Raw genomic sequence first — 246,873 nt, 5'->3', positions numbered from 1 at the left:
TTATTTAAAAACAAACAAACAAAAAAAACAAAAAAAAAACATCCAACATGTGTCAGGAAAGTTTCCTTATTGAAGAGTCTGTGCAGCCTCGTGAGTTACATCTGACTTGCCAGACTGGATTTTCTGTTCCTATCTTGAAAAATCAATAAATTGTCCCCAAAAGAACATAACAAGCAGTTATTTTGCTAAATGTGATTTCCATGCAAAAATCCTGAGAGACTCGTGGTCGAACAGAAAAACAAAATAAACTGCAGGGAAGATAATATGTTACAGCTTTTCTGCAATCACATCATAATTCTTACTGTGATGAGTTTAATTGCTTACAGCTTTTAAAACCTCTTTCATTCCTGCTCCATAAAGAGGTCATTAATCCACATTGACTTAAACCATCAGGGGAACAAATTATGGATTTTAATATGGCTGATGGAAGACATTCATGGTCTTGCACATTGATTGTGAAATGAAGCCACACTTCCTGTTTACGTGTGACATCTACATACTGTTGGTGTATTAGGGTGATTATCTTTGATTATAGCTCATTAGGCTGTCTCACTGGGTGGTAATGTCCTTGTGTTTTTAATTTGTTTGGACATAATCAAACCCTCTTGTGTTTAATATCTATAAACACTGAAGAATAATGGCAATGTGATCCTTTATGCTCTTATTTTAGATTTAACAACAGCCCAGGGTTATTAGAGATGTTTTCTAGTAAGAGGATTTAAATGCAATTTTCGACAAACCGACTTTATTATTTGCTGTCAGAGAAATAATCTGGTGGAAATTAGCATCACAGGAGGGTGTGCTGGTGTGATCTGTGCTTCGCCTGCAGCAGACAGGTGCAGCTGCCGTGTGCTGGATGTGCCCCGCGCGCTCAGCAGGCTCCCGGGGCCATGAGGGGATCAACGTGACAGCCTGCGCCGCCCCATGACAACAAACACGGACTCCTCGTACTCATCCACGCACAGGTGCACGTGGTGCTCCCGCCGTGCCCCGCACTGTCGATAATGGAGCTCACCTGCCTCCTGATCGTAACACAAGGCGGTGCATTGTGTGTTATTATTACAATGGTGTTATTATTATTATTATTAGACTATTATTATTATGATTATTATTATTATTATTATCATGTTCTGTGGGGATTACTAACTTAAAGGCGAATGAATTAGTCTTGAGAAGCTGCTTGTGTTCCCACGTGATTAAAGAAATGTAAATAAAACAGCCTGGATATTAAAAGCAGTTCATAAACCTCGTGCTCTGAATACAGAGCTCATAAAATGGCATACACCTCCACCAGTTTAACAATCCTGCAGGACGTTATTTATACCAGTGGCTGATGTAGTATTTTAATTGTGTCAATTGTTTATATCTCCACCGGCCGGGCGGTGGGTACGGTGCCCACTCGCCTCTCGTGCCCCGGGCCTGTCGGGCTCCTGCACGGGTTCCTCTGCCAGCACGTTCCCTGCGCCGTGTCGAGCGCAGCCTTGTTTCCATACACTTCAGCATGGTGGTACACGGGATCCGACTGGCGCCGCCCCCCCGCTCTGACGTCAGCCTCCGTCCGCCCACTGAGGCTGCTTATCGGCAGAAAGTGGGCCGTCCCTCCGCCGAGGATACAGCGCCGTTTAACACGTGAGCCTCATGTGACAGAGGTAGGTCAGGCTGAGCGGAGAGTCAGAGGGTTTATTTAACTCGTCGCTCTGTCCTCCCCCACTTTCCCAACGCGCCACCAAGAGGGTTACCTTCCTTCAGCGGCGGGACGACGGCGTGGACATCGCAGGGACTTACTTTAAACCATAACACCGAAAGACGTTTTGTCTCCTCAGCAAGACTAATAAGAAATCTAACACAGATTTTTTTTTTTTTTTCGGAAGCATTTTAGTGCATATCACTAACTGCTGCTTTACAACTTTTTTCTTGGTCATTACGCGTAAATACATGCGTAATTGTATGTGACTGCACTGGAAAAGTACATCGACTTTGACTTTGACTGCGTAATTGGAGTTTTAAAAAAAAGAGAGAGAGAGAGAATGGAGCGAATTCCGAGCGCGCAACCACCTCCTCTGTCCAAACACCAGGCGGATCTGACAGACGTGCAGGGGTAAGTTTGACTTTGAAAAAAAAAAAAAAAAAGAACAGCTCTCACCAGCTCTTCCTCAAACGCACTTGTTCTACTAACCACTGTGTTTTTCACAAAGCTCACTGTTGTTCCCTCTCTTCTTCTTTCTTCAGGATGGATTTCCCGATGTATGTTTATAAACCCAGGCGAGGGATGAAAAGAGGAGAGGAGAGCAAGGTCAGTTTCTCTTTTGTTCCCTGTTAACTTATAAACATAGAGATTTTTATTAAAGCGCGATGAGGAGTCAGGCTTGGCGGTAGTCCTCTAGTGCCATAAATGGTTGACCTAATTTTCTATGACATAACTCCTGGAGTCCTCCCTATCGCTGGGATCATAAAGAGCCCAGCTGAATTAACCCAACAGTTGCTGTTTCATTCTTTGCAGGAAACCTACAAGCTGCCTCACAGACTTATTGAGAAGAAAAGGCGTGACCGGATAAACGAGTGCATCGCTCAGCTGAAAGATTTATTACCGGAGCACCTGAAACTCACGGTGAGTTCATGCTGGAGCTGGGAGGGAAGGAGGGAGGGAGAGAGGGATGATGGGATTCACTGTGTGTTGAGTGGCATGCACCATCGAGTGGCTGTTCAGGGGTATTGCATCACATGAGCTGAGTGCGTCAGCAAGTCAGTGAATGGCAGCTCCTGCTGGAGAGGAGGTGTCCTGTCATGTGTAAAAAAAAAAAAGCCTTTAATTCACAAAACAACGTAAATGCAATATGATTAATACTCCAGACAGAATATTATATCATCCCACATCTCTCATAGATTATTGTTGCCCTCATTGGTCCCTGCTGTTGTGGTGATGGGAAGGTAAAGCTGAGTCTATGTGTGTTATATAAGAGGAGAGGATGTGCTGACTGTGTTTGTTTCCTACAGACTCTGGGCCATCTGGAGAAGGCTGTGGTTTTGGAGCTGACGCTCAAGCACGTGAAAGCCCTCACCTCTCTCCTGGAGCAGCAGCAGCAGAAGATCCTCGCCCTCCAGAACGGCATGCAAATCGGTGAGCTGCAGATCAACTCATAAACACACAAACGTGCACGGGGAACAGGATGGTTTTGTTTGACGCAATGCAAATGGCCGAGATGAATACACAATGACGGGATTGTGCAGAGCTACAGGCAAATAAGTGACTTTAAAAATAGCTCTAGCTGCCAGGGGGGGGAGTAAGAGTCGCCCAGGTCAAATTTCTGACCTTTGTTTTCTTGTTGTGTTTACAGAGCAGCCTGCTGTCAGCCAGGAGAAGTCCGAGGAGATGTTCCGCTCTGGCTTCCACGTGTGTGCCAAGGAGATTCTTCAGTATCTAGCCAATCACGAGACTGATGGAGACTTCGCGCCATCCCACGTCATCAACCACCTTCACAAGTTGGCTGCAGAGGTGCTGCAAGGTCCGAGCCGACCCCGCACCCCTCTCAGCCCCCCACCCGAGGAGATCCCCTCCTACCACCAGCACCAACCTCACAAGGAGATGCCCACCAGCTTACCCCCTAAACCCAGCGAGGGCTACGGGAGGAACTGCGTGCCTGTCATCCAGCGGGCGTACGCCCCAGCGAGCAGCGAGCAGAGCGGCAGTGATACGGATACAGACAGCGGCTATGGTGGGGAGCTGGAGAAGACGGAGTCTGGGGCGCAGCAGGGACGTCCAGATTACTACGGTCAGGAGAGCCAGCTGAAGCGGGCGCTGGGCGAGAGGCAGAGCTCCGGCATCAAGAGGGAGGATGACGAGCCGCGCCACAAGCGACCCCGGGTGGAGTCGTCCGAGGATGAACTGCTCTCAGGTGGAGAATCATCATCGTCCTCCAGCGGCTATGGTAGCTACATGAGCGTCTCCCCCAACCATCCACCTCCTCCTCCTCCACATCCCCTCTGCATGCCTTTCTACCTCATTCCACCTTCTGCTGCAGCCTACCTGCCCATGCTGGAGAAATGCTGGTACCCCGGAGCCGTGCCCATGCTGTACCCAGGCATGGGAGGCTCTTCACCCGCCATGTCCAGCGAAAGACCGCCTCCACCTCAGCTAGTGTTGTCTCCCAGGGGAGGCTCTCCAGCCCCAGCCATATCTCAAACCCCCATGGACTCCCCTGCCCTCCTTCAGGCACTAAAGCAGGTACCACCCCTCAACCTGGAAACCAAAGACTGAGAGATGAGAGAAAGATGGAGCAGAGACAGTAGTCGGAACGAGAACATGAACTGGTTCCGTAATCCATCCTTATCCTCGGTTCCTCCACCTTGAGGTCAAACATCAAACAACAGAACTTGTAGAAATGATCAAGAGGAGATGGAGAGGAGAGCAGCATCCATCCACACTGGGACGATGCAAAGCTCTAGTTGAATGTTCAGTGGTATTACTCAATGCAAATGTATCATATAAACCGGACCTGCCCAGCACACACACACAGACACACACACACACACTTGAATGTAAAGGAAGTTTTAGACGCTGCTGTTAAAGTCTAAATGCAGATGACACTGATGCATCTCACTTTGTAGCTGTTGCAATAGAGACACGCCATCTTTGTACTTGCCTCAGATGTTAGCGGTAATAATTCACCCAGTTTGTCGCCTAAGTCCTGTAGGTCACCTTTATCATCACTGAAAATACCCTTCGAACCAGACACTATGATGACTGGCACCATTAAACACAAGGGTTTCCTCAAGCGTGTACAGACAAGAGTAAGGGTACACCCGATGAACGGATGAAGGAATGGGCCACCACATGACCACACTGAATGAGAAGTCTTGTTTTTCATTAACAAACAGACAGCTTAGATGGATTTTCTGTAATTATTGTTCATAGACTTCTTGTACATTTCTATTTTTGATACCTGTTCTCACACTCTGTCCGTCCGGAGACATAGAAGGTGGACAAGAGTTCGGACAATTGTACTCCGTGTACTCAGAAACTGTGTACATACTGTAGCACTGTGCTGGACCTGGTCTGCATACTCAACATCTGTTTCTGCTCAAGTCAAACCTGGTGTTTGTTCTTGCTGTTGCCTTGTGAAAAGCTGATTAAAGCTCAGACGTTTATTCTCTGTACTTGCGTATGAATACTGGAGTCAAAGGAGCGAGGTGGAGAGAAGTGAATGTAAAAGTTTTACCAGAAGACTAGTTTTCTATAGAAAGAGGTACTTGAGATTTTATATTTTGGGACCTACATGAAAGATGTTTGATGTACATATTTTGTCTATAAATGTTGATATACATTATATAAGTGTATTAATAAAGTATTTTTTCCCGTGGAAAATGGCTTTGACTGTGTGTATATGAAGGAGAAGGAGAGAGTTGTAGCAGTGAAATGCAACCCGTTCAGTTTTAGTTCTGTTACAGCGTCACAACACTCGTGTCACCGGGAACACTTATGTAATGGCAGATCTGTCGCCAGCCTCTCCTGCTGGTTAACCGTCTGTGCCTACCAATACAACAACAAGTGAACACATGAGCGTAAACAGTTGCAGTTAATCTCCCGAGGAAAAAAATCAGGATCCATCTGCATCGTGTTGAGCAGCCTTAACAGGGTATGATTCAATGTTAAGTACATTTACTCGAGTACAATTTTTAGGTACTTTTACTTTAATTCAATTCTTTGATTTTATGTTACTTTCTACTTGGTCTCCACTAAATTTTCAGAGGTAATTATTCTACTTTTTTACTCCATTACATTTATTTAATGATTTTTGTTACTCTGCAATAAAAAATCTATAATGATTATATGAAATACAATGCATTGTTATACAGTACATTAAACCAGCCAATGGTATACAAATGTATACATTTAGAGGTAACACTTTATATCAACCATAATTGTATATATATATAAACACACACACATATACATAATATATATATATATATATATATATATATATATATACACAGACATACATACACACACGTATACATACATACATATACATGTGTGTGTGTATATAAACAACAAAATGCTTTATAAACCATTTATTGAGCAATTGTAACTTAACAATGGCCAACAAATAAAATTTATAGATGAACTACACAGTATTTATTACCCATTTACAGGGTTGGCAGGGTTACTTTGAAAAAAATTTCCAATACAGTCACTAATAAACTAACACCTGTTAAAAAATGGAGTCAGTACTTTCCATGCATCCAGATGCAAAAAAAAAGACTAGAGAAAAGAATGACTAGTATCATTCTTTATTTTAAAGTTGTAGTCCCATCAATAATCCTCTTTTTCACTCAATGTGTCTGTAATCTAATTCGTTTTTTTCTGTCCCCATTGTATTTAGTTACTCACCAGGCCTGCCCATTTACAAAACTTTACAAACATCAGCTGCAACTTTACAAAAACAACTGCTTAATAAATGGATTATAAAGCACTTCATGGTTTGCTTACAGTGAAATAACTATAAAATAAGTATAAGTTTAATTTATTTTACATTTACCATTTACTAATGCTGTTATTATAAGGTGTGCTAATTATAAACCTAATCAGCTCCATTGCAGCCAACATTAAAACACCTCCTACATGTTACCTGTATCAAAGTGTTTTTAAATTTAGAAATACATTTAAAGGTGCATTGTTTTGTTTTGGAAAAGAAATTCAAACTCATAAAGGTAACAAGGATTGATAAGGTAATAGTACAAACCCTGAAATTTTTATATGATACATTGTATTTCTTTAAGTGAATAAACAAGCTGTCCTCAGAGGGGACTAACGTCCCCAGAATGCTGTTTGAAGCTAGAAAGGTGGCTTCTTAGACGGGTCCTGCAAATATAAACCCAGTAAAACAGTTTGAAATTGTGTTGTCCTGTGATGACAGTTTGTTTATTCTGCTTTATCAGTCATGAAATTGAATAAATGAATTGTTCTCCTCTAAATAAAATGTCTTCCCCAATACTACATAGTGCACTTTTAATAAAAAGATCTCAATACTTCTTCAACCACTGTTATCATCCCAGAATTACGTCAAAACATGTCGATTCATGAATCGAAACAAATACTTCTTATCCCTACAACCTGTGTGTAATAGTGCAATTACATTTGTCAACCTGTTACAGTACAATCATCAAGCTTTATCTCATGCTGCAGACATCAATGTGTTCGTCTCTTCAGCCACATATCATTAAAGTGTCCACTATCTTTTCAGAGCTGCAGCAGTGTTGATTCATTCCATATCTGCTTTGTTTGTACAAACTGAGGTCTAAAGTCCATGACCCGCACCCTAAATGTCATTAGTTCCTCCTTAACAGATTATCTTTAAATTCATTTCCATTCATTTGTTTAAGGAGGAGCTCCATGTGTTACTGCTGTCATGAGATTCCACTTGTAAACTGATTGTAGAGATGTAGCTAATGCACATTATTTCAGCCAGTTTAACATTTTTCTATGCTTAAATTATTCCGTTAACACTCATCTCTGTAGTTTGGTCCTGGAGGCCCTGTGGGTAAGACTCATACCACATCTCCAGTCTGACCTTTGTTGTATGTCGCACCCATCTCTCCCTCCCTCACTGTTTCCTGTCTGTTTCTATTCCTGTCAATCTGACCAATTAAGAGCAAAACGCTGCCATAAAAATTCTCTTTCAGTTTGCCAATTTCAGTTGTTTATCAGTCTAGCTCAGGAGAACACAGATTTATTTAGTCCTTTAAAAAAAACTGATAAAAAATCTATTCATCTGTCCAGTATGTGGCTATTGACTGTGTCTAAATCATTCAGGAGGTCTGTTAACCAGGCAGTGGTCAACCCTTTCATGAGCTCGGGCTATGCCTGAGTTGTGTTTCCATAACATGTTCAGTTAACAAGCTACTTTTACATTTTCACTTGTTTCTCAAGACCGAACAAGCCAGGTGTCGCTGAAGATGTGCCAACATCTGGAGAAGGACTGCCAATTCTTTTCTATTTAAACGCCTCTCCTGAAAGGCTTTGGCATTAACTTGCAGTAAGATCAGTGAACCTTTATTGCCACCTGCTGGTGATTCGAAATAATGTAAAAATAAAGCTGATTATAATTCTGCAAAACATGAAACCAGGGCTCATTTCACTATTACATCATTTATTTGAATTAATTGTATTTGTTTGATTGTTTTAACACAACTTCAACACAATATCGATTGCTGGTACATTCATCAAAATCATCAAAAAACTTAAACATAGCTTCAGATTCTAGTCAGCTAAATAAGACGTAAGCGTATAAAGCGTATTATTTTACTGTGTGAGTGTGAGTGTGAGTGTGTGTGTGTGTGCGCGCACGGGCGCGTGTGCACGTGCTTCAAGCTACCCCTGCATGAATCAGTGCCACCCTTGGGCCACCTCAGTCAAAAAAAAAAGCAGGACACACTGACTCCACCATGATTTTCTCATTTGACAGATCGACTACGATCACATACAAATTCTACACATAGTGTGTTTAAGCACTAATACGAGAGGGCAATCTGTTGTTCATTAGCCTCCAGCATATTAAAATAGAAATGAATAACAATGTTGTGGCTGACGAAACCGCCCATGCTTTCCATCTTCTCAACAATGGACACTGCTACTGTTTATGTTCCTCCTTTGTGTTTGGCCATGCTCTGCCTTTGAGAGCAGAGGAAAAACTGATGCCTGGGGAGGCTTGGATGAGAGGAAACGTTTGGATTACGACAGGCAATGGTTCCTGCCACAATGTTTGGTCGTAAGCTGAAGACCTCCAGGGTAGGAAGGGGGCCCCGGAGTGAAGGAAAGACCCCGGTAGAAGTCCTGTGATGCGGCTCAAAAGCCGCCTGGGGAAGAAAGGATCTGGAGATGTGTGATCTGTGGCCTGTGCTGGGCGTATATTTACAATCTGTAGTGCTATGTGGGGGGCTGAGGGCAAAGGAAAGGCTCCGTGGGACCAGAGTCACCCCGTTGGCACCAAGGCTCATACCAAAGCGTCGCGCTTTCCTCTGAGGTTCAGTGTGTGCTCCCAAAGTCTGTTCAGATGCCAGACTGCGACAGGACCTGCGAACACAGGACCTATTCTGAACGTCTGTTCTCCCCTCGCGTTCCCTCTTAGGAGATGTTGATGTCAGCTGCCTCTTTTTCTCTCCCAAAGCTCGGTTCTCCTTGCCTGAACAATGAAAAGAGACCGTGGAATGATTCTGACGTGATGGTTTATGTGAGGTTTCATTGTCTTGTGAAGATGACTGGTCTGAATGAAACTGGATGGTTAGAGATGGGTTAGAAAAAACAGTTTGTCTATGAAGAGGAGGTCTGGATCTCCTTAAGGGGGCTCCCTCCACCAGCAGGTTGACTCCCACATACTGAGGAACTTCAACTGCAGCCTGGGAGGGGGATAAATTAAAACACAAACAAAATAAACATTTGGTTTAGCATCTATTATTCAGTGGAATTGCCTCAGAGAAGAACTCCTTTCGCCTCTAGGCATGCTGTGTAAAGATATCCAACCTGTTTGTATATTAGCTGGAAGCCTCCCGTGTAAGCACTCAGATCAGTCCGTCGGTCGAGCACAACCCTCAGTGTGTCCAGCTGCACGGCAGGGCAGAGGCGAGCAGTCACAGCGGTGGAACAGGCCATAGTCGGACTGGCATTGATTTCCAGAAGCCAAGGCCTCAGATCTCTGCCCAGCATAAAGTCGGCTCCGTAGAGCTCAAAGCTTGCCTTGCGGGGCTCGACCAGGTCCTGGGCTGTCTGGAGGGCACGGACCACCGCCTGCTGCATACCCGGGACCACCACTGACTCCCACTCTGCCCCACGGCCCTGTCGCTGCAGAAAAGCCTTGAACTGAGAGCAGGACCACATGTTGTCCTCAGGCACTCCTGGATGGCGGTCATGGGCCGGCTGGAAGTGCTTCTGGATGGAGTTGTTGCACAGGTGGACTGAGCTGAGAAAAATACAGACGACATGTAAAATGTGCGTTGAGTAAAATGGGAATAGTCTTTGTTAAAACAATCCCTCAACAAAGCACTCGAGATACAAGATTCAAACAGAAGTATATACTGTAGTTAGTTTTTCTCTTTTGTCTGACCTGTCCAGAGTTTTTGTTGAGTAGGGCTGAGTGGAGAACCTCAGGTAGCACTCTCTGTAGAACCAGACAGTGAGAGGATTCCAGTCGGTGACGAGGAACCACTGACGGAGGTCAAACTTTGTGCCGTGGATCAACAGAGGACGTTCCAGGTATTTCTGAACCACCCACTTACTCTCCTTGGTCAGGGCTCTGTCGCTGTCCACGAGGGCCAAAATCTCATCCAGGCGATCCATACACATGATACCTGGCGGGTTGGTGTGACATGGGAAAGACGAAAAGCACCCAAACTGTCTTAAACAAGTCAAAACTGCAGCATTGACTGCGACAGATTCATTGGGACAGGCCAACAGTCCTGCATCATGATGAAGCTTAGGGGTATTTTGTTTCAGTATGCAGTGTATAGACAGAATAGAGATGAATTCAAAGATTAATATATAAGCGTATCATGTTAATATGATCTTTTCATTATTTTAAGTAAAGGCTCACCTCGTCCTCTCGACTTGGCACCTGGTTTAATGATCCAGATGTTATTCAGTCCATCTGTGTCCAGCTGGGGGCAAACCTCCTGCAGTCTGATTAACATGGCCTGGCAGCGCTCCACAAACACACTGCAACCCCTGATCGATGCACCTTCACTACACACAGACTCACAGATTAAGTTTATTAATGCAGAGATTCACTAAATCTTACCATTATGCTTAAGGCAGGGCTTTATCAATGTCCTGTATACCAACTGCCAGAATAGTGTACTATAAATATTAGCACGTGGTACCATCATCATATATTTTGTGGTATTTGTATATACAGCTGCTGCTCTCTTCTGTGCTCTCTGTCAGGCAGGTGGGGGCAACTTTGAATGGTGTGTTTGACAAATCCTGCATGGTAAGCCTTTAGGGACATATATTCATTGGATAAGCTGACTTGGTCTAGCAGTACTGCAGGTAAATTTGAACAAAGAGGGATTGTTCTAGCATAGCTTGGACGCTCACAGTAAAGATACTCACTGCACAACCCTGTAATAGTCTTGCAGAAACTCTTCCCACTGCTGTTCCTCCACTGAGGGGGGTGTTTCTACAGTCTCGTCAATGTCCCCGTGCTCTAAAACACTGAGAAACTCTCGACACACATGTAAAGCCATGTCGATCATTCCTGGACCAACAAACTGATGCTCCGCTTTATCCAACTCTGGAGAGAGAAAATAAGATTGGTATTATCGAATTTGTTACATTCTCCTTGTCCCGCACTTCATATCATAGCCACGTCATAATTGTCAAAGGTTCGTATTTCCTTGTTATTTCATCTATTACCATCAGAGACACAGTGTTTGGCTTCCTCACCCTCCGCTCCCTCTCTCCTCCATCTACTTGTCTCAACCACATGCTGCAGCAGGCTGGTGCACGCTGTCCTCCTGAAATCCTCTTCAGTGTCATGGAAAACAGAACAGAACATCATTTAGTTTCTCAAAAAATATAATACATAACCAAGAAAACTAAGACAGTGGGTGTAGCAAGTTAACTTATAACCCCCATTCACACAAAATTCTTATCCAGATATGATTTTTATATTTCTTCCTCTATGTCATCGTTGATAAAGAACAGGTTTGGTCAAAAGAATCATACAGCAGACCTATGAATGCCTGCTTTTCATCCTCTGCCCCGAGCCTGTAGCATCTTGGGAAGAAGGTGTCAGGATCTGCCGTATCAAACCACTGGAGGTTACGCAGGTTCAAACAGAGCCCCACCTGAAAGAAACAGATATATATACATTAGCATGGTTGAGCAACTTGCATTCTAGCAGGTCAATCATTAGACACTCTTTAAAAGAAGAGACCTTGGTGGTAAACGATCCAGCATTTGCATAGTGATTAATCATCTGGTCATGCCGTAAGGAGCGACCGTCTATGTCATCCCGACGTGTCGTCCAGTAGAAGTGCGTTGTTTCATTTCGTACCAGGCGAGACTAGAAACGGTCGAGGAAAAGTGAAGTCAAAGTAACAGTGATAGCACATTCCAGTGCTTACAGACTGCACAAGATGTCAGTGTCATGTTGGATCACTTTGTCTTACCATGAGGTCATACATGTCACCAAGGTTCTCCTCTTTCTCGCCTTCATCCACTCTCTCTGTAAAGAGACAAGGAAACTGAGTGTGTGTGTGTGTGTGTGTGTGTGTGTTTGTGTGTGTGTGGTTGAAGGCTGTCATGTGTGCAGGGGTGTGTTAGATGTGTAGGGGTCTGTAGTGTACAAAATGCATCATTTATCAGCTGTAGGGGGATCCTTTAAACTCGTGCTCCGATTACGTTTACACTAACCCCTCGTGCATTTTTAGCTTTGACTGTTAAGTCAGAATATCACACACTCTCTCAGACTAAAGTTAAAATACTGAATGGACTAGCAGACAGAATATTGATGACTGGGGAAATGTATTTAGTTTAATGTTTAAAGTACATTAAAGTTCCCATGTTATGCTCTTTTTCAGGTTCATAATTTAATTTAGGGTGTCTACTAGAAAATGTTTACATGCTTTAACATACAAAAATGCATTATTCTCCTCATACTGTCTCATTACTGCAGCACCTTTATTCACCCTCTATCTGAACGCTCTGTTTCTGTGCCTGTCCTTCTAAGTCTGCTCTGATTGGTCAGCTCTCACAGGCCTGAGCAGGCATCCCCTACGGTGTTTCGCATCAGCTCTGTCTGTGTTTTGTCCTGATGACTCGTTTAAAGGCTCAGTTTCTGAATGTGGGCTGTGTGCATTACTCTATGGTTGAGCAATTTGATCCACAGTATTTATGTAACAGCTAGACCTGCTTTATTGATTTAAATCATGGAAATCTCACTTTTTACACCATGGGAGCTTTAAAATCTTCTCAGTATTGCAATAACTTACATACAGCTATTTTTCCTCCCGTACACTGTAAATTTCAAAAGTTGACTTTGCTTTGAAAAAGTCAGGAAACCGATTACCTCAGATTTACCAAGTAGTAATAGTATTTTACTTGTCTTCTTCTGTAATCTGTCTCCTCGTTTTTTTTTTTCAATTTTAAGTAAAGTCACTTTACCTACACAGATTTTACAGTGTCGGCTTTGAGACTAGTGAGATTTCATTGTTTTTGGCCTGAGCAGTGCATCTCTCCTAAAAACGAATGTCTGATTTGGAAGCTCTGAGGACTTTATCCTCTTACGATCCATTGTCTCACCATCACCACCATCCTCCTCCTCATCGCCATGGCAATGAGGTGCTCTCTGGACAGGACGGGGCAGGCGACGTTCCACCCACCCTCTGGCCCATAAGGCCGCACGGATCACAGGATAGGGTCCCTGCACTGAAAACACCTTCCTCAGCTGAGAACGAGTGGAGGAGAGACAGACAGATTCAAACAGTATGCTACCACATAGGGGGATGGTGGATGAATAAGCAGAGGCTTGTACTCATCATCACCTTCAGCGCTTTCTCCACCAGCATCTTGGCTGTTTTTAGCCTGTCTGGCTTGATCGCCGGCAGGCTTGGCACACTGCGCCGTAACCTCCCCTCCACTGCTGGAGCCACTGTGGACTGTAACACTGAGACATATCGCCTGATTAGATTTCAATATAAAGTGTGTGTGTGTGTGTGTGTGTGTGTGCGTGTGTGTGTGTGTATTTATATGTGCTTTATCTATCCACTTACCTGGCATTTGTTGTATTTATACTTTAATTTAGTTCTCTCTTCAGCTCATATACATACAGTGTTCAGTTCTGTTGGAGGATAGATAGATATATATATGGACAGACAGACAGACAGACAGACAGATAGATAGAAATATAGATAGATAGATAATGTGTAGCTACTGAAGGATGTAAACTGGGTCAAGCAGGCATCTAAATCTGGACAGAGCTGACTGAGGCTGTCATAGCTGCACATTGACATACCCATGTGCGCAAAGACGCGCACGGACAGACAAGCAGTACATGCGCATGCGCAAAAATTTAAAAAAGCATTTAGGTTATGGTATGGAAACACTACCAGGCTACACACACCAGATAAATGGCCGTGGATTTACGGACTTCACCTCTGTGTGTCATCTGTGACAACAAGCACACACGCATGAAACCTGTTCCTTAAACACACCTCAAACTAAAACTTAATTTCCTGTTAAAACAATGTATATACACACCTCCCAGTCCCTGGTGACCCTGTGCAGACCCGCTCGCTCGCTGCATGCTCCCACAGATTGTTTATAGTTGCCATAACAGCCGTACCCAGGAGGAACAGGACGCCGTGCCCCGCGCCCGGAGAAAAAAACATCTTCCGCCTCCAGCCATGCGTTGAGGAAAGCGGATCGCTTATCTGACGCTATCGCTTGCACACAGTGTGGCTTACACGTGTAGGCGACATGCACAAGAACCATGAAACCAGCAACGATACTCCAACTGTGTGGACGGGTCTTATTGCATCCTCGCTGCTGATCTAAATCCACTCAAGTGTTGGACAAAGTGGCAGGTGGACAGTCTCGTATGATAGAAAGAGTTCATGCTGAGGGCGAAGCACCGCTGCTCAGTCAGGTATTTGCTTCCTTATCAATCCAGGCGGCCATCTGCAGGCGTTGGAGATAAACTGTCTGTCATGCATCTTCAACATTAAGCCTGTAGTGCATATGAGCTTCATATCCTGTGCATGGCTACTTGATTACATCTTGTTTGCGCAATGCTTTCCCCGACCACAAGGTGGCGACCGAGGCCTTCTGTTAGGTGTGAACGCGTGTTCCAGGATCAGTCAGATCCATTATGTCTCTGTTCTCTCCATCTTGTGTGCTCACTGCTTTTGCATCCATGTTTTACCACTGAGGACTGTGTCACTGTCTCATGTCTTGTTTGATAAACAGTGGGATGAATGAACAACATCATCAATATCAACACACAGACTTCTTCAGTAGTAGAAAGTAATCAGAGCGCTTTACTACTAACATAAACCTCTGAAGAGTATATGTTATTATTTAATATAAAATTAAAGCAACATTATGTAACTTTTCATAACAGTTTCAACATTTTGATGGTACAGTGTCTTGTAACAGGGTGAATGGTGTCTCTGTCACAGCTATCACCTGTTCCTGCACTATGTAACTTCAGTGAGAGGATCACAGCGTTACATACATGTTCACTTCAACATAGAAGTTTTCAACACAACTTTGTTATGATGTAATGAGTTTTGTTTGTAGTTAGCACCTACATTATGTCTGACAAGTTGTTACACACCTGGGATTTGTATTCATGACAGTGGTGTAGCACTCAGAAACTGTGGGGGATTTCTGCATAATGTTGCTTTAAAGTGTGCATTGCTTATAAAGTTTCTCTACTTTTATTCAAGAGACTGTATGAAGTCAGGAGGATTGACACGTGTAATGGAGTATTTTTTGAATTGTGTTAATAGGTAATTATTAGGTAATAAGGCCCATTTACAGCCTCATAACAATCTACTTAACATTAATAAGACTATGTAAGTGTTAATAATAGCATAATAAACACGTCACCATCATAAGCAAAAAAAAAAAAATGTTCGTAAGTGCACAATAAAGGTGTTTTTCAGCCTTTATAAGGCGTTGTTCTCGCTTTAGATCTGGTAGCTGCAAAAACATAGTTAACTGCCAATAAATGCATAATAAAGTATGTTTAAAACTTAATAAAGTAACAAAAAATGACATAATAGGTGAGGACGATACAACATAATAAGTGTGTTTGTAATGCTAATATAAAGAAACTCATAAGGCTTTAATATACACCACTCAAACTTAGTTAGGGATATTTTAGTGTTGCACTTGATTGATTATTCTGTGACATATCTGAATTTTTATTTTGTGTTTTGTGAATATATTTGGTCCACGACACATTTCATTTGACTTCTGTTGCATATCAATGCACATGCATATCTGCACCCAACATCCATAACTCATTTTGAGTGGTGTGTGTCCCAAGCATCTACAAACTGTTGACATGTGTCTTATGAGTGCTTATAAATGTCTTATAATCGAACAAATGTGTTTATGATGCTATTATTAACCTTGGTATAGTCTGATACATGTTTTAAAAAGCATCTTACAAGGACTCATAAAGGCCTCATTACACATTAAGTTAACGCCTTTTTACAAGTTTTCTCAAAACTGTGACAAAATCAAAGTAAAAGCTGAACTGTGTTTTGTGCACAGTGCTCTCAGTCCAGCACTTCAGCTGCCCAGACTGGACATTACAGCCTATAGAGTGACGTGGCTCTATAAGCTGAGAATAGTCTCGGCTTTATTGTGTCGGGTAGCAGCAGCGCGTCGCAGCCCGTTGTGCGCCTCCGCGCTCTGATTGGCTGAGGCTGCAGTGATGCTCTCTGCATCCTGCTCCCACAGCCAGGCAGGCAGGCAGGCAGGAGGAGGGAGCGCGGCCGGGAAATCATAATAACACAGAGGGGGGGTGGGTTCAAAAATGATCATTTTCACCGTCCCCCTCATCTGGAAGAGATGTTTACACTCAACATGTCTGCGGAAACAGAAGCAGCCGCTGCTGCCAGCGCGTGACTGCTCCCTGTGATCGTCCTCAGACTGCGCTGAGAGAGAGGCTGATCAGCTCCCTGAGAGTCTCACCTTTACCCTCCGTCAACACTGAGCAGGTTAACCCACAGGCCACGAGCATGCCCGTCACCGACCCCGAGAGCATCCTGAGCTACCAGGTAAAGTGCCCTTTAAATGGTTAATGCATGGCGCGTTGCTTCCAGCCTGCACACGAGCTCCAACAGCTGGATCCCTCACTTTGAAATCCTCTGCTCCAATAGAAATCAATCACTGTGCAGCTGGAATGAGTGATATTTTTAGGAACTATTTCACGATCACATACTGTTGCATGCATGTGCTGCAGTGTTTCACGTTCACCATGTCTGTGTTCAGGAGGTTTCAGTCAGTAGGCTAAGTTAGGCTGTGCCGGTGACCCTGCAGAGGGCTGCCCGCTGCGGACGATGTTGTTGATATTGTCATTCTGAGGTGCTAACACGTGCAGTCATTCCGGAGAGCGCCTCACATCGCGATGCACTGAGAAAAACGGAGTTATTTAGTCTGCCCCTCAGCCTCACACAGACGCGCCGTTGGCCACAGGATTGCAGCGCATTATTGATCCGATGCGTTTTTAAACACAGCGCGTGTGTGAGAGGAATAACATGAACGGGACAGATATTTTCTCAGTTACCCTCAAATGACCTTGACGCCATCCTAACACCGCGCTGAGTGTCGACACGTCCATACTTTGTCGTTATTAGCCAATCAGGCGGCAGGGGAGGACAGCCTGTGGTCAACTGAGGCTTGAAGGGGAAAAATGGCATGATCCTAAATGTCCTGTTGATGTGTGATCCATTATCAGACCCTCCATGAGACTGAGGTAGAGGAGGAACCATGGACCATTGAACACACCAGCGCTCAGGGGTGTTTGCTCAAGCTGGCATGCAGCAGTAGTGTTTGTATAGCTTGATTACTGTTGCACAGCTTTAATGAGTTAATGTAGCTTGTGCTGCAACAGAGTCATGTCAGCATAGTGATAATAACATCCAGTGTGAGGGCAGCAGACAGATGGAGAAGGAGCAGAGGTGAGCTGGGAACTCTCTGATATGATTAGACAGTGTTCAGATGGGGAGGGGAGATTGCCTGAGAGCCTCTCGCTTCAAACTTTAGAGTTTTGCCAATTAAATCTGGAAGTTTTCAAGGCAGCAGCGCGGACCGGGATCTTTGCCGTACACTCCACCTGAAAACTGTTGAAGTGTTTGCCAAAGCACTGTCGAGATGTCCCGAGTAGTGGGGAAGGTATTGAGTGGAAAACAGCAAAATGAAGATGTAGTCATGGATAGACGGGCTCCTGTCCACAATGTTAACTTACTGATGTGCTCACTTGTAAGCAGCACATTGCAGCATTCATGTTCATGGCCCTTAGCTTACATGATAACTAGTACATACACAATGCCAGAGGTCTAACAATGCATTTTATTACAGATTAATCTGAATTTCATTTTATCAATGAATCAATTATACTATAACATTTCAGAAAATACTGAAAAATGCCCATCATACACTATTAAAGTTTAAGTTGATGTCCTCAAATTCCTTTTTTTTGTTTGTTTGTTTGTTTGTCCAACAATCCAAAACCCAGAGATAAACGTTTGCAATGATTTAAAATACACAAAACCTGAAAATCTTCTTAACTGTGAAGCTGAGAGTGTTTGGCATGTTTGCTCCAAAAAGTGACTCTAAAATCTAATCGACTATGAAAAAAATGGCAAATTACTTAATTGACTAATCGACGGATCAGTTTATTGCTTCAGCTCTATTACATAATAAACTGCGGAGTAGTTTCATCAATATTTTCACAGTGTACATTAGAGCCTGACACATGAGCCAGATATTGGCGTGTGACAGATACATCCGTGTCAGTGAGTATGTTATTCAGTATCTACTGATGTGTCACCTTTTTGGGTTTATCAACTGTTTTCCGTATGACAATGTAGTTGACTAAAAGTATAATATTGCGTTTGTGTATTTGTTGTGTGTTTCTACAAGTACAGTTATAAAACTGTATGAAAAGACTTATTCAATTCATGTACTATGGAGTTATATTCGTGTCTCATTCCTGAGTGCAGAATGGCACAGAAAAAGATTTTTATTGCTGTGTTTCTGATTATTTCTATTATACCTGCATATTGTACAATAATATGGAGCACTTGGGAAACATCAGCACCTCAGTTTGCACATGCCCATTTTGTCTAATGAGCGCAGGCCTACGTCTGAAACAACAGCAACTGCGGACCACTGGTTTATGAACATTACATCTGACAAATTAACAACTTAACATAAATGTTTTCAGTCGACTTTGTTTACGTAGACTTTGTTGCCATCCACTGCCCTGACGTGCTTGTTTGAGCATGTTGTGTTCTTGTGAGACGAACTAAACTAGTTGGCTACTTGATGATCGCCGACACAGTTTAGGCATTATGATCATGAATGTAGCTGCCTGAAAAAATGTAACATGAATTTTGCCTCTAAGATTTTTTAACTTGTTATTATAAACTACATACTTACTATACACTTAAAAAATGTGTATGAAATCAGATGTACAAAAAACCCATATGATTTATTTGATGTTTCAATTTACAGATACAGTTAATTGAATTATAGCGTCCGGCTGTAGCTGGAATCAACAAGCTAGTCAGCTAGTCAAGTTTACTGTTGTTTATCTGGCAGAGTTATAGCCTAACCTGTGATGATAGCTACGGTGCGATATGGTACAGACGGTAATTCATAAAATTAGTTAGTAACCAAAACTGTAGTTTTCACCTCTAGTGCCCCTGAGTTAGAGCTGCTCAGGGACCAGCTGTAGAAAAAACAAGGTTACATTTTCAAGGTGGAGGTGAGTGAACACAGAGTGTAGGTCATGGAAACACATTAGCAATCCTTCAGTAGTGAATGGAAACAGTAATGGTAAACACAATTTTTTAACTAGTTACTTAGTAACAAGTGAGGAAGGAATCACTCTGAACTGAGGATTTATAGTAGATGATGAGTTACTAGAGATACCATATTAATGAATATTAGGTAATGATTAGTTCATAAATATCTCATTATAATGCCCCACTTTACTTGACGGGACACAAAAAAGGGGAAGTGATGATGAAGTAATGAATAATTAAAGAGTTATTACTAGTTTTGTGCTGCTCAGTAGCTTTATTGTTTATCAGAGAGAAGTCATTACGAAAGTGGCCAATTAATAAAGTATCTACCAGTCTGTTCACCAGTGACTCATCATAATCTCCTCAATTCAAGAGTTATTCAAGAACTACTCATTAACAAGTAAATGATTAAAACATCATCAGAGTGCCGTCTGAGAGAACCACATCTAAGCCTCAAGAGAAGTGACGCTTATGCAAATACACTTAATGTCATTCTGCTGCTTCATAATCACCAAGGTGAGAGTTAATATTTTGTTTTGGATGGTATGATTAAAAATGTTTGATACTGTTCACTGATCTTCCTTGAGACTTTTTTTGTTTTCATCACCGAGACAATTATCAGGATTAACACTGTATTCTCTCAAGTAGAAAGTCACAGCAGAGCTGCCTCTTCATTTTCAGTGGGGATTGAGTAGTTGCGGTGCCATTAATGCGAAGCGTCTACCTGCACTGTAGAGACACCTACTACTTCTTCTACTCACCTGATTCTCTGCATCTGCATACAAAACAAACAAAAACAAGCAAAGAGACATAATATTGCTATAGTGCAAAAACATCCAATGTTGTCCTGTAACTGAGCCAAGGTTCATTACACGATTTCAAGAAATGTGATTAGAAAGTTTGTTTTTTATTTTTTACATCTGAAAGACAGCAACAAAACACCTCACCTTTTAGAAAGACCATGACTTCCACCTCCTCGCCACTCATCGTCATGCATTTGTCTCAGCTCCCCTCAACACAATACTGTCGCAGTTCTCTCTTTCAGTCCTTTTACAGGAAGCTGTTTGGCAGCTCCCCCGTCCAAGCTTTCATTTTAATCAGTTTGGTGGCAGACGGATCCATAGTTGCCTTTTGGACTAATGAATCTCAAAGAGTTCCTTCTTTCAAATCTCTGAAGGAAAAGTCCACCTAATTTAATCAAGTTCTCCTTTAAAAGTGTCTCAAAACTCTCAATTTAATGTTTGAAGGTATTCAGCACACCACATCGTGTTTTAAAACTATTACAGTTAAGCAGGAAGCCTTTTAGGAAACATTTAATGAGCTTAATTTAGTTGGAAAGCACACACATTAGAGTGAAACATCCACAGAGGTTTAAACTCCCCACCACTCTGTACTTTCGCATTAGTCATTTTAGATATCGCATGTCCTGATGATTGAGTCTCATCCAGACACACATTTCAGAATCTGGATCCTTTAGTGCTTAATGTTCTTTGACCTTTTATAGTTTCAATTAGATAACACACATTTCCGAGATGAAAATCTGCAGTTTTAATTATACTGTAGGTTACCGTCTTTCTCCCACAAAACCAACTGAGGCTGCAGTAATCTGTCTGCAAAAGAAGAACAATTAGAGAGCGAGCGCCGTGGTGAGGCAGAAATGGATGTGTGGCATTGAATAAGGTGTGTATGACTCATGCTACCCGTGGGCTGAAACAGTCAAAACAGCCGCTCCTCTCGTCCTGCATCCTCCAGCTCTCGCCTTTCCTGTCTCACTTTTTCACCATTATCTCATGCTTTCATCCATTCATGTTAACCCTTCCCGTCTGAGCGAAGCACTGTCTCTACAGCAGACTGTAGCAACGAAGGGGCAGCGGTAGCCCGCGGCTGTGGCATACTGGTTCTCAGACACCACGCCAGGTCTGGAAGTGACAGGTCCAGTTGTCTGAGTCAGGATCTGTGTCCCTGCTGTCAGTTCAGAGTGCTTCTTGGAGGGCAGCAGATAGGGGGGGTCAGCTTTCGAGAGAGTGTTAGCGTGGACGGATAAAAATAGCAGATGTAGAGATACACAATCAAGAGAGAGGGGTCATTGTAATGGTCAGTCGAGTCAGGAGTGACCGACAGACATCTCGAAAGCCCACGCTGTGGTGTTGAGTCATGGATGCACTTTTATGAATCTACCATTCACTTTCTTACAGTGCCGTTCTCCTCACTGCTGACGTAGTTATTATATTCAGACCAAACACTTAGAATTTGGTAGAGATGGTAGGGGCATGTCAATTTTCCACATCACACTTATGCAAGTTGAATATTGGACCAGGATTGACAACAGCTTTAGCGTCAAACCTTTCAGAAAAATACTTTAAATCAATCAAACCTGTGTGAATCCATTGTGGCTGTGATTATGTTTTGAAAAAGGAGCCAGGGAACGGACAATAAAGCAATGCCACTGCAGGCAGTTAGCCAAAACTTGTCAGTGTTCATCTGTCATGATGTCCAGGCTACCATGACGAGCCACTCGCTGTCTGCTAAATGTGGTTTGGGTGGTGGAAAGAGTGCATACAAGAAAAGAAGCAAACTGTGCATGTACAACTTATAAGATCAACGGGGAAAGATTATTGCACCCTGTGCTGTAAAAACCTCACCTACTTTCTCACTAAGACAATATACACGTCACATACTGTTGCTTTAAAGTCTTATTTAAGCAAGATTCTTATTCATGAGGGGGTTGGTGTCCCAGTGCCCTCCTGACCAGCCGCCACTGGCTGTAGCTACATCGGGCTGTAGGAAGCTCTGTGAACTAAATAAAAACAAGGAGTGAACGATGCATTTTGCATCTTGCTTCATCAGATTCGCTCTGTGCTTGATTGCCAACAGATGTTTCGTTAGATAATCAGGTGCTGATTAGCAGTAAATGCAGAAATATAAATGCGCCTAAAATAGTCAACAACAGGCAATAGCAGCCACAATTCCACTGTACAAATCTATAACATGCATTTTCATTTCCACGAGAGCACAAAATCTGGTTGATCCATCTACAACACTACAGAGGATGAATAGATGCCTACAATTCAATAGGGTATCATAAATATTTACAAAACACAAAGTACATGAATTTCCTCATAAAATAAGAGTAATATTTACTCAAACTGGTAGAAAAAAGTTTAAAAAACATACTGTACATGAGGAACATGAATAAAAGTTGTGTAATTATTGAACCAGGAACATTATTACTGAAAAAACACCCTCTATGAGTGTGTTGGCTACATAAAGACTTTGTATATCTATAGATAAAGGCTTTAAATGACATGAGATTGCAGTCAGATGCCAAAGCTTACAGGGGGTCTGTGCAAACAGCTTTTACATCCAGACCATTATCAAAATCAAACCTACTTCCTCGTTAAATGTTTCTCTTGATATGTTTCCATTTCTGCGTCTGTGTTTTGAGGAACTAGCCAGTGTCTGTGATGTGTCTTGTCGGTTATCCCTCTGGATTTCGAGCCTCTTCATAGTAGCCAACAGGCCTCGCTCCTCTGAAGTTGGCTCCGCTCAGAGCTTCCTCGCAGTCCTGGTGGAGTGAACGGGCATTTTGGCATTGATTGGGATACAAATCATTGCTGCTCTATTTGTCCGGTGACCAGTTCAATGTGTTTAACTGTGATGCACTTTGAGATTACCTACTGATTTTGATGAAAGTTGTTGCCAAAAATCCTGAAATTACAAAACATCTCTGGCGACTCACTGACATCACATCTGTGGGTTTCCTGGGCAGCAAAGTCATGAACTCAGCACATCAAGGAGGAGAAATTAAGTGTTTAAGTCTCTATATGCTGTTGTAGAATAGTTTACATATCAAACCAGCGTACGAACTATGTGTGTGTGTGTTTGTCATTTTTCCGCATCAAAAGGAGGTCTATCAGCATCAAAAGTAGGACACTGTGTGCGACTCAACTATTGTATTCTGCTCAGGGAATCTAACATCTTTCCGGGACAATCTGCCCTGCCAGAAAATACATCCTTGTATTTGTTTAGTTATCAAACGTAGGCGAGTGATTGCATCTCTCTATTTTTGGCTTTTACATGCTGAGACACCAGATTAGGGCGCCTAAAGTCTTCTTCGTGTGAGATGGGCCACAAAATACACAAGTGCATTGAATAGAGGGATTAGTATTAGGCTTTAAATCGAGTGACTGTAACTATGCAAGATGCTCATGTGATATGAAGCCTCGTATTAGCTTTAGATGAAGGTTTTAAATATTTTTTTACCCTGAACAACGACTGGATTTTCTCCCTCATCACATACATTAAAGAAGGCACCTTTTAATGACCAGTACAAACAGGTAGATTTAGTCCAGCAAGCAAAAATGGTGAACTATCCTTTAATAACCATCATTTTGGAACAATCGTAGCGCCAAACTGAATCTTTTGAGCTGCAAATAAATGATACTAAAGCAAAACAAAGAGTTGTGTGTTTGTAAGAATCCAACGCTCTTCAGTTCTGATGTTTCCTTCGTCTCCTCAGCAGTATCCTCAGGTCGTCATGTGCATCTTTTCTCATATCCACCCACAAAGCAGCTCCAGTGCGTGCTTCCCATGGGTGTCTACCACCGATATCCTTGTAAAGGACAGAAACTCAAGGGCAGGCAGCCATTTTGGCTCTCCAGCTATGGTGCAGTGGCAGTAATCTGTGTGTGGAGAATTATTTTTGAGTCGTAAACCCTCCGGAGCGCTGTGACTGATACAAAGCTGGAGGACAAGAGCGAAGAAAGAGGGACGGTTGCCAGGAGATCGAGACAGGCAGCAAAACACAAATTATTTGCCGTGTCAGTGGAAAATCACGCACACGTGCATGCTTCGAGGGTCACAGATGTGGTCGCCCGCAGAGAGAGAGAGAGAGCAAACTCAACTTTAAGTGCCATGTGAGCTTTTAATGAGCTGAGGCACTTAATGTGACACGAGGGAGGTGAGTTGTGAATGACAGGGAACCATTAACCTGTTGAAAAAAACACATGCCTGCATTAATTTACCATTAAGCTGGTGCTCTCAGTGAACTGTGAGCAGGGCGGCTGTGACTCATATTGTGGAGGGAAGATCATATTCATGGTGTGGATGTACAGTTGTGTAATCTGATCAAAAGATTTTCTTTCTTTTGTGTCGTTCTCTGTAACACAATGTCTCCGGTCCTGTAGTTATAGTTATTGAATGAGCCCCAGAAGAATGATTCATCAGTGTGTGTGTGTGTGTGTGTGTGTGTGTGTGTGTGTGTGTGTGTGTATACACCAAATGGATCCAAACTAATTGATGATCTGATGCTCCAACTTCCTTTCTGGGACAAAGAGCTTTTAGAGTCTCCCCGTCTCTCATCTGTCCTCTCGTATTGTGTGTCTATATGTTTGGTAAAGCTCCAGTTCTAATGGAGCCGACTGCCTCCAGCCTGATTCACAACCCACACGCTGCACAGAGGTCCTAATTCACCAGCCACAGCTGCGCCGACTGATAACACCGTGTGTGTGCATGTGTGACTGTGAGTCAGGGTGACATCTGAGGGCGGGGAGACATTCAGCCAGTGGATGTGTGTACGCACAGGATTGTTTTCTTTAAAGCGGGCTGTAATCAATATTTGTTTAATAACAATGCATCAAAAGAGAATGAGAACAATGTGACGATGTGAAAGGTGCCGCTCACAGTGATGAACCTGCAGCGAATTAATACCTGAATCTGCAGCTCCCCTTTGGCTTTATAAAGCTTTGTGGCGAGTGTCAACACATCGATTTGCTCTCTGACCCACAGCTTGGCTGTTTTGGTTCATTCTCACCGCTCTCATAGTGTTTTTGGCCGCAGCAGGCAGCTGTTTCGGATCCTGTGTCAAACACAAAGACACTATTTAATGTTTTACCTTATCGACTTCATTAAAGCCCTCATGAACGGAAGGCGGAGTGTTATTTGCTTCTGTATAGTTACAGATTTCCTGTTAAAACGTTCAGGTAGGGAGGGACTTGTCGAAGATGTCCATTAGCGTTAGTGCTGAATGTGAATTACAAACCCTTGCATGCAGCTACAGTACATGTCAAAGTAGGCGTCTCTGTCTGAGCGGGTCCCCGGAGCTCCCAGTGAACACGACTGATTATATGGTTCTTATTGAACATTTCCACAATTGTACTGACAGAATGTTAGATCTGTCCGACTGGATCTTCAGGTCAGAATGTTTGAAAAATTGAAACCACAGCCATATTTATACGTCATGCACAAAAATAGGCCGACAAGCTCCAAGATGGCAGCTGTGGTTAACCATCCAAACTGTCCAGGATAATAAACATCAGTTAAAGACATGATATGTAGGAATTCTGCATTGAGTTGTGTATTTACATTATCCGATATTGTCAGATAGATTCATCAGCAGTGGTGGTTACTACTCACATTACTCACGCAGTGCCCCAGACAGCCAGCTTACTGCACATTATCCATAAGATAACATTAGCTAGCAGCGGCCCACACTAAACTTAGCAATCACCAGAGACTCCAGCTCTCTTCGTCTCCCCTCTCCTCTCTGTAACGTTATTTTCATGAGGTAAAATGCAGCCTTCCCTCCAGCTCCAGTTGGCAGCCGAGATTATTAAAGTACATAAACATCTGTCAGTGGAGGTCACCTCCATGGATTGCAGCTGCAGTCAGGTTGATAAAAAGGAGTTAAGATAAATCCACTTTTTAAAATCCAACTTAAAAAGTAGTTTCTGAGCTCTCCTCTTGTTGGTAAACAGCTCCGGATCAGAGCAGAACCCGATGTGACTCCGGGGGTTTATTCCTCCTGAGGGTCAGGCTCTGTAATATTATGTATTAGGCTTTGGCCAAACAGGCATTTCTTATAAGTAGAATCAATTCATCATGGGATTTGTTGACAATAAGACGTATCTGGAATATCACTAGATTGTTCCTTTAATGGAGACAAAAATAGTGACGGAGCAGAAAAGGAGCTGGGCCATTCTGATTTACAAAGATGAAGAAGCCAGTCCTGTGCTTTACTGTATTATTTCTATATTTCCTTCTACTTGCCGTCCAGTCTTCAGTACAAGCACCATTGTAGTTGCTAGTGAATCAGCACCTCTGCTTAACCTGGTGCTGGTTAAGTGCACTGATTATGGGTACTTTAACAGGGACAAGAGACTGATATTACATGTAAATACACATGGCCGCAAGCCTTTGTTCTGTGTCACCACACTTCCATCCTTTGCATAAACATTGTTATAAAGCCATGAGTCACATCCATTGTTTGGCCCAAGCATGACCTCCTAATTAAGTGGCCTTGCTCTTTAGTAGAACATAATTGTCATGGGATAAAGAAGTGCTCAGTCATGGAAAGAGAAAGGAGTCCCACAGGGCTTGTGTGATGGAGAGGGTGTGAAAGGAGGCAGGAAGGCAGTGCCAGGCCACCCACACCTGTGAATTAAGTGGATGTCTTGGGATCCCAAAGCTGTTTTCAACTGTGGTTTGAGTTATAAGTGGCTGATATTATCGCCATGAAAACATAACAGACAGCTCTTTGGAGTGGGATTTGATATTTTTGCCTATAATCAGGTAAGACATTTATCCGCCTGTCATGCATGCTAATAAGGTTTTTCTTATCACAATCTTGTGTTGATATGCTTAGCTGTTCAGCTTTTTGCAGCATGGAGAGGCTAAAGGATTAAGACGGGAGATAAGAAACAGCTAAGGGACTTCATCGCGCATGTAAATACAGTCTCACACTTACACACACACACACGCACAGACCCCCATTTATCACATTTCATAACTGCAGGCGGAAACCAGCATGATTCAGAAGTGGGTTTTTTGTCAATAAACTGTGCGTGGTGTTTTATCAGCTAAACCCCAGGAGGACTAAGAAAAATCACTGCTCGCTCTTTCTCCACACACACACGTCTTACAGTAATACACACAGTCACACACACAGGGTACTCTGGAGCAAACTCGGTGGTATGTCCTACAAAGCTTTAATAAAGGGACCGATCACTCTCATTAACAGAACGTATAGTTTTGAAACTATCTTTATGCTACTGAGGCTCCTGCTCTAACAGGCCAAGACATTTTCATTTCCACTCTGCTAATAAAATCTCTCAGCCCTATCCAAAAGCGCTTGAGGAAGACAAATTGCAATTATTTTTGCCTCTGTGGCCGTTCCACAGCAGCCTGAGTCGCAGTCTGTGCCGCATTCGCTGTATCCGCTGGATACTGGACTGACCAATTACAGTAAAAGACTGCATGACAGACACTGTATATCTTCAGTGTTTGCCATCAGTGTGCACCATTAAAGGGAGACATATTGAATGCCGCATACATTTTTGATGGCCACAGAAGTACACACATTTTTCACTATATGCAAACACACTGTCTCTGCTTGAATTTTAGATAATCAGATTGTTAAATGCTGGTGATTAACGGTCTGGAGTGTTTCTGCAGGATATGGACATCATGCTAAATCAAATCAGGGAGGCACAATAAACAATTTAGCCAACTAACTGATTAACTAACTAAATTAACACAGCTCTGCCCCGAGTTTCATTGTCGAGCTCATCTTCTGTGCCATTTCTCTGTATCTATTCATTTAGTCATCATAAATATTTAATTTCAAGGCGGATACATCTTCTCGAGAAGTTTAGCACTCTGAGCCGTAAATCGTTTTTCAAGAGTAGGCGTCCATTTTGCCAAATGGCAGATATCTCAATCTTCTGTACCAGCGAATTCTGCTTTCCACCACCCGCACACACTCACAGAAACACATCCAGTACATACAGATCATGTGTTCATATAGAGTGGGCGGGAGCAGCTATTATGCAGAGTGCTACATTTATAGACCGTGTGTATATGTGTGTTCACCCCCCCAAATCGTTTGCATTTATTTTTGGGTTATAGCTAATCTGCATCCAGATGCGTGTCTATTATCCCACCTGTGTCAGAACACGTAAGGTGTGGGCTGAAGTCATTTACACTTTGGTGCAGTTGTACACACTCAGCATGTGGGAGGTTTCCCAGAGTTAGAAGTTAAAGATTTTCTGTTTGCAGAGGGACCTGGAAACAAAGACGCTGCAGCAGCACAGAGCCACTCCAGAGGTTCCTGCAGCACTCTGCCCACATTATCATAGGATGGATACATGACCAGAGATAACACTCACCGCTCCACATGAGTAAACGACAGCGTTTCTGAGAAAGCCTTGTCACTGGGATAGTAAAACACAGTGACATCCTGCAGCGGCCTGCCAACAGCAGCACCCCTGACGGATGTAGCACTCCGCTAATTTGATTTGATTTCCTCTGGATAGTAGAGCCTAGCACATTCTCCAACTGAGTCATACTGTGTTTACCTCTGTCGTGTGTGTGTGTGTGTGTGTGTGTGTGTGTGTGTGTTAGTATGGCTGTGTGCGTGCCTGCCTTTCCTTCTCCGTGTGTCTGTGCCAGACGGTCTGAGAATAGACTGTCTGGAATTTGATGCTCTTTGTTTAAGAGCTCCTTCCAGTTTGGCCAATTAGTGGCTCTGTTACAGTGTCAGTATAGTCTGTGTTCAACAGGATACTTCTGGACTTACTGACCTTTCAGGTTTCCTTTCACCGGCTGATATTCAAAAGTTGAAGGTGTTCTACAATGTTGAACTTTTCCACTAGAACAATATGGCTGCCAGAGACAGCGGGTGTTGTAGAGAGACATATTATCTGCACTGAACATCACTACAGTAACTTTACATTTGCATGTCTTCTGTGTGCTCAACAGAGGCCAGATGAGGAGGTGGTGGTCGACCAGGGAGGCACCAGCTCAGTGCTCAACATCCACTATGAGAAGGAGGAACTAGAAAGTGAGTAACCTGTAGCAGGGAAACCTTTTACTTAATGTTCAGTCCGGAGAGACTTCATTCTGGGTGAATGAATCACATTTTTATGCCATGTGCACATTCAGATGAGAAAAATGTGTCTTTAAGATTAATCTAAGAGATTAATCTCCATCGTGACATCCATTATATCTTGAGTGGGAAGGTGAAGCTGTGAGTAGTGAAGGAAACCCCCTGATGGATGGGATGAAGAAAAATGTGCTTAATCAGGATGCTGGATATGATGAGCTAGAGGTGAATGGGGTGGTGCAAAGATTTTGCACAGAAATGACAACAGACACCAGCAGAGAGGAGAACAGTGTTAAAGTTTAACAGCAACGACACGATTGGCTGATTTAAATCGTGGCAAAATCTGGTGGGCTGAACTGAAAGAGCAAAAACTCGTGGTCAGCTTCGATTCTGACCTGCCGCCATTCTCTCTCTCTCTTTCCTGTCTTTATCGCCAGCCATCACTATCAGAATAAAAGCACAAAATGCCCCAAAATATTATAACATAAACATTTTTATTGTTATGGCACAGTATGTCAGTGACATAGATACAAAAGACTGTAAACTGGAGGGACAACTTTGAGATCTTCTTCTTTATTGTCAGCTTAATCCAACCCTGCAGCTGATGCTCTGCTCTCCGTTGGTTCAGCCATGTTGCACACCTGTCACCACTCCAATCCCAGGTTCTGTTGTTATATCAGTGATTGAGGAGCAGCACGCTTTCAAACAATTGTGCAACCGATTTAGTGTTGAATTACCCCATCCAATCACATTCTCTGTATGAATTTGGCTCCGCTGCCTTTCCTCAAAGTTCAGCAGGCCTAGACATCTCTCCATTTGCACAGCAGAACGCCATTATTTGTTAATTTTCAGCTTCAACAAAATTGTCCATTGGTTGGCAACATAATTTGCACAGTAAATTGCGCTCCTTTCCCCGACTTTCAATAACCCTCACAGCTGCAGTTTGCAGCGAGAGAAAATTGGTTTCGACATTATAACACTCAAAAACACTTTCCATCAATGGAATGTTTATGAGCTCAACAGATGGTTTGAATGCAAAATTTGCATTTCTAATGTAATTGTCTCCATCACCAGTAAAATAAAAAGTGCAGTACATGTGCTAAAGTTTAGTGGAGTAGAAGTATTACGTCCTAATTTGACAGCAAGAAAAGTAACTGGACTGCAGACGATCTCCCATGAGTGTCATACATGTTTTAGAGCAAACAATGTGATGGACTGATGTTTTCTACAGTTTGTGTGTGTGTTTGTGTGTGTGTGTGTGTGTGTGGCTCTGCAGATAATTTACAGTGGGAGTTATTTTTGGACACAGGGATGTTGTGTTGTCTCCTTGAACATTAATAATGAACCTGAGGAAGTTTGTGGGGGGATCTGTCATCACTGAGAGGAGACAGGTGTGTGTGTGTGTGTGTGTGTGTGTGTGTGTGTGTGTGTGTGTGTGTGTGTGTGTCGGTCGCTTTCCTGGAAGGATAATAACATGTTCAGAGATGAAAGCTAGGCTGCAGCTCAGTGTTTTTCTTTGAACAACGCTTTAATTATTTCTGATCAATTTAACTGTTTTAATTCTTTAACTTTAGAGGTTTCTGCTTGAAATCAAACTCCATTACTGTTGGTGTCACCTGCACCCAGTCTCTTGTCATCACAGCATGTTGCATCCAGCACTGAATCCACTGATGATAATTAGAAATGACAGTGATTGAGACTATAATGTGAGACAGGAAGCCTGGTTCTCTCAGTGGAGCGTCGGGCCAACCCCTCACCCTCACAGTCACCTTAACCACCTGAGCTGAGTGACCACAGTGCTGCTTATCCAGCTCTGAACAGTTCCCGCCTCTTTCAGCTGTTCCACATGGACCACGGGAAGATGTCAGTTTCATCCTCAGCCAATTATGATTTTAAAGGAGACAAATTATGCTCATTTTCAGGTTCATAATTTTAATTTGGGTTACAACTAGAATAGGTTTACATGTTTTAATGCTCAAAACACATCAGTTTTCTCATACCGTCCAGTGTTGCAGCACTGTATTCTCCCTCTGTCTGAAACGCTCTGTCTTAGCTCCTGTCTCTTTAAGCCCCCCCCCCCCCCCGAATACCCAGTGTGCTCACACACAAAATGTGTCAGCTTTGAAGCAGTCTGATTGTCCGATTTGTGAAAGTATGCTGTCTGTAGTCACATGAACAAAAAACAAACAAACAACCAAACTGCAAATTAACTGTGTCACTGTGAAGTAGAGAAGGTGGACCCAACTGCACCAGACAGCAGGCAGGGAGAACAATGGACGAAGTTTTATTGTTGGTCACGGCAACACAAGGAACAGGCAAACACCAAGAAACATCAGGGAAACACAAAGAAAAGGCTCAATGATAATCAACAGCAGGATCATGGAAACTCAGCATATAACTCAACAAAGACTGAACAAAAGGCTGGACTTAAATGCAATTAAACTAACGAGGGGATGAGGTGCAGGTGGAGAGTGGCGGAGAAACACAGGTGAGGGAAATGAATGGAAAACCACTACAAACAGGGAAGAGCTAATGAAGGTAGCACAGGTATGGAGGGAAAGCAGACTGGTGAGGACACCACAAAGAGCTAGAGAACATCCAAAACACACATATAATGAACAAAAGGACTGTGACAAAAACAACTGTATAGACTACTTCACTACTGTAGACTAAGCACAGACACAATTTCAAAGGAACAAAATGTAAAAGGTAATAATGCTTTATGCCTGTTTTGTTCTTGTAAGTTGACAAGAAACTGAAAGAAAAGCCTGTGATGAAAACATTTGGTAAAGGTGCCGCTCAAGGTTGTTGATCTTGAAGAAGGCCTCAGGGCGGAAACCTCATAAAGGAAAATGCTCATGGAGTCACAGTGTGCAACATTTGTTTGTACTTTCTAAAGGTGCAGCCCACAGCACTCTCAAGGGCAAAAAGAAAAAAGTATTCAATGACAGGAATGACGTTCGAGTTGAAACCTTTGTCAGATAACTTTAAATAGAAGAAACTTGAAACAGAAAACAGTTTGTTGCCTCTTTGGTCGCACTAGATCTTCTCCTTCTTTCAGTATATTTGAATATACACAGTTCAACAAGGCTGCCGACAACTCAGGGCCTCATTCATTATTACATTTAAATTATTCTCTATTTATTGAAGGTGCAATCACTGAACTCTTCAAAATCTTTTACATCACCAAATGTTTTCTGTTCAATTATTTTTTGTTAGAAAAACAGGTAATAGTGGTGATATTACAGCAACACGTTGGCATCTTTATTCCGTTGTAAATAATGACACTGTTTCTGTATGAGAGCTATATAACATGCGTCTCTCACAGGCCACAGGACTCTGTTTGTGGGGGTTCGGATGCCCAGGCAGAGCCATCGTCACCACAAGCCCCACGGCTCCCGGCACCGCAAGAGAGACAGAAGGGCAGGAAGCCTCGCAACGCAACAGAGCGAGGAAACTGAGACGACCACCTCCAGTCATGGTAACAAACACGAAACCTCTTCTTAGGCTACAGTGTCTTTAACTTTTTCAAATCCAGCGTTTTTCAAGGCTCATCCAAACATTTAACTGTCAGAGAGAGCAAAGAAAATACACAATGGCTCAGTGTAGAACATGCATGCACACTTGCACGTCCACCTCCTGCAGAGGAGATGATGGCTGTGAAACAAAGTCAATACTTTGGTCACTACACACACACACACACACACACACACACACACACACGGAGCACTCCAGGCTAAAATTGACCAGCACAGTAATTAGTCACCAAAGAACAGGAACTAATCAGCATGTTGCATGTGTGTGCTTTAGTAGGTTTGTCTCAATGTGTGTGGACCCAGTTATCATTTAAAGGCATGTACTGACAAAGTAAGTAAGTGTTGTGTTTGTTTCTGAGAACCAGAGTTCACCCCTCGTTCCTCCCTCACATCCTCTCACTTCATCAGACACGCCGTCCCAGCGGGTCCAGTTCATTCTGGGCACAGAGGAGGATGCAGAACATGTGGCCCACGAGCTGTTCACTGAGCTGGATGAGATCTGTGTGAGGGAAGGCAAGGATGCTGAGTGGAAGGAAACAGCCAGGTCAGGATCTCCTCGGGGAGCGGTTGGCAACAATGCTAGGCAGTAAAGCTTGTCACAAGCCGGCAGCTCTACAGCTGCACTGTTACTGAGAGGGACCAGTGTACAAGTGGTAGTTGCATTTAAAGCTTAGTGGATCATTTTGTGGTCGGTTTGCTCACAGCTCCACAGGGAAGAGCGACAAAAAGCAGGTCAAAGGCCAAATCTTAGTTTCACATGCTAATGTCAGACCTTTCCTTCATGCTGTGTGGCTGATATATTTGTCAGAACAATCTCTGAGGAAATATGTCAACCACAATGTTCAAAGGAAAAAAGGGACTGAAGCACACTGATTACATTACATTGATTTACAGCCTTTAATTGTGCAACCAAGCTAACGATTCACCACTACAGCACTTACTGTTGGTTACTATGGACTATCACCTCTAGAGGTACAAACTGGCCAGGATCTAGCTTGTTAACATATTTACTTCAATACATATCCCTGCAACACAAAACATAGACACACATAACAACAAAACTGTTATGTCTTCCTATTCTGTTGATAATTTCCGCTATTTTTTTAATGTTTTCACTAAAATTCTCACATATTGCACCTTTAAGTTGTAATGCATTTGCTAAAGTGAAATGATAAAAGTCATATTACTGTACCTCACATCTACTCCTACTTAAAAACCAAGTCATCAATTCACCTCGTCTTCACCTCGCAGGTGGCTGAAGTTTGAGGAAGACGTGGAGGACGGCGGGGAGAGGTGGAGCAAGCCCTACGTCGCCACTCTCTCCCTCCACAGCCTGTTTGAGCTCCGCAGTTGCCTCATCAATGGCAGCGTGTTACTCGACATGCACGCTGACTGCATCGAAGAGATTGCTGGTGAGAATTCTTCAATCTTGCGCATATTAATATCTCAGCAGCAGAGTGCGATCCATCCTGAGAGAAAAAGGCATTTTTTTATAAGGATGTTGCAAGAGAGCAGTTTTGAAATCATCAGTGCAAGTGACTTGTGTCGCTTCTTTAAATGGATTTATGATTTCACAGGTTATTTTCCTGTCTTTCTCTGTCCCACTCTCTTCAGTCACTTCCTGGCCATGTCCTTGAGTCAATTTGAACTTTGTTGATATAAAACAGGCTCTATATCTCAGCTGAGATGCCCACTGGATGTGTGCTACAAATCCGTTTATCTCCCTTAGAGAGGAGACACACATACAGTGGAGGCCTGAGGGGAGAGTCATCGTCTGTCTGGATGCAGAAACAAACACACAAAGACACAGACTCAAGTTGTCGGTCATAGAATAGTCTAAACCGACTTTACGTGGCTCTCTTGTGATGTCAACATAATCAAGCACAAAACTAAAGGCTCAGTGTGGCTGCTCGTTGGTTGTGTTTGACCGGAATAGTGCAGCTGAACTTCTGCCGAACCTGATTTGCATTTAAATCCAGAATTAGATAAAGCTGCTGCCATGCTTCAAAGTCATTTGCATCCAAGTGTGCAATTAACTCTGCACCCTTCATTTGCATGGGAGCACATGACTGGATAAGCGTGACCCTGACTGAGTGAATGAATGACAACGGTTTTAAATCCGACGGGCAGGTAAATGATTTATATATGAATGCAAACAATCACACACAAATGAACACACGGTGGTTCAGCACTCCTCACTACAGTCGACGGCAGTTTGGTTATTGAACAGATTTACATAAATGCAAAAGAATTGTTTTCAAATTATGTTTCACGTTCCTGTCGATCACTCACACACACACACACACACACACACGCACACACAAAGAAGATCACATGGTTCAAGGCTCACCATCAGTCAGACATCCCCATTGTCAGATTGTGACAGGTTTACAGCCGTGTTTCCTCCAATCATTCCTCCTCTTCTTCCCTCTCTTCTCCATATGACTCCTGCCAGCAGCACCTGGACTCCCAACGGCAGCCAAGATGGTAGAAGAGATGGAGACTCTTTATTTATTCACTTGATTATTTTGGAAATGTGGCCAACTGAGACCAAACTAATGTAACAGAAAACGCGGTAACACTTTATTTGAATCGGTGCGAGTAAGACCGACATGACATATGAAGAAGGCCTCAATGAAGCACAATTATTATCATCTGCAGACCCAAGTAACTGTAGGATGGATTTCCAGAGTCTAATGCATTTAGACTTGACCTGAAAATGTCAAAATAATAGGAAATAGCAATATGGAAAATCAAACATTGCACAGATGGTGAGGTTTAAGGTCATTCTCTTTGCTCAATACACCACTCGGGTGTCGAAATAATTCAATTTATTTGTGTATTGGAAAAATCAATGATGAAACTTTTAGTAACATACTCGTATGACACCAGAGTCTGATTTTAAAAAGTCTGACATTTGACTGACAACTCTAAAATTCTTTTAAAGTGTAGCTGGCTTAATTAAAAGTACCAGTAACTGTTAATTAACTCTAACAACGTGTGCAGAACAATAAAGGAGGAGGCACACAGCAGGTCTATGACTGGAAGTGTCTTGTTTTCTTAACTGATGGACATCTGTCAAGTGATACACTGGAGAAGGCAGAGCTGTTGCTGCAGTCTCACATTAGAAGGAACGTGATCCATCGTAAGTCTGTGAAGTGTGAGTGGAAGCTACATTAGATGTGCCGTTTCCGATTTTTGATCTAATTTCAGACTCCGTTGTGATGTTCTCTCGTCACTGTCCTTATTAACATGGCTGATTATACTGACGCTGAGCTCGACACATTAGCGCTGGCCTTGAAGTGTGCTGGGAATGAATGCAGGCACCGCAGTGTGTGTGTGAGAGTATGTGTGTTGTGTAGTTTGATTGAGTGTGGAGGAGAAAGGGAAAGAAGGAAGGAGGGATCCAGTGCTGACTCAGCAAGTTGGTCTGAAAAAGAAAGGACTAAGAGAGAGAGAGAGAGAGAGAGAGAGAGAGAGAGAGAGGTGGAGGGCTGCTGATTATTCTCTGCAGTCCCACATGACCACATGTGTCGGACACTTATTGACCTTCCCCCTGTAACACACACTTTCTATTCAGCACTGTGCCTTTAGATATTGACTGATGTCAGAGAAGATTACAACTTTTTAACGACAGCAATTAGCCCAAGGAGGGCCCTCTTTTTTGTGCATAGGGCTCAGTGAGTATAAATGAATACAATTTCTGGTCATAGTAGCACAAACACATACGTACTCTACTAATAAAAGCTGTCTGATTCCATTAATCTGAAAAAGTCTGATTTCAGTAACACAAGCGTGTGTCTTTCTTTGTTCCTGTGTTGCAGACATGGTTCTGGACCACCAGGAGGCGTCCAACGAGCTGGACGACAGCGTGAGAGTGAAGGTGCGAGAGGCTCTGCTCAAGAGGCATCACCACCAGAACGAGAAGAAGAAGAACCTGATCCCCATCGTGCGCTCCATCGCCGAGGGAACCCGCAAACAGTCAGAGCCCCATCTGACAGGTGGCATTCAAACTATAATTACGTTTGTACATCTGGCTACAAAATCAGTGTAAAATGTTTATTAATGAGTTGAATTTGAATTTTTTTAGTCGGAGATATGTTTAATATAAGATTACATAAGATTTACTTTTTAGAATGATGGATGGAGAAACGTTAGAGCAAAAGTAGACGAGAAGAGACTGAAAGCAGCAAAACAAAGTAACAGACAGACACACAGACACATCTCTAAACGGTGTCACTGAATGCCAAAAACCATTTCGCCATTCCTGAGCAAACGGGTGACATATTGGCAGCCTTGCACTTTGGCAGACCAACAAATATATGTACTGACTCCGGTTCTCTCTCTCTCTCCAGGGTCAGCCACATCTCCCCAGCCTCCGCCAGCTACAGACCCAGCGAAGAATGGTGGTGGACAGGACAGCACCCAGGTGGACCTCAGCAAGGTACACAAACAAGCTTTTTTCTCATAAATCTGTGCAGTTTCTCAGTGCACACTGTTTACATGTATGAATAGATGCTGTAAAGGACACAGCAGAGTGTGGCTACTGACAACAGCAGGGTGAGATCGTACTCTATCAGCTCTACCCATGAACTGTAATCAGTGTTCAATGTGCTGTCAACATCATCAACTAGGTCACGTAGTGCCCCCTAGGAAACAGCAGGAGAACTGCATTAGATCAAAGTACATCACTGCAGGACTGTAAAGCACAGCCACGTAGGACGGAGATAAAAGCTTCCATTAAGACATTAACTTCCACCTGGGATTTTGAGTGCATGCCTTTACAGTATGGAAGCCCATTTCTGCCAATGTGAAAGTCATTATAAGGAGTAACTTTATTGAAATAAAGACTTATTATCTTATTATCTCAGAATCAGAATACATTTATAAATATATAATCAGTAATATTCTCAAAATGTGCATTGTGTTGTCTTCACATTTGAGCAAAAGCATCAGAAGCAAGTGGGTGAGACAAAACTTAACAGATCCAAATGGACACCATGAGGTCTCATTTAGACATGGATTATGAATCCAGACCCTGTGAGGGTATTCATTTGGATCTGCTAAGCTTTCTCTTGGTACATGTGATACATTTTCTCATTATTTTGGAAACTATGTCATTATTTTCAAAATCCAACTCTATTATTTGCATTACATTGGCAAACATGGGCTTCTATAGTAAAGTGTAATAGTCCTGGAGAGATCTTTAAGAGAAAACATGTATTTTTGCACTGTTGGTAATGAAGCTACAGGTTGTAGGGGATGCAGTTTTCTTTTTCGTATTCTTATATTAACTTCTTCCTCGTCTCACCAGGTGGACATGCATTTCATGAAGAAGATCCCAGAGGGTGCAGAGGCCTCTAATGTACTGGTGGGAGAACTGGACTTCCTGGAGAGGCCCATCGTGGCCTTTGTCCGCCTCTCCCCAGCTGTGCTGCTCACTGGACTCACTGAGGTTCCCATACCTACCAGGTAGACGTCCACTGCTGTTTGCAGATACATAAACAATGGTTTTAATGTAAAATCGAATTATGTAAATTCAATAATCCAGGAAGGAGTAACACTACTCTAACTCATCTGCTGACAAATATCAGGTTCCTCTTCATTCTCCTGGGCCCAGATGGAAAGGCTCAACAATACCACGAAATTGGACGCTCAATGGCAACCATCATGACAGATGAAGTAAGAACGCTCCGTCAATTAAAATCTAGCTTTGGAAGCCATCACAGAATAAATCCAATTCCAACATCTGTCTTGCAAAGGCAGGCCACTAAGTGCCCTCTGTTCTTCTCTGGACCAGATCTTCCATGATGTAGCTTACAAGGCAAAGGACAGAAGTGACCTGCTGGCTGGAATAGATGAGTTCCTGGACCAGGTGACGGTCCTACCGCCGGGAGAGTGGGACCCCTCCATCCGCATCGAGCCCCCAAAGAATGTCCCATCTCAGGTACGCAGCCACAGTGACACAGATTTTATGTTTCAGTTGTGAATTTTAGCTGCAACAAGCAACAGTGGCTGTAAAGTGGACTGATGTTTTCTTGATTATTGTCTGTTCCTGGACTGTTATTGGATGCCTGCAGGAGAAGAGGAAGATGCCCGGAGTCCCTAATGGCACAACCTACCAGGTAGAGGAAGAGCTACATGCTGAGCACCACGGGCCAGAGCTGCAGAGAACTGGAAGGTGAGCTGTCTTACACAGGCTCGTTGCTTCAGTAACGTGTGCTATACATAAATAGAGACGCCCGATTCAGATGTCAAAAAGAAAGATTTTACACCCAACAAGCAGTGAATATCAAGACAAGCTGTCATGAAAACAGAACTTGTTATGTTTTCTGAATTGATGTGTGGAAGCCTGGGGCGAGTTTAACACTCTCAAGCATGTTTGTTGCATACAAGTGACAGTCACAGTGGCCAAGTGTGACAGCGTGAAAGACAAACACGCACCAAAACATTCTTCACTTTATTTCTTAAAAAGTCAGTGAGAATCCTCTGAAAATCTTGCTTCTTGCTGAAATGCAGTGATGTAGAAGTGCACTCCAGGATACTGTGACATCACTGATGGGTGCAGTTAAAGGTGCAGGAGAGCACGCTTCTGACAACATCCATCAGTTGTTTTGGGTGAAGTTGGATGTGAAACATGGTTAAACCATGCCGATAAATTAATCTGTAATAGGGGTACACATCCACATGTGTTTTGTTAGTCTGGCTGATGATACCTCTGCACAAGTGGAGCTATACTGGAAAGGTCACCAGACTCAATTTATCAATAACCAGAGGTGGACAGAGTACACAACTTCACTACTTGAGTAAAAGTACAGATACTCCTTGTCAAATATTACTCCAATACAAGTAAAAGTAGCTTAGTCAAAATATTACTTAAGTAAAAGTACTAAAGTATTTGTTTAAAAAATTACTTAAGTAAAAGTATTTTAAAAATATCTCAGGAAATACAGGAAAGGAAAGTAGCTTAATGTCATTATACAATACACTGATGCGATTCTGCTACAGACGTGTTTATAGCTCAAAAATAAGCAAATAAAGGCAAGAAGCCTCAGAACACAGACTCAGCTGCATTCATCAACAAATGAAATATATTGCAGACAGCTGTGGTCAGTTCAGTATATTTTTGCATCTGACATCCATGCTTTCTCTACATAAAAAAGATGTAGATGCAGGCACTACAAGAACTTATATTGACATTTACAGATAAACAACTTATTGGCTAGTTTACTTTACTTATATCATACATCATAGCCAAAAATGAGCCGGATAACCCACATCAAAGACAGCCGCACCTCACTAACGCGTGCACACCCACTCTCTCTCTCTCTCTCTCTCTCTCTCTCACACACACACACACACACGCACACACTCTCTCTCTTTCACAAACATTAAAGTGAAACTCTCGCCAAAAAGCAACCGAGGCTTTATTTATGATTGGGTATGAGTCAAACCTTCACGTACAAGCACACTCATGACCAAAGAGGCACTTTTAAGATTTACCGTAGTTTCGTTTTGGGGCAAGCTCATTTTGAACGGGAGTACATGGGGCATACCACGACGGCATCAAAATGTCTATTTTTAGACCACTAAGAAGGCTCCACACATCATGAAACTTTACTGGTAGCATCACCAGGGTCTCTACTCATGACACGAGCAGTAAGAACATTGTTTGTGTACACAAAGTGTGTGAAAAAGACGGTTTTGAACTACTTACGCTTAGCTACTGGGACTCCGGCGCGCCGCCGCCATTCCAGGCAAAAAGTGTCGATCTCCGAGTGCGGCCATCATGTTAGTCAAAAGCAACACTGACGTCCATGTTGTTGCTTTTGACTAACGACAGAACAACGAATTATCCGCGAATTCATCTGGAAATAAGCCCGAGGAGCGTCCCACCGTTACTCTCCGTCATGATGGCCGCACTCGGAGATCGACACTTTTTGCCTGGAATGGCGGCGGCGCGCCGGAGTCCCAGTAGCTAAGCGTAAGTAGTTCAAAACCGTCTTTTTCACACACTTTGTGTACACAAACAATGTTCTTACTGCTCGTGTCATGAGTAGAGACCCTGGTGATGCTACCAGTAAAGTTTCATGATGTGTGGAGCCTTCTTAGTGGTCTAAAAATAGACATTTTGATGCCGTCGTGGTATGCCCCATGTACTCCCGTTCAAAATGAGCTTGCCCCAAAACGAAACTACGGTAAATCTTAAAAGTGCCTCTTTGGTCATGAGTGTGCTTGTACGTGAAGGTTTGACTCATACCCAATCATAAATAAAGCCTCGGTTGCTTTTTGGCGAGAGTTTCACTTTAAGCTAGCTAACGTTAGTAGCTACTTTACATACCGCGACGTGCTTTTTCCGGTTGGAAGACGAGTCTTTGTAGTCTGTGATATAATTGGTCCGCGGTAAGCACAACCAACATTTAAACTGAAACGAATCAGTTTTTGTGACAAAAATCTCAAACATGGGTTTGAGATAAGGCCACGGGTGCTCATGACGTAGTACAGGTACGGCAATACGGCTAAGACAAACCATACGCGAATCAGCAGAAACAGTTTATTTTCTCTGAATTTTGCAAAAAAAAATTAAAAAAAATTCATCAGCTGACGTAAGATCAAAAGTAGCGAGTAACGAGAGCATCAATAGAAATGTAGTGGAGTAAAAAGTACAATATTTGTCCTTCAAATGTAGTGGAGTGAAAGTAAAAGTATACCCCCAAAATAATACTCAAGTAAAGTACAGATACTCAAAAACTGTACTTAAGTACAGTACTCAAGTAAATTTACTTCGTTACTGTCCACCACTGTCAATAACAGAGGCAGAAGGACAAGTAAGGGAGATGTGAGTGAGAACACCTGTGTGGGAGGACTGTGGCTGTGTAGGGCCTTTGATTATCCACTTAGTGCAGGAGTAGTCTTTAAAATGCCAACATGATGCACATTAGAAGAGCTGAAATTCACTACAGAGACCCTAGAAAAAGGTTTTTATTTGTTTTGATTTTTCTGTGCGCTTGTTCAGTTGTTTTTTTACAGAGCTAACATGAAATTATATTTGTACTTTTTGTTTATCATCTCTTAAATGTTGGATTGGTCTACTTATTGAAAAGGATTAGTTGTTAATCAGTTTCCCCGTAAGGAAACAGTTGCAGCTGTCTTGTTGAGATTTGGATATATGAGAAGATTGCTACCACTTTTCTGTTTGCTACCTATATAACTAAAGGCAGAAGACAGTGCTTCCTAATTGGAGCAAACATCAGGTTGTCTGATCAGGCTAGGCGATGAAAAACTCTCACACCTTGTTCGATTTTTGCGAAGTTTTGCACACTTGCTCCACCTCCAACCAATTTTCATTGGTTAAAATCAACAATGACATCCTTGATTTTTCCATTTCCATTTTCATATTCCTTTAACAATGAAATAAACTTTCCATACTAGACTGACTTTTTCCTCTCATCTTTTCTTTTGTTGCGTGCTGTGATCAGGTTGTTTGGTGGTCTGATACTGGACATCAAGAGGAAAGCTCCGTTCTATCTGAGTGACTTTAAGGATGGCATGAGCCTCCAGTGCGTGGCCTCCTTCCTCTTCCTGTACTGTGCCTGCATGTCTCCTGTCATCACCTTTGGAGGACTGCTTGGGGAGGCGACAGAGGGACGCATTGTAAGAGGGCACTCAGACACACACTCAGACAGAAGCAAACACCGTACGCACACACTTCACTGTGATTAGAATATTATGAATACAGCATGTTAGTCAATAATGTACTGTACCTCTCTGTATTTCTACCATGTGCTCCAGAGTGCCATAGAGTCCTTACTGGGTGCGTCTATGACTGGAGTAGCCTACTCTATATTTGCTGGTCAGCCTCTCACCATTCTTGGCAGCACAGGTCCTGTGCTGGTTTTTGAGAAAATCCTCTTCAAGTTCTGCAAGTACGTATTCAAACAACCTCTTTAGCCCCTTTTCCACCAGCTTGTCTCTGGTGGAAAAGGGGGTATCTGCGACATATTTATCATCACTGCCCTGACATTTGTTTTATCAAGCTGATTACTTATTCCCTCTCCTCTTCTCCTGTCCGGTCACATCAGGGACTACGACCTGTCCTATCTGTCGCTGAGGACTTGCATCGGCCTGTGGACGGCCCTGCTGTGTTTGATACTGGTTGCGACAGATGCCAGCTCTCTGGTGTGCTACATCACTCGGTTCACAGAGGAGGCTTTTGCCGCCCTCATCTGCCTCATCTTCATCTACGAGGCTCTGGAGAAGCTCTTCCACCTGGGAGAAGTCTACCCCTTCAATGCACACAGCGATCTCGACAAACTAACACTGGCGTAGTACGTACAAAAATGTCTCTGCTGGTTTCCTTACACCTCCACCTGCATGTTCAATTTCTCATTTTTCTGTGAGAACATTCTGTGTAGCTGTCATTCTCTCTGTGTAAGCATCTCCTCACTATGTAACTCCTCGTTGTCTCTTCCTTCCTACTCTTATCTTAAAGCCTCCATCACATCCCTGCATGCAGTTCATGTCGGGCCTAATTTTACTGATAAAAGCACGCAAGCCTGTCCTTTTTAGTCAACCACTGACAGCCACACTCTGTCTGCCTGTCACTCTCTCTCTCTCTGCAGCTGTAGGTGTGCAGAACCTGATAATCCCAGTAATAAAACCATAGAGATGTGGAGTGAGAGAAACATCACAGCCTCTGCTGTATCCTGGACCAACCTTACTGTCAAGGTAACACACCTATGTGGAAACAAGTGTTTACTTCTGATAACATTCAACTAACCCCATCACCCTCCCTTGAGCAGTTAATCTTTCTTAAGAACCTTCGCAAACAGACAATCCATTAACCTTTCACTGCCGTGTGTATAACTGAGCACACCAAAGTCTTGTCTTGTTGTCTTGCAGACTCTTTCTTGTCTGTCAGATGATTTAGATAAAACGGTCTTTAGTTTATTGTCTTGAGGCTGATTTGTCCTAATACAACCTCCATGAATCTACATGAAATCTACAGGAGTGCCTGAATCTGCAGGGACAATTTGTTGGGTCGGCATGTGGTCACCACGGCCCGTACACCCCAGACGTTCTCTTCTGGTCCACCATCTTGTTCTTCTCAACCTTCTTCATGTCCGCCTTCCTCAAACAATTCAAGACCAGTCGTTATTTCCCCACCAAGGTAATCAACCAATATGGCTGCTCACTAAGCTACCAGACACGCCACATAAGTAACCACCGATTACCTTGAGTGTTGTTTTCTCCTGTGCCCAGGTGCGGTCCATGATCAGCGACTTTGCAGTGTTCCTCACCATCGCCGTCATGGTTCTGCTCGACTATGTCATTGGAGTGCCCTCGCAGAAGTTAAAGGTCCCCAGCAAATTCCAGGTATAGAGGAAATGATGATAATAAGTAGGACATTGATATACATTTCTACATGGTTATGGTTGATTCACGGCCTCATTCCTCTTTAATGGTTGATTCACGGCCTCATTCCTCTTTAATGGGACCCTTCAGCCTACCAGAGACGACAGAGGTTGGTTGATCAATCCAATAGGACGCAACCCATGGTGGACAGTCCTGGCTGCTTCTATTCCTGCTCTTCTCTGCACCATCCTCATCTTCATGGACCAGCAGATAACTGCCGTCATCATCAACCGCAAAGAGCACAAACTGCTGGTAAGAAGAAATCTGAACATTCAGATCATGCAGCTGCCGTATGAACCAACGTACATCTCTCTGTTTCCAGCTGAAGAACACAGCCCTAGTTATACCTACCTGTCTTTCTCCCTGGTATGCAGAAGGGCTGTGGGTACCATCTGGACCTTCTGATGGTCGGGGTGATGCTGGCAGTGTGCTCCATCATGGGCTTGCCCTGGTTCGTAGCAGCCACGGTCCTGTCCATCTCTCACGTCAACAGCCTTAAGCTGGAGTCGGAGAGCTCGGCTCCAGGAGAGCAGCCTCGCTTCCTGGGCATCAGAGAGCAGAGGTTCACTGGCCTGGTCATCTTCCTGCTCATGGGCTGCTCTGTTTTCATGACTGGAGCCCTGCAGGTTAGTCAGACAGGCTGTGCAATGCTGCCCCCCCCCCGGCTGGGACATTTAGTCAGCGGAGTGAGAGCACGAAATAGTGAGAATGCAAAAAGTTAACTCATGTATGTTGTTTTCTTTTTCCAGTTCATTCCTATGCCGGTGTTGTATGGTGTTTTCCTTTACATGGGAGTCTCTTCATTAAAAGGCATCCAGGTAATGTACAATCTGATACTGTATACCTGTGATTCAGCAGCATTAGATGATAAAATGGTGAAGATCAGGGATTTTCGCTGTTAGCGGATATGTGCTGATATTTTCCAACTCAATCCAATTCGCCGATTTGCTGATGGAGATATGTATGCAGATATTTCATTCACCAAATTGCAGAGAACATCAAGCCTCTCCTGTACTGGAATTAACATATTATGCCTATTTTGCCTTATTGTGATGGCCCACTGGAAGATACAGACACACAATGTTTCTCAATATCTACACACTGAGTGGATAAAATAAGACATCATCATATCAACAGAAATTTCCGGCCAATGCCAATAATTCATTTTAGAGCCTTTATCGGCCCATACCGCTGATGTGCCGATATTATCCTGCATCATGTGTAAATTTGAAAAATCTCTGACTTTGCCGCCCCCTGCCTTTCAATGGGATAATGATTTTTCTACCGTCCAAAACTTAGTTTGCAAGATGCTTATTCACATTGGCATTTGAACTATATGATTCCACCCTTTTTTATATTGGTACTTGTTACATCAGCTGGAGTCATTCAAACACAAAAATATTAAAGTTGCTCTCTTGCCCCCTCATCCCAGCCACTAATTAAATGGCCTTTCCCTGTTATGCCCTCTCCTGATCTAATTAATACTGTTGCAATTCAGTGAGGCCTGACAGAACAATCTAATTAAATTTGTCAGCCATAATCACTTACTTTCTCTTGCCATATTTACCATCTGCACCTCCATCATTAATTTATTTCTCTCATTGCTCTCTAACTTCCTGACCTTCCTCTTCATCATTGTCTCAGTTCTTTGACCGTCTGAAGCTGTTCGGCATGCCAGCGAAGCACCAGCCAGACTTCATCTACCTGCGCCACGTCCCCCTGAGGAAGGTACACCTGTTCACTGTCACCCAGCTAACCTGTCTGGTGCTGCTCTGGGTTATCAAGACGTCGCCCGCCGCTATCGTCTTCCCGATGATGGTGAGTTGACCATCAATAACATCCTCTTTCTCTGTTCATCAGCCTCTTCACGTCTTGCTTTTAAATAATAAAAAAAAAAATTGTCCTCCTGTGCCTGCAGGTGCTGGCTCTGGTTTTCGTCCGCAAGCTGCTGGACTTGTGCTTCTCTAAGAGAGAGCTAAGTTACCTGGATGACTTAATGCCTGAATGGAAGAAGAAAAACCTTGATGATGCCTCCAAAAAAATAGAAGAGGTAGTGTAGATGGAATCACGAAATGTACAGATAAAAATAAACATACATGCACATACTGACTGTGGGGACTGTGTGTGTCTTTTAGGAGTCAGAGGTTATGCTCGGTGGAGATAAAGAAGATAGTGTTCAGATTCCCATGGAGAGCAGCAAGCCTGTTCAGACCCCGAAAGCACATGACCCCAGGTGAGTACACATACACGTAAAAAGGACAGGATGGGCATCAGATGATCTGAGTGGTAAGATTATGAGATAAACGTTTCAACCTCCTGTTTATCTGTATGTATGCTTGTCTTGTTTGCGTGTGGTGGCCTTTTTTTAAGTGCACCCTGTGAATCTAACATGCTGGGACCTCCTCAAATAACCCTCCACCTTATCCCTTATACCTTTTTGCTCTCATCCTCCATTTCCTCTCGCTGCTCCTCAGGTGTGACCCCTCTGATATAAATATATCTGATGAAATGTCTAAAACCACTGTGTGGAAATCCCTCAACTCCAATCAAAAGGACACTCGTCCTGTGGCTGCTAAGAAGGCAAGGCCACAACCCTCTTTTTCCTCACCCCTGTCACCTGAAAATATTCACTCTACACATGCTGGTCGCTCGCTTCTTTTGTGCTTTTCCAATTGTCACTCCAACTTGTTATTGCAAACACCCAAACTGTACTCTGTGCCGTATTAACTCCAATTTTGTATGCACTTTCTGCAGGATTGAAGGGATCGCGTTCATAGACGAGTAGGATGTCCACCGTCCTGGCAGACTCAGCTGTGTCAAATGACTGTAGTTCTGGACCACAGGGCATGATGAGATTTGGCTGCTTTGGCCGTCAGTTTCTTCAGTGCATAAAGAAACAAGTGTCGATGATTTCTACCAGCTACCCGCAAACAAATACCACAAAACAAACAGATAAAGACATACACATGAACTTCTATCTTTGTGAGGACTAGAACCAAAACCTAACTCTGACCCCTTGAATTTAGCACCAACTTTGGACATCTTAATTAACCAGTTGACCAGTGGAAAACCCTGATCTCAACCATCTTAATAACCTTTTAGACTTGTATTATAATATGATGATGATTATAATACTTTGTGATAAGTTCTGGCCTGTACACAACCTTTGGCTTCCCATCATAGTTGTGAGGTTGAAGGATGATATAAAGGATGAAACTTTAAAGCACTCTCTTGGTACAGCAATCACAGATAGTATCGAATTTTTGTACAGAGCAATGACGCAATCTCTGATAATGTAATCTGGAGACAAATCCTGGAGCCGCTCCATTCACAGTCACAGTAAATAATGTTAGGAGGACACAGTGACAGCTGCTGGCATCCTCAGTGATTTCACTGAGATATGGGTACATTTGCTGATTCACAGCTGAGAGCCATGCATTTATTTAAACCTCACCTGGATTTAACATCGCAAACAGACTAAGAACACGCCAGCTTGTCAGTCAGTGATTCAGTGTCACAGGTTTATCTCCAAAAACGTCACCCAAAAAGTCAGGCTGGTTTGTTTTTAGCTCACGGTGACACAGCTGTCGCTTGTCTATAAATACCAGTTTACTGCCCAACATCAACGAAACAGCCCATTGTAAATTCTCCTGTTCAACACTAGATCCAACCATAGCTGTAAAATGAACCCTTGCAGCCATGTAAACCAGGATGCCCAGTTGCCAGTTCATTAGGTACAACTAACTGATGCAGCCCTGGATCGTGACAGTTTTAATGTTCGGTTTTTAATTAAACTGTTTTTGAAAAGATTTCATTTTATGGTCATTTCGAAAGATGGAGTTAGTGGCACTGTTGCGTTTCTATTTGCTTGTCTAAGACATTTAAATTAAAGAGGAGAGTCTTACAACTGCAATAGTTTAGGGTGTACCCAAATAAATGTTCCTACCGATTTTAATCTGCAATAATTTATATATTTGTTTGGCTACTTCTAAACTCCAAACCCAACATGCGCATATTATCACCTTAAATGTTAATATTTCCAACTTGTTTTCAAACGATTACTTATTTACACATCCAGCAGATGTGCAGCAATACTATTTTCCATGTTTCTGCCCTGCTGATGAATTTTTTTTTTAAACAATTTACCCACTTTTTTTCTCTCTATTTTTAGTCTCCACCAGCCCCTGGAGGAAACATCTGGCTCTTTTGGCGCCCAATGCTCCAACACAGTAACACAGTAAAGTTGCCAGGGCCAGAAAATGAAAAAAATGAGTTGAAATAAGCTATAAAGTTCCCCAAAGCTGAGGGGAACTTAAAGAAAAACTACATGTGACCTACTCTAAATATGAGTAGTTATGTCATCCACTGCTGGTGCTCACAAAGATAGAAGTTCACACACACACACACACACATACACACATACACATATAACAACACCACCAACCTCTCAACTCCTGTTTTTCACCCGTACATCAGAAAAAACACCCAGGTTTCCCACCTCTACTGTACACTTAGCTGGGCTATACGATGGAGTGTAAATGCTCCTTTGAAAACAAACCAGGTTTTTTTTAATAATCTAAGTAGGTTTATCAGTTGTCAATCCTCAAATCTACTAGGGTCTTTTTATTTAATGTGCCATTACTGTTTTGTTTTTTTTCTAATAGTGATGATATGGTCGATTATTTAGTAGATTTTAGAAATATAGTACATTGCAGGTTCAGTAATACATAGACAAATCCTCTTTTGGGGGCATAAAACTTTGTGTCGGTTTTGTGTGATGATGTAAACTGAAAACTGTAAATGTTAATAGACCCACTTCAGTTGAAGCGGTGACATCAGTAATGTGTGTTTTTTGAGGCGTAATCTTTTTCCCTTTATGGACGTTTGTCTTTGAACTAATGATTGTGTGGGATGGAGGTTGTTCTTACAGAATCGTTGTCATGTGTTAGTACAGTGTCTTATTTCTTTACCTCAGACGATGTTCATGAATGCTCCTGCAAGGCACTTTGGATGACGTCAGGTCAGGGAAAACCAGAGCAGATAAAATTGTGTGTGTGTGTGTGTGAGTGTGTCTGATTTTGTGCGAGAGAGAGCATGTGTGTGTCCCTTTAAGTATCAGGAAAATAATACCTATTTTGTTTTTTCGTTGGGGGAGGGGGGGCTTTTTCTTTTAAGCAATAATTCACCCAAAATCCAAGTCAAATTGACCTTACTGCAACTCTTTATGTATCCGGGTTCTTTTGTGCCAGTAAAAATCTTTTTATCCATCCCTGAGTGAAATAGAAAAAAAATCGGAACAATTTTGCACAATTGAGAGAAGATATCTTGACATTGTCTGAAGGTTCTTCTGTATTGTGCTCCCCTTCATTTTCTATTAGCAGAGTCACATCTGGCAGTGGTCTTTAGAGCCAAAGGGAGCAGAGAGATTATGGAGTGAAAGAAAGACCTTAAGTAATACTTTCTTTGTAGTTGCACTTTCTGTAGATAAAATTATATATTTTATTTTCAAGAGATCTATCAAGCAATTAAACAATAATTTAATACTTATTTATTATTTATTACAATAATATTTTTAGATATAAAAATGAAATGTGTTCTCTTTGCTTTATGTATATATATGTAATAAACAAGATGAGCGAAGAGAAAGGCTGAAGAACGCAGCACATGAAAAATGTACTTATATGAATGAATTCAATACAATAACTTCAAAGGTTATTACAACGAGAGCAGAGAGCTCTAATGGGAGACATCAAGAGTTTGTCTAATACAACTGCGATTGTCACAACCTTTTGTTCTCGATGGAGGAGAGAGCCTTGAAACTGCTCTAAATCAATAACTGATTGATATTTAATTGGACAATAAAAAGATGGATTGATAAAAGACTCATCATCACAGACTCTAGCCCTGGACGTTGCAATTACAGCGTATTAAAGTGAGACTATGTAAGTTTTGTTTAACACATCAGCCAACACGTGAAACCCAAGAAAAACTTAAGATTTTTTGGTGAGGAAAAATAGTGTCCTCTGATCCAGCTTTGGACAATTTAGTAACAAAGAAAGGCGGTAGTAATATTTCGGCTTCGAAGAGACAGATGTGCAACAAATCTATTACACAGTGAATACTGAACTGAAGCTTGACTTAAAAAAACCAAAACATCGCACATCGGTTTTTTCCCAAATCGTTCTGCCCTACTGGTCACTGAATGTATCGAATAGATTAATGGTGAAGAAGAATGTGTTTGTCCTTCTTTTGTGATTATAAAGCAGGTCGTGGTGCTACATAAATACTGTGAAAGTATCAAAACGCACAGCCGTTCAGAAACTGTGCCTTCAAACGAGCCATCAGGGCTTGTCACAACTATACAGTCACTGCCCTCAGCCAAACCGTGGTGGTAAAAACAACTGCAGAGCTAAGGGCGGCAACAAGGTGGACGTTGCCTGCTCAGACCTGCGAGAGCTGACCAATCAGAGCAGACTGTGCTTTTTGGGAGGGGGGCCTTAAAGAGACAGGCACTAAAACGGAGCGGTCAGACAGAGGGAGGCCAAGGTGCTACAGTCATGAGACAGTATGAGAAAAATAATGTTTTTTTAACATTAAAGCATGTAAACACCCAAAATAAAACCTGAACCTGAAAATGAGCATAATATGGGACCTTTAAACACTTAGGCCAACGAGACACCCCAAAGACTTATCTCAGAATCAAACCCTTACAGGTGAATCTTTCCTCTAAGGTTAAATATCAAAGAATGAATAAATTAATTTATTACAAAATGATCCATATACAATATCTGACCCACTATTGATGGATTCATGTGTTTATAAAATGATTTTAAACTTGTTTTACTGTCTGGTTGAATATCAATGAACTGTTCTACAACCATTTTCAAGGCTTCTTCCTCCATTGTTCCCATCGTTTTTATTCAAGCGACTTTAATGCAAAGTACAGTAATCTATTACTGTAACGTCACATGCAGTAATACCTCCTCCGAGACATGTGTGAAAGTTTTGTGTTTGCTGTAAAGAACTTCTGCTTTGACTGTCAGACTTTTGAATGTGAATAGTGATTGTGTGTCTGAGGACCCATAACTAAACTAATGAATGGCATGACTAAATATTATTCATTGTGTAAATATGTATTCTAAATCACATGAAATAATGTGTCAATTGAGGAAAAAATATATGAAACGCTTCCATAATGGACCAGACCAAATTGTGAAAAACACTTAAACATCAGAGTTCAACGACTGTAGATGTGCTTACAGAAAAAACGTCATTATTAAGCAATTGTTAAAGTAATTTTAATGAGCATCATGTGTCTTAAACTTGATTTTCAACTTATTAATGTATATGTGAATGTATGGTACACATACAGTTAAATGCCTTCAGTATACTGTAGGTTTACTGCATATAAATGCGACCAACAGAGGTCACAGATTTCGATGGATGTGAGTATAAATATACTGTGTGTGCTGTACGAGTGTCTGTCATAGAATACATAACCATTTCCTGTTGTGCTGCCATTTTTACCACCTGACATCTGACCAAAAACAGACCTTTTAAAAGCCATTATTGAGGCGCAGGCTGTTGATAAAACATCATTTCCTGATCCCATTTTGTACAATAACTATACAATTTCTTTGTCGCAGAAAGATAAAGCAGGAGACCCATGTTTCAAATCCTCTTCTGCCTGTATCTCTACTTCATTTCTATGTGTAGATAAAAGTGACAACTGTGCACTGTGTGAGGCTGTGTCCTTCTGGTGAATATAAGACAATGCTTGTGTCTGTTTCAAGGACAAGGTCAGCTCGACAGAGGAGGAAGAGGATAAAAGATGAAAAGAGTAAATGTTAGAAAGCAGGGAGGCTTTCAGGGAGAAGAGCACCTGTACTGCTGTAACCTTAATCCTATAGTCTTGGAGCCATAGAAAGAGCAATGCCTTGTCTCTTCAACCACTGAATGATAAGTCTGGAGCAAAATTATTCTACATGTTTTATATGTATGTATATGTAATTTAATTTTTGATTATGGAAAAATGAAAAATAAATGATTACAGTTGAAACGACTTGAGCTGTTTCAGTTATTGCATCATGTTGTTTGGTTACATAATTTGAGAGAAACACTCCACTGAATGTGTTTACATGTGTGAGCATTAATGCACTTTAATGTATTTAATAAGTTATACCACAAGGGGGCAGAAGAGTCACAATCCACTCAAGAAGACCCTTCCTGTGAGGACTTTTCCTTCCTAATATTTATTTTAAATTCAAGATTCATCATTTTAAGAAAGATAAACGCTGATCCCACATATGCTGTGTCTAAATCTTCTTCCTCTCTCTTTTACCCTCTTCTCAACATCTTGGAGATGTTTCCATTTTCATTGGACTATCCCCTCCCTAATGGTGCTGCCGCACCCCTCCCCCGGTTTTTATCCTGAGGTGAGAACACAGTGTGCACATCTGGAGGTGATCCCGACCGCAAAGGAGTAGCCTGTGGGAAGGGCTACGAGGTTAAAGATGCACTGCACTCTATATGTATATATCTGTGTGTGCATGTGTGCCTCCAGGGTGTCATGTGATCCTCCTGACTCCCAAATGCTGCTGATTACAAACAGCTGGCGGGCCCTGGTCTCAACCAATCGGACAAGCTGTTGGCTGTGACATCAGCTGGAAGAAGCAAGGTGGACAGGATATTTTAGATCTCATGAAATGAATGAACCTTAACAGGTTGGATTCTGCACATAGCCCATGAAACTTACCATCTGGTCAGAATATACATCATATTTATGTAATTTCAACCTATTACTTTGTGTATTGCATTGATTATTATCATGTGGGTCTAGTGTCATAATGGCTCATGGCCAGCACAGGGCCAATCAGCTGAGGAAGGCTCCTCGGCCCTAATGTCTCTGTTCTCAGACTTAAGCATTCAAAGAAATCCTTTGTGCTCATGTGAAGGTCCTGTGGTTTTGTGAAGGAGAGCTGAAGAGCCAAGCGGAGCTGGAATGTAGACTGGAATGCATGTTTTTTTCCCTGCAGGACTGACTGCCACAAAATGCTAAATGATTAGCAGTCATTAGGGGTAGTAATGGTTCTTTCAATAGTTTACAATGTCATTCGTTTGCCATTGTTCGTCTGAGCTGATTTAAGAATGTGTGCGAGAGATAACCTGTGCAGTTGGAGGTTTTCACAGCAGATTTGTCATAGCATGAAAAGCACATGTGTAACTAAGTATATTAGAGATGCCTCTCCAATGTGTGTCTGTCTTAGATTTTGCTGAAAGAGAAAGTATAATTACTTTATTAAAATCCTTAAAATTGCACTCATCCTTTTTCTCTAATTAAAAATTCTGAATATATGAATATGCAAACATTCTTCATTTCACAAGTTTAACTGCTGGACACAAGATGTCTGCCATTCACTGTAAAGCATATTCTCATTGTAAGTGCACCGGAGGCTTCAAGTTTCTACATCACACCGTAAAACTTCCATCTTCAATGAATGGTACATTAATAGTTAATCAAACTTTAGTAAATAGTTATTTCACTGTTATCAAACAAGGAAATGCTTTTTAAACCATTTAATAATAAAATTGTAAATATGAATGTATCACCAGCAACTGGTTAGCTTAGCTTAGCATAATGACTGGGAACGGGGGAAATGGCTATCCTGGCAAATTGTTGTTTTTACACTTTTTGTACGGACTAAATATAACACGATTATGATTTTGCTACCTTGAACAGAACAAAGCTGTTTCATGCTGGTTCCATCCTTTATGCTAAGCTGCTAGCTCCAGCTACATCTTATGGATGTGGAATTGTGAAACTGTTCATGTGAAAAAGTTATGAACGATGATTGTTAGGGTTGTTCAACATTTCTGCTTGTTCAACATTAGCTCAATTTTGATTAAAAAAAAATTAACAGAAGAGAAAAATTATGCTTTTATTGTACGATTGCTTATGAGAGCTGTGTAGCCGAAATAAAATTATGAATAATGGCTGAATTCCAACTAGCTGCTACAGTTTCAGGGTCCAGGCATTGCGCATACTGGCTCACTGTCGCACTTTTATGACCTACTGGGACACTTAAATAGAGCGGAGCCATCGTTAATGTTATTAGTAACACCTGTGTTTTTCCCACTATGACCAGTCAAAATGTCTGCTGTGAAAAAGGCCTGTTCCCCATGGCGTTTCTTAAAGAGTCATTTGAAAGTATGACAATTAAGGTAATTGAACATTCTTACTTATTTTACACCAAAATAATAATAACAAAATAATAACAGTTTTTAGTATTAAGTGTGAGAGGAATATAATGATACACCTCCTTTTTTGGAGGGGAGTATTCTGGTTAGAACAGCATGAAATATGAAGCCTCCTACAAGCTCAAAGACAAAATCGTTGGTCATGTGTTAGAACCAACCAAAACAATCCTGTTGGTCTTTTTTTCCCCTCTTTTCTCTGTTTCTGTTCGACTCACTGAGCTGTTGTCCTCTTTTCTCACTGAACAGAGGCGGCTCTCAGCGAGACCCTCCCCTCCATCAATCTTTGTCATAAATCTGTCAAGCAGAGAGAAAGGGAACTGCTGAATACAGATTTGTCAGCAATTAATCTAACCTCTATTAGTAGACTTGGATATTGTGTTCTCTATACCAGAGAACAATAAGCCACTCCAACATGGAGCACTGCGCTGCATGTGTGTGTGGTGTGCAGTCATGTGTGTGTGTGTGTGTGCTTCCTTGGGTGGTGTTTCATCTGTTTTGTTGATTACATATAAACCGTGTGAATCTTGCGTCCACATTTTCAGGTTCAGAGCGCTCGTGCTCAGCGTTGTTCTTTATTCTTTATTGCCTTTTAGTACTTAAAAGAAAATGACACTACAGTTGAAGCCTCTGGCGGACAGTTACTGCTTCTGCTGTAGTGCTGAAAATGGAAATCATTGGGACAGCAGTGCCATTTAACCTTGAGGAGACATACAGTGTTCTGAATGTGAGGCTGGCTAATTGACTTTCTGCACTTGATGAGAAGAAAGGACACATGATGGGTTAGTGTGTGTATTTGTGCTTTGCTGCTCTGTCTCATTGATTTTCTTAAGGATACGGGTTAGAGTCAATATCATGTTTCCCAAACAAGACAAGATGGCGATGAGAATAAAAAGTAAAGAAAACCATAAGCGTTAGTAATATTAATAGAATGACTGTAAACTCGTCCATGCATGTAACGCTTGTGAACAGTTTCTGTGTGTAAAAGCCGCCAGAATAAAATGTTGGTATCGTACGCTTCTGCAAACAACATATACGTTAATTCTCTGTCATACCGTCATTTCTACAATATGCAGCAGCTAGGCAAAATGACTCCCAAGCCAGAGACCACTGATCAAAACCGCATTTAACAATTTGTAAGCTGAAACTACTCGATATTTTCAACGAAAAGTCAACACATTTTTCAGCCATGTTTGTGGCAACAGTAACAGGTAATCATTTAATATACGCAATTTATTCTGGTGGCTGGGTTGTGTATAAGTGCTTCCATACATTATATGAATGAATTTCTACAAAATAACAAAAACAAACAAACAAAAAAAAAAAACATAACCATCAATGAATAACCTTAAATGTACCATATCTCACATTATTCTCACACTCTCCTATCCTGTCACACTCAGCCCCAAGCCCATTTTTATTACCTTCACCTGTGTCTGCTTGTTTGTTGTTTGGTTGCTTTGTCAGCAGGATAACATTAAAACTACAGAAGCGATGTCTGTGACTATTGGATGGAGGAAGGGTCTCAGCCCGGAATAGACCCCATTAACTTTTGGTGTGGATTCAGAAAAAGGGACGGATTCACGAATATCTTCTCACTTTCTTTAATATTGTGTTTTTTAAAACATTTTCATTACATTTCTTGGGGATTAATGCACAGATCCTGATGAAAAAATCAGGTGCATTTAGGTGGCTAGTATCTATGAGTGAGTACAATTTGATGTGGATTCTGATGAGCTTAAAAGCGATACAGGGCTGTCAAGTTTGATATTGGATAAGGCTTGACTGAATTCAAAGGGACTTTTGGGCCATGATGGCTGTATTATTTATCTTTCAGGCCATCATACACATTTAGTTTCATCTTCAAAATAAGGTTCAGTAATTTCCTAAAACATTATATGTAGCAAATGTTACAAAAAAGTAAATAGTGCATCCGTCTGGGACACTTAGTGCTCTTGCTCTTACGGGTATTAATTGCGGCAGGCGGCCCATGTATGTCCCAAAACAGGATCGTGTCAACATGTCTCATTGATTTGTTTTTAATAGTTTTTGGTCCACAATGAAGCTCTGTGGCACACTTTATGAGGCTTTGGCTACATAGACGGTTCTTGTTTGTTGGATCGATTCAATGATAGTTTTGGTCTTTTCACAGGATTTATTGACAGCAAGAAAAACATTAAATATCACCAGACTTATCCATTTAACACAAGCCCAGTACTGTGCTGACACTGAGATTGCCTGTGGGAGACAATACACACATTTCCTGTCCTTTTTCCAAAGATTTCCTGTTCCTGTTTTGCCCTCTCTCTCTCTCTCTCTCTCTCTCTCTGGTGTTCCCTCTGTCTCCTAATTCACCCCTATCATTTTCGGTACATGTGGTTGTGCATGTGGGGTGAAAACTAATGAAGGTACAGACTTATTTTCATCATTGACCACGTCCCCTCTTCCTGTACACACACACACACACACACACACACACACACACACACACACACACACACACACACACACACAATTATCATTAGTGGGACAGTTCAGTGGAGCAGCGGGCCAGTGCTCAGCTGCTTGAGACAGAATTAGAGTGGCAAACAGCTGAGATTCTCTGGGGTGCTATCATGTGACCTATCCCACCCACAGGGCCAAAGGGACCCAGGGTTAGAGTTACCATGTCCAATTTCCAGTATAGCCGTTATGTCTTCCTGTGTGCATTTGTGTTATATATCCGCTCCAGTATTTGATTCCAAAAGGGAATTTCTCCCTTCTGTCCTTTTCAGTAAACCTGTTCTCCGACCTGCCATCAGCCGCACCTTTCTGCCTGACCGTCATTAGCACGCGCTCTGCCCTTTGTCCCTCGGCTTGTCCCAGTGACCTGCTTAGAGCCGCACGCCTGCACGGGAGGTGTTCCTGACGTAACAAGAGACCACATCTGGGGGGCGAGAATGTATCAAACCGCCTACCTTATCTACGATGAAAAGAACAGCCGCTGCAGCACATTCGGGATTGTTTAGATGCATTGTTTCCACGCTTGCAGAATAACAGCGTGGCTCTTTTTTTTTTTTTTCAGTGTTTGTCAGCAAAGCAGGTGAGGGAGAAAGAGCTGAGCACTGCAGTAGCCATTACTCCTCTGAGTCACCTGATGAAAGGTCTTGTAATGAGCCTCCGCTGCTGTGATTGGCAACAATTGAACTCAAAGTACTCTCAAATAATAAGAGCTTGTTCTCCTCCAATCAGAAGGACTACAACGACCTGGTATTATAGGGTTGATTTTTGTTAAACTGTGCTTTGGATTCACATGATTGTGGTCTAATATGATGAAATTACAAAGGAAGAGTTACAGTTTGTGCTGTGAACAACCTCCTCCTGAAACATGGCTCACACATGTCAAACATGTGCCTGTGTGTGTGTGTTGGGGACAGGGCTTGGTGCTGAGAGCAGTGAAAGCAGGAGGAGTGTGCCCTGCAGGGCCTTGAGTGTTTACAGCAGAGTAACATGAGGAGTGGACCAGCTTGTCCCTCCTACTCCATAACTCTAAATGCAGAACCACAGCTGTGTTTCTGTGTATGAGGGGTGAACAAAAAATAGGGTGTAGAAGGGACGAGCTCAATGAGCCCCTGGAAGGAAAATGATAAAAAGCAAGAGGGTTTATGTTCGAATATCAGAAATGGATAAATTACAGGTGAAGAAATTAACCCACCTCTTAGTCAAAGGTTTGAGGCCAATGTGGAGGTCATCTCGCTGCTGCCCATGCATGTGTGCAGGCCAGTGTGTGTATGTGTAGAGGGGGGATGGGGTATCACAGGAATTAGGTAATATTGACATGGTTGGTTCAACTCCACCCTCCCAACAATACTAAGATCAATGTACCAGATCAATAGAAGTCATTGACAATAACTGAACTTCTCATGTGATCAGCGAAGGAGAAAATTCACCATTTTTCACTAGCGTGTGTCCAACAAGCTCATTCATCACATCACTGAAGGTCCACAATAATAACAATATTAACAAAAACATGGAAATAAGATCATAAACAAATGCACACATGCAGAAATTCATGCACACACACACACACACACACACACACCGCAGGGGGAAACAGGCTCTCCTCTGACACGGCATGATTGGTCACTTTTTCCCTCTCTCTCCCTTCCTGCTGAAATAGTTTTAACAAAAGAGAGGGAGAGGGAGGGGGAGGGGTGGCGTGGTTGGGGGAGGGGATGTGTGTGTGTGTGTGTGTGTGTGCTGCTCTGTTGTCACTAGGCGAGGGGGAGAGAGAGAGAGAGAGAGAGAGAGAGAGAGGGGAGGGAGAAGGGAGCTGGAGGGCGAGCGAGGGAGTGTAGGAGAGAAGGATAGGGTCCCAGAAGAGAGTCCCTCACACACACATACACACACACACACAGTCACACATACACATTTACGTCGGCTCCACTGTTGTACTTTTTCTCTGGAATAGTGGATTACTCTCCAAACTGCAGCACCAGGCGAGCAGATCATCAGCATGATCAGGTCGGTGAAGCTTTTACGCACTTGTTGAAAAATCTCCTTTCAGCAGCAATGACAATGTTTCTGCTGCTTCTTGCACATTCCTGTCATTTCCAACGCTCTCCGTTCTCTCTTCATGTGTGATGTGAGCTCTTTTAATTGGTTATTCTTCTGCTTACTCCACTGCACATGCTACAGTTTCCTTCCTTTATATATGCATGTGGAATCCTCATTAACATGTCCTCCTCATGTCACCCAGGTTGTCTGTTAGATCTCTTATGCTCTCTGCTCTTCTGCACTCTTTTCCCCCCTCATGTATTCCTTGTTAGACAGGATAGCTTCCTTGTTCTGCAGAGTACAAAGTTCTTTTTGCCGTGATGGTCACCGGTGTTTGTGTTGAAACATGGGTGGCTTCAGAAAATCAGAAACTTGTCTTCGCCTGGCCGTGCGGTTTTGTGGTCAGAGGGTAAAAGCCGCCTCTCTGTCGGGGCATTTAGCGTTCAAACTGCTTCTTGATCGCTCGCTTGAACACGTGCATGTGTGTGCGCACATAAACAGAGGAAAGCTAGAGCATTAGAAACTCATTATCTGCAAGTATCTCCCAACAAGTTATTTCACAATAGTTGTTTTTATAGAGATATTAAATTAACATATAATACATGTAAGCAAATAAACTACTTTTAAAAATATTTGTACATTACACATTAACCAAGTTCTCAAATACATCATAGAGTAGGTTTTAGTGATTACATTACATAAAATTAGACAACTTAGTTATATTATCTGTCTTTTGACTCTGACACTGGCATATGTGTGCTCTTCAGGTGGCAGCGTGTCGGAGCGGTGTCGAACTGTGAAATGAACCATGGAGGGGTGCAGGAGGCCAGCCACTAGCAGAGCCAGCAGCACCAGCAGCAGGAGAAGCATTAGCCCAGGGGGGCCCCACAGCATGCAGCTGGGCCCTCACTAGCACCAAGTGGACCCGGTCCTCTCCTCTTCATCTGGGGCCAGGGCTGCAGAATGCTCAGTCCAGTCACCCCATACAGTAAGTATGTGTGTGTGCACTGCCTGTGCTGTATGGTCGTGTCGAATAATGGGTCTGTTCGGCATGCTGTATTTGAACAATGTGACCTCGATTGTTTTGTTTTTCTGTACAACCCTCTTTCGTTTGGCTTCTTTTGTCCAGGACTCATCTCCTGTGGCTCAGCGGAGGGAAGCGAGGGGCTAGGGGTGGATGGGGTGGGGGTCTCTGAGAAGTCATTTTGAGAAGGAAGATATGCTAATGGCTTTAACAGCTGAGTCTTCAGGCTTTGCATTGAGGAATTTCACAGAAAGTGTTCAGTCGCTGTTTTTTCAGCTCCTCCATGTGAATATAGTACAGCAGCAATTTGTTTAAACAGGCGGATGTTAAAGCACCACCGTCTGTACATGAAGGTGGTGTACTAGTGGACTTTATCTATCATCTAGACTTAATTCAGAGCATTTTGTTAAGAATGTATGATAAAGAAAATGTTGGTTATATACTTTTTTAAACAACAATAGCTTCATCACAGCTTGAGATTCTTGGAATAACCTTACTTTATCTTTACTTAAAATCAGTGTAAAAATGAGAATTTGAATATTTACAATATCAATGAGTTAAAAATAGACTCTGAAATATAATTATTTTTCTATAACTGAATAAACAAGCTGTTCTCAAAGGGAAATCAAGTCCCCAGAACACTGTTTGAAGCTAGAAAGATGGCAGGGTCCGCCACATATAAACAAAGTAAAACAGTAAAAAATGGTGTTGTCCTTTAAGGTCAGTTTGTTTATTCAGTCATGAAAACAAAGAGAGTTTGTTTATTAGTTTGTTTAAGCATAAAAAAAATCAGTCAATAAAGATCTTTCTTAAAATTTCTTCCCAGAAACTACATAGTGCACCTTTAATGATCGTGCACCTTTCCACGAGTAGATATTTTCGACGACGTTTGTAAAAGTAGATTAAATCACATAAATCTTGGTGACACATCACAGTTCGGTCCCAGCGTTGCGTATGTGCTAATCATGAGAGGTTGCTATCCAGGCTGATGAATATGCTTATATTGATTGACTGTTCTATTGATTAGGCCAAGCTTTAACAGGATTACAACGCTAACCTGATTGGAATAATGCAACAAGGATTTACTTCTAGGTTTTTTATGTATTCTAAAGAGCTTCACAGCGGAAAAAAAGAAACAGGAAAAAAGGGAAGTTTTCTGAGCAGACAGAAGTTTTAGTAACGTTCGAATGTCACATTCCTCCCTCGAAAAGACTCACAGCGTCACGTTAGATTTCCTCCCACTGAATGTACGAACAACCCTGTGCTGGTAGTATTTTTACAACCACAACTGCTTAAATCAAATCTCACAGACGGGTTAGGGTTAGGGTTAGGGTTAGTCAATGTGTCAATGTGCACAAACACAAACAAGTAAACATACAATCACCCACACCTCATTATGGGCCTTGTCATAATGATGACAGTGGGACATGAAAAGAGTAATGAGAGGTTTTAGCCCCTTTTTAGTCGCCAGTTACCAGGGTGAAGCGACTCTGTGAATGAAAGCCAGATCGTTAGTAACCTGGTGTCACAAGCTTCTCATTAGGCCTCTATACAGGGACAAATAAACACACACATTAGTGCTCTGTAGCAATCAGGAAAGCTTGTTAAGCAAATTGAAACACACCTTCGAACCTCATTAGGTGTGGTGAAGACCTGTGCTGCTGCTACCGCTGCTGTTTATATGACAGAGAAAGAGCGAAGTGAAGGGCAGATGGAGAGAATGTCAGGAGGGACTGGTCAGCTGCAGCCTGATATATGAGTGGACACAATAAGCAAAGAGGGGCCAGGCCAGCCTCTGCCACATGTGTGTGTGAGCTAAAGGAGTGGGGGAGGGGGAGGACTGACCACACAGGCTCGGACACACAGTCCTGTCTTTACTACAGCACAGAGGGAAGGAGGGTGGAAGACTTTTGGGCAAAATCAGAGTAAAGAAAAAGAGGTGAAAAATAAGAGGAAAAAGAGGATTAAAATTATTTATAGTAGCTTCTCAGCATTGCTTATAGATAAATCTGTGTGATTGGGTGAGTATGTTTGAGCAATAAAATCCACATTCTGACCTCAATTGTCATAGTAAGAATGATTTGTAGGTAAGAGATGTGTAAACTTCAGATTCAGAGTCGGATATGGTACAATAGTTGATTGGCTGACGGCCGTGTGGCCTGGTGGCCTGTGCAGGCCTGGAGAAAAAGGGGGGATGGGGGAAAGAGAAGGGAGAGGGAGGGTTTTCTCCTGAGCAGATACTCCTTCACGCTGGCTCCATGCTTTAGACTATGGTCAGTGCTTACATAACAATCGAACCCTCATTTACTCCGCAAGCAGGGAAGACTCAGATAGGATGATATGTGGGTGTGTATGTAGTCCATTGTGCACTGACATGCTCCATGTGTATTCATACCTCACTTCTCCTCTGATATGTTCTGTATTGATCCTACAAGCAGTGGTGTGAATTAACTCAAACTAATACAAATCACCCGATAATGTGTGAACAGCTGATCGGGTCATTTATCAGCACTGTAAGTATGCATGTCCTCCCTCTGCTCACTCCCTTCCTTCATTCTGGGAGTGGACAGTGCGTGTTTAGCGTATGGAGAGGATATGTGCTTTGTAAATAGATCTCAGGTTAGATTCCTGGCATTCCAGCAGCCTGACTCATCCGATGGATGACCAAGAGCTCCTCTGCCTGTTGGCCTGCTGAACCTGCACCAAAGCCACAATATAGCAGGAGTGCTTGAGCCTGTGTGTGTGTGTGTGTGTGTGTGTGTGCTTCTGAGTGTCTGTCCATCCTCAGGAAATGTAAGTCTTTGTTTATTGTGAGTGGAGTAAAACCACTAACAGAGGACCTTTCAACTCCAGAGGGGTGATTTTTGTTTCCACTCCCCATCCAGTGGGCCAAACAGCCGCCTCTGATGCTCCACAACCCCCAAATCCCATTCCAGCCAAGCCCCCTTCCCCCACAAGTACTTTCATCTAATCAACCCCTAATTACTCATACTGACCATGCAGTGGACCACGAGTCCAACTAGCCCCCACTGAGAAAACATCCATGACTTGCATTATTGTATTTCCTTGATGTCGGAAATCATTTGGTGAAATTCTCCGTCTGCTTCATATCTGATCAATGATCATTAAGCAGTAGTGGTGAGAGAGCGCTGAAACTGGTTTTAGTGGAGGTTGTTGATGGCTCGATGGAGAGCTTGAAGGATTACACTCAGCCCTTTAATGGATGACTCAGGTTGCTGTTTATAAGCATCCTATTCCCCTTGTGTTTCCCACACATATTTTACTGCATATATTTAGCTCTATGCAGATTAAAGGACACTAGGTTGCTAGTGTTGGGACAATTAATGACAGGCACATGCACACTCAAGGTGGATTTATATTTTTTGAGTGTCATGGTGGCTACACCGTAGGTGACTGATGCCTCCTCAAATATGCGACTACATGTAGAGTCTGCAGGATTGGTCGTCTTGGGATCTAAGTATTTCCTTCTTGCCTCGTTCTGCTTGATCCCCTCTTGCCTCAACACGTTCAGAGCTTTCACTGGCCTCTCCTCTTCTGATGTAATCGTCTCAATAATGCTACACAAATTAGTTATGTTTCATCAAGTGAAGCCAACTGAAGTGTAAAGATTCTCTCCACCAGAGAAGTCTGGAGAAGAGGAGGTTTGACACTTGAGACTGATTTATACATCAGCATTAAAGCAGTGGGGACCAGTGAGAGGAGGAATAGAATATTTCAACTTTTATCCAAATGTTTGGAGGTTGGAACAATAAGGAAACATAAAGGGTCGAGAGCTTTGATTGATTGCAATTTATAGTGATCCTAGTTTGATCGCCGATAAATTATGAAGACCTTTTTATCTTCAAACTTAAAAAAATACTCAGGTGGGATTCCTTAAGACAAATTCTCTCACTGGGGGTCCTTGGTCTAATGTGTCCCCTCACCTCAGCTACAGATCAGGTGTCGAAGTTATGTGCATTGATGTAAATGATTAAGCCTTTTATCTATGGATCTTTTAAGTTTTAACCAATAACATATACACACACAAAGAAACACTATCAGTATGCTGATGCACATTCAAGGGTTAAGTATTTGTTTGTACGGGATTTTTTTAAAATCCAGAAATAATTCCTTTTTTCCCCACTAGAAACATTTAAGAACTACAACTGATATTAACTACATACAACAATAACTGAGATCTCCAGCTCCAATCTTTGCACACAAATTGCAGGGACAAATCCTGGGGTGCCCATGAATTAAATGAACATGAACTCACACTGAGTGAGCAAACATGGATTTACGAAATCCTAAATGCTACTTTAAGGAGGGTGAGGAAATGGAGGGAGTGGAGCTGGCCCGAGGAAAGCTCGAGACCCCTTGGAGGAAGCAATGGGACATAAATACTAAATTGATTGTTGGGTAATTGTTGTGTATGATTGGAGGATGTGAGGAACACAATTTTAAATTGCTTTCATGCTTTAAGTTCGTTATACGAAGCAACTTTAAATGTACGTTGCACTATATGACAGTGCCATTTGACTTAAGTGTGTCCCTAAATTCATGGGTTTAGATCAATAAACAGTAGAAGTGACAGCATGACATACATAACACATTAACTGCTGATTTAAAGCGATTGCTTTAAAAGACTTGACCTCCTTTATGTCCTTGTTTCTGTGGTTTTCTCATCCCTGTGAGCTTTGATGTGTCCAGTAGTCGAAGTGCGGAGGAAACACTGGTGCCGGTCGACAGTATGATAATCACAATGATTAAGGAAAGCTGTCATAGCACCAAGCCGGCTTAGTGCTCATCTTTGTCTCTTGGTAAGCCAAGCATGGCCAAGACTGGAGGGGTGTTTCCAAGCCCCAAGCCAACATGAGGTGCTAGATTAAGGTTAGGGGCTCCCTCACTCATCCCTCCTAATACCTCAAACCCTGCTCCCCAATATCCTCTCTTGAACACACGTCTGATGCCACAGCACTCCGAAACAGTAAGAGGTTTAAATCTGTTGCAGGAATTCACATTTTTTGTAGAAAACAGGCAAACATGGCAGTGTTATCTTAAATTATATCTTATCTTTATCTGAAAATGTCTCAGTAAAATCTGAGCAAAGACTATTTTAATGTGTACAAAGATTGAAGATTTGAAAGCATTTTTGCTATAGGTATATATAATGTGAAGATAACTTAATGCATACAGATCGTCAGCTGATAAAGAGAGCAACCATGTTTACTGAGAATTGGAGTACAATAGCAAACCAGTTTTTCACATTCTTTGACAGTTAATATTATTATACATATCATTAGGTAAATCTACTGTTTGCGCTCGTATCTGCAGTTGCATCTGCCTATATAAGAGATATTTGTTTTCTTTAAAAAGATAGAATTAGGTAAAAATCTGAAACGAGAATGATTACCAGCATTAATGCACAAGACGTTTTTGCCTTTAATATTAAAATATATACATATATCAAGTAAAACATTTGTTTGGTGTCACCACCTTGGAATATAGCCTTCATCAAAGTCACAAGCTTACTACAAGGATGAGGAGTAAGCTCACCAGTGGTGATGCTTCTTTAATTCTTGTCCACGACCGTCAGATTGTCACCTAGTACTGACACTCCCATAAGCCCCGTGTGCTCTAATCCATCATTAGTCTGGTTTCCTCAGTCTGGTCTTTAACCCGTCCAGGCCCTCCAGTTTGCTCATCAATCGTCTGATCTAACAGAGATCCTTCTATTCGTTCAGTTTTCACATTCCTCCGGATTGATGTGGGGATTCCAGACATAGTTGATTACTGCGGTCGAATATGTGCTGGATAGATTATAGACCATCTGATGACGACGGGGTGAGAGGAGTAGATTGAAGGCAAAGCAGCAAACGGTCGGCTCATGCCTGCAATCAGCATGACCAGTAAGTATTACTCCGACAAACCTGTACGTGAGGGCTTTGTGATATGACAATACATATTGTGTGGCAATAGAAAAATGTTTATCGTTTATTTCTTTGAAAACAATCTGACCTGATGTAGATCCAAGTAAGTTACCATGCTTTACCCTCTTTTCAGTCACGCAATTCCTTGATAGCTCTGCATCTACGTAATGTGCATATAACCAGCCCACTCACCAACCAAAACGGCAATCTTTTCGTCATTTGGATGATGCTTTGCGTTCCTCTGCGCAGCACAGGTGCAGGCAGGAAATTGGTATAAAGGCAGCACAAACAAACATTAAGGAGAGTGAACGTGACACAGAACGGGGTAATTGCGAGCAGGAGAAGGGCGAGGAGCCACCTAAAAGAGGGGCTATGTCTGTCACATGGAGACTGTTTCGATATGAGGAGAGAAATAGTGCTATATCATGACATTACATTACTACATTTTGACTATTTTGCCTGAAAAATCTTTAGAATCTGTTTAACATACGAAACCCTCTATACTTAAAACTTCGATTCGGGGGAGGAGGAAAGGAACACGGATTCAAAACTATTTTGTTCAACACTAAAGCATAATTAAGGTCGAGGCAGTTAAATATTTGCAGCCTGCAGTGGGACCCTTATTTCTCTTGTTTCTCTATATTTGTATGAGGTGCTTCACAGTTGTTTTCAGAAAAGAGTGTTGCTGTGAGGGTTAATGTTGGCTGCGTATGTTCAGCTAAAGGTGAGGCTCTCAGTACAACACACACACCTGTACATCAGTAGCATTTGGAGCATACTGTATACTTTACATCCCAATTCACAACACACAGTACTCATGATGACTTCTTACTTGCGAACATTTAGTTTATTCTGTCACGTTTTTCAGAAGGGCTCTATGGGGCTCCACCTTTGACACAAATTGAGAGTCATTTAACAGTAGGCACTGTGGTTGCAGGTTAGGGGGCCAAGTCCTAACCCCTGAATTGCAGGAATATCTCTCTCCTGTTAAGCATCTGTAGATTTTTTTTTGCCAATGTGTCAATAATGTTTTGTGCTTTGGATGGGTACCACCACCGGTCAGAATTCCCAGGTGTAAAGGGATTTCTCTGATCCAGGCTGGAGCTTGTGCCGGTCAAGAGCGCTGCGATCCCTGGATTGGATGAGTGGGATTATTGGGCTGAAGGATCATTTAATTTAGGGATCAACATGTGGACCGTTTGAGGCCCATCTGGTGGTCCTCGTGGACATGTGACACAACCTGGCGTAATCCACATGTAGACAGACGTGTGAGGGAGTGTGTGCGCGATAATGAATAAGTCGCAACACCTGCCACTGCTGCTATCATTTCCTGCTTTTGAATAAAATCTTCAAAAATAGGCTTGGCCTAATACGTAGAACATGAACCCGGGGTTGAATAAAAGTGGAATGATTAGTCGTTACTTGATTGGTCAAGGAACAGAAAATGAATCAGCATTTATTTTGCACATTGATTGTTGGTCAATTTATCAAGAGAATATATCAAATATTTTATTTTCCAGCTTCTCCAATCCAATAATTTGCTGTTTTCCTCTGTTTTACTTATCATTGTAAATTGAATATCTCTTGGCTTCCCTGACTGTCTGTTGGACAAAACAAGCATGAAGATGTCACCTTAAGTTCTTGAAGGTTTTACAGCATTTTCTCTCATTTCATTCTTCAAACAACTTATTTGTTAATCAAAAGAATTACTGGCAGATTAATCAATGACGAATATAATCCTTAAATGCAACACTTAAACTAAGAAGAATCAAAATATGTTGAAGGAAGAAGTTGTATGGGCTTAAACTGCTTCACATCAAGTTGACAGCCTGTCCAGTTCTCTCCGAGGAGAGCATTCTTGTACTAGCACTAATGCTTCAACGAAAACATTATCTGAGTCTGGTCCATAGAAGGCAAAATGCCAGAAATCAGACAAAACTATCCCCACGTATAGAAAGACAGTGGTGCAAATTTATCGATTACCTATTAAAAATACATTTCACAATATACTGACGTAGGAAATTATTTGTCCACCGATGCTGGTTAAATTGAGGCAGTGGTTTCTTTCTCTGTCCACTGCTGTTCTAGGGAAGCCCCTCTGGCCCAGGCCTGGGGTCAGGACAGTTTAATAATACTCTGCAATGCCTGGAATGTCAGCCTAATGCCTGCTCAAAAAGACAAGGCCTGCAAAAGCCAAGCAAAAGCTCACAACCACTAAACCAGTGGATTACTTGGTTTGTGTAAATGTGCATGTATAATCACACATGGCACGTGAAAACCTGATTTTTTGGACTGCTCAATCAATCAGTTCACTTGTAATAGTGTTCACTGGCCCAGTGTCTCTGTGTAGTATGATGAAAAACTACTCTGATCCTCCTCAAAACACTAACCCCCCTCCATCCCCCCTCTATTCCCCCTGCCCAGCAGACCCCTGAGATTTGGGCCGAATTAGATCACACGCTCGGTGGGGGTGGCTTTGTGGACTAAGAGAGTCACAGAGAGACAACAATGGCCCCAATGTGAGAGAGGCAAAAGCGTAGGGCAGTGCGCAGGCTGATAGAGGCTTATCGCCAGGGAGACCAGGCTGGGGGCTATGTTGCCGGCTTCACATAAAGATTAGAACAGTTGTCCCCTGCCTGGATGAGACTGTGAGCTAAGCATCGACATGATTCTGGAAAAGGGTCAGCCAAGGCGATATCAATGAGGCCAGGCTCTTAGCTTGCCTGTGAGTATTGGAAAACAGAGTGGGTAAAAAATACTCAAAATGTGGTATCCACCCTTTATCTGGTCCAGACCAAATGCTGCAAATACAGTGTATACTCGTTATTTACAATGTTTGCTATATCATTTCATGATTTAATGGACTAATTGTGATTTGGTCTTGTTTGTCAGGTCTGTTGAAGATGCACTGGTCTCCGGAGCACGCCGCCCCCTTATCTCAGTGGCCTGAGCAGCACCTAGATGTCACCTCAACTACTTCACCGCCTTCTGCCCACAAACATGATCCCTACTCTACAGCTGCCCGACGCGGCTTTGCCCCTGCAGGTTACCCATGGGCCAGTGATGACATATCAGCCCTTACTGCTTCTTCTCTGCTCAAGCGCTACGCTGAGAAGTACTCAGGCTTGGAGCTGTCCTATGATCGCCCTCCTACCGGAGCCTACTCAGAGCCTGGAACTTTCCTGAAAACTGAATCTGAGCCCTGGCCTCTGGGTCAGGGCATGGAGTGTTACCCTGGACTGGAGGCATTAACCGGTGCCAAGTTGGGCTCAGCCTCTGTGGGCATCCCAGCCACAGGAAGTGTGACAGTAGTGAGCAGTAATTTGACCTCTGAGCCAGTCTACAGTGGTGCAGGTCCCTGTAGTGCCCCGTCATCTCAGGAATATCCTCCTGCCTACAACAGCACCTACCTGTCCTCAGGATACTGCCCTCAGCCCGGTGCAGCACTTCCTCCAACCCCTCTACACTCTTTGCAGGCCGCACCTACTCTAGTGCCCAGCTACAGCGCAAGCACTCCTGTCTACAACTACCCTCCAGGGTGCTACCCCCAAACCAGCCTGTCCTCTGGATACAGCCACCCTAGTGCCTCCTATCTGCCCTCTGGGATTAGTGCCCCCACTCCTCTGGCGCCAAGGCCCACCATGGTGGGTGGCAGTTACAGCTACCCATCTCACAGCATTGGAGGGAGCTCCGAAGTAGGGGTGCCACTGAAACGCAAGGCCTTTGAGATGGCAGAGGAAGGACAGGAGGGAGCAGAAGGGGAGGGATCACGCTACAGAAAGTACAGCAACGGCCATGGCAAAGGTCACGGCAACGGGCATGGCAATGGTTATGATATGAGCAGTCCAGCCTCAGACCCACAGGCCTTCAAACCTGGAAAGCCCCTGATGTCACCCACTTATGGTGGGGCAAGGGACTACAGCCCACCGTCAGGCCTAGCAGGAGAGAGTGTGTCAGCGGAGCACAACTTTCCTCAGCAACAGAGAATGTCTATGAAGATACCTGCGTCGCACACACGATCTGAAGACCCAACTGGAGGGCGCTGACAGCCCTGACTGGCATTTTGAGAAAATTCTCGTACTATCTGAAACCAACCAGGGTTCTTAATCCAGACAGACTAGTGGGTTAAACTTGGATGTGTCAATGAAAGGTTTCATTTAACTAGAGAACACAAGAGGGCACAAGTCTGGTATTCCTTGTGCATCTTTTACATTTTCTTTATTCATGTTTTTCCAAAGATTCACAGGGGCATTTTGCTCTGTAAGGTTGAGGTAAGTCTTAGGGGTGAGGTTAAGGCATTCTCTACATAGACAGTCTAAATGTATGAGTGTCTGTTTCTCTCAGGATCCTATTTATTTCCTTCCTGCTACTGTGGCAGCAGTACTGCAACGTTGCTGTTTAAGAAGTTGGTGTAATTATTTGTGGCCATTATGTATGTTGAAGGCCTTTGACTGCAATACTTTCTACCGCACCACAAAAATCATTACTGACCAAAAAGTAAGGAGAGCAATAACGGAAATGGAGAGATTGCCACACTACTTCAGCACAATCACTGCTACTTTACAAAGCTGACTCCAAGGCTTGGTGTCACTTGGCTTGAGAAATGAATGTTCATAGCACGCTTTCCCCTGACCTTTACTCATTCTCAATTTATTTTCAGTTTCCTTTTTTTCATGCTCTTTATCTTATTCTGTCGTGGTGTCCTGCTTCTTATTCTCAACCTTTTTCATTGCTGAAAAACTTTTGTTTTTGTCCAGTTTACACATACCAAGCTGCTTATCAATTAATTACACACATGAAGCCGCCCTTTATATTGTTTTGATGTAAAGAAAGAGTGGGGAAATAATCTAAGATTTTATGTTCATTTAAAAAAATGTATTTGACAGTATATGCAGATCATCTTCGAAACGTGTTGTTTACTTGCAGATTTCTGCTGATCCGTAAAGTAACTGGTATATTTTCTAAAGAATCTAGGAATAATGTAATACCTGATCCAGCTTATGCCTTGTCCTTAATACTCAAAATATTTCAAGAAACAATGACTATATCAAGCAAACAAATATGTTTAAGTCTGCATTCTGCTAAAATTCACTCAGAGCAAACAGTTTTTGAGCCTGTTTGATACTTCTGTTGGATGCACAGCCCAAACTAAGAGGCATGCAGGATGCAGCAGAGGATATACTGGATGCTTCTGAGTGAGTGCCTCAACATTACATTCTTTATGAAGATTTACCTGCTCGTCTGCCAGGATTTACTCTTTCTTTAATATGCATTCTCTTTACTTTTGCGTCTCAAAAGGATGATTTATAGTCGTGTTATTGATTACTCAGGAAGAATATTGTTACCTCAGAATGATAAACTAAGAATGTATGTTATTACCCTAGGGTGTTTGTAGGGAGCTTTATGGAGCACGATGAAAACGGAGCCATGGCTTTTATTAAGAGCAAAACATACTCTGAACACTTCAGGGAAACGTGGAACTTACAAGGCCTTGATACTAACAGTACAGACAACACACATACATACACACACACACATGCACACAGACAAATACAGACACACACATCCACACTGCTTCATAGCTCTGGGAAATTAAACTCGAGGTTTCTTTGTACCAAGGCCTGAAATGTTGAATGTAATTCAGATATTTTTTTTAAAAGGACAATACATGCCATAATGTACATCGATGATGTTTTTAGATATATGAAACATATTTTCCTCATGTATAGATGTAATTCTCTTATAGGTTTTGGTGGAGAAATGAATGACATGTTAAGTGTTAGTGTAGTTAGTGGGGAAACGGTTTTGTGGACAAACTGTCAAAACAAAGCACTCCTGATAAACAGCTTTGGACATATCAAGACGTACACATACTGCAGTATATGCTCTATAATAGGTATGTTTATTAAATGTCTTAATGTGTCCAATTTCCATTTCCCATATCAGTATTTTAAAACGGCTTGACACAGTGTCACCTGTCAATCAGCTTTATTTTAGCTCGAACGTGAATTGACATCACGAAGAAGGAAAAAGTTGAATATTAACAAAGTATGTGCACTGTCGGAACATATTTTCAGTTACTCTCAACCTTATTTTCAAAAAACCCATCATAAGTTGTGCCATTTTTTCCAAAATGAAGCCCTTTGGTGGCTGTAACAAAACCGAACCCTAGCCTAAAAGCATGCCCAGAGAGCAGATCCCCTTTAATAGTAAAATTTAGGCTTCAGAATTAGTCTGAAATTCAATGTGATAAAGACGTATTTTAATACCTCTTTTGGAAATTAAAGCACATTCATAAAATTATATGTACTCAGAATGTGGTTGAGTGTGGGAAAAACACCCTTATCACACAAAGACTTGGCTTTAAAGTGTGCTGAATAAAAAATACAAATTATTGAAAAGGTGTTGAGCAAATAATGTATACTTACCCTCAGATTTTAAAAGTATTTAAGCGCTTAGCTTCAACAATTAAATGCTCTTCAATGCCACAGAAAAAGAATGTGCTCTACATGAACTACACACTGCAACAAACAAACCACAGTTTTTTGCTGCTCCATTGAAGTAAGTGGAGCTGAATTTGTCCAACAGATGGAAAATGGCATTTCAGTGATATCTCTGTGATTCAGTTGTACTTTTGTTGTATCTTGTACATTCTCTGTAACCAATTCTACCTCATTTTGAAGACATTGTACATGGAAATATTTATTTCATGTCATTTCACACGCAATGTTTCTAATTCTTGACCTGTTATAGTCTACCTCACTAAAAGCTGTTGTGTCATGGAAATGAAGATATCGCACCAAACTTGACTTTGTCTTTTTGTCAGAAATGTTTGTGGTTTGAGTGACAATAATTAAGTGAATGTCCACCTAGAACAATTACACTTCTTCTCTCTTCACACCCAGTATTTTAACAACAACATGATATCCCACATTTTCTAACAGTACAGCTATAATTTTTTCGTTTCCAGGTGGACTCTGTCCCACTACTCTAGTCCATTCAATTTCCGAATAATTTGGGACATTTCCTGGGAAAAAACACTTAATTTAGCACCAATAACATTTAGATGATATACTTCCAATTTGTTAAACTAATTCATTTGAGTATTTAAGTCAAACATGTGTGCAATTTGTCTAAAGGCAAGCATATAATTCTGGAGTACATTTTCCTATTATAAATAAATCATTCTATATTTTTACTGCTTTTGAACTAATTTAACTACCAGTCCCAAGACATCAGACCCTTTTTTATCTTATAATATATTGTACCATATTACAAAGTACCTTCAGTAAAATTAAAACCATTAAGAAATTATTGACCTGTAAAACTAAGGTTTACTGTGAGTATACTTACAAGAAATAAAGGTTTTTGATAAATATAAAATATAAAGATATAAAGATTTTTTAAAAAAAAAAGAAAAAGAGAAAGTTTTATCCCAACTCACAGGGCCATTTGTGTCATGTAAAGACCCCATAAGAAGCTCAAGAGAGCATAGAATAAAAGGACAGGAAGAGTGGAGAAGATCCTGACCCTCTTCCACTGGACACCACCCCCTACCCACAGCTTTATTGTCTGGAGGGCGGAGGGCATGCGCTGGCGTGTGACAGATGTCCGAAACTTTTGTCCTTTCATCCACAATGGATCTAGCCCTGCTGCAACATCGAAGTATTTCACAGCAAAACCCTCTTTAACTATAACGGTTATTTTCATCAACCCCCAAAAGTTCCTGCATATTCATCAGAACTGAAACCATACTCCTGGCACTGGCAGCAGGCATTAAACCAGCCATCCTCATTAAAAATGTTCACTAGATACTCTATTTGCATCTCTTAACCTCAGCTCAGCAGCCTCTCAGACCCAGTGTCAGCTCTGAGTAAACAGCTCAGTTAATATCATCTGCTTCAGATGTGACTGAAGTGAAACTCACACTGTGACGACATATATGAATCAAATAAAACAGCAAACCGTCATGAAGTCAGTGTTAAATTGCTGTTTATCTTTAAGTACAATTTCTTTGATGTTTGAACTGCATATGCTGTGTGGTTTCTTCTGCAAAATGCAGTGCCTGTCTAACACTCATAACAATTTCCTCTCCAGCTCACACAAACAACAGCAGCTGCAGCAGCTACACAAGTGCCAGATAACAAGTATAACAGTGACACCTACAGGGTCTTATTTAGAAGTACATAACGTTTAACTGAAAATAATAGTGTTCATTTACAGACAACTTATAGGAGCAGTCTTACACAGATATTTTCAAAATATAGAGAAGATGGAAATAAATATGAATATATAAGCATGTTTGTAGAACACAGCAAATGAACAAACATGAATGTAATAAGGACACTCGGAGCTTCCTGTCTTCTAGGGTGAGTTTGTGCCTTTACCTTTCTATTTCAACATCCTGTCCTTTGTCTGTTCTCTACTCCATTTTCTTCTTGTCAATTTTAGGCTGGGTGTTAAGTCAACTTTTAAAAGAGTATTTTCTTTCCCAAAGAGGCTCTTGGTCTCCAAAGGTAGGCACAGTTTGCACTGTAAATGTTTGGAGAAAAAGTGTAAAGATAAGAAGACATAACACAACTGGTATCTACTAAATTATTCTGCGCTATACAACCTGAGAGGCCATGTTCATTCATTAAGTCCACACAGTCAGCCTGATGTGTCAGGATCTTACCCAGTGGTGATTCTGTAGTGTTGCTGGCTGGTCTGCAGAAGTCCTCCTTTTGGCTGAGGGGAAACTTCAACATGTCCTGCACTGGGGTGGATGGGACTGCGAAGTCTGAGAAATGCAGGAGTTTTGGTTTTTGTGTCAAATATGGACAAATTTAATGTGAGTTTAAGACTCTGCGAGTAAAAGTCTTCCATCGAAATTTTACTCAAGAATGAAGGTAAAATCAGCAAAATGTACTTTTAAGCAACATTAAAAGTAGTCATTATGTAAACAGAATGGCCTCTATACCTCATATGTAAAGACTGAATCTGTAAAATTACTATTAGTATTTATAGATGATAATGTAGTGGATTTTAAAGTACTTTGTGGAATTACTCAATTACAAGTACCTTAAGCGCTTGAGACTGGAAATTGTAAGATAAAAGGACTTTGTCATCATTGATCGTGGTCAATTTCCATTTGCGGCATAATCATGCATATCCTTACATGAGTGGCTTGAAAAAGCTGTCTAGCTCTCAGGTACAGTCCTATATTGATTTGCTGATTTCAATATAGAAAATTACTACTTAAAGATATCATTGGATCAATATTGTTGAATTGCAACATGAGGGAGTCTCCATTTTTTCCAGTCCAAAATCCCAAACCTGTCAACAAGGCTGAAGACTCGACTGCTCATGTCCCTTAAATCAGATGTGTGGAGATACTACGGATTCCGAACTAAAGAACAACAGGGAAGCACTCACCGTTTATTTATCCTTTATTAATGCAAAGGGATTTATGAGTCAAGCTTAGCTTATTTGAAATTGTTTGATTCTTTTATTTACTAAAAAGGATGCTCACTAACAATGCGTGTCCTATCTGTAATGCAATAAATATGTCTGTAACTTGTTCTTAACAAAATGTCAGGTTAAGTGATTCCAGTAGGTTTTTAGTGCTATTTTAAGAGTTTAATTGGAATATTATCATGAACTGCAATTATTATGGGCAGGATAGTTGTGACATAAAATATTCATATTGTTCCATGCCTACTCGAGAGTACATTCACTTATGCCTTCCACCTCTTAAAGCAAATCAATATCAAGAAAAGGATGACCTCATGTATCTTATATTTGCTGGCCATGCTTTTAAGAAACACATTACAGCAGCACATCTTGTGGTTGGTTTTAGTTGTAAACATTAACATTCCCTCAGATTCAAAATGGCTGTCACAGTTGCATTATCCCCTCGAAAAATCCCTTTTGACTATACTAGTTGAGCAATGCCTCCCTGTAGGCCTGTCTGGCCAACACTTATTAACTCAACATTCAAAGTAAATCATGATTTAGTTATGTTAGCTGGTAAGCTAGGCTACAATTAGCCGTTAGCAGACTCACTGCAGAGAGGGGAGCTCTGGATGGTCCCTGAAGCTAACACCAGGGGAGAACTGGGGACTCCGTGGTCTGAACTGGAAGGACCTGCGGCAACAACCACATTTTTGGTCAATAAATATCTGTGTGGTGATAAATAATACATTGGGCAACAAGCCTATTCAATATTCTGGCTGCATAATGTGTTACCAGTTGACGCGGTCATTTCAAACCACTCGAGGCCGGAGCTGGGGTCTGTTACATCGGGCACTTGTGGACTGGGAGACGGCGGTGGCCCCAGAAACCGACCAGCAGGTGAGCTGTGAGGGTAAATTAATGTAATTCGACTCAGGTCCATTAAAATGAGGCCTAATTGTATTATTAAATTACTGTTGATCAAATCTATAAGATTCCCTCTCTGTCAGAAACCTGAACGTGAAGCTCGCAGGCTGGGCGCGTGTCGATAGAGATGATTAGCCTGTTAGGGAGTTAACGAAGGTGGGCGGGTGTTTGAGCCCTCAGTGAGGCCTCACAGGCTCACCAGTGAGGCGGTGCACAGGCTAGTTTTACATTTAAATGAACTACTTTGAAAGAAAATTTAAATTTAGTCATCATACATTTAAAGATACAAAAACTTACAGCATTAATCACATTTTTAATTAAAGGATAAGTTCACCCAAAAATGAAACAGTCATTCTCTACTTAACCGAGAAAAGTTGAGTAAAGATTTGCAGACCACAAAAACATTTCAGGAGCTTCCCATCAAAACAGTGTTGCAGAATTCTGCTAAATAACTTGAGTAGATGGGAACTTGTTTTAAAACCTTTAAAAAAGACAACCGAATAGAACATTGAATGGCGCCATAAATCCTGAGATCCCACATAGATTTGAAGGAAACTCATTTACACCCTTTTAAAGCTGAAATCTTAACTGTAGCTGCCAAGCTAAAAGCGTAGAGTGCACATGTTTGGCTGCGCATCGAATGTGTCAATAAGGTCTTTTTATTTTAAATCAATTTGGTATCTTGGCGCTTCCAGAGATTACGCTGGACGAGATGTATGGAGCCATTTTCTTTAAGTGTGTTTTAGGTTGTTTCTCCTTCAGTTGTTCAGGAGCATGCTGCAACACTGTTCTGCTGTGAAGCTCCAGAGATGTTTTGTGGACTACAAAACTTCACCTGACTTTCAATCGACATGGGGGTGAGAAGATAAAGACAACTTTTTCATTTTTGGGTGAACTTAACCTTTAAAGCTAAACGAACCCTGTTTTGTTTTATCAAGAAAGCTTTACATGCACAGGATAGACACCGATTTGCCTGTGTCAGATCAAAAAGAAAAATAATAATAATAATTTTGTCTGTAAAGCCTTCATGAATGACTGTGACACACAAGTTGCTGCTGACTTGCTGATGTATCTCAGACAGTAAGATTAACAGACTGAAAGCTAATATCTATCCAACCACCATACCACCACCACACTCCAATAATCTTAGTAATTTTATATCTACCAATTTTAACTATCCCTCTAACCTGCAGAAGGCACAGTTGTCTTGAGTTATTCCCTTGAAGTCCCACTAGAGGGTGTTAGATAGCTGTAAGAAGTCATTCGAGGCACTCCACTAATGTCTGTTGGAGGGCTTACAGTAATAAACCAGTAGTTGTGATCTCTGCAGACACTTGCAGGGGCAGGGATGAAAAACACGAATCCAAACCAACAAGGCTACAGAGGGCTATGCTCAGTGATAGGTGGGGCAGCTGCAGCACAGAGGGCCAAGACAGCTATGAAAATAGCACAAAAAGCATACATCTTTTAATATATTATTCCATTTTGGCTTAACAGAATCAGTTTAGTTATTCCTTTCTCTGTTAGCTAATGGAGCAAAAAAGGATGCGTTCTGAAAACAGTAATATCAGGCCCCTGCCCCCATGCACCTCTTCTGTACACAGTATTAAACAGGGTCAAACTGGGTCTGTTTGGATATATTTGATCTGTGCACCCCCTGCCTTTCCACTCATGTCGAACACACTTGACACAGAAATAGAAAAACTATGTGTGAACAAAGTAAACCACTACCTCACCCAGATGCATGATCACAGATATATTACAGATTACATTTTATTGATTCCTTAAAGACATACAATCCCCCCCCCCTCCCCCCTCTGTATCCCTTACACACACTCCCTTCCCTCAGTCTCTTTCCTTCACACAAACTCGCTCCCACCCCCAGCAGCCCGACAGATCACACCAACGTCCTACTTAATCCACGTCCCACCTCTGCAACCAAGTGCTGCTATTTGGATAGATGCAAGGAGGAGGAGAGAAACCTAGGGGGGAAACAAACAAGACAAAGCATGTGTGTAGTGCAGCATGTAGACATTTTGATCGTGTCCGTAGAGGAAACCACACATTTAGAAACACAGAATAGAAAATGACAATCCCGACACATACAGTCCTTTAAAATGATACAAAATGAACAGTTAAAATGTTTCATAATCATCTAAAATGAATCCCTTTAGAGTGCTAGTCATGAACAGATGTATTTATCAATATTTTAGAAACAGAAAATCCTGTTTTTCCCCAATAACCCAGTCGTAGGATAGAGCATCACACAACACAAAAGAAGTGGTGCACTCCAAACACATGCAGCACTGCAGGTAGGAGGTGAAGGATAAATCCATAGCAACACAGTAGCTCTTTACTGTGTGTGCCTCTGTTCATTGTTCTCGTTTACTTTTCATCTTCTTGCTGTAGCTCGCTTTCCCTCTGCTTGCTTGCTTGCTGTGGGTAAGGAGGTGCTGTACAGTGCACTGTACAGTCTGAGCCTATTGGGAACATGCTGCTGACTCAGCCCAGGCCACTGCATTCATCTATCTGCACTGCAGTGCTGTCTCTGCTTACCCCCTCCCTCCCATCTCCTTCCCTTATTCAGTGCGCCACCTTACACACACACACACGCACAGAGAGGAGGGGGGAGGAAGGAAAGAAACACACATGCATGCACACACACACACACACCTGCTTTTACAGTCATTTCAGTGCTGTTGCACTATGACACACCCAACCACATCAACTCAAACAATAGTCTCTCTCTGGTGTTATAAAAACATGAACAAAGACGATGTGATTTAGCTATTTCTGAAGTTTCTGAACAGCCTCGTCTGTAAATGTCCTGTGTGGTTTTCCAACTTTGCAACTGCCTTGTTTGCAACTCATACAAGCAATTTTAGTGATTACTGGTGCATAACACAAACACAAATCACCATCTTCAGAGTGTCCCCACATCGCTTGAAATCTAAAGTATCTGTATCCTCACAGTTATCACAGTAAATGATGTAAACAAGCAACTCAAACATCCATTGTCAGACATGGTGGAACATATTCTGTGTGATAAAGTGACAGTCATTAAGGTTTATGTCCAAAAACGACACCAGCCAGAGGTGTAACTGGAAGGCTGCTTTATTGTTTGGAAATAGATTCGTGCTCAAATGAAGATATTCTTTCACTGATTCTCATTTAATTGTCCCATGTGGTTGTGCAACACACGTCCTCTCTCTGACTGTATTAGTGGCAAGAGATAATGACAGTCAAAAGTTGTTTTTTTTCTCATTATTAGCCTATTTTCAGGAAAGAAAAGATTAATTTTTTTTCTCAGTCATGCTACAAAAGAATGGCCTCATATACCGATTGGTAAAACCAACATTTGGAAATGAACAGAAGTGTAAAACAGAAGGCAAGCTGTTCTCTTACTAGCCCAAAGAGCCAGTAAACAGAACACACAGAGAGAGCACTTGTACTACATGACTCTACAAGATGTTAGTCCAGACAGTCTAATCTAGGTGGTGAGTTTTCAGTTTACAAGTTAATTTCGAACTCAATACATCGTTTCTGTCGTGCTCCGTTTTGATTCACTCCCATGGGTTTTGAGATCCTCGTTGCTGATTTTATTGACAGACTAAATAGGAAGCTAAAAAGGCACGTGCCGTTAAGAGATATTGCACCATAAACAAACACACAGACAGTTAAGACAACTAACCCTTAAATCATTAGATATATCATATCGAAAGTGACAGCAAAAGTAAAGATCAACTCCAAACTGCAGCAGTGTGTTAAGGGGGAGGAAACATGGAGGGTTTGAGCTGAAACGAGCAAAAACTTTTGTCACACGAAGTGAGCTGTGACACAAAAGGCTATGAGTGTGTGTGCGTGTTAAGTGTGTCTGTCTGCATCTGTGTGTCTTTGTGTGTGTACATTATAGGAAACTAGGGGCAAGACATCTTCACACATGTACAAAAGGGTATGCTGGTAGTGCAATCCTCTCACCAATGCAGGCTCCACAATTCTCAGCAAGCAGCCAGTACAACACCATGCATTGTACGCTGGTACCCAGTATGCAGAAGTCCCGGGCAGGCCAGAGTTTTGGTTATTCTCTGAACATACCACACAAAGAAAGAAGCATGATCAGTTACACTCTGTGGTTCTGGTATCACCTCAATGCAAGGAGTGGACAGGAGAGTATATATACTATATATATATGTATGGTAGGATATATATATAATATATATGTAATATATCTCTGTATATGTATGTATTGATTTATACAGTTTTTTAAATACAACTTCTGCTTTTTAATATAGATTCTTTTAGCTTACTCCCCTCTTTTTTGTGAAAAGTGACTCAAAAAAATCTACTCCATCTAACAAATGTGTCACAGCCTAACAAGTGTGACAAGGGGTGTCAGCTGGAAGCCATTCTATTTACGGTTATTAATATTTAGTGTTAGATTAATAGCTGTAGTTTTTTAAGTACTCCTGTATTTACAAAAAACTACACATGCCGTTAAAATAAAATAATATATTACATTATTTATAGTTTCTTAAAAAGTCCATTCTTAGCTTTTGCAGTTTGTGCCGCATAGAACATAGCCTGAACTGTGTTTATGTTATTATCATATTTTTTTTTTTACCGAATGGATGTTTGTGTGTCTTTTTTTTTTTCTTTTCTAGATTTCTTTCTGTAAATACGCATCCGTGTATCCATGGTGATCTTGGGAGAAAATGGACGGCAGTAGCTTTTATGCTTATCATTCAGAGTTTTTATTTGGTTCAAGTTAACACCCACACTGATTTTGGAGATCTCATGCAGCAACTGGACCATAGAACTTGAGAACGGATGAGGGAGTTATTCATAAACAGGAAGTGACATCACTGCACAACAGGGAGTGCAAAAGCCGTGGTGTGGCGCTTAGGCTCACAGTACCATAAGAAGAATGCATCCAGTGCTCTGTTGGTTATTTGGTATTTGTTACGCAGTAGAGCAATGTGAAGAAAAATGGCAAATGAGAGGCTCAGAGCACTTGTTGTTGTTAAATACTGAAATCTGGGGCCTATCCACTGAGCATGCCACTGCTGCTTCGGAAATAATTAAGTGTGCTGCTCAAACCAACATATCCCAATTCACTCTCATGACATCTCCTCACAGTGTTTCCTGTATCTGTGATTGCTATCGGGGTGAACATATTATTATTTATGTTATTGAAATTAATTGAAACCAGACTACAGTCCATAATGACTTAACCACAAATGTAATCTGCTATCAATATAAACGCCGCCATTACAAGCAAGCGAAATGTTGCTGTTTCACTGAGATGCTTCTAGCCCTATAATTCTAAGCGTCAAAAGCAGGAAGCGCCAAACTGGCCCCTGACCGGGCGGCTGCCGGATTAAGGCCGCCAGCCGAGATCATTGTCCATCATCATGGCATAAAACACAAAAGAGTAAAACATGATTTCATAAATACTCCCATCACATTCACTTGCATTTTGTTGCAGAGCTCATAATAGTACATCTATAATATCTCCTGAGAAAAAGGGATGAATTATTCAAGCATTGCATACATTTCTAGGGTCTCTCTGTCTAATAATGACAGCGAAAAAACTGAATGGGCAGGGCATACTTCACCCAATCCCACTCCATGGACAAAGGGCAACAAGGGATAACAAGGCAGATCTCTTTGGCTTCTCCACACACAATGTTCTCATCACCCAAGCATCATTTCAGTTTCTCATTAAAACAGGACACTACTAACACCCAACAAACATGTTTCCAGAACAAGACCATTTCCCTCGACATCATCTTAGATGTGGCTTATAAAAGTGTGTAAAGTAAGACTCATTACCCACCAAAACATGAAAAGTACATCAGGGAATAAAATTAAAAAACAAACACATACAAATGAGCTACACGACATTAAATGATGTAAACTGAACAATAAAACTTTTCTCAGCCCTTTCACAAAGGTTGAACCACTCGTAGAGAAACATCAGAAATAGAAAGGAGTTTGCCGTACCCGTGAAATCCCCACAAACCACTTAGAATCGACAGTAGGACTCCCAAAATGCCCGCTCACATACAACTAAAGGCAGATGGTATGGAACATTACATAGGTGCATACAAATCATAAACATAAGCTTTTTAGTTTCAAAGTGTTGCGCCCTTGAAAACATTACAGTCCAAATTAACAAACGTTTCAGTCCCATGACACGCACAGACATCCGTTTCCACATCTTACACACTCAAAATCTCCAGAGCAGCAAATAATTGTTTGGATTTCACCCACTCATCCACTCACATTATTTACCAAGATATTCCATTCTTCTGTCTATAGAGGCAACAATTTAAACATCATTTGAAATGTGTTGAGTAATGACATACAAATTCGGATCCATTTTAGATGACCAACCCCCATATCACTTATCTTTGTTAAACAAATTACTCTGAACTCTGAGCTTTCAAATTTCGACAATGTCTCGATCTTACAGTCGAGCCACTGTTGTGGTCTGAGTATTAGTGTCTTGTGGACTATGATAATTCATGCAAGATTTCTGATCAAAACATGCCATCATGCAAGTCATTTCTATGCATTGAACAAGCACAATTATTTATGTATTTGTTTGGAAATCTTTCTGAGTAAATGTAAGCCCTTGGCCCGAGTTGACCCCATAATAAACAGACCCTTAACCAATTGGTGTGAAAGCCCATGTAAAAAAAGCGTTTTCGATGTGGGTATAACAAAGATAAAATGAGTAGAAGAGTTAAGTGACATGGGCAAAATGTTGAATATTGTTCTTTTTTTGTCTGTTTGCATTTTTGCTGCTCAAATGAACAATTTCTAGCTTTAATAAAACAGAAAAGTATTTCCAACGCTCTCTGTCATTTGTGTCTTTCACTCACCAGTCATCCCTCTGTTTGCTCTTATAGAGTGAGTGTTTCATTTCGCTCCTCTATACAATTCAGTACGAAATGACACACAACCACTGCCTTTAAGAGGACAATTCTTCAGCATCAAGCAGCATCCTTGTTTTTTCTTCCATAGGAATCCATTACTTGCATCCAGGGGCTGAATTCCTTTAGTGTTTTTTTCATTCTACCTCTTGGTGTAGAGTCACATGTCTTATCTGTAGACCAGTGGCAGACACAGACATTTCCTTGTCTGTTTTTCATTCCCTTTTGTTAAGATCAGTAGTCTAGATACAACAATGTCACACAGTATGCTGATTATGTTTGGTTTGACTGAAGTTCAAGAGTCTTCAAGCTGTAACAGACCAAGCTGCTTCTTTCTGCATCAATATAAGAATGAAGTCTGTAAACAAAATTATTGAATATTATTTTTTTTTTCTGACTTGCAAATGAAATAATCTGTACATCTGTGTGGGTGAGTTTCCTCTCGCTTTGCTTGAAGTTACATTATTATATTTTTTATTGTTATTACTGTGATTATTATTCCAACGCTCTAACATTTAGATTCCCTGATGTCTTTTTGGTTTCTTCCTTTCTCTTTCTTCCCTCCCTTGCCCTCATTGTTGTCATCCTGTTTCTCCTTGTCAGGTTTGGTTACACTGTCATAAGAGGGCAGGGAGGCAGTTGAGGGAGTACCCTCCTTCTTTTCCTGTTCCTGATTGTTCCCGCCATTCTCCACTTTGTTATTGGCTGGTTTGCGCTTACAGACGAAACCCCGCCTCGCCAGGTAGGAGCGGTAGGCCCTTTGAATGATTCTGGCTGACACATCCTCCTGCTTGCGCCTCAGAGTGGTCGTGATCGGCTCGTAAGAGACCTTGGAGGGATTGGCTGCCACAAAACGCTCCTCCATTTGTTGCCTCAACATGTCCAACTCGCCACTGTCACCCAGCACACGCTTAGTGAAGGCAAACAGGATGTCCAGGCAGTGGATGCGGTCGCCACTCACCATAGGCATGTCCATGGCGATAAGTTCAATGGTGTTGGGCTTGGGGACTCGGAGTGGGTGTTCAAGTGCATCAGCAAAGTCAGAAAGCTTGGCATAGGTGATGAACTGGGAGGCATCCGGGTCAAACTTCTCCCAAATCTCATAAAAGGTCTCAAAGTCGTCCTCACTGAGCGGGTCGGCACTCTCCTCTGTGGCCACGCTGAAGTTCTCCAGGATGATGGCGATGTACATGTTGACCACAATGAGGAAAGAAATGATGATGTACATCACAAAGAAGAAGATGCCAACAGAAGGATTGCCGCAGTCTCCCGTGGCGGGGGTGCCAGCGTTCTCCAAATAGGGGTCACAGTCAGGAGGGTAGTTAAGAATGGGCAGTAGCAGGCCGTCCCAGCCAGCTGACGTGGTGATCATAAACAGGATGATCATACTGTTGCCGAAGGTCTCAAAGTTGTACATGTCATCGATTCCAGCCCCGTGTTTCACATAGCCAAAGTTGGACATGCCAAAGATGGAGAAAATGAACATAACCAGGAAAAGTAGTAGACCAATGTTGAACAAGGCAGGAAGTGACATCATGAGGGCAAACAGTAGAGTTCTGATTCCTTTGGCGCCCTTGATAAGACGCAGAATCCTGCCGATACGAGCCAGACGAATCACCCTGAAGAGTGTTGGTGACACAAAGTACTTCTCAATCAAGTCAGCCAGAAACATTCCTAAAGGGCGCAAAAAGACACAAAATACGTTTGTTAAAATATAGAATATTTTATTACTGAAACACTGTCCACTGACAAAAATATCATGCCTACAAGTAAGAACATCTCAATCATAGTCGGGTCCAGTAGAAGCTGCTGGTAGAAGCTGTGAAGCACTCGGGTCAGCTCTAATTCATAGTTTTGTGCAGATTGAGGAACAAGTCAAGAAGGCTACTAGGGAACTGATTATGGTTGATACTGCCAATGCTCAGTGGAACTAGCATAAGTAACAACAAATCGTTGATGCGTTGGCAGCACTTTGAAGGCTTTGGAAGCGTTACTTAAGTGGGCTCAGCAAAAATAATAGTGTTAGTAGTATTCACACGATAAAGTGGCCAACTTAGAACTTTTTTAAATGACTGATACACTGTACCAATCACTATAAGAAAGACGATTAGCATCCTGTTGCCTTCGAAAACTCTGGTTCCGGTTAAGTGACGGTGAAGGTATCATGGAGGCTATGAATGAGGTGGATAGGCAGTCTTTTTACAGTAGAAATTAGCCACAATGTAACAAAATGTTGAAGAGTAGTTCAAAGTAATCAGACATGTAAAAAAATATAACTGAATACATCCATAAATAATACTGTCTGTCAAACTCAAATCCATTTGGCAACATTTTGTTTTTTTACCTCTAAAATATTTGTTTACTCTTTTCACTGGCTCATTTAATATTTTGGCTTTACTGTTTTTTGATACTAGCATTTTTTTTCCTCATGCATGAAAAACCCTTTTGAATACTTGCCCACAATTGAAAGGATGACCACAACCACATCAAAGATGTTCCAGCCGTTAGTGAAGTAGTAGTGACGCAGCGCAAACAGCTTCAATACAAACTCCGTAGTGAAGACCACAATGAAGACGAAGTTGACCCAGTATAGCACTTCCTCTGTCTCCCTTGACTGATCGTCCGTCTCCACCATCATGGTGACCATGTTGAGGCAGATAAGGATCATGATGGAGATGTCGAACACCTGCTGCGTCACAAAGTCAAACACCATGCCCTGGATGTTGTTCTGAAGAGAAAGGAAGGAAGCAAAGGAGGGATATTTGGTGTAATTTTCAATACAATTAGAATTAGAATTGCATTGGTGTTGAAGATGAAGGGAGCAAAATAATATTAACCTGAGGCCTGGGTATTGGTTTCTGTGGCTTCTTTGACCCTAGTTTCTTCATGGCATTGTAGTATTTCTTCTGCTCTTCCGTCATGAAGATATCCTGACCTCCAAAGTGAAGGGACAAAAACAAATTGGTTACAATCTGGATTTAGGATTTAGACCTTTCATCCCCGTACTAACCCTTATATAGTTGAACATAAAGGCTCATTTGACTGTGTATTCATTTAACAATGCTCAGATTTTATGCGTAAAGACATAATTGGACATAGCTTAACTTAGCACAAAAGACTGGAAGCAGGGGAAACAGCTAGCCTGGCTGTTTCTAAAACTTCCAAATCCCTGTGAGAAATGTAGTATCAATCTTGCTGTGTAATGCACCTTTCACACTAGATAACAAACCCACTAATGGTTTTTGGTGTTTGTCTTCAGTGGAAAATGATAAAATCTGCATTCATTTCCAGGTCAAATTAGTCACCTAGAAGTGGCGGGTATTCATCAGCTCCAGTTCTGAATAGCAGTGATTGAAATATGACAGTCTGTTGCACATTGAAGTGTGCTTGAACATTTTCTCAAACATCTTTCAGTTGGCGTTGAGTTCACTTTGTACGGTTGCCAGTTTATGGGCGTTTCGGCCATCAAATGTGACGCATCATAAAAAACAAAAACAAATGGCAAATTCACCTACGGTCAGTGGAAAAGGAGTCGATCGCCTTTTTTTCTCCGCATTTTAAAAACTTAAATTTTTGTAAAAATGGCTTAAGTGGTATCTAGAAAACAAATGAGCACATTTCCCAAAATGTCAAACTATTCCTTTAAAACATCTGCTTGTTCTCAGAAGGTGATAGTGAGGGAAATAAATCTTATCTTTTTCTTTTGTTGATTGAAGTTATCAATGATGACACCAATGAAGAGGTTTAAGGTGAAGAAGGACCCGAAGATGATGAAGATGACAAAGTAGATGTACATGTATAAGTTGTCCTCATAGATGGGCTGGTCCTCCACCTGTACAGTGGCAAAAGTAAAAATGCGTACAAAACTGCACTATACATTGATATGGAAGAGTTTTTAAGAGTTTAAAATGACAAAAAGCGTACCTTTCTAGAATCTATTGCTGCATACATAATGTCCATCCAGCCTTTGAATGTTGCCTGTTAGGCGGGCAGACACATTGCGTGAGTAAACAGAATGATATGAGAGAAGAGAAACGAATTAGAAGCGACAGCAAAGGTTCCTCACCACTTGCAGAAGTGCCAGGTATCCTGCACCCACGTTGTCAAAATTGATCTTAACGTTTTTCCATCTGACTTCGCTGTAGTTTGCGTTAATGAATGCGAAACACTCTGTTTTGTTGTTGACGACATCAGGGAGGAAGTTCTCCTCAGCTGTCTCATTGTAACAGTAGTAATACTTTCCAGCAAACAGGTTGACACCCATGATGCTGAAGATGAGCCAGAAGATGAGACACACCAGCAGCACGTTCATGATGGAGGGAATTGCACCCACCAAGGCGTTCACCACAACCTGAAGAGAAGAGCAAGGAAACAGAGCCACTGTGACTTCACAATTACACACCAGCTGCATGGCTAGGTTCACACTGAAGAACATCAACACATACATTCATAGAAATGCACATTCATTTTCTCCATTAGAGGCTCTAGATGTCAGAATTCTTGGCACACGATAAAGCCCGTCACAAAATAAAAGGGCGCAGCTCATGGTTTTGGCACAACATCATGAGCTATCATGAGTTCATGCTTTGAAGCGTCATTGAGAATTTTTTGCAAATATTCTAAGCTTCAAGTCTGTCAGTGCAGTCAAGACAACATCTACTTAGGGCCCGTGTCCACATAGCATTTTTTGTCATAACAGAGACAAAAAAGCAAAAGCAGATTGTGCGTACATCTGTTACCATAACGTTAGCAGCTTTTTTGTTGACCATATGTGATCTGATTGTGACATGACGTTAAAAATGAGACGTTCCCCGTCTCTCTCTCGGTTGCCTATACAAGTCTGTGGACAATTATTTTAAGTTGTTTAATGTTGCTGGACAGTGGATTTATTTGTGAAGGACTTGGGTGGGATTTTCCGCAACAGTCCAAAGGATAAGACCTTATGCACGTTCACGAGTGCCTCGTCTCAGTGCCTCTCTCCGCTCCAACGCTAACAGAGAGCGACAGTGGTCCACTAACCTAAACTAACGAGCAGGTTCCACCGCAACACAGAATGTTTTCAATCTGGTTGAAGTTATATTGTCCATGTAACCACAGCTATTCTTAAAACACTGTTTTTTTTCTTTTCAGTTTTGGCCCAAAATCTGAATAATGGAAAAAATTTGGTTACTTTTTACAATGAAACGCAAAATGAAACTGAAAAATAATAATGTCTAGTTAACAATCGTTTTCACTTTAAATTTCTGAAGTAGGACGAGGGCATACTTAATGAATGACCCTTAATTGCGCCCTCGGGCATGCACTTATGATCAATTATGTTGCAATCAATTTTTCCGCTTGACATTCAAATTATCCCATTTTTGGATGGCAATGTCTTTTGCCATGACATGCAGTTTTACCTAGATATCACAATATTGTATGTAGGATTGTATGGATGTATTAATTGTACACAATCATATGTTCCACCATGTCAACAATAAACTCTTTGTGTATGTATGCTGAGAAAAAATATACATATTGCTGAGTATCCCAGAACATTGACTGTGTATAACTGCTACAGAGTTATAAATATTGCCAAATGACTATATGAGTGTGACTTATATAAACTATTCTGCACTGAAGCAGTGTGGGCATGTTGGAGGAGGTAAAGGAGCTCAAGGAGGAGGTCATATGAATGTGCATTTCCGAACACAGAGGAGCCATGGAAACAGAAAGCCAAATAAACCAAAACCATATAAGCAAACATCAAATGTGGAAAATAGCTTTTCTTTTCATTTTCTATTTAACAATATAAAGACAAAGCATCCATATGACCAGTTAATACAACTATTGCAAAATGGTAATCAATAATCATGGTGATGATGACAATCACTGAGGAGTGGTGAGCAAGGATGGCAAGGGAGGGGGGGTATGCAACCAGAAGTTTGTTGATCTTCCAGTGTGACAATGCCAAAACCAAACTGTGATAAGATCAGATAACAGGACGCTTGAGGCAGAGGGACAGCCAGAGGATGCTGAGCTCAGACACTGACAAGATTGATTTTTCTGCCCAGCAACAACCAGAGCTTGATCCGATCCATCACACACTGAAATAATGATCAGAAAAGCCAAAATATCATCGAAGAAAGGAAGCACTGAAAACAAACTACACACACAGTTAAGAACATATGAGTCAAGTGTGTGCATACTGTAAAATTGTAAATACATTTCTTTATCATTGTCTTTGTGTGACTCTGCAGCTCAGCAGTATAGACATTTTAACAGGTATCAGGCTTATTCAGTCTACATTAACCCTGTCCTGTGATTTGGTTTCAACAGTTTTTGTGTGATGTTTCATACCAACCTCTAGTTGTTGTCTCAGCTGGTACTGAATACTTCAGAGCTGAGTATTTTTTATAACGTGCTGCATCATTCAGGTCAAAAACCCTGTTCTGGTCTTGCGTTTTATAAGGCAAGGGACAGATTTCTACGGAGTTTTCTTAATATTTCTAAAGGACAAATCACTGCAAATTGCCTTAACATAGTGCTTTTTATATATGAAATGAAATATGATAAATCAAATCAGATGTATTATGACCATCTGAGATGATCTGCATCCATGCAAAAAGCTTCTCATTGATAAAAGCTAAAAGAAATGTCCCTTATTCTTCTTTATTGCCATCTCCAGCATGCTTTTATTTAATCGGCATGCAGAAGGACCAGCTGCCTGGTATCTTAGGTCTTACCCTCATCCCTTCAAAACGTGACAGGGCCCTGAGGGGTCTCAAGGCCCTCAGTGTCCTGAGTGATTTAATCGGGCCTAGATCGGAGAAGCCCAACGCATTAGCTATAAGGCTGACTATAGACACCTACACAGATAGGGACAGAAGGAGAGGAAAGACAGAGGCAAGGAAGAGAGGACCCACAGTGTTAGAGGGGATATAGAGAGAAAGGTGGGCCCTATATATACTGTAAGGATGGCTGAATGGTTGTATACAGATATATATAAGTACATATATAGTTTCTATATGTGTAAGTATATGTATCTATATATCATACGGTCAAACAGGGGTTATTACAATAGACAAGGGTCAATAAAGTGTACATGACCCAAGTTTTCTTTTTTCTTTTTTTGCTTATGTTTGTGTTTGGTTTAGTTTGGCAAGCCAGTCTAGCGTTATAACCAGCTTTACAGCACAGTGAGCACACCTGGAAAGAAACTTGTGGTTGACACAGTGAGAGGGAGAGAAGATAAAGAGTCAAACAAAGGGAAAAAATCAGAGGAGAGATGTATTCACAAACACTAAATCAATGTGACACAATAATATACACACAGTACACAATACAAAACAGTACAGTTTCCACACCAGAGAGCATCTCACTTAAAGGTGGGGAGAGAAAAAACGCAGAAGGTTGAGGACAACTTTCAGGGTTAGAAGAGAGAGGATAACCTGTGAAAGTAGGAGTCCCAACACAGCACACAAACCTTACCCTGGACCCTCAAACACCGACCCCCTCAGTCCCTCTCGACAGCTGCACAACGCCTCTCTTAACTTAAAGAGAGACACAGTTAGAGGCACCTGCTGTGAGAGAGAGGACAGGCCAATATTAGGGAAGAGACTTGTATGGAAAGTCAGGAGAAGTTATCTGCACAACACATGGGCCAATTTAGACTATACTGAGATTGAGGGTTTTGACAAGCAGTGGATCCAACCTCATCACCAGGGGAGCTTCTGTTCTTCATCCCATGCCATAAATTAGACTTCTAACACTAAATTGGGGGAAAACCCAGTGGTGGAAAAGCAGTCAGATCTTTCACTTCAGTAAAAGTACTAATGCCAGAGTGTAGAAATACTCTGTCACAAATACAAGTCCTGAATTCAAAAGTGGACTCTTTCCACCCCAGCGCCTCGATGTGCTATTATTAGTGGCGCCACTGTTGCAACTACAACTGGATCACTTCCCGTTTTTCCACTTTTTAATTATGTATGTGAGAATGCTGTCCACTGTTCTTTACCCAATTATCTAGCTGAGTAAGGACAGAAGCCATGAAAAAGATCCACAAGTCATGGACAGGAGAGGTAACGACAAAAGGGGGATTTTTATATTGTATACACCTGTGGTCTGAAGCACATAAGCGCACATTCAAGTGCTGCTGGGTAGTGTATAAGTGTGTCTTCTCCGAGCCCAACTTCGGTGAGGTGTACCCCACAATTCATCATGTTTACCGCACAGCAGCAGTCCAGTTGGAGGTAATGTGCCTGTTATCTGATTGTAACTGTATGTATTATATATGTAATACTGTATGTTGTATACAATCTATTGTTCATAATGTGAAAATGAAATAAAACCTACAAAGCAACTGAGCTCCATTGAACCATGTACTTGTGCAAGCTACAGGATGTCTTTATTAGTCGAGTGTGTCCCAGTGAGCTCTGATAAACTTCCACACACTTCAAGCACTTGTGCACTTTGTCAATGGCAACATATAAAATGGCAAGTGTGGGTTTTGGAAAACCAACAGGAACACAACATACATCAGCGCATTCTTATCACGTGTCACATGATAAGGATGTTAATATCGAATAACAGACATATCGGCACCTCGCAGTCAAGAAAGGTGGAAAATTGGTGTTCAAAGGATAATGGACGACTTACCAGCTAATGCATGACTTAGCACACCATAAGACACATCATCAAATACATGTGAGAGGATTAGGACAACAAGAAAAAAAAACATCTGAATTATAAGTCAAACAATTCAGAGGCTGTTCAGCTATTGTTTAAACTGTATAGAAAAATGTATCTCAAAAAATGTTTGGACATTATTTAGGTCATGCACAATGCATGATAGCAGATACAGTCGTACTTGATTATTAACCAGTTATCTCTTATCAATGCTTCACCACTTTTTACCTTTTGCCTCATGGCATAATTTGAGTCCAGTATAAAGGAGGGCACAACTGTGTGCACTTGGGAATTCAGTGGACAATGCTGTAAAATCAAAAGACTGTTTTTTGCCCCCAAATTCTGCCTCTTTGTTACATTTATATATTTCTGAGATTAATTCTTCTCATGGCCCCATTCCTCCACAAGACAACAACAATACCACAGTAACACAACAATTAAAGACAACAATAAAAAGACGCCTTTTAGTTCCTGGAAAAGTGTCACTTTCTTTACAGCAGTGAAAGGTGCAATATGTAAGATTTTTAGTTGAAAAGATTAAACATTAATAAAAAATTGTCTACAGAATGTGAAAAATAGCAATCTTGATGGACATGATATCTATGTTTTGTGCTGCAGAGATATCTACAGAAGATGCTAACCTGGTAGCCCCAACCTGTCTGGTCCAAACACTCCTCTGGTGCTCTGAGCTCCTTGTCTGAACCACTAAATGCACGACTAACCAAGCTAACTAGCTAACAGCAGCTATAGTTAGCAGCAGTCAGCAGGTACCCTGGTGCTACCCCATTTTTGTTTGGAGTACGAATACAGCTGGCCAAATCTTACATATTGCACCTTGAATATTTCACAGTGACCTCATTGTGCACAATGGTATTAACATAAAATATCGCTGTGTGTCCTCCCTCTTCTTAACTGACATCCCCTTGGCTTGTGGTAATAATCATTTTATGCTGTTTTATGTCCCAACCTAACTTCCTGTTTCAACAGGAAATACATTAAGGGTACAGCCAGACAGAACGTGGCGAAGCTGCCACTAACACTTCCCACAATCAGCTGCATTTTGAAAGGATCGATCACGCTGTCGATGCAAGTGCAGTTCAGTATTGCTTCTGTAGTTGTTGCAGTTTAGTTTCACAAATGGTACAAATCAGAACAGAAGCTGCGTCTGAAGTGAGTTTTATGTCAGCAGCAAAACAACAAGCTGTAATAAATGAACGTCACACATGATTGGTTACTGCACAATTATGTTCCACCCCTTTGGGTCACAGGATAATTATAAAACTTAGTCCACCATGTTTCCTTCCTGTCTCCCCACTGTCTGTTGCCTGCTTCACACATGCATTACAAAAGCAGTGTGAGTTAACAGTTTTGTCCAGCTTGCCATGTATGGTCTGGCTGTATTTCAAGGAAATAAGAACCCCATTTCATGGAGCCTTTAAGCATGCCATGTAATGTGTATTTCCCTTTCGCTAAGTACAGACACAGGAAGAAATTCAAGTGAGAAACTCATCATGCACAAATGACAGGAAAGGACAAACCATATGTGCGCAGTAGTAACTGTCAGATGGGAAAACACTGAATGACTCAGCAGTCTAGAGCTACACAAGGGCTCTGAAACACACCAGGGTTTATTTACTGTGTCAAGGCTGCTGTTGTGCTGCTGTCATGGGGCCCAAACGTGGACTGTGACGAAAACATACTCCTTTTATCAGTTGAACGGTAATATCACATCATTTGCCCACTTTCACTGTAAAGATTTGTGTGAACAGTGGTGTTTCTACACAATACTGACTTCATAGCAATGTCACCCCATTTACCACAGTAACAGTTTAAAATTGCAAATTAATCAAATTTGTCTCTTAAGCTACCGTTTAACACTTTGTAACATAAGATATATAGGTATTAAAGCCAAATATTGACTCAAAAGGTAACAAAACAGTACAAATGATCAGAACTTAGTTCTCTAAAGACCGTGTCTTTTAGGTTCTGGGCCATTTGGTCTACAGAACATAGACAAAAATATCATTCATGTTTCCCATTTTCTCTGTAGAGTCAGGCTGATATGTTAGGCGTTATCCAAAATGTAGAGATCATTTTCTGTGATAAAAGGTCACAATCAGTGTTTTGTTTTTATCATCTAACCTGTGAATTTTAAATGAATACCGCCATCATCACTGTTGGATATTTGTTGGAGCCAGTAGATGACTTCTACTGAGCAGAATTTATTGGTCATCTCTGACATCATCTCTTGGCATGGATCAAATCTAGAATGGAACGATATGTGTAGGATTTTTTCACATGTGCACTGGAAAAATTTTGTTCCTTCACAATAATTTTTTGTTTTTAATTTCAGTGCTACAGAAGCCGTGTTTGAACTAAAAAACTTGTCTATCTTTAGTTCTCACTCCTAAAAATGTTATGTTAATGATTGGGTTGACCAATGAGGCAATTTCTCGAATCCATGCCTTTCTTTGATATTGCATCTTAAAATATCCTCTTGAGGATTTGAATAAATGACCAAATGTATACACATTACACTAAGAACATAACAAAAAGGTATGTAAATATACTTACATCCACAATGAAGAAGTCTAGCCAACACCAGGCATTAGTGAAGTACTTGACAAAGCCGTAGGCCACCCATTTCAGCAACATCTCCAGGATGAAGATGTAGGTGAAAACACGATCAGCATACTCCAGAATGATCTTTACCGTCTTCCTCTGCTCAATGTACACATCCTCAAAGGCCTAAAGAGCAGCAGAGAATCATCTTACTAATGTTGATGTTGTAACTGAGTAAAGTGTGAGGTAAGCCACACACCTTACAGCATTTTGTTTAAACACGGATGTCTACAAAACTGATAAAAATAGCATGAAATCTTTATATCCAATACTAACATCTAAACAAGGTGTATCTGCATTTCAATAAACAATGGCTGTCTAGTATTATTATTATTATTCTAACTCATCTTTACTTGCATGTTATATTTTGTACAGCAGCTTCTGCTTTGTCGACCTTTTCAAAGAGTGAGCTGTTAACATAGTAAAGGGACACTAGTTGATAAAGGAGACTGATCATTCCCTGCATCTCTTCCATTCTCTGCTGCCTGAATCCATTCTTCAGCACATTAAGTGTTTTGTTTGGCCACAGGCCTTCCCCCTCCACAAAGCTGCAAACCTAAGCTGGATTCTGCCAGTTGAAAGGTTGGTGCATTACAGCACTCTGCTGTCCATTAGCAACAATCATATCAAGAGCAGTTGCAGAAGGAAATCAGGAGTTGATCTTGCTTGTGCAAATCCACATGGGATTCATGAGCAGTCTTGTTTTATTTATTCTGTGAATTTTTCTTCTCAGTTCACGTTATGTTTCAAAGCACTGAGTAACTTTGCTGTGATATGTGTTTCATAATTTAGAAGCACTAGTAGTGACATTAATATAATGTTTATCAGTGTAAACAGAACACCTACTTGTCATTCCTTGTTGTTCCAAGGTCTAGATTAATACACAAAGGTGATAGAGCCTTTGTATTTTATGCTCCTCGACTTTGGGATGACCTGTCTGAAGAGTTCAGGGCTGTAAACTCTGTCTCGTCTTTTAAATCACTTTTGAAAAACAACTTTTTGTAATTGCTTTTCAGTGATTTTCGTTGCTTAACTATATTCCGTTTCACTGTCTTTGTGTTTTCGGTGTTAAGATTTTATGCCTTTTAGCTTGTTTTATTCACTTTATATTGGTTGGTTCTGTGAAGCATTTTGTAACTGTGTCCTGAAAGGTGTTATGTAAGCTTAATATTATTATCATATTATTAGGATTATTCTGTATGCATGTTTGCGCTCTCACCAGGGCTCCACTGCTGAGTAGGATCATGAAGATAATGAGGGTTTCAAACCAGTTGTGTTCGACAATCAGGTAACAGGTCTTCCTCAGGAACCACCAGTGTTTCCCCCAGCCATGCGTGATAGGAACATCACAGCACTTGTATTTGGCCACACACTCTGTACGACACATAAAAACACAACTGCTGATGCACACAAAAGAGACGGACGCAAAATGCTGTCAAGGACACAATGTATCACAGTCCCATTAAAATAGCATGCACAATGTTAATAATATTTCCTGTCTGTTCATTGTGATTATTTATGACAACATCAGATAATTACCACCACCTACCATCTGTCCAGCAGGCATCTGGGTCAAGGTACTCCTCCACTACCTCCACCACTGCCACCTCCTCCACATCAGGCTTGATGTCTATTGTGCTGCCCTCAGACGAACTGGTGTCATCCAGCTGGGACAAACAGAGGACCAAAGAGATCAGTTCAACCTCTGACTTTCTCTCTGAACATTACAGGCTCAGCAGCGAGATGCTGAAAGCATATGGATACGGCACGGTGCCAGTACAGCCATTACATTAATGCCCCTTTGGGTTCCTATGCATGACATGATTTATTGCTGAAGGTATACATGTTGTAGCCATGTAGTAAAGCTAGATCTCCCTCGCCACTGTCTTTTCTGCAGAGTTATTAATAGATTCACAAGGAAGTAATGAAACTAGACCTGGGATTGATTGCAGTGGTAATGACGGCCATTGTTACACATGCATTAATATAGATTCTTCAGTGGTGAAGGATTCATTTATTTGTGATGAAGGAATTAAACAAATGCTTATACAAGACCAGTCAAACAAAAGAGTCGGTCCAATATACAAAAAGGAAATCGATTGTGATAAAAATACATTTAGTATATCAAATTTATACCAAGTGTATTTTTGGATGTGTCGTAAGGTGGAGTAGGTTAAGATCTCTCATTTTTAGGCATTTAAACAATGGCCTGGTCCCTCTCCATATAAGTACAGGGTTAGGGTTTGCTACTTAACTCATGTTCTAGATGTCAGTGTTGTTTATTTACAGTATAATTTATACATATTTTTTTTGTATGCAAAAAATGAAACACTTTATATCATGTAGAAAAAAAGAGATGCTACTTTAGATGCTTTTATTTATTTATTTATTCCAACCCATTTTGTATTTTATTTCACTTAAGTGTCTCGTACTATTATTTTATCAAATCCTTACATTCTCTGTACTCTCAATTTTGTTTGTTATATAATAAAGATGAATATAGTAACAATTAAAAAAGAACCATGGCTTAGTGAGGTTCACCTGTACTAATAAATCACATCATATCTTGACAATAGGTCAAGGTGAGGCAGGGCAAACTAGTGAAACACCGGCATAGCAGCAGCCTTATGGCAATAAAGTATACACACACTTGGGCACGTGCAGACACAGACACTCAGCCAATTCAATCCACTAGAGAATGATACTGCACTTTATAATCTTAAATCGTCAGCAAAGGACCGCATTCGCACTCTCTTCGACTCCCTCTCTTTTCTCTGTCTCTCTCTACCAAGCAGCCAGATGGATCCCTGCTTTGCTGATTGGCTGTGAGCAGCTCTGTCTGTGTCTGCTCCCTGCAGTGTACCCCGTGGCTGGCTGTGGTGCAGGGGAAGATTGTTGCGTGGTTGGTTGAAGGAGCCCAGTGGAATATGAACCTGGTGCAGGTACGCTGCTGCATTATCTCCTCTCTTCCTACTACAAACCAGGTCAAGGTGACCCACGTAACAGACTTCTCGACAAGCTCTGTGTCTGGCTTACCCTTCTCTTACCACATTCACACGATACAGCAGACAAGGCAGTGGGTTTTGTTTCAACATTGGGGTGGGCACATATTCAGTGGAGGCCCTGACCAATCACATTTCGCAGCGTCAAACACTTCATCTCCAGTATTCTGGTGAATGTTTATGCACCAATTTTGGCCTTTTCTGCATCAATTTATGGTGGACATGCACATGTTTTAAATATTTAGCGTGATGTATCCCCTGCACCCCCCTGAAATCTACACCGATGGCACCAGACAGTATGTTTCTCCCTCTGATGTCATGCCAGGGCTGCCTTTGTGTCTGTCCGTCTGCAGAGTCAGCGCTCAGGCTCAGTGTTGCAGCTCTCATGTCTGAATAGATGTTCTGAAATGTCAGATAAACTAAATGTCTTCGGTCCGGCAGCTCAGACCAGCCCTTGATCAAAAGATGCCACATGGGCACAAACAAACGCACACATTTACATGTGTGAAGCTAAATGTCAAAGCTTGTAAATAAGTTATCCAACACAAGGGTCACCGTAGCTATAGTATGTTTCTGAACTGGCCCATATTTCCAAAGAAAGACCACCACATAATCTCCCATACAGGTGAGGACATCACTGCTGTAAACTCTCTGAACAACACTCTTTCAATCTCACACTCTTGCTCTCTTCACATCCTTGCTACTCACATCTTTACTGTTCTCCACATCTGATTCGCTGCTGAAGTCTTCGGTATTGAGGTTCTCAAAGTCCGACTCACCGACAGCGATGGGAACGCAGACGGTGAGGTTGGGGTTGTGGATGAAGGACATGTAGTCTTCATCAATCATATACTTCCCCACACTGCTCCCAATACCGCTGGTGGTGCCATTGCCATTTTTAGCATAGTCCAGTTCACGGTTGATGTCCACTGTGTGGTTTGCAATGCAGTTGAGCTTCTTCTCATACATTTCGTCCAGGGGCTTCTGTTCGTCCTCTATGGGCTGCTTGTCAATAACAGAGAAAAATGGAACAGACAAAAAAAGGCTGTTAGAAATGTCCGACTAAAACACATATTCCAATAGTTCAACTTAATCATCAACCAAGAATTGGTCATGCATATAGATGTTTAATTATATGGTACCTTCTTGAGCACGGTGGCTACAAAGACCCGCATGTTTGCTTTAAACCAGGCAATCCCAGTCTTAATGCGGGCCATCGCAAGCTGGAGGTTGTTGGGCTCACCATCGTCATCCGTGGCAGCGAGGTTGTCAGCACTAAATGAGCTCAGCAGCAAGGCAAGGAACAGGTTCAGCACCTTAGAGAAAAAACACCATGCACAACTGAGAACCACAGCCACTATCAGTCAGTAGCATCAACACTATGTCATCTTTGTCTTGTCTTACCACCAAGTTTCCGATGACCATGACCATCATGAAGACGGTGAGGCACATGGTCTGTCCCGCCACCTCCATACAGTCCCACATGGTCTCAATCCACTCCCCACACAACACTCTGAACACAATCAGGAAGGAGTGGAAGAAGTCATTCATGTGCCAGCGAGGCAGCTCGCAGGTCTGGGCGATCTTACACACACAGTCCTTGTAGCTTTTGCCAAACAGCTGCATGCCCACCACGGCGAAGATGAAGACGATGATGGCCAGCACCAGGGTCAGATTACCCAGAGCTCCCACAGAGTTACCAATGATCTTGATCAACATGTTGAGGGTGGGCCACGATTTGGCTAGTTTGAAGACTCTCAACTACAAGAGAAACAGGAAACAGGATTATTGAACAATTAGTCATATTAGAACATTTATCTAAAAGTGGTTGGATTTGACTTGACTAATGTATTTTAATTTCATTTTAAAGGTCATGTGAAGGCAAGTACTGACTGGAAACATGCGTGATTTGGTACAGCGCAGGCACAAGTGTAGACATTAAGAGGGTCTGGTTGAAGTTCAAGTTTAATCAAATAAACAATACATTTGTAGGATATAAAATACAATGATGGCTTTCCCGTTGTAGAAGAATCTTTTAGCTTGACAAAAGGTAAAAAGGTAAACCAAATGTTGATTTTCCTGTCTCTCCTCTCTTCCACTTACCAATCGGAAAGACCTGAGCACTGACAGACCTTCCACGTCAGCCAGTCCCAGCTCAACTAAACTCAGAGTCACAATGAAGCCGTCGAAGCAGTTCCAGCCTTCCTGGAAGTAGTAGTAGGGATCCATAGCAATCAGCTTGGCAAACATCTCCCCGGCAAAGATGCCTGTGAAAACCTGTAGACCCACATCATAGTCAGTCACCCCATAAATTAATGATTGAATTTTTAATTTTACCACAAAATCAAATGTAAATAAAGGTTCCATGAAACAGGGAAAATAAGGAGTTATCTAGACAGTGATCGATGAAGCTAAGTGTAAACCCATGGGATTTCAGTGAATTGGGATTTCTTTATTGGTTGGACCATTGAGGTACACCTGCTAATGCAGCACCATCTTATCATTGAAGATACACAGCCTTCCAAAAAACAAAAGCAGCAATAACAGATGATTGTTTTATTCTTTCGGCAGACTGTGACTTCTCAAAATCTGACTTAAAAATTTGACATTTCTAAATCTTTCAAATTACTGTAAAAAAAAAGAAAAGAAAAAAAAGATCCAATACTAATTCAATAATGGAGCTTTAAACTTTAAAAAAACAAAACATTTCAAATCCTTTACTTATTCTAAAACTCTTCTGGTCAAATTGAGCGCAGAATGAAAAAACCTGGCTTGCTTACATCGCATTTTATTTGATGAAGTACTGATTAATAATGGATTGGGATTTGCTTAGAGTGAGGACTCCTCTGACACGGCAAGGTCATGGAGCGGTGACACCTTGTTCCAGCAGAACCTGTATGGAGCTGTAGTACTCTGAGCCTGTGTCCCATGCCATCCACCCAACATCTCATCATATGCCCAATCAGTGCTGCAGAGAACACCCAATGATTCATACTGCACCATCCATCACACTGTTTCCTCTGACTTCAGTTCCTGTTTCAGTCCTGACAGCTCGCCAATCCCTGTGATCTCATTTCCTGTCTTAGTACTGACACTGTGCCAACACTGCTGGCCTCAGACAGCTGTGCTATGGTGATATCTGACAGCAAGGGCAGAGCACATACAAATCAAAATGTCTGCTGTACATGTGGTTAATATGTACTCTGCCAAACCTGTGCTGAACAGATCAGGAGCGAGCCTTATTAGCATGACTGTGATTTTGTGTGTGTGTGTGTGTGTGTAAGAAATAGAGAGAGAGAGGAAACGAGAGAGAGAGAGAGAGAGAGAGAGAGAGAGAGTTAGATAGAGCTCAGAAGAGTTGAGGTAAGCAGGATGCAGCGGAAGCAGGAGAGTGACCTGAGTGGGGGTGATGAGAGTTTGGGGAGCAGGCTGGCTGGCTGCATTAAAATGGAAATAAATCTTTAATGAGACCCCATCAGAGTCTTATATACACTAAGCGTGCGTATCTTAAGTGCACATACCAAATGATGCATTGATGTATTGGTTTGAGGTTATGTAGGTGGAGCAAACTGAACCTGCAATGCTTCTGTAACTCCTGAGAGGGATAATGAGGCATAAAAACGTACAAAGACAAATGGCAGCGACACAAGAGAGGACAGAAGAAGAACTGCAGTTTCTCACCAGGTTTCCAGTGGACAGGACACCCTCGAAATGCTCAGTCATCGGGTAGTGCTCCATGGCCATGAAGAGGGTGTTGAGGACGATACAGATGGTGATGGCTAGGTCAACGAACGGGTCCATGACAATCAAGTAGACTATGTGCTTGATCTTTAGCCACATGGGACAGCACTCCCAGATGAGGACCGTATTAGAAAACTTGTACCAACAGGGTGGGCACTTCCTTTGAGACTCCTCCAGCTCTGCGAGGACAGACGAGGAGGACCGAAAAGCAAAAAGGGTGTGAAAAAAACAAACAGTTAGGAGTGAGTCCCTAGTGTCAAACAAGCTGATTTTTTTTTTTCTTTTTTTTTTCAGAATTTATTAGATGATAAACTTCCTGGTGAGCAACAGACACCATCTGTATCTGGAAGCCTTGTCTGCATGAGGAACATGTAAATTTGAGGTATAATTGCAAACAGTAAGGAGTGAAACATCTAGACCACAGCTGGCTATGATCATATCTCGGTCAGGTTAAAATGAAATGCAACTTGTACAACTTGGAAACATGTTAAAGGTCCCATATCATACAAATTTTCAGGTTCATACATTTCTTTCAGGTGCCTTCCAGATATTGTTTACATGCTTAAATGTTCAAAAAACACATTTGTCCATTGCTGCAGCACCTCAATTCTGGCATGTTTGGATGGAGACTGTATAGTTATGACATCACAACCTTACAGAACTCCTGATGGCTCATTTGAAGGCAGTTTTTGAATGAAGGCTGGGAGCATTTGATACTTTCAAGGTATTTATATCGCACTGAGACCCAAAAGAAACATCATTCTCTACAATATGGGACCTTTAAAAGAAACACAAGCAAGGTCTGTACCCTCTAACAGTGTGTTGGTGACTACGCTCATCTGACTGTTGGCACGGTCCTTTCCTTTGAAGGAGGAGTTGAGCTGATCCACAGATACCATGAGGGAACCAGAGTGCTTCTTCTTAATCTCCACATCAGTAGTCTGTACTCAGAGAAAGACACAATGTCAGTGAGAGAGTGCTCACATGAATGCATACTTACAAACATCACACGTTAAAACTCATGCTCTTCAGCTATCTAAATGATAAATGATGCCAAAGCCTGCTTCGAAGATGAATCTAATGAATGTAGCTTTTCGTTTCATTTTATCATCAAACCTTTTTTACAATGTATGATTCCCCAAAATTACCTAATTTTTTCAATTTAGGCATTTCCTGCAACATATCACACAACACACTTCAAATTCATACTGTAAATTCTCAAATAGTTGCCTTAACTTACCACAACTGAAGAAAAAAACAGGTCTCTAAAACAAGCTACTATTTGAGAAAGATTTTTACTTATAATTTTCTATTTTCTATATATTTCAGTAAGCTGGCATCACTGAAGCATTGGCTTTTGTTTGAGAATTTACGGCACGCTGTCCTAACCCTTGGCCTGCGCATGACATAACTAAACTACAACCGCTGAGTTTACAACATTAAACTGCATGCAATAGCATGCTGGTCAAGAACAGAGGGGAATTCAAGACAACATTTGCTGCTACACCATGCTACATTTTAAGAGAGGTAAAAAGATATAAGCAGGTAGATTGGTTGAGAATTAAAGAGGGGTCTACCATGCTAGCTAGAATGAGGAGAAATATTGTTATAGAAGAAATTTTCAGATTTGTCTTTGCACAATCCTTTGGCTCAGGAGCAGAAGGATAAATGAGGACAAAAAGGAGAGAGAAGGAGGGAGAAAGACAGGGCCTGAATGTGGAAGACCCTAAGAATGAAATGTTAGAAGTAGGAAGTGGGTTTCTGTCCTGTAAAAGGTTTTAATAGATATATTTCTAATGAATGTCTGTGTGTAAGCTCGGTGATAGAACTGTTAGCAGAACTAGGGGGCTGACAACATATTGCGTAACTGTTAGATATGAATGAAATGATCATCATGATGCTGATGAAGCAGTGACTTTGTGGATACTGTTTCATTTGGTTAGTGCCTTCTAGAGCTGTTAAAAAAGTAGCAGCATAAAAAGGGCATCAGGTCAGGGTGGAAGTGGAAGCGGAAGATTAAATTATAAGACAGAATCTAGATATTCAGGAGAGGAAAAGGGAGCTTCTGAGTTCAGGGAAAAAGAGAAACAAGAGCCAAGGGGAGGAGGTTGTGAAGGAGAAGCTGCAGAGACCGGGGCCACCACCATCATGCCTAAACTGTATAGGTGTCCCATGGACGTCCTTACACTGTCATCAGTGGCTGCCTTATCTATTTTCACCTCAGGCAGAAGCCGTCTGCCGGGCCCAGGGCCGATGAGAGACACCACGCCATTGCAGTCCACTGTGCTGTTCCTCTTCCCTCCAGAGTGGGGTGCCAGGGGGTGGATGCGTGACGAGCCTTGGCTATAGCCACTGTAGCTGTTGCGGCGGTAAGGGATAAACAGGGAGCCTCGTCGGTCTTCGCTCTCCTCAACTGTGCTGTGCTCGTCGTCAGCGAACTCGTTCTCGGAGCCCATGTCCTTGGAACGGCCTTTGAAGCTGAAGATGCTGCTCCGGCTGTTGTGGCGCGACATGAAGGGAGAGCCTGGGATGCTGAGTAGTGACTGAGGAAGAAAAGACAGATTCAGGGAGGGATAGTTGACGAGTTATTGTGTGTTATATGTGTGGATATAAAGGACTGACAAGGTAAGGAGGGCAGAGAGAAAAAAGTAAGTAATCTCAAGCAATCTCAATGGTAAAATTCATCAGATAAAGGGAAATAACATGCTTTTGTATAACATAAAGTTACCACAGCTACGGTGTTTCTTCCACAAAACGAGTCAAACAACAACGATAGGAATAGGAGAGGAAGAGTGCATGTTGTAACAGTAATTAAGCATGATAATGATGAATCATTATCATGCTTAATTACTGTTACAACATGCATCTGTGCAACGTTTATTGTAAAATGACTTGAATGAATTATTGTTCAGATTATTTAATAAATTCATAGTCGTTTCCTTGTCATTTTTGCCATTTTGGTCTAACCCCAACCCCCTAACCCTAAGAATCTAGTAATTATACTAATGGTTATATCCCACAATTCAACCAATAATCTGACCATGATGAACGATTGCATCTTTGTTTAAAGTATTCTAGCACAGTGTTAATTCATACGTAAATGAAAGAACAGAACACAACTGCGGCCCAATGCAAGCGTTTGGTGATGTTTTGATCTGGAGTATAGCCAGCTGTTTTGTTGTATCCTCAAAGTAATATTATAGTGCATAACTGTATAACTGGCTGTACCATCTCTGTCATCTTGTTTTCTCTGGCAATGAATGACTGCATGAATGAAGAGAGCCCATGACCAAACTTGGCCATTGCCAACCACCAAAAAAGGCTTTTACGGAGGGCCTGATAGTCAACACGGATCGCATACTATGCTGTAGATGGATCCTCCAGGGATCTGTGAAGCTGATAAGGAGGCCTCATCACTTTACGTGATGCACTGGGGCCCAAAAAGACTTTTTCCCATGAGCTTACAATCTGAAAGAACCGAATGTGGATACATTTTTTTGAGCATCACAACCCCACGTGAAATAACTTATTTCACTGTCATAGTTTGAGCCATTTCGATTTCATTACACTTGAAAAATCTGGAGAAGCTGCAAGATTAAATCATTCTATCCCCATTCAAGTTAGCTGGGCGCTTAACCTGTCTTAGCTGGTTCGACCAGCGGAAGTCTCTAGTGCACAGGCTCTATGGCCCCAGAATGCAGAAGATCAATGTAATTTAATACCCAGGATGTCAAGCTTTTTTGGCTTCTTTCTCCACTTAGCAGCTTTCAAAGGAATCAAAGGGACTCCGCCTCCAACGCTTTCCTTGTTAAATCCATGGGCTAGCTGAATTAGTGATCAGTCAAGGCGTGGCTGCACCAACGTGTAATTAAGTCCAAAACCCTGTGGCCACTCCTGGTTTGCCAAGTGCCACACTCAACCTTGGATTGAAGCCTTGGAGAGCTACATAGAAGTCTGAGCAGCATCACACTCTGGGCGAAGCAATAAGCCACAGCTACCACTCAAAAACTGAGGAAGGAATTCAAGGTGGCAAGGACCAGAGAACTGATGCAGTAACGTGGTGAAAGTAGTTACCAAATGGAGAGCTGGACATGGGAACATGGGGAATAAGATTGGTTGGGGTTGGGGTAAGAATATCAGGGCAAACCAATCAAAGGCAAAGAAGGGCAAAGGCAACGAGTACTAGCCAATCAGGGGCTGAGCAGGGCGGGTCTTAGTAAAAGCATAGCATTTAAAAAACACTCAGGAGAGAAACGTGACCTTGGTAAGATCACTTTGAGAGGAAACCCACAAAGGTACTAGTTGGCAAGTGCAAGTAACGTGGGCAGAGAGCAAGGTCTGCTGGTTGATGTTGGTTGAAGGGCCTTCACAGCCCGATCTCTAGCCAGAGCTTACAATACACTAATCAATGGTGTCGAAAAGCCATCAGCGATACCACTGAAGCAGCAGAAAGAGCCTCACGGTGGAAATGGCTCACGAGAGGAGAGCCTTGGTGAGGACACAGTGAACTAGATAACCGGATACAATCTGAGACCTGATCTACCTCAGCTTGGTCATGTGGAGGAGGCTGTATGATGTTCAAACAATTCCTATTTGGTCACTAATAATGAGTTCAGAAGCAGCCGCAGATTTATTTGCATAAGCTAAGTCAAACCGCAGTGAGCATTTGTTGTATAGTTTCACTGATTCATTTTACCTGGTTCATGATGGACGTCTTCCTCCCCAGCCGGCTTCCTGGAAAACGAATGGTGCTTTTCTTGCTGCCATCGTCTGACTCAGACTTAACAACCTTCTCGCTGTCTCCCTTCTCTTTCTCCTGCTCTTTCTGACGCCATTTCTTCTTGCGATTGCGACGTTCTTTGGCACTCTTGGAGCTCAGCTTGGAGACCTCGGAGGAGCTGCGGGACAAGTGCCCCCCTCCTTCATCCTCTAACGCAGCCTCTGACACCGTGCCTGCAGATGTCGCCATGGCAGCAGCCTGAGAAAAAAAACAAGGCAAATGATAATCAAGAACTATGAAAAATGATTAAAGGTGTATGAATGTGAGACAGAGTGAGACCAACCTGTGTCTCCTCCTGCTGCTTCTTGAGCTGCTCCAGCATAGCCTTGAATTCAGCCTCTTTCTGCTCAGCCTCCTCAATAGTAGCCTGGTTCTGCTCCTCATAAGCCATGGCCACCACAGCCAAGATGAGATTCACCAGGTAGAAGGAACCCACAAAGATGACCAGCACAAAGAAGATCATGTAGGTCTTCCCTGCAGCTCGAAGAGTCTAACAGACACACAAAGACCAAATAATGAGAATGAATCAGACATTTAGGGTGAAGTAACATGAAAATAATCAAACAGACATGTTGTCCTTTTGATAAGATATAAATGGAATGTATCCTGGTTTTAGGTTTATGAGTTGTTGTTTTTGTGCATGACTTTGTAAGAGGTTCTGTATGTATGTATATGTATATGTATATGTATACGTATATGATATGTATGTATAGATGCTATGTCAGCATTGCTGGTGCTTCTATCTGTTTCATGTTTTCTTTCCAGGAAAACCTCCAGACAGGGAAGAAGCCTTAGAGAACAGGAATTCCCACTTTTAAGCACACAGACACACAGACACACACACACACACACACACACACACTGAAACAGTGACTGGCCTATTTGCCAAATGAAGTGAATCTGTTATGGCTGCGGTGGTGCAGGTCTGGAGGAGGAGGAAGGATAGTGCAGTGTCATGGTAGTGCAATTTAACATTACAGACATCTGTGCACATGTGATATATTTTGCACATGCATGTGATGTCATACTGGTTAGTTTAACATAGAGATGTGACTGTTCCAGAGGTCATTTAACAAAAATGAATTCATGTTTGTTCATTGCTTCAGGGCAAATGTAAATGACACATTTCAGAATTCAGAAGTTCTTTTCTCTGCGCATGAAAGCCGAACAAAATTATGGTGGCTAGTCACACACTCCTAGCTACAGTGTTTCGGATCAGCTGTCCTTCCTTCCCTTCTATTCAGAGGGCAAATGAACTGAGGGAGAGAGCTGCTGAGAGGCACTTTTGCTGATTCATTCAGGTATTAGGGTGATGATGATGTATATACTTTTTATGATGAAGTGAGGACAAAATCATTACTACTGCTTAGTGAGTGTTTTCCTTTTCTGAGTAAGGTCTCTAAAACCAGTGTAAGAAGGGTCAAAGGCTTCGACCATAGGTCTAATGTGACATGGTATTCTTTCCTCCCTCTGGACATTTATGTTTCCATTTGAGACTGAAGAGAAGAGACAGAGGAATTAAGTAAAACATATTTTACCAGCATGTAGAGATTCTCCCAGAAGTCTTGGGTCATGAGGCGAAAGAGGGTGAGGAAAGCCCATCCAAAGCTGTCAAAGCTGGTGTAACCATAGTTGGGGTTCCTTCCGGCTTTCATACACATAAAACCCTCTGGACATCGTCTAAAAGGAAGACACAGGAGTACAAAAACTGTAACTTAACAAATGACTGAAATGTGCCTCTTCAGTATTAATACAGTTACAGATACAGGCAACACTTGAAGTTGATGGTACAGCGGGACCAGGACATCAAGCCTGAAAACAGTCTTGATAAGTGTGTTTTAATAGTTGTTGTTTGTGTGTACACCGCAGTATGATATAATTTACCTTAATATTTTATGACCATTTCAAAAGCAGACAAGTCTGGCTCATGAATTGTGAATACATGTCTGTCACAATAGTATGTGTGTGAGTATGTGTACTCATTGACAGCGATTTGGTGTTTTTTAGTACCTGTAATAACAACTGGTTAAAAGCTAAGTAGCATTTTTGTGTGTGGTGTAAAGTCCTTGAGTCACCCCACAGTGCAACGGATCACACCCCAAGTTCCATGCCAAGGGAGATCTGAACATTTTGGGTCAAGCATCCAGCAGCGAACAGAGAGTGGTTCCAATTTGACGGAGGACGTGGACAGGATCTTTGAAGCCACAGCCAGGAATATTGCATATTAAAAGCTCCAGTAAAGATCCAGTTTGTAGGGTCTACTGAAACCTTGTTGTGAGGTTGCAGATTGCAACCAAACTGAATATCCCTCGGCTCACCGACACTAGAACCTACGGTGGCCTCTAAAAATGTGAGAAACTGTAGATACCCTCTGTAGATACAAAGGGCTCATTCTAAGGTAACACAAAACGAGATTCATAGTTTCAGGAGATTATACACTAATGAAAACATAATTATGAATATCATATTCCATTTCTACCAATAGATCCCGCTAAACCCTACACACTGGACCTTTAATGTCAACCATTATCGCTGGTGTTTTTACATTTAGGTTTAGAGTTAAGTAGCAGCAGGTAACCTGGTGGGAGAACATAATAGCCAGCTGAGACAGGAGTTGAAATCTCTAATTACAAGGGAAAGAGGAAGAAGGAGGTAACCTTAGCAGATCTTCAGAACATCATGAGGAGGAATCTCATAACCCTGTGCACAGCAGAATGGCTCCAAAGAAGGGGCAGAGAGAGAGAGAGAAAGTGGCATACGTGGCAGACACCCTTTGACTTCACAGACAACCTGAATAGAAAGAGGCAAAGTGGCCACCTGGCACATCCAAAAGAGCGATGTAGAGCGGGACTGAGACTTGATGAAGACTGAGGCTTTGATATCACAAGCTCACAATCGAGTTTAACAACAAGAACGCAACCTTGAAGGAGATCAAGGTAGCCAGCAGGGTACAAAAACAAGCTTGCTCCCTGGCCCTAGTAGAAAACTTTAAAAGGTCTAGAAATGACTGTGGAGAAGCCTCAAAATGACCCGGAGGAGAAACTGTAGCCCCAATGAGGCGATCTGCAGAGGGTGCTCGGATTCTCAAGAAGAATGCAAGCACTGTTGAGCAGCTCTCTATTGATATATTATTCAGTATCGTTGCACAGCATCTGATGAACTAAAACCTGAAGAACTCATACATGAACATGTTAAAAAAAAAAAAAAAAAAGGACTCTCATGGGTGTCAGGCGGTCACTGAGTTGATCAAAGAGGCTCAGGAAGTTCATAGAGACCTGGTTATTTTGTGGCGTCTCCTTGGCATCACAGGACTGCATAGAAATGTCAGATGATACCACAGAAAAGGCATCAAGATGGCGTTGGATCAAGAAGGTTGACCTGTTGACCACCAGGCTACTTCCAAAACACCCAATGACCCCTTGTTACACCACTGATGATCGCATCACAAGATGCGTAACAGAACAACAGAGAAATTGGAGACATCTTAAAACATTAAAGCATAAATATGGAGGCATGCATAGAGTGAATGAAGCGCTGACTTACCCTGAGTCAGAACTATTTCCACATAGTAGAGCATCAAGCTGACCAGGGAGGAAGTAGAAATTAGCTATGAAAAGAAAACACTTGCATTAGCCAGTGGGCGGAAAATGTCTGTGTAACCTTAAATAGTTAATTTGTCTGTTATTTCTTTTATATGAGCAACACGAAAAAATGTTACGGGGAGAAAAGAAATTGCCAAGATGAACACACGTTCTACTGTGCGCCATTTATGTAATCACGTGCAAGTAGTTGTCCAGGTGTCAAGGTGATCACTCACTGTCATTCATGATGTATTCGTCCCAATCAAACCCCCTGCTGCCATTTGCCAGGTACTGATCGGTCATGTTGATTGGCCAGATTACACACTTCTGCCGCAGGTTCCCCATGAAGAGCTGCAGTCCAATCAGAGCAAAGACGCTGAGACAGAAGACGGTCAGGATCATCACATCCGACAGCTTCTTCACAGACTGGATCAGAGCACCCACAATGGTCTTCAGGCCTGTCAATTAATATACACGCACACACAGACACGCAAATGTGCAGGTATGCACATACATGAAAACAGGCAGGCTCACATACACGTACACGCGTTCATACAAATTCAAATGCACACACAGACACACACACATGCACACACCCACACAGAGATAGACACAAATAAAAAGAATTGCAACTCTTGGCACTGCAAGAGTGCACAAGCTGAATTCAGAACTGACTGAAGTCACGCATCAAAAAAGTTAAGTTAGGTAACATATATCTAATCCTGTATTTAACCCTGTGCTGTGCAGGCTCTTACATAAATCTAAACTTGGCAGGCATCAGAATTTTCTTGAGCACCTACGCCCAGCGCTACAAGGCCTCGACACCAGAAATTCCTTTCGTATATAAATCCAGTGATGTAGTCGGTGCTTATTGTTGTGCTGCTCCTGTCGTTACTGCCTTGATATAAATCAGTAGTTCAGGCTGTTGTCTCTTCTCAATTAATTATTCAGATAGCTGCTCAGCATACTGTGGGTATTTAGCACTCGACCTATGATTAATGCACTAACAGAGAATGTAATTTTAACACCTTAACAGTATGCTAAAATAATCCCAATTGACAAATAGGGGCTCTGTTTTGATGTAAAGATAGAGTGGGCTATAACTGATCATGCAGAAAGCAATACGTTTATTCTTCAGTTTTAAATGTAGCTATTTGTTTTGCAGCTTTACCAGATGATTTTGTTGCACTGATGTTATATATCTTGGGACTTTAAATCGTGTATAAATGTTCACCATATAATCAGACAAATGTAAATAGGTAATTCCTAAAGGTTTATTTAATAAATAATAAAATGTAACCAATTAATAATATGCTACTGCTCTGTAACAACATGATACAGCCCAGAGCAAAGACTTCAGAAAGAAAGCTGAGAACCCGTTTGGGTGTGAAAGATATCTAGCGTTGAAACTGGAATTCTCTGATATCCAAACATAAATAATGTAAGCGCGGTGCAATAATGGCACAGGTATTCTGATAAGGTAATAAAAAATAAAGCCTGTGTGTGTGAGTGCGTGTTGGTGACGGAGCTTAATATCTCCAGTTGTTGTCTGCAGGTACAACTCTGCAGCTGGGAGGCAGAAGAACATGTTGTCTTGCATCTCTGCGTCTCCTGTGGAGGAGAAACCCTGTCTCCTTTCCTGTGCTAGTTTTCTCGAGGTTGTTACTTTACATGTTCATTTGGATAGGCTTCGGGCTACTAGAATGATCCAATATCATTACTGGATTTCCTCTTGGAGGTCAATAACAAAACAAAAATTATTCTCACTGTTTTACTTGTCCAGCTTTATTTCCTTTTTGTCAGTATTATCACAGGCTGATATGTTTATATACACCGCCATATTTGTTAATGCTATTGGTTAAGAGAATGATTGTGACCAAAATAAGTCTTCTACTGGGTTAATGCTGGCCTGTTAGTGTAACATTAGTCTTAAAAATGTATGGGGTGTGAACAGAACCTGGTGCAAATATGCTTCTTATAGTATAACAAAGACAAGGAGATCAGTCTAAACACCTTTAAGGTGGTCCTTTAGACGTAGATACTTCATATTAAAGGCCCTGATCAACTTTGATCTCATCCTGCATAAACATAACATTCACTTGAGAGATTTTTGTATTTGTGTCTTTGTCTGTGCTATTTTCACTGCTTTGAAGTGGGAGTGGCTCAGTTGCAAATTTGTTAGGTCTTTATTCTTAAACTGGGCATTACTGTCCTAATGAAGCAGATCAGATGAGTTTTCCCTACCTTTTGATTGTCACTTGTTAAGTCATGACTGATGTTATAAACAAACTACAAAACACTTGTATTATGCCTATTTCCCAACATCTGAGCATAATAGAAAAACCTCATTCCACAAAAAGTCGTCTCTGGAGAAATTACGATGCATAGATGCACTAGAACTGACTACAAAAGTTTATTCAAACTACCTGGCAGCTTTTTATCACCTGAGCAGATGTAGATAAACTATGTCGGTACTTTTGTAGTCTCTGAAATATACATTTTTGGTGGGATTGGTGTATTTAGTGCAGATTTTCAGTGGCTATCAAAAATATATATTTCTAGAAACATTTCATAAAATCAAAGACATTACAATCTAGTAGGTACTAACAGCACATTGATTTTACTATGATAGTGCATTCAAGTTGAACACAGATGTAGAGGTCACATTCAGTTTTTCTCATAAAACACAAAACACCACAACGAGCGCTGCAGCTGCATGGGATGTTCCATCAGAAAGACATATTTTCAGTTTTACTACCTCTTGTCTTGTCTTGTTCATGAAAGGCTTCATTTTAGGAAGCGTTTTCCACTGAGGAAGAACAAACAGCACTATGGCTGTATTTAGGATCCATCTGGAGAGGAGAAATTGTATCATGGGAATAGTATTCCCATGATACCGTTCACTCCTTGTGTCCATCTATAGGAACATTCCTCACTAACTGCAGTTTATAATTACACTGAATCCAATAGCTGAATGCAGCAGCACCACAAACAGCAAACAGCGCACAGGCTCAGTCAAGGAAGCAGTAAGTGAAGAGGAGAAAGAAAGGACAGGCGAGGAAGAGGCTTGGGGGTTTGGGGGGGGGGGCAATGAGAGGTGGCATGCAGGTCATTTAAACGCCAAGGCTGAAGGAATTGACTCTGTGTCAGCATCACCTGTCTGTAAACTGCAATGGTGACCTTGGCTTAACTGAAGAGCCGTTTCCATCCCAGGCATCCCTTTTCTCCCATTCTTGCAATGCTGGACGAACCCACAAGCTTGTTTAGCCCAGAGCACAATTGAGCACTACATGCTGGAGGCTGAGCTTATTGTACTGTACTGAGTGTGTTACAGTGTTCCCTAGGAAAAAAAATACGTATGTGCACACAATGTTGCTTATTGGAAGGAGTCACGTGACCTCAGCTGGAGAATGGTTGTTTGAAAATCTTAAATAATCTTAATAATCCTTGTGCCAACACATAATATAAAAAGAGTCAAATTGCCAAATTGCAGGAATAAGATGCGGTCCATCTAAGAATACCACCTCGTCTGTCCAAAACCCTCATTGCGTGGAGGCGAGCAAAGTGACACTGAATTTGGAAAAAAGCTAACGGAACAGACAGATACTTCGAGCACAAATCTGACACAAATCTGGTGGCGGATGATATCTTAAAGAAATGTCGGATGGACAAAATAACGAACAAGAAGAAGTCCACGAAGTCCAAACTAACTGTCATCACCACACGCTTCACCAACGTAGAAGGCTGTCTCGACTTCCTTGAAACCAATGAGGCGATGAAACCCAAGTCGCTCGTCATCCAGGCAGAGACGAAACACTCTTACAAAGATTCAAGAGGGCGTCGGAACAACACAGTTTTTGTGGGTTTCCTCTAATACTAATGGCCTCTCATTTATGATCCAGGATATCGGTAATTGAATTTACAAAGGGGCTAACAATAGACCGGGCACACCATAGCTTCACGTAGGGCGGATGAACAGCCGCAGACGGATTCCTGTATGACCAGGTACTCAAAGGCAGTGAATGACAGGTGCCAGCAGTTCAAGCAATGCAAGGAGATGTTGCATGAGTGCAGCATCAATTTTTTTCTTGCAATTCCCGCCTGTGATGTTCATTAACCCCACGGTGATGGAGGAAATCGCAGAGAGTTTGATGATCTGAGGGATACACTTGATTATATTAAGTCCCTATGACTGTTAAACTACAGAATATTTGACCACTGAGGCGGCACCGGAACACTTTCCATCATCTGCATAGGTCTAGATGGACTATAGCCAATCAACCAAAGACGCTTTATCATGGAGTACAATGTGAATCTAGTGAAGTTTAAACAGACTTTTGAGTGCCATCATCAGTTCAGGGTCTCTGTGCCAGTGTGCAGGCTGAGAGAGCTGCCCCGCCCATCACACATCGCACAGATGATCGGCTCATGAGAAGGAGAGATCTCTCCTCTGGATTGCCAGTAGTGAAAATACACGAACATCTTCATTCAACCAATACTGACAGCAGTACCCTATAAAAACATTCTTCCCTCCCGACTTTTACTTCAGGAATGGCGTTCCTGTGTCTTTCCCCCACCAATTTCCACCACAACAATCTGTTCCGCATTACATATAATATGATGACTTTGAGGGAGTTTAGTATTAATCATATTTTTAGGCGAAATGGAAGTTATCACTGTTTAGACATGAATGAATCATTTTCTGTGAGAAACATCAGTTCATCCATGACTCCAAGTGGACATTTGTGCCAGATGTAATGAAATTCGCTCAAGGGATTCCTATGACATCACATTCACTTGAAGGGGACTGGTGTGGGATCAGACCTTCACCTTTGTCCATCAGTTCATTCTTGAGTCAAAGTGGATGTTTGTGCCGAATTTTAAGAGATTTCCTGAAGGCCTTCCAGTGATATCGCAGTAACAAGAATGAGATGGACAGACGGATGGGCAACCCGAAAACGAATCACCTCCGGCCACAGCTGTCACTGGCGCAGAGGTAGAAAAATGTCTAGAGAGCCTAGAACAAGACTTGTCCATTTTAAGATCATAAATAGGGTAAATTGGACTCCATCTAGACTGCACAAGGTGAAACCATCAGTCAAGACTGTTGGGGGTGTTGAGGGAGTGATGTGTTTAATTGATATGTCCTGTACCTTTCTGTTTATTCACTGTCTTGGCTATATGTTTTGTCTTTCTGTTTTTGTCAAAACAAGGAAAAAATAATAATAACTACTGGTCATAAAATATATGTGTTGCTAATCTATGGTATCTATCTATTATTTATGTTTCCCTTTCACTCCCAGGATGGACAAAGATCTTCAAAAAATAAATCTGAAGCCTGGCTCAAATAACTGTTATAACTAAAGGATAACAAAACCCAAATGAACATCCCTTAAAGCCAAACTTGTAAAAGCATGTGTCTCAAAGCTTCATGCAGCGTCTTTTAAATTAGGCTTGGCAGTCTTAGGGAATCAAATAAACAAGAAGGCAGTGTCATAGATTGTGAGAATTTGAATCAATGTATAAAATATAACTAATCTCAAACCAGATGTGCAAAGATGTGATGATCATATCAGTTTGTTTATTGTACCACTCTGATATCATCCTGACATTCAACTCATAGGATAAAATATCTCACCTCTCCTATGTTATCACATTGTTTTGGACATTCATTTCTGTCTCATTTGAGGTAAATCTGTACAGACAAACAGCTGTTGAACACAGCCCAGCTGCCGATATGGGACGTTTGAGCCCACAAGACTGCCAGTAGACTGCTAAGCCTATCAAAAATGTATTGCTACCATTTTTGATTGTCATAGAAACAAAAGTAAAACAAAATAATGTAGAAATTCTAAAACATCCTCTTTTTCAAAAGAATAAACAAATGTTCAAGTATCAGAAATAAAAACAGGTAATAGATAAAGTAAACTCAGCCTTAGTGTTTAAATGGGAGTCTCACCTGGAATGACAGAAATCGTTTTTAATGCTCGGAGAACCCTGAACGTTCTCAGCGCCGAGACATTCCCAAGGTCCACAAACTCTGTTATATATCTGTAACAAGGTAGGATGACACAAAACAGAACCCCATGACACACAACACACACGATAACACCACACACACGCACGCATGTACGCGCAAGAGCACGACACCATCACCACCATCGAAGACCAGGAGGGGACACCATGGTGAGAGAAAGAACGCCTGTCCAACCAGTGGGAAGAGAACGAAGAAGGAAGAGGAAGAGGAGAGAGGGAGTGAAACAAAACCACACCTAACATCAACCCCGGGACTCGCCCACCCGCAAACACAAACACCTGGACTGTCTTACCTGGGATAACTGAAATTGTTTTCAAAGCCCTCAGAACCCTGAACGTACGCAGAGCTGACACATTGCCTAGGTTTACAAACTCTGTTATATACCTGCAAGGTGGATCAAGATACAGTTACTCAGCAGCCATCCCGAACAGAGGAAAGAAAGAACAGATTGTTACATGATATCTTAATGAGCATTAACATCATGGAAGCATGGACTGATGTGGATTGAAGGTGGTGTAGGCCAGTGTCTATAAAACCTTTTCATCACCTAACATCCCACCGTAAATCATTAAAATCAAGAAAAAAACTGTAGGATGAAATGTTTACAGCACATCCAACTTTCTAAAGTTTTAATAACCAATTAGGTTAGCCTGTCAGTCACACAGGCATGACTCAGTCTTTCATTCTTTTGGTATTTTAATTTAATTTACTGGTACGGAGTTGTGTGTTTGCATTATGTTTTTTGACTGTTTTTTAACTTCTCTATATATAGTATTTTATTTTACTTGTACAAACACCTGTATACCTTGTTAAGATAGGTGCTATATTAATACAGATGATTATTATTATTATTATTATTATTATTATTATTAGTAGTAGTAGTAGTAGTAGTAGTAGTAGTAGTAGTAGTAGTAGTAGTAGTAGTAGTGGTGGTGGTGGTAGTAGTCATTACATGGCTGCAAACAGTAGGCAGTGCCACAAATCCATACCCAAAGAGGAGATAACATGAAATTTAATAACGGACATGAAATACATTTTGAAAAGGGATGTGACACGTTTGGTGCGACCCAATCTCAGAGTAGGTGTTGGGTAACTGCAGCTTTGCGACTGTGGTGGCTCATCTCTATCAGAAGTTTGGGGTTAATGAGTTTGTCAGCAACTACTATACTGAGTTGAACCAATTTAAAAAGTATGATAGATATTAGAGGGGTTGACTCATGCAAACAAAATATCGTTTATCCCTCCACTGTAAAGCTGCCCCATGGCAGTGTGTGTTTGTTGCTATAATGGCTAAATGTGTTGATGTGAATTGTTCTCTCAGGTTTTGGGGTATGTTGTTCATACAAAAAAAAGAAGCATTTGGATTGGGGAGTACTGTCCATCATTGAATATAAAATAACCACACCAAAGACTCCAAAAACAGTTTTTTTAAAAACAAACAAACAAACAAACGAAACATGGCCGTGTGTTATGATACTCACTGACAGAAAAAACAAGTGAATCAGTAAATTCAAACTAACACTAACATCTCTAATTACAAATGATTATTTAACTCTTTTGGTTGTAACTTAACAACTGGAGTTAAATTATACTGGTTATTATTGTAAATTGTCGTTTCCAAATGTTTTGATGAAAACAAAAGGTGGAGTTATATTCCCAAACTTGGCCAATAAAGCTGATTCTGATTTGAAATTAAAATGTCTCAGACTTTTCCGACAGGAAACATGACTCGTCATAGCCGTAAAAGCACAGGTGTCACCAATAAATTCATTGACTGTTCCACTGATATGTCTCGAGTGAGCCAGCATCCACAGGACTCTGGTACAATCACACCTGAGTTGAATACACTCATTATTGATCTCATTTAGTAATATCTGTGTTTTAGTAGTCTGTCTGTATTTCTGCTACCATTTTGCCTTCCTTCTATCCACATGCTCAAATGTTAGATTGTTATTAATAATGCTGAAATCCCCTTTTTGGTTTCTTGCTTTTTCCTTCTTACATTTGATCATAGTTGCTATTTGTACTCTAGGTTTAAATTATTTTCATTCTTTGTTGCTATGCTTACTAATAGGCAGTTTAAATACTTACGCCATTGAGATGACCATGAAATCCAGCCAGTTCCATGGGTCTCTGAGAAAGGTGAAGCCGTCTATAGCGAAGCCTCGGGCAACTATTTTTGTGAGTGACTCAAACGTATAGATACCTGTGAAGGTATACCTTGGGAGGAAAGAGAGAATACAGTAAAACGGTGACAGATACATTAAACAAGGATATGATGACTGAGAGGAGGCATGGATGTGTACTTACTCTACTTGTTTGGACCACTCTGGGGGGTCACTAAATGTCATGAATATACAGTTGGTCAAAATCGTACACATGATGATCATGCTGAATAACGTGGGAAGATGGTAGTTAAGGAAAGTTTGGACAACACTACCCTTTGACATCCCATATATTTTAAGGGTGCAATATGAAAGAATTTCAGTTTATAACATTTAAAAATGTACAAAAATCATCAACAGAGTGTGAAGAACCAACAGTGTTGACGTTATGTCAAAGACGTCTATATACTGTGTTGCAGAGCTATCTACTGTAGTTAGCATGCTAACCAGCTAGCCCCCGGGCCTGAGACCCTCTTTCTCACAGCAGTCTAAGCTCCTGTGCAAGTGGTGTGAATGCCAAAATACTCCCCTGCTAGTCCAGCTAACTACACGGCTAATTGAGCTAACAAGCTAACAGTAGCTACAGTCATGGATCAATAAACAGAATACAGTGAGCAGCAGTTAGCAGTTACTCTGGTTGTATACTACCCCTATTTGATGGGAGTATGAATTTAAGGTGGACGATTCTTACGTATTGCACCTTTAATACACCAACAATTGAAATCAAAAGCAAACATTTTTAAAACACTGAAAAAACAGTTTTCATTCACTGTTAAGCAGGGCTGGGCAATATACTGATATATTGTCATCATGATATGCTACGTAACATCTTAGAATTTGGATATGGTTATATTGTGGATGGTGACTGTTCTAATACTTGTGTTTACCAACTTAGTCATATATCAACATTATTGATGATTATTTATCAAAAATCTCACTGTGCTAATATTTTGTCAAAGTACCAATAGTCATTACTAAGATATTGTTGCAATATCAATACCGAGGAACAGTATTTGGTCGACAACATTGAGATATTTGATTTTGTTGCCCAGTCCTAGCATTTATGAGCTGCTTTTGAGGAGGTTTCAAAATACAAAGATACACATTGTGTAAAATATTGCAATATAATTTGAAGGCCATATCACCCAGCTCTGCTGTAAAGTATAGAAAAAGAACCACTTGAAAGGATATGAATGTATCAAAATCTTAATAGCTATTCGCCTAAGTAGATTAAAAGGACTTAAGATGTACAAGGAGGGCGTGGCACTGAAGCGGAAGAGTGTTTTCCCTTTGTTTATGACTATAAATGTCTGCGGAGAGAGAGAGAGAGACAAAGAAAGACATAAAAAGACAGTTAGAACATTTTTAGAAACACATTATATTGAACATACTAGTCAGTACACAGCCTGCAAACCTTTGCGCTATCTTGTTCTAAAAAAAAAAAAGGAACAGATGACTGGAGCCGATGTGAGTCCTGAGCTCACCTCTGAGTCATGGGGCACCACTGCATCGGTTTCCACTCTAACTACACGGCTGATTCTCACAACACAGGTGACATTGAATTTTCTTATGAAAATGTACCCATTTTGAAATCTTACATCTTTCCCAAATACATGATTTACATGAAACAAGGCACACAGGATAAAAACAGTAGAGTAATAAGGTATAGAAAAGGCCACATAATCAGTGGTAACAAGGACACAAGGCTGTGTTTTAGTCCGCTGCCATCACTCTCTCTGTGGCCAGCCAGCAAAGAGCCGGGAGTAACACAGTTAACACCTCTCTTCCTGGTTGCATCAGACGCGGAGCCTCTGTCATGGCGACAGTGGCTCCGCAAGCTGCCTCGAAGCAGCAGACAGGTGCACGGGAAGCTCTCCCCTCTTCGTGGCCAAATGACTCTCTTCGCCCAAAGTTTAAAGCTCTTACTGGAAGAGAACCGCAAATGCTGTCATCGATCAGGGGGCAGATCTGCTGACTCTAAGCTCTCAACAACCACTCCCCACCCATAAACAACAACTGGGCCAAGTGGGGCTAGGCACTGGGGTGAGGCAGCAGTGTGTGTTTGTTTGAGTGTACCCCATGTGTGGTTTGTGGATGCTTGTGCCCGATTTTGGACCAAGACAATATGGGGTCAAGAGTGAGAGTGAGTATGAGCATTAACTACAAATAAATGGACTACTTAATAACTTGTTACATTGCTTCCTGTTTCTTTTTATTCCTGAAGGTGGTACATTTAACATTGGATTACTGACAATCTACAAATGTGCAAGTAAAAAATGAAAACAGTGACTGTCCAGCTTACTTGTAGTGGAAGTACGTAGTATAGGTAGGCAGTCTGACAAAGACTTCCAGGCACTCAGACATAGGTGCTTTAAATAAAATACATCAAGTTGTCATGTGACAAGGTTTATACTCAAACAACAACAAGGTCACATGACAAGGTCATGTTAATTCTACCAATAAACAATATCACAGAGAGCAGCAGTACAAGTACAAATAATAGAAAAAGAAATATACTTATTACCTATGACATGATATGCAAGTTCTGCCACTTTATACCATTTACAGTAACAACAAAATACCACCAAAATTACCAATATAAGTACCAAGAATATGACCAAATGTACTTATATCAACATTAGGACTTCTACCACTTAATACCTCTTGCCAAACCAGCAATGTACCACCAGAAATGTCAGCACAAATGCTATAATGTACAAAAATATACCACACACATCCATTATGTCTCAAATGCAGCGACTAAACAGCGCAAAAGGTAAAAGACAACATAATGACAAATGCAAAGAATGTGAATAGTAAACAGTCTAACAGTGATGTAACACTAAAGACCATCAAAATACTCATATTATATACCAGCAATCAGATGTGTGATTTGGATGAGAATCTGTGAGGTCTGGATGCGTACACTGCTGTTTTTTCTTTCTTCAGCACATCCCCCTCATGTGTATTTATGACACTGACACTTATGCGTGCCAGTATTTACAGAAAACACACCATGACCTGTACGTAAACAGTACTGAAGAACAATAAAGACATCAATTTAAATCAGAAACAGATTCTGTAAACATTCGATAAGATATTAAAGTTAGCCAGAATTTATTTCGATTTACAAATACTGTCAAAATGCCATAAAGCCAACTCAATATTACCGTTTGCCCTGTTTATATTCAGTTGCTCTCACAAATGATAACACTCTGGTGGAGAGGATACATGTGTAATAGAGGCATTTGCTCTTTAGTATGCATGTGGCACCAGGAACTAGTAAAACACATACAACAGGAGTTCATGGTTCACACCACGGGAAACACTGGAAAGAAATGGAGTGGCGACCAGAAGTGTCCTGAGACGAGTGGTGTCCTGAAATCTAATTAAATTAAAAATAGGCATCCGCAGTCTGGGGAAAGACAAAATGTATTCTCTGCATCAGAAGACTCCTCTCTCTCACTCCCGTCCTCTCTCCCTGCTCCTTTTTGCCTATTGACTTCAAATATCCTCTCACTATTTTTCCTGTCAAATTACGAAAAGAATGATCAACATCAAACCAAACGGAAAACACAGGATCTAGTGTTCACAGGGTGAGTCTTTCTCCCAGAGGTCAACTGAAGCGTTTTGCTGACCAAGCCAATACAGTGTGTGGTTAGAAGGAGGAGGAGGTTGTAAAATAAGCAATATCTCATTAGCAGCTAATAGATGCCCTGCATGCATAACTATGTTGCATTGTTAAATCAATGTGAAGCATATTGCTTTGGACTCCTATGGTTATATAGGTTTTTAGAAAACTTTACATTTGAAGACGTCATCTTAATGAAAACCTGTTTGCTTTGTCCTTATTGAGTCTGAATTTTAATGTACGGGGACAATTAGGGATGTTGTATCATATCGTATTATAAAGTACGGCATATGGTTATTTATAAAAGATTCACAATTCAACTAGAAAGAGGCTCCAGTTACTTAATGAACTGTGTCGATTTGGAGGCAGAAAAATCTGCTGTTGACGCAAACTTGGCAACCTGGCACGAGGGATGCGAATGTCAGGCAATTTCCTTAATTGATCGTCTGCCACATTAATAGATCTCTGATCAACCATTGAGAATACTAAAATACTAAATGTATGATTTTTCTTAGTGAAAGCTCCATTGCTATGGGCTCTTTTCAGAGAACGATTGAAGTCATTAACTGAATAAAAACAAGTGAATTGGGAATGAGAAATGGACTAAAATGTAATAATGGCAAAGATGGTAATGACATAAAGGAGATGGGACTAAATATGCAGGACACAAAGAGAAGACTAAACCATCCTTGCGTCAATAAAAAGAGTAATGGACAATGAATACAATCATTACTTGCAACCCTAAATGTGAGCAGCACACGTGGCACACTTTACACCATTTCCCCAACTGAATGGACAGTCAGCACCAGTCCAACCCCTGGAAACACCTACGCTTGCACGATGTTGTGGAATGCATATACTATAGACTGAATCACTGTGATGTCGCGCTAACAGCAGTCATTTCCGGATAGACATCTGGCGGTTGAGACATGTGAAACCAGATATATAGTGAAGCACAATGGTCCAATCTATCTGACGTCTCAGCTTTCATGTGCTGTGTAGCTCTGCTAGCGTCCTTGATATCTACCCAACAGCGTCATCTCAGACTAACTGCTAGTTTTGGGTAAACTCAAGCTGTCATAAAATAAAAAATAAATAACATCAGTAAAATATTTTAGTTACCATGCGATGCAGGGTTTACCTGAACGATATTGTAAACAAACATTGTGATTGGTTCTATACTGTGGGTGAAGATGTTCTTGATTATCACTAATCACTAATTTCATTTAGATTTTAGAATCAACATATCAAACGTGTAGCACATTGGTAAGCTGAGGCAACTGAAAGTGAGCATCTATTTTCATATATTGCGTACGAGCACCATCGATCACAAAGCACTTTAAATGTAATGCAAAGCATGTTACTTCACATAAAGTGCATGAGGACACACGCACATATCGTTATAACACTGATCTGCCCACATAATTACATAGTTAGGGCATAGACACATCAATAAATACAATAAATATACAACGCAGCTGAGCAAGCTTCACTGTGAAGAAGCCTTATTTGCTGCAAAGCTCCAGAAATGTTCCTAATTCTCCATAGAGCGCTCAAGAAAAAGGCACATATGCAAGAATCAGGAGGCAGAATGCAGCTGCAAGGACAGTGTGTGTGTGTGTGTGTGTATGTGTGTGTGTGTGTGTGTGTGTGTGAGTGTGAGTGTGAGTGTGAGAGAGAGAGAGAGAGAGAGAGAGAGAGAGAGAGAGAGAGAGAGAGAGAGAGAAGAATAGCGGAGCAGGGATGTGGAGAGGGGGCTTGCAGGGGTATGGGACAGCCGCAAAGAGAGCCGGAGAGAGGAAGAGATGAGGGGGTGGAGGGGGAGTGATGCAGAATAGAAAGCCTGAGAGCTGCAGAGGGGAGAGAGCCAAACCTGAGATGGATGGGTAGATGGAGGAAGGAAGAGGAGGACTGGGTAGGCATGCAGCAGAGAAACAGAGAAACTGAGGATGAGATGAGGAGGAGAGGGGGCAGAGAAAGATAGAGAGCTGAGTGAAATCTAAGCAGGGAAACAGAGACTAAATCATAGGGAGGGGTTTGTGGTACTTCTCTCAGGGTGCTTTCACACCTAACCAGTTTGGTTCGGATAAAACAGACCCTGGTACGCTTTCCCGGTTAGTGCGGTTCGTTTGGGCTGGCGTGAAAGCTGTCAATCGAACCCTGCTGCAAAACAAACAACCGGACAGCGAACGCTTGAAAAGGTGGGTCTTCCACTTCCAAGCAGACTCTGCTGTGGTTCATTTGTGATGTGAAAGCAAGCAGACCAACCACAGGATTTTTGATAACAGACACGGAATTATAGCAAAATTTATATTACTACTAAATCCTTCTGCTGATCATGAACTGTTGAAGAAGTGATCTTATAATCTCCATGTTTTTATGTAAAATCATTTCATGGTAACACATACGCACTTCAGTGCAGGTATTTTCCCTTATTAATAGGTCAAAAGCTTATAAAACTGCTGTGCTGTATCCTGCTCCATGTACTTTGTCAGTTCATTAAGTCCATTAAAAACTGTGTGACAGCAATCCCGCATGAATAAGCCATGGAAGCCTCCTTTTTGTCCAGTCTCTGCCTGTTAGTCATTATTCATAACATGAGGTCCCAGTCTACTAATGCTAATAATGCTAATAACCAGTTATTTCTTCATGAGAACATAAATACTCATCAGAAGCATTAAAGTGCGGCATGAACTTCTGAGGAGTGCGATTTCTCCATGTGGGTCAGGATGGTGCACTAATGATGCAGGATGACAATCGTTAAAACTGTTGAATAAACGAGTCACTTATCAGACTGTACGACTTCATGTTTACGGGAACCGGACCAGAACTGAAATGCAACAAAGTCAATTATTTTGCCTTGGTCTGGACTGGACAAAAACACCCTGAATCATCCCAGGACCCCAGTCTGACATAGACCAGTTTCTGGACAGTAGACCTATTAGAAGATGGCCATAAACTCCTGGCCTGAATGATTAGAAAAAACAATTAATCGATTCTAGAATTGAAAACTCTGATAATCTATTAATCCTTCAATGCCTTTATCAAGAAAAAAGGGGCCAAACGTTTGCTGTTTCCTGCTTCCTGTTTTAGTTTTTGCTTCTTTTCCATGTTTTATATCATCGCAAATTAAATCCCTTCGGGTTTTGGACTGTTGGTTGAACTAAATATTTAACACTTGCAAGACTTCATCGAGGGCTCAGGGTAACTGTGATGATCATTAATCTCTCTTTAGAATACATGTGTTTATTTACACAACAGTGTCAACAATATTTTAGCCAACATGATGCCAGAATAACTAGTAGTGCCATTATAAGACCTGGGTGCAGTATCTAAGCATTTTGTCATATTTCACTTATTGTTATGGTTGTGTTGTTTTTATTTTCATTTATGTTTTGTTTACTTAGTTTATTTCATCATTTCTTTTACATTCTAATGTCTGAATATTCTTAAGACTCAAAAGGTCATTGCTCTTAAAAGGGTGTACTTGCATTAGGTTATTATATTACCATTATATAAAAAAAATGGTCTCAAAATGACAATAATATCATTTATTGCAATTATTTCTGGGACAATATATCATCCAAAGAAAATAAGTTATTGTGACTGTCCAATACACAGTTGATCAACTGACTGCAAAATAATTAAAATAATTGCTGGCTGGAGCCTCAAATGACCATCACAAACCATTAGATAAAACATATCTGACTTCACTTTGCAGAACTGGAAAGAGAATCAATAACACACATATACCATTTGCTGGATTTAGCTCATTCTGTAATGAGTACCTTGTATTGACTAAGAGCATCTTGATTCGATTTACAGAGAAGCAAAACTGACAGTAAGTCGCATTGTTCACTGCGAAACTTTGATGCTTTGTGACAAAACAGCACAGATCTCACAAGGAGCTTTAATTTAAAGCTCCTATTTGTGAGGAAAGTAGATTTTTGAGTCTCATTCCCAACTTGTCAAATACTGACGCTTTGGTGTTGGCTTTGGCTCAAAAATCTGCTTTTCTTACAAATAGGACCTTTAATATCTTTTTAACATTTCAGCCTCAAACATCACTCGTGTACTTATGTTTGAGCTCACTGCAGTGAGGCCTGTAATGTCTCCCCTAAATAACTAGGACTGCAAACTAATTTCCCTGCATATTATACCATATCAAAAAAATGCGTCATCCTACTTCGTCACCTGTATGTTGTGCTGCAAAACCCCACTTTCCATTCTCCTTACCCCACCCTCCTTCTTTATACCAACCCAGCTAGCAGTGGAAGCACACTCAACCCTCCCCACCCCATCCCTTCCTCACTCAGCCCAGTACAGGAGGATGCTGTGTCATCAGAGACTGAGGACTCAGACAGAGCACTAAAGCCTGGCCCTCGCTCTAATTTACTACACCCTGAAAAAAAAAGAGCACCGGAGAGGAGGCAGCGGAAGGGAGAGGGGAAAAGGAGAGTAATGGACAGAGACACACACAGAGACGAAGATGGTGGAATAGGAACATAATGTAATGGTGTGTACAGTGCTGCATGGTGAGATTCAGAGGCTACTGCTGCTTTAACCATGAGCTCCCCTTGTGCACTCACTAGTAGCCTGAACAGAAATGACTCCTGTTATACCACGGCCAACAAAATGCCACAATCAGGAAGAGAAAGTCGCTTCTGCATCAACAAAACCTGAAAGCAGTTCAAACTACAGCAGCCAATTTGAGCTGAATCATCTTAACACAGATGTGTGCACGTGCGCGGTGTGAGCCAAAAACGCTAGTATGCCCTCCATCCATCCAGTCCTGCTCTTCCTGTATGACCACAGCAGCTTTAACATTGCCTAATCGCATCAGACATTTGAAAAGCCCAGGCAGTCCTCTCCCCATCACAGGGGAAAACAAGAACTGCAACGCTGCATTTCTCTTCCTCACCACTGCCCCCTCTTCCTCTCTTTGATGCATGAGTGCTGTGATCAGGTTTCCTGCAGCTGACGGTAACACACACACACACACACACACACACACACACACACACTTAGCCACATTCATTGACATACAGTGCGATGGTGAGCGATAGAATGACCGTCGCTCGAGTAGAGGAGAAGAGCAGCCTGGAAAGGTGAGGACAGAAAGAGGAGGGACTGATGCTAACCATGATTGTGCTTCGAGGTACCTCCTCAGGTGTGATAAAGGACAAATACATTAGTGGATTAGGAAAACGATTGATATGAATAGTAGTAAGATGGAGAGGGAAGATGAGGTGATAGCCTGTGACTCCAGCTGAATTCGCTGACACAACACATGGGCGGGTATGATGAAGTTAGCAGATCTTGACTAAGCAGAATGAAGAGAAGGCAGAACCTCTGAACTATGAAACACATTGGAGTAAGCAGTCGCCTAATCGTTAGATAAGCTATATAGCCGGCAGTCTAAAAGCTGAGCACCCCTTCCTTCCCTTTTGACATTCCCTAAAACATGTTGTTAAGCAAGGCACCGTAGCCATACCTGCACAGGTTGGGCTGCTCAAAAGCCAGAGAATAAAGGACTCTAGCTGGGATGGTATTTGGGTCTATGTGATTACTGCAACTACCTTCCCACATCATGGAATAATATCTCTTAAAATGAGAACATTTTGACAATAATTAGGTAAACTGTCAAATTCCTGTGAAGCCCATTTTTATACTACTAATGGCTCTAATCCTAATGCTTGTTACCAGACAATGATAATCAATAAAACTGTGTCCATTGGTAAACAATTCTGATCAAAAACCATTTGGAAATTTCTAGATCATGTATTTCTTGTTATGAAATGTAACCCTGGCATACCAATAATATAGATGTTATCATATTTCACAACTCCTGCCAATACCAATTTGAGAAAAGATGAATTGGCAGGCTGTTTGCAATGTATTTCTGAGGGTCTGTGCAGCCAAGGCATGTGAATGTGTATCTATATGACTTATTATAACGAATTATTTCAAAAACAAAATAAATGTGCTTGTTTTATCATTTAAAGACGATAAAGAGAAAGATTTAGCAACATTTCTAAATCTGATTTATAACAATTCAATTATTTAATCAGACTGCAGATGATTGCCATTTTTCTTTAAAGGCTGCAAATATTCATCACAGAGGCCAAAGACTTAAAAACAGATGAGAATCTTCAGTGCCATCATATTGTTAATGACCGTAAATTCAAAATGTCTGGGGGCTGAGCATGTCTGATTTATGTGTAATGCATCGTTTCTTACACAAAACTATATAAGACACAATGCTTTGAAGCTTTGTGCACAAAAACTAATCTTGCACAGTATCATAATGTCAGAAGTATTGGAAAGCTTTCCATGTGTTTACTCATCTGGATGAGCTTTTATGTAAGTTTTTCTGCACAGAGCCTAAGTTGCCGATCTGTGAAGCTGGGTATACATTGTACAATTTGAGCCCGTTTCTGACCTGATTTTAGAGCCGCATGACTCATCTTGCTGTCGGACCAAAATTCGTCTTTGTCAGGCTCAATTGCCGTGCAATGTACGGGGAGGTGGCGAGGACCAACCAACGGATGATTTTTGGACATGTCAGAAATTTAAGTTGGCCATTTTCAGGCTCTCACATAGTTGAAGCAGAGCCATGACTCCATTCCCCAAGGTCAGTACGTTTTTTTCTCACAGCGCCTGCCCGAAGTGGCAAAAAGAGAATCTGAAAGAGCCATGGTGACACAATGTGTCATGTGGAGGGAAAATATAGAGGCCAGGTGCCAGGTTGGTCAAGCAGAAGCAACAGCAAACGTGCCTCTCTGTTGTTTCCTCAGTGAGCACATACACTGTGAGCTGTACATCGCACACGATTTACTCGTACTGTGTGAGTTGGAATTAAACAACATTTTTATAACTGTACAGTGTACGCAGAGCTTTGTTCTCTAATCAACTTTCCAAAAACATTATTTTAAAATAATCATTTCTTGTGATATATTTTCTCCATGTAGCCTCCTGTGTGCACACAAATTTGGCTGAGACAATAAAGAGGCATGTGAGGCCGTGATGAACAACTCTGCAGCAGCTTTCCTTGAATCACCAAAGCAAGACGCCACAGAGGAAAGTAAGAAGAGGTGAAGAAGTATGCACTGGGCTTTAAGTGGGGAAGGATAATAAGACAAGAATGCAGCCCTTCCTGTGGCCACCACTGAACTAGGGCTGTGGATCAATAGATCACAAAAGGCACATACACTTGATAGTTTCATGCGCCCTATGAGGGAGTGCTGCTGGCTGAGATTGCCAGTCCTGCTGACTGGGCTTCTTGCTGCTGTACAGGCCGCGGATTCTCTTACACATTATCACCGCCACCGCACAGGAGACTGGCTACTCCACCCATCTACACAGCTGAAGGTACTACAGCACACTCCTGCCCTTTGCTGCTTTCCCCATTAGTTTCCTTTCGCGTGTGCAGGGCTACAGTGCGGCCGAGCTAGCGTTTGAGTGGTGTGGGACAGAAGACTAAAATGTGTCGCCTGCAATTAATTAAAAAATGCATCAATTGTAGAGAAAAAAGGAGATAGGGTGTTGTGTCAACAAAGAGAAATCACAACATGATCTTAAATAATAGTAAAACATTTTTAGATGCTTCAAATCTCCAAAAGCTGCTGTGAAATACCAAACATGTCCTACAGAAGAAATAGATGTGGTTCAGAGGACATTATCTGTAAGAACACATGATTGCAGCGCATACGTGGAGAGAAAAAACACATTAAGAACCCAATGTTGATAGAAATTTGTCCCCATACACATATTGGGGCTGTTGCTCTGTCTTATTTTCGCCCTGGTTTGCTGTGGTTAAACTGCACCTGCGGTTTAGTATGAACCTGAGTGCTGTGTCCTGTAGATTTCCAGTGGAAAATGTGAAGATTGTAAACAATGCAGATTATAATGCAGATCACAATAACACAAGTAACAGCACAGCAGCAAAGATAATATGATGACAATAATAAGTTCTCTGCCCCAGCGCATGCTGGCTACATGATTATGGGGTTCTCTGACACACCTGCGTTGGGCAACAGTTAGGCAGCAGTTCAGCTGAACCTGCGTTCATTCTGTTCTCAATCGGTTCTAGTTTTGCACAGCGCTGCAGTTTAAACCTCTGCAAATTCTGTTTTAACTGGACCTGTCCTAAACTGCAGCTTAGCCAGTCAGATTGTGAGCGAGAGAGCATCAGCCCCAATACAGTACAATCATCACTAAATCATTACTCGACTGCACTCGTGAAAATCAACGGATTACACTCATACATCATGCATGTCATCTGAAAGTGTGTTTCGTCACAGTAGAATACAATTAGCTATAGCACGGATGGCATATAAACATGAAGGTGAGTTTGTCGTCCCCTCCATCTGTTACATCATCTTTACCATGCATTAGCACAGATAATTAATCAACACTGCAGAAACCTTTATGAGAATCACCACTGCCTGACAACTGCATTCCACAGCAAAGCTGCAGTGTTGCAGGAGCAGAGTGAGTTGTGCTTTGACTGTACAGGTGTAGTAAAAACACCCAGAGGCCTTGCATGATCTCCTGTGTGCCCTAATAATGCAGTGACTGTCTCTAAGCCCCAGTAGCAGTGACTAAAAAGTACTCAACAGCTCTGAAATGCCTCAAGGTCATCTTTGCTGTTATGAAATCCCTATCTCTGTAGAGAATACAATAACTTCCATTTTGACTGAAATTGATATGAACCCTGAATCCGTGATGACAATGGATTTTATTTAACATTTGTGTATTGCATGATTAGTTTACAATGCTGACCATTTCACATTAGAAAAAAGAAAAGATGTTGCTGAATTTAAAAGACTGCCTGGCTATCTATAATTTTTGTAAAAAAAAAAAAAAAATGGGTGGTGCAATTAGCCTGTGTGTCTACTCACTTTCTTGTTCAAATAGTAGGGATCCAGGTCCTCCAGGGGTGTGGCGGCCATTCCAGAAGGAACATCGCCGTAGATGAAGGGAAGGCTCTTCCCAGCCTCCAGGTCACTGTTGGGCTTCTGCTCATTCTCGTCAGATGTGTCGCGGTGACTACTGTCCGACCTGGGCTTGGGTGGCTTCTTGTTCTTCTCTTCATTGATGCGCTTCTCGATGTTAGCGAGCGACTCCGGGGTGAATTTCTTGAAGCTGTCAGGTCCTGGGGGTGCAATAAGGGGTGCGGCCATTTTTTCATCCTGCGGCTATTTCCTCTTTATTTGTTTTCCATCCCCGACATACAGCTCTAAGAGGAAGAGAGGGACACAGAGTGAGAAAGTGAGGAAGAGTGGGCAGAAGATACAACAAACTGAAAAAGAAAAATGGCAAAATAACAACATCCTTTAAAATAATAATTTAGTTTTTTAATCCAGAGTCATTTAATTAATAACACTGACTGGGAAACAAAAGGTGATAATTAAAATGGTTGCCTATTCATATGTTAGACCAGTTACTTTGCATCCCTTTGTCAGTTTCAGCATTTCTCAAAGCCTAACAGATAAAATTTACTGGTTCTGCCAGAGAACGCAAACAAAGCAAAATAAAGCTGAAAGTGCAAACACTTGGAACATGGGCCAGTAGGCACTATTTCTGCTCCCTCCATCAACCTTAATGACTAAAGCACTGATCCTTTATCCCCCAAAAGCTAAACCCAGGTACCCAGCACATACAATAGACAGTATTGAATATCTTTTTGCAAAAGCAGAGAGTGAGTTTAGTTCTCTCTTCTTGTGTTTAAGCTCACATACGATTGGCTCTTTAACCCACCAGGAACTCATCTGTCTGAATCTCTCCTTCAAAAGTTTTTTACATGACATTTTGCTAAATGTCTTTCTCATTACATTTCCTTGGTATTTAAGAATTCCAAAAGGCAGCACTCGCCATATGTATGTGTTAGTACTGCTGGTCCCACTGACTAAAACATCCAGGCCTGCAGCTCTATGCAGCTTCAAGATCATTGTTTTGGCTTGAAAGTGTGATCCACACTCTTTTTTCTGATCTGCTCCATTACAAAATGTCACATATGAAATTTGCCTTTTTGACAAGTGAAAATCATAATTTCCAATTAAATTCCACATTTTCACCTGTGAGCTAAAATCTTTACATTGTGCAAATAAGATAATGTCAAATGTGAACTGGACTGGATGTGTTTGCCTTTTTTTGCACAAGTGGAAACAGAACATGGCACATGAAACCACATGAAATGTGCTTCTTCACATGTGAATATATAATAATGTTGCGTGTGAACTGGACACTTCCACGTGACTGGCTTTTTCACATACGCATGAGAAATTTCCACATTTGAACTACATACATTCATATGTGATCGGCTTTCTGTCACATGTGGATTAAAGATTCCACATGTGGAGACAGTGGAGACACCTACAGTACGTGGGAAAGTGGCTCCCAACCCACCAGCTCACACAAGCCTGTTATCTGCCCAGTGATAAATGACAAGGGACCCAAAAATCTGAAGCCAATCGAGAAAAGTGTAAGTAAAGTTGTGTGTGTGAGTGCTACATGTTCATTGCAATTAACTCAATAAGTTCATATTGTATATCAAAGCTCACTGCTGTGAATTATTCTTGGGATTTACTTCTGCCATCTAATTGTCATATCCACTAATTATTATTACGGATAAAACGAATAAGTTAATGTGACTGGTGTGTGAAGGAAAAGAACGGGTGGGGTTTATTGCATGAGAATAATTCAAATATTGACAGTAAATTCCATGAAGAACAGACTTTAATCTAAATACAATGCGATTATTAACATTTCTTGTGACAAACATCCTCCTGAGAAAATGTTCAAACTTTCCTTAACTCACGTGAGATCATATGAGACAGCATACCCAATACAGGCCACTGTATTCAGACCAAAATAGTGACTCTACCATGTATTCATTATTAATTACCAAATAATAAACCATGCTAAGCTACTGAAGTGTGTCAGAAGATAGCCCATGAATTATGACTGGAATGTATTCAACCTCTGGGGCTCTGACTCAGTGTTTAAACAGTAAGGTTGTAATAACATTATCAACTGCATCTCTCCAGTCTCCTTCAATGGATGCATTCCTCTCCCCAGTTGGCTGATGGCCATGCTGTTTGATATTTGACAGTCAAGGCACAGTTCAGGCTATCAAAAAATATGACAGCGTGTGCAACATTCAATGAATGAGTGACAAGGGTACAGACCTGGAAATGAATCAGAAACAAGTCAGACATCCACAGGCAGATCGAGATCCTTCGAGAAAAAACACGAGCGACTAGAAGAGCGATGATGTCCGATTCAAGTAACCCAACCTCGGCACAACCTCCAAGTCTCCTTCCACCAATGCTACATCAATTGATCTACCGTCAAGGTGATTCAAACCAGGATGCGATAGCATGGCCAGCGGAGCGTGGACACTTTACACATGACGCCGGGACAGTCTGGAAAACAGGCAACACAACTGAGAGGCGACCAGAGGAAACTGCCTGGAAATGTAGCAGGATAACGTCCACTAACTCACTAGGTCACACGAGCAAGCGTACAACGCAACAATCCCGGCACATTTTAATTAAAGAACTCAATTACTCGATTACAGTAGATCATTTTAGCGCACGTAATCCAAAAGCGCGCAGCCCCTATAACCATAAATCCGTGATGAGTCAAGTGAATCCGGAAATAAAAAAAACAAAAAAAAAAACTGGCGGATGACAGAGAGCACTAACAACTCCGGCTGCCTCGTTTGCCTCCCAGAGACAGCGAAAAAAAGAGAGAAGTCGCTGTCCGGTTCAGCAGCGTTTCAGCAAAAATGCTCCTACGCTGCGTCCTCTGTGCGGAGGAAAGACATCCAAACGCGCCACGGCTTCCGTCCCGTCACCTGGACGAAATCCTCCAGCCTGCTCTATGCTCTCTGACGATGACCTGACTTCTGATGGGGCTCACCGGACACCGCGGACACACACTGAGGAGGAGGAGGAGGAGGAGGAGGGTTGTGTAGGGCACTTGCATCGGTCACATGAGCCGGTAGAGAACTTACACATCCTTTCCGTTCATTTCCTGCAGCGATGCCTTAATGCCGCCTGTCATAAGATGTACACAGCATCGCTGAGAGCAGGTGAGCCTATGGGCCCGAGTCCAGCAGCATTGCTGAGGGAATAACCTGGCAGCCATATATTAAAGAGGCCTCATATAACCCCTCATATAGGGCTGGATTTCTGAGCTGGGGGTGAGCTGGGGAAGTCATGACGTCCTGATTGGAAATTGTGATGAGTTATGATGATTAATTTTGAGGCCACTCAACAGATAAACACAGATGAAGAGCTCGGTCCCTGTGCGGGATAGAGACCACCCGCTCCCCTTCACGCTGTATGTTATTTCATGTGAGTGCCATTCATTGCCTGACAGTGATTTGCAGCCCGTGTAGTCCTCGGTTAAGTCCACTGTTTAATACCGAGGCGCGCCGTTGTCCTATAGGGCCAAAGCCTAAAATACTGCAGTGTGGTTTATTGCTGCTATAGGCTCCAACTAACAAACTCACAGTGGGTCAGATGAATGCACAAGCCATGTCCTGACAACTCATCCGTGGCCATAACTCAAAGCTCATCAGCACAATTTCACTCCTTAAAAAAAAAAGGTTATTTACAGCAAAAAAAAATGAAGAAAAGTGAAACTAAATCGGCCTTAAGGCTACACCACACCCGTATGCATGATGTAGGCGACAGGGATCCGGACCCTCCATATGATGCAGGCTTATACAAGCAGCGTTATGGGGAAACTTGTTTTGTTTTTTTCAAGGGAAAGACTGCGTGAAAATAGCAGAAAAAGGGTGCCGCGGCCCCTCTGAGGACTGCCAAACTAAAGACGCACCTACCTCCTCACGCAATACAGTCTCACAAGAGATTGCAAAAGGGAGGAGGAGGGGAGGGGGGCACAGAGGTGGAGAGTGGGGGTGGGGGGGGGTAAAACTATCATAGTTATAAAATGATGGCAGCGGAGAAAAAAATGCTACCGAAAACGCTATTGCCAGCGACGCATTATTCATGCACCTGGAGCATATCGGCTGCATACTGCGAGCACTCCGAGAAGTTTGACGTGATCTCACTTCTCCATCCCATATGCGTATGTTTCACATCCTGACACACTGAAATGTCATTCCATCCAGCGGCAGGCCAACACCCCAAATAACCAGCTGTCTCCCTGTTTTCTACCGCGTCGCATCACACACCAGCGTTTTCCCCTCTGAAAATCACATCTTGCCCACTTCTAACTGACGCCTCGCGTACATATTTGTCCATGTACTGGCAAGGAGCCCTCCACAGACGCTGGGTAAAAAGATGCTGAGAGAGGGACCGCTCTGCGGCACTGGGATGCAGTCAGTCGACAAAGTAGGACTGCGATCCATCCCGCGACACAAAACATCAGACAAAGCAGAAAACAGAGAGTCTACTTACTTTTTCTCGCATTAACAGAAATCCAGACAGCTGTCACTGAACTGCAGATGTAGAAAAGAGTCGGGAGTAACTGCGGCTGTCGCCATATTGTTGCTGCTATCTTCCTTCCCAGTGCGTGCGGCTACCCTGCATAATTGATGACTCTCAGCAAATTGTTAGGGAGTGTCGGTAAATGCCTTAAGTTTCAATAACGGACAAGAGACCGCAGCATCGTAAGCAGAAAAAAAAAAAAAAAAAAAAAACACTGTTCATGTAACAACAGTCATCCATAGACTGTTCTGGTGGATTGGTATTAAGATTGCCAACATATTTGATTTTATCTGGATTTGTTATGAAAATAATTTAAGGTGTATGGTTACATATAACTTTCTGAATTAGAACTGGAAGTTTTAATTAAGACACATTTAAATCAACTCTGAGCTCGTAATTGGAGTTTGCGTAACCTGCAAAACACAAGGTGATGGTACCTTAACACCCGCAACAGACCTATTCCTGATAAAGGTTTACAAAGAAAGAATGAAAATTGTTAACTGATTTGATGTCAGCGTGTGCTTTGCTGATCCAGGTGCATTTCAAAAAATATTTAATTTAAAAGTTATTTGTATTTCTCATTGTAGTCAAGCTGCATTGTTTATTAGTTAAAACAGCCTCATTGAATGGACCTACAAACCAGTGACTGAACGATGTGTGGCTTTTAAATGGAATTCACTTATCATTAATTTGATTATTGTTGGTTTTCCTGCTCAGACATGTTTCCTATGAAACAGGCATATTACTGTAACTGAGATCCACATTGCATATTAAGTAGTAATTATTCAAAGCATTGAATAATTCTGCATGCGTATTGAAAAGATCATCAGAAAGACAATAGTACAGGTCAAAAATTAAAGCAGTATATTACGACCCATATTTATGGTTGTTGTGTGGCTGCGACCTCTAAAGGCTGGAGTAAGTATTACAGCTGCAAAGGAGGAGTTGAAGAGAAGTAGTATAAAGAGTGAACAGTGTGTATACTGAGGAGGTCGGGGGTGGATAGCCAAGTTAATCTAGCACAGCACTTACATTCAAGAGACTGCATCTGTATTACGCCACCCTTGCATAATCAAGAAATCCAGGAATGTGAGTGGGCCGTCTTTGACCAAAACAACAACTGGGCCAAGTGTGAGTGCGCCCTTAGTGCCTAAACCAAACCAAACTGCAACTGTACGGCGAAGTTCCGGTACATGTATCGCTGTTATGCTACAAAGCTCATATCGTTTTGGGAATGGGATATATGTTGTTTTGTGAGATGCTGACAACAACCTTTCAGATGTTAAGGTATTGATGTGCAAGCATGCAGTCTCAAAAACCTTTCCACTAGTACCACATAAACTAAACTCCTGCTGGTAACAGATTGATGTCTACCATTAGCAATATTCTGTTATTTCCCTTATGCGTAAGATCTCTGATGTAACGAAATACATTACGAATCATGCATATGTAGGTTGTCCCCAGATCAAAGGACTGGATAATACACAATCAAATATCGGAATAATGCAGGCAAAAGGCATCGACATTTGCACCTAGTTATTCAATGGCACACAGTTGAAAAACATGTGCTGTGTGGAGCCTTTTGTATATAACACCAAATAAGTCACTTTTATTGTTTACACATTAATATTCCTACGACTGTAAGAAGTCTCAATTCAAAGCTGAGGGAAAATCTACTTGGGCTGTTTGGCGCAGTGTCTTACAATAGAACATGTTAACCTTCACTCTACACAATGCTGTCTTAAACATACAGACAATAAAGATTTGCATATGGGTCATTCAGCTGACTGAGTGTTCAAATGTATGCAATTTTTTGTGTGATTTTTTGTTGAGTGTTTTTGTTGCACTATACATATCCTATAATATCTGTGGTGGGATACAGATTTTTTTTGTTTTTGTTTGTGTAATTTTGAGAGTTCAAACACATGCACACATACACTCACTGAAAGACATCACTTTCAATATATTCCCCTTCCCCATGCAAACTACAGGGTTACTGGGTTTTAGAAGTGTTTTGAATGTGACCCAACAATGTCTCTATCTGGTGGAACTTCAAGGAACTGCAGCTTAAGGTCCACAGGAAATCAAATGGTTAGCAAACCAGAATTTCAATAGTGAGCATAGTCAACACTTGAGAATATAACCCCATTCCTATTGAGTATTTATACTGTGTAAAGGGACTAAAAGACACACACTTAAAGTAAGACTACAGCCTTAGACTCTAGACTGGAATTTTCTCTGGAAGCCTCGAAGCCAGAGCTCCACCTCGGAGCTCTGGCTTCGAGGCTACTTTGCATGTAGCTTTGCACCACTGTGACCTGGACCCAGATAGATGGTTATAAATGGATGGAACTTTTTAAGTATTCTGAAACTATATGTAAATAAACCTTTACACCTCGAGAAGTGCACAGTCACCACACAAACCCTGTCATACGTGTTCAGGACCGGTCCAAAACAACACTAGGTTAAGATGCAGTGTAATTACTGAGCACGATGTAAGTGAGTTGTTTTTGGCTTTTTAAACCCACATGGACGAAAGCTCAAACTCAGGGGAAGTTTAAACATCACAGTTTATTGACAACTGAGCAAATCTCATCTGCAGATGAAGACTAGTAGTAAGTCTTTTTTTTAAACATAGTCTCCAGTGTTTGTGTTGGTAACAAGATCATAAGGGAGAATTAAAATAAACGCATTATATGAAGTCATTGAATTTAATACTTTTAAATTCTTTGCTGTCAATGGGTGTCTTAAGTGTACAACCCACAGACAAACTGCTGCTGCAATCAGCTTCACTTCTTGTTTGTTTGAGGGGATTTTTGCCTTCAGTCTGGTCTCAAAGAGGTCAGCTGGACTCGGGTGTGTGACATTGCGATATTTTGGTTTTTCTGCAATAGATATTGTGAAATGAAAAGAAACGAAGTTTCACCAAATAACTTGAGTTGCTCAACAGAGGCTATGCATATGATGTCAATGTAGGCGTAAGTCACCATGGTTACAACAACTGATTTGCAAAAGGACTACCGAGTGGCAGTGTTGTTAATATTGATCAATTCCTGCCATCTCAAGGTTCAGCTTAAATGCCACAACAAACACATCTTAAATGTGAAAGAGATGAGTTCATTTGCTTTACTCTACATTGCACATACTGCGATGTGACTATTGCGCATGCCTACATTGGGAGGTCAATGCTGAGACGATATACACAATTACATTACAGTATATTGTATAAATGACCCGTAATCTGTAATAGTTTTCTAGCAATGACAAACACACCAATAATTATCACAAAATTCTTCAACATTGCCCTTTTCGGCCGATTTTTGCTCAACGTTTTGGTTTGACAGCCTTAAAATGTACTGTCTGTTTCAGCCTCACAGCTTTTGTCAACCCCACTTCCAGCAGCACCAACAGCAAGCAGCTACTTTGATCTAGGCAAAAAGTACCACATGGCAGACAAAAAATGTAAGTGACTAATATGTAAGCTAGTGGAGAGGGTGGAACAGCTGGCAAGACCCCAGAGGTGCATTTAAGGATTTCAGCTGTCAGTATATTTAGTTTTGGAGACACAACAGGGCTAAAAATAGAGTGGACACTGGACAGGCGGCCATGATCCCAGAATTATGCTTATGTCATACCTTTCCTCCTGCGACAGTTGTTTGCAAATAACTTTAACTACCATAATTATGTGTCAGTGTTTTGGGTTTGTGTGTTTGTTGAGGAGTTGTTCTGTCCCCAAGTGGCAAAAAAATGTGTTTGAAAGTCAGGACTTGAACCTCAGATTCATTCAATCATTTTAAAAATCAAGTCACTTTATAAAGAGCCAACACAATAAAAGGTTTAAAGCTAACATCAGCAAACAGCTAGCATAACTCAATGTTAGCTAACATTATGAAATGTACATTAAGCTCTTACTAACACACCAAACACTTGGGAAACTAAATAACACTTACCTATAGAGTTGTTTAGATGGCGTATTTTTGTAGGCTAACCCAGAAGTGAGCATTGCCCTGGCTCCCTCAACAAAAAGCGACTGAGAGATTTTTTAACTGGATTTGGGAATATCAAGTTTATGATACTTACACCTTTTGTTCAGCAAGTTAATCTTCACAGATGAACACCACTTTTGCAATTTCTGTAGCACAGATTAAATCCCTAGAAATGAAAAGCTAATGCTAGGCTATAAACAGGCTACCTAGCAGTCGCATGACTTCAATGTCACCACCACTTAGCATTTTACTACACAATTACCGTACACGTTTCATATAAATGGATCCATCTACAAGTTGTAAAGTTAGTTTGTAACTAGTAGTTAAGTTTGTAACTATTCTAACTCTGAATAGCCTGTAAGGACGCACTAGTGAAAAGATGAGTCTGGTGTTCAGTATGATGACGTTTAATGTCTGTGACATCATCTGTAGTCTCTGTTAGCCACTTGTTAGCAACTGCTGTTTATAAGGCACTTAAGCACTTTATAATTAAATTGTGGGACATTTAGTAACATATTTTATATCATAGAACAAAACCTGTTAATATTTTTTTTCAGGCACTGAAGTGAAAACCAATTCAAAAAACCCATAGACTTTGAGACCATGGAAGCGGATGTGAAAAAATGCTAACCGATTTCCGGTTTTTAGCACCACAAACTACACCGCTCTAGTTAACGTCGGTTCAACCTAAAGCAATTATTCTAATATAAATATGATTTGCGTGTCCATTACTCACCACAGTATTGTTAGTCCTGAAAGGTGACAAGAATTGACGTTTACAATAAAGTTTGCGGTTTCGTCCAGTTTCCGGCTGTTACTGTCAAATTAATCAGTTTTAATTAAGTGAGAGTACCTAACTATAGTGGATTTACACGATGGTACGTTTTGACAGCGTAAAAAGACAGAGTTACAGTGCTTGCACCACAAGTATTTAATTTATAATGACAGTCTACTGCAGTACATTCGAGGACAAAACAAACAACTGCTTTTACACTGATGTTTATACTATCGCCTTTACTTTGAAAGCGTTAACCGGACTTCCTGTGTTAGCCAGCTCCTGTTTTCGGACATCCTCGCTAACTTGACCAGTTAGCCGTTGACAGTGCGGGGCGCCACGCCGTTCAGGGGCCGCAAACATGGCTATTCTCATGCGATTCTGTACTTTAATCGTCAATGTGTTATGCTTGCCCCTTCATCTGATGGAAGCGGTCGGCCTGTATCACATATACAAACGCATCTTCCCGATTTGTTTATACCGGATTTCAATAACGTACAACAAGAAGATGTACGACAAGAAGAAGGAGCTGTTTCGCAGCCTCACACAGTTCACCAAGCCTGGTGGGCAGCTCACACTTTTGGAGATCGGCTGCGGCACCGGCACAAATTTTGAGTTTTATCCGGCTGGTTGCAAGGTGATCTGCACTGACCCCAACCCCCATTTTGAGAAATATCTGAAGAAAACCATGGAGCAGAACGACCACCTGAAATACGAGCGATTCGTGGTGGCATCGGGGGAGGACATGGGGTCAGTTGAGGACGAATCGGTAGACGCTGTTGTCTGCACCCTGGTGCTCTGCTCTGTCAACAACATACCGCAAACTCTGCGTGAGGCTCACCGCATACTGAGACCAGTAAGTCATCTACTGACTCCTGAAAAAGATCAAAGAAAATGTATTCCCAATAAATCAACAGTCTGGTAAATGACCCCAAAGTCAGATGTGAGGAAAGTAAACATGTCGTGTTAGACATTTTGGTTCAAGTGGAAGTCGCCCATAAGAATAGCACTTAAGTATTAGTAAAGTAATAGTAAAAGTATCTGATATTAAATGTACTTGAGTATAAAAAGTACAAGTCAATTATATTTACATATAATTAAATGACTGCTAAGTTAAGCCATCACATAAATGTAGTGGAGTAAAAAGTCCAATATTTGCTTCCTACATGTAGTGGAGTGACAGTACTGCGGAGTAGAAAATGGAAATACTCAAGTAAAAAACAATAACCTCAAAATTGTGTTTTAATATATATATACTTAGTTATATATCCTGCATTTTATTGAGGCTTCTGGGCCAAAAACAAGGGCCTTAGAATAATATTTAACCTCTAACCTCTTTAAAATAATCTGGTGGAGGGGCCTTTGGAGATCATCTTGTCCTGGTGCTGTAGTGCAACTTCTGAATTAATCATTCACTCCTGGCAATTGATAACTAACTCTCTAAACAAACACCAAGCAAATAATGTTTAAATTACATTGAATGAAAGTCTGGGACTGATCATTACATCATCCGAGCCAATGTTATATATTAGCCAGTATTAGTTGATCTATGAAGGCGATAAGAAACCAGAAACCATGGTATAAATATATCAAAGTTCACCAGAGAGAGCAGAGTTTGTCATTTAACTGTACAATATTCTGCTCACTACTTATGTCTGGACAACATACACCCACACCCCTATATCTGTGATAGGCCGATATCAGCTGACAGCAGCCAACCGATGTATCAGTCAGGCTCCATTATGGAGCCTACTTATATTTTAAAAAATGGTTGGTGTTTATTAATATTGGTATTAGCCTGGAAAATCCACTCAGTGCTCTAGTCTAACAGTATGAAATGAATCTGAGCATTGAATAGACAGGCCCTGTGTGTTTGTGTATGTTAAGGTGTCTGCTGTCTATTAGCCTTTAATCACTTGAAAAGAAATATCACGACTTCATTTATTTGCTTTAACATGCTGATACAAAACATGCAAAGCAGATCTGATCCCCCAGGTGCACCAACCAAAGGACTCATTATTTAATCTTTGAACACTGACTCTTTTGTTAATCATGTCCTGTTGCTACCTTTGACCTGTATCCTTGCATCACACATGAGAGAATAGAAGTGCTGTGTCATCATGTCAAGTTTCATTCAATATGAAATATATCAACAGTAGGCCTTAAAGTGAACATAAATGTAACACAAAGTGTATTTATTATATAACATGAGGACACGTGAACCCATTTCTGCCATTTTGAAATGGTGCGCACATAACAAATGTTTGATCTGCAGGGTGGAGCCTTCTTCTTCATGGAGCACGTTGTGGCGGACCCCTCCACTTGGTCGTACTTCTTCCAGCACGTTCTCCAGCCTTTCTGGTACTACTTCGGCGACGGATGCGAGACCACCCGGGAAACATGGAAGCATCTGGAGTCAGCCGGATTCTCCGAACTCAAGCTGAGGCACATCGATGCCCCGCTCGTCTTTGTGATCAAACCACACATCGTAGGTTATGCTGTGAAATAGATTGTGCCTGACTTAGCTCTGTAGTCAACTTGGCTCATAATCAGTGTGTGAATATGCCAAGCACCTAATGCCTCTCCTCTCCTTTGTGATATGATTGATCACCAGTGATAGAGATAACATCAGTCAATTTGATACTAATTTTATTTTTGTATTGAAATGAAGAACCCTCTGCCTGTGTATTTAGTAAAGACAAATTATTTTAACACATTGAATAAAAAAATCCTACATAGACAGCACACAATACTAATTTTGCATGCAGTTAAAGTAAAACAACAACCTTGGTGTTCATTCCACCTTCTCTCGTCATCCCCATCCCCTAGTCGCTTGCTGATAAATATAAATCAACATGATACTACCATAGGGAACTTCTGTGTATCAGTGTTAAGCTGAGTGCTCTTGCTGGATCTATCTGTACCTTTTATTCCATGACAGTTGTGTCACTAAACACTATATATTTTTTCTGGGATCAAGCTGATTGTATTAGTGCTTTAAGCGTTTAATCCTCTTAGATTTTCCTTTCCTGCCCCTTGAATGCCATTGACAGTTGTGTCACTAAAAACAGCACATTTTTGCTTTGATCAGAAGATGATTGTATTAGTGATTAAAGACATTAATCCTGTTAGATGATTCTTCTTTCCTGTACCGTCTTATGCCACGACAGTTGTGTCTCCAGACACACATTTTGCTGTGATTGAGTTTATTTTAGGAGTGATTAAAGAGTTTAATCTTGTTGCATGTTTTTTTCTTTCCACCCATTGTAGACTACAGTGTATTTGCGCCACCGTGCGGTGCAACACAGACATGATCTGTCAGGTATTAAGGTGTAATCTTCTCAAGTCGCCTGTGTTAAGATGCACACAGCAAGGCTTTGTTTAAGATTAGCTGAGGGGAAAATGAAGTACTGTCTCATGAAATTATGCAGAGTACTCTGCTTTGTGTTGACTTCTCCTCTACATCTGATGGAGATCACAGGCCTGTACGGTGTGTACAGACGGCTGTTCCCCTTGCTCGCCTACAATATCACATTTTCATACAACGACAAAATGCACAAAACGAAGAGGGAGCTTTTCCGAAACGTGTGTAAATTCGCAAACACCGACGGCTCTCTCCGCCTGCTGGAGATCGGCTGTGGCAGCGGGGCAAACTTCAAGTTTTACCCCGACGGCTGCACGGTGATCTGCACCGACCACAACCCGCACTTCCACCGGTACCTGCGGAGGAGCATGGCCGCGAACACGCATCTGACTTATGGCGACTTCGTGGTGGTGTCCGGAGAGGACATGAGGGAGGTGGAGGACGAGTCGGTGGACGTGGTTGTCTGCACCTTGGTCCTCTGTTCGGTCCGCAGCGTGCAGCGGGTGCTGCAGGAAGTCCGCCGCATTGTCAGACCTGTGAGTGCTGCCTTCACGTGCTGTAGGAAATACAGCGTCTTCTTCACATTCTGGCAGGGAACTAGAGTAGCAGAAAATGTTAATACTCAAGTAAAGCTAAGCACCTCAAAGTTGTGCTTGAGTAAATGTACTTTGTTACATTCAATCACTGGTATATATATGTTAGCTGAGCTCCCACACATATGTTCACATAATAATTATGGGCCAATATTTAGAGAGCAAACCATAAGTCATGTCCACCATGTCATGGCTATACATTACTGTTAAATATGTTTTCATTGTAATATTAAAGGTGCGTTATGTAAGAATGGGCCACTTGTCGAAGGTCACTTTTTTTAAGATGCAGGATGCAGTTTGATAATGTGAAGCTATATTTTTTTTGCCCAGAGACCCAGAAAACCAGCTCGTACTCCTATGTGGGAGTAATACCAGCTGACATGGAGTTTGTGGAAGTGTTATCAAGCACAAGTTTACTTAGGTATATGCATAATGTGAGGATAGTGGAAACTGAAATAGTGAAAGAGTTCAAACGAGATCTGGGGACACAACCCTGTGACTAGATAAGGCAACAAGATTATATAATATTGCAGGACCCACCTTTGTGATACTGCACTACAGTGGTGCAAATTACAAAAACCAGTTGAAACCAGCTGTGTATGGGGACTTTTCGGACCTTCTGAGGCTCTGTCCACTTGTAATCCAGCCTGGCAGATGAGGTAATGTGTAGAATGTGTATAATTTAATGCGACTTATAGACATCTATTCTATTTAAATAATATTGCATGACACCTGTCAATTAACACATTTGCACTCCGTCTTTGTTGTCACACATGAAACCATATTTGGCTGAGAATGGTCACCTGCAAAGAGTAATTCTTGGGCATTTCTCCACACTGATGTCAAGAAAGACGCATTTGTTACGTTAGAAACCAGTGATGGCATGTGATTAAACTAGAGAAAGGCACGTTGTTCTTTCCTCTTGGTATTTTCCTGCCTTACACAAATGGGCCTGTACAAGGTTTGTTTTTACTGAGTGGCCCAAATTTAGCATCATTTATCTTTACACCTTCAGAGGGTGATATTGTACATGACTTGTACATGTTTGAAGCAGGGCTCCGTTAATTTGGTCAATAGGTAAGATTGATTTTACCATTAGATATATATTCAAGAAACATGGGTAGCAGGTACGTAAAATTTGTTAAGATCAGTCTGATATTTTCCAGTCACCTTCAATACGTGTCAGAAATTTGACTGATCATCAGTTAGTTCAGAAAATTTAATTCACATCTATTTAGTTGACGTGAGAATAATCATACATGCCATGTATCCCTTCTCTCTGCTTCACTTCACTAAAAAGTAACAGCGTCTCTCTTGCAGGGTGGAGCCTTCTACTTTTTGGAACATGTAGTCTCCGAGCCCTCCACATGGACGTACTTCTTCCAGCACGTCCTCGAGCCTCTGTGGTACTATCTTGGGGATGGGTGCATGGTTACCAGAGCAACATGGAAAGATTTGGAGGCAGCTGGTTTCTCTGAAATTCACCTAAAACACATTGATGCACCAGAGGTCACTCCTATGATAAGACCACATATTATGGGCTATTGCATTAAATGACTGCAGGGGAGAATATGCACTTATTTTGCCTCGTGGGCTTCTGCTTACATTTTCATTTTCACTGAACAAAAATCCACCAGCCACACTGCATTTATTGAGTGAAAATATATTTATTTACTTACAGAATCAGCAACGTCTCATACACTTTTTGTTCTTCCCCACCCCTCCCAAGATGTACATAATAAATATTACCTGGACACTGTGCTTTTTTTTCCCTGATTGTCTAAGTAACTGCCAAGAAACAACCAAACAAACCACACTCAATGTCACTGTTTCTGTTACCCTTTATATTCCATTGCACAAAAATAAGGAATGACAACTGTAACATCTCCTTAAGGGGAAATGAAGGGAATTGCTGGTTCACAAAATAAAGAGGAATTATGTCTGTGTAATAATTATACAAAGTTCTGTAGATGCTGTTAGATGATTACAAAAAAAAACAAACTCCCAACAGCAACATGTTTAAAAACACAAGTAAAAAGGAAAGGGACACATTTAGAAACTGAGACTCAAAGTTAAAGCTCACAATTTCAAACCTCCCAGTATTAAAAATCTACACAACTATAAATGTTATAGCATTAGCAAATTTTTAAAAAAAACAGCAGGTGGAAAAATGGCCAATTTCTTTTTTATTTGTTGAGTATATCTCATTGCCATCACAAGTCACTTGTATATCAAACAGAGTAAAAAAACTGCTGGCTCTCAGCCTGAAATGAAGTGTTCCCAGAAACCCAGTTCCATGTCCAAATGGCTGAGCTGCGCCGCTCCCACATTATGTCTCAATCCTCAACCTCTATTCAAACAGGTTATCCTGTTTTCACACAGTAAAGGTCCTTCAATGTTTTCAGTTCTTCAATCAGGGTCTTGTTTTGGTTTTCAAGAACAGCTACGCGGTTTTCCAGGCATTTAACATATTCCTTTTTCTTCCGTCGACATTCACGGGCTGCCTCTCTGTAAGAGGGAAACGAAACTGCAGTTAGTCCAACTGAAAGACTATACTGTGGAGTCGCCAGACATAATATTACATGTGTTATAACATTAATATGATAGTACGCCGTGATAGAGGATTTTCTCTAAACCACTGACCATTCTCTGCCCAAAGCTACATCTATAAGAGTTAATTATGCGCAAGTAACAAACATACTTTACAACAAAGAATCTTTTTAATTTGTGAAATTAAATATTTGCCCGCTTCCTTCTGAGCTCCACAAAATTCCAGCAATGAAGAGACTGCATCATCCCAATAAACATTTTTACCATGTCCAGTTTGTTTCTCCTGTAATAGTCCTCTAATGTAGTGTTCAACACAACAGAGAAGTCAGTAGGTCCCAATTCTTTCAAATCTAACAAGCTAATTAACAACCTGTCAACCAAATGTTGACGGCAGCACCTAAGATGGAGCAGTGTCATATATTTGAATGATAAAATGATTTCTTATTTATTAAGTGGAGAGCAGAACATGTATGATACATAACTAAGACAATGAGAGTTGCATCAATTGGCTTCAAAACAGTGATTTCTTTTACTGTTTTTTTCTTCACCCAGATTATCTAGGAGATTTTACCTTTTCGTCTCTTAAATTTTGTTCTCCAAAACCCAGAACTAATCTGTACACTTACCTGTTTTTTGCAAGTCTGATTTCCCTCTTCACTGTTGGATCATCAGTTTTGCCCTGAGATAGTCCCACAGGGGAGGTCATAACTACAGTCTGAGACAGGGAGCTGGATGCAGGAGCTGTGCGTATCTGGTATGTTTGCAGCTCTCCTCCTGCCCCTTAGGAAAACATGACATAAATAACAGCACTGCCGCACAGCAAGCATCACTTGACATGTGGAGACTTTATTTTATGACTTATTGCAATTGTCTGTCTGAGAGCCTCACACATTAACGCATGTGCCCAGCAGTCAAATTTAGCCACCTGCTGGAACCACCTCCTAAAAAGGTGAAATTGGCTCACAAATCCCAGATATTCAGATATACGTTTTCCAGGGAGAAAAAATGTTTAGCTCACCTTGTACAACAACCTGGTTGCTAGGCACCAGTATCTGCTGGCCGTCAGGCGTCTGAGCATACTGAAGGACGGTGGTGCTTTGCTGGGCTCCACCAGAGTTGGCCATGGCAACAGCCTGTAGACCCTGAATGCCTTCGGACCCTGGAGTCGCCAGCTGGATGGTGCCATTAGCAGCTATAGTTACTAGAATAATCACATATATAGCATCAGAACTGGGTAAAACGCAAGTAAACATCATACTTCATGTGTATATGTTAACATTAACTGCAGAGTACTTTGTTTAATTATTTAACCCATTCGTCACTTTGAAGAAGCTTCTAAAAGAAGTTTGGGTTCCATTATACAGCTGGTTGTTGAGCATACTAACACAAAAACATACAGGAAGTAATGATAAATAACAATCATAATAATCCCAAATTTCCTTTTATTAATTCTGTGGTTTACAATACATAACACTTGAAAACAAATGCCACTTTGGTATGAGTCTTTTTTTACGGAAGTACGATAGTAGGGTGAAGTACATACTGTACTGGCCGCTGCTGGTCTGGTAGATTTGGGTTGTGGGTACTGTAACACCTGTGGAAGCCGGGCTGTTATCCTTTCCTTCAATGTGTGACACCTCCTCAGATGAAAGTTCATTTAGGATTTTCCTACAAAATGAGATAAGGAGGGTCACTTGAGTTAGTGTCACAAGACTGGTTTTGTGTTGTGTCTGTGCTTGAAGTTTTTACCTGTAAGAAGGCCGTCTTGCCAGAATTTCTCTGGTCTTTTGGGCTGTAACTCCACTGTCTGATGAGTCCTGTGAATCGTCACTATCTGAACCCAGGGCCTTGAAAGAGACAGCCAGATTAACAAAGTGTACATGGACAATTATATATAATGGCATATTGACCATTTTAAAAAGAAACTATGAAGATGATTCAAAGAAGGAATAAATGATTACAGTGCAAAGAAAACTAGGTGGTCTCACCTGTACACTCTGCCCCTGAGGGGACTGAATGACCGACGACTGTGCAGACTGGATCACTCCTTGAACCTGAAACTGACCCCCAGGCAGCTGTACAACAGCCACAGAACCACCACCCAGTGACATCTGCAAAAACACAAACACAATTTTAAATGTATAAAATTCAGTATATTTACATAAAACCACAACAATATGTATGACTGGATGTCAGAAGGAATCTGAGAAAACATCGATTTAAAATCTACTTTAAGAAAGCTATATCATTTAAACTGAGCAACGATATAACAGGGCTTGTTCACAATATGATTACGTCTGTGTTCATTTACACATAGTCACAGTTTTTAAGCAGCGTCTGCTTTGACTAAATAAAACATGAGACCACAGTCTTATCAGATGCTGTGAACTCAAACAGGAACTTGAGGTCCTTCAGGCAGACTGTTTTCTGTCGTCAAGATAGTTATTGGAACAGCCTCTGGTACATGAACAGGGATTACATAAAGTCAGCAACAAAGGAACAGACTAGTCACACTTAAACCCAGATTTAGTAATCCCTCCCTTTATTACAAAATTGAAAAGCACATCTTTTGTTTAACTACTTCAAAACTTCAAATGATACTGTGCAAATTACTTGATACATTTTTGTAAATAAAGTGACTGTCTCTTTCGGATCCTTCCTCAATATCAAGCTGTGTGATAGCAAGAAACAAACTTGCTTTCAGTGTTCAGTTCAGAAGTCACCCATACAAACAGTACTTGAGTAAAAGTATCTGATATTAGATCTACTTGAGAATCAAAAGTAACTTTCTGGCAAGTATCAAAAGCACGCGCAGAAAAAAAATAATGCATACATTTACGCACTGTATACTATGGGTTGACCAATTATCGAATCCAATAGTTCACATTTTTCTGATTATCGGGATCCCTGCTTTTTTCAATTGGATTAAACATTTTTAATTTTAAAAAGTGCTTCTTTGCCTCTGATGCAGCAACTAGTAAGTTATCAGATGTAGTGGCGTAAAAGCATTAAGCAGCAGAAAATGAAAATAGCCAAGTACAGTACAAACACCTCAAAAAATGTACTTAAGTACAGTATTAAAGTAAATGTACTTAGATATGTTCCATCACTACTTGCTAAACATAATAATCTGAAAATGTAAAATTAACTAGTGGTATTAGCAGTGCAAGAGCTTCTGTGTAAATTGCTATGTCGTGGCAGTATTTATAAGATACTTTTTAATTGTGTTTTTAAAGGGATCTATGAATTACCTGTTGGGCTATCTGTGAGAACTGAGATGTTGTGATGGTAGTGGGAATGACGGCAGGCTGTGACTCGGTGCCATTGGTGCCCTGCTGTACTTCTTCCATAGTAACTGGGAACAAATAAATCAATATTACCGTTTTGAAATGCCTCTAATGTAACAACGGTCTGTGGCGGGGAGCGCCTGCCTGCAACATGCTGAGACTACTCCGCTGTGGCCTGCGCGCTAAGTTATTTGTTGACATGATTAACTCTTTCCGACAGTGCTTGAACAGATCGGGGCGATGTCAAATCACAGTTTCTAATGTCAGTCGTCGTCAACCATGTGTAAAAGTGAAAAGTGTGAGTTTGAGCTAACAAAAAAGATCGACTTCCTCTTTGGTTCAATCGTGTTAGCGACTGCAAGTAACGTTAACATGGAGTTACGGAACATAGCTAGGCCCGACAGTCACTACTGTTAACTTTCCCCCCTCATGATTTAACTAAATGTAAAATTTAACAAAGTGTGTGACTTCATCCCGAGTAAACATTAGCAGCGGGTATGTAAAGTTGTCCTCTGAGTCGCTGTGGCTGCTGCTAGAATGTTCGACCTCACCAACATCGCTAGTTATCGGCGGCTAACGTCCAGTTAATAGGCTGTTAACCACTTTAAACCGCCTAAAATAACAGTTTCAGAGCTACACGACAGGCAAGTTTGGTTACTCTGCTTCACAGGATGGATGAGCTTTTGTCTCAATGAGCAAATATGTGTAACTCTGTCACTGGCACGCAAGTTACCGCGTCAATAGACGTCAGCGATACGGGGAGCCATTAAGCTAACTACACCTTCCCTTTTCGTAAAACGGCGAGGAGTTGACGAAGCAACAGCCGCCATTACCGCCACAGCGGAGCAGACAGCCAGACGAGCACAAAAATTACTGCTCAGACAGCCAGAATTTACCTTTCCAAAGGCCGCGTAACTGTTCTTGCTCACAGCGTGGACTTCGTGCAATTCGTGTATACACTTTGACACAAGAAATGCCTTGAAAAGTTACTTAGCCGTTATGGCTAACAGCTAAAAATACAAAGATGTCAGCTAAAAAAAATAGCTGACCACTTTTTTCCCAAAGGAAATGGGCGGGGCTGCTCGGTAAAGACGCATTACGTAATAGTTTCTTTAGGCTCTGTGATTGGTGAAAAGAGTTGGAGCAACTGGTAAATACAGAAGAGCAGAGTGAGGAAGTCACAGCTGTCACATGTGATGCTCAAGTCTAGTTCATGCTACTTTTTACTTTTACCTTCACATGTTTCATTCAGAAATGTTGTACTCTTTAACCCACTGCTGCAGTAACTTTGACAATCACGCTTTTGCACGTTGTTTTTGTACAAAACATGAGGCATTTCATAGATTAAACTACCATTTTAAATGTTGCTTACAAAGTAATGCATCAGTAATAATAACCCTGTGATATGATACTCTGAGTGGATGCAGCAGTGTAAATACATTCACTTTTAAAACTTTATAAGTACTGCAAGAAACTTTTAGCTGGTTATGAAAGCCTCAATTTAATACTGATTTAATTCATAAGCGAATGAGACCATCAACCTGAAGACTGGCCTTTTCTGTATAATTATAGTTATTCTTAATATCTTATCTGAGTTGAAAGAGTCATAAAATAAAGCTATTTTTAATGGCGGAGTGCTTACGATGCATTGGAGTGTACAAAGGGAAGAAGCAGCTCTGTAGTCGGTTGGTACATAACAGCATTTAAACAAAGTTTGCTTTGTTTCACATTTGTCATCTTTTGCAGATATTTTAATCACTTGAAGCCCTGAAGTCTGGCCTCTTCTCTTTATTTCAAAAGGGTATCACATGAACAATCCAGCGCTCTGTGACCGATCTTTTAGAGATACCTCTGTGCACTACGCCTACTATTGCATCAGACTACACTGGTTCAAAATGATTTAATGCTTAATGATGATGTTACATCACAAAATGTTAGCCACAGACAGACGTCTCAAAGTTTTCCATGGGTACAAAAATGTCTCAAAAAAAGTTTTTACAGCAGAAAAGATATTAATTTGCCTCTTTTGCACCAAAAAAAACAAAACAAAACTGTCCTGTCAGTTAACACAAACTCGTAAACATGCCTTCACTGTAAGGATGCAGGTTGTCTCTTAATCCAAAGAGTCTATGCTATTAGGACAATTTCAATCACTGTTACATCATGACTGAAACTCAGGACACTGAAATGATTAAATGCTTTTGTTTATTCTGTATTACTTTTACATAAAGTATAAAACAAAGTACAACAAACCAAAATAGAAAATAAATGAGAAAAATGGGAAGGGGTGTACCACCATGATTTCATAACTATATGAGTTAAAACATTAAAGATTCATCAGTGGATCACACCCTCATAGAGCAGTTAAGAATTCACCAAATAATTAATATACAACATACCAAGAGTGCATACACAAAATATTGATAGAACAACTCAAGAGAGATTAATACAGTCTTAAGTACACTACTGGTTAAATTTCATCAGTCCTCTGTCTCAGTTATTACAAAAATGTATAAGCATCATGTTTATTTCACCAGACTGTGCAAGCTTTGAAATTAACTAATTGCACCGTCATTGGGATTGCATAGTGTGTAAGAGCGGAAACCAAAGGAAGCCCTCATAAACTTCCCAGCGAAGCAGGTAGATGGTAGATGACACTGTTCGTCAGTAACCCCTCTTTTTGCTGATTAGGTTTGCAAGGTCGGACTTCATTACAGGATTGGTTTTGACAAACGTCTACATTTTATGGGTATTATTCACAGATTGCACCATGGGACCACCTGGTCCATCCCTGTCTTTATGAGTTTTGTTCCCTGAATACAAAATTCCACACATATAGTATATCTCCCCCACTTGTGCCTGGAGATGAGATGTGCCTCAAGCTGATTTCTTCTTGTGCTTGGCTGAGTCATGCAAACATTCTGCTGCAAATGTAGGATGCAATGTTTAAAGCTAAGATGAAGTGCTATTAATCTTTGAGGTGGAAAACTGGGCAAAACCAAATGTCAAGCTTTTATTTTTTTAAACATTAACACATTTAATGTGACATGAAGTGGGGATAGTTGTATCAACGAGTCCACACAGTAGAAACCTACTTTTAGTACCATCAGTGCAAAGTGCAGTAATTCAAGGAATCGTATTCCCAGTATCTTGGAATGATAAAACATCTTTCCAATATTGTGTGTTTGGCATGACTGAGTGTTAAAATGGATCTGAAGCAAGAGTCAAAAAATAAAAAAACAACTATTTACATGTTGACATTAAGGGTTCATCACTGAAATACAGTATGATCCAGTACAAAGAACCTCTAAATTATGGCAAGGAGCACAAGGAATGCACAAAATATCAGGAAACCAAATACATTTTGCAAATACATCTTTAGGCAAATATTTTTTTTCATACAATTACTTTACTCGCCAATCGAGAATGTTTCAGATGCGGCTCAGCTTTGCAACTGCATTCACAAGTGCTTATAAATCCAGTGACTGATACAGAAAATAATCCAGATACATGATGTCTTGCCTCTACTGACTACAGTCCCAACAGCAATCCTGTTGGAGCTCAAAGTAATTCTTTACAAAGTTGCACGAAGACAAAACACAGTTCGAGTGAACTTTGAGTGGAAAAGGAAAGAGAACACTTGCTCTATTATGCAATACAAAACTGAGAGGGGGTATGACTGTTTAGCAATACAAAGTACAGTGGTGATGGATATTACATGAACGGTTGTGGACCTTTCTTTTACGTTTTTACAAATAACCTGGTAGCCTGAAAACAGTCACGATGTTGTTTCTAGCCTTCTCCTCACACAAGTTGTTTTTTGTTTTTTTTCATTGGACCGACAGGAAATGTCCCCGGCATTAACAGTGATAGCCCTCCTGGTAAACTCTCAAAGCTCCAAAAAGCAATAATCCTCAGAATAATATATGCTCCAGAACCATTAGTTATAATGCCTCATTGTTATAATAAAATAGACCATTTTTGAGAAAGTGCAATGTTATATCTAGCCTGACTAACAATGCTTTAAAGTTATTCACCATTACCCTCCATTATATAGCTAATATTCCACTTCAAAAGTCAAAACTGTTAAATCTTATATACACTCCACTTTCTGCTACTGTTATCATCTCCCAGCTGGGTTAATTATCCAGAAACCATCGACTGAGAGAGACAAGTCAAGCATTTATACATTTATACAATTAAAAATATCTATACAGTAACATACAGTATCTAAAATACAACAGGCCTTTATAGGTACAGTAGAGAATATGGCCTCTTTCCTCTTTTATTTTGATCCCTTTGGATATTTGTCAGGGTTTGCACTACTAGTCAAAACCAAAGGAGAATCAACAGCCATCAATTATAGATTCATTAAGAATTAAGATAGGAATGTATGGCTGAAGTTTTATAAGGCAGGAAATATATCAGGGCAGGAAAGTTAAGAAAATCTATTTGGCGTCATTATTATGGGACAAAATAAGTTTTCTAAATAATGCACACAGACTGGCTACACGTGTAATGGTTTGCTTTCTTCTGCCCTCTTTTATTTACCTATGTCAGTGAGAAATGACTCAGAACATGCGTTTGTGTGCGTTTGTTTGAAAGCTGCATGTAGAAACATTTCAAGTTGTTGATCTAAGATTAGTAGCTCTTGGAATCTGTGTCGAGACACAAGGGAAAGTGTTGTTAAGAGGTTTGTGTGGTAGGTACGTATAGTATAAGAAGTTATATATTCACAAAGACGTTAATACAGAAATAAACTCAAAGTGGTCCTGTTGTATGTGTCATTTCGCTCCATCCTCAAAAAAGTGCAACAGGGGCTTTTTCCCCTCTTTGCCATCAGCAGTACATGTTGCTTCTGTCCCATTTGAAAAAATCTATAAAACACAGTGAACAACTCCACACATGGCGGGTCCAATCACAGACATGCAGTGGCCAAGATATGCTGGTGTCACACAGGGCTGGGTAGCAGTACATGTGGTTCATGCTTTTCACCATCTGTCGGTGCCATAGACTGTGGATGATGGCTGAACGAGGCCAGAACCACCATGACGACCCCTCACATGTTGTAAGCCACATAGATGGGATCCAGCTGGTCAGCGAGGAATGAGTCGCGAAGGTGCATGCGTTGCTTCTCTCCCCTGGAGTTGATGGGTATAACCCCGGGGTCCACAATAACCACCACACCCACGATGAGGTGGTGCTCCTCCAGGACCACGTTGGTTATCAGAGGCACCAGGTCGAGCGCGTCCTGCTCTGAACCGCACAGCTCCGACACCACCACCAGTAGGTTGGTCCACGTAAACACAGCACTGTAAGGGACAATAACAGAGTGACTCAGCATGGTTTTTCATATATCTCAACAACATCACAAAAAATGTTGCTTCAGGACCATCATTGCAACTGACCAAAAGGTGAAAAAGTCTCCATAGGACTTACACCCAGGAGATTAGATCCTTTTTTTCCATTTACAGTTTTCTGTCGCAGATTGGTTCGGTTTAGTGAACAAAGGTTTGAGTTAAAACAGACCCTTTCCAAATGTGGGAAGCGTAACTTCTCCCATGTGTGTATTTTTCCAGCTTTCTCCTCAAGTCAAAAAGCTATGACATCATTAAAATGTGATTGGTCAAATGCAAAGATGGTTCTATAGCAACATGTATTATGATGTTGGAGACATACATGGCAATATCAGATTGTGCGGCTGAGCTGTAGTCCTAATAGTGGGGCAGATAACTGCAAATTACAGGAGGATCGTTCATTTCTGGAAACAAGCACCAAAATTGGCATACATACTCCTTGGGGATTGCTCTTTTGATAAAACCCGTTAGCCACCTAAAAATTCAAGACGGTGGCCATTTTTCAAGATGGCCGCCATTGAATATACAGTAAGATTGCATTTCGGAATACAATCGCAAAGACTTGTCCTATTTGAATGATCTTGGTGTCAAATAATACATTTTTCACTATGTAGAATCCGAATTTGGACCCATGGACTTACTCACTGGCTTCCTTGTACCATATATCAGTCCCGGAATCCTAATATTCTGCTACATTAGAGGTTCATGTTACGTCTGGCTCGGCTAAAATGCATGGTAGTGTATATCGTAGTAGTGTTAGAGGTTTAGTATGTGCAGCATCTTCCTGTACTAGGGGGTTAACCCTAACCCCGACCCTATGGTATCCCATACCTTATTGTGCGTGATTGGGCATTGTGCAAGGTGGTAAACGAATAACCCCTCGGCCTTGATTCACTGAATGCAGATAATTATCATACTGTGATACCTTTATTACCATTCATCAAGATGGCAAATGCAGATCCAGGACCATCTAAATTCCGGACTGACTGGAGAAAGTGTTGTCTTTGCCAGAAGAAGAATAGTGAAGAGCTCAAGTCACCACGTGCACAACAACCACAACAACATGATGGCTACACTATGATTGCGACTAATATTCCCCTCTTTCACGGAATTAATGAGATGCCTATTGTTCTGGATCCAGTCAGACTTGATGATGGTGGTGGCAGCGAAGAAACTCTGAGGAGGAACAAGGCGCAGTACACCACAGTTGTCGCCTTATGTTCAACAACACGAAATTGGAGAGAGCCACAAAAAGAAGAGCAGAGAGTGCTCAGCCAATCGAAAGCCAAACCAAGCTGCGTAGAACCAGCCCTAAAGGCCAAACGTGTTTCATTTGTGACAAAGAAGCCCCATCCTCTGAACTCACAAGACAAGCTATGACGATGAATCTCAATAAGAGAGTTAATGAATGTGCCAAAACTTTAAATGACAGAAAACTTCTTGCAAGACTCAGTGGTGGAGATGCTATTGCACAGGAGTTCCAATACCATATTGTATGCTTGACAGACCTGTACAATAGAGAGAGGTCATACCTCAGAGCCACCAAGAGACTGGAACAGGAACAAGATGGCCGCCGTCTTGAATTTTTAGGTGGCTAACGGGTTTTATCAAAAGAGCAATCCCCAAGGAGTTTGTGTGCCAATTTTGGTGCTTGTTTCCAGAAATGAACGATTATTACCGTTATCTGCCCCACTATAACGTATAAGGAATAGTTTGACATTTTGGGAAATAAGCTTATTCACTTTCATGCTTAGAGTCAGAAGAGAAGCTTGATACCACTTTTATGTTTTTATGCTTAATATGAAGCTACCACCACCAGCGAGTACGCTTTGCTTACTTTTATCTGTAGAAAGAAGTTGTGGTCAAATAAACAAGATTAAACATGTTAATAATGAACTTGCAGGTGTATTTCTTTGCTTAGAGACAGGCTTTATCCACCATTTCCATTTTTGTGCTATTTGTGCAACTCATGAGAAACTGGGTCAGCAAGGAAGCGAATTAGCATGAATAAGTCAAATAAAAGAGGCCTGGTTCCTAGTCATGGAATAAAAACAGAAAACTACAAACTAAACCTTAGCACCTAGTTAGAGGCGAGTGAAAGATAAAACTGTTGAATAAAGTGTAACTCATAATGTGTATGTTTATATGCATTCTTACCTCTCAGCAATACTGCGGTGAGCCCGGGACACTGAGGTTTCAATGTCGATTGGGTGGTAGCGCAGTCCTCTTAGCTCCAAGGTCTCATCCAGTGAGCCCACCACAAAGAGAGCGTCATGCCGATCTGGAGAACAGAAATACGGGCAACATAAACCACACAGAAAAGTATGCAGGCAAAGAAGAAGAAAAAGTGTAAGCAGCTATGAGTTTGCTTACTTCAATTTGTTAAGTTTGAAGGTTTCATTCATTATGCAATTTTTCTGTTTTAAAGTATTTATAAATCAAAAATCTAGCTCAAAATAAACTCATTAAGACTGGCTAACTAAATCTAGATTTTAGCTCTCTCTCAGGGTCTATTTACCCCCGCTTGCATCCAGCAGCTCAGTCCTCTTCACAAAACCCAAGTATCCTGTCCTGGCCCATAAGGTCTGTGGGTCTCCAAAGCTGAGCTTGGTGTTGAAGTGGTTGGCCTGAAGACTCTCCTCTCCGTAGATGGTGTAGTAGCCACTGGCACTGTGAGGGCTGTTCACCCAGACCTAAGAGAGAGAAACACAATATGGTTCAGAGGTGGTTTCAGAAGGAAGAAGGCTTTACATTATGATTGTTTAGGGTATCCTCTCACCTCTCCAAGATGAGAATCACCCAGCGGACCTCTGGTCTCTGGATTTACGATTATCACCCGAACACCAGGCAGTATCTTTAGATTAAAAAAACAAGTCATGCACCACTTTAACTTCATAATTCATGAACTGAATCTATACCATAGGTGTACATATGTAGCATCTTACTTTTCCAGACTCCATTAGTGGAAGACTCTGAGGTGCTCCTCTCTCCACCAGCCTCACTCTGTAAAAGTCACACACATAGTAAATAAATGCAATCATTCATTACAAAATGATATTTGTTAATCTAAATGGATGGATATGCCGAAAGTAAGTATTTACCGACTCTACTCAGGGTAACTGGGTAACTGAGGTAAAACCATCTACCATCCACACAGGAGACACATCATCATAAACTCCATATACTATATGAAGTATACCTGGCATAATATAATTTAAAGCTCTGTTTAGGAAACTTTTAAATGTTTGTTTCAGCCAGGCACCTGGATCCACGTGTCCTTACCTGTCATGTCGGAGGGACTTCATGTCCACATAAACTGTACAGGGATCAGGACCAGTGGTGCCCTGTAACACACAGACAACAGGTACATACAGGTCCTACTCATTCTCATCCAAGTATGATTCAAAGCGTTCTGCTATGTAAAACCAGGTTAAATTGGTTGCTGTACCTGCAGGCAGATGGCCAGGTTAACCCTGGAACCAAAAGCAGTGCTGACGGCTCTGGACGACAGCCCAATGTCCTTGAACAACTTGGAGAAGGAGTGTGTGAGGGTGAGGCGAGGGCGTTCCTCTGCTATCACAACGCAGCTCCGCACACACGACAGGTTCACACCACGGGCCTGAAACACACCCAGACAAAATGATAAAATCCTTTAAAAATATTCTCATTGAGAATTCTCTTCTAGTCTCATATGCAGTCCTCACCTTTAGTAACTCCGTCTGAGTACCCAGTCCTTTAGTGCAGAGCTCCATGACAGAGTACGAGCAGAAGGTGTCTCTGATACGGTACTGACTGAGCGTGCTCAGCCACAGCGACAAGCAGCTCTCCAACTCGAAGGGAGGAATCAGGATGGACTGGTGACCTGAGTAAACACTAAACGAAGAGACATGTGGAGGAAAAGTGGATGAATGCACGTCGAACAACACAATAGAGACAAAATTGTGGTATATATCACAGTTTACTGTACCTAGCGAGGCACCACAGGACAAAGCCCAGACCACAGTAAGGATCCAGGCAGATGGCTATTTGGCGAGAGGAGTACAGTTCACACTGCAGCTTTATGGAGCGACAAAGTGCACTGACAGCTGCATGAGAGATCTGCAACAAACAAGAAGACTCATTATAAACCCAATTGTTGCGTATCATTAATCTGAGAGGTCTGATGCTTTTGTGATTAAGTTTTCTAATTCACTTTCCTGGTCTACTTTTCTTTGCCAACTTATTCTTTGTGATGTCTTTTACATCCTATAGTAAAATACCTTTTGCAGCGCAACATGGCTTGTTGCTGCATTGCGTTACGTTCTACATATTCAGCTACAACTCTGAATTCAAAAACGGATGCAGTCATTTGCAAACAAACTGTGTTTACCGACAACAGTTTTACGAAGTGTTCCCGAGCCCATGTAGAATCTCCTTTATACAATCAAGTGTTTCAAGTGTTGAACCTCCCTCCATCCTTGCTTGTGAACGACTGAGCCTTGAGGATGCCCATTTCATACCCAATCACGAAACCATCACCTGTTATGAACGAACAAAGAGCATTTCACAACTCTCCCAGTCTTTTGTTGCTCTGTCCCAGCTTATTTAAAACGTGTTGCAGGCATCAAATCCAGAATGAGCATATATTTACAAAAATCAATTAAGCTGATGAGGTAAAACATGAAATATGTTGTCTTTGTACTGTTTTCAATTGATTATATGTCAAAAAGGATGTTCAAATTATCATTCTGTCTTATGTATGATTTAGACAGCATCTCTACTTTTTTGGAATCGGGCTGCATCTGTACACAGGTGGAGACTTAGTATCTCTTCAAGTTCTTTTATGATAGATTTCTAGCTGTATGTTTTGAACAATAGTGGAGAATGACAGCTTTAAAAAGATGCCATTGACTTGACTCTGCTTGTCAGCCCACAAAGGTAAACAGGCGTAAGCTCAGGACAGAGGTAATTTCAGGTAAGCTGTAAAATAGATGATTGACAGGTCTCACTATCACTCATCCCACCCACTTTAAGTTGAGTTAAGGTGGCCCAATGTATGAGGGAGAAAGACATATAAGAGCTCCCCAGCTGTATACTTAACTGAATGTGGATACTGAAGTGGGATCAAGAGTAAAAACAGCAATATTTGATAGCGAAGCTTATCTGTCTCACCTTAACCCCAGTGAGCATGCCGGTAGTGGACACACTGAAGTCCAGATAAGCAATCATCTCTGCTGTGGGCGGCTTATAGATCTGTGGCGGCCGGCGGCGAGGAAGGTCATCTGTCAAGAAGAACACGAATCATTACCAGATGCATCTTATACTGTCAATCATTTCCCCTTAGATACTGGTACTAAAATCAGATATTATTTATTAGTTGTAACAATAAACTGTACATAGTACCATTAAAACAAAGTAGACATACAATAAAGCAGCAGGCAGCAACCAACCAAAAGTGCACCAAGCACTTATCTACACACAAGTTAGTTTCCCCACTGAGCAATTTAGGTAATAACTGGAGCACTGCAGATAAATGTCCCACTTCCTGTTTGTCTTAATGCTGCAAACGGTCCACAACAACTGACACAAGCGTTTCTGACAGAACTGTGCACTTTATACACGACTAACTTCACACTCACTATGACGACAACTCCCCACAACTTATAAGCCTTTTTCACTGTCTTGAATGTGACTCATGAGAAAGTCAGTTACTGAAAACAATGCATGTATTCTTCATTCAATAGTACAGTCATTTCTAATTACAAATACTTTCAAAAATAGATCAACTAATGTAAAATTATTTCCAGAATTTCTTTTTTTTTTTTCTAACCATGGGTCATTAAACTTTGCACAGCTGATATAGATTTAGGGTTAAAATATGTGTTTAAGTTCAGACTGATGGTGGCGCCTGTCTTCTGTTATCTTACCTGTGTCAATAATTGTTGGCCACGTTTTAATGTTTACAGAGGCAGCAGCCTCTTTGGAGCGCAGAGTCCTCATGAGATGTTGAGTGGTTAGGATACATGCAGCTTTACTGACCTGGCAACAAAACACAAGCACGATTCATTTGAAGAGGAGAAACTGCTACACATTGTCCAAAATTAAATGAATTACAAAAACAGGACAACTAAAGGAATGCACACAACATGATCTATATACTATAGCCCAACTGATGCTGAGTTTTTGTGGCCGATATAGAAAGGGTCATCAAGGTGGCTCAGTGTGTCTATGTTATTAATCATAATATCTAGATATAAACCAGGCCAAATCTAAAAAAAAGACCTAGATATCAGGAGAAAATGAAAGAACACAAATCTATATCCACACAAATCCATGAGCAAGAAATAACACGTGCATGTGCAAAAGAGCAAACACTTACATCAATAATCATGCGGACAGTCGGCAGCGTGGCTGCCAGGTTCTGAGGGTGCGGAGGTCTGACATTTACGGGAACGCATCCAGCGTATAGACAGCCGTAGAAGGCAGCTATCAAATCAATGCCTGCGAGAAAGATGGAGGACAAAAGGTGGAGTTAAATAAACAGAAAAAACTGTCCATGTCTCACAAATATTAACCTCACCGGAGTAATACGTAGACACAGACAGGAAGCCAGAGGCAGAACCCACCAGGAGGATAAAGAAGTACAACGTTCTCTCCAGTGTTGATGCTGCCTTTCTCCATGAGCGCTGCAGCTATCTTCTCCGCCCGCTTGTGAAGCTGCACGCAGGTCGCTGTGCTCACCGCTACACCCTGAAGGACAGTAACAAGGCAAGGATAACTTTGATCTTTTCCATTACAGTCAAAGTATATGTATTGTACTTCTCAGCAAATGAACAGATCCGTTTGGTACCTTGGCATTAAGAAGAACAAACAGGACGTGGTCCGGGTCCGTCTGTGCTCTCCAGTGTAGAGCCTCTGTCAAATACTGATGCTGAAATAAAAACAATAATGAATTAGACTTATGCACTGTACATCTGAGGGTGTGCTTCAATAATCTGTATACATTATTACAAACACAACCATGGAGGGTGTATACAGGGAGGAGTATTGTGCTGATGGAAGAACTTAAATTAATGCACCTAAATAAAAGAAAAAAAGGGGTGCTCACAGACTGCATACCTCAGTACACAAGCTGTCAGGCATAAATTATCTCTTGTCAGCGTGCAAACAATTTATACCACAAACTCCGAGCCAATCCAGCTCTTAAATTAATTAACAATAACTTTTACAATGTACATCTGCAGTAGAACAAGGGATAACTACAGAAGGTCCATATCTTGTGCCACGGATAAAAAAATGAAAACATGCACATTTTTGCTTATGTCACACCTTAACACAAGCACACAAAAAAAACCCACAATACAATATATATATATTAGAGCATGACAAGAATAAGCAAAGGTGTGGGAAAGATGCCAGAAGGGGGCCATAATTCTTACCATCACAGTGGGCCACATACAGAGCTACATCGCAGAGAAAGACGAGAGCAGAAAGAGAGAAGATTTTTTTTTTTTTACATCTATAAAACTGAGCTGAGGCTACGCCTGGGCCATCGTTACACTGGCTGTGGAAAGTCTACAAACCCAACTTTTTACCATTATAACACACTGCAGGCATTGGAAATTCAATGGCTGTTTGAAGGTAAGTGAGTTATTCTACCTTCCGGACAAGATCCTGGTCATCAATCATGCCGAGGTCCCTGCCTGCAGCCTGGGCGATCCTCTTCCCTGCCACCAGGTTACCCACCATGACGGATGCAGGGCCTACACCGACTGCAAGATGAACAGAGTTTGGGAGAGAGATGAGTGAAAGAAAACAATGTTTGTTACATTGCATAATTTATAAAACACTTCTCACAGGGGTTTTTACGCAGGAAGACCTTAATATCTGTCAGAATCCACTACTGGCTGCAATTCTTGCACGAACAGACGGGAAAAAAATCTAGACAGCATTTCTATTTGGGGAAATACTGTGAGAATGCAAACAGTGCAAAGAAACAAAAGCTGCATTAAATATTAAGCTGAACACAGGTGTAGCTGTGTTCAAGAATGCAGAATGTGGAAACAGAAAGATGAGCGATGGGTGAAAGTGATTCATATTTTTGTTAAATGTATAATATGTAATACATGCGGTTTAAGTTCATGGTGTATCGATTTTTGTCTGTTGTTTTGGTGAATACTTGGACAGTAACTGTGTTATGTGTAGGTTGTTTTATGACATTTGCTGAACCTTGCTACACCCAAGACCAACATGGCAGCAGTATGACTTTCACAAATTCAGAGACTGTTATGTGTGTGTTATGTAACACGCATAACTATGCTCTTACTTTACAAAACACCCTTAATACTGACTGACTCTGGCATGCGATGACAATCAGCAATTTATCTCTTTCTCTTTCAATCACTAGGATACTGTCAGTGGTTACCTAATCCCATCAGAACAGAACCACTGAGGAATTTCCAAAGTAAGGAATCCTAAATTAAGATAGCACACTGTCCTAAGCTGAAAATAACTGTTAGCACCACTGTTTTAAGGTAGCAGAGGCTAAAATCATAATTAGGCTGTTGGAGAAGTTGTTAGCCTATTAGAAACTAAAACTGATGTTAACCTGTTAGCTTTAAATTTCCTGGACCACGTATTTAAAGGCATAAATCCTCTCCTCCATCGATACAATTAATGCCTCTGAGTAACTGAAGCTAAAAGTGAAGGTATATATGAACGTATTATCTTGTCCATTATCGCAAGCAAGCTAGCCAGTGACTAGTGAATTGAGACAGCTGTCGTCATGGATACAGGCAGTCTCATATACATTGTTAACACAGATACAGGCATGACAGGTACAATAGATACAAGTGCCAATTGCGGAATCATGTTAAATGTTCTGGTCAGGATTTCTTAAGATAAAATACAGGATGAAATCTCCTCCCATTCAGGACATTTGTCTGTAACGAGGGCCCTGGTTTATTGATATGCTCCACCTACCGGGCTGCTTCTGGCGGGGCTTGGGCAGGTTGGTGACACATGTATGGGGACACATTAGGATGTTGCAGGGGTGCAGGTTGCCATCCAAGAAGAACTGCTTGGTGTCAGAGATGTGGATCCCTCCAAGGGGTGTTTTAGGTAAGGTGTTGGCTGGGACCAGAGCCAGACAGTAGAGGCCCACCTGATGGATGCTGTCAATAGCCTACAGAGGAAACCACACATTGAGGAACTAGTTTGTTGTGTAGTAATTGTTTGTGGTGGAGAAACACCTGGAGAACATTTGTTGACTATTTTTGGATTTATACATAAATTAAATATCATACATCTTTCCAAGTTTACCTGAAGCACCCGGCTCATCCACTGGAAGCTGTCCTCCTCGCTGGCATCTGGCCTCTGCTCCGCCACAATCACAACCCTCTCATCATAAAACACTGTGACTGAAAACACAGCGATCCTGACACACACAAACACAGAAAAACACACAACATGTTAAAGATTATTCAGGGGTTGTGGACATCAGATATCTATACACAAGCATCCTGAAACATTTTGTTTATATGAAAAAAATTATTTCCAGTCATGCCTCGTTTTGGGCCTGCAGTGCTTCCTCTGTACCACCAGATGTCAGTAGTGATAAATTAGTATTCACACCTGAGCAGCAGCTCATCATCTTTCCAAACATATTTTGTATAAAAAGGAATGTGGTGGTCTCCTCACCTCCCGCGATAAACAGTCTTAACTGGCTCCACAGCGAGAGCGGTTGCCACCAAGTCATCAGCGTTGTGTCTCCGCCCGCTGACCATCAACAGACCTTCGATCTTCCCCACCACAAAGATCAGGCTGCCCTGGAGCGACAGGGGGACACACAACAGGGGGGTCATTATACAGGTAGTATACAGTCCCATTCAAAGACGGAGGAGAAGGACGGTTTCAAGGAGGGCTCAAGTTACCACATATGCTGTGCTGTAATGAAATGGTCCTACTTACTGGGCCAACAAATCCCAGGAGTCCTGACCGCACAAATGGAATCTCTCCAATGGGAACTCCATTAGCATTAACTGGTATCACCTGAGCACAACCAGACAGGAAATAAGGCACAAAAAGAAAAAAGAGTTTAGTCTCTTATTTCATGTGACTGTATCAGGACTAACAGTTTGTGTGTGTTATCTGCTGCCATACCTCAAAGGTGTTTTTGGTGACTCCAGGCAGGCCATAGTACATGTTGCCTCCAGCGCGGGAGTTTACTATTATCTCTCCTATCTCATCAGTTTTACACAACTGAGGAGGCCCGTCTGGCCTAACAATGCACATCAGAGCTGCAGACACACAAAGGTTACATAGAAATGTTAGTGGTATATTGCATTTATTTTAACATGTCTGTTATCTAGAAGCCAAAGATCTTTATTCAAAAGTTTATTCTTCCTCTAGCTGTTGAGGTTGACCTATGACAAAAATATTCAGGAGGAATATAGACTGTGTGAGGTTTGATTTTAAAGGAGAGTCTCATTTTCTTCTAAATTATAGATTCTGTAGTGATATAACAACATCAAAAGTTATAAATGTATTTATTAAAAGTCATAAATATTTTGGTGTAGAGACAATCAAAAATCAGAATGGGTATTTGATTTTCATGTGTGTAAGTTACTTAATGGTCTTAAAAGATGAAAAATAGATAAAGTACCTAAGACAGACTATTTAATTAGCCTGGATTTTCAGTTTTCCAGTATGGCTATCATTATATGGTTATATTTTCTCTTTAGTTTCTCAATATTGTTGAATATTGAACATAGTTGTAGGCATATCACAGTAGTAAAAATGGTTTCATCATTTTTAAATCAGATACATTTTGTTTAAATGATCTTCTTCCAGGCAGCAATTGGGTTAAATTAATGAAAGAATTAAATGAAAATCAACTTGCACACATTTTTTGCTCAAGTTATCTCGTGTGTCGAGATAACTTGTTGTGTCTCACAGTTGAGAGTTATTAACATAACACACTCTTGTTGGTGTGTGCAGATCCTTGCTGAAGAGAGAGTTGGCTGCAACAAGCCACTCTTTTGTATGAAAAAAATAACAAATTCCAAATCAAATTTACATTTTTTGCTTTTTACGTCAGCAAAATCACATATCTATAATTAGTTTTTCTTGCTTTCTGCTCGACAAATTTTTCTCTCTTCTACCCTCACCTCCTGGCATGACATGGCCCACATCTTGTACAGTCAGGGCGGAGTTCTTGTCCTCGGTGTTGACCCTGATGACACCGTGGCTCAGGCCGCCCAACGATAGGATGGCACGGGCAGGGAGGGGTGCGCCAGGGACTCCCGGCCTACACAGGAGAGAGCTTGATCAAACATGAATGTTTGCAACCATCCCATCTGTTCTCACAGTGAGGCATCTGCCCACCCACCCATGTGCACCACCACATACAACAGACAACATATTCATATAATCAGCTTTTTTTAATCATCACGACCTTTCATGGGATGACATGAGGGTGGGAAGGAGGAGGAAGTGGAAGGTAGCTGGGACTAGAGACTTCTTTACTGTTTCTTCTTCATTTCATATGGGTCAGTGACATACCTGCGTATAGCTACTGTCATGGCCTCAGGGGAGGTTGCACAGGGACAGATAACCTCAGGTTTCAGCCCGTGGGACTGAAACACGTTCAGGAAAGCGTCACAGGAAGACACCGACCCTGGACAACAAGAGATTCAACATATTACATCTAATTTGTGTTGCTTGAAAAGACCTAGTTTTACAAAGTTTGCGGCCGTAAGATACTCACAGGGATTAGCACCATCAGCAACAACTAGCATACGTAACGAAGCCAGACTGGTGTCTCTCTGGTCCCGATGAGCCATCATGGCCCAGTGTAGATCACGGCACTTCACCAAAGCTACACGAGCTGCATGAGAACAAACGTGACACATTATATATACAGTTTTCTCTACAGCATTACCTTTAAAAATGAGATAGCAGTGTAATTTACCTTTGTTGACATGGACCCTCTGGACCCAGGAGAGAGGACAAGCCTTCATCACAGCGTAGGGAACACTGATAGTGTGTATCCTGTTCATCACAGCCTGGAAACAAACAGAAATTGATTAAGCAGCTAATACATCATGACAAAACATCCCAATAGGACATTCTACTAAATGATGGTCTTAAATGACAGAAATGTTGAAAAGTGCTTGACGAGTTAAATTATAGTGAAGTTTATTGTGCCATCATAAATACAGTAAGTTGTTGATGGATTCAATAACAGAAAGAACAGAACTGACTTAGAAAACTTTTTCACTTTGTGGGCGGGATAAACACATACAAACAAACAAACAAAAAACAAAAAAATGGAACAAACAGAAATACGAAATTAAAAAGACTACAAAAGAAATCATCCAAAACTCATGATTAAAGAAAGGACAGCTTTGAACAGATCAACGTGGAATGGTGCTAAAACAAAATAAAACAGCTCAATTCAGAAAAAAAAGTAATTTATCTAGTTCCAATAAACCCTGGGATTTCTCAACAGTCCATTATTGAATCCATGAGGTTTTTATGATTGGACATTTGGTCTGTTTACCAGATACTTGGTGAGACACTAAAAATCCCCTTTTCTGTTCTGGTGAACTAGAATCATCTAAAATCACTTTGACAGGATTATCCTGAGGCACCAGATCAAGAACCAAGAGTAGACATGTGGATAACTTGGCATTTATTATCTGTCATTTAATAGGCACCAGTCAGTATAACGGATTTGTTAAATCCTTCCTTGAGCTGGTATGTGCTTTAAATCATAACACACCCAAACATGCAGTATGCCCACACACACACTTACTGTGAGAACTCCATGCCACAGTCCCATATCCTTTTTAAAGTCCAGGACATTCACTAAAGTTTCCCCTTGAAGTGAACAAAGACAAAAGACTTATAACAACTGTATGGATGAAAAAACCTTCAGATAATAGACAATGACAACAATCAGGGTCTACACTCACCTTCACAGTAGTTGCAGGCCTGGGTCAGTGCTTGGCAGTGGGTCAACATGGCTACTTTAGACACAGCTACACCCACCACTGTGCCATCTTTACTTGCCTTGTACTGCACAGAGAGGAAACACGAGAGGAACATGTGAGTATACACTTGTATTTTCATATCATATTAGGATGTAGGACTGGTCACATTTTATTTTTTTCAAAATATATTGAGTTTTTATGGTGATCCATGGTGATCCAGTTGTGTACTACACAACTCTTACACTGGTTAATGGAACCTGCAGCATCTGACATACCAAGAAGCAGCTCTGTTACCTCTATATATGCAGGGTCAGTGTTGGCGGTGGGGATGTGTGGCTGCCAGTCTTTGGAAGGCTTGGTCAGGTATTTTGAATCTGTCACCACCCACTTTAGTCGTGGCCAGCCTATCAGAGAATGGCATCAGTGAAAGTTAAGTCAAGTGTGCTTATATTATACATACGAATATAAAAATTGGAAATGTATTGTCACCTCTTCATAAAAACACAGTATACACAGAGTACAGGGTACATTTGACCATACCTGCTTAACAATTTTGTGCACAAACAGTCTGAAGGTGACCTGAGATTTAGCAATTATAACTTTGACTTTCAGCAATTTTTCATAAAGAGAACGGTACTTTTTTATCAAGATTAAAGTCTAATTATTTAAATATAGTACAGAGCTTACTGACCTTTAAACTGCATTATTTCCCCAGTGGGTGTCTTGGGTAAACCCTTCAGACAGATCTCACTGGTCAGAGCCAGACCGACACCACAGCTACCGAGCAGAAATCCCACCTGGCTGATACCTGCATCCTAACAACACAAGCATGAAAATATTCATAGCTATATAATATTTCTTTAAAATCAACTGATAACATGCACATGCTCCTCTGAGGGTTTTCTACCTTGCGTGACAGCGGTACTTCAATAGGTACAGGTATAACTTCAGCCAGGAGGCAGCCGTAGAAGGCCACCCAGAACATCCCAGGGTCGCTGTTGGGGTACACCAACGCCACCTACAAAGACATTAAACTTCACATTTAGCACCATATTATGTTTCTTCTACTGTAGGCACAAGACTACAGGTCTACAGCCATGCTAGCAGCTCTGTGAGGCTGTACTATGAGATTAATGCTAACGTCAGCATGCTAACATGCTCTCAGTGACAATGCAAACATACTGATGTTTATATTAATAATAATAATAATAATAATAATAATAATAATAATAATAATAATAACAACAACAATAATAAACTGTATTTGGCAAGTATCACCTTGTTGACCATCCTAATTTACCACTTTGACATGCGAACATTTGCTAATTAGCACTAAAAAGAAAGAGCAGATATGGTATGGCTCACATAATAATATACATAATAATGTAATACTTTATTTCATGGTGAAATTACTGTTTATTTCACCTAGTCACCAACAAATTAAACATCAGCCACAATAAAACACTCCTGGATCTGCAATGAGTGCACATTACCAAGGCAGTTATTACAAATGCACAGATTTAAATTTAAGGACTTACGGCATGTTGTTGCTGCAAATACCACAAAATATTGTCTTCCTCTGTACTAAATTAATTTGTCATTCATATCTGCTTTCTGCATGTCAGCTCTCTCACCCGGTCTCCAGGTTTGAGGATTTGCTCATTCTTGGTGCCCAGCTTGTTGAGGAGGGTGTATGCTAGCTTCACGCTGCGGCTCCACAGCTTCCCTACCAGACAGAAGGTAGAACAGGATGGAGGGAGTTAGGACGGCAGGTTATGTGTCTTACCATTGCCAAAAAATCTCAGGTCACAGAGTGCACATATCTCTCTTTTATCTAGATGAACTCCTGAACTCTCAACATGAACTTTTAGCTGTAACTCCCAGCAGCTGTACATTGCCAATGCTAATTTTATACTGTAAACACCTGTCCAGGCTTTCTGCAAAAGAGCAGTCTTGTGTCTCACCGTAGGTCAGTGTATACAGTGGTTTGCCCGTGATGTCAAGAGCAGTGAGAGCGGGGCTCTTCCCCTGAGTGGCCCCCCAACGGGCCAGCGCTGCCTGCAGGGCTGGGGGCCAGTTACTGACCACTCCCAAAGGCTCTCCTTTAACTGGGATGATCTGACGGCCCTCCGGCTTTGGTGTGTTGGGGTCCGGCTGGGGCACTGTGTGAGACAGAGGCAACAGATCACATTTGGATATATTACAGATGGATGAGGTTCATTACGAATGCCACAAGGATAAAATCGGTTCATATGTCATTGCTGGCCTGTACCGTACATCAGCTTCCCTGATTCAACCTTCTAATTGCCTTTTTCTTTCCTGTGTCTTCCATAATCTGTCTTCTTCTCTGCTATTTATAAGACTAAATATGTACAGAATACATTTACTTATTTTAAATTGTAAGTTTGAAACCAAGATACAAAATATGTAACCAAATATTTGTACCACCTTTTAAATAAGGCATCTTTCATTTGTTGCAATATAGAATATTTTAAGTTTTGGGTTGCCAGGTTGTGAAAAATGCCTTTGACTGATTGGACCTTTTTTTTTCAAAATTAAGATAAATACCCTTACTAATATTTAGAATTTCAAACTTGATGGCGTATTAGAAAATGACAAACATATTAGTTATTTTCCCACTTTTTTAATGGAACAAACACTAGCCAAAAGAGTTTTTCACAAGCTTATTGCACTTATTAAAGTCTTATAACTGCTCTATGAAGCTTTGGCATCGTCACCATTAATCATAATTCATAAACACTTAATAAATGGTGACCTGATAGTGGTACCCAAAACATAGTTCTTAAAAATAAAGACATTTGTTGATAAATATGAAAAGCCCACACACAGTCATTCAAATTAAAATTCTTGGTTTGATTTAATTTAATTAAAAACAGCATTTTTGTGATATTGTATGCAATGTTGTACAAACATGTAAAGTGTGTGTTTCACAAAGCCGTTTACCTTCCACGATTTCCTCTGCGTCGTCTGTGAAGAACTCGCTGAGCGGGGGCCTCTTCGGCCTCTTCAGGGTGTTCAGCAGCTGCTGGATCTTTGTGGACACTCTGCTGTTCACAGGAACTCCTACAAGCAGGATGAAGGTGGAGAGGGGCGGTGGCAAGACAAGCATACAGTCACACACCAACTGTGGTTCGTACACACAGTGACAATACTTCTTACCATCTCATAGTCTGCTGCTCTTCATCCCATAATACAAGAGACTATTTTTAGTGAAGGTTTGAATTGACTATAATATCCTCAGGTAATCAAAAGCAGCACACATAGGTGGCAAAAACACGAGGAAAACACGGTGAGAACTGGGGTAAAGGTTGTTTTGTTTTTTTTGTTTGGGATCACACGTGAGGATTCATTCTGTGTGTGGGTGTTGTTTTTGTTGCATTTACTTCTATAATCATTCATTACAAACAGGAGGGAGAGTCAGGGAAAAACAGCAGACACAGAAGGCTACAGACATTATACATTAAGGAGTTTCCTTACTCTGTAGATTACCTCTTCCTATCAGCCAGTCAAATAAACATGTGACACAGTAGAGAAAGATCAAGAAGAAAAGAAAGCAGTAAAGTCTGATTAATGATATTGTATGATGACACTTATTTTGAAGAGAGAAGAGATTTGAGGCTCCCGAAGAGACACACAAACAAATAAAAATGTTATGTGGTGTAGCCATTACCGTCCGCGGTCTCCATCATACTCGAGCGGCTCTGCCCACGGCTCATCCCTCGGACTATGGCGTTGGAGGGCAGGTCCACCCGTGGGCCCCTTGATGGAGGGGCCACAGCTGTCACATCTGGAGGGGGGGCGTTGTTCTCTGCTGGGGCTGCAGGTGAAGCAAGAGAGGACATTTTGAACAAATTACAATACCCGATACTGGATAGAAACAAAGTTTGAGTATTTTACACCTGTTATAAATCAGGGAGGTGTCTCACCTATGCGACTTTGAGCCAGCATGTTTGTCACAGCTGCAGTGTGTGGTCGCTCAGGCTGATGGTGGTGCTGAGGCTGGTACTGTGGTTGGTAGTGAGGCTGATACTGAGGTTGGTACTGCGGCTTGTACTGAGGCTGAGGCTGAGGCTGAGGCTGGCTCTGAGGCTGCGGCTTGGCCTCTCCATGGGACAGGGTGGAGGAGGCCGAGGAGGAGGTGGAGGAGCCCTGGACCGTGCGGTTGATCCAAGAGTCTGGGCTCTGCAGGTTGGGATGGACCTGAGGCGGAGGAGCGATCACTGATGACTGCCTGCGCACCTGCGACGTCTCATCATCAGAACCTGATGAGGAGTCTGAGCAACGAAAACAAAGTTTTAATTATCCAGCTCTGGACCCTCCTACAGGTCAATATGTAGGACTGTCATTCTTACTATCCTACCTGGTGGTGTGCGGGTTTCAATGGGAGATTGCACATATGTGGAGCGTCGCTTGGTAGGCATTGGGAGCGCCATCTTCTCCTCTTTATGTTTAGCCAGGGCAGCTTGTACTGCCTCAGTGTGGATATCTGCATGGACAGTTAACAGTTTGAGTTAAGGATGGCTTGACTTGATCCTAGGAGCTTTGGAGCTGACTCAAAGCAAGAACACAATAAAAGAAACAATAAAACAATAAATGCAGCTTTTTGAATTGACTCATCAAGAGGCCATTTGCCCACAACACTATTATTTCCCCACCAATTATTTAAACCCTGCTCTAAAATATGGTAGGTCTTTGGAAGGGCAGGCTCCGGCATGGGAATTAAGTTAGGAATCCTTGTTCCATGAGAATCATGCATTCCTGCACAGGTTATGGGGTTCCTGGAAGACTTCCTGCTGTCTAAAAAGACAAAAAGCCTTCAAGTATTGCAGGAATAATAATTAAAATAGTGATGTGAACTCGCCTCATTTCCACTGCAGGTGAACACAGGTAAGAGGAACCTTTGGAGTAACTCCAGGGTCTAAATTAAGTTCCGGGGACATAATTTTACCCTCAAAAAGTGATCGGGGGGTAGTACTTTCCAAAGGTACAGGAACTATGGGGTTGCAGTTTGCAGTATTGAACAGTTCTGATTGGTCGACTACTCGCAGCTTTTTATTTCAGTCAAAATTTTTGAAATTCTGTTTATAGTTCACTATGCTTCAATACATCAACATGGACTTACAGACGAAACACATCAGATGGACCGAAGTTCATTGTATAGTTGCATGTAATCCCTTTTTTTATACACCACTGGAAACATAGACAACAACGGGCTACCTTTGATCTATTTTTTAAATATTTCTTGGGACTAAAAGTTCAGTATTGTTTGGGTGGAAACAGAGCTAATTTGTACAATTTATTTTGGAGGAAAAGATCTGATCACCTTTATCTTGTCACAGACTAGGTGGCAGGATAAATCTGACAGTTTGTGATTAGCAGATAAGACTAATTGGACAGAAATGAAATAAAAATAAACATCTGCGAAACCTAATTTAAATAATTTTACTCAAAAGAGAGGTCAAAATTAACCGTCAAAGAAAGGAAAGCCCCTCTTGTTACTCTCTCAGCTCACAGACACATTCAGTCTGTGACAACGTGAAGGAAACATCATTTTGTTTTGTAACCACTGATTAATTCCTTTCCAGTAATTTGACAGCAGTATTTCAGTCAGTAAAAGGCCTTGTTAAAATAGGAAACAGCATATTAAAGTGTTTCGAAAAAATTATAATTGAGGAAGTCAGGAGAAAATCCTAAGAGGATGACTGTGTTTTCCCACTGAAGCAGGAAGCCACGACAGAAAGAAGAGAGCGAATTAGCCCACACGCTTGCCTACACATAAGCACACGGCAATAAATGCAGAGATACTTTCACTTGATGACACCCACAGGCACATTAAACAGAACCACGTGAACTGCCACATATTCAGGCTACGTAACGAAACATGTGCAACAAAAGCCCACTCACTGACAAATCACATCTATTAACTCAGGGAACACAACTTCCATTCAAACATCAACACATTTAAATAAATCACCCTGCACAGCTCATTACACAGCAGCAGTGGGGACCATAATTACATAACTGGCATTCTGCTGAACCGATTTCTCCGAGCTACATCATCTTCTCTCATAACGTGCATCGCCCACCCTCACACAGGGGCGTCAGGAGAGGCTGACTCCTTACACATGTCTGGGAGGATGAGGGCTATCTCCTTGGCGATAAGCATGGTGGGGCCCCAATCAAGCTGTGATTTATGTATAGGGAGCTAAATCTGGTACTATCTTTCATACCTACCTCTTTACGGTTTACTATTACAGATACAAATTAGCGGCATCCTTTACAGCACATACATGTGTGACTGTAGAGGCAGCAGCCTCACAGAAACTAGTCAACGGCATATTTTGTTGAATGCAGTACACAGACAAGTTGTTTAAGAGGAATAATAAGCGGGGGAAGCTTGAGGAGATGAGAGGCCATTAAATTAAGGTTGTTGTGCAATTTCTCTGCAGCCCATAAATGATAAGCACTTTCATTTCTTCAATTTCCCCACTGCTGCACTGTTTTATTGTTTGTTCTTATTACTGCTTGTTTATTTATGCTGTGCCTCTCTTAAAACTCTGAATTGCCATGACATTTAGTACAAACATTTAAGGTTCCCAGGGGATGAATCCTGACAACTATGATCAACTTCCTGTTAGTAAACTCGCTTCCAGATTAAGCTCCGCCCATCCCGAGTACGGCTACGGACACAGATTTTTTTAGTTGGTTGAACAGATACAGATAATGGTGTACCCTAATAAACATTACATCTGTTTAGCAACAGTATGTTAGCACTTTCATTGAGTCATTTAGCTCAAAGCGCAGTACAGCCCCACAGAGCTGCTGTGAGGCCAAACTGTGTCCAATTTCTTTTCTGCCATTTGATTTGAGTGTCCCAAATAGTCAGTGATTAGTCTATTAGGGACACCTAGCCAAGGGCCAAGGCACACCGAACCAACATCAAAAAACTTGTGTCAAAGAATGAGTGGCTGACTGCTGTATTGCCTGACGTAGATTGTGATTTGGCCAAAAAATCTGCACTTAAACACAACGCACAAAGACTCCAGCCAACAGCCAACTAGCTTGTACATTCTGTACCTGTGTGAAAGGAAATATCTCTCCATACCACCAGGTGGCAGTAGTCTGTATTTATTAATTTTTAAGAGGGAAAACGTTTTTTAATGAGACTGTGGATATACAAACTCTTTTAATGATTAAGCAGAATTCTTCACACAACTCTCGCCAATATATCCATCTCTAATCGAGAGTATGTCTGATAAAAAGTTGCAAATGACAGAGGTGAAAAATAAGGAGAAACGCACAAATGGATGAAATCATGGATACTAAAGCGACAGGCTCAAGGGGGCCATCCCTTTCTTTTTCTGTTTCCCTTCCCATTCACTTCACTGAACAGCCAATCAGAGTGATTTCTTTCACCACAGACTTGCTCAATCAGCCAAAAGGGCTGACTAATGGCAAAGGTGGAGGACACACCACAACAACTAGAGCCACAGAAGCTATCGCCCTAAAACCAATGCAGAATACAACAGTCTTGCAATAAATCTTCCCAACGGAGGTTATAATACTCGCTTTTTATTGAAACGGAGGTTGGTTTGACCGTATGATCTGTTTGGAGGCTGTAGTTGAACTGTACTGTATTAAACAGACAGGTGTTGCTATTAATTTATCCTTTATATCAATAAGGATTGGCTAAATAACAGGAGCACCTCTCCCTCTACATAACAAATTGGCAATTGAGTGCAATTCATACACTACAGACAGGTACACTTACAAAAAAAAATAAAAATACCACAGTCCAATCCATCACCTTTGATATAAGTGAAAATTACAGTCTTGCAACACTTCACAGTGGGCAGCTGTGGTTCAGGAGGTAGAGTATGACTTCAGTCCATTTAACATTTACTACACTTGTAAATATGATAATTATTCATGTCTGAAATCCCGATCTACTGCTCGCTACAGTGTAATATATCAGCTGAAGTACGAGTAGTGAATGAGTGGAGGGTTATCAGACACTTGTTTTCCTGCTCCCTTTGAAAGCAGCTGAGTCAAAATGCTGCTGTGTCACTGCTGTACTACAACTGTACTACACTACGAGCAGAGTAAAATGGATGTCACACTCATTATATGGCAAAAGGCTGATCATCCCTCTGATCTTTGGCTCTATGTTCTTCTCCTCCAGTCCATCTCTTGCAACACGTCAGAAAAAAAACTTTACTGCTACTCTGCACTGTTAAAGCCCAAGACAATGCACTTTCCCTTAGTCCACTTAATTTACACTAATTTCTCTTCTACAGTCCCCTCCAAAACTATTGGGCCAATTCCTTTATTTTCGCTGTATACTAAAAACATTTGGGTTTGACATCAAAAGATGAATAGGAGACAAGAGATCAGCATTTTAGCTTTCATTTCATGGTGTTTACATCTAGATCTGTTACAAAACTTAGAAGATAGCATCATTTGTAACGGAACACCACATTTTTAGGTGAGCAAAAGTACAGGAACAGGTAGACTTAAAATAGTGTGTTTTGGGTCGTTGTCTTGCTGCATGATGAAGGATCTCCTGATCAGTTTGGTTCCATCTCTCTTCTGAGTTTATTTTGCTGCTGCCATCATGTGTTACATCATCAATGAAGATGAGCTTGTGTGTTTGTCCATATAAGTCCATAAAACTGGCCCAGAACTTATGAGCCTCGTCTCAGTACTAATTGGCAAATTCCAATCTAGCCTTCCTATTCTTATTGCTAATGAGAGGTTTGCATCTTCTGGTGTGGCCACTGTACTTTTGTTCCCGAAGTCTTCTGCGAACGGTGGATTGTGGTACCTTCACTCCTGCCCTCTGGAGGTTGTTGGTGATGTCAGTGACAGTTGTTTTAGGGTTTTTCTTTACAGCTCTCACAATGTTTTGCTGTCAACTGCTGATTTTTTCCTTCGTCCACCAGTTCGACATCTGTTGCTGAGTACACCAGCGGTTTCTTTCTTCTTCTTCACGACAGTCCAAATGGTTGTACTGGCTATGGCCAGTGTTTGTGCAATGGCTCTGATTGATTTTCCATCTTCTCTCAGCTTCAAAATGGCTTGCTTTTCTCCCATAGACAGCTCTCTGGTCTTCATGTTGGTTACACCGTTTTAATTATAAATGCAGTCTTCAAAGGCAAAACCCAATGCTGAAACTGAGAGTAGACATTCAGCGCTATTTATTGTTTGAAAAATCAATGTGATAAGGACACACCTGGGCAGCAAAAAACACCTGTTATATGTTTCAATAATTTTGCTCACTTGAAAAATGGGTGGGTTCAAACAAAAGGTGCTATCTTCTAAGTTTTTTAACAGATCTAGATGTAAATACCTGGAAATGGATGCTGACATACTGATCTCCTGTCTCACATTCATCTTTTGGTGTCAAACCCAAATGATTTCAGTGTACAGCAAAAATAAACGAATTGGCCTTGCCGTTCCAATAGTTTTGGAGGGGACTGTATTTCTCGATATATTGCACCAATCTTGGTTTTTGCCTTTATTTTCCAGCTCTAATCCTCTCTTGGTTGAATCCTCATACTCAATCTCCTTCTGGATCCTTCAATCAGATAAAAAAATACTCTGTTACTGGTCAGATTTTCTTTGACAACAAAGCATTTTCTAACAGCCTCTCTGCCAGACTCCAGCCTAACAGACAGACTTTAGATTAGTCAGCCTGGTATTTAGCATGCTGCCGTGTGAGGGTGTTTCATCTGTGAGGCCAGAATTGTTGAAAAGGCAGGAAGGCAGAGATAATTCAGAAAAGAGACAGCAGGGTGTGGGCTGGTCTAGAGGGAGGATGCTTTTATAGACACTCCTCACATGCTCCTTGCTCTTTCACCTCTACTCTAACTGCTCTGTTTTCCTTTATTCTCGCCAGTGTCAGGTTTTCCCCTCCAGATCAGCGCTCCCCTGTTCTCCTCACAGCCTCCTCACACATAGCCAGGCAGTGACATCACTCTGCTTTCACAGAGTGGGGGTCCCCACTGAGGGGCTCTCCCCTGCAGGGCTGCACTGTCGCCTGTCCCTCTCAACCCCTCACACACACACACACACACACACACACACACACACACACACACACACACACACACACGCACACACACACACACACACACACAAGCTCTTCTTTAATTGGTCCCTTTGAAACAGCCCTGTGTCTAAGCTTAAAAACAGATGGGCTGACAGGTGAAGCTAATGAAGACTAATTTGAGAACCGCAAAGTTATCAGAGGAAACTTAAGTCCCTCAGTGATTGGTGCATTCAAGGTGTTTTACACTGGGGGAATAAGAATAAGAATCTGAATGTAGTTTATTCCTGAAATAAGGGTGAATTTTTAATGCTGGACTCCTGACCTGATCTGTAGCGGTCATCCCTGGTTCCTCCACCGCGATGTGTTCTGCGGGAGCGACGTTCTCGGTAACGGGACGAGCTGGAGGGGGGAGCGGCCTGGCTGGAGGAGGAGCTGGGAGCAGGAGGCAGCACGTCATTCTGACGGGGCGGCTCCACTGTAAAAGTACATAAACAACGAACATATATTCATTAAAAAACACGTGGATATTGCTTTTTGTCTTGCTTATCCAATAGCGTAATCACAGTTGCCGCCTTAAAAGGTACAGTGTGTAGGATTTAGTGGCTTCTAGCGGTGAGGTTGCAGATTACATTATTTTACATTATTATAATTATTATATTTTTGTGTGTATTTTCTTTTCTTTTCCACATTTATCTCAAGGACCAAGGAGTGATCTGTGAGTGATTATCAGGTCTTAACATACAATACCAGTGTTATTTACAGTACTGGAACAGCCGTTTACAGAACAGTTCCCAAAAATATTCTTCAATATTTAATGATTTTTTTTTAAATACAACACAACTGTTACAACTGTTATAAAACAGTTTAACTGACAGTAAGCAGAGTATATATTTTGTATAATTAAGTCATGACAGTAAGAAAATCTGAGCCATACTAGATGAAACTGATCACATTTCTCTTTCGTGTATGAACAGAAATTAAAACAACAGAGAGATATTTTTGCCCAGGAAAAAAAAGGTTTTTGTACCTGGAGTATGGATGATGTAGAGGGCCAGGAGTTTGGTCCTTTTCTTCTCATAGCCCTTCTGTGTGATGTCACCTGTAAAAGATCACAGAAAAAGAGTGAGTTTACTGTCAGACCAGCCAAAGTCAAACCATCTAAGATTTGAAAACGATTAGAATAGACATCAGATCAGTCACACTGTCAAAATCTCAAAAAGTCCGCATTTTAGTGAAAGTCCTTCTCCATTCTGCATTACATAACAGATATTTGAACATGGAGATTATTTTTAAACGTGGGATTTTAAGAGTTAAAAGAGACCCATTCAAATAAAAACTCCCCCTGGTTTGATAAAATGCTGAACACTTCAGGTCTGATCTACATTCTCTGATGCGTTTGAACTTCACCACCTGTTCAATCACAACAAAACAAAGAAAAAATAATAACAAAACTCTGTGAAGGAAGATGGAAACACAGATGGATGCACAGCACAGCGTTGCAGTAATCTCCAGAGATAGCTGAGGGCGTTAAAGATGTAGCTCGGTTCCAGCCTCAAGTACGACGAGAAGGCAAAAACAAAACAGGACTAAATTTGGAAACATACGGAAGCGTGGGCAAGAGATGGGATGATTCACCGAGAGAAAAAAGAGAGGCATGAAAGCTGAGGGTAAGGAAGGTGGGAGACACACGGAGATAAAACGGGAAGGACGAGAGCCCAGAGGAGGAAGATAAGGAGAGGGAGAGAAGACAGAGGTGAGTGACGGTGCATCCAGAGGAATCTCGAGTCACAAGTGGGAGAGAAACAAAATGTCCCTTAGACGCCCCCTCCTCCACCCCCTGCCGACAGCCCATCTGCATCTTCCTCCACCCCACCAGACACAACACAGGCTGACTGAGCTCTCTGCTGGCCCTGAAGTGATGCAGTGACTCTGCCAAACTCCTCTGTGGGCAAAGCTGTCAGATTTTCAGACACGTACTAAAAATCCATCTGGAGAGCCTGTGCTCACTTTTCTAGTAACTATGTTGAGCCATGATGATTCATTCAGTATGTCCGCCAGTGGCCGCCCTGGCTGCTCTCAAACCTCATCTTCATCATCAAGACTGCCTCGCTGTTTTATCACACAGTGGTTTAAAGGATGTATCAGAATGAGGGAGTCTAGAATATAAAGTCAAAAAGTACTACATTAGCCTGCCACTGTCAGTAATAAACCTAATGGCCTCTCCTGACAGGTGATCCCATTTGTACCATCTCCTGGAGCTCCAAGAGTTAATCCCTGATTAAAAATTAGGCTGCTGAGTTGCACAGTGATGAAAGGTTGAAGCCGTCTGCCACTGATGTCGTCTCTTCCCAGCTACACCAAAGATGACAATAGAGATTAGAGAGGAGGCTTACTGACACAGGTGAACAACCGCCAGGCCCACAACTACATACGATGCAGAAGGTGTGGTTGAATTCAGTCAACTTTGGTCTTATTCTGTGCAGTTTTGGCCATCACTTCAATCAGTTCTGGGAACACGGGATAGCACTACAACCAAGTCTGATAAATCGAGAAACTTGAGCGTTCAATCTCAATTTTTCAACTAAAATTCATGAGGAGTCTTCAAAGTGCTGAAGAAATGACAACAATGGAATGACAGTCAGGCAAACTCCATCTGCAGAGGAAGATCGTAGGATCTGATTAAAAAAGCTACAGAGCCCCTGCTAATGGGCCTTGTGTTGAGGATGTTGTATCGACTTCAGTTTCCAAGGTCAACAGTTTAGCCAGATTATCTAAACCACTTTAATTGGAAATAAAAAAAACCCAAACTGAATATGCAGATTATGTCTGTAATAACAATAACAGTCTGATGGTTTGGGTAATAATTTCATTTTACTATAATTATTTTATTTCTCTTCCAAATAAGTCTGGCTGACCTTGGAGTGCATGACTGTTTCCTCCCGTCGTATCTCTTTTTAGCAATATTGTGTTCTCACATGTCAGCAATTAACTTGGTGAGTAGAATTTATTGTTACTAAAAGGAATGATTGTCAAGATTACAAAAGTAGACCAGAATTACCCTTTTTATTTTTTAAAATTTTTATTTAACCTTTATTTAACCAGGAAAAGACTCCTTGAAATTAAAAATCTCTTTTGCAAGAGTGTCCTGGCCAAGACAGGCAGCAGCATCATACATACACACAAACACAAGGTGGACACAAACATCAAAAACATCATCCAAAACAGCAAACATTTCAAAGTCAGCTAAAATAAAAGCCTCAGGCAAAACATCTACAGCTAGATGTTTCAGCCTCCAGGCCATCCCATTTCCCCTTAAAAGTGTTCAATGAGACCAACTCATTTTGTTTCAAAGTTTTCTATCACATGTTCCAGGCAGAGGGAGCAGCAAACCTAAACGCTGTCTTTCCCAGTTCAGTTCTGACTTTTGGGACAGACAGCAAGAACAAATCCTGAGACGGAAGCTTGTAAGTCCCAGCATTACTTCGGTTAATGTAGGACAAAAGATAAGAAGGAAGTAATTTATGATGAACGTTGTTATAGAAAGCAGAAGTCACGTCTCTTCCGGTTTCCCTCATGGGACCCTATTTCAAAAAACTTTGTATGGTAGCTCACATATGACACATATGTCAATTTAAAAGAAAATTGTCCAAGTCAATAGTAAAGTGATGTAATCGTCTAACTGTTCTACTTGATCTAATACTTGTCTTAACCATCTTAGTCATTCTATCTACATTTATGATGAAGTACCAATAGTCATCCCAACAATATTGTCGCAATATCGATATTGAGGTATTTGGTCAAAAATACCATATTGATTTTGTGATATTATTTTGAGGCGATATCGCCCAACCCTATAATAATGTGATCATATCATGGATAATGCACAGATCAAACTTTACATTTCAACATGATTTAATCATTTATGCTTTGAATATAACATCTTTGTTAGCTCTTCAGCAACAACAACCCAGCAATATTCCTGCAAAATGCACATCTACTCAGTTTAACCATCAGACTGCTGACACACTACAGATGAGCTGACAGAAATAAGAGTGCTCATGTTTGGAGGATATTGCCTGAGAGCCCACTCCAACACAATATCTACTTAGGGACTGGGGCTCTTTTTTTCTGAAGAAAAATGGAAGAAAAGCAAACACTTCCATAAGTAATGCATGAACGGTACAGTTGGCCTGGCTCGGTCACATGATTTATTTTTAGCTCATGTGAACAGGCAGTTTCTCTGCAGAAAGACGCAGAGAGAGAGGGAGAGAGAGAGAGAGAGAGAGAGAGAGAGAGAGAGAGAGAGTCAGCCATGGGGGAGGGGGCTGGCATGGCATTAAATGAAAAAAGTAATCACTCTTCCATCTGGATGATCTGTTTTTTAATGGTTGTATCATCAGAGGCAGCTAAAGAGTTAAAACTCTGTAAAGGGGTGCATCAGATCAGTGAAAAACATGTGGACAGAGCTGCACAATATCACACAGGAAATGAAAATGTGGAAAATTGGAAAACTGGTATATGAGAAAAATGAGAGAAGACTTTCTAATATCTGTTTCTATGTTATTCAGTGCACTCTGAGCAGCCTGAGCTGCGTCTTATGTATGAAAAGCACCTTACAAATAAAACATTCTTTTGCTGTAACTTATATCAAACCTGAGAAGAGATCTGTTCCTGTCTTCTCACAATATATACTCAAACTGTCAAAGAAATCTGCTTAAGAGGCTAAGCACATCTCTGCTGAGGTGACTCGTTAACCCACTTTCTCACAGTGACCCAGTCATGTCTGTCCTAATGGAAGAGGTCACAATCAAACCATTTCAGCAACTAGCATAACAGTGGGGTTCCCCTCTTTCACCTCCGCTTGAAGATTACACTGCTGAAGAAGACTTGTGCATTCACCTCGGAGCCTATGTTTTATTTTTTTCACAATGTGGAGAGAGAAACATCAAAGCTGCGCCTTCTCTCAGTACCCGAACACTCTCACACTCGCTAGCCTCAGATTATTTGAATTGCAGCGAGACTCCTCTCTCCTTCTACCCCACAGGCACTCCGTCTGAATAGTAATTAGCTACCGACCTCTATTCTCTTTCCCTGCTTTTTCTTCCTCTTTTTCATCACATCAACCGAGGGATTGCTTTCTCAGGAAAACTGTTGGAAAACACATGTCAACACCTGCTCACTTAAAATTATCCAAAACACGTTTAGATATTACAGCAACTTCCAGCTGCCATCTCACGGAAAACAGATGATTTCAACAATTATACTATAAAAACACCACATAGGGCTGCAAATGAAATATACCAATCCATTTAAAATCCAGACTTTGGTTATGTGCCTATATCAACAGGCTAACATATTAAGGTCCAAAATAAAGAATCACATATGGTCGCCCTCTGTTTGATTCTGTGCCATCACTGCATTTGTTGATATGAGCTCAAGTGTGTTGTTCATTTGCCAAATCAGCCTTCTTAAGATCTAAAGAGCCAGCAAATTTTGATCCGGAGAACAAACACCCCACTGAAACATCCCAGCTGCCTCCTCTGTACCGGCAGGCCGAGTCTCGAACTCAGCCAAAAGATCACCCACTCACCGCGTCCACACACTCCAGCGTGACCACAGCTACTGTACTAGACACACACAGACAGTTTGATATGATTTACTGTTACACTCATGCTGTATAATTTTGGTATAGAGTGTGCAAATCTCTCACATGAATGTTACCTGTCGGGGAGGATGATGTCATGTTCTCCCATATTCAATCTTACATCCTCTGACAGGATTTTCCTGCAGATCTGGCTAACAAAATCCAGCTATATTTGTTTACTGGGAATAGTTAAGAGTTTGTTCACCACCATGTAATATAACTCTGTTTATGGTGAAGGTCATTGTGTAGCTTAACGTCAAAGTAAAAAGCAGTTTGACAACAAATTATGATCACATACATATGTGGCAATGACAAATGTGCATCTATGCATGTTCATACCTGCTGTCTGTTTGCTAACGGCCAAAACTCTCAGTAGAGGAGGCAACAGTTCAGAGTGCATGTCGATACCTGACTGCACGTGTCAACAAGAACACGCAGGTAAATGTGTGACTGACACTTAGGCTGAAAGTGCTTCTTATATGAACATGAATGACCACATTAAAAAGCATTAATTTCCCAGTGAAGTTTGCTGTTTCATTTCAGTTTATTGATAAATTTCAAGATATCTCTATTATAGCTTTGTCACAACTGTTTAATAATCACATTTGAGGGGTCATTGCAAAACATTCAGTGCATATTGGTTTTGGCATCAGCCTGAAACATTTAGTAGGTTGAGCTCTAATTGCCAGCTTAAAGTTTGAAAATCATCTTATTTCACATTTTCTGACAAGATGTTATGTACCAAACTTTTTCAGCTCTTCTAACACAGTTTATACGTTTTTATGGTTGGATCAGTGCATCAAATGGAAATATTTAGGGTTTTCTCAAAATGGTCTTTAAACATCAAAAGATTTTTCCTTAATTGCTTAAGCAAAGGTTCTTAAACGCTGTTGAAGTTCGACACAAATGCTACACTGCATCCAAAAAGATGAATAATGTCACATTATTATTGCTTCGGTCCAGACACTTACGTCTAAGGAACTGTGTCTGTATGACTTAAGGCAAAAGTCCTTGATAAAGTAATCTAATAATAAAGTAAATATCCTCTATAGGCAACTGAATAAAGTCATGTCAATAAAGGAGCAGTTTTTTGTCAGTTAACCTTTTTGGTATATTTCCTATTCTCAGTAAGTGCAGTTTATGTAACGGTAAGGTAACACTGAAAATAGAAAAGAGAAAGAACAGGAAAGAAAACTCATGTGTCAACAAACGTATATATAAGAGATTACCTAAAATATAAAATACAGCTTTCACAAAGAGATGCTATATGTACATATAATGACTCAGACAATAAAAACCGGTAGTGCAGGCACTGGTGAGTTAAAGAAGTGCGCGCACACACACACACGAACAGACACACACACACACACACACACACACACACACACACACACACACTCTGTAGGTCTCAAGTGATCCCTTCCCTCTAGAATAGGAGGCAGGGTGTGTCCAACTCAGGTAACAGAGTGAATCATGTTTCACGCCACACACTCGTTAAACTCAACATACTCTGACAGAGAGTGACAACACCACACACACACACAATCGCACACACACAATCACACACACAGGCCCTTGAGGGCCAGAAGAACTAATAACAGGGGTTACAAAGCAAAAGAGTAAAGCAGTGCAGTGAGTTAACTGAAAAGCAGAAGTGACTCAGCTGCCGGTGGCTCCCTTGCACCTCCTGACTTTTTCTTCTCTCTCTATACACTGGAAGAGGAGGGCGTGGTTGACACACCTGACACACTACACTTCACACACACTTCCAACAGTGTAGTAACAAGCTACATAACACCAACAAGAGCATTTCCTCCTGTGGGATTCACACAGTGGTGTGAGACACCATGATAGGCCATGAAAAACTATGACAATGATCTTAACTAGGTTAGACAGATGTTTCTGAAGATTTAAACACAGAGGAACATATTTTTTTCCAATACTATCAACCAAAAATACCAACCAATGGGTTTTTGTGTGGGGAACGAGGTGCTGCCTGTTTAACTCAAGAGGATTGTATTCTTGTTCACCTTCACTGAAGGTGATCTGGTGAGCAGATGCTGCAGTTAAGTCAGGTTTATTTGCACAGCCAATATACACATACAATGTCTCACTGAGCTGAGCCACAGTAGCAAAGGTTCCTGCCCAAGCCCAACCGCTCTAGTAGGACAGGAGACATTTTCTCAAAAAAAAAAAAAAAAACAGCACATAAAAGGGAAAAAAATTGAAGAAACATCATGAAAGGATGTCTTAAGAGGAGATCCCTCCTCCTCAAAAACTGGGTGAACTGACTGCAACAGCAGCTACAGATGGGGCATTTAAAAAGAATTACGGGAAATGTTTAACAATATAACTATATATATAACGATAAAGAGGTTTATAAAACGGTCAGTCAAATAAGAATGCAGTAAATCCAACATGGTAAGTCTTATAAAATCAAATCAAATCAAATAAACACACTGTACGTAATTTCTGTTGCTAGTGGTCTCTCAATCAAGACAAAAGCTACAAAAACGTGGGATCACAGGAGTCTTCATTGTTAAACAACCACCATTGGTGATGAAAATCTTTCCATATGACCAGGTAGAAATGTTCATGGATGAGGTAAAGTTCTATTCATGTTGTGTTGTGTCACATTTGCCGACTTCCTTCCTCACTCTCCGGAAGTTATAGCAACAGCTGACCAAATGAAACGCATCATTACCTTTAATTATGGATTCCGATGGGTTTGAACATTGTTGAAAACATCTGGGTTCATGTCACTACACAACTCAAATATACAGCATTTAAGATTTAGTTGTTTTAATGGAGATAAGTTACATATTATCTTTAATTTTAGTGCTTGTTCCAGGTCTGAGGTGTCCAGTAGGATGGAGGATGTATGTTGTAGTGTGGCTTCTATGCAGGACTTGAAAGCCCAGTTAAACCTTCACTCTCTCCCTCAATGAGACCGTCGAGCCGCACAGAGATCAAAGCTGCTCATCAGCTTATAAAGACATAACATTTCCAAGTTCATCACTGGGGTGATGGTTTGTGGTACCACTCGATATATATCTACCTCACCTCATTATGGACAACTGGCAAATATCGGAAAAACATTTTAGTAGATATATTAATTCACATAATTTCTTCTATTCATTTCACGCATGAAAATAACAGCTGATTTTATGCCTGACTTCCATTGTTGACATCTTTCAGGGTCTTTTATAGTAAATAAAAAATACTCAGTTCCTGAGCTGAGATACCTGGAAAATACAAAGTGGTCACATATTTATAGGTTGATGAGGACCTCCTTGACCAGGATGCTGTGGATTATGGGATACTGAGAGCTGGCTTGGAGCAGCTTTTGGAACAGCAAGGCTTGTCGACAAGTTATGGCGTGGTGGCAGAAACCTCATGTTTCCTCTGTAATGGTTTTAACAGCTTAGCAGAGCATTCGATTGTGTTACTGTATGTGGCTCCAACATATGGCCCTTCTAATCTGGAAAGGCTTTATGGAAAATTCACAAAGTAAAAGTGTGTGTGTAAGCAGGGGGTTTTGGGGGCAGGGCACGTGGGGGCACCACATGGGCCGTGTCCATAGCAACCACACCCATGTGGTGCTGCATGAGGGAACATGAGATGTAAAATCCCGGTGCTGATACTGGCCAGAGCACTGTGCGATGAGGGTGGTTGCTGTCACGTGAAATGCATTAGGAAGGAACCAGAGATAAAGTACATTTACAAAAGCAAGCTGTTTTTCATTCTTTCAAGTATTGAACTTGAAAGAGCAGTATTCTCCAACAAAGTCATTAATCAAGTAAAGACGCAAAACATCAGCTGGTTTCAGCTTCTCATATGTGCAGGTTCAGTTATTTTCTTGTTGTTAATTGAATATATTTGGATTTTGGAAAGTTCGTTGGATAAAACAAGCAACGTGAAGATGGCACCGTGAGATGCAGGAGCCATTGATCAGTACTGCAACCAACAATACATTTTTATCACTGATTAATCTGACGATCAGTTATCTGAGTAATTAAATCAAAAGATAGTGTGTCCCTCAAAAGTGCCCAGAGCCCAAGGTGATGTCTTCAAATGCATAGTTTTGTTCGACTAGGAATGTATTTTTAAAGTTACAATGATATAAAATAGGAAAACAGAAAATCATCACATTTTTGACGATGACCAACGATGATAAACACACAATTACAATGTCACGACTTATGACACTCCCTGACAATCTGTGGATCCATTAACCATCATCTGACAACAGTTCAGCCTCTGGAGGCAACAGCCAATGTTTCAAGACTTCTGGTGTAGCCAGCAGATGTCAGAAAAAAAAATATCTGGACCAAGACTTCCTCTTCTGTGTGCCACTTATTGTTTACAGTCTGATTAGCAACTTTACACATCCAGACAATATTTTGTCTTAATTGTAGTCAGGTGATGTGTTCTGAAATTGCATTTCAGCCGATGTGCTCCAACTCTTTTCTGTCCAAATGGACTGTATACCTGCATGCAACCAAATGCCACTCTAATGTGAATGGTCAGACAATTAACAGAAATTTATAACACTTCCGATACCGAAATCTCGACCCTTGCCAACAGATTTTGCATTCATATGCAAATATCTTTTTATAGAGATGACACAACCACCGACTCTCAAGTTAAATATCAGTTCAAGCGAGCAAAGTCTTTTGACAGAAAGTGGAAAGTTACATGTAAGCTAGAAAGAAACTTGGATTAAGTGGTAGTGGACTCACTGGTGTGCAAAGTCTGAAGCACGTGCTGCAGGCAGCTACTTCCACTTGGCACTTTTTAATAATTCAGTGAGCAGCACAGTGACCTGACCACTACTTACTCCTCTCCCTGCACCACTGTCATTTCTGTGAGTTGTGTTACTTTAAGTTACAAGCTGCAGAAGTAAGACAATGGTTGACTCTAATAACCAGAGGGTTTAGCGTAGCACAACTTCAGAGCCAGAGGAGGCTGAGAGCCCACCTGCAGTTCACTGTGGACTTGAAAGTGAGATGGTTCAGCTACCCAGCTGACACTGTTTGTCTCTGTGGAGGTGTGCGCTCTGGTCTCATCTAAATTATTCAGTCTTTTTTGTACACAAAGCTCAATGCATCCACTGTGTACATGTGTGGGTCCATGTGCATGGTGAAATTAGGCACAAAGGCCGTTATATAATAAAAAAATAATAATTAAAATGACTCTGTTGTTGTGTTTCTGCATGACATGGGTGGCAGAGGAGTCCCTATTTTTGTGGTGTTACACCAAGTCTGTGGCCCGCAGCGCTGGCTGGAGATCAGAGTACAGCTCCTCTGCAACACTTAATAAGCTTTTAAATAGATAGGCTAAATCAGCTTCCTTCCTGTCTCCGTCGATGCCGAGTATACACACGCGCACACACACATGCACAGATAACTGCACACGTAAGCACGGCGACACATGGTTACACACACAGCCAGTGTTTTCCAACTCATCAGCCCTGAAGGATAAATGTTGTGATATTTATGTTTTCTTATTTTCAACAAATCCAATCAAAAGACCAAAACCAGCAATGGACTGATCCTCCTAAGTACCGTCTGCGTATCCAAACATCAGTGAGTCATAATGTTTCACTTAGTGACCCGTTCCCTCGTCTGATGGACATTAGACCTGTCAATCATTATCCACTCGGGCTGCAAGGAAAAATAAATTCTGCTAATTATTATCTCATATAATCAACTAATTGTTTTTTTAATAAAATATCATAAAATAAGGCAAAATAACAACATTTTACAGGGTTTTCCAGGCAAAAACTGAAAAGATACTTAATCGACATACAACAAAGAAAAGCATCAAATCTTGACATTTGAGAGGACCAAACCTGCAAATATTTGGTATTTTGCTTGAAAAAGTAACTGAAACAATTCATCAGATTTCAAAGCAGTTGGAGAATAATTTTCTGTTAATCAACTAATTGCTTAATCAAATAATTGCATTAGTCCTCGATCCCACATACACTATCTGTAAATATTCACTGGTGCACGACTCGCACATTAATCCCTGGCTGAAAATAGTCCCCGACAAATCCACTATTTACTCCGCTTTGAGTTTTGTTTGCTAGAAAATACAGCGCCCAGCTGTTTCAGAAAATAAAAAACTGCAATATGTTGGGTAAGTAATTTTTCAAAATCAACATCTTGGTAACGAAGGGGTTTCGGTGCCAGGCACAAGGTTGTGTAGTAAGTTGAAAGACGGATGGTCTTTTCATGCAGTTGTTGTCAATTAGCAGTGAATGCCTCATCTTTCAGGGATGTATAAACTAAAATAATGCAACGGTAATACAGCAGCAGGACAACTAAAATAATGCAGCAGTAGGGGAAAAGAGGCAGTGATGGTGTCAGGGTGGGTGGGAGAGAGAGATCCCCAGCAGCAGTGCGCTGGCCCAGTGTGACTCACAGGCTAAATGAGCCAGGCGTGTTGCCCCCTGATGCTCTGTGACCTAGATTGAGAGACGCAGGCAGGACCGTAATCTCTCATTCCTCTGCCTCTCTCACTCAGTATGGAACAGGCTGTCGAGATGAAAACCTGCCTCTCCTCCGCAGCATCGCAGACAGGCGGCAGGATGGACGCTAGTCACTAGAAAATCCACACGTCTACTTATCAGCCTGGACAGTTTACAGGAGAGAAAGAGACCAAGCAAATTAAGGAATACAGAAAACTCTGTAATCTGTACTGTCTGCTTTACTTGACATGTGACGCATTCATAGTCACATGTACAGCGGGACTGTGCAGATGGCATGTATCATAGGTTATGAGTAGGGCTGTTTATCATTGGAAATGCATCGATGCTAGTGCTGATACGACGATCGGTCAGTCATGTCGGTCTATCTATTGACTGCTGCTGGATGGACTGCCATGATATTTAGTACAGACACTCGTGCTCCCGTCAGGATGAATTGTAATAATTTTGGTGATCCTCTGACTTATTCTCTAGCGGTACCATAAGGTCAAAATAAAATGTGTCCAGTACCTTTAGCTTGAAAATCTGCAAAATTAAGGACATTCTCATCAGACTCCACCGTATTTTGTGTGTATTGGCAAATGTTAGCATGCTAACACACTAAACCAAAATGATGGCTAAACCTGCTAAATAATCGGTATGATAGCATTGTCACTCTTAGCCTGTTAGCATGCTATCTTTAGCATTTAGCTCAAAGCATTAGGGCTGCATTACATGGTAAAAAAAATTGCAATATTGCAAATATATTTGATGGATATTACAACTGTATGATTCATGATTAGTGGATATTATCTTTTTTTGCATTGCAATTTTCATTATTACTGAAAAAACTATTGAAATTCTGATGTCACACTGTGTGACATTTGTCTGCACCAAACAAACATGTTTTCTTACATCTGAAAACCAAGATTAGTAGGCCGGGGCATCTCTCCACCACGACAGTACAGAATGCTGTTTGTGACATATTTCACTTTTATCAAAAAATTGCAGCTTCTCCGATTTGAGTATTGCACTCCGCCATATTGTGATTATGATAATATTCTGATTAGTTTTGCAGTCCAAATAGAAATTCAAACCGAAAACAGCCCTGCAGGGGGTTGCAATTGTGAAATACGATCCAGGAAGTCCAGTTGGAATAACAGATTTTGTGTCTAAACGCGTTATCAGACACCAAAACACTGCACAATGGTTTGTAATACTCACAGACTTTTTTTTTTCATTCAACAAAAGAAGACCAACATCAAGTGGTTGCAAGTGGTAAACACAAACAGCAATACAATCATTTTGCCAGAATATAATAATACCAAAATTGGCAAGATTACAAGTCACATCAGAACATATCTGATTAAAGAATATGTAAACAAGACTATGAATCTGACCTGACATTTGATGCCAACTTTTGGCACTAGGCAGTGTAGACACTATGTGACAGACAGTGATCGATGCCATTCACTGTCTGTCCTCTTGTCTGAACAGCCTCTGCACAGAGCAAACCGTCTCTGGTCACTCACACACTCATGTACACAACATAAATACAGTAGCTGCAGACACTACGATGATGCCCACACGCTCTCATGCTGAGCAGCTTAAACAGTTGTGGTTCAGTGCTCTAAATTCCAGTCCGGCTCAATCACCAAGACTTTGATCCCTTCAATGGCCTTCTTTGTGTCCTTACAGTCAGGGAGGTTAAAGTAGGTGGAGTTGCTCTCTTCCCCTCTCTCACATGCACACACTTGCACACAAATACAGACAAATACACACACACTCTCTGCAGCCCACAACTATTGCTGTGAAAAAGTGCTGATGCATATTTTCCTCTGTTTGTTGCTAGGGGAGTCCCATGTATTAGAACAACAAAGGGGTGATTGTTGCCATGTAAAAGATATCCATGAGAACATTTAAGACTCATTGGACAGCCAGCTGCCGCTCGCCTCGTTCTGTCGGCGTTGTGCGGCTTGAGTGCAGTTGAGCAGACGGCGAATGCACTTCATCACAGAAGATGATGTTGATACAGGAGTGGAGCATCTGGAGAGCACCGAGCCATCTTATTAGCACAAGAGTCGTCCCTGATATAAAGTTACAGATGATAAAATGAGGCCCCAGCAGAGGGTCAGTAAGTCTGGGGGTGTCACCTTACCGCTCACTCACACTTCAGCCTAAAACACTCAAACTGTCACAGGTGACCGTACTCAAAGACTTCTGATTGTTCTGCCAATAGACCAGTTTTGGCTGCTCAAGTCCAGAAGTCTGACCAGAGCAAAGCAGCAACTGTTTCCAAACTGCCACAGCTGAAAAACTAAATACTGTAAATATAGTCACACGACTTCAACTCAACCCTGACTTGAGCCAATTTTATTACCTTTAGAGCTGATAGACCTGAGAATATTTTGAGACTTGATTTGGATAAGACGATAGGTTCTTATTCACAAAATAAAGTGTTGAAATGATTAATTGATTTGCAGGAATTATTTCATCAACAATTAATAATTTAGTATTCATAATCATCTTTGTCTTATATCACTATTAACTGAATATCTTTGTGTTTTGGGCAGTTAGTTGGACAAGACAAGCAATTTTAAAGATGTGACCTTTGGTTCTCTGAACCTCTTTTGGACATTTTTCACTATTTTCTTGAGGAATAAAAAAGATATTAATTGATAATGGAATGGTCATAAGTTACAGCTCTAATAAGTAGTTGATAAGTAAGTAATAGGTTTATCTAATAAAGTAAAACCTGCTATTAGTTTTCAGTCTTTTTAAAAATGTTCAACTGACAGGATATAACTAGATATTTCAGATTACGATTTTACAATCAAAGGCTTACTATTTATGCTGTATGGCACCTACATCAAGGGACTATCATACCACAGTGTTAAAATACCAGTTACAAGGCTCGACTTATCAACATGTCTTTTCATAACCGAAAAGAGTTGATATTATTAAAACAGTTTCAGAATTGTTTAAGTAATTTATCAGGTAAAAATACAAAACATTTTGATATCTTCAACTTGTAAAAAATATGAGAATTTGAACTGTTAGTTTTCTTTTAATTTTGGCCTTTGGGTCTTTGAACTTGTCTTTTTCGTAATTTTCTTTAGCATCAATCAACAGATACATTGATGATGGAAATAATGATACAATTACAGCCCCTTATATCCAGTAAATACCACTTTTTGTTTTACTAAGTGAATTTGATCAAGGTAAACATTATATTATTTTTTAATAATATTTAACTGACAAGGTGTATCTGCTTGTTTTGACCCAGTAACAAAAGTGGGACTAGATTGTTGAAACACTCGACTTAAAACTTCAGGGACTTGAGTACACTTGACTGAAAACATTTCAAAATCAAAAAACTCACTATTTGAGCTCTATGACCCTTACATCAAGCATAGTTAAGGTCTACAAACAACAACTTTTGCATTTATAACATGCTTAAACAACAATCAAGACCAGGTTAATTAATCAGTTACTACAGCTGCTTCACGTCCCTTACAAATAAGAGAGTTAAGTGTTGAGGATAAATATCATCCTAATTTACAATTACTGTATGCCAGTGCAGGTTGAGCACTTGATTGCAGTGATTTCCTATCATCCACTGCCTCTCACCCATGTTAAGCGAGCTGAACACAGTGTGAACATCCCAGCCTCCATTATCCAGACTCATTATCACACAGATAATTGGTGTCTATTATTAACCAGAGCACACACTCAACTCTATAACAGTTCAGGTCATAGCGTAGCACACTGTGTGTGACACCTTGTGAATTTGACTAATAAAGTGCTTTGCATGATGAATAACATGCCGTCAAGATAAACTGCTTCCTTGATTGCCTCCTTAAATAACAAACTGGAACAAAACAAGTGACAGAGAAAATCAAAGAGATTCACAGTCGGATGTGCGGGAAAGACTGCCAGCTAGTTTGTCTTTTCAGACCTTCAAACGTGTCCTGTGAGATTTGTTGCCTTTTCATGAATGAGAGAAAAATATTCCTATCACTGTTACTATTTCTAAAATTCATAAAATAGGTTGAACAAGTGCACAGTAATGATGACAAACTGTTTCCAGGTTTTCTCATGTGAGGTGAAGTTTCACCTGCCCTCCTACGTGGGCAGGACAGTTTCGGGTATCTGTGTGTGCGTCGCAAGTGGGACTGAGGCATCATTAGTGGCACATACATCCCCCTGCTTGGCTCTCCATGTGAAACATAACATTACTCATCCACCCCCGGGCACCTGAAGCTGCACAGCACCAATCAAGCTGCTGCACTGTGATTCACAGTGTGAGGAGGAGACTTGCATAACAGCCAGCACCATATTCCCATTTCCCACAGTCATTCTTATAAAACAAATAACCCTCCTGTATCTGCTGCAGTTTCTGGGTTCAGGCTCCAACAGTGTGGAGGGGGACACAGCATAATTTAGTGTCCACCAATGTCTGAGGCTGCACTAACACACACACACACACACACACACACACACACACACACACACACACACACACACACAGGGCCTCCGGGATGTCAAACTTGACCCATTTTCCTCCACATAAGTGTAAATGCCTATATAGCTGTGATGATGAGCAATCTATGATATATATGCAGACAGATAATGTGGATCAAAACAAGAAAATGGACGATAAAAATACCAAAACATGCCAGATAAGCAACAAAAACAGACATTTGTTCATTGCATGTGTCGCAATCTATGCAAATAAATGCATCCGTGTACAATGAAAGCAACAATCAAACATGGATGGTGAAATGACAGCTTGAAAAGGAGGTCAGTGTGTTTTTATCATTAGTTGTAGTCGTGTCCGGATCCACTGCAGCAGCTCCGAGTCTCACCAGCTGACACGGGACGATCTGTTTGTGGCTGCTTCCACATAAACACGCTACACGCTAAACTTGCGTTTGCATTCATTACCGCGGCAGCACAAACTATTAAACCCGCTGTATAGAAAGCTTACCTTCGGATAGCTCCAGATCCAACTCCGCCAGCTGGTCCCTGACCTCTTTAGGCAGAGCCGACAGATCAACGCCGCGATCGGCCATCGTTGGGAGCACAGCAGCCTGCGGGGTGTTTGTGAAATCTCGGATGACAGCGGGTACAGTCCAGCATGAAGCTAAGAAATAAAATCAAGATGTAGTGGCGGTGCTGTTTACTCCATCTCCGCGACTCCCCGACACCGCCATGACTGTGGGAGACGGGAACAACTCGCCAGAGGAGTCTGTCAGTCACATGACCAGGGCTGATGGTAATTGCTGTGACAGGATGGTTGGATAAGGCGGACTCCCTGCTCCCTCTGCTGTTGTGTTTTTACAGCCGAGAGGGGAAACAGCATTCCTCCACATCCGACTCACCTGCCAGCCTCCCCTCAGGTGGAGCCTGGCAATGGCGGAGGAAGTACCTACACCTAAGTGAAAGTAGAAATACACAGTCTAAAATACGCCATTACAAATAAAAGTCTTGAATTCATGTAAACGTGCCATAATTATCAGCAAACAAAGGACTCGGATTGGCTCCTCTCAGTGTTATATTATTATAATATAGCATACTATTCTGTTTTTATTACAAATACAGATATAAGAGCCTTTTAATGTTGGAGGTCGTTGATGATGTTAGCTAGCTAGTTTAACTAGCTACTAGATCAACGCTACGTCATCAAGCTAAAGAACAATATTTCCCTCTGAAATGTGAAGTAAATTAATTTTGAACGGAGTAAATCAGGAGTATGTCAGGTTTGTACTTACCATTAAGTGCAGTACTGGAAACTGGCCGAAGTTTGTGTTTCTCATGAATTAGCAGGAGCTACACTTGAGTCACAGCATCTGAGTTTCCGAAAAATAATTACCTTGTGGTCTTTAAAATGTCCTGTAGGTCGTTTAACAACCATCACTACCGCTCTTGGGGTATTTTAATAATCTTCAAAGAAATGTTTTTCACTGTTAAATAGAAAATATTCAGTTTGCGGCACAATAAGAGACTTTTAACCCACTTCCCAGGTTGTGCTACTGCTGCCTAGCCAAACAAAGATGGCGGCCGGAAATGAAATGTTTTCGCGCTCAATTTGAACAACCTGAAACAAAATTATGTTTTATGATCAGTTTCATGTTTTATATTGTTTTATGTTTGTATTTTTTTGTGTCTTACAAAATGAACTTTATTCCGTCATTTGGTAACAAAATTGTGTAGCACGGATTTATTATTGTACATTTTTTCCCGATGGTTAGAAGTACAGATTAATGATAAATACCGTCCCAATAATTTATCAGCCACATATTACGAATTTACATTACAGGCCACATGTTGGTAGTGGTTAAAATTATAGCTGATAAACTGACCTGATAATATGAAGACAAACTGGTTAGCAAGCGCAGCAACGACGCACTCCGATACAGTAGGTGGCAGCATGCTCCTCTAAAGTTGGTATGCATTTTGTCAATAAACACAGTGAAGAAGCTCACCACACCCTACTCATGTCATGACATCAAACTGCTGCACCCTAGTGTCCTTGGCTGAACTTGGGTTTGGTTGTTTGGCCCACGCCATGTGAGCCAAACGATAGTAAATCTTTTTGTTCACTGAGCCTTCCTTAAGGCATTACTGACATTTCATCAACTTTCAAGTTAAATCTTGCTTATTTACACTTTCAGTATCATGTATCAATGTTTTGTTTCTGGTCATGTAATATGAATGCTCCTTTTAGTGCTGTTTTGCTCGAGAGCAATGACATAAATCTCTCTTTTTAGTTGCTAAATGCTCCACTATGTTTATGCACTAACTTTGTTTGCTGGCGCTTGGTAGGTAGTGATTGTTGGAAATATCAGGATTTGTTGTCCAAAGTGAAGATAAGTGAAAGCATGCTGATGAGCTTTTTTTTTTTCATTAATTTATTTTATTATTTGCCCGAGACAACTTATTCATTAGTTGAGACTATACACAAGTATTTTTTCCCATCTTTAGGCCTGAGTATTTGACAAACTCACTCCATACAGAGATCTTCGAGACATTTTTTTCATGTGGTTCAATCTCTGTTTAACACATAAGAGACATACCTATCCTCTTTACAAAATAAAAGGGACACACTATCACACAATGGAAAAAACAAAAGCCGAACATGCCAACAGAGAAAAATAAACATCTTAAAACAATGACATGTTATAAAAAACAAAACAAAAAACACACACACACACACAAGCACGCAGGGGAAAAACAACATGATAGACTTGGAAGTACAATGCGGTATAAAATAATCTGCATTTCAAAACTTAAATTTCAAAAGAAGCACCTTGCACAAGTATTAAGTCTACTTCATGATACAAGACAGCTTTTCAAATGTTGGAAAGCATCCAAGACTAGGACATCTGTATTACTCTACAGATGTGCTCTAATCACCAATCTCATTCATCCAAGAACACTCATCTTCACATTTTCTCTGGTCACCTCATAACTTTAGCTTTCAACAGAAATTGACCAAACCCCTCTAAGCGGCCGGGCTACACACATCAGCTAAATGCAAGAACATTGATATTCAATAGAAAAATATATTGCACTACTCTTTCCTCAACTGAAATGCCAGGGTAAATGATTTAAAATCTATTATGTTTGATTATCATTTAAAGGCCTTCTAAAGCTAACCATTTCAAGTGTGTTACATTAGGACTGAGGATGGAATCCTTACATAACAAGGACAGTTTTTGCATCAATAATTTCATATTATAAAACAGAAGAAAAGCAGATCAATCAACAGTGATAGTATGATGAAGCACAAACAGTGGTATTCTTCAGTCTTGAGAAATCCATGCAGTCAATAGGGATCGATACATACACGACAAATGTAATGACATCCATTCCAAATGGCTTAAAAAGGGTGGTAAAAAAGTCAGGCACACACTCACAGGGTAAACTGTGTACACAACTACAATTTGGTTTGTTATGCACTCGGCTGACTAAACCGTCATGTGTATTTGAGGAAAATTAACTCAAAAGGGAAACGTATACAAAGAACTAAAGGACAGGTTGAAAAGTAAACAAATAAAGAGCATTAGAAACATTTCTCAGGCTGACTTTTACTGCAATACGCCAGCAAATCTCTCACGGTACGCACTTTCACTACATCAGCAAAACATGATGTCAACGACCAGTATCAGGCATAAAAATCTTTTCTTACAATTGAAAAATACAAGTAAAATTGTCAGCCTGGAAAGCAACCAACCTCATCACAGCCAGTGTGTGGGACAAAGTTGGACTTTAAGCTGCATTTTTAAGTGAAAGGAAAATAAATGATACATTATTTCATTCATATTTTCATCCCCATCTAAAACCATTACAACTGAACAAGAAATGGCCCCAAACCCTGCAGAGTGAGTGTCCAACGTGTTATTCATATTTACATACAGAGCGTGACGAAGCTTCTCTGAACAGGGACTGAAGGGTCTGACGGAGGCACTGTGCCGTGTCTTTGTGTGATTATCATTGGCTGTGAGTGGAGGAGAGTATCTGAGTCTCGGGTTGGGGTTGAGGGCGGGTCCCTCTTTTCAAACACTTTGCACCAGTCCGGCCTCCAAATGCCACTCAAGTTTATACTGACTGCCCGCGTCAGCACATCATCTTGGGGCTGACTGTGACTGCGTTGCCATGTCGATTCCTCCCGGCTGGCCCGATCCCATGCCGGCCAAGACCGACATAGCCACCGCCTCTGCAGCGCGGACGCTCAGCCCGTTGATGGTGGCCCCTGGACTGGAAGCTGAGGCGGGGGGTGACGGCCCGTGCTGGATAACTGCCGCCGGGGAGCCGATGGGTTCAGTGGATGTATCCCTGGAGGTGTCCTCTCCTCCTGCAGCTAGAGACAGAGACAGAAACATTCACCCTTAGAGAGGTGAGCGCGTAAAAAGAATGCATTAGATGGAGGAGATGACAGATGGATCCTGACAGAATAAGTGATATGATGCAGGAAGCTCATCGGTCAGTTGTTGATCTTAAATGGTTACCTAGGAAAGCTGCCTTCTTCTGCATTGCAGTGACAGGGCAGTCTTTGTGGGCCAGGAGGAGCTGCTTCAGCTGTGCCACCTCATTCCTCAGTAGGCTTACTTCATTCTGATGACAACACAAAACACACACAAATCATTCCCAGCATGCCCCGTCTTGTCATATTATCAAAGAGACCGATCTGTGAGCATGTTTCAGTTACTGACAAGACCCTCGAGTGAGAGGAAAATGGAAGACTCACCGTCAGGGAGACATTCATGTTGGCGAGATCATCTGCCTTCTTCTCCAGAGAGTTAACCCACAACTTTCGTTTCTGCCTGCAGCGGGAGGCGGCTGCACGGTTTCTCTCCAGGAAGCGCTGCCTCCTTTCGTCAGGGTCCATCTCTGTAGCTCGCCGCCGCCGGCCTCCTGTTGGCTGTGCAGGGGACACCTGGGGAATGAAGGGAGGGGATGGAGGTTCTGAATGCTTTTAGGTTACAAATGCATGCCCGGCATTTTGCTGTGGATGAGCGCTATATGTAGTTTTTAAGAATAAAATGAATGCTATTGACCAATAGGAGTAACACTGACACAAATGTGATCACTATAGTGGCTGAAAGGCGAGCTCTTCTTCATTTATTTTTGACCCTGAAATATCAACTTATTATCTCTCCTTAAAAGGGCACTATTTATTTTTATTTTTTATTTATTTGGGTTGGCTCAGAAATAGCATTGTGCAGAGGGATATCCAAAAGGTTATGACCTTTAACACAAAGTTCTCCATTAACTCCTTTGCTTCTTGGCACCAATAAATCTTGTGTGTGTAAATACTACGCTTTAGAAACGAGAAAACATTAAGAACACAAGAAAATCCAAAGCTAACCTGCCAGTTTTCCAACACCATTGTAAAGAGTTTTTCCAAAATTAAAATGATACTCAACACAAAATCTTTTAAGTATCAAACACTCTTCGTTTGAGAGGTTGGATTTTTAATTTATGCAGAAAAGCAGATGCGGTCAGCCTGAATTCATGCCAGTTAAAAAGGCCTACTCCTACAGCAGAATCTGCGTCTCTGTTGTCCTTCTACTGTATATGCACGATATATTCCGAATACTGCTTGTTTAGGCTAAGGGGGCGAGTGTTTGGGAGGAGAGACCCATATTATTGTCAATCAAAGGTTTCCTGATACTGTAGGAATTAATGCATCTGATCCTTGTTAAGATCTGCATGTAAGTTCCTTTATATCGCACGTGTTTTACCTGGGGTTGGGCAGGTGATGGTGCATCAGAGTTTTGAAAGGGCTGCTGGCTCTGTTCCTGCCGCTGGGGGACAGCAGGGATGGACCCTGCCCTCCCACCAGCCCCATCCTGTACCCCTGAGCCCTGATGAGTTAGAGCTGCTTTCAGCCGCTACAAAGACACAAACAACCCTCCATGTAGGTCATTTTGTGTTAGCCTCATAAAGAGAGCTGTTAAAAATAGGGATGCAAAAACCATCACATGTAAGACACATTTAAAGTGTAAAAAGCTAGACTAACCAGCTATTTTTTTTTTCTTTTTTCAAAAAGTTTATATAAATGAACCCATTCCTTTTCAGAGCCAGCATCCTACAAAATGACGCCACAATGACTCATCATCTCACCATCTTGGTATCAGAGTGCATACTATATCCAGACGGGGAGGACGACCCACTGCTTGCCCCACCAACTGGAGGTCCTGGAATCCCAGGGATGTTAGGCACTGAGTTCACTGGCCTCGCGAGCTCCACGTCACAACAGAACCCAGACAGAGAGAGAGAGAAACAAAAGGGATAATGTGAATAAATAATACAAAAATAATATTAAAGTACAATTTTTAAGTTTTTAAAATTTACTTACAGATATAACTGAGGTCATCTGAACAGGACTGGGCAGAAGAGGGACTGTCTGCCCATTGGGGAGGTGCCTTACCAGTGGATAAGCGCTTGTTGGGGAGCTGTTGACAAAGATCAGATACTTGTGAATGGCTGCTCCTCCATTCTGTGCCCAATGACAAAATACAGGTCAAGTGACAGGTTGAAGTATTTAATTGTGCCAACAGACACTCTTCTCTCTCTCATTGCTAAGTGTACCTAGCCTCTCAAGTCCCAATGAAACGGCAGTTAGAGCAACAGTATATGTGGGCGAGGTATCATATTGAGAGGGATTTGATTTGATCTTTCAAAAGCAGGTACGATATAGTGAGTCTCCTAAGAATTGCAGAAATATGAAACTGTAGAGGACCGTTGGCTTCCACCCACACCTTCCTCATCTGCACTGTTTGATCAGGGAGCAGAGGATGATGGAGAGATAAATAAGTAACACCTCAAACATACACTTTATCATATATTGCTAATCATACATCTGAACATGCACCTTCTCAAAAATACTACTAATAATATATTATAATAATATTATAATAATAATTATGGTGATGGATTTAGAAAAACTTGGTAGTGGTAAAGAGACAAACACAACCACAACAGGCAGTGGCCAACAGTATGCAACTCCAACACAAAACATGTAAGCTCAAAAAGTCATATTATAGATGGATGTCAGGCATTAGGAGCTAAAGCAGGAGCAGCTCCTGCGTCAAACAGTTTTGCAATTATGCCTGTCAAACAGCAGCCTCTGCCGCGTGCTGTGGATAAAGGATTCAAGAAGTAAACATGAGCTCTTTTCACTTAACCAGAGCTAAATTTCGCTACAAAGCCAATATTGAACAACTGCCCCGACCTTGATGGCTGACTGGTTGCTTGCTTGTTAGTTGCTGAGACGACTTCTTCCCCAACTGTGACTTTTTTTTGACCACTTCAGTTTTATAATGTTGTGAAAATACCACCCAAGGCCAATGAACATCAAGGGCTGCAAACAACAGGAGCACACTGTAGTTTACCTGAGCTGTCTGTTGGAGGGTGGAGCTTGCGTGATGACAGATGTTGGAGAGGGCAGAGTTGGGTGAAGTGCGTCATTACTCAAGTGGAGGGGGAGAGAACCTGGACGCACAATGGTTGGAGTGGGGGCTGAGCTCACCACAGGCTTTGTAGGAATCTCCTGTTGAGGAATCAAACAATATAATTTATTTCCCGTTTCTAAATATGCATTTCTGCATGAACAGGAAACCAGTTGTTGACAGGAGTCTTAAACCAGCTTGCTGACCACACAAAAGCACAGTTTGGGGCAATGTATTGTACCTTGCCTCTCACCCTTGAATTTCTGCTATCATCTGACATGCTGGACGAGGAATCTGGACTTCCGGGAGAGGAAGAATCGACTTGTAAAGGACCCTCATCCTCAACTTTAACTTCAGATGGTGTTTGTAAAGGCGCAGCCTTGGAGCAAAGAAGATGAATATAGCCTTTCAGGTCGTTTAAAAAATAATAAAGCGGTGATTTAATTTTCATCTGAAGGAAACTAACAGTATGTCATTCATTCAACATGTTCATTCACCCTTTTTCTCACCGGGTGTTTTGTCCTCTGGTCTTCTTCGTGTGCTTTGCAAAGCTCCTGCTCAAAGGAGGTGCCCAGCTCATTGAATAGCCCAACCTCCTCACAGTTCTTCAGGAAACGTGTGGGTGTCGGGGTCTGGTCTGCAATATATACATTTTACTTTAGTTGAGAAGAACAGGGGACAGAAATATCATTTGAAAAGAAATCTATCATATATCAATGCATGTCTTCAGAGTATTAACACATAATTATTCCTCAATTCATCTTCAGTTAACGAATACTATTGTCAACGGTACCTGCAATGATGACAGAGTCTGTTCTGGCAGGACCAAATTTTAATGTCATTTCATGCTTGTGTTTGTGGACTGACAGATGGTCTTCGTTTGTGAATCTCTGTAAAAAAAACAACAACACAGCAGATGAGCACAGTAGACAAAAATCAGTGTGTCTACGGTGCGGCTGACATATGACAAAGAACACAACAAAATAACTTAATTACAGATGATGCGAGTTGAATTATAGCACCTGTATTCTGTGCAGATGGCCCGTGGCGACGTAGGGCACTATACAGGCAGTCTTATTTGTGTGTCATCTTTTTACTGATTTGGCATTTGTACAGTATCTTAACTGTACGGTTACCTGAACGCTAAATTGCTGTGAGCCCATGTAAAATGAAGAAAGACGCACATTTTTCTCTCATATTTCTGAGCTGGATGATCAGACAAAACAAAGAGTGTTATGTGCATATGAATTAATATGTTGTGTGAAATCATACCTGCCCACATCCGGGGGCAGTGCATACAAATGGACGATCATCCCCCATCTCAGACAAATGTTCTGCAAAAGAGAGCAAAAAACAGAGCGACTAGTTATAGGCTTTATCCAAGTATGCACATAGATGCAATAAACTGGTGATGCTTTTACTGATCTATACACCACTGTTAACTATTACAAAGCAACTGTTTGGCCACAGAATATTTAAATGTCCCCATCTATTGTGTTAGTATGATTATGTTTTCACTTGCTTATGTATTAACTAACACAGTCAGTCCAGATGACATGAATGCACCTGTTGAGAAGAGAGATCTGTTTAGCGCCATTAATTGCATGTGCTTACCTGTCACCGAGAACATAGAAAAACATGGTGACACAAATCCTAGTGACAGGAGGTAAACAGGCCAGAAGACTGTCGGCCTGCTTAGAGCATTTGCTTCGGACTCGGGTCGAGGATAATCGGGCACTAACGGGGAGGATGAGGCAGCAGAGCCAGGACAAGCTATCATGCAGCCTACCTTACGATCTCATCAAGTCATGGCGCTAGCTGGCTATCACTGTCGAGGTCGTTCGGCTATGCAGCTAGCTAGGTGGCTTAGGTTACGAACAGAGGATAGGTTAACCCAAAGTGCCAATTTCTTTGGCTAGCTCTGACTTTATGAGAGATGGGCCTTAAGCTAGTACAACCTTATCGGTGATCACACCAAAACATTTTGCTTCCGAAACCTGACAGCCGTGTCATTACTACAAACGTGGAGGCATAAATCATGAAAACTAACAACAGGTAACAGACGCTGGGATACGCCTCGGAAAGCGACAATTTTAGTGAAGCTATCAGTCACAACACAGCTAGCTAAGCTAATGCTAACTGCTAATCGAAGCTACGTTTAGCCTACCTTGTGGGTTCACACTCCGCCAAGTTGGTAGCTAGCACCAACGTTAGCACGCTAATGCTACAGAAAGCTGTGCTCACAAACCACGCTACCGTCGCACGAAACGTCACATGCTTCATGAACACTGACTGAACATATTTCGCCAGAATATCATATTTGACGTTAGATGATCCGAAATGTGACTAAACTCACCCGACGTTTGAACAGCCTCTTCACTCCTCCCTCCCTGCTCCGGACAGTGCTGCTGTGTTGCTGCTGCTGCCTGGCCCTTGTTGACACTCACTTCCATTAGCAAAACACCGCGAGAGCTGGAGCTGGGCACGGTGTTACGTAACAGGATTGACGTCGGGAAAATATCCAGCGATTTCTACATTATTAAGCCACCTTTACACCCCGTCTTCACAAATGTTTCCGTTGTATTACGTGTCACACATCTATGAAATCTCCTGAACGCACTCACTAATGACTCCGAGCCAAATATCCCTGCAACAGTTACATAATGTTGAAGGTTATTTCCGGATGGTTTCTTGGCAGATGACATGTAAAATCCGATAACAAATCCCTTCTAATGCTGTGACAGGAAATCGACACTGACCATGACTGTCACGGTCCTGTCAGTCAGTTGTGCTAAATACAACAAATGCCAGGTTTAAATAGGATCAAATCAACACTTCAAACATGCGAGGTGTTTTCTTCTCAAGTAACTCATTCACATTCAGGTGCATGAACAGATCTGTGTTAGACGTGACTGTTTAAAAATAAATCTTTATTTTCATACATCAGGCTTAGCAATAAAATATTCACTCAATAAACCAGTGTGTTCTTCGTTTGATTGTGAAAGTTATACGAGGATTCTGATATGACTGAAATTGCATTGACAGGCTAACAAAATAATCACACACACACACAATGGACAAAAAGCATGCACACATACATTAAGCTCCACTCAAACCAGCCCCAACCTGCAGCTGCACCTATATTAAACCGAGATTTACATGAAAAGAAGTCTAGTGTCATCAGGTGTCATGAACGGATAATGTTGGATTTGACCACAGACTAACCAGCCTTGTTCAGTGTGACAAATTAATGTGCTCAATATTCTTGAACTCTTCATACTGACATTAAACACTGTTAAGGCACTGTAAGTTTGGTTTGATAGTTCCATGTGGTCTGAAGCGTACAACGTACTGTATATACACACGCACGAGAGACAGCTGAAGTGATTAGAAGACAAAAAAAATAAGTCAATTCCCTACAAGTGGAATCATAAACACTTATCTAAGGCTAAATACTTTATCCCCCTAATCCTGAACATCTGTAATTCTTTATCTTCAACCATCTGTTGATCATTTCCATTTGCAAACACCATGGACAATTCAGATCAAATGACAACACAATAATGAATCACATTTAAGCACAAGTTGAGCACTTCTGTGCAATACCTTTCAACTTATTTGTAATGATTCAGATCCTTGAGTTTAAAGGATAGTGCATTTCAATTCACACCACTACAACTGCAGGCATGTTCTGCTCATTGTTGAGTGCCTGTATAGATTGCTACAGAATTCAGCTGTCAATAACCAAAGTATCCTTTATATGAGCCAACGCAATTTACAAATACACCAAACACTGAATACCATGAAAAGAAAAACATTACAAATGAATAGAAAATTAATCTCGTCTACAGCAGGAAAAGTAGTATGTTAACAACCCAGATCAAAATAAATCTGTATATATACAGATGAGATACACAAGCAAGAAAAAGCCACTACGTTAGACATTTATAAAAATCAAGCTCGAAAGTGGTCTTATGCCAAAAGGACATTTGTCTGAAGACTTGTGTATCTAATCACAACAGATGATGCAGATGATTAATGTCATCAAGCTGAGACATTGTCCATCGCTTAAACTATAACGAAACTACTATCAATCTAATTCCTGCTCTCGAGGTCCCTCAGATCATCCAATATATTTTAGCAATTCACGTGCAGATACTAGATACCAATGAAGCCGATTTGTCCAAGATCTGAGATGCTACTCTAAAAGCTTTATACAGAACAATACAATACAGAACTAATCATTTCCTATACCACCATGATTAATAGGTGATCCTCTGAATCTGACCTACTACTTTTAACTAGTCCCAGTTAAAACTGTGGGACCAAATCAACATTACATAATGCAATGATCTAAATACATGTGCCTTAGTACTCACTAGCATCTTTTGTAGAACAGGATTCTGTAACCATGAACATTTCTTCAAACATTGCTACTCATCATCAAAATCCAACCCTTCTGTACTTCAAACACATTCCATTGTTTCTGTTATTCTGCCATGGATTCATCATCGCCCTTTTCACAAATGATCACATTACCTTGATATCAATGTAAAACAAATTTGATCAAAATGAAAAAGCTCATGATAAACACATTCCAACCATGACCAGTCAGAAGTCAAATGTGCCTTAGCGTCATTTTGGACAATGACAGCGCTTGCTAAATACTTGAATACCTTATATTTAAAATAACATGATCCCACTTTCTCCCTCTCAAACACATATACATAGAGTAATATATACACACACGGACACACACAAAAGCTACAGATTTAGCCCGTTAATGAGGCATCTTTTGATAACATGGTGATATTTCTTCAGGTATGAGTCATCACCCAAGAAACATCTGCAACTCTGTCACTATATGCTATATGCATTTTCCTAAAAGGAATATATCCTTACAGTCTTTCCAAATCATTTCCGGTCTGTACCAATAATAAGAGATTATGTGACAAAGTCAAATGAAATATATTCATCTCTCTATTTACATATATTATATATTTACATATATATTCTTTTTATTTTAGTTCATGTTTTATAGGTTCCTTTTTCTTGCGTTATTTTGGTGACCTTGGGGGAATGTTCTGCTCTTTGCCACTGCGTCTGGCTCCTCGCTGTGGGGAAAACGGTTTGCCAGTATTCAGGCCTCTCTGATGGTCCCGAATCTTCAGCCCTGCACCTCCAAATTTAACCTGGCCATTTGCCCCTCTGAAGGAGCGTAACGGTTGACGAGGAGGGCGGCTGTCCCCGGATTTCTCTGGTTTGTCTGTAGTGCGCTTGGAGTTGGGCCGATGCTCCTCAACCCTGTTGACCTTGAGCTCTTGTAGGGGTTGGCTGGGTGACGAGGCAGGAGGGGAGGGAGCGGGCGTCTGTGCTGGAGGCGGGTCCTTGGCCATCCTCTGGCACACCTCTGCATAGCTAAGCTTCCTTAAGCCCTGGATAGAAATAGAAGAAATATGGACTGATTAGACAGAAATAATACTGTAATAATACTGCAAATTTGATACTTAAGATACATTTTTATCTATTCCTCAATTTAAAATAAATTTTATATCAGTATTTGTGTGACTTATTCCAATTTGCTTTTGCTGTTAGCTCATGGCACTCAAAATGAGGAGGAAGGCCTTACCAGCTCTGATGTTGGAGTTGGGGGAGATGAGGATGGTGCTTCTGTAGAAACAGACTCGCTGCAGGTGGAAGGGGCTTGTTCAGAGCCTGTTGGGGCAGCAGCCTGCGTGGACGAGGAGATCGTTCCCTTTGGAATGGCAGGTTCAGTTTTATTCTCTTCCTTTACTGGAGGAGAAACACTAAATAGACAAATAATAAAAGATAGGTTATTAACATTTATATGCTCTTTTTATTCACAGATTTTTTTTTACGCTTTAAGTAAACTTTACCTTGAGACTGGTGGTGCCACTGTCTGTGGTGTCACAGGAGCAGGTTTAGTAACCGGGGTCACAGGAGCAGGTTTAACAACCGGGGTCACAGGAGCAGGTTTAGCAACCGGGGTCACAGGAGCAGGTTTAGCAACCGGGGTCACAGGAGCAGGTTTAGCACTCGGGGTCACAGGAGCAGGTTTAGCAACCGGGGTCACAGGAGCAGTTTTGGTTACAGCGTCATCTGAGGTGTTTGTGTGTCGGGGCTCGTTAGCCTCTTGGCTCACGGACTGAAATGATGATAAAAAAAATAAATGATGCACATTTATACAATTAACCTAAATGCTGCTCACAAGAATCTCCAGAGTTGAAGGTATCACAGAGAACCAGAAATTTACCTTGTTGGGCACTTTAAGGCCACGTACAACATCAGAAAGGCGCATCTCTGGTGTAGTTTCTCCCTGTACACTGACCACTGCTCCCGGCAAAGGAGGAAAATTGGAAGCTGCCAGGTCAAAGTTTGGTGGAGGTGCTACCTTGGCTTCCATCAGAGGGATAGGCTTCTGTAATTTTTATGACAATTAAAGTAAAATGTTAAACACAATGTGCAGCTTGCCATAAAACTACTACACTAACAGAATTGTAGAATAATTGTGTGGGGGATTAAAAAAAACAGGGGAAAAGAGGAAAATATACTGACCGTGGTGTGTTCATCTTCTCTTTTCCTCCTCATGCCTCTGTGGATACCTCTCCTAAAATGAAGCCAGATTATTACATTAGAAAATTATTCACAACACATAACACTCTTCAATGTGCATTAGCCTGTCAAACCCTGGTTGTAAATCTTCATCTAATAAACTGTTATGTTAATGAGCTGGATAACATTCACTCACCTGCCCCGTCCAGTCCCGCTCACGTATCCATTGGATGGAGTGTCTTTGAGGTTGAAGGAAGACAGAGAGTGTGTCGCTGAAGTGGTGCCAGGCAGTGTCCCTGATGTCTGGAGGGGCTGTGGACTCAAGGGACCAGACAGGCCATCCATCAGGGTCCCCGGAACCAAAGAAGAAGAAGGGGGCACATCCCCGTGCCTAGTGTGATTCTTAACATGGTTTCTGGGTGAAAACAAAGGACACACATTTCTCACTACTGACCATGAAAAAGTAGATTGTAATACTTTAGGGTTGTGCTAACATAATCAATTACTTTAACAATAAGAGATGGGATACCTATAAAAACAGTGTGGGCTATGGACAGAGAGTGAGTTTGATCATAATCAACAGCTCATGGTTGCTATATATGCCTCTTAAAAGCATAGATGACTGGCTAAGGTCTGAGTTAACCATTATTGTGCTTATTAAGTGTATTGATGTCATGCATCTCTAAAAGCAAGAGGTGCACAAGTATTTTCCACTGTAAATAGGTTTATAAAGAATTTGCTAATGTGTTCTTTTAATGAAAAATAACTTCTTCCAAACATTTAGTACAAATTCAAACAAAGATATCTGAAAGATATAAAATCTTCAATGAATTAATGAGAACAACCGTCAGTACTAATTTTAGTGGCTTTATATGTGCTCGATATAACTGCAAGAGCATTTATGATTTGTTTAAAATGATTTTAAACACATCATATTGTACATGTGGTGTGTCTTTCTGCAATTTAAATAGATGCTGTGAGCTAGAAAGAGGCAAGTTATTATCCTGTATAAATGTGTTTCAAAAGTGATGCATATTTGAAGAAAGACAGTTCATTATGACTGGACAGCATTGCTATCAATGAGAGTTATCATGTCATCATGACTTGCACTTACCGGTTCCTGTTCATGTGTCGATGGGTGTTTGAGTTTCCATCAAAGTTCCCTGTGCTGCTGTAACCATTCACGAATCCACCGTTCGGGAAAGGTGCCTGGATATCACAAAGGGCAGCGGTAAATCAAATTAAGACACCTTCAGTAAAACATGATCAATAAAACCTGTGTATGGACGGGGACAGCTTTGACACCGTTTTGACCAAGTTGACTCAATTTAATTTTAGCAGTTAAATTATACATTCTTCTGGATAGAAGAATGCATACATTTATATTTCTAAAGAGACAATCAGAACAATATATTATGTTCTCACCAGTGGTGTTTCAAAGTAAGGCACAACCGAAGGGTTCCAGGATGGAGACACCACAGGGTATACAGGGTACTGCTGCTGAGGGCTGTACACCTGCTGCATGTAGACCGCAGAGCCATACTGAGCCTGTGGTTGAGCATGCTGACTGTACACGCTAGAGTCCACGCTGCGGAAGCCGTTCTTGCCAAAGAATGTGTTTATGGCCTTAATGCGGGCCTGGACGGAGGGAAAGGGGGAGAAGAGAATCAGGCATACATGTTAGAGGTACAGATGTGACCTCCACTGTATCTACGATGAGTAGTGTTGCAGCTCTGTCTTTTGTCCTTTAGTCCCCTCAGATCTCAAATACAGTCATTAGGTCATAAAACACTGCACTGACTAGGGGAAAGAAGGAGGAAGGGAGGGATAGGGAGGGATAGGGAGCAAGGGAGGGAGAGGGAGTTAGGGGGAGAGGGAGAGTAAAGGAGCATGAGGATGAGGGAGAGGAGAGGGAGAGTGTAGAAGCAGAGATACAATAGACTGACAGAGAGCTACAGATGAAGAGTTCCACCCAGCCAGCCACAGTGCCTATGGATCCTTCCAAGCGCGATACTGATCATCACTGGGGCTTAGACGGAAATGTTACATCACAGCCTCATTTGTTTTATCAGGGAGAAAAATGGCACACAAGGTCAAATAAAAGTCCAGCTGAAAAATTATGAATTAGATACCTGAAATGCAAAACGTAAATGTCACATTGTGATAAGAAGGGTTATCCACTGTCTGGAGATACGGGTGTGCAGCAATTCTGACACGAACCTCCATGCTTATCAAGTCTCTGTACACACAAATCCCAAGGTTACTTCTGAGACTACGGCTTAGCCAAACAGCCGAGCCTTCAGAGGAGTGACGTGACAGCTGACACCACAACTAGTCTTGTGTAACACAATGCTCGTTGGGTTCAATACTGCTGTCTAAATTAGAACCAATAAGGAGCAGTGATCTTGCCTGAGAAAAAAACTTAACTCAACGTACTAGTTGCTGACTAATAACGTTAAATACTGGTTATGCGTTTTAAATGACAGAACTCACCATGATTGGTTTTCCCTGGAACGTTTTCACTTCCTCTCTTAGGTATCTGAAAGCCTGAGGACAGGAAAAAAAGAAAAGAACTAAATATTCACAATGCAGTAAAATGTGTGCTGTTCCTTCTCTAACCTCCCCCCTCATTCCCAGAGCAGCTGTGAAAATGTCAGTGTTAATAACTGAAAACGTGTCACTTGCATGTACTAAAATGAAGTTGCTGCAAAAATACTGTGTTCAACAAAGTGAACAGGCCAATGTAATCAAGAATTATCAGATCCAAATGTTGCACATGCACCGAGGTCACAGAAGTCCCCTCTGATGTAAAAAAATAATGGAACCACAGCAAATGAAAGCCACATCTATGACTAGGCTAGTTATACTGTAATTTCACAATGTTTAAAACTATATATTTTTTAATATAAAATAAGAATTCACTAAAAAAGTATCTCTATTAACTTCAGGATTACACAGCAAATTGGTCAAAAGTTTTTTTTTTAAATTTTTTATGTGGAGACGTACCTGTTGTGCATCCATATCTGACTGAAATGTTATGTACCAGTTGCTGTTGTGTGCAAACTCGGCACTCAACGCTTTTGGACAGTTTTCACTCTTAAAAAGAGCCTCCACTTCCTGTGAAAAAGATGCAAGGATCACATTAAACATTTCTTACAACACTGAACGTACATCATTTCCCCACCCAGCATGCTCTGTAATAATAAGCTGATGATGAGCCATGATATTCCCATTACAAGAAATTAATCCACAAAGTAAGTTACTACATTAAAATGCAGTGGGGCCGGTACTGTGTCATCATCTAAAACTAACTTGTCAGCTTTGTCCGATCACAGAGTAAGCAAGCGCAAGCATGTGGCAACACCTCCTCCGTTGGACTGTACAGTGAGACAGGTGGGGGATAATGCTTAGTATGCACTATAGAACTTTCTTTACCTCAACTGGTGTAGTCTCTGGCACCTCTCTCAGAATAATGATGCAGCGACTGTGGTTTGGCCGAACCCTCTCTCCACTTTCATCAACTTGCACCATGGGAGAGGCTGTAACAAAGACACAAAGGAAATGCAGGTTTTTTTCCCACCACTTAGAAGTAACTTGATGGCCCCTAATTCACCTACATATTGTGCTGTTGCCTCTCTCTCTCTCTCTTTCTCTCTCTCTGGCATAGATCTGCAACATTTTATTTTTAATTTTGCTTATGTCAGGATTACTAACTACAAGCACTGAATGGCAGTGAAATTCTGCCAAGCTTTCTCAGTGTCCTTATCAGCACAACCAAACCCTGTTTCAGGAGAACTATGATAAAAGAAAAAAAACATGCATGGCAAACAGTTATTGGCTAGTAAGCTTCACACCCTTCCCTGGGAAAATGGTCAACAGAAACAGACTGTGGTGGAAACATTATGCTGTGGGAACTTAAGCACTGACACACGCTTCATACATTTATATTTAATTGTTACTGATAAATGGAGGGTCCTGACACGTCTCCTCTGCTATGAACAGTTTATCAGGTGACTGTTCTAAACAAAAGCAAAAATAAAATATTTAACGTATGTGACTTTTGCAGTTTGAAATAATCATTCAGTGGTTCAGTTTCTTATACTCCAAGTTAAAGTGGTCATTTATTCAACTGGGACAGGGAACCTGCCCGATTAACTGATATATAAAACGTAAAACATCAATACTATTTTAACTTCAAGGATTCTGTCTGCAAACTGAAGTTTCAGAGAATCGTTGAGCATTTCTCAGATATACAAGGAGAACAGCAGTACTGGTACCTCTCAGAACATCCAGAATGAGGTCCATGTCCGTGGTTAGGGCTTTGATGTCCTCCATGCAAGCAATGGTCCAGATGGGGACAAACTGATCACTGTCCATCTGGGATATCAGGTACAGGTCCTTTGATAAGTTCTCTCTGCAAACACCAAAAACAACATTAGACTAAAAACATCATTCAAATTGTCTTTGCTCGACATCTATTCTACTCAATAAGAACTTTCATCAATTCTTCTATTCATCATACATGAAGTGCTTCAGACGCTCATGGTTGAACTCAAAATCCTTCCACTATATAAAATACATGGATAGATCACTGTAGGAAAACGAAAACGAAAAATCTCCCAAATAAAATGGCCAACTTGAATAAGGCTGCAGTGACTCATACCTGCAAATGAGTGCACTTTAGAATATAATATACTACACTGAGAAAATAGCTGGTGGCATGCAGTTATGAAACATACTCCAAGTCCATTCAGTTATTCATTGCTGATGTTCTAGTAGCTGTATATACACATAAACACACCCAGCTTGTGCAATAAAGTATATAAGTGCAAAAGTCTGTTAAAAAAAGTTTAACTACTTAAATGAAACTTGTGAGAACAGGAATTTACACTGGACTCCGTTGTCATTTGTGGTATAAAAAGGACTTAGTACATTTGTACACTACTCACCTAGAAAAGCAGAACTCAAGCCGTTTCTTCAAAGACTCTCTCAGGCCCTCCTCAGACATCGGTTGTTCCTTAGAAACATCCCCCTCTACAGCCGACTCGAATTGCTGGTCAAAGACTAAATAGCTCAAGTCAGGGGGGTCAATGCCATTCACAATGCCCTCTGTGGCTACTGGGGCAAAGTCAGCAGTGCTGTCAGGATACTCGGCGTCGAATCCTTTCCCCCCTGAAGAGGGAACTTCTACGTTGCCTAAGACAGAGGAGGCAAGCAGAAACAAAATGGTTGTGAAATAACATCACCTATTGCTCTAAACAAGCTTTATCATGCTTTGTCTTTGCTGTGCAATCCTGATGACAAGAGTTACAACTTCCTCAAATACTGTGTCTCTTTAATTATCTTAGTAAATCTCAATACATACTATACATGTCTTTACATGTCATAGTCTATCCCCATACTTTAGTGCTACACCAGTGCAAGAGAGACAGGGGTTTGATTTTCATTAATAATGAAATTGCATGAGGACAAGATGGAGATAAACTAAAATAAGCTCATACCGTCTGTCATCTCAGCAGGAGGAGGGTAGGTCAGCAGCCAAGGAGAATCCTCTGTCTCTTCTGGGATGTCACTCTGGTGGGCAGGGATCTCCTGCCACACTTTAGCATTGGGGTTCAGACCTGCTCCCTTTGTGGTAACCTGCATGATTATAAAAAGAATACACAGTGAGTTAGAGACAACCGTTTAGGGTGAACACCTTACAGTGACTGCCGCATGTTAGAGGAAACACAATGGTGCAGTTAGAACAGGAAAGCCATGTTCTGCTCATCATCTTGTTGTGAAATTGTGAGATTGTAATGATAAAACAATGCAAGGTGTAGAGTTGCATGACCTTCAACTCATTTCAGATAGGCGTGAGTCAAAAGTCCTCAAAAGAAATTGTCATTAAAGACTGTTTTTAGTTTCTAAAAGTGGAGCCAGGTTTGGGAGGCTAGACTGGTGGAAATGTGGAGGGACAATTTAAACGTTTTACACACCCTTCATAGTTTTATCTCTGGGAAAATGGTTAACAGAAACAGACTGTAGTGGAAACATCATGCTGTGGGACTCGAAGCACCGCCACACTTCATACATTTATATTTAATTGCTACAGGTAACTGGGGACATCGCCTCTGTTATGAACAGTTTATTAGGTGATTGCTCAAAATAAAAGCCTAAAATATTTTATGCATGCGACTTTTTCAGTTTGAAATAATTATTCTGTGGTTCAATTTTTTATGCTCCAAGTTTTGTCTGTTGGACAATTTAAACATTTTAAAATATCTTGTGTACAGAGGTGTGTGATGTGTCCTTGCTTAGACTGACCTACTACTACATAGTACAAATTATCCAATAACACTGCACCAGCTTCTTAAGAAATGCTTTCCAGTCAACAGGTATTTTTTTAAAAATTAAAGTCTAGCCTCAAACAACATCGCTTGTTAATTCATCACCAGTCATTCAAAACAAAATAAAAACTCTATAAAACCTGGCAGATTCACCAAACAACATGTATGTCATAGCATATCACACATTTTATATATATATATATATATATATATATATATATATATATATAAAAACATACACAGAAAAAGACAGATGGGAAAACAGGGAAAAATCAGCATGTGATAAAAGCTGGTGAATAATTCTTTACGTATTGCAATACATCAAAATATGTCTTAAGCTCCACACAACTGACTCCCTTACTCTGATATATCATAGCCATCCCAATGAATGAAGGTAATTCACCCGCGATCCTGTAATCCAGTTTTCTATTCCGTCTGTGCAAGCCCTCAGCTCTTCACTCACAAACAAACCATCTGAGTGTGAGTGTTCATTGGCCTCCTTATCGCTCTGACCCCGCCCTCACAGTCACATGTAGCCATACATGGCGCAAATACGCCTGAGCCTCCAGCGTGACTCGAACAAGCCTTTCTGACCTGTCATCCATTGAATAAACCTCCAGCGTCGCTCAGTCATTGTTGTTAAACCAGTAAATGGGTGGACACTGCACAGCCTTTCAATCCAGCTAGTCTGCTATGCAAAATGTGGTTACATTTCAGGAGCTACGGGTTTCTAGTGAGCCGAAGGCTCAGCCGAAAGCGTGACTTTGAGGGTCGTGAAGAGAGAGCACATGGTGCCGATGTGCCCAGGCAACTTCAAACAGACGACGACGTTTGTTTCTCTCCGATTAAATACAGCTGATTGTACATACATGGCGTCTGTGGTTAATCTATGACTAACTCGTCCTCGCATCGATTGTTTAAATTTGACGTCTGAGCAGTTTATAGCCGTGACCTTTATCACGGAACTCTTTGATAGCCATTTAGCTACAGTTGTGTAACAGCTAACATTTAACACACGTCACGTGTTGTGGTTGCTACACATGCAACTTAAGGAGATTAAATAACGGTGTTTAATTGGGATTTCGTGCAACTTATAATGAGGCGAAAAAAATCACATTTTCCCCCAATTCAACATGCTCTAAAACACACGTTAGCAGAATAGCTTAGGTTTGTTTAATGTTTCGCCGTCAACCATATTTTGCCCGGCGACACCATAAATACCTGCCTTTAGCTAACTAGCTTAAGTTTAGTAGCAGACCAGTGAGAACCGGCCTTTCTGACCTAAGCTAATATGTTTGGCTGGTTGACAATAACCCGTCATTAACTGTCCGTGTAAATGATAAGAGTCGTGAATTGGAGCATGAACGCTGACAAACAACTACAGTGTAAAGTTACAGCCGGAGAGTCGAGCCGAGGACAAACACGAGTCAAACAGGAGGAAGGACGCAAACAGGTTGTCGCATGTTAGCTAGCGTGCCCCCTTTCTCCAGGCCCAAAACTCACCATGCTGCTTTGATCCTCGCCTTCTTGAGATGTCCTCCTCAGCTCCGGGAGATTTAATTCCCCTGTTGCTTGTTTTTACACTCCAGCCAAGTATTCAACTCTTAATTATTATCCGCACTTATCTCGAGTGGACCGCGTTCACGTCTTCGCTAAGTTACCGTCTCCCCGGTAACGTTGTTCACACGACCGAACGTGCTCCAGTCCAACCGGCGCGACCGCAACTTTAAAGCAGCTAAGTGGAAAAACACGAAGGATTATTTCTCTTTTTAATCAAAAGCCGTTTCCCATGTGATGATATATGTTCCTCCGCTCAGTTCGTCATCCCGCAGTCCAGCTTCGAGTCACCGTTCATCCAGCATGTGACAGCTGCGTCCTCTGTCTGCCACCGTCCGTCCCAACAGTCTGCTGCCGCTGCTGCACTCCGCCTCCACCTCCAGCTACCTCCCCGGCAACAGCAATGCTAACACCGCAGCGTAGCAACGACTGGCTGTGACCTCTCCAAGGGGACAGGACGGCAACAAGAGAGTTGAGCTTATAATAACCACGAGAGACACGAAGCTAATTTATGTTATAACTTGGCTTGTGTTTCGCCTGACATCGCAAACATTGCTGTATTAGTATTACTGGCCGCACAGTGCTCGTTATCACCGCCCTGCAGAGTAGATAGGACGTGACCCCGAGCAAACTTCGCAACTGATAGGGGCGAAGTCACGTCCTGCATCAGCAGCTTATGTTCACTTCCTCTTTAAAGAGTTTGAGGTGATACAAAAAAACAAATAAAGTTTAAATACGTAAATTTCATTACAAAGTTTTCGCTTCATTTCAGCTCATGACACAATTGAATAGTGTGCAGTAGCCAAATGTTGATACATATTGTTTACAAAATTAAAACTGTTATTGGAAAAACAGACTGCACACTTTCTGTTCAACTGTATCAATATAAACCCATTTTAGCATGTCAAAAACTCACTTCTACAAAGTGTAATTAAGTATTGCCTAAAGATGCATGAAGGTTTGGGTTCAATCTTGAACCCTTTACAAAGAAAGAGCTAATGCCCGTGTGGATTAAACACACAGTTGTCATATTATATATCATATTATTGATTTGCACAGGATCTTCCACACATTAAGTACTACTCTACAGCCTGCCACCACCTCTGCTCATACACAGCTGATTTCACTTGTAGCTCATGAGACCCCTTCAGTCTCGTGACGTCATGCAATTCCAAGCATTGATGCTGCATTCACGTGCTCCTCGGACGCTCCCACTTCCCTAGTTGGGAAGTAATGTGTTCATGTGCAACATGTCGAAATGTGGGAGCAACATGGAAAACAAAAACAAGCTGTTTGCCATTTTATCGCTCAGAGCATTTAAGCAACAAGTTTACAGCTGTTTCTAGTGTTTGAGTGACAAGAAGGAGCAAAGGAAACGATACAATGACTATGAATGACTTTTGTAAAAGTTTCTTATCAGCAACTTTATGTTTACTTTTGCACAGTTAAGTCTGCCCACCTTCAACATGGATCACTCTTAATAACTGAAAACATCTTCATATATATGCAGGGCCTTAAAACTTCACACACAAAACACAACAATGAAAGACACTTAAATGTTCATTGAACGCACAATGACCTCTTTAATTTTGCAAATGAACAGGACACCCATTTCAATTAATTTAAAATTGACCGAGTACACATAGTTGCTCTACCATAACAACACCCCACATATGATTTTTTGGTGTCAGTGTACAAAAAAAGTTGAATTCTTCAATATTTAACATGACTTGTGTGAATTAGTGGAGAACATTACTCGTCCTACAACAGCAGATGTACATAAACCTAAGAATCCCCCCCCCCCTTCAATCATGAAGACTTCAAACAGGTGTTCTCATTAAGCCTTGGTGGGCCCAACCACCTGTGATGACTGTTGGCTCTGTTGTAGCTGCTGGATCTTCACGTTCATTACTTCAATCACAGCTGCAAGACAGAACACAGTGTACAAAGTCAATAGGTGTGTATTATGTTCTCAACTAGGTGAGGTGAGGTTACTGTTGACTGTCCTTGAAATACTGTCATTAAATACAGATTACTTTCCACTCAAAGCTTACTTTGCATTACAATTTTTACTACAAAACATAGCAACTAGAAACCAAACACATTTTCCACATTTGAATAAAAGCCTGAAGACGATTTGTGAATATTTTGGTGAGTAAACATTAGAATTTTTAGAGGGCAAATGTATAAATGCAAAGTGGTGAATGCAACAGGAACTGTTTCTTGACAAAAATGCAAAATTCAGCACAAAACCAGACCAATTCAAAAAGATTGACAACATTGAGGCATTATACTTACTAGTATTACTAATGTGCTCGACAGCACTACAGTTTCTGTACCGTTCATCCAATATGGATGTGAACACTTAAATTGTAGTCACACATTATAAGACACTGTTATTTAATTTCAAATCCAATATAGAAGGGTATAGAGCCAAAACAAATGTTCCACTGTCCAAACAGAAATCCATTTTCAAAGGTTAGTATTCAACTCTTTTAAAATATGCTTTAGACTTTATTATTGTATTACTAAAAAGATAATCGGGCATTGTAGCATTAAAATACACTGCTTGAAATTAGAAAATGATAACACGGTAAAAAAAAAAGTAGGAAATAAAGCCATGTATGAAAAATGTAAGCGCGCTCACCTTGTTTCATGGCATGTTTTTCCTGAAGGGCTGGCTGAATTTTCTCTATCTGCTTTGTGAGGAAGTCTATTTTGCGTTTGAAGAATGCCTTTGCGTCTTCCACTTTCTACAGAGAAACGTAGAGAAAAGTGTAAATAAAGAATGTTTTACGTCATCTGAAGAAATTATTAAGCACATTTATTCATGGGCTACCAAATGTGAATGTATTTGCCTTTTCAACATAGTATCCTGTCCCCACATCCACTAAAACAGTTTCCACGTCATTCAATGATCCAGGGACGTACATCTGAGAAGAAGATATGTCAAGGACATGTAGGTATATTTCTGAGACACACAACTTCTTTTAAAGCACGTCACACCAAACAGTAAAACATGAAATTCTGGTTGCTCCACAGTAAATGAAGGATACAGAGCTGGTAAGTGGCACGAGCAATTCTTTTCCTGTATGAGAGAGGAGAGGGAGAGGACAGAAATTTCTGTCATTACACATCAAAGACAATGTATTTTTTGAGCAACACAGATTGCAATAAGCCCTTTGACAAGAGTATTTTTATATTATTGTTAATAACATTTTTATAATAAAAAACAACATTCACCATTTCAAAATATAGAGGAAGGTAGCCTTATTTGTCATACCAAATGAAGAACCACTGTTGAGCTCATTATTATTAAAGCCGTGCTAGGAAAAAAGGGTCATAAAACGTTTACTCACCTTTATTGTTTTGGCTCAGGACGTTCAAACTATCTTTTGCTTCGACATACTTGGTCTGGACGACTTTGAGCTGACCTATTGAAGACGTCAAGAACTCAATCTCCTGCAGAAACAGCGACATGTACAAAAACAACTGAAGTCAGCGAGAGTCAATACACAGTGAATCACAAAAGCACACCTGTCATCTGTCTGAGTCCAACAAGAGAGTAGAAATATATACTAGAAACAACACGTGTCAACAGCTAACATTTCTACAACATTTTTTAATGTTGTAGAAATGCGTGAAGGGGCGAGGGACAGACAATGCTAACATGAAACACACCGGGTGACTGGGATATTCAACTCACGTTTGCACAGTTAGCATCAGGGCTAGCTAGCTACCCCACCCTCATGTTTTCGCTCAGATTATCGCCCTCATAAGGTCTATATTAAAAAACACAGCCACAACTCAAATATACTAAATATTTTACTCGTACCTGATCAAGCTGGGTTTTGAGTCCCTCTAGCTGAGGCAGGGAGAGGTCTGTGAGATTCACCGCCATGTTGGAAGCGCGATGCAAATGAACCCCCAGTGATAGTGTTTCCGGGTGACGGAGAGGGGCGGTCTTTAGTCTGAGACACCGCCCCCCTGCGGACAGGACACGAAATGCAGCTGCTCATTACACTTGAGCCTTGTAAGATGTTTCCTAACTTGCTCATGCGATTCATGCTTTAACTAAAATGTGCTTCAAATGTTGTTGGGAATTTCATGGTTCCCAACAATAACATTTATTTCGCACTTTAAATGCACGTCAGTCACCTAAAATGGATGTGTGTGCAGAAAGGACATGTTAAACGGAAGTTCAGGCACGACAAAATTAAGTTTGAGCCATTCGGGTCCACAATGTATGTTGAAAAATAGAACTCACTTTTGTTTTTGAAAAACATTGCTACCACTAAAAATGATCTAAAAATATAAACTTATTTAAAAAAAATATAAACTATCGATTAATTGTTTTAACTATACCCCTAAATATTCCTGTCATAAATACATTTTTGTTTTTTAAACCACAACCTAAACTTAATGTCCAATTGGCACTATACAAAAACTGCGGAAGCCCTAAAGGGCCATGCATTCTTACATTTTATTTCCTCCGTTTCCCGTGATAACGAGTTAATTTCATTTGTTTTCTCGAGATCTCGAGTTATTATCTCGAAATAACAACTGCCGTTTTCCCGAGATAACGGGATAATTTTCTCGAGATCTCATGATAACGAAACTTTGTTTTTCCGAGATAATGATATAATTAATTCGAGATCTTAAGAAAACCAAACGATAGTGTAGTATATTAAATCATTGCAGGAAACATCATTCAGTGTAGCAATGTCAGAGGAGCAGGAGCATATCGATCACTGCTTCACATATCTTTTCAATCAAGGCCTGACAGGCTGAAATAGCATTATGCCTTGCTATTACAGATAATATACACATTAGTGTGCGTAATCTAAAAAGACGGTTAGCAAGGCTTCAGCTATATTGGCGGAGCAATCTAAGTGAGTCTGATGTTGTCGTTAACTACATAGCTGACCAGCTACGAGGTCCCGGGCGTCTCCATAATCTCAGGCCTATCATATCACAGTCATTATCTCGAGATCTCGAATTAATTATATCGTTATCTCAGGAAAACAAAGTTTTGTTATCTCGAGATCTCGAGAAAATTATCCCGTTATCTCGGGAAACTGGCAGTTGTTATTTCGAGATAATAACTCGAGATCTCAAGAAAACAAATGAAATTAACTCGTTATCACGGGAAAACGGAGGAAATAAAATGTATGAATGCATGGCTGTTTAGGGCTTCTGTAAAAACAGACAACTGTAGTTTTGTTCAATAAAATGGCGGACTGGCATTTTCAAGTTTAAGCAACAACATGGAAGTCCATTTCCTATCCAGTTATCAGCATTACAGATTGATTATATGTGGGAGTGACAATTATTTTGTACTTAAATGTTGCCAGTGCATTGTGCTATCAAATGTCAACCTATTTTTTTCTTTTTGCTACACAACTGTACATTCAACTGAAACTTTAAATATTATCTTAGAATATTATTACTGGTTTCCGTGATATAGAGAGCCAAATTCATGCACCTTCCGGTTTGCCCCCAGTGACCTTATTTCAGAAAACTGTTTGGTAGTGAATGGAGATAAATCATTTTTTGATCCCTTTGGATTGAGCCATAAACTACACATTTGATGTTTGTCAATTTAAAAGATACATTTTCAAGTCAAGGAAGTCACAATGAGAATACATTGTCACAAAAAAGATACTATTATTGTAAGAACAAGATCTAGATGCTGTGTAAGATCTAACTTGTCTCCACAGGAAAAAAAAATGTTTCAAATGATAGATGCACATACTCAGTGCACGTATTTCTTGTTCTGACAATGTAAATATAAATACCGTTTTTCAGGCATTCCCCTAATTAGAAAGTCATTTCCACAATGCAGACACTGACTGTATGTGAGAACACATTTATTCATAAATTGTCGTTCAATCAACAGATTAAAAGTCCATTCAAAATCTTAATAAAAAAATAGCAAGATATTTAAAATCATTTACACTATAGTTAGTACTATAGGTATAAAAAATGGAAGCATTGGTTTAAATTAAGGAAACGCAGTATATTTTAATCTTGCAAAAACAAGGATTAAACTTCAAGTTAAAGTCATGTCCTTCAGCTTGTTTGCTGAAGCAATAATAGATACTGCATAGCTTGTTTGAGGAAGAGTTTATGTGCATCAGCCCAACTACTTCAGGTGGACTGGTAAGCCATAGACTACAGGTGCAGCTCCTATGAGGTGTTTCAGGTGTGTGGCCTGACGTGACGGGCCCATATAATCCAAGAGGGGAGCACCAGACCCAGCAGATAACCAGGACTCCAACAAGGCTTTAGTGAAGCGATCAATATCCCGATCTGTCACATCCCACAGGTTTCCCAAAACAAAGGGGCTAAGGAGGAAAAAAAAAAGAAATAGTCATGACAGACGCACTAGGAGAATCACTAAATATACCTCCACAACTTTCACTGAAATTGAACTATTCCGCATCATAGATTGAATAAACATTTACATTGCTTGTAACGCTATATAGTTTTTTTCACAAAAAACAAACAAACAAAAAACAGATTGGCGGCTGCTGTCTTGTTTTTTTCAAACCAGTCAAAAACATTGATTTGTGTCTCACAAATCTGTGAAGACAATATCCTGAGATGTAACTAAGGAATAAAGAAAATTGGTAAATTCAGGTTTGTGGATCTGCCACATCAAGATATAAAACAACTCTAACCCTTCTTTCTTTCTATAGTATTGACCGATCTTTAACAAACAGTAAAGACGGATATCTTACCAGCCTGCTATGAGGTAGTTGAGGATGATGCCTTGTCCTTCCTGATCCCCGCGAACTGCCAGAGCAGCACTGCTGCACCCAAAAAGCAGGGAGGCTGCTCTCATCTGCCGCTTTAGGACCGCCTGGCTGTCCAAGAATCGTGCACCTGCACCGTGACCCACGTAACTAAAGCAGTTCAAGGTGAGAGGGACATGGACAGGGAGGATATAAAGTGAAACAGGTTATCTAATCAAATAGCTTAATATCGAATAAATCTTGTACAAAAATATGACAGAATACTGGAATTTAAATGAACTGATTTTCAACAATTAGCCTTGTCACGAAGTGTAACTATCATTTCCCCTCCATATCAGGATACATAAGATTGTCACAAACTCACATGTATAGATCCTTGGTTGCAACAGCTTCTTCCAGCTGACCCGAGTCAGGCGCAGCTCCACACACACCCTTCCAATCCAGATTACTTTAATGTAAACAATAATGTAGTAAATGGGAAGAAAACAGACCAGTGACAGAAAAACTTTCAGACATATCAAATTGTTTTTCTTGATTGTTGGTCTCACCTGCTGAACCATTCCTTGAATCGGTCTTGAGAGTTTCCTAAATTGGCATCAGGGTCCAGCACATAAAACACCTGCTTTGTATCCACACCTTGCTTCAGGATGGACTGAGGTTCGGTCTACAGGGGAAGTAAAAAGAGTATCCATAACCACCACTGAACCTAACTGTCAGGAAGTAACTTACATCTGCACCACAGAGTATAAAGAGCTTAATCTCACCTCTTTTTGAATGCTCAGTCCAATTAGTGAGTGCAGAGACGGCATTCGGCTGACAGAGCGCGATCTTAAGATGGAGATGCTCTCCCACGGCAGCTTCTGAAGGTACTGCAAAAGGGAACAGGAGAGAAGGTCTTACATTTCAGCATTATCCTACCATACAAAGGACAAAACGGTGCTTTGGATGCATTTTCTCTCTCAAAAAGCGGCTCTGTGTACACATCAGACTACAAGTAAATAAGTATTCAGCAGAGATGATGGACCCAACCTTGTCCAGGATGAGAACCACATGACCGCGGGGCTCGTCTCTGTCAGCAAGCCGGGACACAGCTGCATGAAGAAGCTGGTCACACTCCATGTCCCACTGTAGAGAAACTCCCAGAGCGAATCTTTTAAGGTCTTCTTGGGAGAGCACAGGAGAGGCAGACAACACGGCCTGAAACACAAGTCAGAAGTGTAAGCGGGAGTTGTTTTGTCTTTTCCCTTTTCGCAGCCGCTTTGAGACCAGGACAGAATAGAAGGTCAGATTCTGATGCTAAAAAGGTATAGAGTGAAAAAAGCCACATACCTTCAACATCTCTTCACTGACTGTCACTCCCTTTGCAGACAAGGACTTGCAAAGGTGTCGAGCCTGATTAGAGACCTCAGGATCCAAAGAAAGTGGGAGAAGAAAGCTTCTCCAGCAACCCAGCAATCCCTCCATCTCCTTCATCAGCCGCTGAAAGAAAGATGGGAGATTTTTACAAATCTTTAAGTGATTTTTCTTAGTCAAAACTTGAACAATATTCTAACAGGATCACGTTTTCTTTGTCAATGCGTCTGAGTGGAAGTAAATAACGTTGAATAATTAATGCAGTCATTCTTACTCCCAAGCAGGACGCTCGTTCTTCTCCACTTACCTCAACTCGAGAGTCGAGCGCCCTGCGGCCCTCCCACCACTTGGCTTTCTCAGACACACAGCTCACAACCTTCTGTTCCACCTGAATACTATCCATCTCCTGCACCAGCCAACTCATGGAGTGCTGCAAAACAGAAAGACAAAGAATTTGAGCAGGGCAAGATTTTAATATGGGTACTGTCTCCATATTGCTAAAGCCACAAGCATTTACACTGTCTGGATTCAGATTGTGGCTATGATTCTATATCATTTACCGTCCTCACCTGCTGTTTTGAGGTGGGGATGTGAAGAGTGACCGGCGCAGATCCCTTCTCAAGACGCGACAGTATGATGCTATCACCCATCTCACCAGGTTTTACTCCGAGCACAGATATCACACACACCGTCACCCCTGTACAAGATGCACAGAGAGAAAGGATATATTAAATTAGTATACTGCAACTAGCATTCTGCTTTTGCTCAGCTTATGTCAAGCAGGTAAGCTTGAACACTGAATATTTTACCTGGGGGAAGGTGTTGAATTTGTTGCATAAACTCTTGACAGTGGCTCTTGGGGAAAGCAGCAGAGTCAGCAGTTGGGAAGGAGAAAATGTTCTCCAATTGCAACAACATCTGTTCAGTAGAGTTCTTGGACTCGCTCAGACTGAGATCATCAAGAGTCAGAGCATCCATTTTGTCTGCGAGCTCACTGGACACCTTTCTTAGCTTTCTGTAAGAGCACATTTTGAACACAATTATCAATACCATCAGCAGAGAAAAAAAATGTTCAGCCTACAGTCGAAAGAGGCCAAAATAAGTGTTTTAACTGGGTTTGAGATATCTTAGCCCAACCGTTCACATAAATCACTAGAGATTTTCTGGTTTCTTTGCTCCTTTGTGACACTTCAACCTTTTTCTGATATTTCTAAGAACAAACAACTAATCAAACAAAATAATCGACACATTAATTAAACTAATTGTTAGTTGCAGACCTATACAACACATATGCTTACTTTAGACTGCTGGCCAAATGCCTGATCGTGCGATGACGACTTGTGATGCCCAAGGATTGAGAGTGCAGCATCGCTGTAGTTATGGGATCCTGCTGTCCCATGGTCAAAGCCAGAAGAGCACATAGTGTCGTGTGGATGGAGGGCGAGGGGAAGTGCTGAAGGGTCAACCAGGCCGAGTGGAGCAAAGACTGAATATCTTCCAAAGAAAGATTGTCTGGGTAGTAAAAAGAGAAATTGGAGATTCAAGTGGATAGGGAGCTGAAGAAAATGTTGATATCGTAGCCCAAATTGTACACTATAAAAACAGTTTATAGCTAGTTCACAATGCCATAAATTAAGCTCATGATCAATTCCTGCTTAAAGACAGATATATTGTAAAGTATTAGATTATTAACCTACACAATATTTCACAAAAATTCTTCTTTTTGTTATCACAGACAGATTGTGAGCTACGCTCCAATGAAAGGACACAAGATACAGTATCACTGCAGACCAACTGAGTGCAGCTGTGTAAATCCTCACCTGGCCTGCTGTCTGAATGAGACAGGTGGGCTTGTGGACCTTCTCTCAGATGACCTCTGCTCCTCAGTTCAGACAAGTCGTCTCTCTCAAAATCACGACACATATCCCTCCGCAACACCTCAAAATCTATGTTCGGAGAGAGTCAAGAAAGAGATTAGAGCTCTGGCATATCATCGAATTATTTTAGATATTGTCAAATCAAATCAGTTTTATTTATATTGCCCAAAATCACAATCACATTGCCTCAGTGGGCTTTACCATCTGTACTGTAATGCCTATCATTGTTACTATTTGTCTTTTATATTTCCTGCCATTCAACACCTCTAACATGCTCTCTGGTTTTGTTATAGTTCCCAAAACATGCTTTAATATGTAATATGGTGTGATTGACAATATAAACTAACCTTAGAATTGAATTATGGTCATTTGTGCAAATGCCAGGTAAGTAAAAGAAGGTCATGTTCCCCTAATTAATGTTTCACCATGTGAACAAAATACACACCAATATCTTTACTTGAGGCAGGATTATCTTCAGTCTCAGTGTCCGATGTCCTCAGCTGCTCGATGCTAATGTCCAGAACTTCTGTGGTTTCCTCCTCAATTGTCCTCATTTTGTCCGGCTCCTCCACTGAATCTGCCTCTGCCCTTGAAAGCTCCCTTCTGGTTCTTCCTCTTCTTGTCGAGGCAGCCTGACGGACCAAAGTCTCATCATCCTCAGAGGAGGTGGCCCGAGGCACTGCAGTGCTCTTCTTACCCCTGGTCTGCCTCTTTGGTGGGACTTTCTCTGCAGGTGGATCTGGGGCCGTCTTGCTGTTTTGGGCAGCTCTTCTTGTGGTGGTTTGCCTTTTCGGGATTTCTTTTTTTTCTTTGGGCTCCGTTTGGGAGTTGGCTTCTGTGTCACTCTCATCGCTAAACTCCACCTGCACAGACATATCAAAGAGGAAGCCATTTAAAACATGAAAGCTGTATATTTTTGCAGCAATAAACCCTCTGCTCTGATTAGACGCCTACCTTGAAGTGTGATTTCTTTGCCCGTCTGGGGGCAGCAGGAACAGGTTGGGCTTTGCCTCGAGCTGGCGACAACTCTTCATACACCTGAAACTGGAGCTTAGAAGCAGTCCTCGATGCTTTCTGCACTGAGACAGGGGCTCTCACCTTCTGAACAGGAGTAAAGCTTAAAGTAGGGACCACTGTGTTAAAATCAAAAGAGCCCTGATCCCCAGAGGGTTTTGACTTAACCATCACTGGTGTCATCGGAACCAGTCCCTTTGCTTTGGTTGAAGAACTTGTCACTTGGATCTTGGGCTTGACAACCTTGACTTTCTTTGCCTCCTTTGTTTTGTCAGGAACATCTGTGTTTTTAATGGACTCTTTGGGCTTCTTGAGCAAAGATGAGGGAGGCACAATTTTCTGGTCTGATTTCAGCTCTTTATCCGCTTCTCGTGCATTCCAAGTCCAAGCATTTGAGAAGAGCTCCTCTGGTGTGCAGCCATTTTTGGCAGCCAAGGTAATTAGTGACACTATAGCTTTGGTTGCCATTAGACCTGCTCTCACAGGTCTTAGCACAGGAGAGGGGGTGGAATTAACAAATGCTAAGCCAGCCTCCAGTACTTTCCAAATACCACAGACCTTGTTATGCCTTGGTTCCAGCCCAGACAGGGCCATGCGAAGGTACACACGGCCCACCACGTCTTGCATCAGGGAGGGTTTACAGAAGCCTTTGACAGGCCCACACAGGGGGAAGAGTTTAGCCAATTTTGCCCCAAGTTTGGCAGAAACACTCTTACAGCGGGCTAATGTTGCAGACTGAAGTTTCAAACTGACTCTAGCTTCGTTGGGGTCGAGCTGGAGAACCAGATCAGCCTGTGCAGCTGCCCAGCGAGCAGTGGCACGACCCAGGCAGGGCTCAGAGCAGCAGGGGCACTGGCAGTCAGAGACATGCTCCAGGGAGGAGAGCCAGCGGCGCGGCTGGGCTTTGAGAGGTGGAGAGCTGGTCAGATCTCTTACTACAGGTTCTTTGGCAATCCACTTAGTGCTCAGGATGCTCTGAAAATCATCCTCTATGTTGGGAAGTGGAGACTGAGACTTCTGAGCTGGACGACCTTTCCGAGGTTTGATTTTCACCTCTGCCTTCTGCACCTGATCAGAATAATCTGAATAGAAGAAAAAAAAAATCATTTAGCAGCTCAAGGAAATGGACACACTGTCTCATGCAATGTCAGTGTACTACATCAGACAATAGTCTTCAAACTATGAACATGGGCAACATAATTCTGAAATACAAAACCTAACACACAAATCCTCACAATACAAATGCGTAATATTGAATCAACGTCTGACCCTATTTGAATTTGTACATTTCACAGACCTGTGCAAAGCTCGAGAAGGAATCTGACTTTGTCTAAATCCATTCCACTTTCCTCTCTCTCCCCCTGCATCAGCTCCAACTCAGCTTTCATCACCAACAGCTCAGCACATCTGAAAAAAACAAAACAAAAAACAAAACAATTAGTACAGTACGGCTGAATTCACTAAAACTAAACTACAACTCTGACTATATGTTGCATCTTATTTATTGCATGTAAATACAGCATTACTCAATATGTATGCATGTACATTACCAATTTTTAATCAGTTGCACATGTACAATTTAACACTGTAAAGTTATCGGTCTTGCAAAAATAAAATATAAAGCAACCCTGCAACACCACCACAAGGTGAAGCCATACAAATTAGGGTTGAATAAGCACCTGTATGACACAGTCCGTTATCATGAAATGCATAATAAGCTTCATAAAGTCAGGATTTATAGCAGAGCTGTTGTATTAGACTGGAGCGGACTATAACTCTGCATTTAACACATTTTTATTACATATTTTTTAATCCAAACACAAGACGGCTATACTTTCTGGTCCAATAAATAAGCTTAAACACTACGTAAGATGTAAGAATGGCCACTATAAGCTGTCATCTTTTGGACCCTGACCCATTATTCTAACCCACTATGATGTACATGTACATACTGGCTTGGTGCTTGCAACTTGATGGCCAGTTTGAGAGCTTCTAGGCATTGAAGCCTGGCGTCATTGATGGCCCCAGAGCTGCTCCTCACAGTCACCATCTTCATTGAGCAGTTTAACAGCTCTGAGAGAAGCTGCCACTTCAGCACCAGGTTATCTCCTGTTCACAGACCAGAATCAACATAGCGTACAGCGCTAAAACAAACTATCATTAAGTATTAGTTCAGTATTAGCAGCTTTTCCATGCAGTGTCAGTCCGTGTGTGGACAAACATACCTTGATCGATGAAGCGCACATCTGAGGTGCTGCCGTTCGTCCCATATAGGCCTTTCCCCACTAAAGTCACTAACAGGCTGCAGAGAAGCTTCAGACTTTCGTACAGGGCAGTGTCTGGGCTGTTTAGACCTGAGACACACGAACAAGCATTGGCTTCACATTCTCACAACGCAAAATTAAAACAGAAAACCATCTGGTTATACGAGTGTAGCAAATGTTTTAGCTTACCATGCTGTGTGATCTGGCCTCGCTGTGCTTGTGGTAGTGCAGCTGTGTCTAAACTCAGATAGGAGCTGCAAGTCTGGAGGGTCCGAGCACGCAACAAGTACCAGCTCTTTGACTGCCTCTGCTCATTCACTTCTTTAAGCACCTCACGCAGATACGGCAGCCCACGATCCACCTGACATATGGTCAAAAAGGAAAGGGGAAAATAGATAAAAATCAGCCACTGCAGGAAACAAAATGCAATAATATGAGAAATACTGGTATCAGACATGTTACCTACCTGGCCTGTGCTGTAGCAGTACTGAGCTTTAAGCAGAGTGGCCAACATAGAGAGAGAAGAAGGTCCCTCTGCAGTGGCATCTGAGGTGAGAAACTTCTCTGCTTGCTCTAGCTGGGCCTAAAATTGCACAATAAACAGAAAATCAACAAAGTGAGATATAGTACATGAAGTGAGAAATTGCAAGTTTGCAAGAAATATTTATTGCAAAAGTGCATTACCATAGCCAGTTCAGCTGTGCCCATATCCAGCAGGATACTGGCTGATTGACAGAAGGAGCTGGCACATCTGTGGGCATCAGCAAGTTGACGTGAAAGTCCAATTGCAAGTTGGTAAGCTTCCAAAGCCTTCAGAGGCTACGTAAGAGAAAGAGGAGATTTGATAAACACACAGATTCTTTAATTACTAACGTGAACACTAGTTAAAACAACCTGACAGCAAGATAAACAACAACATACCTCATACACACCTAGTCTTTCTTACAGCATCCCCTCAAACTTAAGTATTTGCTTTCCAAATAATTATTTCTCAAACTAATGTTTCCACATCGATTGTTTTCTGCATTGTTATATGCCCATCTAGGGAAAAAAAATACCACAATTTGATTGATTTTGGTTTGTATTCTCTTTACAAAACAAGTCTTATAATGCGAATCTCTAATTCATATAATTCTTCATAAACTGTATGACGTGGTTATGTATTTCATAGAACTCAACATCCAGTTGGTATTGAAGGGAGAAAGTAAAAACTGTACAAAAAAGACCCTCTGTGACTTCAACTACATTCTGTGTTGTTACCTTTCCCATAAGTTTGAAGAGAGCAGCTGTTACAGCAATGGAGCTACAGGTTTGTTTGGGGTTTCTGACAGAAGGCAGGACTCCACTCTGTAGAAGAGCGGACCACTCATCCAGTGCTTTTTCCAATGGCTTACACAACTCTTAAAAAGGAAAAAATATAAAACATTGTCTATTAATCCCTCACAGAAAGAGCAAGTTATGAACAATTACCAATTTTTGATAAGACACAAAAATAGTACATCGATGATATGATAATAGGGGTTCTTACTGTTTTCTGAAGCCAGGTTGAAATGCAGGCCTTCATAGACCAGGATGCTGTCTTGTGTTGTCTGCTTGTCTTCATAATCAAAGTCATTGGTTCCTATCGGATTGGCCACAGAGCGTGTCTGCTCACGCAACTCTCGCTGTTTTTTGTCTCTGTCAATGGCCTAGGGGGAAAAATTACACAAAAAGAAGCACACAAGCAACATGAATGAAGCACAACACAACAAACTTTATTCTAGACCAGCTTAACAGTCTTATATTTATTCTTACATTAGTTTTTATCTAAGAAAAAATTTGAGACCATCAATACTACCGTGCTATTACTTTTGGTTTCACTCTATTATTGTCATTAGAAAATTAGAAATTTAACACCGAGTCTCTCATTAAAAAATACCAATGAAACAAAATAAACAAAAATATGTACAATTTCCTAAATGATCCGATAGAGCTCACCTCCTGAAGATTCTTCTCCAGAGTGCAGATATAGAGCCAAAGTAAAGCATGGGCCTTGTCATCCTTCAGCCTGTCAGCGTTCTCTGGAGTCTCTGGTTCTTCTTCAAGCAGCCGTAAAGCTTCATGGGTAAAGTCGACTGCCGCGCTGTGTGTTTACCAATGACAATTATTAGGGCTGCACAATAAATTTAAATATTATCGAAAGTGCGATATCCAAATCACAGAAGCTGCAATTTTTTGACAGAGGTAAAATCTGTGGCTAAACTAAACAGAATTATAATGAAGTACTGTCGTGCTCTAGAGACACCATGGCCTAAAAATGTTGTCTTTAAGACTTAAGGAAACTGAAAATTGTAATGCAAAAATTGTCATTCCCACTAATTGTCAATCAAAGCTGTCTGTCAAAATAATCACAATATGATTTTTCTAGCATATCGTCCAGCCCTAAACATACTGAACAATGAGACAGTGGGCTCAATGGTAATGATAATGTGTATAAAAGCTCCTACCAGTCAGTCTGTTCACTGAAATCCTGGTAACACACAACTTGGGCCATCTCACAGAGGTAGACAGCACGTAGATGTGTGTGGGAGCTCTCCTCATGGCAGATGTCCAACAGATCACACAGAGTGTTGTAACGCTCCTGGGCCGTGTCCCCTGCCACCTCCTTATAGGCACGCAGCTCTTCCTCCAAAAGGCAAAGCATGACTTGCTCATCAGGGACATCGGGACCAAAACCATCACGTAATGTCCTGTTCACAGGTGGGATAGGCCAAGCCAACTGTTGTTAATTTCCTCTCTATTGATATCCCATTAAGTTCTCTGACAACTTAAGGGGAACATTAAAAAACAAAAGTCTGTCTGCACCTGAGACGAATGTCTTCCTCAGAGCTGCGGGCTGCGTCAGTCTTAGTTTTCACCCACAGAGAGACCGGTTCGGCCAAATGGGTGGTGATTTTGTCCCCCAGAGCCTTCAGCCACAGGATCACCCAGTCCAGTGCTCGCTCCAGTTGTCCGGCCCGCCGAGACGTCTGCACGGCCAGCATGAAGGGTCGGCTCATCTAAGCAGCCAAAACATATGATAACAAAACAGATGACTGTACAAGTTCACACATCTCTTATCTGCACAACCTATTTAGAATTTGGGAGGTGAGGTTTGCCACTTTCCAAGCTCATGATGTATAGTGTGTATTTATGTGGTGCACGATCAAACAAAACACACTTAAAGAACTTACCCTATCAACAGAGAGCGAGACGGGGCAATTCTTGCATAGATCCCTGCAGAGGATCTCAACTAGCGTGAAGGCTTGGTCATAGAGACGCCGATTGTACAATCCACAAGCTAAGTTGCTCACAGCAACCACTGCAAAACATGTGGTAATCACAAAATGAAATAAACAAAGGGCAGAGTTAATAAAGCGTTATGTGCTATATATCACAAATTAAGTATTTCAGCACAGCTCAGGTATGCAGATAACATTATTAATCCAGACTGTAATCACCTGCTTTGATGAGAAGGTTTTCACTTGACAGTTTATGCAGTTCAGTCATCATCAGTCCAGCTGTGGCCTGGCAGTACAGCAGTACTCTGTCCAGTGTGTCGCTGTCCTCCAGCTATGACGACAAATAACAATCAGTACTATATAGTACTATATAAGAGATTAGAACTGCGGCAACATGTTGTAACAATGTGATTCATCCGTCTCATTTTCAGTTCTGTCATCACTACAATCATCACAAAACTGGACGTTACAGAAGCAGCCTCACCTGTGATGCCAGCATGCTTTCATAAGCAAATACGAAGCCTTGGTAAATACTGGAGCAAAGTGTCTGTTGCAGTCTGCTGCCATCAGCCTGGCATGTAGAAGTCTAAAAGGAAACCAAGCCACAAGTTAGCAATTTGTACAACTTCTAATCAAGAATATAACTTGAATTGAATTGCCTTTCTGATGGCAATTGGAAAATCCAACACTCAAATTTTAGGGAATGATCGAGATAATCCCTTTTCCTGGTCAGTAACGTCACTCACCTTCTTTAGCACCTTTAATATGCGTTCTTGGTGTTCCTCAAGAAAGGAAAACCAAGACAGAAGCACAGGTGCGCTCAATCCCTTGCTGTAGCCACTCTCAACAGCCCACACAACCAGTCCGCAACCTTCGAGAACTGCATGAGCTTCTCGCTCCCCCAGGTCAGCTGAAAGAGACCTCAAGGCCCTGGCACACTCTGTCAAAGCCTGGCCACTCTCTCCACCAGCCTTCATTGTAGTATGAATTTTTACTGCCCATTTTCCAAGTACCGCAGCCGTACACTGACAGTCAGTACAGTTTCTGAACCTGCTCTCAAATTCATTCACAAAGCTGGAGGCCTGATCACAGTGGCCAGCCTTACAGAGCACCTTCACTACAATCAGCACCATTTCAGAAAGCACGTATAAACTTGTTGTCTCAGCAGACTGCTTAGACCCGTCTTCTTCTCCACGCTGAACTCCCATCCAGCATTTGTTGAAAAGCTTTTGCACTTCCTGGATGAGAACAGAAGCATCATCCTTGCTCATCACTCCACAGCTACTCTCAAATTCAGTGATGGCATCCTCTGTGTATATGGGAGCTTTGGAGACTGAAGGAGTTGCACTTTCTGTGTCCAACAACAGGAGGAAGCTCAGAGCTTGCAACTGGCAGTGGAGTTTGTCACGGGGATTCAAGATTTTCTCATTTTTGGTGGCAGATAGTCCGTTCCAGAGCACTGAGAAGCAGCTCCGCACAAGGACACAGTAGTCCTCAGCCTGTGAATCATACAACAGTGGTAACTTTGTTTGTCAATCATATAGTGTAGAGGTGGGATTTACAAAATTATATTTTATTTCCATTTCTTTTTCTCTCTCAATCTGCTGTATCTTAGTGTGTAGATCCTGTGCTCATGAGTCATTGCAAACAATTTGGCTTTGTATTGTTGATTCCATTGGCTATCATTTAATTACTGGCCACTAACCAATCATACAAATTTCCCATTATCGGCCAATAATTTATCGGTCTAATATATCGTGCATTTCTATACAACACATGTATATGAACTCTGTAAAAAGAAGTGATACATACCTGTTGGACTGGGGTTAGCCTGCTGTACAGCAACCCAGCTACATGGCTGCATAGGCTGTGAGCTTCTAAGGAGCTTAGCTTCTTGACAATATGGAAAATGATCTTTTCCATGTACAGAGGACTGCTCTGAGCAACAAGTGCTGAAGAAATATCATAGCCATGTAGGGAAAGCTCAACCAGCCGCACCAACTGACTGACATGGTCAAAGTCAGGGGATCCGGCGCCGAGGTGATGGTTACAGGCTCTGATGACCCTGTCACACAGTGTGCGACCCTGAAGGCCTGGTCGACTCTTCACATAACTCTGCAAAATGTAAGAACAAGACGGGTTCAGATCTTCAAAGGCAGAGTTATAGTTATTACCAGTTGTACCAGTATAGCCCAAAATCACAATCATGCCTCAGTGGGCTTTACAATCTGTACAGTGAGCGCCATCCTCTGTCCGTAGACCCTCGATTCGAGCAAGGAAAAACTTGCCATATTCAAAAAAGAAAAGCCTTTTAACATGAGGAAAAAGATGGAAGAAACCTCAGGAAGAGCCACAGAAGAGAGATCCCTCTCCCAGGACGGACTGACAGACATGCAATAGATGTCGCATGTACATAACAGAACAAGATCACAGTTTACAAATGTCAGTGACATATTTGACGCATGTGTACGCCAAAAACTTAACTATAAATCTCGCATGTCTAGTTCTAACACATCAAATGAAACAGGGGTCATTTAAAGTCAGTTAACCCTGGTGAGTGTTATTTTAAAGGCAGTGCTTTAACCAGGCTCCGTCTTTCTGCTAACCAACCTCCAACTCTTGAAGTAAAAGCTCCGTCTCCTTCACAGAAGAGGTCCGCTTGATGTATTCGTCCACCTTCAAACACTTCATGTCGACAGCTGTGGAAAACACGATAGTTAAAGAGTTGCTCGTGTTAATTTTAAACATCGACAAAGCGAGTCGTTTAAGTTAGCTAACGTTAGCCACAACATGATGTTGTTCAACTAACGTCAACGTCTGCGAACGTAGCCGAGAGAGTGAGCTGTGACTTACTTCAAGCAGGAGGAGACCTTTGTAGCAACAACTTTATTTACAGCAGCTAAAAGACACACTTTCTGACGTAAAAAACACAATTCAGCAGCGGCATGGTGGATGCGAAACTTGTGTAGCTAAGTTAAAAGATTCAAATCCTCAGTCATCATGGAAACTGTACCCTCCGCGCACTGTTTTTGAAAAGTGTTTGCTAGCCAATCCGCCAGCACTTCCGCTTTTACCCGGAAATACTTAGGACTTATGGGTATTGTAGTTTAATAACCAAACTCTGACACGCAGATACAAATCAGAGCAGTAACACATCGTCAAACCATTAAATAAACACATGTTTTAAAGTGTACATTTGCATTTGAGCAAACTATGTCTACACAAAATGTCTCCCAGAAAGAAGTGACGTCACTTTCCACACCATAAATTAAATAGTTCACCTGAGATTCTGGTGAGGTAGATATTAAATATTTTAAGTGCTTTTATGAGGGTCTAAAAAATGTCCATTTACTAAACAGTAGCTTAACTGTAGCAAGTAGGGGTTAAAAATTGTACAGGTTTGGAAAATTTTGGATTCTTGTTTCCACTCTACTCGCTATACTTAACTATTGCATATAATTATTAGTCATAATCATACCAAAATGCACCTTCTGTTTTTAATTTCCACTGTCCCTTCAAACCCTTCAAAATCTGCTTGATTCTCTGATAGTGTAACAAGTCAGTCATATCTAGCACTGTAAATTACAGTGACACAAGACATTACAATTAAAATGTAATGATTAAAAACAATTGGTCAATGGTCATAAAAAATGATGGGAGAAGATTCTGTTTGTTTGTTTTTTTTTCCCAGAAAGGCATCAGTCCCAAATGTGAAGCCAAACTCAAAACAACAGTGTTAACATCCTGGTGTGGAGAGGTCAAATTGCAGAATTCAATCAAGAATGTGTAGCAGTATTTGAAAAAAATGACAATTTTGCGAAAGAGGAATTGGGTAAATTGTGTCCAAAGGGTGTTAAGATGTGCACAGCTAATACAGATATAATAATGTGGAATCAAGGCTCCAATTGCCGCCAATGTTGCAATCCATCATTGTTTTGCATTTTATAAAGATATATTTGCAAAGATTTGTTCACCTATTTGATTTTTTTTGATAGACTGTTTCTGTTTATCAGTAATAACTGTGATTTACTATTGTACAGAAGTAGAATATGTAAGGCTCCATTGGGCAGATGTATTTTACTGTAAATCCCAAATAGCCATCAGCAAATGTTGGCAAGGGGTTCGCTGAAAAAAAAAAAAGGAAATTGAATTGTGAATAACATGTCCACTAGAGGGAGTAGGTCCACACTACCACACTACAACACTGGGATCCACCACTCAGATAACCTTTATAAAACGATAAAAATAAAAAACAAATATCCCCTCAATTCAAGGGACTGAATGTTCATGGAATAATATTATCAAGGGTATGTTCCCATAGCCTCATAACTATCTTATGCACATTGGTGAAATCCCCACTGCTATCCGATTCATTACTCTAAAATCTCAAGAGGACTTCCGACAGTTTGATCCTTCAACAGCTGAGGGAGCACGTTAACAAAGCTATAATAATTGTGAGCAAACAATGATTAATAATAGACTTAATGTAATGTATCTTCACCCTTGTAGCTCACTCAGCTGCTTTTAGCGTATTGATTGAGCTGTAAGCATGAGTCTCACCAATAGCTCTGGACAAATTGTGAGAAAATTCCCAGCAAAAACATAATTCAAATTCACTTGTTAAAATATAAAGAATAGGGTCCAGGTTTATAATAATGCAATCATTTCTAACCCCAGTAAGAGGATGTACATGTAGACTTTTATCACTGCATCTCTGATAAAATGATCTACAATGCAGGCACTGTGGGAGCTTCTTGATTTCTCATTAAAAGCGTGTATAGTTGACTAAGAATGGAAACGGGGAAAAAAAGCTGGGGTCTGAAATGACTGAATAAGAGTATAGTTTAGATTTTACATGAAAATAGAGGCACAGAGGGAAATGATCTGTGGATGGAGACTGCTCCAAAAAAAGACATATAAAACCGTCAGTCTTTACCTCACACTTGGTGTGGATGTTACTGGTAAAACAATCATCTCTGTGACTTGTGAGTAATAACTGAGAGAGTTGCTGTGTGTTTTTCGGGGATATAATTATCAGCTTTATTTATATTGCACTTTTCAGAGACAGACTTTAAAGTACTTGAACAGAAGACATTCAGGTCATGTCAGGTTCTGATGGCAAGAATAATCACAAGAGATGCTACTGAGGAACTAATCCTCGCTTCTTGATGACGTGTTCCATCGCAGCCTTTTCACTGGTGTCCAGGTTGATCTTGTACTTGGCCAGGATTTTCAGGATGGGCCTCAGCTTTAGCCACCACTCCGTCTTTGGAATACGATGTCTGTCGAGTACAACATTTGTCAGTGCAAAGAGGAAAGTGAAAACAATAACAATACATTTCTCAAAGTGTCAGTAATCAAATCATTTACATTTCAATTAAAGCTGGATTAAATCATTTTGGACCACTAGGGGGCAGAATGACTCCAACTAAACTCACAACAAGGGTCTATAAGCTCTATAGCGAACATGTTAGCAAACAATGCAGAGGGAGAATAAATGGCAAGAAAATAAATATACAGGACAGAAATGAAGTCTTACACAAAGTCAGTTTCTTCCTTAAGTTCTGCCAGAGGCTGGAAGACCAAAGCTCTCCTCCTCATGCCCAGCACACAGGCTGAATCAGCAGAGTTGGCAAAGATACGACCTGGAGGTTTGGGGTTAAAAAATACAATATACATTAGCACAGGAAGCACAGGAGGTCATCCCGCAACTGTATACAGCAATTTGTGTTTTTAATGTCCTCACCATGTCTGTAGCATTCCTTCAGCTTGTCAGTCAACCACAACACAGCCTTGATGCCCATCTTGGTGCCAAAGTTCCTGTCGAAGGGACTTGGTGTTCCACCCTAAAAACAAAGGATATGTTAAATTATGTTTATGAAATTGAGTCAGGTGGCAAAGATAATGAATCTGATTATCTGCGTCTAGTGTCCCACCTGCTGCATATGTCCAAGCACATTCTTCCTGCAGTCAAACACACCCTTGCCTTCCTCTGAGTACAGGTTGAAGATAAAGTCTGTGGTGTAGTTGGCATTGCATCTCTCATTTCTGAAACAAAAGTAGAATATTGGATGAGATATTAAACCACAGTGAGCTGTTGGGTGTTGAAAGATGATGAGAGAATAAAATGACACAAATTCCCACAAACCTCAGAATCAGCCCTCTCTTCACCGTGGTCTTCATCTTCTCCACCAGATGTTCCACATTCATCTACAAACAAATCAACCATGAGAATTTAGAAATATTCCTCACTGATGTATGTTATTATTTAGCTCTCCTTTCTTTTATACATTCAATGGCTCAGACCTCCAGTTCATGGATGTTGAAAGGCTCCTCATAAATGTAAGCAGCGTCAGCTCCAGATGCCAGCCCAGCCATGGTTGCCAGGTAGCCGCAGTGTCCTCCCATAGTCTCAACAATGAACACTCTTCTCTTGGTGCCAGCAGCAGATTGTTTGATCCTGTCGCATGTCTGAAAAAGAGAAAAAGAAAGAAAGAAAGAAGAAGAAGAGTACAGTGAGTAAGATTGATCTTTTTTTTGATAATCTGGTCTTTGTTTTGTGATCTTCAAGAAGTTTACCATGGTTATAGTGTTAAGCGCAGTATCAGCTCCAACACTGAAGTCAGATCCAGGAATATTGTTGGAGACAGTAGCAGGAACCACCACAATGGGAATACAGAGTTCCTCATACTTCTCTCTAGCCTGCACCATCTCCAGACCACCGGTAAATGCCTGGTAGAGACAGAAAGGAAGGAGAAAATGAAATTTCAGTAAAGTGACTTATTGCTTATTATAGCCTTGATAATGCAGCCATTCACCTCAAAACCTCCAATGATGATTATAGCATGAATGTTGAACTTTGTGATGCTCAGACTGATCTGCTCCATGAACTCACCAGGCAGATTTCTTAGGAAGGAAAACACAGAATCACAATAGATTACAGCTGCTCAATGTTAAAGGGAGAATCAGTTGGATTTTTCGGTTGCGGTTTGTAAACACAATGTTCAAAGTTGGCCCATTCTTGTCTTGGATGAACGCTTCCAATCTGGTGCCTGGTTGCTTTGTTTTTATTTATTTATTTATTTGTTTATTTCGGGCATGTTAGTTAGACAATCATCATCACACATCATCTTAGTTAAAAATCATATAGTACACATGGCCGAAAGGGAAAGCGGGAGAAGCAAATGCTTATCTAGTCCCACCCCCGTTACCCACAGAATACATTATTTCCACATATTATTTTTCTTTTGCATTTTGACATACATGTAACAGCAGCATGCAGTAAACAGAGCTGCAGTCCAGCTTTATCACTGACTGCATGAAGAGAGAAACCAGTGCAGAACTGCCTCAAACTTGTGTTCTTTTGACTCCACTGGTTGCAAAAAGAAGCCTGAGTGTATGCAAGCTTATGAGAAAATGGCCCTACTTCTCACCTGAGTTACTGCCTAAAGAGTTTATGGTTTCTGTCACTATGTTTCTATCACTATTCAAGTCTTCTTCAAAACAGAATGATGTTCATTTTGTAAATTATGGTCCCATTTCGACTAAAAATAGATGATGAAGCAGAGTATTCAATGGGACCTGGCTAACTTGCAACATCGAGTTCCAGGTCATATCCAATCAGGATATCCTCCCTAACTCCACCCTCTCGCCCAAATATTGTCACTTCTGACTCTGAAAAACAAGATGGTGATGGTCGAAATACTAAACTCGAGGCTTCAGAATGGTAATCCTCAAACCAATAACCAGGTTTGTATGGAGTCCTGCCCCCACACCCTGCACGCTGTTATTGACTAGTATAAGTATATTCAAAAACACTGAAACATGCGTTGTTATTGTTGTACCAGTCAACAGAGTAGTCTGTTGAAATATCTCACCTCTTTGTGCCCAGATTGGAGCCCCCCTTTCCAGTCCATCCTGCCACTCCTGACCAGCCAATAGGCTCAACCTGTGCAGGGACAGAGTATCGTGGCCTGACATATGTGTGGGCTATGCATTTACATGGTAGTGCTGATTAACCATCATGAGAGTACATGCCATTTTGTGTTTATATATGTGTGTGTAGCTAATTTACCTTTCCTTGAGCCAATCCCTCATAGCCGTCGTGCACTGCCAGCATCTGGTGGCCCTGCAGGATCCCGATTCTGACAGCTGAACGTACAACGGCGTTCATTCCAGCGCACGGAGCTCCCACGTTCAATATGGCAACATTGATGTTACTCTGGCATGGACACATTTACAGAGATTTTTGTCGGAATACATGTATTTTCCACCTGGACTTAAAGAATGTGACGGTTCATCTATAGTTCCTGACCTTTTTGTCTGGGAGGTGTACATGAGCCAGCATTTTGTAAGTGGTCCAGTTGTTCTCAAAGCTCCTGTTGTCAAGATTTAGCAGAAACGTACAGACATTTGAAACTCAACACAACACTTGAGAATCTCAAATGGATAACACAAAGTGCATGCCTCACTTTCCCCTGAGCTTCACTGCATCATCAAATCTCCCTTCAGACATGGCTACGGTGACATCTTTAGTCTGATGGCAAAGAAGGTGAAGAGACAAACAGGAAACTGAGAGTTCATTAAGAATATAATGAAAAATATCAAACACATATCTTGTTAGTGCTCAAAAATACTTGATGTTGAAGTCCTGTTCTATTATTAATTCTGTACGAACTGAAGATTTGTTTCACATATGGAAGAGATGTGACTCACCACTTGCACACACTCCATAAGTGGCAGCCTGACAGCCATGTTTCCAGACAAGCTGACCACACATGCAGGAGTGTCTGGTGTGGCCTCCAGCAGAGCCATCACAGCCTCCACACCCATCCTGCTGGCCTGAATCACAATCAAGAAGAAGACACTTGGAGAAGCAGGTACATTTGTATTTATCACATTGTTAACAAGAAATAAGATACATTTTTATCGTTTATGTATAGTTGTATTACCAGGATTCTGTCAAAGGCAGAGGGGGTTCCTCCTCTCTGGACATGGCCCAAGATGGTGGTACGGGTGTCAAAGCCCAGCTTCTTTGATATCAGCTGGAGAGAGAGATTATGAATTTATGAGCCTCAAGTGAAGAGCCTATACGCTGTATGTGCCAGTAAATTGGAGCCGCTCTGCCATCACTGACCTCTTTGATTAGCTCACATGTGATAGGTTTACCCTTGCGATTGATCGCGCCCTCTGCAACAATGATAATATTCAAACGGGATCCACGGCCTCTTTGCTGAGAAGGACAAAAAATAAAAACTTAAGATCAACAGACTTTTTCAAATAAGTCATTGAAGACAATGCATGACAAGACATTTACATCCATCAGTCTTCTGCACAGATGTTCCTCCCATCCATCTTCTGGGGGCATCTCTGGGATGAACACCCAGTCAGCACCACAGGCCAGAGCTGTCACCAGAGCCAGGTAACTGTAAAGAGTCATAGGTGAGGGTTCAATTATCTTTTGCAAAACTGATAACTTCTTAAAGATCCCATATAACTTCCCATCCTATCCCATATAATCCCCTCCAGCCCATATTTTCTGCCTCCTCAAAGATAAAGGGACCAGCATGCTACTCCTGCTCACACACACTCACAGGCTGTACTCACCCACAGTGCCTGCCCATCACCTCCAGGATGAAGGTCCTCTGGTGACTGCCGAACAACACATTTCACATCAACAGTCTTAAAATTGAATGGCAGGACTGTCCGTTAGATAAATGTATGAATGGTTACATGCATACCTCTGTGCTGTGGTGGTGATGGCGTCCACAATCTCTATGATGCGATGCAGGGCGGAGTCCGTTCCGATGGTCATGTCAGTGCCACAGAAGTCGTTGTCAATGGAGCCCACCATGCCAACGATGTTGAGATGGGAGGAACTCTTGGCCTCATTGGTCGTGATCTTACCTGAACACAGATGAAAATGACAACATGTGTTGGCCTCTGAAATCTTTGAGGATACAATTTCCACTAAAGTCCTTTACATGACAATTAACAGTATTTTTGCCATAACATCATTATTGAAGAGCACATATGTGAATGAGACCTTTCATATGAGGTTTTGTTGCTTAGAAAAGTGAATTTTGGGGTCATGACTCTCACCAGCTCTGACCAGGTCTGCCAGCAGCTCAGGCCACTCTGTTCTGAACTGGTTGGCACCTGTCAGAGTGCCATCACCTCCAATCACACACAGGTTGGTGATGCCCAGCTTGACTAAGTTGCAAGCAGCCTTGGTGCGTCCCTCTTTGGTGCGGAAATCCTGACAGCGGGCACTACCGATCACAGTCCCACCCTGATGTCAGGCAAGGGAGGAAGGGTTTCAGTACCAAACAAGAATCACAAGGATGCTGCTAAGGAGGAGTGATAGGGTTACCTGACACCTAAGTGCTAAGGACCATTTTATCTTGTTATTTAATGAACCTTGGCATTTAAATTTTGACCTACATAACTGCACTGTAAATGCTACAGACCTGCTAGAGTTACACAGATCATTCATCTTACTGACTGCAAGCACCTGATCACAAGTTAAAAACAGAGTGGAGGTGATAAACGTGCAGATGAATATGCTTTTGCATCCTCGTGCTTGTTCTCACCAGCTGCAGCATCATTGACACACTCTCCCAAGTAGCAGGGCGGATATTGTCTCCTCCATCCACCAGACCCTGGTAGCCCTGTCAGCAAACAGAAACACAACACCACATCAGCTCACTGCTGGGAAGAAGCTTCAGGCTTAATGATACGGGCAGATTTTTACTCTGTCATGTTGCATGTCTGATGATTTTATTTGGTCAGGCTGATTTTGTGTGCTAGGTCATGGAATAGTGATTAAATAATTAGTTGTTCAAAAGCAAATCGTGTAACTAATTTGAAGTAAGAAAAGATGGTCTCTCAGTTATGAGCATTCATTGCATTCATAGCTGCTGTAACTGATACATTTTTATTAAAATAAGTATTAAATCACTCTATATTCTAACAGTAATCACTGAGTGTTTGGTCAGTATCCCATGTCTCTCCTCCCCGGCTCATGCAGTAAATCAGAATATACATTTTGTGGTATCCCCGCCCATTTTATCCAATCAGGACAGAAAACTCCAAAAAGAGGCGGTCCTCTCTGCTCGCAAAGACGAGCAGGATCTTCCAGTCTGCTGCTATGTCTGGCGATTACCGCACTGTGTTCATGTGGTGACCATATATTTAGATAAGACGGCGCCGCTCAGCCTTGCTTCCAATTTTGCCCAGTGGCCACTTGTGGTACGGCAGCGAGCTCAATTATGAGTCTTTCTATTGTTGAGGATGTGATCTGACATTGTACAGATTAAATGATTAGTGGAATATTCAAAACAAACAAACAAAAGGCTGTACTTACCTCATGGACAAAATACACCTTGGCTCCAGTGTAGAGTCCCACTCGCACTGTGGCCCTCACAGCTGCATTCATACCTGAAGGCACAGTGCACACGCTAGCCCTTAATTATATGAGAAACTTAATAGCAATCACACACAAGTGGAATGAGTGAATAAATGGAGCAGTGAGGAAATAGTGTTGGAAATAATGACATGATATTATTGTAATTAGATTTTATTTGGTTATGTTCATATTTCTGCAAACATTCTCCAAATGTAGTCTTTTGTTTGTGTCAAAGTGTGTTTAAAGGTATAACATTATGAAGTTTTAAATGAACACCTTTTACTCAGGTAGAATTTTTACAATTTAGTTCATGTAGAAACAAATTATCGTCTTTAAATCAACCTGTTGCAGCAGCAGCTGAGCACCAGACGGGCAATAAAACAACAATACTATTGTGCCACTTTATTTGACTGTTATGTCATTGTTGGTAACAGTTGAGCTGTCAGTGTTATTGGCAAACTTGTATTACAGGAAAAGCAGCTGGGCCACTGGCTGCAGTCTTAACACTCAGCGGGTTGTTTAAAGGACAAGAAGTGGATAGATTAGCTTCAAGGGTGCCAAGAGCATCTCCACTTACAGTGAAAACCAGGAGAGGAGAGACAGCAAGAGTAGGCCGGCCCTCTCACTCCACCTCACCACTTTACAAACACATGACAGAAAGGTCATGCCTCTAAAATTAGCCCTCATAACAGATACAGTGTGAAGGAGAGAGGAGGAAGGAACCAAGAGAAGACATTTGGATATTAATATGACTAAAAAGATGAGGTTGTAATGAGGATTATGTCTTCTGGAGAGTAAAAAAGAAGAAAGATGAGGGTTAGCAAGCTGTGCTGTTTTGCATTTGCACACTTTGTCTCTAAGTTCAGATGGACAGACAGCTCTCTGCCAGACACCACAAGGTTGTGTGGGGTCACTGACCAGATCCCAAAGGTCGCAGTGGAGATATTCCTCATCAAGTTAAAGGTCAGAGGAGAGTCTGACTCATGCTGTGGTCCTGAGCTTTACATGAAGGAATTTACGCAGCCCTTCTCCAAAAAGTCCGCTCAGTCAAATAGAGAGCTAAGATAGCTTGTTTGCACTGTAGAAGTCGTTTTAGTATTAAAAACAGTAATTAGAAAAAGTATGAGTGGTCAAATTTTATATAAAAGGGAACTTGTTTTCAATAAGCAGTGTTGTTCTGGTGCCATAGCCACTCAAAAATTGGTTTGAAAATTTCAATAACATAAAAAAATTTAACACTACACCAACAATATCTAGATATATGACAGCTACAGTACTTGTCTGTCTGACATCCAATGACTATTCAAGAGGCACCAAAATTTGACTTATTTCTGACTCACTATGCATCTCAAATATTTCATTTGTCATTACACGCTGCTGCTGAGTAGTGACTTCCCACACATCCTCACAGCCACCTGCTGAGGGAAACAAACAGCACACATGCCCCGACTTGACACCCCGCACTCACATGCCACCCCTGAAAACCCTCCACTCACCCTGGGCATCTCCTCCAGAGGTCAGCACGGCGATGGCCCGACCCACTCCCAGTTTGCTGGGGTCTACGGTAGCCGTTTGTGCCATGGTCCTGGATCTGAAGCTGGCTGAGGGAAAGAGACCTTGAGTCTAAAGATCCCTGCACTCTGCTGCACTGTGTGGAGTACAAGAAGCCTCTCACCTCCAACTCAGCTGCCTGCTATGGAAAGTAATAGCAGTTGAAAAAGTGCCCAGCTTAACTATCCCGTTGGCTGACACTGACGCACGCATTTAGACGCACACACGTACACAGTGCCTATTTAAAGAATTTAACCATCATCTCCCACCCCTCTGTCATTTTTTTTTATATTTTATTAATTCACAGAATTGAATCACAGTGGATATATTCAGGCTTTTCCCCCCCACACTTATCTTCTTTCATATCAGTGTGCAAGCTTAGAAATGCAAATTTGTGGAAATAAAAAAAAAAAAAAGTTTGAATATAATACACTATAACGTAATGTATCAGCTTTGCACATGTGGACAGTTTCTCCCATTTCCAGATGTCTGGGGACTGTCAGTGAACAGCAGTTTTCATGTTCGGCCACAAATAGATAGGATTAAAGTCTTGACACTAACAACTGTAGGGCATTAATATTGCTGTTTGTTATTCATCCGTGTTTGGCTGGTAACTTTCACATTAGTGGGCTTTGTCTTGCTGCAAAATAAACCTTCATGGTTGAACATCTTTTGCAGACTGCAGCAGGATTTCCCTGACTGATTTATATGATTTATATGACTTGTGCAACAGATGCAAAAAGAAAAGAAAAAGTCAGATTTTTATATTTAAAAACGTTTTTTCACTGAA

At 41.3% G+C, this 246,873-nt stretch overlaps 14 protein-coding genes across 30 annotated transcripts; 4 read left to right on the top strand and 10 right to left on the bottom strand.

Moving 5' to 3' along the window:
• The first annotated feature begins 1,647 nt into the window (after window positions 1–1,647).
• Window positions 1,648–5,362, top strand: LOC311255271 (class E basic helix-loop-helix protein 40-like). The gene is made up of 5 exons (XM_084349606.1): window positions 1,648–2,098; window positions 2,230–2,293; window positions 2,501–2,608; window positions 2,995–3,118; window positions 3,336–5,362. Exons 1-5 carry the CDS (start codon window positions 2,028–2,030, stop codon window positions 4,253–4,255), a joined length of 1,287 nt encoding a protein of 428 aa, XP_084205732.1. The 5' UTR covers window positions 1,648–2,027; the 3' UTR covers window positions 4,256–5,362.
• A 2,771-nt stretch (window positions 5,363–8,133) lies between these two features.
• Window positions 8,134–14,708, bottom strand: ttll3 (tubulin tyrosine ligase-like family, member 3). Of its 3 annotated transcripts, none has more exons than XM_084347849.1 (13): window positions 14,255–14,708; window positions 13,768–13,835; window positions 13,540–13,661; window positions 13,298–13,442; window positions 12,166–12,221; window positions 11,931–12,059; window positions 11,727–11,841; window positions 11,408–11,518; window positions 11,105–11,285; window positions 10,587–10,735; window positions 10,101–10,344; window positions 9,521–9,956; window positions 8,134–9,396 (listed from the first exon to the last, which is right to left on the bottom strand). In XM_084347849.1, exons 2-13 carry the CDS (start codon window positions 13,772–13,774, stop codon window positions 8,638–8,640), a joined length of 2,454 nt encoding a protein of 817 aa, XP_084203975.1. In that variant the 5' UTR covers window positions 13,775–13,835; window positions 14,255–14,708; the 3' UTR covers window positions 8,134–8,637. The 3 variants fall into 3 exon arrangements, with proteins under 3 accessions (XP_084203975.1, XP_084203977.1, XP_084203976.1); XM_084347851.1 differs by having other exon boundaries at window positions 11,438–11,518; XM_084347850.1 differs by lacking the exon at window positions 14,255–14,708 and having other exon boundaries at window positions 13,768–14,203.
• Window positions 14,709–16,666: 1,958 nt separating this feature from the next.
• slc4a8 (solute carrier family 4 member 8) lies at window positions 16,667–52,435 on the top strand. Its single transcript, XM_084349181.1, has 25 exons — window positions 16,667–16,788; window positions 29,299–29,380; window positions 32,751–32,903; window positions 33,367–33,502; window positions 34,210–34,370; window positions 36,783–36,959; window positions 37,314–37,402; window positions 38,273–38,430; window positions 38,553–38,640; window positions 38,759–38,905; window positions 39,039–39,139; window positions 42,438–42,612; window positions 42,751–42,884; window positions 43,041–43,286; window positions 43,581–43,686; window positions 43,967–44,128; window positions 44,221–44,334; window positions 44,464–44,625; window positions 44,748–44,999; window positions 45,123–45,191; window positions 46,018–46,191; window positions 46,292–46,423; window positions 46,509–46,606; window positions 46,848–46,953; window positions 47,128–52,435. Exons 1-25 carry the CDS (start codon window positions 16,750–16,752, stop codon window positions 47,131–47,133), a joined length of 3,267 nt encoding a protein of 1,088 aa, XP_084205307.1. The 5' UTR covers window positions 16,667–16,749; the 3' UTR covers window positions 47,134–52,435.
• A 6,555-nt stretch (window positions 52,436–58,990) lies between these two features.
• LOC311255022 (fidgetin-like protein 2) lies at window positions 58,991–72,907 on the top strand. Its single transcript, XM_084349143.1, has 3 exons — window positions 58,991–59,130; window positions 59,931–60,151; window positions 69,010–72,907. Exons 2-3 carry the CDS (start codon window positions 60,127–60,129, stop codon window positions 70,161–70,163), a joined length of 1,179 nt encoding a protein of 392 aa, XP_084205269.1. The 5' UTR covers window positions 58,991–59,130; window positions 59,931–60,126; the 3' UTR covers window positions 70,164–72,907.
• Window positions 72,908–74,092: 1,185 nt separating this feature from the next.
• LOC311254793 (uncharacterized protein) lies at window positions 74,093–76,623 on the bottom strand. Its single transcript, XM_084348791.1, has 4 exons — window positions 76,345–76,623; window positions 76,162–76,242; window positions 74,792–74,896; window positions 74,093–74,649 (listed from the first exon to the last, which is right to left on the bottom strand). The coding sequence occupies exons 1-4, from the start codon at window positions 76,490–76,492 to the stop codon at window positions 74,582–74,584; spliced, it is 402 nt and encodes a 133-aa protein (XP_084204917.1). The 5' UTR covers window positions 76,493–76,623; the 3' UTR covers window positions 74,093–74,581.
• Window positions 76,624–79,574: 2,951 nt separating this feature from the next.
• On the bottom strand, window positions 79,575–135,200 carry scn8ab (sodium channel, voltage gated, type VIII, alpha subunit b). Of its 5 annotated transcripts, none has more exons than XM_084349178.1 (28): window positions 135,077–135,200; window positions 130,544–130,881; window positions 119,202–119,319; window positions 118,155–118,245; window positions 117,936–118,064; window positions 116,137–116,228; window positions 110,044–110,265; window positions 109,770–109,833; window positions 107,765–107,906; window positions 106,510–106,716; window positions 106,143–106,424; window positions 103,666–103,989; window positions 102,255–102,387; window positions 101,387–101,625; window positions 99,809–99,982; window positions 99,110–99,466; window positions 98,848–99,021; window positions 98,414–98,710; window positions 96,253–96,370; window positions 95,923–96,077; window positions 94,656–94,829; window positions 90,140–90,262; window positions 87,481–87,765; window positions 87,339–87,392; window positions 87,109–87,246; window positions 86,252–86,356; window positions 85,872–86,142; window positions 79,575–85,088 (listed from the first exon to the last, which is right to left on the bottom strand). In XM_084349178.1, exons 2-28 carry the CDS (start codon window positions 130,823–130,825, stop codon window positions 83,923–83,925), a joined length of 5,916 nt encoding a protein of 1,971 aa, XP_084205304.1. In that variant the 5' UTR covers window positions 130,826–130,881; window positions 135,077–135,200; the 3' UTR covers window positions 79,575–83,922. The 5 variants fall into 5 exon arrangements, with proteins under 5 accessions (XP_084205304.1, XP_084205306.1, XP_084205302.1 ...); XM_084349180.1 differs by having other exon boundaries at window positions 98,414–98,707; XM_084349176.1 differs by lacking the exon at window positions 116,137–116,228 and adding an exon at window positions 115,767–115,858.
• Window positions 135,201–140,170: 4,970 nt separating this feature from the next.
• LOC311254863 (uncharacterized protein) lies at window positions 140,171–145,381 on the top strand (the record flags this gene model as incomplete). Its single annotated transcript, XM_084348862.1, has 4 exons — window positions 140,171–140,723; window positions 142,143–142,373; window positions 143,228–143,767; window positions 145,145–145,381. The coding sequence occupies exons 1-4, from the start codon at window positions 140,229–140,231 to the stop codon at window positions 145,379–145,381; spliced, it is 1,503 nt and encodes a 500-aa protein (XP_084204988.1). The 5' UTR covers window positions 140,171–140,228.
• A 90-nt stretch (window positions 145,382–145,471) lies between these two features.
• atf1 (activating transcription factor 1) lies at window positions 145,472–150,743 on the bottom strand. 3 transcript variants are annotated; one of them, XM_084348741.1, is made up of 8 exons: window positions 150,558–150,743; window positions 149,626–149,729; window positions 148,363–148,485; window positions 148,124–148,221; window positions 147,918–148,042; window positions 147,393–147,575; window positions 147,001–147,154; window positions 145,472–146,332 (listed from the first exon to the last, which is right to left on the bottom strand). In XM_084348741.1, exons 2-8 carry the CDS (start codon window positions 149,722–149,724, stop codon window positions 146,188–146,190), a joined length of 927 nt encoding a protein of 308 aa, XP_084204867.1. In that variant the 5' UTR covers window positions 149,725–149,729; window positions 150,558–150,743; the 3' UTR covers window positions 145,472–146,187. The 3 variants fall into 3 exon arrangements, with proteins under 3 accessions (XP_084204867.1, XP_084204868.1, XP_084204869.1); XM_084348742.1 differs by having other exon boundaries at window positions 147,001–147,148; XM_084348743.1 differs by lacking the exon at window positions 149,626–149,729.
• Window positions 150,744–151,849: 1,106 nt separating this feature from the next.
• dip2bb (disco-interacting protein 2 homolog Bb) lies at window positions 151,850–196,225 on the bottom strand. Of its 2 annotated transcripts, XM_084349182.1 has the most exons (41): window positions 195,955–196,225; window positions 195,171–195,617; window positions 179,092–179,163; window positions 178,387–178,539; window positions 172,374–172,499; window positions 171,940–172,287; window positions 171,684–171,830; window positions 171,491–171,508; window positions 170,957–171,076; window positions 169,957–170,154; window positions 169,627–169,718; window positions 168,900–169,010; window positions 168,684–168,807; window positions 168,287–168,396; window positions 167,975–168,077; window positions 167,815–167,879; window positions 166,969–167,062; window positions 166,765–166,884; window positions 166,560–166,674; window positions 166,166–166,305; window positions 165,159–165,295; window positions 164,967–165,047; window positions 164,697–164,824; window positions 164,319–164,433; window positions 163,980–164,181; window positions 162,657–162,769; window positions 162,437–162,460; window positions 161,848–161,928; window positions 161,624–161,747; window positions 161,377–161,498; window positions 160,925–161,036; window positions 160,170–160,279; window positions 158,986–159,116; window positions 158,723–158,891; window positions 158,467–158,637; window positions 158,301–158,362; window positions 157,964–158,021; window positions 157,798–157,872; window positions 157,537–157,711; window positions 157,176–157,299; window positions 151,850–154,973 (listed from the first exon to the last, which is right to left on the bottom strand). In XM_084349182.1, exons 2-41 carry the CDS (start codon window positions 195,253–195,255, stop codon window positions 154,721–154,723), a joined length of 4,908 nt encoding a protein of 1,635 aa, XP_084205308.1. In that variant the 5' UTR covers window positions 195,256–195,617; window positions 195,955–196,225; the 3' UTR covers window positions 151,850–154,720. The 2 variants fall into 2 exon arrangements, with proteins under 2 accessions (XP_084205308.1, XP_084205309.1); XM_084349183.1 differs by lacking the exons at window positions 162,437–162,460; window positions 171,491–171,508.
• A 1,732-nt stretch (window positions 196,226–197,957) lies between these two features.
• atf7b (activating transcription factor 7b) lies at window positions 197,958–204,771 on the bottom strand. Of its 5 annotated transcripts, none has more exons than XM_084349188.1 (12): window positions 204,497–204,771; window positions 203,413–203,474; window positions 202,934–203,030; window positions 202,650–202,777; window positions 202,382–202,519; window positions 202,084–202,241; window positions 201,048–201,144; window positions 200,813–200,932; window positions 200,431–200,580; window positions 199,434–199,622; window positions 199,195–199,300; window positions 197,958–199,046 (listed from the first exon to the last, which is right to left on the bottom strand). In XM_084349188.1, the coding sequence occupies exons 1-12, from the start codon at window positions 204,591–204,593 to the stop codon at window positions 198,811–198,813; spliced, it is 1,578 nt and encodes a 525-aa protein (XP_084205314.1). In that variant the 5' UTR covers window positions 204,594–204,771; the 3' UTR covers window positions 197,958–198,810. The 5 variants fall into 5 exon arrangements, with proteins under 5 accessions (XP_084205314.1, XP_084205315.1, XP_084205316.1 ...); XM_084349189.1 differs by having other exon boundaries at window positions 202,394–202,519; window positions 204,497–204,768; XM_084349190.1 differs by lacking the exon at window positions 204,497–204,771 and adding an exon at window positions 203,707–203,744.
• Window positions 204,772–205,053: 282 nt separating this feature from the next.
• Window positions 205,054–217,269, bottom strand: larp4ab (La ribonucleoprotein 4Ab; the record flags this gene model as incomplete). Of its 2 annotated transcripts, XM_084349187.1 has the most annotated exons (15): window positions 205,054–207,575; window positions 207,770–207,947; window positions 208,038–208,306; window positions 208,415–208,579; window positions 208,717–208,768; window positions 208,910–209,128; window positions 209,828–209,922; window positions 210,139–210,351; window positions 211,207–211,260; window positions 211,720–211,830; window positions 212,149–212,252; window positions 212,991–213,127; window positions 213,663–213,909; window positions 214,215–214,353; window positions 216,546–217,269. In XM_084349187.1, the coding sequence occupies 15 exons, from the start codon at window positions 216,546–216,548 to the stop codon at window positions 207,198–207,200; spliced, it is 2,364 nt and encodes a 787-aa protein (XP_084205313.1). In that variant the 3' UTR covers window positions 205,054–207,197. The 2 variants fall into 2 exon arrangements, with proteins under 2 accessions (XP_084205313.1, XP_084205312.1); XM_084349186.1 differs by lacking the exon at window positions 216,546–217,269 and having other exon boundaries at window positions 214,215–214,359.
• Window positions 217,270–218,146: 877 nt separating this feature from the next.
• On the bottom strand, window positions 218,147–220,549 carry pfdn5 (prefoldin 5). Its single transcript, XM_084348283.1, has 6 exons — window positions 220,435–220,549; window positions 219,959–220,061; window positions 219,656–219,687; window positions 219,458–219,532; window positions 219,247–219,352; window positions 218,147–218,522 (listed from the first exon to the last, which is right to left on the bottom strand). The coding sequence occupies exons 1-6, from the start codon at window positions 220,498–220,500 to the stop codon at window positions 218,437–218,439; spliced, it is 468 nt and encodes a 155-aa protein (XP_084204409.1). The 5' UTR covers window positions 220,501–220,549; the 3' UTR covers window positions 218,147–218,436.
• Window positions 220,550–222,452: 1,903 nt separating this feature from the next.
• Window positions 222,453–236,376, bottom strand: espl1 (extra spindle pole bodies like 1, separase). Its single transcript, XM_084348077.1, has 32 exons — window positions 235,979–236,376; window positions 235,736–235,824; window positions 234,938–235,240; window positions 233,872–234,624; window positions 233,610–233,711; window positions 233,345–233,456; window positions 233,078–233,205; window positions 232,710–232,903; window positions 232,352–232,594; window positions 231,843–231,987; window positions 231,394–231,553; window positions 231,126–231,265; window positions 230,550–230,684; window positions 230,332–230,448; window positions 230,055–230,226; window positions 229,827–229,955; window positions 229,554–229,710; window positions 228,899–229,008; window positions 227,542–228,683; window positions 227,033–227,450; window positions 226,531–226,656; window positions 226,009–226,222; window positions 225,520–225,725; window positions 225,280–225,407; window positions 225,018–225,140; window positions 224,687–224,836; window positions 224,387–224,554; window positions 224,122–224,226; window positions 223,906–224,021; window positions 223,722–223,805; window positions 223,343–223,507; window positions 222,453–222,946 (listed from the first exon to the last, which is right to left on the bottom strand). Exons 2-32 carry the CDS (start codon window positions 235,814–235,816, stop codon window positions 222,745–222,747), a joined length of 6,528 nt encoding a protein of 2,175 aa, XP_084204203.1. The 5' UTR covers window positions 235,817–235,824; window positions 235,979–236,376; the 3' UTR covers window positions 222,453–222,744.
• A 1,762-nt stretch (window positions 236,377–238,138) lies between these two features.
• Window positions 238,139–246,247, bottom strand: pfkmb (phosphofructokinase, muscle b). Of its 3 annotated transcripts, none has more exons than XM_084348081.1 (22): window positions 246,001–246,246; window positions 244,491–244,584; window positions 243,718–243,795; window positions 243,227–243,416; window positions 242,866–243,031; window positions 242,732–242,776; window positions 242,442–242,550; window positions 242,262–242,357; window positions 242,077–242,169; window positions 241,841–241,966; window positions 241,597–241,661; window positions 241,440–241,503; window positions 241,200–241,346; window positions 241,003–241,073; window positions 239,944–240,031; window positions 239,705–239,857; window positions 239,432–239,596; window positions 239,274–239,335; window positions 239,062–239,173; window positions 238,872–238,971; window positions 238,665–238,770; window positions 238,139–238,407 (listed from the first exon to the last, which is right to left on the bottom strand). In XM_084348081.1, exons 1-22 carry the CDS (start codon window positions 246,111–246,113, stop codon window positions 238,266–238,268), a joined length of 2,385 nt encoding a protein of 794 aa, XP_084204207.1. In that variant the 5' UTR covers window positions 246,114–246,246; the 3' UTR covers window positions 238,139–238,265. The 3 variants fall into 3 exon arrangements, with proteins under 3 accessions (XP_084204207.1, XP_084204208.1, XP_084204206.1); XM_084348082.1 differs by having other exon boundaries at window positions 244,491–244,564; window positions 246,029–246,246; XM_084348080.1 differs by having other exon boundaries at window positions 239,432–239,857; window positions 244,491–244,564; window positions 246,029–246,247.
• Between the last annotated feature and the right edge of the window lie 626 nt (window positions 246,248–246,873).

This window comes from Pagrus pagrus, assembly GCF_965226575.1.
Source record: "Pagrus pagrus genome assembly, chromosome: 3".
Lineage (NCBI taxonomy): Eukaryota > Metazoa > Chordata > Actinopteri > Spariformes > Sparidae > Pagrus > Pagrus pagrus.
Note: the sequence above shows the minus strand (reverse complement) of the source record. Positions and strands in the feature narration are given on the sequence as shown.

Coding starts and splice junctions, on each gene's coding strand:
- pfdn5 (XM_084348283.1), bottom strand. CDS start 220,500: ATGGCGGTGAATCTCACAGACCTCTCCCTGCCTCAGCTAGAGGGACTC. Junction 219,533..219,655: donor TCGTGCCACTTACCAGCTCT/GTATCCTTCATT, acceptor TCTTCTTCTCAG/ATGTACGTCCCTGGATCATT. Junction 219,353..219,457: donor CAGGATACTATGTTGAAAAG/GCAAATACATTC, acceptor GTTTCTCTGTAG/AAAGTGGAAGACGCAAAGGC.
- LOC311255271 (XM_084349606.1), top strand. CDS start 2,028: ATGGAGCGAATTCCGAGCGCGCAACCACCTCCTCTGTCCAAACACCAG. Junction 2,099..2,229: donor GATCTGACAGACGTGCAGGG/GTAAGTTTGACT, acceptor TTCTTTCTTCAG/GATGGATTTCCCGATGTATG. Junction 2,294..2,500: donor AAAGAGGAGAGGAGAGCAAG/GTCAGTTTCTCT, acceptor CATTCTTTGCAG/GAAACCTACAAGCTGCCTCA.
- slc4a8 (XM_084349181.1), top strand. CDS start 16,750: ATGCCCGTCACCGACCCCGAGAGCATCCTGAGCTACCAG. Junction 16,789..29,298: donor AGAGCATCCTGAGCTACCAG/GTAAAGTGCCCT, acceptor TGTGCTCAACAG/AGGCCAGATGAGGAGGTGGT. Junction 43,687..43,966: donor GGACCAACCTTACTGTCAAG/GTAACACACCTA, acceptor TGAAATCTACAG/GAGTGCCTGAATCTGCAGGG.
- atf7b (XM_084349188.1), bottom strand. CDS start 204,593: ATGGAAGTGAGTGTCAACAAGGGCCAGGCAGCAGCAGCAACACAGCAG. Junction 203,475..204,496: donor AGAGGCTGTTCAAACGTCGG/GTGAGTTTAGTC, acceptor TCTCTTTTGCAG/AACATTTGTCTGAGATGGGG. Junction 199,301..199,433: donor ACATGAATGTCTCCCTGACG/GTGAGTCTTCCA, acceptor TGTTGTCATCAG/AATGAAGTAAGCCTACTGAG.
- scn8ab (XM_084349178.1), bottom strand. CDS start 130,825: ATGGCCGCACCCCTTATTGCACCCCCAGGACCTGACAGCTTCAAGAAA. Junction 106,717..107,764: donor GGGAGAATCTCTACATGCTG/GTAAAATATGTT, acceptor TGTGTCTGTTAG/ACTCTTCGAGCTGCAGGGAA. Junction 96,078..96,252: donor AGATGCCTGCTGGACAGATG/GTAGGTGGTGGT, acceptor TGTGTCGTACAG/AGTGTGTGGCCAAATACAAG.
- atf1 (XM_084348741.1), bottom strand. CDS start 149,724: ATGGAAGAAGTACAGCAGGGCACCAATGGCACCGAGTCACAGCCTGCC. Junction 148,222..148,362: donor CTCAGGGGCAGAGTGTACAG/GTGAGACCACCT, acceptor GTCTCTTTCAAG/GCCCTGGGTTCAGATAGTGA. Junction 148,043..148,123: donor GCAAGACGGCCTTCTTACAG/GTAAAAACTTCA, acceptor CTCATTTTGTAG/GAAAATCCTAAATGAACTTT.
- espl1 (XM_084348077.1), bottom strand. CDS start 235,816: ATGAAGTGTTTGAAGGTGGACGAATACATCAAGCGGACCTCTTCTGTG. Junction 230,685..231,125: donor TCTTCAAACTTATGGGAAAG/GTAACAACACAG, acceptor TCTCTTACGTAG/CCTCTGAAGGCTTTGGAAGC. Junction 225,726..226,008: donor CATTTGGCCAGCAGTCTAAA/GTAAGCATATGT, acceptor GTGCTCTTACAG/AAAGCTAAGAAAGGTGTCCA.
- dip2bb (XM_084349182.1), bottom strand. CDS start 195,255: ATGGCCGATCGCGGCGTTGATCTGTCGGCTCTGCCTAAAGAGGTCAGG. Junction 157,712..157,797: donor GTGATTCTCATCTTGGAGAG/GTGAGAGGATAC, acceptor TCTCTCTCTTAG/GTCTGGGTGAACAGCCCTCA. Junction 154,974..157,175: donor CACCGCAGTATTGCTGAGAG/GTAAGAATGCAT, acceptor TGTCCCTTACAG/TGCTGTGTTTACGTGGACCA.
- ttll3 (XM_084347849.1), bottom strand. Junction 12,060..12,165: donor GTGACATGTATGACCTCATG/GTAAGACAAAGT, acceptor GACCGTTTCTAG/TCTCGCCTGGTACGAAATGA. Junction 11,842..11,930: donor CTGGATCGTTTACCACCAAG/GTCTCTTCTTTT, acceptor TGTTTCTTTCAG/GTGGGGCTCTGTTTGAACCT.
- LOC311254793 (XM_084348791.1), bottom strand. CDS start 76,492: ATGGACCTGAGTCGAATTACATTAATTTACCCTCACAGCTCACCTGCT. Junction 74,897..76,161: donor CCAGAGCTCCCCTCTCTGCA/GTGAGTCTGCTA, acceptor TGCATTTCTCAG/ACTTCGCAGTCCCATCCACC. Junction 74,650..74,791: donor CACTACAGAATCACCACTGG/GTAAGATCCTGA, acceptor AAACATTTACAG/TGCAAACTGTGCCTACCTTT.
- LOC311255022 (XM_084349143.1), top strand. CDS start 60,127: ATGCTCAGTCCAGTCACCCCATACA. Junction 60,152..69,009: donor CAGTCCAGTCACCCCATACA/GTAAGTATGTGT, acceptor CTTGTTTGTCAG/GTCTGTTGAAGATGCACTGG.
- pfkmb (XM_084348080.1), bottom strand. CDS start 246,113: ATGGCACAAACGGCTACCGTAGACCCCAGCAAACTGGGAGTGGGTCGG. Junction 242,358..242,441: donor TGTGCAGAAGACTGATGGAT/GTAAATGTCTTG, acceptor TGTCCTTCTCAG/CAAAGAGGCCGTGGATCCCG. Junction 241,347..241,439: donor TACACCTCCCAGACAAAAAG/GTCAGGAACTAT, acceptor TGTCCATGCCAG/AGTAACATCAATGTTGCCAT.